The 243,793-nt window shown below is 41.2% G+C and overlaps 1 long non-coding RNA gene across 7 annotated transcripts; it reads right to left on the reverse strand.

Annotated features, from left to right (window-relative positions):
- Nucleotides 1–92,759: 92,759 nt before the first annotated feature.
- LOC143686519 (uncharacterized) lies at nt 92,760–231,655 on the reverse strand. 7 transcript variants are annotated; one of them, XR_013177225.1, is made up of 6 exons: nt 231,543–231,655; nt 231,093–231,240; nt 189,090–189,192; nt 106,264–106,455; nt 98,456–98,974; nt 92,760–92,981 (listed from the first exon to the last, which is right to left on the reverse strand). It is a non-coding gene; the product is annotated as an uncharacterized LOC143686519 (long non-coding RNA). The 7 variants fall into 7 exon arrangements; XR_013177223.1 differs by lacking the exons at nt 92,760–92,981; nt 98,456–98,974; nt 106,264–106,455 and adding exons at nt 152,533–152,643; nt 153,755–154,022; nt 158,000–158,113; XR_013177224.1 differs by lacking the exon at nt 106,264–106,455.
- Between the last annotated feature and the right edge of the window lie 12,138 nt (nt 231,656–243,793).

A 243,793-nucleotide genomic window follows, 5' to 3' on the forward strand; every position in this document is an offset into this window, starting at 1 on the left:
CTGTACTACTCTATTTTTTTTTCCCCTTTATCTCTGGATAGGATAGAACATGGAAACTTTGAGCTCTTCGGTCCATTAAAGGAAAAATGAAGAGGCCACTGGAGCTCTCTTTTACATTATCTTCAGTACAGTGGATGAAACTTTCCAAATCAGGGGCAAGTCATTTTAAGCAAGTCGCTGCAAAGTGGGTTATTTCTATGAAATTGCACTCTTTTGAAGGATATCCAGGAGTTTTTTTTCTTCTCTCAATAAAACTCTTCCCACTTGCTTTCTATTTATAAAGACCCCCTCCATTCCCTCACCAAATGGTTGAGTTTCAACTCATCTCAACACATGAAAGGCCATCTGTCTTATGCAACAGAGAAAAATGGCCTCCTGTGGAATCTGAAATGGCAGTTTGGGGACAGAGGAAAATCTGGGCCTCCTCGGTTCCCAGCGACTCACTCCACTAAGAACTTTTTAGGGTAGCCTTTTATCTATGTGTACCGTGGTCAACACAGGGCTGGCCACTTAGGAAGCACTCCATCAATATTGGGTTACTTTTCCTTTGTGACTGAGACTTGCTCTAAGCACGTCAGTCAGTATCAGTCTTATATAGCACAGCCATCTTTTTTAGTATTTCCTGTGTGCCAGCCACTGTTCTAGGAGCTTTGTATGTATTCATTCACTTAATGCTCCAGTTTCTAGAGGAGTAAAGAGAGGCACATTGTAATTGAATAACTTGTCCAGAGTTACAGAGCTCGTCAATGAGAGAGCCAAGATTCGAGTCCAGCATCTAACCTCAGGGCAGCACACCATGGCAGCACAATAAATAAGGTGGTGCATTGCACCAGGATTAGAAAATTGTTAAATAAATTGTTAAGGTCCTGGAGGAAACTTGTCTGTACGTGTCTAAAGCAAAGGAAAACTTATCTATACATGACTAAATGAAAAACTAACTTGTCTGTACATGTAGAAATCACCTATACATGCCTAAGATAACTTATCCATGAGATAATTTATCTAGGAATTGCCAACCTTGGATAACTGCTACAACATTCTAACATTTTCTGAACTTGAGCCTTGATTTCCCCTAAACCAAAATTTTGTCAAGAGCTGAGACTAGTGGTTAGGTGAATAAGTTTCATTGGTAGCCTGTTAGCATTCCATCCCCTTATGAGATTTGCTTTCTTACTATTTCTGCTAAACCAATCATAGTTTTTCTTCTGTAATCTCATTGTATTTTTCTATCTAACCTACCTCTTTTGCAGGAAAAAATGAAGTGCTTTTTTTCTGGGCATTGAGCATTTCTCAATTTGCAAATTGTCTCCTTTTGATAAAAAAAAAAGTCTCTCCTTTCTAAATTCTTAAAAATTTATCTTTTAGTTGACAGAATTGATTCTTTAGGAGCCCAGCTAACCCACTAGGTTAGTGCCACAGGCTTCCAAAATGAGTCTCCATGACACAGGAATATTTCTTCACATCTCCTACACCTGGGCGTCCACTCAGATGACCGATATATTTGTTCTATACCCCCTCATCTTCATCTTCATGCTCCCAGTCTCCCCTATCAATTTTCATGTTCACTCCTATCCAGCCTTGGCAATTATCTCATAGAACAGATTCCAGAATTCAGCTGCTGCTTTGATCTTGCCAAAAAAGAGCCTCTACTGACCAGCTGAAAAACAACAGATACCGCTTATTGCTTACTTGTTGTGGACCTGACACTGTGCTACATGTAAGTGTTGAGATTAAATGACAATGTCATGTGAGTACCTGGTTGGAGTGCCAGGCTTTAAATCCAGTCTGCCTGAATCTAAGGATTGTGCCTTTTCTACCATGTTATGTGGCCTCTTGACCACTCATGCTGTCTTGTTACAGTCCCTGTTTGATTTCACTGCTCCATATTAATGCCAACATATTAAATCGAATATACTTCATTGGTCATCAAAAGTCATGGTGAAAACTTCAGTAAATAGGGAGAGGAGACAAAGTTCTAGATGAAACAGGTAAATCCAGAAAGGTTGAGCCAAGAAGTTCCATGGAAATTGCCAGATGAAAGAAGAGAGAAGTAATGGAGCTAGAAGAAGCAGTGAAGTCAGAGGAGATAACTACATTTGTTAATGCTTGACTGCTGATCGTACTTTTAGCTTCACCTTCTCCTTTTCTCCTGCTTCCGTATGTCTGGAAAAGCTGATATAAAAGCTCAGGTGCTCCCTCCTTTGATAATAGTGGGATGTTCAAGTGAGGCCAGCCCCTGCTTGCTCATGGGAACTCTCATCCCAGTTCCACCCCCAAACAAGTGCTCATTCATTGGACCTGCAGTAAGTCACCAGGGTGTTGAAGCAGAAGAAGTTACAAACCCAACCTTATATCACGTCCATAACCAGCCTTTCCCATTTCCAGTGCTCCCAATTAACTACCCAGGGTACAACTAGAGGAGCTTCTATCTAGCCAGTAAACTCACAAAGGTTCACAGTGTGTGTGTGTGTGTGTGTGTGTGTGTGTTGTCCTGGCTAAATATCTTTGACAGGAAAGTACTATTACACCTACTTAAAGCATCTGGTCCTTCAGCTTCCAGTCCATTCACTTTACACTCCTTAGCCTCTGTCTGCAATACCTGCATATCGATTAAGTTGTGACACAATTGTGTCTAAGGATATAAAGGTCCTTATAAAATTCTTTCTTTCTCTGAGTCAACCTGGGCCTGGAAATTGCCTGACTTTCATGTCATAGGAGTGCCAAGTGGGTAAAAAAAATCTACAATGCGGCCAGCCAACCAGCTTTGCTGTTTGTATCTTTTATATTGAGTACAGGTACAGTTTCATAAAGACTAAAGGAATCTCCCTGGAGTACCATTTAGAGTAGTTCATTAAAGAGAAAGATACGATTTAATAATTAAATATTATCAAAAATTGGTCCTTCCTCTGTCAGCCAGGTTAAAAGCATAGATAATTGTATACCCTAAGGGTTGTGAAGGTATTCCTCACAGTCTGTGATTGGGATTTTCTTGTAAATTAAACCCAAGTAAATAATTTATTATTGTCAGCAGATGGTAGAATCTCAGTGGATGGCTTCCAACTCTTAGCTCCTCCCTCATCTCCTCAGCAGAGAAGCTGCCTTTAATGTGTCTGATGCATACCCTTATTTACTGTAACCTGAGCTATTACAGCACAAGGCTCTATTCCCTTCATCTGTATATCCCAGTGTGGCAAAAAGCATGGCACATAGTGGTTGTCCAATAAATGTTTGATGAATATAAATAAAGCATGGTTTTGTTAGATTTAAAACCCACTCTTCAAACCAAGAATGATGGTAGAAGCTGTACTAGACAAACTGTTAAAGTGAATCTCTGTATATTTCAATTCTCTTTCTAGTTCCCAACTCTTTCCTTTGCTAAGTTAATTGATTCATTTATTCAATGGCCATTGGTATCCATAGCACCTCTTACATGTCAGAGAATTTGGTAGGATCTGGAGATACTACAGGGTTTAAAACCCTGCCCAAAAGTAGTCACTAGACAATGGGGGAGATGGAACTGTAAACAAATGTTACAGCATTTTGTAAGTCTCCTAACAGCTGACATTTATTCCTGCGATGATCAGTGTTTCTTTCTCATATGTTGCAACTGTCATGAGGTGTGGCACCAGCTCTAGTTTCGCCCATGATGGCATGCATTCCCAGTAAGTACTTATGTGCATCTCTGGTCACTCCTTCAAATCTAGAAAAGATAAACTCAAATCCCCCATTTCAAGACTTGAGGAGAATCCACAGTCTCCCATGAGGTTCTGGAAAACTCCCAGGCACTTACTTATCCTCAAGATCCCACATTCTTGTTTCAGAGGAATTAGTTTGCACACCCTCATGTTTTCCCATAGTGCTTGTCCTCTTCCTCACTAAATGGAAATATGCCATTGAAAGGTGCTTTGGAAAACCCAGCCCCAGCTATTTCCATTGCACAAGGTCTTTATGTGGGTAGCAGATTCTTTCAAAACAGGTGAAAACTTAACATCCAACAAGCCTAGAACCACAAGTCCTTCAACTGTCAGCAATCGTCACTGACGATGCTGCGTGGAGACCCTTGTCTTCCCAGTTGCCTGATTCTTCTTTCATTCCTTTCCTTTCTTCTCTCTCCCTCTCCTCCCTTCCAATCACCACCCATTCTTCCACTTCAAATCATTTTCACATTTTCAGGATAATTAACGTATATCTGGGGTCTCTTCAACCCAGATCCAGAGGCACATATCCAAAATGCTAGGGGAGGCCCCAACATTTCCACTGAAATTACCTATGGACTTATTTTTTATTAACACTTACAACATAGAGTCACAAAGTATTAAGGTTCTATCTTGTGGGTGTACAAATTACTAAGGGAGCTCAGAACAGGGAGTATCAAATTCTACCTACTGTGACCAAAAGATTTTACAGAGCAAGCGAATTCTGATCTGAGCCCTGAAAGGTGAGTTGTCATATTCCAGGAGATGGAATGAAGAAATGGTACTCTGTGCAAAAGGAACAGGATGGAGGCACAACAGAGCATGGCTAAAGGTTGTGCCATGTGGGCAAAAGGTAGGAGATAAACTGGCTAGAAGTAGGATAGGCAGATCAAGAAGGGTTCAGAATCCCATCTTCCCTTCAATATCCAGCTCGTACCCTTTGATGCCTCTTCATCCTTCTTTCAATCCCATTTCTTGATCTTCTTCTTCCACCTCTATGTGAAAGCTTAAAGTATTTTGAGGAAAAAATGGACTTGAGAGGTAACAGGAAAAACATTTAAACAATTAGCACTTTTACGAAAAACTAGAAACAATGTTTTAAATGTTCTCTACAAGAAACGTGTCTGATATGATTAACTGAATTGTTACAGGTAGAAAATTTACAGGTAAGAAAACTGAGCCTCAGAGAAGGCAAGTAATATAGTTGCACAAACAATAAATGAAAAAATATGATTCTCTTCCAAGCCTGTATATGTTCAAATTTCTTCAAGAATAGCCTACTCATAGAAGGATGCCCTCCATTGTAGTCTAATGCAATTTCAACAGTGGGGCAAATCCAAGGATAGCAGAAATTACCCTCTCAGATGTCTCTGCTCCCTAGGGTTGTCAAAACAGTCTATACACACTTCATATTAAACATTTACACCAGTCCTGCCAGTGAACCAGCAATCTTTGTTTTAACTCAATTATTATATTGCCAAAGAATGGTTCCAAGGATATCGTTTGCTAGTATGACGGGTTTAACATTCGTTGATCATTTATTGTATACCAGATTTTATCTATGTTAAAGAATTCAATTTTTATGACTGTAAAATAACTATTGCTGTCCCCCAATGACGGGGATGATGACACTGAGACTTAGGTTAAGAAACTTGAGGCTCACAGTGGTAATGCCACTTGCCAAGGTCACACAGCTATTAAGTCTTAGCTGAGTTTTAGGCCCTGATTTTTCGTTTATTCAATGTTTTCTAAACACAGTTTTTATTGTGAAATATAACATATACAAAGAAAAGAAAGAAAAAGCAACACTTTCCGAAGTACACTTCAACAAGCAGTTACAGAACAGATTTCAGAGTTTGTTATGGGTTACCATTCTACTATTTCAGATTTTTTCCTCTAGCTGCTCCAAAATACTAGAGGCTGGAAGGAATAGCAATGTAATGATTCAGTGATTATGTTCATTGTTAAATCCTATTTTCACTGTTATAATGCTACCTTCTCCTTTGATCCTTCTCCCAATCTATAGGGATCTTTAAGCAATGCTTGTTCCGACTTTTTCATGGTGAGAAGGTGTGTCCACACTAATGGATAGAAAGATGTAATTGTTTGATAACCTTGGGGAAATTGGTCCCTTTCGGGCTCAGGATTTATCTGGCCTAGGAAGCCTCTGGAAATTATAGGTTCCAGGAAAGCAACCTTAGTGCATGAAACTTTTATAGTCCAAGTTCATGCCCTAGTTTCTTAAGCGCTAAAAGGAGTGATGTTGGTTGGGGTTTAGCAACCATGACAATTAGCATTATCTAACTGAAGTTTGCATTAGAGCAGCTTCCAGGATAGGCTCTTAACTCTATTTGATCTCTCTTAGCCATGGATACCTTATTTTATTACGCTTCTTTTCCCCTTTTTTGTCAGGAAGGCGCTGTCAATCCTTTGGTGTCAGGGCCAGACTCATCCCTGGGATCACTGAGCAACCACTATTTGCCAATTATTTGCTAAGGGCTGGGGACTTAGGGGCCAAAAGACAAAGTGCCTTCCCTTGAACAATTTATAGTCTATGAAAAAGCAGATGATGGGAAAAGGAGCAAGAATGTAAGGGCATGATTTTTATAGTATAGAAAGTACAGGGAGTTTATTCATCTTTATTATCATCTTTTCCAACACAACACATGACTTTCTAGGACTGAAGATCTAGATTTCCTTTTTTAGAAACCTCAAGTGTCTTTCTCCATGGCCTACTGTGATGAAATATGGATTAATTTGGTGACTTCCAATACTCACTGGGGCACCTAGGGCTTCCAGAAACTGAAGGACATGCAGAACTGTAATTGATTCAGGGAATAGCATTTATTCTCTCCCCTATTAAATAATTAAACCCTTTTCCACAATTAAGATCCATCAAAAAGAGCCAAGCCCATTTCAAGGATTAAACCATAAATATAGCAAGAGCTCCAACTATAAAAGGGAAACTCAAATAAGTTGTTTTATCAACAAAAATATTTTACAGAAAGCAAAATAATATTTACAGAAATGCTATGTCAGGAAAATGGAACTGATAGTCCTGATTTAGTCTGAAATAATTTGTTAAAGTCTGAAGTGTTGGGTTGAATTCCAGGTTCCAAATTTGAAGAACACTGATAAACTCAGGTCAGACAGAAGAAAGATAACAAAACACTTAATTCTTCTAATTTGAAGAATTCCTGAATGGATTAGAGATGGTTAGCCTGGACAACAGAGAAGCTTAAAGAGAAAAGATGTCTTCATATATTTGAAGGGCTATTTAAAAAGAAGCTGCAGGAAGGGAGTGACTATTTACTGACACCTGGCAAATGCCAGGCCCCATGCTCCACCCTCTAATTCTCACTTAGACACTTTCAGATGAGTTTTATCATTCCCCTTCCTGTGGGAGGAAAATGAGACTCAGAGACTTCAAAAGCTCGCTCAAACTCACACAGCTTTTAAGTGGCAAGGACAGTACACAAATCCATGTTCTTCTATCCCCGCTCTGTTTTTTCCATTCCATAAAGACAAGAAATTAGACTTAGTCTGGACTAGAGCCAACAAAATCATATAATAGGGACACAAAGTTGGTTAAATAAAGTGCAAATATACCATAAATTAGAATGTCCCACAATGGGCAGGGCTCCCTTTTTAAGCAGGTTGCTCCCCTTCATCAGAGGTGCTGAAGCAGGAATGACCTGACCACTTGTCCAAGATAAAGTATTCCCTATTCAGGAAGTAGGGATTAAGTTGCTCACTAAAGTTAGCTCCAACTTTGGGATTTTATGATTCTAAATCCTATTTGACTTCTTTGTCATTGGGTCAGGAAGGGAACTTGTGGGCTCCTGAAAGCAGTTAAATTGGTCCAGTTTGCTTTTATATTTCAGAGTCTAGGACCATGCCTAGTATACAAATATAGCTGAATAAATGCTTTAGAATTAATGAATGGAATTAATGATTGAAGCCATTAAAAGAGCATAAACAAGTGAAACTTTTTTTTTCAAATCTCTCCAAGCAAAAGGAACAGTTTTAATTTAGTCACCTAGCTCTCAGGAAACGGATGGAGAAATAGTCTAGTCAAGTATTCCTACTTGGCTTTATCAGCTAATAACTCATCAAGTGTCATCATTTCTGGGAATTTCTTAGAAGGCTGCATTTTTCTTTCCTTAGCTTTACATATTCCACAGAATCCCAGCAATTTTTTGCAGGTACCACATTTTCTGACAACCATCTTTTGAGCTCTCTCTGTTTTAGGCACTGAGGTAAGCACTACCCATACATGATCTCATTCAATCCTGTCAATAATTCCACAAGTTTTAGGTATTTTTAACCCCTATTTTACAAATTAGAAAACTAAGATTCTGAGAGGTAAATAATTACCACCAGCATCACGCAGCTAATAACTGGCCTAGCTAGACTTCAAACCAAGCTCAGTGGGATTCCAAGCTACTATTCTGCAAAGTCAAGAGGTTCATAAGCATCAAGATAAGATTAATTTCATACTAGGTAAGCTCCCAATTGCCCCAAATAAAGGACTGCCTGCTCTGTTTATTGTGTAGAACAAGACAAGCAATCAGGAACTTTTGATTCTCAACCTTTGACCCAAGCTTGGTTGTCCATAGAGAAAGTGGTTGCTTTAGTTGGTCCAGCAAGTCCTATCATTGCTGATATTCACCAAGGATAACATCTTAGAGGCAGTTAAACGACGTGAGGAGAATTGGTGCATGGCTATTTTAATTGTAACATTACTTTAGAATTACTCAGTTATTTCCTTCTACCTTTGAGACTCTATCAGTCTACATTCTGAAGTAATGGGGAACACTGACCCAAGACCCACTGTCATCAGTGCTTCTGTGACTCTGGACTGGTCACTTCATCTTTCTGTTGACACCTTGGGAGCAACTGATCCTGAAGAACCCACCCAGCTCTTAGCAACTGAAGCTCAGATATGCCTGAAGACCACAATTTATTATTGCTCTGAGATGCAAAACCTCTACAATTAAAAAGGTGCATCAAATTGCTTAGCACATCAAGTGACTGAGAAAACCAGTCATCAATAGCGGGTTGCTTTCCTTACCCATTTAGTGCATTCATGATGAAAGAGTTGTGGAGAAAAGGCCACTAATTTGTTACTCATTCTACCTTCTCAGATTGTGTAGAAGCCAAGCTGTTTGGCCTGGAATGTGATAACTGTTGACATTTGACAAGGTGAGCTTGATACTCACAAAAAGCTTCCAGGTTGAAGCTGCAGGAGCATCGGCTGCTCTCTGCAAACCCAGACTGTCCTGGCATTGATGACATTGGGATAGCTCTGCGGGCTCTCAATGGGGCGGGATGAGGAATAGAGCACAGGCTCTGGAGATGAGGGCATGGCAGGGACCACAGCCCATGGGAATAATGCAATCTCCAGAATCTCAGCTTCGGAAATGATCTTGCAGTTCACCTAAGGAGATCTCAGCACTGCACGTTAGATGGTGTGACTCCCACGCCGTCACTGACTAGCTGGGTGATCTTGGTCATAGATATGTAGGTGACTCACCAACCCCCTACCTCTAGCCCAGATTTCTCTTGTGGCCCAGTCCTGTGTGTCCTACAAGAATGACCCACAGAGAGTCAAAAATGGAGTTGATCATTCACGTCTCCTCCCCAGAAGTATAGTTCTGGCCACTGTAGCACAGATCTGTAAAACAGGCTGGATGGGCCCTATTCTCCAGCAGCCCATGTTTAATCCTTGTTTGCTTCATTGTGCAGTGTTTGGCTGTGATCTAAACAGGAAAACAATTTTCCTTAGTGAATTTATTTTATTTTATTCTTTAATGAATTCCTCAATTTGCACACACATACACACAAAAAGGAAGTGTTATGAGTTGAACTGTACTTCCCAAAATGATACGTTGACATCCTAGTCCCCAAAACCTCATAATAAGACCTTCCTTGGAAATAGAGTCTTTGCAGATGGAATGGATTAAGATACAGTCATACTAGAGCAGGGTGGACTTCATCCAATAGGATTAGGTCCTTTTAAGTAGAGGAGAAGAGGCAAAAAAATAAAAGGGGGGAAGAGGAGAAGGTCACATGAAGACAGGGGAGGCAGGGATTAGAGTGATGCATCCACAATCCAAGGGACACTAAGACTTGCTGGCAAACCCCAGAAGCTGGAAGGGGCAAGGAAGGATTCTTCACTATGAGTTTCAGATGGCGCGTGGCCCTGAACTACCTCCATTTTGGACTTCTAGCCCCTGGAGCTGTGAAACAATGAATTTCTGTTGTTTTAAGCCACCTGGCTTGTACTACTTTGTTAGCACAGCCCTCGGAAACTAACACAAGTATGCAAAGATGAGAATGAAGAGAATGAGGGTAGCAAATTGAGCAAAGTGATTGAGACAGTGGAAAAACTGCTGGACACAAAGAATAGAAAGTTGCAAAAAAAAATATTAGCTTCCCTGTCACTTGTTTTCATGCATATGCACTTCCAATCCTGTAAACAGACTCTGAGTGCCCTGAAACATATTTTGTTGCTATTTCTGGCAGCACATTTACAAATTAGAAAATTATAAATGCAAACCTCATGCAAATGAGGCAGCAGTTCATAATCTCCCACTGCTGATCTCCCTATTAACCTTATGAAAACAGAGATTTGTACCTCCCTGGGGGATGTGAGCTAGAAGTCTACCTAAAAGCCTAAAGAGGTAAGAAAAGGCAGCTTCTTCTTAAGAATAAGAAAGACCATGATTCTCTGCAAATAAGCAGAGCATTTACAGAGAACAGAAACTCCCTGTTCCAAGGCACAGGATTGGAGTAGCAAACAGGAAAGAAAAGAATTTATTTTGTATGGCTAGATATAGAAAGATATACATTTATTAGCAAAACACAAAACTACCAAAAAAGAAAAATATATATTAAAATTCTATAATAATGAATAAAATGACATTTTGAACTACAAAATCCTATCCCAATCTGCCCCTTCTAGCTTGTTTTTTTTCATGAAACTATATATAATGGATATCTTTCCATTTTGGTACATTCTTTTTTTTTTTTTTTGTATGGGCAGGCATGGTACATTCTTTTTAATGGCTGTAAGGTACGTTGCTGTATTTAATGTGCACTTTACTTAAATATCCACACCCTAATGGAATGTCCTAACAGTGGTCTCTACTTTTCTGTTATTATAAATGTGGCTGCAATAAAATTTCCTATGCATATATATGGTAACACTCATGTCATTACTTCTGTAACAAAGTAAATTTCTGTAGTGTAACATTATCTAAGTGCAGTTGCAAAGATGTAGGTTAAGCACATTTTAAATTTTGATGAAAATTGCAAAATTACCTTTCAGAATCACTGTAGCAATTTAAACTTCTAATAGTATATGAGAGGGTCCATTTACATATACCCTGTCTATCTGAGATGTTTTTAATGACTTAAATTTTAACCAGCCAGATGTGTAAAACAATTTTTTCTTTATTTCAGTTTTCATTCTAAAAATTCTAATGAGGTAACAAATGGTTTTATGCTGAAAAGCATTCATATTTTTTTCTTTTGTGAATTTCCGTTGATATTCTTTACCCATTTTATTGTTGCTTTTTTTCATTGATTTTTAGGGTATCTTCATATTTTAAAGCTACTAATATGGTTCTCAAATGTACCTCAAATATGTTGTAAACAATATTGTAGTATTTTATACCAAACAGAAGTTTTCAAATTTTAAATAACTATACCTCTTCAACTTTTCCTTTATGGCTTCAGAAGTTTGCATTTAGAAAGGCCTTTCCCAATTCTATGACATATAAATATCCCATGTAATTTTTCTCATAAAATTCATAGTTTATCTTTAACATTTAGATCTTCAGATCATTTGGAATTTAATTTCTTTGTACGATGTGAATTATAGAGATCTTTATTTTCTTCCAAATATTCAAATCTTATTTCTTGAATAATTCATCCTTTACATGCTGACTTTTACTACATAGCAGATGTTCATTTATACTAAAATCCAATTCTGGACTTTCTAAATTGTTAAATTGATCTGCTTTGTTTTATTTCCGTGCCTATGGCATAACACTTGTATTAATAACAATAAAAGCAAGTTATCCTGATTGCTCTTTTCTTCTTCCTAAATTTTCTAGGCAAGTATCATACACTGATGCTTCCTTTAAGCACTTTGGTGAGTCAGACACCTAGTTCTTTCCTAGAAATCACAACTTGCATAGGTCTCCCTCCATCCTTTTCTGCTGGTGCTGAGAAAGTGATGGCCAGCCCCTCTCATGGCTGATGGGCATCATGCCTGTGCTCAGTAACTGGGCTAAACTAGACAAATGACCCCGACACTTTATTCACTAAACTGACTGCTTCGGTGTATGAGTTCAATACTGTCTTGCTGGTGTTTGGGGACTTTAAATGCTAATTGTTCAGCCATTGCATGAGAACTCCTCATCAATGCTCCATGCGTCCTTAACTCTAGGGCACCTGGACACCTGCAAAGTGAGGGAAGCCCAGTGAGAGCCTCTCGCACATTTTCCCAAGAGCAGACAGAGGGAAGTGATGTCCTTCTAAATTGTGTGAGCTCATATAAGATGCATCTTTACTTACAAATCTTGCTAATCACATGGTTTATGTATTTCCAGATTTTCTTGCATCATTCAAGTGGGAAGCATTTGCTAAAAGCATGGTGCAGAGATATGGAAAGAAATCCATCTTCTATCCATGGATTTCTTCAGTATAAAATGGGCTGGGTCATGGGTGGGATTGCAGAGAAAGCAATCTGCAGTCCCACCTTCCTCAATGCAGCCTGTAAAAGAAAGGGCCTAATTCCTGAAGGGGAAATTCTGTGGATACAGCTAGCATAGTCAGGGTGGCAGGCCTAGGTTCAAAAGTCTGCTCTAACAAGTCACCAAAGGCCACTGAAGCATTAGACCACTCCGGATGAAGATATGCCTCTTATTTCTGAGGGAAAATATTTTCAAAATCTAAGGCTACTCTTAGGAAGTCCTACCCAGTCTTAAGATTGTACACAAGCTACGTCGATGGAGGCGGAGGAACAAATAAAGGTTGATGGAACACGCAAAAGGCCCAATCTTTGACGCAAGTCATAAAGTCTTAGTTCTCCCCTGCAGGTGTTTGAAGAGTTTGGGAGTGGTGTTCCGAGGGGTTCTGGCAGAGGGACATAGTCCCTGGAGCTGGAGACTTTGCGACAGACAGACTTTCACGTGGCCACTTAGGGCAGACACCAGCTGGGTCTACTGTGAGTAAATCACACCTTCAAATCCCGACTTGGCTGAATCACATGACTCTTCCAACATCACCAGCAGTTGGAGCTACTAAGGAAACAGCACAGAGGGAAGCATTTGCTCCCTGCAATGAACCATAGGATGAAAAGAGGACTCAAAATATAAAGTCTGAAATTCCATTTTACAGACTGAGAAGCAAGGTGTGGGTTCACCTCTGCAGGCTCCCCAAGAGTTGGCTGCATCCCACAGAGCAGTCCCCGCCCTTGATGTGCCGTCATTGGGGGGTGACCTGAAGCACACACATTCGGCTGTGATTAGAAATAACTCAGTCCTGGCGTCTTAAAGGTGGAGGTGCACAAAGGCAGAGGATTAAATGGCAAAAGGGTCCTGGAAACGAGCCCGTCCTCCTTCCTGCTGGGAGAGTTTTATGCAAAAGTGTCTCACCATCCTACTCACCTAAGTCTGATGGGTCCTCTAGAGGAGTCAGCAATCAAGACTGGAGTAGCTTGAAGAACAAAACTTGCCCATGTTTTAGGCACAGGCTTATTGGCTAAAATCCCCCAATAGGTATTCACAACCAGTGAGGAAGAATTCACTGACTCTGCCCAGCACCAGGAGCAAACACAACTTGGAGGCCTTTGTTGATACAAACACCAAGGTTTTAAGATGTCAACCCAACACTCTCAGAACCCCAGGGCTCAGAGTATGCAGGGGGGCTGCTTATTTACATCCCGTGTGCCAAAACCCCCTGAAGAGAGAGAATAAGCTGAGGACAACCAAATAATCCCCGCTTTCTCTCAGGAATCATACCCCATAAACTAACCCCTCTCACAACAGATGCTGAGAATTTTAATTTTTGAAATTCCCTGATATCCGAAGTGTGGAGGAAAGGAAAAGGAAAACCTAAACGATGAATGATAGTCGTTTGTCCCCCTGTGTGGGAGATGAACAGTATTCAGGAGAAATGTGTGTTTTTTTATTTCCAAGGGAAAGATCTAGAAAACCTGTTTCTTTATAAGTTACAAATTGTAAAAACACTTTAGAAATTCTCAGTTCCACAGTTCCTGTGGCCCCATCTATTGGTAAGGAATAAAAAAGAGGAATAAACACATGAGTGCAAAATGACCACATTCTGATTGGTGCGCACCGTATCATATGCTATTTAGGTAGTTTGTGACACTAGGAATTGTTTTACAAAGAACAATGAATTCATTCATCAACCGAACAATTATTCATAAATCACCTAGTAAAAGATTAGTTTTCTGTCACACCGCCAGCTACTATTCCAGGTACTGTTCTAGGCACTGGAGATTCAGGAAGGATAAAACAAGCAAAGTTCTTGCTTTCTATTGGCGAGAGAGCCAATGTTTGGGGGCACACAGTTATGAGATTAGTTCTTTGAAAATAGCTGATTCACACGGAGAAAGGGAAAAATGCTTTCTTATGTCCCCTAGAATTTTTATCAATTTGAAACAATGCCCCCAAATTATCTCAGGGTCTTCTGCCCTTTTTCAGCAATTAATAGCAAAGGTGGTGAGAGACACATAATATTTGGAAGTACTGGTTTGTCACTGGACAGATGTAAAGTATGACTTTCACGAGAGGCCCTCCTGATAAAGTCAGTTTTACTCATGTGTCGGAGACATACGGGGGAAATGGGAGTAAACACAGATATTGGCTCTGTCCACATCCGCCTTCAAGGATTGTGGTGGGCACCACATGAACTTCTCAAGTTTATTCTGAATCATTCAGCCATGAGGGACCCAATTGTAGGTTAGAAGGTTAAGAGCAAGTTACCTTGAACCAAGAAGAGCAAAGCTCAAGAGCCACAGGGATCTAAGTCCCCACACCTGCCTCTCCTCTCTCCAGTGTTTTTCTACATTGAAAGAAACCATTGGGAGAGCTGCTGGCTGGGGGAGCAGCACCCTCATGGACCTATTATTATAAACCCTTACGGAACTCTAGCTGGCCCTAGTGACTGCTTTATGGGACATATAAGACAAAGCTTTGAATAACTAGAAGGTAGAAGGGGTGCTATAGTGAGAGCGTGAAGAGAAGAGGAGGCTTATAACTCTCCACAGCAAGAGATTCAGAGAGTAAGTTAAATTTCTGACTCTAGGATGGAAAATCATGGACACATTTCGGGAACATGTGTGTAGGATAGCTTTCCAACTGTAGACTAACAACTCCCCACTAGCAAATACCCCAACAAGACACCAAGGACCCAAGACGGGTGGGCTTAACAGTTGCTTATATGTAGCTCTGCAGTGGGGATGTCAAATGGAATTCAGCAACAAAAATGCTCTTTTCTTCAAGACCAATCCTTAGGTCCTGAGGCTATTCTTAGGATTCTGAGATTTTCAAGGTCTGGGTCAAATGCCCAGTGAAATCTGATAGGACTGCTTCCTGAACTTGCCACATGCCACAAATCATCTCCACGTGTGCTGGGAGCAGAGGAAGGGAGACACATGGAATGGGGGCTCACCCTGAGCTGGAGGGTGAAGGGAAGACCCTGAGTCAGAAGGCATCAAACCTACATTGTCACACCCTGGTCTCGGAGCACAGGAGGAAGGTGTGGAGGTCATGCCACTTAATAATCCCCTTGTCTTAGGAAATAAATGTTGGAGTGAGGGAAAGCATTGGTGCTAACTTATCCTGCGCCCCTGTTATCTCCAGGTGTTTGGTGCCCAGGGAGAGGAGGCATCCACAACGTCCCAGCACTGTGGGAAAGGTGATTGTCAAAGCCTGGCCTTATCACTAGATTTCATGTGCAGCAAGGCAGAAGTGCAGGATCATTCCTTCACATCAGTGTGACAACAAATCCAGGAACACTTGCATCAAGTCTACTGGTTATCCGTGGATCATTCTAACCTGATAAAGCAGTAAACCCAGCACCCGCAAAGCCCTGCCAGGGTTATTACATTTATCTCACATTTATTGATGTGTGGGTAGAAGGTCTGCCAGGTCATCCTTTTTTCCTATTTTGAGATGGATTTAGGGCATGAGATTTCTGAGAACCTTATGCAATATAGAGCTAAACTTAGGGACAAGTTTCGGGAATGGGTCGGATCAGCCAATAATGCTACTTGGGTAATACAGACAGGAGTAAACACCATCACAATGCCAAGCCAAAGTGCAAGGACCTGAAAAAATGAAAAGCAGTGATGCTATAGTGCTGGCACTTCTTGTTAAGCATAAAAGATGCAGCAGACTTAAGAGAGTCTCTATCTCATTGCAGAGATTTCAAAAGTCAACAGTACCAATTGCAAGCAGAGGGTGGGAGCATCAAGCAAGGGGAGTCACACAAACATATTATTAAAGAGGGAAAATGGTTTAAAAAACACTGCTCCTTCAATGCCCAAATGAAGATGGGAAATTATGGGGTACAGACAAAGAGCATTGATTTCCCAAAGAGAGCCAGAGAAATTCTGCTCCTACCTTACTAGTGGGCAGAGAACAGCAGATGAGCAGTGAGCTTCAATAAGAAAATATGGGGACAATGATTCGCCTGTAACAGCCAGAGGCAAACATATATTCATGGTTTAAGGTGTTGACCCATTTGTGGGGCTCTTGGAATTGGATGCTCTACTCATGGTAATTTCTCTGTAGATGGTAAACTGAAAGACATAGGAATTGCAGCCTCTCATTCAATCAAACTGCGTATGGACTGAAATATGAAATCAGGAAAAAAATGGTTCTCATATAAAAGAGAAAGAGTGAGAGAGAGAGAGAGAGAGAGAAGAAGGAAAGAAAGTGGGGAGGGAGGAAGGAAGGAAGGAAGGAAACAAAGAAGAAATCTAGCTACATACTATTATCAGAATAAGTATTTAGAAATGAAATAAAATACAAAAAAATCAAGAAATGACAAATATAAATCAGAAAAAACCATAACAGAATGAAAGCTGAATTGGAAATACCCAAATCAGACAAAATAAAGTTCAAGACATCCATCATAAAACGGGAAAACATTTGCCTGACTACAAGTTTAACTATCAATAATATATGAAACTCATGAACTCATGTATCACCCAAGATAACATACAATATATATTAAGAAAAACTATTCTGAATAAAAAGTGATATTTATAGATCCTCATCCATAATGGAGAATTTAAAACACCTCACTCAGAAACCAAGGACTTTATGAATCCAGTTAACAAGTATGCATCAAGAACTCAGTTTCTAACAGTAGAAAATACATACTATTTTCTTTCATGTGCAAATTTTCATGAAAATTAAATGTGAATTCAAACACAAAGTAATTTCAATAAATTCCAAAAAGTAGAAATTTTGCAGGCTATATTCTCTATGATACAACAAAAGCTAGGTATTAACAATACAATAATGACTGCTTAAAATAAATATGCTTATTTGAAATAGACTTCATTTTTTAAAACAACTTTAGATTTGCAGAAAAATTAAGAAGGCAGTGTAGGAAGTTCCCATATGCCTCATGTCCAGTTTCCCCTATTATAATAGTTCACATTAGCATGGTACATTGGTTACAATTAATGAACCAATATTCATACATATCATTGCTAAAGTCCATAATTTATTCAGATTTCCTTAATATTTACCTTATATCCTTTTTCTGCCCCAGTTTCCCATCCAGGGTATCACATTACATTTAGTTGTCATGTCTCCATACGCTCCTCTCAGTTGCGTGAGTTTCTCACTTTCCTTGTTTTTGATGACTTGGACAGTTTTGAGGAGCAATCGTAAGGTAATTAGAGGAATGTCCCTCTATGGGAATTTGTCTGATCTTTTTCTCATGGTTGGACTGACACTATGAATATTCTGGGAAAGACCGCAGAGGTAAAGTACCATTTTCATCATAGAGAACATAGCATCAACATGATTTGTCACTGTTGGTAGTGACCTGTGTCACCTGGCTGAGGTAGTGTTCGCCAGGTTCCTGTAAAGTTACTCTTTTCCCCCTCCCTTTCCATACTAAGATTATTGGAGGAAAGTCTCTGTGTGCAGCCCACATTCGAGAAGCAGGGATTTGTGTTCCCTCTCCTTGACAATAGAGTGTCTTCATAAATTATTTGGAAATCTTTGTGAGAGGTTTGTCCCTTTTCCCACATTAATTTATTTAGCCAATCACTTATCTATATCCAAATGTACTCAGGAATGCTTACTTTATATTTTGTGCTACAATTCAATGCGTCTCTATTTTGTTATTCCAGCATGGCCATTGGAATTTCTTTCAGTCATCTACATCCCTTTGACATAGCCCCATCATTGTGTGTGTGTGTTTACTACTTTCTTACTTTCTGGCACTACAAGATGCTCTAGAATTAACTTGTATATTTCCTGGCCCTGTTCTAGAATCAGCCATTTTCCCAAGGAGCCCTGGTCCTTTTATTGGAGAGTAGTGTTGGAAACAAAGTTCTGGGTGCTAGTTGTGTTCATTGCTATGGGGGTTCCATTGTTTCTAGGCCGTCTCAACTGAAAGAACAACGCAATGTATGTTTTTATTCTAGCCTGTGTACACACACCTATCTTTATGTGTCTCCATATGTAAGCATCTGAATCTAAATTAACATAATGATGTCTCCAACTCTAATCCATCACTAAATGGATTTTTCTGGCCTCCTCCCCCTGTTTATCTGTAAGCTTCCTCTACAACAATAAGTAACCTCAGTCCCACCATCCACCAGCCATTTACTTAATTGTTCATTCCAGTAAAAAATGTATAGCAGTATCAGAATTGTTAAGCTATACCCTTGTGGGACACAACTTTATCAACTAGAGTTCAGATCTTATTTTCAGTTCCTTTTACCTGTAGATTTTACAGACGCTGCTCATTTCCAAAGCTACTTAGGTCTGTATACTTCATTGTTACCCACTTCAGTGAGGTTAATTTGTACATTTTAGTATAGTTAGTTTATTTTGTCATGTCTTTTATCTGCATTTCATCCTCGGAACCTCCCATCTCATAAATGATATTTTTAACCTGCATGCATTAAGATTCACGCTTTGAGCTGTAAATTTCATTGGGTTTTGACAAATGAATGGTATAGTTTATCCACCATTGCAAGATAATGAGGAATAGTTTCACAACCCTATAAATTCACAACCCTGTGGTTCTCTAATCAACCTTCCACCCCCACAACCTCTGGCAACCACGCATCATTTTACTGTCTCTATAGTTTTGCCTGAAATGTCATATAATTGGAATCAGAGTACATAGCATTTTCAGAGTAGTTCCTTCAACTTAACAATGTACTTTTAAGGTTTTTCCGTATCTTTTCAGGCTTAATGATTCATTTTGTTTTATTACTGGATATATCCCAATGTATGGATGTATTGCAGTTTTTTTTATGCATTCAACTTTCGAGGGATATCTTGGTTGCTTCCAATTTTTGGAAAATATTAATAAATCTGCTATAAACTTTCATGTGAAGGTTTTGTGTGCATGTGGGTTGTCAACTCAACTGGGTAAATACCTAAATCACAGTTACTGGATTATGTGGTAAGATTATGAAACTGTCTTTCAAAGTGGTTGTACCATTTTGCATTCCAGCAAGCAATGAATGAATTCCCACTGTTTCATACCCTTGTCAGCATTTGGTAATGTCAGGTTTTTTTTTTTTTTTTATTTTAGCCATTCTAATAGGTGTATAGTGGTATCCATTTTTTAATGTTGAACCAGTTATTTACACAGTTGGAATAAATCCCACTTAGTCATGATATATAAATTTGGTACACATTTTTTGGATTCAACTTGCTAATATTCTTCTATGAAATTTTACATTAATTTTCAGGGGTTATTGTTTTGTAGTTTTCCTTTCTTGTAATATCTTTATCTTTTTTTGGCATTATGGCATTATCTGGGTGCCTCATAGAATGGGTTAGGATATATTCCTTCTGTTTCCATTGTTTAGAAGATGTGGCAGAAAAATGATACCATTTCTTTCTGAAATGTTTGATACAATTCACCAGTGAAAGCAGCTTATCCTAGCACTTTCTTTATTGGAAGGTAATAAATTGTTTTAGTTTGTTTTGTAGATATAAGACTATTCAGATTGTCTATTTTTTTTCTATGTAAATTTGGCAGTTTGTGTCTTTCAAAGAATTGGCTTATTTCATCCAATTTATTAAATTTGGGGCAGAGAGTTTTACATAATATTCCTTTATTACCCTTTAATGTCTATGAAATCAGATCTTTCATTTCTGACATAGGTCATTTGTGTCTACTATGTTTTGGCTTTTGCTTGGTTATCCTGGCTAGAGATTTATCAATTTGTTGATTTGTTTTAAAAATACAGCTTTTGGCTTCACGGACTTCCTCTATAATTTTCTGAAAGTGAATATACCTTTTAAAATTAAAGCACCGATACACATACACATACAACTTCCAAATAAGCCATGGATTTGGATTGATTTAGATGGAAATAAAATCCCAAACTAGAGTCTGCTTAGAATTGTAGGTGATCATTCTAGTATATATTGAACTGGATGAGATGGGGCAGAAGTTGTACTCAAAGGAGCATTTGAGCCTTTTCATCACTGATGAGAACAAAGCAGTCTATTGAAGAAGTTAGGCAACAAATGATGAAATTAACCTAAGGAAATTGAAGTGTTGGACTCACTTAGAACTTAGGAGAGACCAGGAGGACCAGGAGTGACCCCTGGACTTAACTCTGCCCTTTTTCCTGAGATTCAGAAAAAGTTTCTTGCCCAAAAGTAGCAATAGAATTTAAGTCACAACTTATTTGATCCTGAATGTGAGTTATCTGGGTACTCAGCTACATTCCCACTAGGAAAGGAGAGGAGAGAAGTTGGATGCAGGCAGGGATGTAGCCAAGAGGTATGAACTTGTGGGAGTCAGGGGGAAGGTGGAACAGAGGAGAAAAGGTCCCTGTAAGGTCGGATATGCAGCACCTAAAGATACCTGGTGAACCAAGATTTGCTGCAAGCAAATGTCAATGTCCAATGGAGTCAGGCAGTTAACAGTCACATAGATCTCTGCTATCAGTAGACCACCTCTGAGAACACAGTCATGGGGAAGAGGACAGAGTTCAACTACTCTGAGATATGACGATGGCCCAGTAATAAACTCACATGACTTTAGGGGCTCAGCAGGAAATGCATATAAATGTAGCTGGCATATGTTCATAATAGGGAGTAATGGGACAGTGACAAACTGATGAGTACGTGTCTCGGCTAAATATATTTACATTCACTTTTAAGGCTCGAGTTAATTACAACTGAGTAGAAAAGCTGTCATTTGACAAGCACTTGAATCAGCCACAGGTTCACTGGATACAAAGCTTCCAGCAGCATTACTGGCTCCAGACTTTACCCATCTACGGAGGGAGGCTGATGATGTACCACTGTCCTGGTGAGTAAAGACTGGGCAATTAGTCGGAACAAAGCATGTGGAAAGAAGAAATTACTGATTCCAGTTGAAAGGGGCTAGAAATGACAGGGCTGACAGCTGATGCCTGGCTCCCCATTGCCAGAACCAAGTCAAGTCTGGCAGGTTGGCAGCTATGTGAATCAACTCAAGAGTGGGCCATCAAACCCGAGAGGCCAGCTATGATATTGCCCAGGCGTTGCCAGAGGAACCTGAGCTGGGGCCAATCAAAGGGACGAAGCCAAGTCAGGGTGCATGCTAAGGTCAGTAAAAGAAGAATAGCATTGGATATCAGATCCAAAGGACTTTGTATACCCATAGTTATGGGTTCAGGCAATAAGTCAAGAACGGCAAAAAAACTCAAGAAAAGGAGTCCAAAGTCAGACATGGTGAGGGGAGTACAGAGTGAAAATAGAATTGTCCTAAAGTAGTGAGATTTTTATCTTTTCCTTAGATGCCAGTTACATCATCAGTCAGTTATTCAACAAAATTTATTTATCAATGACTATGTGCTAGGCACTGAGTTAAGTTCAGGAGATACAACTATGAGAAGTTTCAAGCAACTTAAGGTCTGTAGGTCAAACAGCAAAGAAAGTTGCCAATTATTATGCAGTGGGATAGGGGTGGGATAGGGGTATTATAGAGAAACTATACAGTGCTATAGGAGCATTTGAATAAGGCACTAATGTTCTCTTGGGAAATTGAGGAAAGCTTCGCAGAGTAACTGAGCTCTAAATTGAAAGCAAAACAAGTGGGGGTCATTTTTGTGGAATGGACCTGGAGGAGTTCTTCAGGCAAATTGTAAAGTCTATATCAAAGAAAAACATGGCACATTCAAGGGAGTGTATGGCCTTCAGTGTGATTAGAGCTTCCCTGCACGCATGTGTGTGGTACGTGCGTGCGTGTGTATATATGTGTATGTGTGTGTGCATATGTGTATAGGGAGCCAGATCCTGAATGGCCCCATAACATGTTTTGTCTTGAGAAAAATGAAGAGCCTGTAGTTTTTTTTTTCAGTATGCATATTTGTAAGGATGTTTTTGTTTGCAAATGACAGAAACTAAACTTAAAATAGTAGAAGTGATTTGCTTATTTAGCTGGAAGGGCAGATGAGTAGAGAAGTTTAATTGGAATCAAAACTATTACATGGCTAAGAAGCTCAAGTAATCTCCTCTCATCTTTGTGCTTCTATATGGACTGCCCTTTCTTCCTATGTAGACACATTTCTTCTCATGGTGGAGACATGCTCAATCACAACTCCACCCTCACATTTTTAAAAAGATATAAGAAGAAGACCGCAGTAGGCAGAATTGAAAGACATGATTCCATCATGCTATATCACACAGTTGACTTTAGGATAGGTAGATATCCAGGTGGGCCTGACCTAATCACATGAGCTCTTTGAAAGCAAAGCCTTTTCTTCTCCTTCTGGCAGAAGAGACCAGAGAGTCAAGGCATGAGAAAGATGTGATGTGGTATTGTTGACTTGAAGATGGAGGGAGCCACATAGCAAGAAGTGCTGACAGCCTATAGTAGCTGAACATCCAGCTGACAATCAGCGAGGAAACTGGGACCTCAGTCCTACATCACAAGGAACTGGATTCTGCCAACAAGGAAGATTTGGGAAGTGAATTTTTAGGCAGAGCATTCAGAAGAGACCTCACCCAGGCAAATATATTGATTTTGGCCCTGTGAGCAGAGAACTCGGCCATGCCATCCCCAAGACTCTTGACTTATAGAAGTGTGAGTTGTTTTAGGTGTCGTTTTAAGTCACTAAGCATGTGTTCATTTCTTCACAACAAGAGAAAACCAACACAAAGTGCCTACCCCACCCCTGCTCAGTCCTGCCTTACCCTTGTTTGGTTTGCTGTCAGAAACTACTCTGATTGGCTCAGCTTGTGCCATATGCCTAAATATGAGCCAATTACTATGAACTGGATAAATTGGGATTCTCTGATTGGCCAAGACAGGTCATGTGTCCACCTGGCCCCCAGTCCCTGCAGTGAGAGAGTAAAGGACAAGTTATCAGCGGTTGCTCCCATTTCGAACATTGTGAAAACTGTAGATGGGGCAGAGGATGCAAAGGTGAGCAGACCCTGTTTAGAGATGGCAGGAATGTTGGTAAGAAGACAAAGAGGCATATGTTACAGCAGGGGAGAAACACTTTCAGCCTCACCCTTTGGAATGATGCAGATAAGACTAAAAGCAGGGGGATCAATGTGGAGACTTAAAGAAATCGAGCAGAGAGATGCATGTCACCCAAGAATGGCAGTAGGAAGCTAAAGCATCACCAGCTCAGAGGCTGGCTCCAACTAGGCACTGAATAATGTGTTGAGTGAATAAATGAATGAATGGGTGAGAGTGTATGGATGGAAATGCAAATGGCCTCTTGGGGTCTTTAAGAGATTTAACCAAAATTGGATCTAAGCACTAAGAAAATTCATCAAAATGTTTGTTTAGCTGTGCAAACTGTATCTCCAAGGCCACAGGATCCCAGGCCTGTTTGGCAGAGCAGGTGTGGGGGCCATGCACATTAGAATGCCCAAGGCCTCTGTGCATTACTAAGGTATCATTACATAACACTTTGGGTACCTTCAGTCTGCCTTCTCAGACCCCTTGCCGTCATTTGTGAATCGCTGCAAGCTGACATAGCTTTGCATTTCCTCCTCTGCCATATGTCTCCAGTTCCTTGTCATCTTTGCTTATCACCAAGGTAACCCCCTTTGGCTTCCTTCCTGTTAATTTACGTGACTGACACACCGTCCCAATCAAGTGAGGTGCTATGTCCTCCTGTGCCTGTTGTGGCTGTCTTTGCCCAATGCCATCACCTGGGCTATGACCTTGATTCGCTCTGATATTTTCCATTTCATTATCTCGGACAATATCCTGATGGTCAAAGTCACTTTTCCCCATTAACTCCAGGTTATGTAGGAAGTATGGCCGTGTATTCCTATGTAGTCCAGAACTGGAGATGGAGGGCTGGACCGCTGGATCAGGGGGCTTTGAGAATTCTGCAAAAATTATGTGGCTCCTGCTGCTTGAAATAACTAATGTCTGGCTTGGGTCTGTCCATTCTGACGCTACATTTATGCTTCTTCCCTTACCCTATCCTGAGGTTGTAGTATCAGTGCTTCCTGCAGAGTCCCACCCACAAGTCTGTAAAGGCTTGAGGACAGAAGTCATACTCAACAAATATCTGGGTGCCTTCAATGCACTAAGTCCAATGCCTCAGGCTGCCAGTATAATTATTTGGAAAATAAGCATGGTTCCAGCTTTTATGAAGCTACAGTTAACTGGTGAGATGAACATCAGTTATGTAATCAGACAAAGAAAATATTATCCATTGCAGAAATGTTCTTTAAAACTACAGTAGTAAAAAAAGCCTTCCAGGAAAATGTGGCATTTGACTGAACATGTGAAGGACAAGCAGGGGTTAAGTAGCTGAAAGGGTGAAAGTGGAGGGGGGTGGAGGAGGTGGTCCTTATTCTGTCTTCTAAGGCTCTTCTAAATAGATTTGCTTTCCCTTCCATATGAAAACTTTCAAATAATATACGCATTTATCATGTCCTTGTTTAGTTTTCTCCTGAACATACTCAAAAGGACATTCTAGTGCCAGCCTGTACCCTGGCCCTCTAAATCTTCTTTCTCTGGGGAACTCCCAGTCTGTTTCCTGACATCTCCTAGAATTTGCTGCATGTCACTTCAGGAATGCAGCAACGTAGAGAAGGACATGAACACTTCTTGACCACTAAAGTTGGAGGCTCATATTGCTTTACATATGATCACATTGAATCTTCAAGCCTGTGAGTAGTTACCACCAACCTGATTTTATAGATGAGTAAACTGGGGCTGCAGAATGTGCCCAAATCCTCACAGCATGGGTGGTAGAGTCAGGTCTTTCTGACTCCTGAGACTTTGTTTCTTCCCCTGCATTGCACCTTGTCCACGGAAAACTTGGCACCCATCTATCTCTGTGCTCTAAGAGGACATCAGCTTTTCCAGCAGCCATGTCACACTCTTGGCTCCTTTTCAGGGTATGGACAAATGAGACTCCTAGATAATCCTGAATGTGTACATGTGTGTGTGTGTGTGTGTGTGTGAGTGCACACTCACACCCAAGACTCCACTTCCCTCTCTGCAGCAATTGACAGTTTAGATTCTAATTCAGCAAGACTTTTTTTGTTTTCCCCCATTAGAGTCCTTTTGCCAAGCTTGACATTTCTTTCCAGTCTGTGGAGAGATTTCAAATATCAAATCTTTTGCTCAGCGTGTAGCTTTTCCTACCAGGTTTGGGTAATGTAGCATTTATGCTTTCTATGTTCTCCTTCAAATCTTTACTTTTAAAAGTGACACAAGGAGTTTATACCCCATTTTTGGTGATCAGAAATCTTGTATTTTCTACTCCCAAGCACTTCAACTCTTTGACCTTAAAGGTCCAAGTCTACAGCCGCACTGACCTACCTGAAGCTGCCCCAAATGCCTGGTGCCATCTTCTGTCAGTACGTCGGAACAGGTACTCTGGTATGCCTGTGTCTTCCTCTTCTGTCCTATGAAGGCTTACTTATTAATCAAGAATGACACCTTTACAAAGCCCCTTCCTCTCAAGCTGAATCAGCAGTCCTTTTTGTGTATTTCTTTATGTGCAGAGTTTATCCCTGTCACGTCATGTATACAGTAGACAGTAATCTTCTGATTTTTCCCTCACAAGACTGGAAAGTGTATTACCTCTCATAACCAGGACCTAGAGCCCAAAGCATGGCACACTTTAAGAACTCCATGTGTACTAATGGAATAATGGTTCATTTGGTTTGGAACTGAAATTTTCTGTAGTACATAATCTAATTCAATCTATCTGTTTAGCTCATTTGAATAATTGAAACAAAGGGAGCACAGAATAAGAAAGAGGTCCCTTAATCCTGTATAGATTATTATAATGTCTGGATACATCCAGACATTATAATAAATATAATAGAGTATATTAAGCAGATAATCAAAAAGTATTGGCAAAGCCCCTTGAGGAATGGGAGAAAAATATAGAACTATTAAACTTTACCATCAGGGAATCCCCGGATACTGTGTCAAACTTTAGGGACACCCAAATCAATAGGCCATGCCCTCAATCATGAGGATTACTCTTGTGAAGCTTATGTAGGTAGCAGAGAAGCTTAGACTACATATAGGCATGCCTAAGAGTTACTTCTGGAGGACCTCTTTTGTTGCTCAGATGTGGCCTCACACTCTCTAAGCCCAATTCTGCGAGTTAAATCATTGCCCTCCCCCCTGCAAGGGACATGACATGCAGGGGAGAAAGTCTCCCTGCCAATGTGGGAAATGACTCTCAGGGATGAATCCAGACCTGGCACCATGGGATCAACAATTCCATCCTGACCAAAAGGGAGAAAAGAAGTATAATTAATAAAGTATCAGTAGCAGAGAGAGTTCAAATAGAGTCGAGAGGCTACTCTGGAGGTTGCTCTTACACAAGCTTCCTGTAGACCTTGCTACCTATTGTAACCTGCCAACCCCAACCAGGACCATGCCAGCCAATCCTAAAGACCTAGGGCAATATATAAGATTCCACAAGGGTTCCATGCACTAGAGTAACTTTCCAGAAACCTACAACCTCCAGATGGGTCCCTGATCCAGATGAGTCCTGAAACCTAGCCCAGCTTCTCCAGAACATCAGATAGTTCCATCTCCCTACCCCATATTAGTGACAGACTCTTCCAATGTGAAAAATTTAGAATTGCCATAGCCCAATCACCCCTAAGGAGAGGAATGGAAAGATCAAAAGTAATGGTAGAGTTATACAGAGAAGATAGGATTTAACAAATGAATATGCTGCTGAATCAAATTGATATCTCTTTTAGTCTCCAGTATTTTAGAGCAGCTAGAAGTAAAAACCTAAAATTGTGAAATTGTAACCCGTCAAACATTGAAATATGTTCTACAACTAATTGTGGTGCTTTGCTTTGAAATTTATAGCTTTTTAATATATATATTATTTTTCATAAAAAGAGAAGGGAAAAAAGTTGATTGTGATGATTAAAAGAATATTTAAGCCCTCTAGCCTCCTATATTCTGGAGCAGCTACAAGGAAAAATATGAGAATCTCATATGGCAGCCCATGACAAACTCTGGTGTCTGTCCTATAACTACTTGTTGAAGAGTGCTTTGAAAACTGTTGCCTTTTTATTCCTTTGCTTTTTATATATGTTATACTATACAATAAAAAAAGTTAAAAAAAAAAGATCTCCATGTGTAGAATTAAAATACTTTAACTGAATTATGTTGAATTGCATTGCGTCCACTGTGCTTTTTCCACAGTGATAAAGCTGGAAACATGAAATAAATATCCTATAGAGTGTGCTATTCTTTGAAATTGGTCAGCAAATCAAGAAGAGAGATGCCATTCTTTCTTAATTTGCTGTTTGCCAATTTCTTGAAGAAGTCTGTATAACACTTCCTAAATATTCCCCTCAATCCATAGCTAGCACCTTAGAGAATAGCGACACACCAACTAGTTGGTTCAGTCTACTACTCCCCAAAACAGAGAGAAACACAAGAAGCAACTCAGTAATTTCCCAGCCTAGGAGGAAGCATTGATTTGGCTCTCTACACTGCCAGCCCTTGACCATGAAGCTAAGCAAAGTCCCCAGAGTAATAGCAGGATTAAAAAATATATAAGCCTGAAAAATGATGTGGTCAGTAATTCCAGGGTCTTCCAAGCACTTTGACCATGATCAGATTCAGATTCAACCAAGATAGTTTCAACATCTGAGATGTTCCAGATTCCTTACCTTGTTTGGTCTTGTGCCCTGCTATAGGGATACATCATTTTACTCAATCCAGAGATGAAAGAATTAAATCCCAGAAGTTCAGGTCAATGACAAGGCACCTATGGGACAGTTGATGGTTCCTCTGGGTCAGCTCACCCTTGCCTTGAGGACACTCAGAGGACACAGTGAGAACTTGCCTTTGCCTTTCTCCCTGGAAAGCACAACAACTATATTTGTCTTCGTCCATGCCCTGGTCAATGATTCTCCTGCCCCGTGAAATATACCATCCCGTCTACACCTGCACTTACTGTACTTACATCTGTAGCTGTAATTTTTTTATCTTATTTTCCAGTCACTTTATAAATATCACCTTCATTGATCTTTTTATACTGCTGCAAGTTGTTTATTATCAGCCCCATTTTATAGTTGAGGAACCTGAGATACAAAAATATTAAGTAACTTGCCTAAGAAGATATAGCTAATAAAGAACAGAGGCAGGATTCAATCCTAGGCCATGCAATCCAGAAACACTGCTTTTAACTGCTAAACTTGACTGCTTTACAAACTGAGCCATTGCTCCCTTGCAAGGCTTTTCTTGACCCTCCAGGCAAAAGAACTCTCCCCTGTGTCACCGGGTCTTTTATGGAGTGAAATCTCTGTAGCCAAAGTTCTGAGGTTCAATCCCCAGCCTTGCCAATTACTAAATGAGAAGCAAATTACTTAATTCTGCTGTCTATTTTTCAAATGTTAGCAGTATGTACTAGAAGAGATTGTTGTGAGGGTTAAATTAGTTAATACAAGTGAAACATTTATAAGACTTCCCAGTACATGTTAAGCACTTAATAAGAGTGAATAATATCTCCATTAATGACATAATCTACTCTCTACTGTCTGGTTTAGCTTCCTGATTAAACTGTGAAGTCGCTGAGACAGGAATTATTATTTATTCATTTTCATATTATCATACACATATAATAGCAGGCATATTATTGGAATTCAATACATTTTTGTTGAATGATTTGTGGAATGAAAGGCCAGTGGGATTCACTTCTACACCTCACCTAGACCTGATTGATCTCTCATCATACTTTTCAGCAACTGTCCCTGAAATTTAGAAATCTGGTCAAGTGATTTATGCTAAGGAACAGCTGAAAACAATGAACTATTAAACCATTCCAAGGTGCCTCCCATATCAACTTCCCAGAGTATCTGAATTTTAGGACAGGATTATAAATGTTTCCATTCCTACGGTATTTATTGAGTGTCTACTTTGTGCTCAGACCTGATAGAAGCCTTGAAGGGAAATGCAATAGCAAATAGACTATGGAGATTATGTTTAAGAAAATAACGCTCCTGCAGAAAAAGAGAGATCCGTACAAATAACTGTACATTAGGCAAAGGAATGGAAACGGAAAGGAGGTGAAAACCAGTATTTCTTAGGCAACTTTATGTGCCAGGCATTTTACATATGTTCCTGCATTCAATGTTTAGAACCACTTTAATTAGGTAAGTACAACCATCATTGCTTTACGAGCAAGTTAGATGAGTTGCTAAGAGGAACACAACTGGTAAGTGGTAAGGTAAGGATTTGAACCCAGGTCCATGCTGAAGCTAGCGAGTACCACAGATGAGGGAAAGCAAGTGTCACAGAGATGCCTAACATGAGAAAGCACCCAAGGTATTTAACTGTACTTAGCTCTATTTCCTTATCTACAAAGTAAAAATAGAGATGACCTTAGAACTTTAAAACTGAAATGAGACCTTAAAGATTATCTAATACAATGCTTTTCAAATACAAACCATCCCCCAAAGCATTTCCCCCTACATCATGGCATGGAGGTGCAAGTTTAATGGTAAAATGAGCATTTGCCTCCACTTCACTGGGGCAGTCTGTGCTAAGGCCTCTTGCCCATTGAAAGGATTAACAACAGCCATTTACTCTCAAAAGCAGATCCGTTTGGATGATAGTGAAACGGCCACTCTGTCAGTGGAGACGTGCACAGCCCTCCACCAGCCAGGACCCAAACACAGTAGGCTGGGAAAGTCCCCTCACTATCTGAGGACTTTCAGAGCATGATGCTGCTTCTCTCTCACTCTCATTTTCACTCTTAATCAACATGTATTAAGTAAGGAATATCAAGCAAACTCCAAGACAATAAAGATGATCAAGTCACAGCCCTGCCTTGAAGAATCACAATATCAAGGACATCAGTTCAAGGGTCCTCTGAGAAGCAGATGAGAAGTCTAGATTCATTGTGCACAGTTATTGGGGCAGACATTTGTGAAGGATAAAAGGTGAGGAAGCAGGAGGAGGTGAAAGTATTTAGATTATGATGCAGGTCTGAAATGGATGGAAGGAGAGAGAAAGGAAGGAGAACTGGGTAGAAAGAACCTGAGACTAAAGCAGAGCTCTGAGCAAGGAGAGTCTTGGTACTTCTCAGGCTTTATTCCCAGCACAGTGCAGAGCAAAAGCTCAAGGACCCAGGTGTGTGCCCCATTCCAGTCAACCTGTCAGCCAGGACTAGGTTGCATCTGCAGGCTTGACTGGGCAGGGAAGATGGATCTACTCCCACACTTACTCATGAGGTTTTGGCAGGACTTGGCCCCTCCCCATGCGGGCCTCTCTGGAGGGTTGTCTTTCAACCCGGCAACTGGCTGCCGCAGGGCACACCATCCAAGAGTGAACAAGAGAGAACGGGTACCCAGAACGGAAACCAGTCTTTTCAGAACCTAACATCAGAAACCGCATCCCATCACTTCTGCTGTATTCTAATTCATTAGAAATTAGGACCTAGTCAATAGGTCCACCCCACACATAAGAAAAGGGGATTATACGGGGTGTGAATACCAGGAGGCAGGGATCATTGAGGTCTTCGTAGAAGCTGCCCTCCCCAAACTGAGGTCTCCGTCCCTCTCAGTCAGACACGTTAACACAGTGCTTTCCCCACTGCCCGTTAATGTCTCTTGATATCCCTCCAAACTGTAAGTTCTAGGAGAGCAGTGACTTTATTGATTTAAATCATACATGTAACTCCATTACCTAGCACAGAGCTTAGGATATAAATATTTGTGACATAAATTAATCCCCCCACCCCCACCCCAAGCACTTCAACTCTGTTATAGGCATATGGGATATATACCTATTTAAATCTGATGAATCTTTCTCTCTTCCTCCTCAAACATAGTCCACTTGTTCACTTTCTTAAATAGAAAATAACCCCATTTAACTTTGTCTTTTCTTGACAAATAAAAAGTATTGTTATAAACCCCAATTGTATCAGATTGTGCTATTTTTAATTCAGCAAACTACAAATAATAATTCCAAAAATATTTATTGTGGCGTGGTACTACTAGACTGCAAAATACCGATGCCATCTCAGCTGTGTGAGATACATATATCTGTTTTTCATATACATGCGTGTGTGCATGCGTGTGTATTGATTTAGTTCTTGGAACTATCTTTTCCTTTTTACTCCTCTTAAAATGTGACTGTGGGGTGGTGCGGCAGTAGCTCAGGGGCAGATTTCTCACCTGCCATGCTGGAGACCCGGCTTTGCTTCCCAGTGCCTGCCCACGCAAAAAAAAAAAAAAAGTGATTGTGCTTTATTTTTACTTATTTGTGGCTTCTGAAATGCTTTCTTCCTCTTGAATCAGTGTTTTCATGTATATGAAAGGATGAGCATCCATGTGCCAGGAAATTGTGCCTTCAAAGGGGGAAAGAGAGCAATAGGAGAATACATTTTGCCTGAAGAGTCAGCAAAGATCAATTTTTACTGGGGAATTTGTTTCCTGCCAAACAGGTCATGGCTCTTAAAATGTGATTTCTGGGAATGGTGTGTTCCGCCTCTGAAGTTCTGCCTCTTATAACTTCAATTATAAGAATCATATACTGGGTTCCTTGCATCCTCAGTATGTTAGTCCCTTTTAAGTGCTCAGGCTGACCTATATCTTAGCTCATTTGTTTCACTTGATACTGAATTTCCCTGAGGGCATATTACACCTTGATAAATGTTCCCTGAAAATTTCCAACCCCGCAACTCTTTGCACCCAAGCACTTCAACTTTACTACAATGCATGGGCTAAATATCTACTTAGCTCTTATAAATCCCCCCCTCCTCTTCCATCTTTTCCAGCAATTTCAATAGTAAATGCATTAATCCATCTTTCCATGAGTGTCCTACTGTAGCACAGCTTCAGGTGACAAAGAAAAGTGCTTCATCTGGTTGTCCCGCTTCTTACTAAACCCAGTAAGGTGAGCACCTGTTAGTGCCTGTTAGTGGGTGGGACGGTGGAGAGCAAGGAAGGAATGGAGATGGACACATTGACAGTGCTCCCTGATTTAAGATTCTGAGCCTTATCACAATTGCGTGCACCCCTCTTAGGCAAAGAAACACTGTGTTAGGTGCTTTTCAATATTTGGAATGACCCAAGAAGCCTCATCCCCCACTCTGCTCCACCTCCACATCTGGCTAGGACTTACATCAGTATTGCCTCGGGATCATTTGTCTCCACACTAGAACTAAAATCATTCTATTAATTGTGTAACCTGGGAAAGAAAATAAATTCTCTTTGATTTTTTTGTAAAAATCGCGTTCCATAACGTATGTTTTGTTCCAGCAGGCACTGTATTGCCCTCCCTCCGTCCATTCCATCTACCCTTCCATTCTCGCTTTGCTGGCCCTCATTTACTCCCTCCATAGGAGATGCTGAGTCTGTGGCCTATAGCCTTTACTCCCTTAAATACTACCCCACCAGTAAATGGTGGAACCAGGACTCCAATCCAGGTATTCTTTCTGTGTTCTTTCAAAAAAATGTTTATTGGTGGGTGAAGATCACAATATAATAGCATGGAAATGAAAAAGAAAAATATCAATTTTCTCTATCTTAATAAATTAAATGTTTCTTTTGTCTCCAAGTACACTAATTATAACTCCTGGTCCAATATCTCACCCCTGGATTAGCTACTCTGTTTTATAAACTAAATGAAGCTGCAGTATAACACTTTTAGGGCATGGCCCTTATCAAAATTGTGGAGCCTGAGAATTTGATTCTGATGCCACTACTTATCTCTAGCAGGCTCCATGGTGCCTGACAATGGTCTACAATGAGTTCTTCTAAGACTGACAGGGCCCACTGTACTCCAAAAATGAGCTACCTCTTCCTTATTGAGATTGTTTCTCCTGAACTCTGGTTGCCTTATATAATTATATAAGATCTTGGGCTAATCAACTCCCCCTCCATAAACTCCAGGCTTATCATGAGGACTGAATACAAAGATATTCGATCCGGGAGCTGGCAGCCCTGCAACACTACCACTCTCTCCAACACTATTCTTCTCTTGCTCGGTAATTTCAATATCCCCTCAGATAGTACTCCCCTTGCCCTGGATTCTTACTTCCTTGACTTCCCTTCTTTCAATGACTTTGTCTTTCATTCTAATCCAGTGACTCACATCACTGGTCATATCTCCAATTTTCCCCCTCTGTAAGATTAATTTCCAAATCTCTCTTTGAGCCTCATGACTCTAGTAATTCTTTGACTCCACTATAACCTACTATCCATGATGCTACCATTGTTTTCATGTTCTTACCCGAGTCCCCCATCCTTACCTTTTTCTTTCCCTGCTTAGATTCCACTGTCCCTCACCATAACCATGCTTAATACAACCTCAATGCCTTTACCTCTTTCTTTTTTTCTCAAACTTACCTGGAAAAACACCACCTTGGTTAAATGAAATTCTCCAGTTGTTTGTTTTCTAAACCAGCTAAGTTGAGAGTGATTGGAAGAAAACCTAAAACACAGACACATTAAAAATTCTGAGGTCACATTCCTCAAGCGGATTCACAGTGCTAACAACAATCCTATTACATCTCTTCATAGATGCTTCCAGTTTTCCAGTTCATCCTCATGACTATTTCGTACTTTAAAACTAGAACTGCATTTTCTCCTCCCTAATAGTCAGTTGCAACTAATGTCCTCACTTCCTATTTCCCTGAGTAATTAAAAGTGAAGAGAAGAGAATTTCCTCTTGTAGTCCTCTTACCTCATCTACAACCTATCTGTGTGTATGCCCATAAACTTCGTTTTCCTTCCATTGCTGTACATGCACTGTTTATGCTTCAATCTTAGGTCAACCATTTCCTTTTGACCTAGGTGACATCCACTGTAACCTACTCAAGGAGATCTTTCTAGCAATTGCCTCCCTCCCTTCCTGTATTATCAGTGCTCCTGCTCAACCAAAACAGTCCCATCATCACACAAACATACTTTAATAGTATCAATCTGAAAAAATAAAAACCCTCTCTTGACTCACAAACACCCCCAGCCATCACCCCATTTCTTTGTCCCCTTCCACTTGGTTTCAGAAATGCCCTCCTCTTTTCACTCTCCTCCTATATCACTAGCAGGTCCTTCCCAGACTCCTTTTCTGACTTTTTACCTCTTTCCCAAACCTTAATCTTTAAAGTGCTCCAGAGCCCAGTCTTCAGACATCTTTCCTGGTGAATTCAGCCAGGGCATGGATCTAAATGTCTTTTGTACTGACAGCTGTCAAATTGTTGTCTACAGCTGGACCTCTTTCCCTCCATGCACTCTGAAGCCCTTAAATCAACTGCCCATTCAAACTAAACTCCGATTTCTCTCATCCCACAATCTTCTCTATTTTCCTGAAAAGGAATTCCTTTCTCCCACTATTTGGGCTGGACATCTTGATGTGGGCCTTCATTCCTCTCTCTCATTCATCACATCTAATCCCTAGGCAAATCCTTCAGCTCTCACTTCAAAAATATCCCGTATAAACCCTTCTCACCACCACAAATCCCCACCAAAGCCCCATCATTTCTCATCTGGATTATCGCAACACCCACCTGACTGATCTCTCTGTCTCTTCTGCCCTCCCACAATTTTTCGCTTTTGCCATATAGCAGTCAGAGTCTTCTGGGCCATTCAGAACCCTCCCATTGCCCCTCACCTTACTCAATGTAAAAGCCCCACCCCAACCTGTTCTCATTCTTATCATTGAATCGGATGCTTAAGCAATGTTTGTTGAGTTAATGTGAAAATACATTGCCACCTAGATGCTTATGACATGATCTCCGTAAACACAAATATAAAAACATTAAAATGGTTTTCCTGAGACCTCAGAAGGTCCAAATGGGTTCTCAGATAAACCTGCATTCAAAGCCATTCTACTACTTACTTGGGTAATGTAACCATCTTGAACAAGTTATTTTACTTCTCTTGAGTCTCAGAGTCCTCATATCCAAAATGAACATAAAAATAAAATTTTAGTCAAATAGTAGCTAATGTTTATTGAGTACATACACTGTACAGAGTTTAAATAGTGTGGTAGTTAAGATTCAGTCATCAACTTGGCCAGGTGAAGGCACCTAGTTCTGTTGTTATGACCATGAGCCAATGGTACATGAACCTCATCTGTTACTCATTACATTTGCAGTCAGCTCAGAAGCGTGCCTGCTGTAATGAATGATGTTTAATTTAATTGACTGGTGCTTAAATGAGAGAGCTCAACATAGCACAGCCAAAGCACCTCAGCATACCTCATCTCAGCACTCACAGCTCAGCCCAGGCCTTTGGAAATGCAGAAAGAAATCACCCCAGGGAAAGTTGTTGGAACCCAGAAGCCTGGAGAGAAGGCCAGCAGAGACCATCCTGTGCCTTCCCACATAAGAAAGAACCTCAGTTGAAAGTTAGCTGCCTTTCCTCTGAAGAACTAATGAAATAAATCCCCTTTTATTAAAAGCCAGTCTGTCTTTGGTGTGTTGCATTCCGGCAGCTAGCAAACTAGAACAGATTTCAGTACTGGAGAGTGGGGTGCTGCTGCAGTTTGCAAATACCAGATATGTTGGAACAGTTGTTTGAATGACTAAGGGGAAGATTTTGGAGGAACTTTGAAGAGAATGATGGAGAAATCCTGGAGTGCTTGAAGACACTGTTGGTATAAACGAAACCACTGCCAATCTGGACAAAGGGGGACACAAAAGGGAAAAACTGGAGTTTGCAGAGTGAGAACCATGGAAGCTTGGGTCTGAAGCCAAGAAATCTCAGCCAGAAGAGTGGACCCACCGTATACATGGAGAGGGTGAGTTTGCCCTGAGGGCAGAGGATGAGTCTTCCATCTCATTGGAGTGGAAGAGTTGTTCCGCCTCAGGCATTTGAGAAGGTGCAACACGCTCCTTGGAGACTGGGAAGAGCCTGGCTGCCCCCATATGGAGGGGTTGAGCATGCACCCCAGAAATGGCAGGGAGCCCAGGGGTGGCCCCAACGCCTGGAGAGAGTGGAGCTGAGCAAAAGGTGGTCTCCTCAATGTTCCCCGAGGTTGATTTGGAAAGAGGCAGGCCAGTGCATAGGCCCTTGGAAAGGGTGGGACTGCCACTTTCTAAAGCTGAAGGATGAATGACTTTCAGACTTGTGTGCATGTGTAGAACTGTGGCAGCAGGTTGGCATTATGCCTTCCTGGATTGGGGGCAGATGTAAACCTGCTGCACAGGTCAGCACTTTCTCAGAGTTGGGATGTGAGGCTGAGGGCCATTTGCATGCGTGGTTCTAGGACTGCTATAAAGTGTGGTTCCCAGAGCTGAATAACATGATTGGGGGGTCCATGCCAAATACGTGGGCCTGGGAGTGCCATAAACAGATGTGCTGAGCTCAGGGATGGCAAGGTGAGGCTGTGCAACACTATGAGTGGAGGGCGGGGATGGGGGTAGCCTAGGTATGGAGGTTAGTGCCCACAATCTTTATGTGCTGGCAACAGCCTGGGAGGCAGTGCTCAGGAGGGGTGCAGGAGACGTGGGTTGGGCTGCACTTGGGGTGGGGGTGGGGGGCAGATACATGCACTGGGGGCTGGTGGGGTGGGGGCACCTGGAGCGTGGGGAATGGGAGCGGGTGATGGGGTTCAGGTGTGTGGAGTACGGGATGATTTGCCAGTCATGGGGCTGTGCTGGTGAGGGTAGCATGCCCAAGGAGCATGGTCTGGCTTACTTCCTACTCCCAGGCTCCCGTCTGTGCACTCTTTGGGCTCTACCACTCTCTGCCTCTGCACCAGGCTCCAGCTTTCTGCCTCTCACTTCCTTGGCCTCTGCAACCAGGGCTGCCCCACGTACTGCAGGAGGCTCTCCCAGGTCAGCCACATTCCTGAATCACCACCTCAATCACCCTCCTGTCCCTTCTCTAACTTTTCAGTGGAGCAGGGCTAATTTTGAGTTGCTTTATTCGGCCATCGTCCCAGAAGTCCTCTCCTCCTGTTATCATTTAAAATGAAAAAGTCTGAAAGCATAGAAAAAGCATAATGAGTGAAGAAAAAAAAAACAGTTATGAGAATGGTTGAAGGTAGTGTTGTCCCCAAAGTGTGAGAAATGTTGACACTCTTTTGGGTGGCAGAAAGGAGTGTGTTGATGGAATGTACCCAAAGAGAAATCTGCAGCCCCAAATATGCCATAAGGAGCCTTTACAGAAGGTAGGAACAGGTCCAAACAAAGAAATTTAGAGAGGCTCAGCTGGAAAACAGAAGTCAGAAAGGAGGGTGAGAAGAGGGATAATATACAAAAAATCTGTACTATTTGGCATCCTTACCCACCCCCTCACCTCTTACTTTCCCTCCAAGCCATAGAATACTGGGTGGCAGTAATATTTAGCTGTAGCACATAGAACTGATCTAAATCAAACCAAACACTGCAGGGCTCTTCTTTAAAGAAATTAAAATGTGTCTGTGGAAAATCAGTTTTTAGAATGTTAGTGTCCTAGAGAAATATGTTAAAAATCTTATATTGGTGAGGTGGGGATATCTTAAGGTGAAGGATCACATCTGATCTGACAGATGACTCTTGGCTTTCTTATTAAAGCAAAATTCATTGATTGAAATGTCCAGCTCCCCTGTACCCAGATATCCCCCAAAGGATTATTCTTAGTGAAGACAGTTGTGGGAAAACCAACACAATTCCACAATGGCAAAGAAAACTCGGATCGGAAACATGAGCTAGACTGCATAGAAGAGTGAGAAAGGGGAAGACAGCTATGATAAATGGACATAATGACCGTTTGGAAACAAACCTGGATGGAAACACATATTTTAGAAAATGGAAAAGACCTTTAAAACATTTGAATTAATCACCCAGAAAATTTGAGAGCACGTAATAATAACAAAACAAGAACAAAATACTATGTAAAAGGAAAATACAGTCAAGTATAAAGAAATCTTAGCTGTTAGAAAAATATTTCCACCAAATAAATAAACTTCTATTTTATTTTAAATTAAAAAATTAAAAAAAAAATATCCCGGGTAGTGCAATGGTAGCTCAGTGGCAGGATTCTTGCCTGCCATGCCAGAGACCCATGTTCTATTCCTGAAGTCTGCCCATTCCCAAAAATAAAATAAATATCCCAACAGAAGACCTGGGCAGAGGAGAAAACTCTGACAGAATGTATAGCAAAAAGACGAAGAGATGGAAAGGAAGAATATCAAACTTCTATCAATAATGGTGGATGCCAGAAGACAGTAGAACAGTAACTTCAGTGTGCTGAGGGGAAAAAAATATTTTGAAACTAGATTTCTAGATTGAGCTATAGTAGCCATGGATGAGCTGCTCTGATCTCTCTTTAAGAGGGACTATGCCATGCTGTGTGTACTCAGTAGGATGGTCTCCACGTGCACCACCTCAATCCAGGGACACATTTCCTCTGAGCAGCTCCAAGTAATGGCTGAGCATGGTGGAGGTACTAGGTTCAACCAGTTTCTGCCTGTCTAATGCAAGATTCCTGCAATGGGTAAGTTTTGTTTCGAGCTCCCCATTGGACTGGGCTGCCTGAGACTTTCTCAGAGGTGCACTATGGTTTAAGGCTCTTCCTACCCAAACTTTTTTTCCCTTCTCTATATTTTGACAGGTATAAAAACTGTGAGATTATCCCTGCCTACTTCTCCTCTCTCTCCCCTTTACCTTTCACAGGAGTTGTCTGACTTGCCCCCACCCCATCCCACCCCTCTTGTGCTTCCAAATCCATCTTGACATCTTCTTGGAAGATCTGAAGTAACTGTAAGTTAAGAGTTTAGGTAGACAAAAAAAATTTTTTTTCAAACTGACTGTAAATTTAATGTCTCATGTGACTATTCTCTCAGCTTCCTACATAATTTAATACTGATAACATAAAATTTATTCTGCAGAGAATCACACTGTCAGAATCTACAATTATTCAGGCACTCTCATAGCTGTTGATGGAGATAGAAAATGATATAACTTTTGTGGTGAGAATGTGACTACATGTCTCAAAAACCTTAAAAGGAAATGATTAGAGCTGAGTGCAAAAAAAATGGATTGTTAGGATGACACCAGTGAAAATGGCAGAGTAAAGATTTTTGTAAGTTCTCTCCCTAATAAAAGCAAAAAAAAAAAAAATTGTCAGAATCAATTCTGTTTTCAGGATTCTGTGTGTTAACCAAAAATTTGCAACAATCAAGGAAGCATTTATTAAAGAAAAGTGGCTGAATATCAGTAAGAACAGTAAGTTTTATGGTATTTTAACCTTCCATATCCCTATCAGCCCTCTGAAGCTCCACATTAGCCTTGAAAATGAATGGCTTGAAATCACAGTGGAGCCGAGCAACCCAGTAGTCACTGGAGGGAGTAGAACAATGATGAAGGCCCTTCAAAGATGAATTTTCATGGAATTGTCATTGTTTGACCTGTCTGGTGATGAACCCACTCATGAGGATGTCTTTATCTGACCAGATGTACAGCTTCCCTAGTGCAAAAACAAACAAAAGGCCTTTCCCCAGGAGCATTTGTCAATCAGAGACATATTTTTAACATTGCAGCTACCTGAAGCAGTGGGAAAAAATTGGAAAAAACAACAGGTTAAAGAAAAAGTTAAAATGGGAAACCTTGATTATGGTATGTCCATAGTTGGCTTTGATAAACTACACCATATTCCTAGGACTCTAGAAGACAGTGCACATGTATAGAGGTGTGTGCATGACCAGGGCTGTGTGTATGCTCAATAAAGACCCAGGAAGGCCCTACACTCTTGACTTTAGCTAAACATGAGTCCCTATACAAGCAAGAAGTGATGGCTAAGGTGGAGTTGTTAACTGCTTAGATGAGCTCTAAAGGTGTACTCCAACACCCACACAGAGCCCATCTGCAAAGACTGGGAGACTTATTCATTCCAAAATTTAGAGAAATCCATACACAGTAATCAACTGACCACCATGTCAACTGAGCAAAAATTTCCCTGGTCACACATGACAGAGAACAGAGACTTCTCAGAATTGGTTGAAAAGTTATTAAGAAACAACAATAAGAAGCAACAACTGCAAACCGTGGGAAGAAGGAGAATATGATTTTCAGAGTTGACACATTATATTGTCAATAAAAGTTGCCCCTGAGGAAGGGCACATGTTGGACTTACTAAACAAAGACTTTAAATCAGCTTTTTCAAGTACGTTTAAATAACTAAAGGAACCATGTTTAAAAGAACTAAAAGAATATATAAAAAACAATGTCTAATCAGAAAAGAAGATGCATAAAGAGACAGAAATTATTTTAAAAGAACAAAAAATTCATGAATTAAAAGTAAAATGACTGAAATGAAAAACTCGAAAGGGAATCAAAAGTAAATTTGAACTGACAGAAGAAAGAATCAGCAAACTTGAAAATAGGTTAATTTGTATTATCCAGTGAGAAAGAATAAAGAATGAAGAAAATTAATGGAGAATCAAAGACCTGGTGGGTATGAAATGTCATCTCATTGTGTTTTTTGATTTCCCTAATGGTTAATGATGTTGAGCATCTTTTCATGTGCTTCTTGGCTATCTATATCTTCTTTGGGGAAATTTCTAATCAAATCGCTTGTCCATTTTTTCTTTGGATTATCCGTCTTTTTGTTGTTGATTTGTTAATTTTCTTTATATAGTCTAGATAATAAGCTCTCATGAGACCTGTGGTTTCCAAATATTTTCTCCGATTCTGTAGGTTGTCTTTTGATTTTCATGATGAAGTCATCTGAGCCACAAAATGTTTAAAATTTTTATGACATTCCATTTATCTAGTTTTTCTTTTGCTGTTCATGCTTTTGAGTGTAAAGTTCAAGAAACCATTGCCTAACACTAAGTCTTAAAGATGCTTCCTTATGTTTTTATCTAGAAATACTTGATGCATTTTTTTGCATGATGTATGGTAGAGGTCACATTCTGTGGAATTCCTACCCTCAAACTCCCTCTCTCTCCAAACCAACATCAGGACCCTTCCTCCTTCTTCTAGTATGGGTTGGTTGCTTTATAACCTGCTAGAATTCCTTTTAGCCCTCCCTAGATTGGGCTTGTTGTTTCCTTTATCCCATATATTTATCTTCTGTGGACTCTTCTACCATTTTGCTGCAGTAGGTTTCCAAAAAGATTCTAAACACATGATGATGGTTAGGTAAAATTTCTCATGTTATTCAGCTCTGGGAACCATACTTTATAGCAGTCCTAGAACCACGCATGCAAATGGCCCTCAGCCTCACATCCCAACTCCGAGAAAGTGCTGACCTGTGCAGCAGGTTTACATCTGCCCCCAATCCAGGAAAGCATAATGCCAACCTGCTGCCACAGTTCTACACATGCACACAAAGGGCCCCATGCCTTAGACGAGTGCACACCAGGGTTATGCTCCCAAGACAAGTGCACCCACACAGCTACATCCTCCTTGGCTACTGGGCTTCCATGTTCACAAGCATCAGCATTAAATCCCCAATCTGCACATATGCCTGCCCTGAAACAAATGACCACACTGGGTGCCTCACCCTGTACCCTGCTCCCTGCTGTACAACCATTCCATTAACAAATGACCTTAGACTACTGAAAGAAATCAACTCCCAAAGTAAATCAATCAAGATATTTACATGCCACAAAGACAGCAGAAAATCACTAAGCATATCACAATGCAGACAGAAATAGCCCTGCCTAATGACCAAATTCAAACACCAGAGGAGACACGGACATTGGAACAACTAATCAAAGACATTCCTACAACTCTACTTAATAAAATAAGTGGGACAGCAAGTGACATAAAGGAGATTGAGAAGACAATAGAAGAGCATAGCGAAGAATTTGAAAGAATAAATAGAAAAATAGCAGATATCACAGAGATTAAAGACTCTGTTGGCCAAATAAAAACATACTAGAGGCTCACAACACCAGATCTGAAGAGACAGAAGAAAGAATAAGTGATTTAGAGGACAAGACAATTGACTTCGAAGACGCAAAACAACAAATGGCAAAAAAGATGGACAAAGTTGAATTGGAATGCAAGGAAATGATAGACAAGACAATGCACACAAATATAAGAATCATTATTGTCCCAGAAGGAAAAGAGAGGAGTAAAGGGCTAGGAAGAGGAGTTGAGGATATAATGGGGGAAAGCTTCCCAACCCTCATAGTGGACATAAATATGCAGGTCAAAGAAGCCCAACAGACTCCAAACAGAATAAATCCAAATAGGCCTTCCCCAAGGCACATATTAATTAGTCTGTCAAATGTTGAAGAGAAGCAGAAAATCCTGAAACCATCAAGAGAAAAACAATCTACTACATACAAGGGAAAACAAATAAGACTGAGTTCAGACTACTCAACTAGCACCCTGGAGGCAAGAAAGGCAAGAAAGCAGTGATATGATATATTCAAGATCCTAAAAGAGAAAGATGCCCAGCCAAGAATTCTGTACCCAGCCAAATTGTCCTTCAAAACTAAGGGGGAGATTAAAGTTTTCACAGACAAAGAAGTCCTGAAAGAATTTGTCAAGAGACTAGCCCTACAAGAAATACTAAAAGGAGTTCTTCAGACTGAAAAAAAAGACAGGGGAGGGAGGTCTGGAAGAGTGCACAGAATTGAAGAGTACCACTAAGGGTAATTTAAATAATATAAAAAGAAAGAGGGAAAAGAATATATAGATCTGACAAATAAAATTAAAAAGATAAGATGGTAGATTCAAGAAACACCTTTTCAGTGATAACTTTGAATGCTGATGTACTAAACTTACCAATTAAAAGACACAAATTGAGAGAATGGATTAAGAAACATAATATATGCTGCTTACAAGAGACTCATCTTAGACAAAGGATACAAATAGATTGAAAGTGAAGGAATGGAAAAAGATTTTCCATGCAAGTTGTAACCAAAAGAAAGAAGGAGTAGCTATATTAATATTGGACAAAATAGACTTTAAATGTAAAGGCATCATAAGAGACAAAGAAGAACTCTATATACTAAGTAAAGGGTCAATTCACCAAGAAGATATAACAATCATAAATGTATATGCTCCCAATTAAGGAACTTCAAAGTGCATGAGACAGACATTGTCTGAAACTCCCTTCAGTTTCTGAAAGAAGTGATACATATTTCAAAAATAATAGTATGAGACTTCAATACACCACTCTCCTCTGTAGATAAAACAACAGACAGAAGATCAAGAAGGAAATAGAGATGTTAAATAATTTGATAACTGAATTAAACCTAACAGACATATATAGGTCATTGCACCCCAAAGCACAAGGATATATGTTCTTCTCTAGTGCACATGGAACATTATCCAGGATAGATCATATATTGGGACACAAAATAGGTTTTTATGTATTTAAGAACATCGAAATATGTCATTGGTAACAGAGACCATCAGGAGTTAGAAATAGGGTAAGATAATGGGTAATTGGAGCTGAAGGGATACAGACTGTGCAACAGGACTGGATACAAAAACTCAAAAATGGACAGCACAATACTACCTAATTGTAATGTAATTATGTTAAAACACTGAATGAAGCTGCATCTGAGCTATAGTTTTTTGTTTGTTTGTTTGTTTGTTTTTATATATTTTTTATTTTTATTTTTTTCTCTCTATTATCATTTTATTTTTTTCTGTTGTCTTGCTATTTCTTTTTCTAAATCAATGCAAATGTACTAAGAAATGATGATCATACATCTATGTGATGATATTAAGAATTATTGATTGTATATGTAGAATAGAATGATTTCTAAATGTTGTGTTAGTTAATTTTTTTTAATTAATAAAAAAAAAGATGCTGTTAAGCCAACCAACTGACAACCACAAAATTGGAGAAAAATGTGCAAAATATATGTCTAATAAAGAAGTGGTATTCCAAAAATGCAAAGAATTCTTAAAACTCAACAATAATATAGTAGAAAAATAAAATAAAATCGGAAAAAAATGAACAAACACCTCAACATATAAGATATCCAGAGAGCAAATAAACATTTAAGAAGTTGTACAAATCAAAACAACAGTGAGATAACCCTACACACTTACTAGAATGCATAAAATTTAAAAGCTGAAAATATCAAATGCTGGAGAAGATGTGAAATAACAGCCATGCTCATTTATTGTTGGTGGGTAGCAAAAATGGTCCTTCTTTGGAAGAAAGCTTGTCAGTTTTTTACAAATCTAAATGTAGATGAAACATAAAAATCCATCATACAGTGTGCAACACTAGTTCAGTGGTAGAATTTTCACCTGTCATGTAGGAGACGCAGGTTTGATTCCTGATCCATGTACTTCCCAAAAACAATCAAGTAAAAACACACAGACAAATAAACAAAAATTCAACAAATGGTGCTGCAATAATTTTTTATTTTTTTAAAAAAAATCTATCATCACATTCACAGGCATTTACCCAACTAATTTGAAAAATTATGTAAAAAAGTCTACATGTGGATATTTATAGCATCTTTATATATAATTGCCAAAAATTGGAAGCAGAAAAGATGCCCTTCAATAGGTGAATGTATAAATAAATTTTAGTACAATCATACTGTGGAGTATTATTCAACAAAAAGAGAAAATGAGCTAAGATGTCATTTCAAAAAAAAAAAGGAACATTGAAATTATTCAAAGCACTTTCTCTGATCACAGTGGGATGAAGCTGGACCTCAATAACCACTAAGAACGAGAACATCCACAAATATATAGAGATTAAGTAACACATTCTTAAACAACCAGTGGGTCAAAGAAGAAATTGCTAAAGAAATAAGTAGCTATCTGGAGATGAATGAAAATGAGAATATAACTTATCAGAACTTATGGGATGCAGGAAAGGTTGTGCATTTTTCTGAAGAGCAAATACAGATGACTCAAAAGCTCATGAAGAGATGCTTATTATCATTGGCCACAAGGGAAATATAGATCAAGAATACAGTGAGATACCACCTCACACCTATAAGAATGGCTGCTATTAAACAAACAGGAAACTATAAATTTTGGAGAGGATGTGGAGAAACTGGGACACTTATGCACTGCTGGTGGGAATGTATAAAGGTGCAGCCACTATGGAAGACTATTTGGCAGTTCCTTAGGAAACTAAATATTGAGTTGCCCTATGACCCAGCAACAGCACTGCTTGGTATATATCCAGAAGAGCTGAAAGCAATGACACAAACAGACATTTGCACACTGATGTTCATAGCAGCAATATTCACAATCGCCAAAAGATGGAAACAGACCAAATGCCCTAGAACAGATGAGTGGATCAACAAAATATGGTATGTACATACGATGGAATATTATGCAACAGTAAGACAAATGATGTCCTGAAGCACATAACAAGATGGATGAGCCTTGAGGACATAATGCTGAGTGAAGTTAGCCAGACACAAAAGGATAGATACTGTATGATTCCACCTTTATGACCAGCATAAAGGTATAATCAGAGGCTTATAATACAGAATGTAGGGGACTTAGAGATACATAGAAGCTAGAGATGGGTGGACCATTAGCTAATGAGGTTGAACTCCAATGTAAAGGAGCAGATAGGAGTGAAGGTGATTCTCTAGTGGGTCTGTAGGTAATATTACCATATGGAAGATCAACAAGATTGAAAGGGGTTGTATAGACCTACATGTCCCACTGATTAACACTAGAAATATGAATTGGTTCTCACAAGAATTACTTCAAATATATGATCATTGTATAAAGAGTGTTTAAGTCCAGGGTACAGGGGGAAAACTGTTATTGCATACTATGAGCTATGTTCAAAAGGAAACCATCAGCACTACAACAGCAACAGCAGAGGTAAATAATGGGGGGAGGGACAAGAGTTAAGAGGGGGCTTGATTTCCTATTTGGCAAGGGTGTGTTTATTGGTTTTCTTTCTCCTGGGAGCAATGAAATTATCTAAATGTGAGAATGTTGATGGACTGTGGACTGAGGGCCTTCTACATGATGCCCGATGAATGCAGATGGCTGAAGGATGCACTGATGGAGAAGTAGATTGGTGAACGATGGTGCATACTTATGAACAAAGACTGTGCTGCTATGAAAAGGAACAAAGTCATGAGGCATGCAACGATGTGAATGAACAGATAGGACATTTGGTGAGACAAAATAAGCCAGAAAAAAAAGAACAAGAATGATATGGCTACCTTTAGAAAATGCTTATAAGAAAACAACGACCTAGACTGTAAACTTTTAGCGCAGACACATTAAGTCCGGAGTGGTGATTATTATTTCTGAATTTTGAGAGGCTGTTTTATATATATAACCTGATATTTAGAGATAAAAACAAAGCCAAACAGGTTGGGGTTGAAGTAATTTAGAACATAGGAGTAAGGAAGACAGTGTCTATATTTTAGAACCACACATACTCTTTGGGACCAACGGAAGAAAGTTTTATCTGGTGTGGAATTAAAATTTTCCATAGTACACAATCTAATTCAGTCTATCTGTATAGCTCATTTAACAATTGAAACACAGGGAGCAAAGAATAAGAAAATGGGCATTTTAGATTATTGTAATGTCTGGATACATTCTAGAGTATATTAAGCAGATAATCAAAAAGTATTGGCAAAGTGCCCTGAGGGAGGGGAGAAAAATATGGAACTATTAAACCGTACCATCAGAGAATCCCCTGATACTGTGTCAAACTTTAGGGACTCCCAAATCAATAGACCAGGCCTCAATCACGAGGCTTACTCTTGTGAAGCTTACATAGATAGCAGAGACGCTTAGACTACCTATAGGCATGCCTAAGAGTTACTTCTGGAGGCCCTCTATTGCTGCTCAGATGTGGCCTCACAGTACTAAACCCAACTTTGCCAGTGAAATCATTGCCCTCCCCCCTACATGGGACATGACATCCAGGGGTGAGAGTCTCCCTGGAGATGTGGGAGATGACTCCCAGGAATGAATTCAGAACTGGCACCATGGGATCAACAATTCCATCCTGACCAAAAAGAGGAAAAGAAGTGTAATTAAGTATCAGTGGCAGAGAGAGTTCAAATAGAGTCAAGAGGCTACTCTGGAGTCAAGAGGCTACCTGCAACTTCAGGTAGACCTTGCTACCTACCATAACTTGCCAAACCTCAACCAGGACCATTCCAGTCAATCCTAAAGAACACCTAGGGCAATATGTGGGATTCTGCAGGGGTTCCATGCACTGAGGTAACTTTCCAGAGACCTACAACCTCCAGATGGGTCCCTGATCCAGATAAGTTCTGAAACCTAGCCCAGCCTCTCCAGAACATCAGATAGTTCTATCTCCTTATCCCATATTAGTGACAGACCTGTCCAATATGAAAAATTTAGAATTGCCATAGCCCAAACACCCCTAAAGAGAGGGATGGAAAGATCAAAGGTGATGGTGGAGTTATAGAGAGAAGAGAGGATTTAATAAATGAATATGAATGCTGAATCATTAAATTGATATCTCTTTTAGTCTCTAGTATTTTATAACAGCTAGAAGTAAAAACCTAAAATTGTGAAATTGTAACCCATGTCAAACTCTGAAATATGTTCTACAACTGATTGTGGTGCTGTGCTTTGAAATTTATAGTTTTTTTGTATGTGTGTTATTTTTCACCAAAAAATAAGGGGAAAAAGTCTATTGTGATGATAAAAAGAATATTTAAGCCTTCTGGCCTCCTGTATTTTGAAGCAACTAGAAGCAAAAACAGGAGAGGATCATATGGTGGTCCATGACAAACTCTGGTATCTGTTCTGTAACTACTTGTTGAGGAGTGCTTTGAAAGCTATTGCCTTTTTATTTCTTTGCTTTGTATGCATGTTATACTATACAATAAAAAAAAGTTTTAAAAAAAATAACAGGAGGAACAGGAAGCAAATATGTTTCTGAGGTCTGCCATCTTGAATCAGCAAAAGTTATTGTTTTGATGTCCAAACCTTCCTCATTATTGCTTTCAATCAATTAATAAGAAATTATGTCATTTAAAGCAAAATGAATAATAAGCCACATTTCCTCAATGAGCTAAAAATGTTAATCTACCTATGTACTTTCTTTCCCAGTGGATTTTATCCTGGAGGATCTTAAAGTATTTAGGGGGAGAAAAACCACTTAAGACAATTATAATGCATTGTGGTAGGTATTTTGATTGAAGTAACACAGGATATTGGGGACTCACAATCCAGACAGGTAGAGGTAAGTGTTGGTCACCTGAAGAAAGTGAGAATTGGAGCACAACCTAAGAAGGAAACAACAAAAAGGAGGGTAACGTGTCAAGCAGAGATGGGCACAAAGGAGTATTTTTGTCTTTTGTACATCTGATCATTATGTCCTGTTGTTTCTCCTTTCAAAATGCCTTTTCTGCCCATTTATGTCTCTTTATTCTCAGTAGCACTATATGAAAGGCTGGCAATGGCTCCCAAATACATGTCTACATCCTAATCCCTGAAACTTATGACTATTGTCTTATGTTAAACTCTTTGTTCTTCTAGTTCCTCATCTGTGAAATGTGTATGACAATATTATCTATCTCATAAGGTTTTGGCTTTGATTAAGTGAGTTAAGACATGCAAAAATTTTAGGAATGTTTCAAGCCTATGTTGAACACAAAATATTTGCTATTAATAGAATTATTGCTACTACTACCTCAGAAGATTTTTCAAGGTTTAATTAAAATATTATCTCCATCACTCACCCCTTCCTGATCCTCATTTTCCTTCCTACTTTCCTTTATTCATCCCTTCATTCCTCCTTCCTCTTCTTTTCTCCTTCTTTCAAACTATTTTTATTGAAGGTGCACTGTTTGCAAAGCACTTTTCCAGGACTATCCCAGCCTTCATTGTTATTACCAACAACTCCTCCGTCTCTAAGCTCTAACTGCATAAGCTTCTGCTCATGAGCATCTAATTCCTCCGACCTGATCTTGGGGAATTGTCCTCATGTCTGTCACTCCAACCACCTCACAGCCATGATTTTTGTTTCCACAAAACTTAACATCTGCTTTTTCAATAAGTGAAGTTGATAATTTACTTGTAATTATAAATAAATATAAAAATAAATCCAAATATTACAAACCCTGAAGAAAGTAGGAGTTATTTTCATCAAGAGAGTAAGCATGAAAACAGAGAAAAGTGGCAGATATAACAAACACAACAATGAGGGCAAACATGAATCTAACACATACCATCCTTCAACCTCTGAGAGTTTTATTAATTTAATTTTCACAACAACCCTACAAGGTAGGGAAGGGAGGCACAGAAATGCAAAAAATCTTGGTCCAGATCACAGAGCTAGTAAATGGAAGAATCAAGATTTTAACACTGGCAATTCATCCTAAATGTTAGGCATGATTAACTACCATGGAAAACTGCTTTTCTTACTGAGAGGAACTATGTAAATGCAGGTGTGTATTTGAGGAGCTATTTAAATGCCAGAAAAATGGGCCAAACTTTATAAATCTTAGATTTTTTTGTGGCTGCCGTAAACAAATTTGGCATCTTTAAACAGCAGAAATTCTATGACCAGCTATGTGCAAACAAATGAGACAACTTAGAAGAAATGGACAACCAACATTTACTCGAGAAGAAATAGACGGCCTCAACAAACCAATCACAAGAAAAGAGATTAATCAATCATCAAAAACCTCCCAAAAAAGAAAAGTCCAGGACCAGATGGTTTCACATGTGAATTCTACCAAGCATTCAAGAAACAATTAGTACCATTCCTTCTAAAAAAAAAAAAAATTGAAGAGAAGAGAAAGCTACCTAACTCATTCTATGAAGCCAACATTGCCCTCATGTTAAAGCCAGACAAAAATACAACAAGAAAATAAAATTTCAGATTAATCTCTTTAATGAATATATATATGCAAAAATCCTCAACAAAATACTTGCAAATTGAATCCAGCAGACATTCAAAGAAGTATACCCCATGACCAAATGCGTTTTATTCCAGAAATGTAATAAATCAAAGGGGAAAAAAACACATGATCATCTTGATGATGCAGAAAAGGCATTTGACAAAATTCAGCATCCTTTCTTGATATAAACACTTCAAAGGATAAGAATAAAAGGGGAACTTCCTCAAGTTGATAAAAGAAATACATGAAAAGCCCACAGCTAACATCATACTCAGTGATAAAAAATTGAAAGCTTTCCCTCTAAGATCAGGAGTAAGAAAAAGATTCCCACTGTCACTGCTGTTATTCAGGATTGTGCTGGAAGGTCTATCTAGAGCAATTAGGCAGAAAAAGAAATAAAAGGCATCCAAATTGGAAAGGAAGAAGTAAAATTTTCAGTTTGCAGATGACATGATCCTATATGGAGAAAACCCTGAAATATCTACAGCATGACCACTAGAGCAAATAAATGAGTTCAGCAAAGTGGCAGGGTACAAGATCAATATGCAAAACTCAGTAGTTTTTCTATAACCTAGTATTGGGCAATCTTAGAAGCAAATCATGAAAAAAATTCTATTCGTAATAGCAACCAAGAGAATCAAATATTTAGGAATAGATTTAACCAAGGAGATAAAAGACTTATACACATAAAACTATAAAGTATTCCTAAAAGAAATCAAGGAAGACCTGAATAAATGGAAAGACATACCATGTTCATGGATTGGAAGACTAAAAATAGTTAAGATGTCAATTCTACCCAAATTGATTTACAGATTCAATGTGAAACCAATTAAAATCTTAAAAACTTTCTTTGCAGTAAGATAGAAACCAAAAATCAAGTTTATTTGGAAGGGCAGGGGGCCCTGAATCTAAAAATATCCTGAGAAAAGAAAATGAAGCAGGAGGTCTCACACTATCTGACTTTAAAGCATATTGTGAAGCTACATTGGTCAAAACAGCATGGTACTGGCATAAAGATAGATATTGACCAATGGAATAGAATTAAATACTCATAAATAGACCTTCTTATCTAAGGACAATTGATTTTTGATAAGGTGGTCAAGTCCACTCAACTGGGATAGAGCAGCCTATTCAACAAATGGTGCTCAGAGAACTGGATATCTATAGCCAAAAGAATGAAAGAGGACCCCATCTCACACCTTATACAAAATTAATTTAACTCAAAATGAATCAAAGAACTGAACATTGGAGCTAAGACTATAAAACTTTTAGAAGGAAATGTAGGGAAATATCTTAAATATCTTGTGGTATGAGGTGGTTTCCTAGACCTTCTACCCAAAGTATGAGCAATGAAAGAAGAAACAGTTCAGTGGGTTATCTTCAAAATTGAACACTTTTGTGCATCAGAGGACTTTGCCAGGAAAGTAAAAAGGCAGGCTTTACACTAGTAATTAGCAATTTTAGGAGCAAACCAAGAAAAAAAATTCCATTATTGTCTCAATGAGAGAAAATACATGGAAATCACACATCAGATAAGGGTTTACTATCCAGAATATATGAAGAGATCCTACAACTCAACAGTAAAAGGACAAACAATCCGATTGAAAAATGGGCAAAAGGCATGGATGGACACTTTTCTGAGGAGGAAATACAAATGCTCAAAAGCATATGAAAAGATGCTGAACTTCACTAGCTATTAAGGAAATGCAAATCCAAACCATAATGAGATATCATCTCACACCTACTAAAATGGCTATTATCAAGAAAACAAACAGAAAACTACAAGTGCTAGAGAGGATGTGGAGAAATAGTTACATTTATTCAATGTTCATGGGAATATAGAATGGAACAGCAGCTCTAGAAGGCAGTTTGTTGGTTTTTCAGGAAGCTAAGTATAGAATTGTCAAATAAACCAGCAATCTCATTACTAGTATTTTCTCAAATTGACTGAAAGCAGGGACATGAATAGACATTTGCACACCAATGTTTACAGTGCCATTATTCATGACTGCCAAGAGATTGAAACAACCTGAATATCCATCAAAGGATAGACAAACTATTTTATATACATATATATGGTGGAATATTACACAGTAAGACAAAGTAAAGTCATGAAGTATGTAACAAAGTTGATGAACCTTGAGGACATTATGTTGAGCAAAATAAGCCAGAAACAAAAATACAAATACTTATGGTCTCACTAATATGAACTAACTATAATGAACAAACTCTGAGAGTTAAAAGTTGAGAACACAGGTCATTGGAAGTTAAAAAGCAGTTAGAGTTTGGGTACTTGATGCTGAAAGAGTACAGAACGTTCAACGAGATCGATTGTAAAGATCCAGAGATGGATAGCACAATGCTGTGTGATTGTTGCACAATATTGTATATAAAATGAACAAAGCTGAATGTAAGTATGGTTGAAAGAGAAAAGCTAGGGGCATGTATGACACCAGAAGGAAAGACAGAGGATAAAAACTGTGACTGTATAATGTAGCAAAACTAGAGTGGACAATGATGGTGATTAAATGTACAAATATGAGAACATTTTTACTTGAGATAGAACAATTGAATGTCACCATTTCAAGTTGTTAAAAACGGGGTGGTACATGTAAAAAAAGACTTCATCTTGGGGAAATTGTTTGACTTCTCGGGAACTTGGTTTCCTCAACTAATAAAATGAGAAGCTTGGTTAAGCATGATTTCCAGTCCTAAGTCCTGTAACTTAAATGATATAGGCTTATTTTTAATTTTTTAAATTTCCAGTGAAGAATAAAAGCTCAAATAGGAGGCCTCCCTTTATCAGAAATGCCAACTATCATGTTATTAGTACACAAATGTCAAAACGCAAAACTGGTTTCCAATGGAGACCACCCTCTATTGCCACTGTTTAATGAGGACACAAGAGTGTTGGAGTGCCAGAGGCAGCTATTACAAGTTATTAACTTCTTTCCAGTTAAGGGCACACATTCTAATTTGCATTTTTGAATATGTATGAGCAGATTTCAGTTGAAAAAGAATTATGCCAGTTGTGACAAGGCCCTCACCAAAACTGTGACATGGGTGTTAAGTGAAGAGGAAGTGGGGTTTCCTTTTTGCAACAGGAAGGTTGAAGAACCCTCAAAAGATCTGGCAAGTTTTCCTGTTGGCTGTGGGAGTGTGTATCTCACTTTCTAACAATCATCTAAAACAGAATCAGTTCAGACTGGCTTCCCTTGGCACTACAGCTCATTGTGACATGGCCAATACCTTCTGTTTCATGTGGGAGTGGAAAGAATACTGAATTGAGGGCTGAGGGACCAGGGTCCAGATTTTGAATCTGTTGTTAATTGACTGAGTCACTGGTCAAGGCACTGAACATTATCCAACCTAACTATGAATTGAGGATGATGCCAATTCAGTGTTTTTTGAGAAATGGAGATATCATAACTGTGATAGCACTTTGAAAGCACTGAAGGATCATCATGTCCATTAGATTGCTACCAATATACAATTATGAGATTGTATTATTGCTGGGCCCCAAAGTAGATTGAAATGAAAATAATATTACTATTTATTACACTTTCAGATGGTGAGCTAGGCTGGTAAGAAAAGCAAAATTGGTCCACAATAGATGGTCTAAAATTATTGTAGTGGCACAAGGATTCCAGACATGTAGGAAAGAATTCAGGTTGTTTCTAGTTCTATCAGCACCAAAGTATATCACTAGGGTTTCTGAAAAGCTCACCCTGGTGTCTGGTTAGGGTCACTGAACATTCAGACTCACAAGGCAGCCCTAGGTCACACATGGTATTAGATTCACTTAAAGGGATATAGGAAAAGGAGCCAGAACTTGCCAGCAGAGTCTTCTTCAGGAAGCCTTGTAGAATAGAGCTATCTCTTTGACCTCCCAGATGACTCAGATACAAGGAACAAGACCCTCTTTGATCAGGTATAATCACCTTGGCTTCATACTACACAGTAGCCAATGCTCATTACAATTCCATAGTTGTGGCTTCCAGGGTCATGACAAGGGATATGTCAGTGACACGTGGCACTGGACTCAAGGAAGCCCAAACCATGAAATACCCATCAGGGATGCATAGTTATCCCAGGCCAGATATGGTTTACCATTCAGGGTTCATTTTTACCATAAGCAGCATTATCTAGTAAAATAGTTGCCATTCTTACCCTCAACACATACTAGGGAATTACAGGACGGAATTATAGGAGGACAACTAATTGGGGAAGCAGTTCTCCTGCAGTAAGGAAAAGTGTTCTGTTAACTCTGTCCACAGTATCTGAGAACAACAGTGCCTATTATCAGCAGTGCTTAGTTCAAGTGCACATCATTTTCCTGCCTGGATGGCTGCCAGGCTTCCTCATGGGTTTTACTCTTTCTTGCCAAGCCCCATTTTTCCAAAAGCTACCAGAGTGATGAATCCCAAACAAATCTGATTGTGTCCTCCCCCTGGTCAAATTTAGCTGCCCCTAAGGAAGCCCAAAGATTGGACTTAATTGACCCAGACTTTAGATCATCTATTTAACCATGTTCAAGAATTAAAGAAAATCATGACAATAGAAATAAAGTACAAAAGTGGTGTCTCACCAAATAGGGAAGTGAGGAAGCCACTGAGGAGGGGCTACCATGGAGGTGGTCACTGAGTTTCTGTCCTTTCCAGTTTATTCAATGCATATGCATTGCTGAACACAGCAATGTTAAGGAATCTCTATCCCAACCCATCATCTCTAAGAACAGAATTCTAACCTTTGAGGAACTGGATTCCAAATATCAGGCTATAACCACAATAAGGTTCATGGAATGTTAAATCAGATACTTACTGAAGCTAAATCCTGTATATCGTTCCTCATTGGAACCATGATTTGCTCCAGTTCACATGACAGGACTGAGTGCAGCGAGGAAAATCAAGGTGGGTTAGGGTTCTAACAGGGTTTCTCAACCTCAATTCTGTTGACATTTTGGCTTGGGGAGGGGGAGGCAGTGGGCAGGGACACTTTCTCATTCAGTGTGGGACAGTTAGCAGAGTTCCTGACTTCTACCACCTAGATCCAGAAGCCCCCTTCTCAAGGTTGTGGCAATCAAAAATGTCTCCAGACGTTGCAAAATGTACCCTCAGGGACAAAATTCTTCCTCATTAGGAACCCCTGAGGTGGGGGATAGAGGAGCAGGATTTCACTTTTTCTACTCTTTCGGGGACTAAGTCGTGTAATGGAAAGACCATAGAATTATGAAGCAAGAAGTAAATGCACCTGTCTTCAAACCTCAGCTCTTTTACTTGCTGGCTGATTGAGTTTGAGTCAGCTGCTTACTTGCCTTGTTTTCTTCTTTCTTCATCCTAATTGTCTTTCCATATGCTTAACAGCCTTTATAACCTTGCTCAAGCCACTTTGAAGGAAAATTTCCTTCATGTCTCTAATCGTCACCCATGAGCCCCTACTGTCAACCTATTATTCTTTAAGCCCTATTGTGTTGCTCTGGCATTCTTTCTAAAATGTTTCATGTGTGTTGATATTTGCAGGCAGTAGCACTCTCAGTGACAAATTCAGTGCTGACCCTGCCCCATGGTCTTGAAATCACTCTTCCTTAATATCCAGTTTTTCTTTTTCAAAGTTTTTGTGAAATGTTACCTGCAAACCAACCGATATTCTGCAAACCAACCGATATTAATAGCACAGGTAGAAGATATAAAGAACTGCAATAAAATAAACTCCTGCATCTGCCTCTCTCTGACCCTGTTACCCTCACTTCCTCGAGGTCACCACTTTCCTGAAATTTGTGTTAATAATCTCCTTGCTTTCTTTACAGTTTGACCACATATGCTTTTCCTCTAAGCAGTACCTCATTTAATGTTTCATGGCCATCATGCTTGTAGTTTTTTATCTTCTTTCATTCAACATATTCATCAATGTTGGACTATGTAGCTGTATTTCATTCTTTCTCACTACTAAACTGAATTTCATTGTATGAAAAAAAAAAAACCACCACAATCTTTTTAATCCTGTTTCTGGGCATTTGAATCACTTCCAGTTTTCTGTTATTACAGATACAGCTGAGGTGAGCATTCTTATACTAGTGCCCTGGTACACATGGATAAATTTCACTACTACATAGACCTAAGAAAGATATCCCTAGGGCTTTCCTTTATATTTTATTGCCTTCTATTTTTCCTCATTTATTTATAAGTATTCATTGTATAAACTGGATGCTAATCTTTGGTTATGAGTGTTTCAAATATCTTATTTTGCATCACATTTTACAAAATAATATTGCATTTTGCTGCTTGTTTTGCATTTTCTTCAGAATGTTTTTGGATGCACAGCAGATCTTGATTTTAATGTAGTAATCAGTCTTTTCCCTTGTAATTCATGGGGTTTTTTTGTATCTTAAGAAACTCTTCCTTTACTCAGAATATTAAAATAGTCTTGATTTTATATTCTTAAAAAAACGCTATTTTTCCTTAAAGGGCTATGCTTTTCTCTTCCTGGAAATTTTTCTTCCATAGTTTTATAGGAAGAAATAAAATAGAATTTTTATAAATGTGGTAGCCTAAAATGTCAGCACTATTTATTGATTAGCCCCTCCTTTTTCCCACTTACCTTTAATGCCACCCCACTCTAAACCAAGTATCTGTTGGGGATGTGACTATTTCAGAGAGTGCTGATCTTTTCCATTCATCTATTTTTTTCTATCCCTACACCAAAAGCAAACAGTTGTGAATCAATACAATGCAATTAAAAATCCCAGCATGTCTGTATGCAAATTGACAAACTGATTCCAAAATTATATGAAATCACAAAGAAGATCAAAGAGGCAGACACACTTTTACATACAAAGACTTATTATAAAGTTACAATAAATAAGACAGCATAATAGTGTCATAAGGATAGACAAATACATTAATGAAACAAAGCAGAATATTTTTAAAGACCCATGCATTTATCATAAAAGTGACAGGGCAGTGTGGAAGGACATCCTTTTTAATAAAAGGTGCAGGCCAATTGAATATATATGTGGCAATTGTGATTCTCAATCCATGCATAAAAATTACCAATTCCAAATCAATTGTAGTTCTAAATGTGAAAAACATACCAATAAAATTTCAAGGAGATGACATAATACTATCATGACTTTAGGATAGGCAAAGAATTATTAAACAGGACCTGAAAAACCTTAACCATAAACAAAATGATGATAAACATGGACTAATTTTATATTAAAAACTTACAGTCCTCCCCAATATACCATTAAGAGATGAAAAGGCAAGGCAGACTGACATGAAATGCTATTTATATAACCAGTAAAAAACTCATATTCAGCATATATAAAGAACTCCTATAAATCAATTTTAATAAGACAAACAATCTTATAGAAAATAGGGTGTTATTAGTTAGGGTTCTCTAGAGAAACAGAATCAACAGGGAACGCTCACAAATATAAAATTTATAAAATGTCTCAGGTAACCGTGGAACACGGAATCCTCAGGGCAGGCTGTGAAGGCAATGATTCCGATGGAGGATCTGGACAAACTTCACAGGAGAGGCTCACTGGCCGAAGCAGGAAGAAGAGACTGTCTCTTCTGAATCCTCCTTAAAAGGCTTCCAGTGACTAGAATAAGCATCAGAAGACACTCCCCTTGGCTGATTACAAATGGAATCAGCTGTGGATGCAGCTGGCATGGTCATGATTTAATTCTATGAAATGTCCTCATCGTAATGGACAGGCCAGCACTTGCCCAACCAGACAAACAGGTACCACCACTTGGCCAAGTTGACACATGAACCTGACTATGACATAGGGCAAAAGACTTGAAGAGACACTTCAGAAAAGATATATTCAAATGCCCAATAAACATGAAAATGTATTCAACATTATTAGTAATCAAGGAAATTAACATTAAAACTACAATGAGATATATCTCATAACTAGTAGAATGACTAGAAGTCAAAACTTCAGAAATATTGTATTGGTAAAAATGATGAATAACTGGAACTCCTTACTCCTCTGATGGCACTATTGTGACACCCACTTTGAAAATTGGCATTTCTTGTCGAGGTTAAATACATGTGATTCAGAGAATGTAGAGGTGCATTCTGAGATATATATCCATCTGAAATGAGCACATATTTTGCATAAAAAGACTTTTACAAAATTGTCAAATTAGCCTTATATGCAGTAACCAAAAACTGGAAAGAATGCCAAAATCTGTCAGCAGGATAGATAAATGAATTGTGGTATATTTATGCACTTGAATACCATCCTCCATTAAAAATCAACAAACTAAAGCTACGTGCAACGACGTGGATGGACTTCCAAACCATAACATTGAACAAAAGAAGTCGCACACTAAAATGATCAACACACTCTGGTCCCATTGATACAAAATTCAAAGTCAGGCAAAACTAATCTATGATGTAAGGAGTCAGGATAAATTCTACTTTTGGGGGAGGAGGCATGATGGGGGTTCTAAGGTGGTAATATGTTTTGTTTCTCTTTTTTAATGCAATTTTATTGATATGTATTATATAGTCACATGCTATATAATCATCTGAAGTGTACAACCAACGGCTCACAGTATCATCATATACCTGTGCATTCATCACCACAATCAATTTTTGAACATTTTCATTGCTAAAAAAAAAATAGAAATAAGAATAAAAATTAAAATAGAAGTAAAAAAGAACACTCAAAACATCCCATATCCCTCAAAAAAAAAAACCCTATGATTTATCTACTTTTTCTCTTTATTTTCTTACTCATCTACACATACACTGGATAAAGGAAGTGTCAGTCACAAAGTTTTCACAATCGTACAGTTGAACCTTAAAAGCTAATAGCTATGCAATCATCTTCAAGAATCAAGGCTATTAAATTACAGTTTAACAGTTTCAAATATTTCCCTCCAGCTGCTCTAATAACACCAAACACTAAAAAGGGATATTTGTATATTGCATAAGAATACCCTCCAGAATGACCTCTTGACTCCATTTGAAATCCTTCAGCCACTGAAACTTTATTTTGTTTCATTTCTCTTCCCCCTTTTGGTAAAGAAAGTTTCTCAACCTTATGATGCCAGGATCAGGCTCATCCTCGGGAGAACTGTCTCACGTTGCCAGGAAGATTTACACCCCTGGGAGTCATGTCTCACATAGGGGAGAGGGCAGTGAATTCACCTTAAAAAGTGATTCTCACTTAAAGAGAGAGGCCACATCTGAGCAACAAAAGAGGTTCTCTGAGTGTGACTCTCAGGCATAATCATAAGTCAGTTTAGATTCTCCTTTGCAAGAATAAGTTTCATAAAGACAAACTCAGCAAACAAGATTTCTCCACAAGATGCATTCAATAATAAAAGATACTGGAGTACAGACTACAAAGTCCCACAGAAGAGAAAGCACAACCCAATAACTTCAAACTCATTCAAATAGCAAACGAACTACAGAAAGATATTTTCAAGCATGTCCAGATTCAGGAAATGCAGTATTCATCTGCTCTTCTTTAAAAATACTCTAAAGGTAAACAATGTAACCACTAGAAGAATTAAGACTAATGATATAATTAAACAAAAGAGTATGTTGAAAGAAAAAAGTGTATGTTGAAGGGAAGGGTAGAAGCTAAGATAATATGGAATAACAAAAATTAAATTTCTTAGTAAAGATTTGATAGAAACTGGCTAAAAGTGACAAGAAACAGAGTTAAATATAGTATGTTCATAAAGGAAACCATAAGAGGACTAAAACAGACCTAAACCTTTCAAATATACTTGTAGAAACAAAAAAAATAGAAAGCATGCTAAAAGATTTAAAATATAAAAATGATTCATTAAAAACAAAAAGGATAATGTTAGGTAAGATATCAGAATAAAGAGAAGCATATCGGCAAATGAAAATATGTGATTAGAATAAATTCACTATAAAAGAAAAGAACTCAGGTTAATTCACAAAACAAAAGCTAATTATGTGTTATAAATTAGAGGTAGTCCTAAAACAAAGGGAAGCAAAAACACTGAAATGAAAAGAAAGGAAGAAATTACTAGGCAAATGCAGACAAAGAAAAAGCAGGACTACTACTATAAATGATAAAATACAAGATTTGATCCCAGGCAAAAATGCAGTAAATTTGATAAATAAATTACTTTATTGAAATAAAGAGTGCAGTATTTGCTGAAGACATAAAAATCTTTAATGAACCAAATTGAATGGCCTCTAGACTAATAAAGCAAAACCTCAAAAGGAATTTAAGGAACAAAGATAGAAATAAAATAATACTTAAGTAGTTTAATTAACCTCCTCTAGCCCATATTAGATCAAATAGACCAACAGTGATAGAGCTCTAAGTAAAAAAAGAAATTAATCAGATCTTATTCACTTATAACCAAAAATAGAGAATGGAATATGTTGATGAAACATTTACAAAAATTTCTATACTAGAAATTATATAAGACAATAAAATTTAAAATTTATATCAAAACTAGAAAAAAGTTCCTTCCCACAAAAAATGGTTTGTTTCTCAAATCTGCAATTCAAAGAGAAAATTAAAATTACTAAATGACTGGAAAATAAGAATAATGAAAACAGGTGGTAGAATCTATGATGTTTAATTGCAACAATGCTTGGAGGAAAATTAATAAATTATTGCATTACTAAGAGGGAAAGAATTTAAAAAAATAAATTAACCATTCATCTGAATAAGTTTGATTAAAAAAAAAAAAGAACAACAACAAATTAGCCTAAGGAGAGTTGAAGAAAAGAATTAGCAAAATTAGATGCCTAAATTAATAAAACAAATTTAAAAAGAGTAGAATAAAAAAATTTGTTCTCTAAGGGGAGGAAAAAGCAATGAACCAAATAAAATCAAATGTTATTGAGAAAACAAGAGCAAAATAGCAAATACAAAACCATGATTTTTCTGTATATATACAGTGAATAACAAAAAAGTTTAAAAGATTATATTGATCAACTTTATTAATTATGATTTGTTCACGTAGAAAAATAAGCAATTTCTTTTTCTAGGAAAATAAATATTGCCAAAACTTACTTGAAAAAGGTATAAAGAATATGTGCAGACCGATCATCATAGAAGAAATAGAGATATTTGTCAAAACAATGTTTCCCCCAACAAAGCATTAGACCCAAACTGATTTGCCTATGAAAGAACAGATAACTAAAGAGAGAAAGAGGAGCAAAGATTCCAAAGTATCTTTACTAGTAAATAATACTAAGAAAGGTTATAAATATATCGGGATAGTCCCTTAAAAGAAAGAGAGAATTTTGAAAATAATCTACAAGTGCAGTAGATCTTCTTAAGAAACACTCAATGTGCAGAGACCGTTAAAAATTGATACACTGACCACCTGAAAATAAAAATATATATATATCCACACAGAAAAATAACCATAAAGTAAAAAACTAAAGGCAAAAGGGCAGAAAATATTTCCAAAATATGTGTATCTTTGCCAAGCAAAAAGTTATTTTGAATAAATAAGAACCCAGTAGGTAAACAGGTAAAGGAAAAGGACTGAAATTTCACAGGAAAATGGATAAATTTTGCTTTTAAACATATGAATGCATGCTTATGAGTTGTTGTGGGGAAGGGGGTTGTTGATGAAAGAATGTATCAGTATAATTTCTTTGAAAGGTAATTTGGGAATCTCATTAAAAGTAAAAGGTCCTGAAGTTGGAGGATTCAAGTTTTCCAATCTGAAAACTTATTGCAAAGCCACAGTAATCAAAACAGCATGGGCAGAAGGACAGACATACAGAACACTGAGATTACACTAAAGGCTCAGAAATCAGCCCTCACATTTCTGGCCAACTGAATTCTGATAGGGAAGCAAAGACCGCTCAGTTAGGAAAGAATAGGCTTTACAACAAATGGTGTTGGGAAGAAGTGGATCTTCATTTTGAAAAAAAAAAAAGGAAGGAGGACCCCTACCTCACACTTTCTACAAAAATAAACTCAAAATAAATCAAAGACCTATATAAGAGGGCCAGAACTATCAAACTCCCAGAAGAAAACATGGGGAAGCATCTTCAGGACCTTGTGTTAGGCAAAGGTTTCTTAGACTTTATACCCAAAGCAAAAACAACAGATGAAAGTATATATCACATATTTCACCTTTTGCTATGTACCCTTTGAATTTACACATAAATATTTTTATAAGAATTTGAAGAAAACATAATATAGCAATGAAATATAATGCACCCCAGATGCTTTGGATACAAAGTTAGCACTGGACACCTTTGTCCTAGACCCAGTCTGTGCCACATTATTTGACATCCCCCTATTCCAATCCCAGAGGAACTGAAGATAAGGAAGCCAAGTGTACTGCAGCCTCCCAGAGATAATAACAATAGCAAGAGCAGTAATAAAAGTCTAATGGCAAGTGTTATGACAGGGCCCCAGCTAAGCACTTCATGGGCATGATCTCATTTAGTTTTCATCATAAACCTATGAAATAAATCCTGATATTGTCTCCATTTTACATATGAGGACATGGGGACTAGAGTGTGTTTCTGAAACAAGCCTGCCTGCCTCTGGCAAATAAGCTGTCACTGCCACATCATACTGGGAAAAAAAAGGAGCGGCCAAACCACATCAACCTGTGCAAAGGACACCGTGTTATAAAAACTCGTTTTCACTCATAGGAGCAAATATTCACAGGATGCCCACACAAAAGGCAGGGACCCAGGTGGAATGTTCATGCCTTAAGTTCAGAGTTTTACCCTTACTAGCTGGTGCCACTTACTAGTTGTTTTCTAAAGCTTGTTATCTCATCATCTGCAAAGTGGAGATAATGGCTAAGATTCTTAGCTTGCTTGATTGAGCCTCTTTACTATTCATCAAAAAAAAAAAAAACTGAAATAAATTTTATTATCCATCCCCATTTGATCTGTGAGGTATTTGATCCAATAGAAGAAAAGGCCTGAAAACAAATGCGCCATACAGAATTATTATAAAGGATCACACTTAGAGTCAAGGCCTTCAGGGATGGAATCATAAATAACTCCCCCAGCAATGAGCAGGGCATTTGGAAGCAGCACAGAAACTTAACACTGAGATAGAGAAGCTTACCCTTTTTAGGATGATAGTCCTCTGGTCTACACTTTATAACTTTTGATTTCTACTGGATTCTTTACATTCCAACACAGTTATCCCTCATTTAGAGACTCAAGCCCAACGTGAGGCAACCCTCATGTTTAGAATTGCCAAGGACATAAATCTACCTCTGAAGATTTATGAGTATTCCATTGCTTTTCTAAGTAATAATTGGTTGAGGCTTTATTAGCTAGGGTTCTCTAGAGAAACAGAATCAGTAGGAGAGATCCATAAATATAAATTTTTTTATAACCGTGGGGATGTAGAGTACAAGGTCTGTAGGGCAGGCCACAAACTGGCAGCTTCAATGGAGGTACTCAAAGAACGCCACAGGAGAGGCTGGCTGGCTGAAGCAAGAAGTGATTGTCTCTTCTGAATCCTCCTTTAAAAATTTCTGTTGATTGGATTAAGCATCCTTCATTGCAGAAGACACTTCCCTTAGCTGATTATAAAGGCAATCAGCTGTGGATGCAGCCAATATGATCATGATTTAAGTCCATGAAATGTCCTCATAGCATCAGACAGGTCAGCACTTGCCCAAACAGACTACCGGGCACCACCACCTGGCCAAGTTGACATATGAACCTGACCATGACAGAGACCACTCTAAATGCCATGGGAGGTTTCGTAGTAGGACTGTGACTGAAGTTCCTCCACTAGAGTATGAGTTCCTTCAGAGCTTGAATGACCTCAACTGCAGCTGTATTTGTAAAACGTAGTCTAGTGTGAGGAGGGTCATTACACAGCAAGCATTTCTTCATGACTGGATGGATGGATGGATGGATGGATGGATGGATGGATGGACAGGTAGTGGGTAGATGGTTGGGTGGGTGGCTGGATAGAAGGGTGGGTGGACAGATGGAAACCAAATGAGAGCAGAATTTTTCTTATACTAGGCGACTGCTCATTATACCTTAGCCTCTAATGTAAAATATAATTTTTATTAAAAGCCATATGGAAGATGGCAAAAAATTTAGATTTGGAATTCAGAAGATTGAGGTAAAAATTCACATTCTTCTACTTACTATTCTTATAATTCTCCACAATTTGCTTTTACTCAATGAACTGCAGACTTCTCTTCTGTAAAATGTAGTTGTAGCTGGTGATGTGGTTAGTTTCTATAGTCTTTACATAAGACAAACAAAATTACTCTAGAAAACCTCTTAAATCTCCTACAATATTTTATACATAGATGGGTGGTACTGTATTATTTCTGTATACAGAGCCAATTTTTCCTTCAGCACTGAACAGATCACTGTTTCTTTGATTAACAGAAGAATACTTAGTTCATGAGTTGGAGCCAAGTGGTAGAAAAAAAATGACTTTTTCTTTGCATTTGTTTGCCAAGTATATATAAGTGAATTCCAGAAAGTTAATTCTGCATATGGTATAACTTCTCTATATGTGCCTTCTTTTTTTATATAGCAACTTTACTGAGATATGTTTAGCATACCATAAAATTCGCCCTTTTAAAGTGTACAATTCAGTGATTTTTATTTTTATTTTTATTATATTCTCAGAGCTGTGCAACAAGCAACAGCATCTAATTTCAGAACGTTTTCATCACCCCCCAAAATTAACCCCATCCCATTAACAGTAACTCCTCATTTCCCTCACCCCTCTCCCAGCCCCTGACAACTAATAATCTTCCATTAGTCTCTATGAATTTGCTTATTCTGGACAGGTTGTACAAATGTTGCACCATTTGACATTCCCACTAGCAATGTAAGAGGGTTCCAATTTCTCCACATCCCTGTATGTTTGTCTGTCTTTTTTATTTTAGCCATCTGAGTGTGTAAAGTGATTTGTAGCCTTTATTTCCTCACAGGGTTACTGTGAGTATTTGAAATCATGTTTTAACCAGCACAGATCTATAAAGCCATTTTTATTATTATTACTCTTATTATAAATTAATTGCTATACCAGGCAAGGTTTTTCATTGAAAAGTAATAAATACAAGAAAAAAGAAGCCAGTTCTGATTATCAAAGGCAGAGAAGAAATTCGTTGGCAGGAGGGTTCTGGGACCCTGCAGAATCAAAAGGAGGGAGAGAGAATGTGGCTCAGAAAACAGGCAGGAATCAAACAGGCAGAGAGATGAGAACTAGAACCCAGGGCATGTCACAGTAAGGCTGTGGAGACAGGGCTGCTACCACCAGCTCTTCTGGACGAGTCTGGTACCCTGTCAACTGACATTAGCTACTCTGCTCTCTGCAGCCCCTGCTGTAGAGATGAACTTGAAACTTTTCCTGTCTCTCATGCCATTTACTCCAGATGCATTTGCCCCCTGGGAGCTGGAACCAAAAGATTATTTATGCACGAGGAGAATTTAATTGATTCTCAGATTCAGTAGCCTTTCCAGGTCCACCTTAGGTCAGTGTATATTGAACCTGCTTTCACAGCGGAATCCCCTATGGTCTTTTCTTCTCTCTCTCTCTTTTTTTTGTATGCTGTTTGTCAGGGTCACATTCACTATTTTTCCATGTGAGTATTCCATTGCATCATCATTTGTTGAATTTTTGTTGGTTTGTTTTTGTTTTGCTTGTTTGTATTTTGGGAAGTGCATGGACTGGAAATCAAACCCAGGTCTCCCGCATGGCAAGCAAGAATCTACCACTGAAGTACCCCAGCACCCTCCCTGCCATGGGCTTTTAAAAATACTCATGTCTGGGTCCTATACCTAAGACTTCGAATTCAGATTGGTTGAGGGTGGAACCCACCATGAACAAAGTTTTAAAAGCCCCCAAGATGATTCTAATGTGCAGCCAGGCTGGAGAACCACGGGTCTGGAGAAAATGGTTCCATGTACTCCATCAGCATTTGCTCTTTCCTGAAGCTCCTGCCTCTCAGTTGATATTAATGGGCATGGCTGATGCACCTGCAATACAAAGAGACCTTGCTAAGAACCTGTGGAGTGTGACAAGGGGGAAACATTCAAACAGAAAAATCATCTCAAAAATTAGAGCAGCACTTAAGCAGATTTCCAACTTGGAAAGCGAAGAAGAAACAATTTTCTGACTTAATAATGAACATTGTACTTAGCTAGCTGTCAGAGATACAAACAGGCTAATTTTTCAGCCTAATTATTTGGGGATGTTTTTCCTGGGTAGCATGATTATGTAGCTGGAAATCCTAATCCTCCATAGTCATTTATTGACTTTCAAGCTGATAAAGATCCTCCCAGCATCTGAGTCCTCAACACAGGCTGAGCTGCTTATTAACGGAGCATGCCAGTGAGTATTAATGCCTTGCAAAATTAGTCCTTAGCCACCAAATTTTGTCCAAATTCAAACTCCTGACACCTTGAAGGGAAAGATGAAGGAAGCTGGGTAAGCTGAGAGGAGATCAAATGGTTGTGTTAGGGGTTTCATCCTGTGCTTTCCAGGTTCCTGCAGCCACAGCAGAAGTAAGGCCCACCAAGGAAAGTCAAGCGTCCAAGGTCAGGAAAAGCAACTACAAATATGGCTCTAAAGCCATGTTGAGGGCAAAGGCGTTAGAAGCAAAACTGAGAGGCAGAAGCAATAGACTGGAGTAAAATTGAAGTGGAGGTATCTATTGTTTTCTTTCTAGAATTTTTTGTTTGTTTTGTAACAGCACCCTGTTTCCCTTTGGGTAATTATCCTTCCCCACTGCGTACAATCTTAGTGGGACTGCCTCTCAAGATGGCCTGCCTTGCTCCAGCCAAAGAGTGAACAGATGACTCACATTCTCACATTCTCTCCTGGGAATCTGGATACTAAGCACAGCAGAAAGGATAGAAAATGCTGGAGTCAACTGATATGCGTCCATCATTAGGGCTAATCTGTACCCTCTTCATTCAGAAGCCTGACAGTTCGGCTTTACTTGTGATTCTGTTAGACACCTTACATACTTCTAATAAGCTTGTGTTTTGCTTAAAATAGCCAGAATTTGCTTCTGTTGCTTGCAACACCAAAGAACCCTAAATAATTATATTAGCAGGACATGATAGATCATGCCACGATAATAGACAACCCCCAAATCTCACTGGCTTAATACAGCAGAAGCTGATTTTCTAGACAGTCTGCTTTGGTTCCAGGTGACTCCCCAGGGCTGCTCACCCACCCCAGCTGCTTTGATCTTGTGACGAAGAGGAAAATATTTCTTAATATCTATAGCTGTCCTATTCTTCTTTCAGCAAAAATGTTGATTTCTCTCTGTTTTGAGCTGCTCATTATGAGACTTAATAAGGATAATTGCTTATCATGCATATAATTTTTCACTCTTCATTGCAAAGAATGAAGACTCCCACAAGTTACCTGAAGAAGTGAGGGGTTTATTGTAGGCACACAGGAAGAAGGAAAGAGGGTAGACTGGGCAAAGGCACCTTGGATGCACTCTTTATTCTTTGTCTTGCTTTGTTATTAGCAGGAGCTCATGGGTCTTGCTGCCACTGCATTGCCTGCAACGCGATGCTGCTGGGCTCTTGGCCCACTCTGTCTCATGGCTTTTTTATCACTCCTTCTACTAATTAGCTGATTCGCCCACTTTTTCTCATTTCAATTCCTAATTAAAAAAAAAAAAAAAAAACTAAATAACCCAGCAGTTCTCCATTGTCCCTCTTGGCTAGATTTCCTTCCCCTCCCCCTCTCTCAAGCCACCTCAGTAGTCATCCTGAGTGAATGGACCTTGAGCCAAATACCCAGCCCACACCAATCACCTTCCCCTCACCCAAAGATTAGCCTGGGACCCCCTTTCCTGGTGCAACCCCACAATGTGCCAAGCTCTACAACAGGCACTGGAAATAAGTTGAATAAAATATGTATTTGCAGCTCACCCTCTTCTGAATCCTTTTTGTCCACTGTATGAATTTCTTGACACTTTGGAGGATTTCCCCTGGGACTTAAAAATGTTCCTTTTGTTCCAGTGACTATGCAATCTACGCAGTTGGCAAATGTCCCTCACTGCTACATCCTGTGTCCTTCCTTTGGCGCATTCTGTCTGCTCTGCTGACTTTGACACACATTAGCAGAGCTGGTGCAAGCTCCCCTTTGACAAATTGAACATTAACTCCTATCCAGCAAATAGATAGCCATCCACTCATCCAAGAGTAGAAAAAAATTATTCCTCAAGATGAGAAGGGAGAACAACTTCATTTGGTTAACAGATTGTTTAACTGCTTGCCTGGGCTGAGGGGTTGGAGCAATGATTTGTAAAAACCGAATTAAACATTATTTACTATTCTGGCTTAATCAGCCTGCAAATTGGAATCTTCCAGAAGCCACCAGTCTTTTTCCTCCAATCTCTGTAACAGGAATGATATTCCTTTTAAGAAGTGATATATTACTATTCACAAAGTGTATTTATGGATATTAGATTATACAGCTCTCACAACAATCCTTTGGATAATACAGAACTGGGGGGTTTATCTCTATTTTCTGGTCAATAAGCTAAGCTTTATGCAAAATCAGTGGTTCCCAAGATTTGCACCATCAGAATTCCCCCACACCTTAAGGTTATGTGCTAGAAAAAAATTTGTCAAAAAATTAAGAACACAAAATTGTATAAACAGGGTCATCCAAAACATAAGTGTGAATGTCCATAACATAAAAAGACAGAAAGGAAGTGAACATGGGAACATAATTTGCCGATGCAAGATAGGACTATAAGGCTTTCCCACATGTTACTTTTATACAGGCAAAAGTTGATTTGTGATTTTTTCCAGAAAAAAAAACTATCATCTTGCAATTAAATAATGTGCTCCTTTTATTCATCAAAGACATAGAGAAATGAAGAGCATTAAAAACAGTAAATAGCAACAGAGATGTTTATAATCTACTATGAAAAACAGCCTTACTGGTAACTGGATAGAGATGCTCACAAAAGAACACGGACAAGCCTCCTCCAGGACAGTGTGTGGAGCCAAACAAAGACAATGCTACTAAAAAAAACACAAAATGATGAGCCATCCCTTCTTCTGAATGCCTTAATCTTCCTGCTTCCCAGATAAAAATTAAGATATTCACTCACCAAATTGAGACCATTCAACCCAGAACTTGCTTCCATATTTTTTCCTTAAAATTATCCAACCCACTCACGTATCAGATAAGAAGCCCCTCCCAATTTCTCCCTGCTGAAATGCTCCTGAAGTTCTCACAAAATGCTAAAAAATCTTTATATATATTTTAACTTCAGATGTGCTCCTGTTAGTCTTTAGTTACCATTGAGGAGAACAAGCACTTGAGGGCCCATTAGAGATTCCTCCTGCTCAGGTCAATCTGCAGCAACAACAAGGTAAGTTTCATACTTAACATAAGTTCCAAATATTTCTTGTGTCCTTCAGCATTGTACTTATATTTGATTCCTAGGACTTCTGAATTCTGATTAGATTATATTGTTCCTCGGTGAAAGTTGACTTCAAACACCATCACCTTTTTTCTTTCTGTTTGTCCAGTATCTTGTTTTTCATCTGTAGGAAAAAGTTTATATTGAGAGGACAAACATAGACCCATTAAGTTCACCCTCTATGTGGCCCCCAAAACTGATGGGTTCAAAAGTTCTCTTTAGACTGGCATCATTTAGACAAACTCTCTTTGGGTCATATTGTCAAAATCTTATAAGGACTCTGCTCATTCTTGTCACTGTTAAAGTCTATCTGTTCAGAACTGCTTTGTCTTGTCCAGTTTCCCTGGAGCTTTGGGCTGTTGGCCCACATCTGGCCTTTGGTCAGATTCAAGAGACACAAGATAGCATTTTGCAGGACCTAAGTCTCAGCTCCCTCTTAGCCAAGCCTTTCTTATTTCATGTTTTTGCATTATGACTCTAACCAGTGCATATATCCTTCTAAATGGCATGACTTAGCCAGGAACAATATGAAATTACAGTGATTCTGTATAGTTGGGAAACTTTTTGTATTGAACAAGACTGTCTGTTTAGTAAGTATCTCTAAAAAAAAAAGAAAAGAAGATCCTGAATGTCCAATTATCTGTATTCTTTAAATGTTATGGGGTGACTTTTGAAATCTACTTGGATTCTAAAACTGCATTCTGAAAAATTTTGGCAAATACCAGGATGGCCAAAGGAAAGTTTATCAGAGAATTCAAACTTGCTTCCCAGGCCTCACTGACCACAACCAGTCAGCCCGTCTTTTGGTAGGCCAGCACCTACCAAAACTTAGTCAGCAAAGATTGGTTGACAAGACCTCGTAAATGACTTAAATGTTACTTAACCCTTAAGGAGCATGGACACACACCTTTAGACAAGGATACCTGCCTATATTATAAACTGGTATACAATATTATAAACTGGTTGCTAGACATTTAATCAGACCTGTACCAGCCAAAATGGAAAAAAAGCTAGAAGTCCCTCAGAAATTTTGAAGGGGCTTTATTGAAGACAAAATGACTTCCAATGATAGGAGAGAACCAGCCCTTTTCTTGGTGGCACAGGCACTAGGCTGTCCACTATAAATCCTACAGATATCTCTGTACCCCTCCCTTAGGGTTAGAAGATTACTTGGCGTTATCTGCACCTACTAGAATGACCATTGTCAAGGGGAAGAGGATTCCCGGTGCTGGAGAGGATGTGGAGAGAGAGGCACTCTTTTTCACTATTGGTGGAGTGTGGAGTGGTGCCACTGCTCTGGGGGACAGTTTGGCATTTCCTTGAGAAGCTAAGTATGGGGTTGCCATGTGATCCAGCAGCCCCATTAACTAGGTATATATTTGAAAGTGCTGAGGGCCACTACACGAATGGACATTTGCCCACTGATGTTTGTAGCAGCACTGTTCCCGATTGCTGGGAGATGGAGGCAGCCCAGGTGTCCATCGGGCGATGGGTGGATAAACAAATTGAGGTGTATACATACAATGCACTATGGCACAGCGGTGAGATGAGATAGAGTCATGTAGCAGGCAGCAACATGGATAAGCCTTGAGGACATTGTGTTGAGTGAAATTGGCCAGAGACCAAGGGATTAATATTGTGTGGTCTCACTGGTATGAACAAATATTAATGAGCAAACTTTGAGAGTTAAAGTTGGGAAAGCAGGTTTTCAGGAGATAGAAAGAGGGTAGAGATCTGGTGTTTGGTGCTAAAAGAGAGCAGAATGTTCAGTGTGATTGATTGTGTAGATCTGGAGATGGCTAGCACAGCACAGTGCTGTTGATGGTGGCACAATATTGTAAATACACTGAATAAAGATGAGTCTGAGTGAGGTTGAGGCAGGAGGGCTGGAAGCATGTGTGACACCTCGGGGGTGGGGGGGGGACCGTAGAGGTTGGTGAAGAAGTTAGAGTGGCCAGTGATGGTGGTTAAATGTACAAATGTAAGAATGTTTTAACATAGGGAAGAACAAATGAATTGTCAACATTGCAAAGTGTTGAAGATAGGATAGTATATAGAAAAAATACATTCGATGCAGATTGGAGTCTATGGTTAACAGTAACACTGTAATATGCTTCCAATGAATGTGGCAGGGGCATTATACCAATAAATGTAAATGAGGGGGGATGTAGGGAAGGATTCTTGGTATGGGATTCTTGGTGTTGGTGTTTCTCCTTTTTATCTTATTTCAACTTATTATTATTATTTATTTATTTGTTTGTTTGTTATTCTTGTGTTTCCTTCCTCTTCCTCTTTCTTTGTGGAAGAAACGGAAATGTCCTTGCCTAGATTGTGGTGGCAAGTACATGGCTATGAGATTTACTGGCAACCATTGATTGTTTACTTAGGATGGATAGAAGGGTGTGTGAATAAAACTGTTAAAAAAATAAACAGAAAGATGCAGGTGCTGGAGAAAATGTGGAGAGAGGGATGTCCTCTCCCCTATTCACTGTTGATAGGGAAGTCGAGTGGTGTGGCCCGTCTGGGGGGCAGTGTTGTGGAGCCACGGGAGGCTAGGTATAGGATTGCCATATGATCCTGCAACCCCTTTATCAGGTACATATTTGGAGGAGCTAGAAGCAGGCCCATGGGTGGACATTTGCCCACTGATGTTTATGGCAGCAGTACTCATGGTTTGCAGTGGAAGGGGGTAGACTGAGGGTGGATCAACTGCTGGTAGAAGGAGGGGACTGTGGAGTATACATACAATGGAATGTTGAGCGGCTGCAGGAAGGCGTTGAAGTTGTGAGCCATGCAACTGGGTGAATAGACCTTGAGGACAGTGAGTTGGGTGAAATAAGCCAGAAATGAAAAGACAAACATGATAACACCTCATTAATATGGACTACTAATGAGTGTGCAGGCTCTGAGAGTCGAATCTGAGAGCGTGGGTGCTCAGGGGAAGGCTTACTGTGGGGGTTCCTGGATGGCAGGCTCTTGCAGCAGGCACATCTATTCCTGAGTTGTAATGTATGTTTTTAAATTCTGAGGGACTGAGCTCTTTGTGTGTAACCTGGTCAGTTCCTGGGGCTTTGGTTATCTGTGTGACAGTTGGGACTCAGGATGGAGTTCTGCAGCTCATGGGGTCAGCATTGCCGCATATAGCAACTGTTAAAGGGGCTGAAGGAGAGCTCAGACTTCAGTTAGAGATATGAAGGAGGCAGCTTTAGTTGGGACTAAGGTAGATCAGACTAAAGGGTAAAAGATGATATTGACTGTTTTAAAACTTCAACATCTGTGTGACACCAAGGGAAGAGATGCTCATTTTGGTGCAAAATTTATATCTTCTGTAGCACATTATCTAATTTATCTTGTAGGTCAGTTGTTCAAATACCATAATTGCATGGAAGCTTGAATAGGGAGTAAGACCTTGTTGTTTGTACGAGTTGGCATAAGGTACCAATATATCCCAGAGTAATTTGGGCATAGAATAGAAGGGTATTTGCAGACTCCCCCTTGAGGAACGGGAGAAAAATGTGGAAATATTAAACTTCCCCACCTGGGGAATTCCAGATATTCTCACACCCATTGGGGATTACCAATTTAATTAACTGAGCCCTCAGTCTTTTGGCTTGCCCTCATGAAACTTATTCCCCAAAGGAGAAGCTAAACCTGCCTATGATTATGCTTGGGAGTTGCCCCAGGAGAACCTCTTTTGTTTCTCAGGCATGGCCTCTCTCTTGAAGCCAACTTTGCAGGTGAACTCATTGCCCTCTCTCCTACATGGGACATGACTCCCAGGGGTGTAAATCTCCCTGGCAATGTGGGACATGACTCTCAGGGACAAGCCTGGACCTGGCTTCATGGGATTGAGAAAGACTTCTTGGCCAAAAGGGGGAAGAGAAATGAAACGAAATGAAGCTTTGGAGGCTGAGAGATTTTGAATGGAGTCAAGGGGATATTCTGGAAGGTCATTCTTATACATTATATAGATATTCTTTCTATTTTTCAGTGGATTAGAATAGCTAGGAAAAAATACCTGAAACTGTTGAACTGTATCCCTGTAGCCTTTATTCTTGAAGACGATTGTATAACTATAGAGCTTTTCCAGTGTGATTGTGTGGTTGTGAAAACCTTGTGACTGACATTCCTTTTATCCAGTGTATAGACAAATGAATAAAAAAATAAGGACAAAAAATAGATAAATAAGAGGGGGAATAAGGAGCTTGGGATGTTTTGGGTATTCTTTTCTCATTTTCATTTTTATTCTTATTCTTATATGTCTTTTTAGAATAATGAAAATGTTCAAAAATTGATTGTGATGATGAGTGTACAACTATATGATTATACTGTGAACCATTAATTGTATACTTTGGATGATTCCATTTTAAAATTGTGTTTTAAAAAACATTTAAAAATAGATTACTTGGGGTGGAGGTGAACTCTAGCACTCCCACACACTGCCTCTGAACCAACCTGCTACTGTAACTCTTCCTCATCTGTCTGTGGCTGGCTCCCTCTTTTGTCTCTTTCTTTTCCTTTCTTCTCTCTCTTGTAAAACTTTGCAGATTAACTGATCATAAAAATATTCTGTCATTTTGTGGACACTCTAGGAATATTTGGGTCAGATGAATATTTTTAATACAAAAGAGAAGTTAATCAGATTATAAGGTTTCTTAAAATCTGATGGAGCAGGTGAAGCTTCTGGGCTTTGAGTGCAAGCGGTTGAACTGCAGTTGGAGTCGGCTGGGCTATTGCGGTCCCATATCAGCGTCCCAGCAGTCCTCGGTCCTAGACTCCTCCATGGCCAAGTCTGGGGAGGTGCATGCCTCCTTGCCGCCTCCCTCTCTCCCTCCTCTTCAGACGCCTCTTCAGCATCCTCCCCCATTGTCCCAGTAACCTGGGGTTGGCCTGTTCTGAGCAGGAGCAGCGGTGGACCCGCTGGAGGAAGTTGAACTGCAGATCGGAGATGCAGCAGCATTTTCAGTAACCAAACTTCTTGAAGCCACCTCTGCAGCATCAACCCAAATGGAAGAACTTGCCTTCAAATGTACAGAAAACGCACGTTTCCTTAAAACATGGCAGGATCTCTTGAAAGAGGGCTATGATTCTTGGAGACCTGACAACTGATTTTGCATGATTAATTAGTTGTTGAAATAATGACTGTGTAATAATTCACTTTTCCTCATTTATATTTGCACATGTACCATGTATAAGATAATCTTTTCTAACTGTTCCATACACTCTCAGAATGAAATTTTTCTTAGTTTTCTTGATTTTTGTGAAAGCGGGATACTGATATTATTTCTGATAATAGCAAAGTTTCAGTATGAAAGTTAATTTAACCAATAGATAATTAATATTAATAAAGCTACAGTGCTATCCGTATTAAACTAGGTAGGCAATTATTCATTCACAAGAAGATTCAAAGAATGGTAGAATTTGAGGGGTCGTTGTAGTTCAGCCTCATTTTATGAACCAGAGCAGATAACTTTGACTAAAGGTTGCCAGTGATAGATCCAGCTCCATTAGGCTAAGTTCCCTAGAGCTGATGATGGGGTCTTAATTACCCCTATATCTCCAGCACCTGGAATAGTTTGTTGAATAAAAACAAAGCTCAGTAAATGTTTGTTCAATAAAAGAGCAAACATGATTAAAGATCATTTTCTTCCTATTTTTAGCATGAAGACTAATTGGTCTATACTTTTAAAAAAGTCTTCTTTTTATGGATATTTGAACTTTCATGATTGCTTTAAAAAATATATGATAAATATGTTTTCTCCCTTTATGATGCTTTTTTTTAAAGCCTTTCTTTACTTCAGAAAATGAAAGCCTGTCCTGAAATAATGCATATTTTCCACTATTTTTAAGGTTACTACTTTTACAGGTACTGTCTCTCTTATTTGATATATTTATATGTTTGCTGTCTTAAAAGTGCCTTGTCAGAGTTAGGGTTCTAAACTGTTGGATTTGGAGCTTTGGAAGTTGTTTATGTAACGATTCTAAAGAAGTAGCTTTGTTTCTAATACATCAAATTATTGTGCTTGCTTTCAAGTTCTTTCACCTTAGTGACCATTGCTTTTTACTTCTCCTTTATCTTATTTATTCCTTTTTTTTCAGTTGTTTGTATCATATGTGTCAACAATTAAGCCTACTAATTCCCCACTATTTAACTTCTGTGACATTTTGATATCACATCTTAATTATTTCTGTATATGGAAATGTATACAGACAGCATTCTAAAGTTCCACAGTGGAGAAAGGGGACAAACGGATGGGCAAAGAATATTTTTGCTTAGCATATTAGGTCACAGTTCTTAACTATGAGTTTAAGTTAAAGATCACACATAGGTGTGATTTAAATACCAAAGAGATGCTCATTTTGATATTAGAAAAATATTTTTCTTATATATCTTGAAAATAGCAGTTGTTAAAATGTGCAAAAATAAACCCATTGAAAACAAAGCAAAAATTTAATGGAACAAAAGCATGTTCTGCTTGGCTGGCATAAGTAATATGAATGTATTAAAGATATTAAAATTTCCAGAAAGAAGAAAAAACAGTTCCTGGTGTTTTATTTGTCTTAGCTCTCCAAAGGAAGACTTTTCTAATGCAAATGAAACTAAGAAATAAATGTTATCTATGACTTAATTTCATGGCTTTGGTTATTAGTGCATTTAAGAAGAAGAAAAGAATAGATGACACTTTTTTAAATGATTTTAAAAAGCTTTAAATTTTTAGTTTATAAATTGCATTTTTTAAGTCACATAAATTTCCTATCATGATGACTTTTTGGACAATTAGACAAATGTAAAAATTTATTTTCATAACAGTTCTATGTCTTCCCTCTGATTTCACTGACTCACAAAAATAATGTTAATACAGTATTATAGTATATATAAGACTTGGGTTTATTTTCTCATGATTTCAACCTTTAAGTATAGTCTATTGATTTTATGGTTTATGTGAATTACCATCGATTTCACATTTTGCTTAATATTACAAAATATAAAATCAGGTTTAATTAAATGGACTTGTTAACAAATTATTTTAAAAGGATTTACTCTTGGGTCATTCTTGTAATGTCACAAATCATAAAAGCTTAATGTGTCAACTTAAACTTGCAATTTCCTAAGACTTAGGTAATTTTAAATATGGTTAAATTAATGTTTATTTGCAGTAATTGATTAATAAGCATGGTTACCTGGACAAAGTAATGCTTGATATACCTGAGTGCTTCCCTAATATATTAGAGCAGCTATAAATTGACAGGTTGAAAAGGATGAACTAATGACTTTGGCCCTGTTTATATACTTGTTCGTTTTGAAAGAAATGTGAAAGAATATGTGTAATTATGCGTATGCAAAATAATGGATGTGCTTTTGTCCATAGAGGAAAAAGAGATTTATTTAAGAGTATACCGTGAGTATAGAAGGTAGGAGGGAGATGAACCTAATTTACCTGGTTTGAAATTAATGAATTTGAACGGAGGAATGAATTGTGTTAAAATGTTTAGCAAACTAGACTAAATATTATGCATATATTCATAAGAAAATGATGTTAGGATTTGAACCAAGGTGTTCATGATAGAGGTAGTGAAGAGTTGTTGGAAGATAAATGCAATGGGGCCTGCCTAGAATATGCTTGGCACATAGTAGGCACACAAACACTATTTAGTAAATGAGTTTTATGCAAGGAAATGATAGTATTGTTGACTCTATGGAGGAAAACCTGGGGTCTTGGGATCAGACACGGTACAGAGATCTGTTTTTCACTCTATACTATTTTAAGAATAATTTAAAGATATGGTTAGACTAATAAGAAAGCTTAGTACATTTTTATATGTATGGGGCAGGGTTCCCCTGAGGTGGGAAATAGGTGTATCTCTTAGACATAAAAGGAAAAGTGAAAGAGATGACGCTCATTAAAGGGTGAAGAAAACTTCTGTTTTCTTTGTCTGGATCATGGAAGGGCCAATATGTCTGTGAAATAGCTGACAGTGAGTGTGAGGATGGACCCTTGGACAGGGACAGGCATGTTTAACTTGGAAGCAGAGATTCCAGCCCAATGCCTTATATGGCAATGCCTCAGGAAAGAAGGGAGAGGATGATAGAGAACTGTACTCTGTTAGTTGGATGATTTCAAGGTTCACATTCTCCATGAATTCCCTATTTCAACTTAGGATTTGACAACCTCTTTAGGAAATTGCCACATATCTCAACTATGAAAAAGAAAGCTTATTCATTGAGAATTAAAGGAAAGCAATGGCTCTCCACATGGAAGCTAGTGTAATGAAATAACAAAAGCTAAAACTTTATGGGTAGAAGCAAGGGTGCCTGGTGAGACATCTCTCCTCACTACAGAACCTGCTTCCAGAGCAAATTAAGGGCTTCCACCTGTAATTATCCAGCAGAGGACATATGCCTTCTTTGTGGCTTAGCTTCATGGGATACAGGTCCCGTTGTGACCTCAGAGCACTAAGTCTCTTTAGGGTCCAAATGAAATTTCCTCTCTTCCCTCCCTTCCAGACTATGGGCATTTTTAGTTATGTCTATGCAGGCCATAAAAGGTAACATCCATGCCACCTGTCACCTAACTATAAATTAAATGAAAGAAAGAGAAAAGACAACAACAACAAAAACTTTGTTTTGAGAAGAATATTCTTTGCATCAGCAGTAATGAGTGCCTGCTTGATACTTTTCACTGCCTGTCACTCACTTACTGACCCATTAGCACCACCATGTTCTTTTGACTTTTACCGTAGCTGACCTTAGTCCAACATCTTTTCCACAAATTGCAGGTCACAAGGGAACTCATATGGTTTTTCTAGGAAATTAGGACTACAGAGACCAATGAGTGCAATGTCTCCAAGAATTTCTTGGGGTCAGGTTTACGTTCCTCTGGCTCCAGGAGTCTTCCTCTCAAAATAACCTCTGGGCCATATGTTCACTGGTTACTCCAAATGTGATAAAAATCACACCTCAAATTATTAGTAAGCAAGAAGGAGGTGATGCAAAAACTGTTGGTCAAACTTTAAACATCAGGGGAAGGGTGTTATTGCCACTTGAAACATTGGTTGATTTCACTAATATCTAAGGCATGTCAGGAGCCACAGTTATCCAAACAGCAGTTGCATTAGCAACAGCCAAACTCAGTGCCTTAACAAGAATAATGAATTTCTTCCTCATGTCATCATCCAGTTAGATAGGGGCAGGAGATTGGGAGAGAGTGTCTGCTCCATACAGTACTTCAGAGATCCAGTCTCCATCATCCTATAGGGACTCAGAGTTACCTGCAAATGGCTGAAAGAATTTTAAGAATTGCTTGGGTTTTATGACCTAGATTTGGAGATGATATATATCACATCCTTCCATTCCATTGGCCATAACTCAGACCTGTCCCCACTTCCCTAAACTGCAAAGAAGACTTGGAAATATGGTCTAGTTGTATGCTATACAACAGGAAGAAAAAGAAACGGGTTTTATGAACATCTAGCTAGTCCCTGTCACAATAGGTTTAGGAGAACACTGCATTTCTGCTCTTTATCTTTTGCCAAGGTACATCCACAGTAACTCATTGGATTGAAAACCCAAGACTATTTCCCTAGTTTCAATGGCCAACTCCTCAAAAGGCCAAATTAGGAAGCTATACTGGCAAGTATGTGTATGTATGTGTGTGGATGTAATACTGTGCATTTACGCACACCCACACAGTCAAAGGATTGCAAACATCATCATCATGGGGCACTCAAAATCTCACCACCAGGACATTGCCCAGCTTCCTTCTAATAAAAAAGCAGATGAGTTCCTTAGCAGTGCTTCTCAATCACATTCATGCCACCATACATTTAAACATGATAATATCTGTAGGGCATTCTATAGTAAGGAATGATTTAACATACCCAGGGCCAACTGTCTTAGGGACTCCAGCTGCCCCAGGTCATAAGCAGCCAATAAAAAGTCTAAAGAGTCAACTCAGTCCCCTTGGAATCCAGTTGCAGCTCATCTGTTAGGACCTTGCCTTGAATCATACAATTATATCAGAAAAGAACAAGGTCAGAAGACAAGCCTTGCTGTTCCATCCCCCCTGCAGTCCGTGGAGGATAATTATTGTTCCTAGAAAGAAGAAGACAGCATTCCCACAACAAAATTGGAAAAATATCTTTTAAATCTTTATTAAAACTTGAATTAATCATTATGCTCAAGGGAGAAAGGTACACAAGAACTATGCAGCTACTTAATAACTCATGAATATAAATCAGAGACTTCAAATTGCTCTTTAAACAAATATTTGGACACTCATCATTATCGATAATTATATAGCTTATCTGGCACAAAGGAAAATGAAAGATGCTGTTTGGTTTTAAGAACAATTTAACTTTCAATGGGCTTGTTTCTTTAAAGGACAAGCCCAACAGAGTGGCTGCTTAAATGACTGCATTGGAAGAGTTTTTTTAATGATCCTGTTTGGAAAAAGACAGTTCCCTCCATGACCTCTCACAGCATCTGAAATTCTATTTGTCACTTCTTTAGATAAAGTCAGAGATGCCTTCATTTATTTAGAGTAAATAAGAAATTATTACAAATTAACAGTAACTCCTTTGCTGACATTTATTTTCAGAGAACTAAATGCTGAAAAAATCTACATTTAACTCTTTTACTGGAGTTAGTTTTTCATAAATAAAAGTGCCGAAAAATGAGATGTATGGTCAACAAAGTGAGAGGCATGCCCCCAACCTTGACGGAGGTCTCAGGCCATCTTCCCTGACCCCCTCTGAGAGAAGGAGTAAAATTTCAGGCCAAAACCAAAACTCTTAGGCCTCTAGAACCACAGAATTGGGTGGATGAAGTGGGGGAGGAAGAAGGTCTTAGTGACACAAAAGTCTTTGTTACTTCTTGGAGGAACTTATTTTGGAATTTCTTGTCCATTGGACATTATTTCTATATAATCCTTTTTTCACTTTAACCTTCTATTCAAGGACCTAATTCTCTCTCTGACTCCATCCTCAACTTCAGACTGCATTTCTTGTCTTGGTGCTTATCTACCAAGAAAACAGTATGGAGGATGTGGCCTGAGGTTCCTCCTGCTTGAGAGAAGGGAGTGAAAATAGGACCAAGAGAAAAGGAGGGGATGAGGACTGCACTGTTGCTTACAGCCCAGTATCCACTCCCTATCCTCCTCCCGTATTCTGTGTGTTTAGAGGAGGGCAAGAACCTCATCCCTCTGACCAGGCCTAGTAAATCAGAACATTTCATCATGCTGGCCAAAGGGATCTGCTCAGCAATGAGCTCCAAGACAATGAGGATGAATTCTAGAACATCTGTTGGCACAACTTCTTTAGGGCTGTAAATTGTGGAGATATGAATCTTGGCCGGTGAACAGTTATTTTGCCACTGTACAAAGACAGCTGCTTGATAAAAGAACATCCACAGAGCAAAGCAGAACCAAAATCTGTAGACTGAAGCTGCGGTCTGATGACATTATTTGGGCACCTGGATCCAACCATACCTGAAGAATTATCTGGACGAGGGATCCTTTAATGGAACTGTTCTGCATCTTGACCATAGTGCTGGTCAGCTGAACATACACATGATAAAACCGTATAGCACTAAATCCACACCCACACACACAAGGACATACAAAGCTGGGCAATCTGAATAAGGTCGATGGACTGTATTGATGCCAATATCCCAGTTGTCATCCTGTAGTATAGTGATGCAAGAGGTTACCAGGGGGGAACTGAGTGAAGGGTACATCTGGTTTTTCTGTATTATTCCCTAAAACTGAGTGGGAATTGACAATTATCTGAAATTAAAAAAGAAAAAGGAAAAAAAGCAACAAATAGAGTTGACACTTTCCTAGACCTGCTTTATGGGTATGTTCTTCTAGAACTTATAGGCATGACAACGGCCAACACAATAGGAGGTATGAAGGGGGAAAATTTGGACCCTGTCCGCATTCATCATGATTTCTAATTGAAAAAAAAATTATGTATCTACTATTTATAATAATACTTATTGGCTCTCTATGTTGTATAACAAATTACCACCAATTTTAGTGACTTAAAATAATATACATTTATTCTCGCACAACTTCCTTGGGTCAGGAACCCAGGCTTGGCTTAGCTAGTTTTCTCCCCCAGGTCTCACAGGTTGCAGGCAAGAGGTCAACTGGGCTGCATTCTCTGCTGGACACTTGTTTAGGAAAGAATCCACTTCCACCCTTATCAGATTGTTGGGAGAATTCATTTCTTGTGCTTTAGAACTCATGGAAGCTGCTTCTGCAAGAGCAGCAGGAGAGCCTCTCACTCCATCTGTTAAAATGGAGTCAGGAATAGAGAGTAACCTGATCAAAGGAGTGGCAGCCTGCCATTTTTGCATACTACTGGTTGGACGCTCGTGACAGGTTCCACCCGCACTCATGAGAAGGGATCATATAAGCAGGCAACTCATTGTGGGGGTGAGGGGTGGAGTCATACTAATTCCTTAAACAACACTTGAGTGGGGTGAAGTTTCCTATCCAAAGGTCTATGTTCCCCTGAGAGATCTTTGGTGCTTTTGTGAGCCTCTGAAAGAGAAGAAAGCTTTCATTAAGCAAAACTCCATGGATTTTTCTATGCCATGACTTCTCTTATCCTCACAACAAATCTAAGTAAGATTTACTATCACCAGTAAATCTTACTTATTAGAAGATAAGGAGACTGAAACTCAATGTCGAAGACTCACTCCACATCCCCCAGCTACTAAGACAGAAATCTTAACTTTTTCATCTATTTCATACAGATCAGCTCAGGAAAGTCAGGAGCAAGCAAGGAGAGAGGACAGAGATAAAGAGAGGCCTCAGCCTAGAATTCCCTCTGGGATGGAATTCTCAGAAATCTGAGGGAGGTGGGCAGGGATATGTATGATCCACTCTAGGCATGTTACTGGGGGCCCCCTGCAGAACATGTCAGGATGCAGGATACAAGCTTGAGCAGCCCCAGGAATGATGGCAATTATCCAGAAGATGATCTAGGGTTAAAAAAAAAAAAAAAAAAAGGTGGATTTGAGAGAACCTAAGTCATCAGCATATGAAACCCAGGCAACTAGAGACTTGCTGCCAGTTTTTCCCTGACAACACTGAGACCTAGCTTTAATGGGGAGAGAAAGACAAAGACAAAGAGAAGCAAATGAACAAGCACCAAGGGTGCATGGAAAGCCTCCCCAATAACAGCTTCTTCCCAAAAGAGAAGACTGATATCTCCCAAAAGAGAAGTCTGATATCTCCCAAAAGAGAAGACTGATATCTCAAACAGTTGGCTTAATTCAAAGAAGCTGCCGTGGGCTTTCCCACCCCCAGGCTTTTGCACATGCTGCTCCTTCCTTTTCACTCCACCTCCAGCCCCAACAAAACCACACTGAGTCGTCAAGAACCTCCTCCAGTGTTCCCTCCCTGGTAAGGCCTCCCCTCTCATCCCTGCTCCAGCAGAGCTGGTAGTATTTGGTGACACCAACATTCCTTGCACACAGCGCCCTTGTATGACATATCATGACATATTTTGACAAGTGTCTCATGTCTGTGTGCCCCACCCAATGTTGACTTATGAGAACAAGATTCCCGTTCATTTCTATGTCCTAGGGTCTAATGGGGGGTATGGTTCATATATGGTGCTCAATAAATACTTGATGGAGAGTAATGAACTGAAGCTCTGTGCAATTAAGTGGAGAAAGGAAGCTGGCACATCTGTCACAACACATTGTCTCTCTCTCTTCCCTTACCCTCTGTTCTCAGAAAAACTTCATTCCTATCTCTCCCTGGAGAAGGCTGCGTAAGGAGGAGCTGCCTGCCATCTCTGCTTGGAGCTTTGTGCCAGCTCACTAAATTTAACTCACTTTCTCTCTCATCCCCTCCCTTCCCTCTCCACAGAAGTCAGTCACCACAACTGGTAAGAAAAAACCCCAAAGGCAGTTGCATTTGCAGAACTGACTGAAAACAGAGGCAAGTGAAAGCAGAGTGCCCCCTGGGGAGGCAATTTCCTGATTTTTCAGAGCTTGCCTCATTTCCACCACCTGTAAGTGTCCCAGTTTCCAGTTCCCTGGCTGATATCTCTGGATACCCACTGCAGTGCACATTGAAACTCAGGCACAGCTTTTTCAATTCCTCCTTCACCATAATCAAAATCAAAGAACCTCCTTTGCACCTGAGATATCAATAATTCAGAACACATTTACTGAGTGACTACTGCGTGTCAGATGACATGTTAGGGGAGAATAAAGAGCGTGTGTGGACACAGAGCACACCATAACGGGAAGGGGTTGCGGAAACCGAGTCCCATGTGGGCCAGAGTTTAAGACCTGGACTGTGTTCTTTGCTGTGGAGGAGTTTTCAGTCCTTCCAGGTAGACAAAACATAGATACACAGAAAACTAAGCAACAACATAAAAAATGTCCCAGGCTTTTTAGGTGAAAACTCAGGAAAGAAGAAGCGTGAATGTGGACATTTGACCATCATTATTGTCACCATCATGCCATCGCCGTCACTGACATCTGTTGACCCTCCTATGTGCCAGCCCCTCTGCTAAATGCTTTACAGGAATTGCTTTATTTAATCTTCCCCCTAAACTTAAGAAGAAGTTATGACATCCCATCTCAGACATGAGAAATCAGAAGTCTTGGAAGTTTAGGATTTCCAGCTCTGGAGCTGGGCTTTGTGGAGCCGTGCTCTGGTGCTGCACTTTTTCATAGCTTCTCTAAAACTCTGCTTCCTGCGCTGTTCAATAGGGAGATGAGAGCACCTGACTAATTGGGTTGCTGTGAGAATCAAAGGAGCTTCTGCATGAAAGGCCCTTTACACTAGCCTGGCGGTCAGTGCTCAGGCCAGCTCAGCTGTCGTCCTTCTCGCCATTGTTAGTTGCCTTGTTTTTGTTAATCACTGACTTTCAGCTGCGCCTTTGGGAAGTAGCCAAATGGAAGGACACAAACACGGTGTGTTCAAAGAAGGCTGATAGGACTAATAATAATAACATTATAATTACAACAAACACATGGGTTTCATAATGTGTCTGGCAGCACGTGTGTAGGGGACAGTGATCAGAGCTGGGCGTCTAGAACTCAAAGGTCACTGGGAAGGAGATATAGGCAAGAAGGCATCCCAGGGGAGCCTGCATGTTGGGATGTGTGTGGTTCCAGGAAAGTGCCCCCTCCTCGGCTGAAGGGAGAGCATGACCCCTGGGGCCATTCCTGAGTGATGATGGGAATGTCTTTAAGCAGGGGAAATTGCCAGGGAACATCCACCAGAATCAGGTCTTGGGAGGATGTCAGGGTGAGCCAGAGGGGCATGTGCCAAACAGGTCCCCAGAGCAGAGGGCTCATAGGTGAAAGGTCAGAACCCAGGAGGGTTTTGGGCTGGGCTGGATGGCAAGGGAGAAGGCAGATAGGGCCGGTTTCCAAGACTGGAAATGGGATGGACATGGGAGCTGTCAGGATGGACTCCGGAGATGTGCTGGGTGGGGGATTGTCCAATGCCCTTGTAGGCCTTTATCGGGGATCATCTGGTCCATTTAAAGAATCAAAGTAGGTCAGAAGGGGAAGAACAAGGTGTGTGAGATCCCCATTCACTGATTCACACACTTATTCTTTTATTCATTTGTCCCATTTACATTTAAAAGGTGCCTCCTAAGTGGTAGGTCCTGGGATAGATACTGGAATTTTAATGGTAAGTAGGAATGACATTGTCATTAAACAAGGTGTCAGGTACAGTACCAGGCCCTTTAAGCAAGTTAGTTATGGCCTTAAAACAACTCCCCTTTTTGTGTTTTATTAATGCTAATTGATAGGGTAATGGGATGGAAATAGGGCTCAGGGTAGTTAAATAACTTGCGCAAGATCACACAGTTAGTAAGAAAAAAGTCCAGCCAGGATTTAAACTCAGCCAGTCAATTTGAGTATTAGAGGAGACATAAAAGAGAGAGAGAGCAAGACTATCCCCAGTTTCCATTGTCAAAATCTCCCAGCATCTCATTTCCTAAAGTGGCTATGATTAAATCTAGCAGCCCAGTCCAGTCCAGTCTCCATGACTGACTGCAAGATTTGGGCAGGTTGCTCTTGATTAGGTGCATCAAACAGGCTGCTGAGGCCCCCCGGCCCAGCATCATGGGGCTCGACTGGGGAGTGAGTCATCCAGGAAGCCCTTGTCGACGTCAAGAACGAACACCCCAGAACAGATGCACTGGGCACCGGGCTTCAGCGGCTGCCCCATGTCTGCCAGCCTGTGAATTGGAGATGACAGTGAGCTTGACAAGATGAGCCAAAAATAAACACTGTCTGCTCCAGAAGACTCCTGGGGAAGTGAAAGAAAACTCCAGGTAGAAGCAAACTGGGAGCACTGATAAGCAGTGAATCCACAAGAGATTGGGGGCTCCATCCTGCATCACACACGCCAAGGCACTGAACTAGTTTGACCCGAGATCTCATTAGAAGGCTTCTTTAAAATTTTTAATCTGCCATAAGAAGGTCCTAGATTAAAAAAGAAAACTCAATTGGTCTAATTTCAGGAACTGTATGCCTCATTAATCATGAGGAGAAAGGTGGGCCTGAATTTAAAAAAGAGACAGAGAGAGAGAGAGAGTCAATCTCTCAAGCACCAAATGCTGAATTAAGGTCAATGTAATGGCAGGTAATTCATCAGTATTTATTGAATTCTGAATTTTCCATCAAATTCAAGCTCCTTAACCAAACACTCAAGGATTTCCCTTTTCAAGAGGATCCGTAATGTATTCCTGAGGTCTCCTTGAGTCAAAAGAGAAACACAACTCAAATTAGATTAAGGGAAACAAAAAGGAATGTTTTTGCTCACATAACAAATAGCCGAGTTATAATAACCTCAGGCATGGCTGGATTGGGGGCGGGGCTGGAGGCAAGGCAGTGTCTCCGGGATTATCTCACTTCCCTGCCCAGCCTTGCTCCATTTGCTCCATTCTAAGGAGTATCTCCTCCTTTTGGTGCTCCCAGGAGCTCCAGGCTTTCCTACCGACAATGCACATTCAGTGTACCTTCTATAATGGTACGTGTATATTGTCCCACTTGGTGCAACTGTGGGTTCAGCTCCCACCGCCCACGGTGCCAATTCACTGGGCAATGCACCCTTGACTTGCTTCCGTCTCTTCCTTCTCCCTGCTTTTCCCTGGTTCCTGGAGCTACGTTAGCTCTGATTGACTGACCTGGGTCATATATCCATCTTGGACTAATAACTTTGGGGACAGTGATGGGAGTCACGATGTCAAAGCCAGGCATCCTACCCAGTGGCTGAGGACAGGGTCAGGCACATGCACCCAAAATTCACATGAACTCTAAGAGAGGGGAATTGTCCCTATGGAAATTTAAGGTGCTTCTCCAAAGACGGGGCTGTCTGGGAGGGGGGCTGAAACCACAGATGTGCACAACACGTATAAAAAGACAGTTCCTGCCCCGAAGGCATTCTGAGGGCCAGCTGCCTTCTATTCCTGGCCCTGCCGCTAAGGGGCTGAGCAAGGAGGCAGGGGCCTCCTCTTGGAGCCTCAGTTTCTCTTTCAAAATGGAGGTTATTCAAATTTCTCAGGAGTGGTATATTTCATCCAAATGTTATGCAGAAACCCAATATCCAATTTACACATCAGATGAAATGCACCTGCTGTATTGAATCCTGAGGAAGAGAAAGGTGGGGACATTGCCCCTACTCCTACCTGTGGTCATTACTGATGCCCCTCTCTCTTAAGGGCCAGTGTGCCAGCTGCGAAATGCCATATACCAGAAATGGAAGGCTTTTAGAAAGGAAACTTAATACATTACAAGTTTACAGTTCTAAGGAAGCAGAAGTTTCCAAGTTAAGGCACCAACCAGAGGTTACCTTCACTGAAGAAAGGCCTGTGGGTCAGGAACCCCTTGCCAGCTAGGAAGTCACATGGCTGGCACCTGCTGGTCCCTTCTCCTGGGCTTCATTGTTTTCAGCCTCTGTACCTGTGGAGGTTCCTCACTTTACTTCTCCAGGACTGGCTTTCATCGTACTTCACTTCTCTTGGCTCTCTCCAGATTCTGGCTTGCTTAACATCTCATGGACATCTGCTGGGCTCCAAGCATCTCCAAACAGCCGTGTCTCTGTTCTCCAAGTGTTGGCATCTGTGTCAGTTCTATTCTGAAGTTTCTGACAGCTATGTCATATCTGACTCTCTCCAAAATATTTCCCCTTTTAAAGAATCCAATAAACTAATCAAGACCCACCCAGATTGGATGTGATCAAATTTCCATCTAGTCAAATGATCACACCCACAATTGGGCATGTCACATCTCCGTGGAGATAATCTAATCAAAAGTTTCCAGCCTACACTATTGAATCAGGATTAATAGAAATGGCTGACCCCACAAGATTGGGTCAGAATTAAAACATGGCTTTTCTGGGGTACGTAAAAGATTCAAACTAGTACAAGGACTCTGCAGAATACACGTTTTGAACACCAAGTAGGTATTACCCCAGGGGATAGGGAAATAGCAGGGACAAGGAAGAGAAGGAAGCAGATCGTGGGTGTATTGTCAAGCAAGTCACCACTGTAGATGGCAGAACCTGAATCCTCCGTGTATCTCTGACTTACACTGTCTGTTCTGGGTTGAACTGTATCCCCCCAAAAGACCTGTTCAAGCCCTAACTGCCAGTGTCTATAAACATGACCTGATTTGGAAACAGGGTCTTTGTAGGTGGGCTTAACTAAAGATGAGGCCCAAGGGATCAGGGTGTGCCCTAAGCCCAGTGACGGACATTCTTCTAAGAAGAGAGAGATTTAGAGGCACACCAGGAAAGAAGGCCATGTGGAGATGGAGGCAGACCTCAGAGCCAAGGCACAGCAAGGATTGCTGCAGCCACCAGAAGCTCAGAGAGAAGCCTGGAGCAGACTGTTCCTCATTGTCTCCAGAAGGAACTGCCTCTACCAACACCATAACCTCAGACTTCTGGCCTCCAGAACTGTGAGCGAACAAATTTCTGTTGTTTTAAGCCCCCAGTTTGTGGTGCTTTAAGCCCACCCTAGGGAATCCACCTACCAAGGTTTTCCTCCACTCACTCCCATCAGACTTTGGCAGGGGGCTGCACCCAGCAGGGCCAATGTCCTGGCCCTTCCAGAGTGACCTGCTCAGCTTGCCAGAAGGAGCCCTCCCGCAGGCAACAGAGGGTGCTGGCACCTGGCAATTCTAAGTGCGGAAGGAAGCAAGGCCAGGCTCTGACAGGGCCGGTTGCAGGGATTCAGGGGTGATGTCTCTCAGTTGGCATGCCTTTGCTAGGAACTGCAGTGTTGCAGGCACCGTGCACAGGGTATGAAGAGGGGCTCCTGTCCCCACAGAGCTTACAGTCTGGCATGGGAGAAGATATGTCAGGAGATCCCAGTTCCATGCATGTGCTAAGTGATGAGAACAGCCCAGTCAGCGTGGGAGCACACAAGAGGGACTCACCCAAGGTGGGGAAAGAGGGGCCACCCGCGAGGCATCTTACTCACGCATCCCCCCAGGCCCAGCTTAGCAGACATTCCAGTCTTTTTCTCTGATTTGCCTTCCTTCCCCTGAATTGCTCAAAAATCCCAGGGCCTAGTCATTAAGTAAGAACTGGTGCTGCTTCAAGTGAGGTAAAGGGATCCGAATTTCTGTTGCTTCAGTTGCAGCCACCTTGGGTTGCTGGGGGAAAAAAAGGTTTCCAGGTCAGAAACTAACCTTCCCCCACAGGGGAAGGCTGTAAGTCAGCGCTTTCTCCCAGGCTGTGTATAGGGGGTGCGAGGAGGGGCAGGAAGGACAGGAGCCCTTTCTCGGCCGCTGCCAGGCTGCATTAACCATGGCTGTCCTGCCCCACCACACGGCAGGCCCAGTCTCCCCTTACAATTACTGCTCATAGACATTCCTTCCCAGGCCTGGGTTTTGTTTTCTGTCTGTCTGTTTTTACAATGCAGAGCAAGAGCAGATTGAAGTAAACTGTATTATTGCCCTCCACTTACCATCTCTCGCACAGGCAGGGATTGCAGATGCCAGAGCAGAGACAGCCCCTCACCTAAAGAGTCGTATTTTGTCATGATATCACACATTAACTCATACATACTTCTTGGCAGCTCAATGCCTTCGCTACTGCCCAGTCATTTAATGTGTGGAGTCAGACCTACAGGGCTCCAGTGTGGGCTCCACCTCTTACACCACCTATGCAACTCTGCACAGGTCATGCAACCTCACTGAGCCTCAGTTTCTCCAACTGTAAAATGGGAAGTGCCACTGTTTTATGGAAGGTGTATATTCAGGTCAGTAAACCCAGCAGTGTGACTTGGAGTGCTTCCTGTAGGTGGTTCTGAATGCTGAGTATTTACAAGCACCACTGTGATATCAGAAGAAAAATGCTTTTATATTTACTGATTATTTCATTGAACTATATAAATGGGTATCAATAAATGTATTTACTCCAAAAAAAAACCCTTTAAGTTCTGAGCTTAGAGAGTTGCTGTGAATATTAAATGAGATGATACTTATTGAAAGCCAGGCACCAGGGAAATTATTCAAAAATGTTAGCTCTTCCCATTGTTTTAGTTTAGTGTCCTAGGTTGAAATCCCTGTGCTACTAGATGCCGCAACGTAAGTGACTATGTCGGCCTCTCTAGGTGGACTTTCCATGGCCACATACTGGGCATTTCCATTCTCTTTTCCTCTGTGTCTGCTTTGCATTTACTGGCACTCATTTTTCTACTCCATGTTCCTAAAGCATCTTACACATTTTTTCCATAACACTATTTATTACTCATATGAATTAGAATTTTCTCATCAAGATTCTGAACTTTTCAATGGCAAGGGCTCAGAATCATTCATCTTTGAATTTCTAAGCATCTCACAAAATGCCTAGCACATCATTGCTATTTCATATATTTTAAGTTAATTAAAAAGAAGAAATATTAATCAATCTGAGGATTTCCACAGTGTGCCAGGCTTTGCGCCCCGCATGCTATGACATATGTTGTTGTCTCTCTTTATTAGTAAGGAATACATCCGATGCATGACACGGAAAACCCAACTAAGAGCAGCCTATACATACAGGGTCTGTTCTTCTCACAGTTTCTGGCTTTAGTTCTATCTATATTGATGGCATCAGGAGTCCTGGAGCGTGCTTTCTTTTTGCTTCCCCCATCCTTAGCATTTGTCCTCATGCTTGCACATGGCTGCTCCAGCTCCAGGCAACTCTTCCCCGTCCAAAGCAGAACGAGTGGGGAAAGGTATGCCAGTCAGTTTGGTCTCCTTTTGTCTGGAAATCCACAGGATCCCATAAGCCCACAGTAGAATGCCACCTATGTCTCATTGGCCACCCCCGGTACATGGGAGGCTGAGAAGGCATTAGCATTTAGTTTGGTGCATCGCTGCTCCAAATGCATGAGCAGGTTTCTAACCCAGAAAGAAGAATGGATATTGAGAAGCATTTAAGAGTGTCTGCCACACTCCATGGATACCTGATGAGGGTGAAATTCCTACCTCCATTTCACAAACACAGAACCTCAAGATCAGGAGTAAAGCAGCACTCATCAGTTCAAGTATCTGATCTGTGGAAGAGCTGTGGAAGTCCACCTAGAGAGGCTGACATAGTCACTCATGTTGTGGCATCTAGTAGCACAGGGATTTCAACCTAGGACACTAAGCTAAAACAATGGGAAGAGCTAACATTTTTTAATAATTTCCCTGGTGCCTGGCTTTCAATAAGTATCATCTCATTTAATATTCACAGCAACTCTCTAAGCTCAGAGGTTTTTTTTGGAGTTAATACATTTATCAATACTCATTTATATAACTTAATGAAAAAATCAGTAAATATAAAAGCATTCAGATTCAGAACTCAGAGCCCACGCTCCTTACCCTCAACTGCTTTCAAAATGGAGAAGAAAAATGTATAGAAATTTTTGTTTATGTGTGTTTGCAAAAGGCAAGACTTCAGCTTACAATAGCCTTATTTTCTAGGAAGGGGCTGCTCAGGGGAGGAGGCAAATCCCTAATCTTGTCGACAGAGGCATCAAATGCAAACCAAATTAACTGCCACCCTGTTTTCTGCTTGCTCTATAAACCGGTCTCATGTAATCTTTCACCAAATGTCAATGCAGTCTACCTCACTGCTAAAATATTTTCAGCCTAAATTTTGAGAGCTGAAATGAATCACAATGAGATTTTAAGAATTGTGCAGGGTGAAGAAACCATCCAGATTGACAAAAATAAAAAGCTTAATCCTGCTCACTCATGGATGGGTCCATTCAGCTGGAACCTTCTAACAGCTTAGAGCAATACAGTGCCTGTGCGGCCTTCCTGATCCGTTTCTAATTTTGAATAAAATTAATAACATAAACACCTTGGAGTTACAAGCTGCTTCCTTCCTAAGAATGTAGGAATCTTTCCCATCCGCATTCCCCATCTATCTGTGCCAAAGCCTGGCGAAATTTATACAGGTAAGAATAATCGTGTCTATTTTGGAGATAGAGGAATTAAGATTGTAGAGATGTCCAGTCACTTGGGAAAAGGCAGGCTTCTGTGGAGAGGAATGCTGCTTTCTCACCTGTTCATTTTTATTAAGCAGGTTCCCAACCAAAGAGAAAAGGCTTGATTTATTTAGGTTAGAGCTGGTTGTTAGCAGCTTGCTGGTGCTATTTCTCATGCAAAATGAATTGGTGGGTCACAGTTATCCAGCTGTACCTGGCTAAGGACCCATTTAAAATTCGCCCATAAAACCTACTGACTCCTGCCCCTGCCAGTTCAACTCTGTCCAACCTGAAACAAATGTTTTCTGGACGTGACCTTCTCCTCCAGCTTTCACCTTCTGTGACGAGCTTTCTCCTCCATAAGGACAATCGAGAGGGGTGGAGCTGCCCTCCTCCAGCACGTTCCTGGAAAGGCTGAAGTGCCGGGAGAAGTTCCCATCCAATCAATAGAAGCAGAAACACTGGAGAGAAGGAGAAGCTTTCTACCTGTGCTCCCCACCCCATTTATCATGCAGTGAGGGTAAGTCTCCTCCCCATAGCATAGCACAAAGAGCGTGTGCTTTGAAAAGGGCAGGCCTAAGTTCAAGTCCGTCCTGACACTTACCAGCCCTGGGACCCCCTGCTAAGCAGCTTGACCTCTGAGGCTCAGTGCCCACATCTGTGAAAGGAGGGTCAGGGGACAAGACTGATGGAGGGGTTTTGGAAAGATGGCCCAAGATCGTGCAGGTACTGGTAGGTATTTAATGCAGTTATCTGGGCCTCAGGAAAACATGGGGTGTGGCTGCCACGATCTGCTGGCCTGGCCTCGGAGGCCAAGAGGGCGCCACGCTCCAGGCTGACCATCTCTTTGGACTTGAGGAGCTCCGGGAAGAATGTGGAAGTGGGTGTCACTTAAAATAACTCGTGCTGGTTAAAATAACTCTTCCTGGTTAAAATAACTTGTCCTGGTTGAAGGCAGGAGTTTCCTCTTATCCTAGAGGGAAACAAATGTTGGAACCGTGAGTGTGGCCCTCTGGTGAGGGGGTGGCCGGCCTCCAGGGAAGGGTGGGAGTTAAGACTGCTCAGACCCCTCCATCCTTCCTTCTACCCTCCCTCCACCTTCCCTCCACCTTCCTCCCCAATTCCCCAGCCCCCTCCCCTCCTTCTTCCCTTAGGCTCCACCCCCTCCCATTTAAACACCTCTAGCAAGAATATGCACTAGAAAACTGGGTAGACCTGGCTCCAGTGGAAATACGAATGACTGAAAAACACTAGAACTATTCTTAGAGAACCTGGGACATGGGAATTCAAACAACGATCAAGATACTGCAAGGTATCATGTAAGAGGGCTTAAAATGGGGAGGGCACAACATGCCAGGCCCCAAGCAGCAGTATTCCTGAAAATCCTAGGGAGCAGTATTCCTATCTAAGTTCCTATAAAAGTTTTTCTTAGTAAGTTTTTTTTTGCAGAAATTTAAGACCTCCAGATTGAGCTTAGGCCAGATAACTCCTGAAACCCAGAACTCCCAGTCTCTCCAAGAATAACAACCAGATTCATTCCTCCACCCCAGCAGGTCAACACCACTTTCCAGCAAAGAATAAGTTGAAATGGTCATTGCCCAGTTGTCCCTGAAGATTGAGAGAAAGAACAGATGAGAGGGAGGCGGTGTAACTGAGAAATTAGGCTTTAACAAACGACCGTGACTACTGATTCATTATACAGATGTTTCCTTTTGGAGTCTGGTATTATGGAGTGGCCGGAGGGAAACACCCGAGTTGGCAGAACCGTAATCCAGTAGCAATGAGCCTTGATAATGACTGCATAACTATATGGCAAGCATAGAAACAAGCAAAAAAAGTCAGTTGCCCATGTTTTTACAGATCTGCTTCTGGATATTTTGCTTTTTTCTACTAATATATCTATACTACACTGTCTCTGCTAACCTATCTATTGTAAGCCTTAAAATTGGGTAGATTTCAATGCTAGTGGTGAGCAAGAGAGAGGGGTAAGAGGTATAGGATGTATGGAGCTTTTCTTTTTTCTTTTATTCTTCTTCAGGAGCGATGTAAATGTTCTAAAAATGATGATGGTTGTGAATACACAACTGTAGGAAATATTGTGAACCATTGACTGTACTTTGGATGACTTCTATGGTGTGTGAATATATCTCGATAAAAATATATTTTAAAAAATGGGGAGAGAGGTGACCAGAATGCTTTCTGAACAAATACACTTTGGTTGCTTTGAAATTTTAATGTTGAATATAGCTCTCTGGGTATGTCTCAGGACATAAATAATTCAAATCTCAGATTTTCTTTCCTTTAAATACTGAAGTAACAGTAGAGTACTGATAAATACGCTTATATTTCTTTTTCTAAAAATAGCAGAGTACCAAACCAAAGCATGAAAGAAGCACAGACAAGAAGCACGTTCTTAGTGGGGTGGGTAAAAGGGTGGAGGGGCTCAGGGGCTGGAGCGCATCCCCTTCCCTAGCCTTCCCCCACCGAGCCCTGGCCAGGCAGCACCTCCCAGATGCCTGTTTGTCCTCCTGCCTCCTTCCCGCCTCCACACAGAGTCAAATGACTCCAAGTGAAAGTGCCATTTGGATCAAAATATTAGAGATGTATTAAGACATTTAAAATTGCACACAGATCAAAGTATATGAAGAAATATATTTTCTGGCTCCCCCTCAGGACTGTCATCAAAATAATAAAGAAGCCATTTCCCACCTCCCACATTAATGCCACTATAATAAGAACACAGTTATAGTTGCCTTTGAGAAATTGGGATTTGTGAAATTATGAGCAGAAATGGAAGCACTGTCAGCCGCCAGTATTTGGAGAAAAGCAGCTTAAATCATTTAGGTGTGACGTGCTGGAAATCCCTGGGCTTTAACCTAACCAGCAAATGGCCAAAAGCCAAAACTTTGTCCTTTGCCTTCTATGTCCATTTATCATACTCTCACTAAGCCTGCTAGAAAAATCCCCAATTCTGCTAACCAAAAAAAAATTTTTAATACTCTTCTCTACTTCAGACACTCTCAGCATCCACTGCTGGTGTCTTCCAAAGACCTTTAAACAGCAGGAAATATTTTAGAGCAATGAAAGGGGAAAGTGAATTGAAACCCGAAAATATGGGTGTGGATTATTGGTCCATCATTTGTGTGTAAACTTGGCGTTCTTACTACATCTCTACAGCTCAGATGGTAACACAACACAGTGGTCACTGCTGATGAAAGTGCATGCCTAAGTGGTTAATTCCTGATGATTTAAGAAGACAACCACAATCCATCAACATTTTAGTCCACACATGATTGAATGGACATTTAAGAAAGAATGTTCTGGGTACTGTCTGAAAGCCTTTTTTGAAGCATTCCGGTAAGTGAGTGGTAAAACTGAGTCAAGGTAGATTAAGGAAGGAACAGGCAGTCGTGCCCCACCTTAGAAGTGAGTGGGACCACAGCAAGAGTGGACATGGCAGAAGCAACGAAGATGAGGGTGTTTGAGTCTGACTCCAGCTCCAGTTTGGACTTCTGTGGATAAAATTGGAAATCATGGATGGCTGTGTGTTCCAATGAGGCAAAAACTCTCTAGAGAGGCTACTCAACAACCCTAGCAGACCTGTGCTGAGGCAGTGGTTCTTGGCTTTCAGAAAGGCAAGTGGCATGTGGGTGGTTGGGGAAAGCAGGACAAGGAGTCCGGGAGCTTTGCCTTTCTCAAGTTCTCTCATAGCTCGAAAGGTGGCAGGCCAAGGAGAAAATGGCCAGTGGCTCAGCTCCAATCACTCCAAATGCACTGAACAGGCCAGATCATCTGATGACCACTCCAATATTGAAGAGGGAGTACTTTTAAGAATATCTGTTCTGATATCAAAGTCCTACACAACACTATTAGAAAACAAAGTCACCAAAAAGCAAGAATTCGGTCTATTTTGTATTTAAAAGTATCACAAGCTGCTGGAGCAATATAAAGCTATAATTACAGTTTTAGAGCAATCTTGGTTGAACCTAAAATAAACAATCCTAATCATCAAAACAAGGATATGAAGTCGTATGAGACAGATGTTACTGCATGAAACTATGATATGTGTTCACTTGAACAACAATCCAGCATTACAAGTTTTGAAATGAATTACATCAAAATCTGGGAAATTATCTCTGAACACTTACCAGTTATATTGTAATCATCTTTCATTGGAAGGCAACTCTGGTAATTTTATTATAGTACCAGGATTGGAATATTGTGCAGTTCAACAAACAATGATCGTGGAGTCATTCCTTATTTTAACGTACCATCAGCCAAGTACACAGAATACAAGTGACACAGAGTTCTAAACCCTCCTGAGACTCTGAGAGATGTGTTCTTCCATGACGATGGGAGTGGAAACAGATGAATCATGAAATCGATAAGGTTAAAGCTTTAGGAACCCTCATTTGATAAGTCCATTCCAAGGCCCTATACCTGATCTTTAATGTAATTTTATTGAGATATATTATATCTTCACATACCATATAATCATCCAAATTATACACAATCAGTGGTTCACAGTATCATCATATAGCTGTCATCACAATCGATTTTTGGACATTTTCATTACCCCAAAACAGGCACCTAATTTTGTATTTTAAATTAAATTTTCTTTTCCTTAAAGACTGATTCCAATATTTTTAAAGCTTCAAGACCCACAGAACCTGTATCCAGCCCAAGATAGAAATAATGGGGGAAATATCACCTTGGAAGAATGGCAATGAAGAAAGTATCTACAAGTTTACATCTATGACATGGAAAAATGTAAAGCACTGACAAGTTCTGCAATTTAGAGGGAGTTTGGATCAAGTTACCAAAAATCTAGACAGATAAACTGTACTTTCATCATACAAAAGCATGAATCGACCATGAAAGCTGTCATCCTTCAGATTTTGGCAAATTTCAGGATACATTCTTGCATTTTGGTAAACTAAATGAAGTTTGCCTGTACATAGGCTATGATATGAGTATCAGAAGGAAATTTTATGCACCTCTTCAGAGTTGCACCTCTTCTTCCCAAAGAATATACCTGAATCCAAGACCATCCCATCAACTCGGCTACGATCCTTATTTCTCCTAGGCCAATAAAAATGTCTAAGCCCTGCCCTGAGAATAAATTTCCATAACACCAAAAGAATTGCAGGAACTCCCTACTACATATTGCAAGATCATAAGCAGTGGTGGAAATATAAGATAGGATTCAAAAAATAGTCAAAATTTTTCATGTTTTAGCAAGGATACTAGAAATCAATCCTAACAGTTTGATGGGATGGCATCTTAAGCCTAAACTTGGAGTTTATTTCTAGTAAATGATATGGTGAAATCAAAATATATTGGATAAAATATTGAAGACAAAATGAGAAGGCTCAGGAAGGTAGAAATGCTTAGAATAAATTTATTATATAAAGCCTGAGAGCCCACACCTGACTCGGTTTCCTAAGAGAACCCTGAGTACATTTTCTTCATTAAGGAGATGAGAAACTTCCTGGTGAGAGCCCTGTGGTGGCCATCCAGTAGAGGCTGCTGCATGGAACTAGATTTCTTAACGTCATGGGGTGATAGAAGCCCAGATGGCAGAGGCCAAGCGACAACACTTAAGTGGTTAGAAGCAAAGTGGATGGAATTAACATGATGAGCAGAAAGGGTGGAGTGGTTTTCAGGGGGCCTTGACGTATAAGAATCATGGTGTTCCTACAAGGCTGAGAGATGGAGTGTGGATTATCATGTTATCAGTTTATGGGATCAGAAAAATCAAGTCCATGCCTCTCTACTTCCTAGCTATGTCACTTACACAAGCCTCAAACTCTCCATTAGTTTTCTTCAGCTGCAGGATAACAATATAGTTTGCTCTGTCAGCCTCACTGCTTGGTGTGAGGTTCAGAATTAAAAAGAAATACCGCCTGGGTGAAATTGCCTGGTAACCAGTCAAGCATTATGTGAATGTGAGTTATTATTATCTAAAGTCCATTTGAACTATCATTTTATCATTTGAAATCCTGCAGCAGTATTCTATTTAATGACGCTCCTAAGCAAACTTTACCTTATTCGCTTTCTCTCAGATAAACCTATTGTACAAGGATTTTGAGAGGAATAGGAATGTAAAAATGAATAAGGCAGGGTCTCTGCTCTCAATTTGTTCAAAGTGTACATGGAGCCAGTAAACAGGGGAGGGTTGAGGTCATTTGAGAAATGCTGTATCGGGGACAGAGGAGAGCAATATAGGAACACTGAAGAAACAGGTAAGTTGCCTGGAGATAATCAAAGTGACATCGCCACAGGATAATTAGTAAATGAAAAAAATGGAAGCAGAGAATTGAAGTGTGGTAGATTCTCCCCAGAACCCCCATGCCATCCTCCTCTCCTTCCTTTCAGTAAAGGAATCCTCTTGGGTTTTAGCTGGGAACAAGGCTGCCCAGCCAGAGCCTACATGAATCCACCTACCTTGCAACTAGGTGTGGTTATCTAACAATGAGATGTGGGCTCAAGTGATGAATGCAACTTCCGGGTCATCTCCTGAAAAACAAAATCCTTTGACCTGGACACTCCTTCCCTTTCCCATAGGCTAGAAGGTAGGCATGTGAGAGCCAGCTTCAACCACACAGCAAACGCAGCGGCCCAGGGACTGGGAGACCAAGAAGTGGAAGAACCCTGATGTCTCGTTGTGCCAGGCTGCCGTGGTAAATACCACGCATTAGGCGAGCTGACGCAATGGAAGTTTTTGGTCTCGTCGTTTTGGAGGCTACAAGGCTTGCTTGTTCCAGGGTCGGTCGTGTTCTGACTGCTGGCAATTCTGGGGTTCCTTGGATTTTTTTTTGGTCACATGCAGTATCCTCTCTTTTCTCTTGCATGTTCCCTCCAACTTCTGGCTTCCAGCTTCTGGCTCTTTCCTGTGGCTTTCTCTTTATAAGGCCTCCAAGAATCCAGTAAGACCGACCCTCATTCAGGTGGACCTCACTTTAACTGAAAAAAAAAATTTAAAGGTCCAATTTACAATAGTGCAAATTACTTGGATTAAAATTTAAAACATGCCTAAATTGGGGTACATAACTCAACTACCACCCCTGGGATCTGATGTTCTTGTGAACCAGAACTGCCCTGCCAGCTTTGAAGTGCTTGCCTCTACATGTTTTATGAAAGAAAAAGAAAGTTCTGACTTTTCTGTTTTTAAAACTATTTTATTTTAACTGCACCTTAACCTGTTAACTGACTATATCTCAGTAGAGGAAACAACATGTGGAAAGGCCCAGCTTCAGGAAGGGATTACACAGCTCTGTTTATGGAATTATGGAAATTTTAGTATGGTAGCCACAGAGGAACTCAAAAGGATGAGCCCTCATGAGGATGTGAAATGTTGCAAGAAAGGAGGCTGATCATCAAGACTCGGATCTTAAACTTAGTCCCTAAGGTATCTGAGAGCCAAATTGTGTTCTCAGAACTCATAAAAGTCTTCTCTTGCTGAGCCAACATCAGAGATCATGTAGCATGGTGAAAACAAAGAAATGAAAGAAGAGAAGGAGAGAACAAGGGAAGGAAACAAGGACTGCTAAATCTTAGTGGTGTGAACTTAGCCAAGATTCCCTAAACCTCAATTTTTCAACTATAAAATGGAGACAGTCACATGCTTTGCAGAATTGTTTGAGAGCAAAATGAGATCGTGTAAACAAAGTGAATGGAACATGTTAGAAACTCAATAAATATAACTACCATTGGTAGCTAGAGCCCTCTTTTTCTGGACATTGGCCCCATTGTCCCATAGACCTTTCCCTCATGAAGTCAGAGCCACACAGCTGCTACAGATGTCACTGTGTAGCAGACACTCTCCCCTTTCCAGTTTACATCACTCTGAGTTTATAGACAACTCTCCAGTGACCACTCCAAACCATTGCAGCTGCTCAGCAAAATCAGCTTAATTTGCTCTTTTACTCTTTCCTCACAAAGGGTCCCTTCATCCCTATGATGCTCTCCCCTGGGTGACTACCCATTTGACTCCTTTGGCTGGTAATGAGGTATGCATATGGTGGAATGTGAGATTTCAGGTCCATTCTCCCAGAGGTCTTACGGGAAGCCTTCTTCTCTGACTCTGCAGTGGGGGAATTCTAGGGATGGGGGAGTATGCGTGGGGAGCACATCCTACTGAAGCCTGGGTTAGAGTGTAGAATCTTGGGAAATGGAGAGGATGCTAATATACACAGTGAATTCCGGAGTTTCAGTAGAGAACTCAGGATACGTATTTACAAGGGGCCCCTAAGACCTGCTCAGGGAAATGATGATGGGTACCTTGGAGAAACAGATAGGGTCTATGAATCACAGACATTTCAGACAGAAAAACAAGAGACAAAGATGACCCAATACATTGTGCAAATATGGGGCTGTCCAGTGTGACAAGAGGTGGAAGACGCCTCTTGAGAGGTCCCAAAGCTAAGGTGCCATTCTGGGACTGTGGTGAATGAAAAATGCCTTTGCAGAAGCATTGCTGGTGCCCCCACATGCCCCAAGCCCTGGAAATAGGGGATTTCTTCCAAGTCCCTTTGTGGGAAAGCCAATAGCACTGAAAGCTTAAGGGATTTAGGGAGACTGGAGAGCTTTAGTAATTTCTGAGGGGCCAAGCAGTGTGAATCAGACTGAGAAAACTAGTCCCAAGGAGCGCAAAACTGAGGCTGTCAAAGATTTCATCCAAGTCTTCTGACCCGCGGCGCATGCTTTTCCCACTTTACTGTCTGCAAAATCAGAGTGGAAGGTCCTCGTTTCTCTTTCTGGTTTTCTTGAAGGTAGAGGTGGGTATGTGCCTCAACTCTAAATGCAAAACTCTCAAGCATGGAGAAGACTCTGTGAGGCAACAGGGTGGGTTGGAAAGTACGTGGGCTTGGCTACTAAGTGGTCCTGGTTTGATTAGAATCCTGGCTCTAGTGATTCTTAGCTGCTTCCCTACCCACCCCCCCACCCCCACATACTTTTTCTTTATTAGGAAATAGTTACATCATGAAGATTAATGGGATAATGTTTGTAAAGCATGCAGCGTAGATGAACAAAAGGAGGAGTAGCTTCACAGTTGGTTTGATCTTATCATAGGGGTAAACTGAGAATGTTTCTCCAAATCCCTCTATTCCAATCCACCAATGATATCCTACAGAACGTTTTTTACCTTCTAACTGTTGGACAGTAGTTTTGTTTGCTTGCTTGCTGTGCTGGTTTGAAAGGATGTATGGACCCTAGAAAAGCCATGTTTTAGTGTAAATCCCATTTCATAAAGACCGAATAATCCCTATTCAATACTGTGTGTTTGAAATTGTAATCAGATTATCTACCTGGAGATGTGATTTAATCAAGAGTGGTTGTTAAACTGGATTAGGTGATGACATATCTCCACCCATTTGGGTGGGTCTTGTTAAGTTTCTAGAGTTCTATAAAAGAGGAAACATTTTAGAGAATGAAGGAGATTCGGAGAGAGCAGAGAATGCTGCAGCACCATGAAGCAGAGTCCACAAGCCAGTGACCTTTGGAGATGAAGAAGGAAAATACCTCCCGGGGAGCTTCATGAAACAGGAAGCCAGGAGAGAAAGCTAGCAGATGACACCATGTTCACCATGTGCCCTTCCAGCTGAGAGAGAAGCCCTGACTGTGTTCGCCATGTGCCTTCTCACTTGAGAGAGAAACCCTGAACTTCATTGACCTTCTTGAACCAAGGTATCTTTCCCTGGATGCCTTAGATTGGACATTTCTGTAGACTTTCTTGGCCTTAGAACTATAAACTAGCAACTTATTAAATTCCCCTTTTAAAAGCCATTCCATTTCTGGTATATTGCACTCCAGCAGCTAGCAAACTAGAACACTTGCTTTGCTTGTTTTTTTTTTTTCTCTTAAAGCCTGTATAGGTCTTGGTTAAAATACAGAATATCAAGTCTATGAGCAAAACTATGAGTTGCAAAGGTCAGATTGCTAGAAGAAAGGAATTCAGTTCAGCTGGAGTAGGGTGATGGGGGAAATGAGTGGGGAGAAACAGAGCAGGGAAGGTGAGCAGGGAACATGTCATTGCTTTGATGCCAAAAACAACATTATCATGTTCAGGGAAGGAGAGTCACCAAAGAATTTTGAGAGAGTATAGAGAAAGATTTAAATTTCCAATAGAGCACTTCAAATATTTAAGGAGAAAGACTAGAGGCAGAGAGTCCACTTGGGAGCTAGTGCAATAGCTCAGGTGAGATAGGATCTATACCTGTTCTAGTACAGAAGCTATAAGGATAAGACAAGGAGAGAGATTCAAAAGACACCTAGAAAGTATCGCCCTTGTCCAAGAATGGAGCAAAGCCAACAGGGCCATGGACCCAGGGCTAGCATCCAGCCAGGAAGAACTGACCCCAGGAACAGCCATGAAATTTGTTGCTCCCTGGCGGCATTGTACTCCCTTTGAGAGTGGACACCACCTTCGTCTCCATGTGGCTATCCTCTGAGAGCATGTCATCTGGTATCAGCTGATAAAACTTAAGACACCACCTTTCCCAAGTTGCTTAGCCATAATTGTTCCTATTTGAAGATGGGAAGTCTTCAGAAGCAAAAGGTAAGGCACTAGTGGTAGATCTTCTGATCCATGACAGGCAGAGGGAGCAATAAAACCAAGGGTATGTTTTAATACCTCCTACCCTCCGATTATACCCTAAGTCTGGATCTTGTCATGTTGGAGGTAGATTTGCCTGCAACCTCAAACTTGGCCCAGCCACCGGAATGGCTTTAGCCTGGAGGACAAGTGCCAACCAGGCAGGGGAATCACAAGGTCTCCAGGTATGGTTAGGGACCACAGGTGGTGCGCAGGTAATAGGCTGCAATTCTTCACCATCTCTTGTTGTCCTTAACCTTCCCCCATATATTTGCAAAGGGTCTTTTCATTAAGGCCGTTCACATTTTCCTCTTGGAGGGCGCCATCTCCTCTACTCCAGATCCTGATGAATAGCTATGGTCAGAGAGTCCTCTCAGATAACATGGTATGTGAACAGAGACCAGAATGAAGGGACGGAGTGGAGCAGGTTCAAATCTGGGGAAGAGCCTTCCAGGCAGAGAGAATAAGTAGGGTAAAGTGCATGCTGTGCTCAGGACCAGTGACAAGGGACTGTGAGGCTCTGGGATGAAAAAGGATAGTAGAAAAGAAGATCCAGGATGGTGACTGGAGGCCATGGGAGGAAATGGGCACCTCTGAGAGGTTCGAGCATGATCTGATACAAGTTCCAAAACGCAGTAATTTTTATGTTCTGTTTATTTTTTATTAGAGGAGTTTTGGGTTTACAGAAAATCATGCAGAAAATACAGAATTCCCATATACCACCCTAATTATTAACGCCTTTCATTAGTGTGGTACATTAGTTATGAATCATGAAAAAGCATTTTTATAATGGTGCTACAACCATGGTCAATCATTTATAATTCATGGTATAATCAGAGCATGAACAAGGGTAGCTAGTGTGCAGGAATAGATGGTATTGGGTAGTTGAAGGTGAAGTGTATGGGAGGGAGAGACTGGGGGAGAGATGGGAGAGCCAAGCAGGGGTTAGGCTATGGAGCACCTGAGCCCCTGACCAACGAACTTTGGCTTCATCCTGTGGTCATAGGGGAAGAGAAGGAATATTTTCAGCAGGAAATCACATGGTGAGGATTTGTATTTTAAGATTGCTACCCTTTTATATACCCCAAATAACTGAAAACAGGGACTAAGACAGATAGCTGCATACCAATATTTATAGCAGCATTATTCACAATTTCCAGAAGATAGACACCCCAAGTGTCCATCAACTGATGAATGGACAAACAAAATCTACCTACAATGGAATGGAGCCCTACAGATAGGGCTCACTATCTGTAATTTTTAATCTGTGTTTTTTTTTTTTTTATTAAAAAATTTTATTCCATTAGCAAATATACAAACAAAAATGTCCCTTTCGAACACATTCAAATATATAATTCAGTGCTTTTGATTGTGTTTTCAATGTTGTGCCGCCATCACCACCAACCATTACCAAAACTTTTACATCACCCCAATAGAAGCTCTGTACAATTTAAGCATCAACTCCCATTCTCTACCTCCACCCTGGCCAGTAGTGCCTTGTATTCTAGTTTCTGACCCTATGAATTTGTTTATTCTAGTTGTTTCTTTAGAATTAGATCCTACAATATTTGTCCTTTTGTGTCTGGCTTATTTCACTCAACATGATGTCATCAGGGTTCATCCATATTGTCACATGTATCAGAACTGCATTCTTTTCACAGCTGAATAATATTCCATTGTAGGTAGATTTTGTTTGTCCATTCATCAGTTGATGGACACTTGGGTTGTTTCTATCTTCTGGAAATTGTGAATAATGCTGCTATAAATATTGGTATGCAGCTATCTGTCTTAGTCCCTGTTTTCAGTTATTTGGGGTATATAAAAGGGTAGCAATCTTAAAATACAAATCCTCACCATGTGATTTCCTGCTGAAAATATTCCTTCTCTTCCCCTATGACCACAGGATGAAGCCAAAGTTCGTTGGTCAGGGGCTCAGGTGCTCCATAGCCTAACCCCTGCTTGGCTCTCCCATCTCTCCCCCAGTCTCTCCCTCCCACACACTTCACCTTCAACTACCCAATGCTATCTATTCCTGCACACTAGCTACCCTTGTTCATGCTCTGTGCCTTTCCCCATTCTCTTCTTTCTGCCTGGAACACACTTCCCACCCGTGGCTCACCTGGATAACTCTTACCCCTGTTCCAAACCACAGATCAGTATCATCTCTTCCAGGAAGCCTTTCCTCTACCCCTCCTGCTCCCAGTCATGGTGCACATAACCCTACCATACTAAGACAGTTATCTGTTTACAAGTTGGTCTCCCCCAAGATGGGCTGCTCCTGGAGGGCCTGGTTGCATTTGATTATTCTTTTATGCACCTGCTCCTAGTGGACTACCCAGCACTGAGTGGAAACTCAATAAATGCATCAGTACAGGGCGAGGGCAGGACAAGGTTGAGTTCCCAAAGGGCAAATGGAGGATGATTGTCAAGGCAACAACCCAGACACAAGAGCAAAAGTGAGCCACTCAAGGAACTGAACTGAAAGGTAAGATCTGATGGGGCTGGAGCTCTTCTCCAAAGCAGAACCCCAAATATCAGAAATTATCCCCAAGGTCAAAGCAAAATGCAAAGCCAGAAGTGTGTGATCCTGAGCCCCAGAATGTCACCTAGAGCTTCTAAACTCCCCTCTGAAAATCCCTAAGAATGCATGTAGAGCATATTAGACTCAGTTACATGGCGGGGCATGGGGGGAGGCAGAGAAAAGGAAGCAGGTGAGGATACACTCTCCTATGGCTGTGTCCCTGCTGCTTGGTCAGGAGTCATAATGGGGACTTTTCCACAAGAACCTCAGGAATTGTCATGGGCCACCTAATAAAGTGGATACAGTTTAGGGAGGGAGAGAAATGGAGCTAGTATTTTTCCCCCTTTGTACTCTAGGTTAAGGCACTGGCCAAGCCCTCTAATTTCCCTCCTACCTTAGCTTCATCTTCCCCCAAGTAATAAGAATGTTTGTATGAACTATTGATCATGAACACACATGATGGATCCTTAAGATGTCTTTGGAGCCTGAACCCATGTGGAAATTTACCAGCCCTGGGCTGAGGTTCTCACAGTCTAGATGCAGGAGCCGCCGGAAACAAATGTCTGTGAATTTAGAGCACGAGCCACTTTTGTACTCATCTCGTCTCCTCTCTTCTCTCCAAGGAGCTTCACAGATGCTTCTTGTGGGATGTGGAAGGATAGTAAAGAACTGCCCTATGTAGGAATCACATACTGTAGGAAAGAGCTTAGTCTGCATGAGACTCTTTGTCTCTGTCTTTGACTCTGAGCTAGGCAAGGCTGAGTCCCACCAGCTAGTAGACAGAGAGAGAGCATCAACGTTTCCTGGGATTCTGCTCCATTCTATCTCAGGACAACAATGGCCACAGACCCTAAGACCCTTGAGACCTATCTCAAGTCCAAGTGATGAGAAAATCAAGAACCAGGCCATCTTCTCTGCCTGACAAAACATATTCATCAACTAGTCCCTCATCCAGCCACTCCCAACATGTCTTCTATCTCCCAGTCTACAGACTAAAATGCCTTTTATAGCAACAATGCTAAAGTTTCCTTCAAAAACTTAGGTTTTTATGACAGCCAAATATAAGGTGGGGAATAAAAGAAGGGTTGATTTAAATTCTCTGCCAGCTGGGATTTTCACTACACTCCTGGCTAATACCTTTGATGTCCAAACATGAGGATGCCGGGCTGATTATTGGAACTGATTTCTATTCTGAGGGCAGATGTTGATTTCTCCTTTCTGTGTCTTCTAGTAGTTTTCCATTCCTGGATTACTGAAGACCAAACTGTTGCTACTATTACACAGAAGAATTTTGCTCCATTCAGATCACCATAAAGCAGTTTGATTTTCCTGGAAAAAAAAATCATTGTTTACCTGCTTTTTTAAAATTGCTGTTATGGCATTGACTTTGGTAGTTAAGGCAGTGGTGGCGATTCAATTATTAAATAACAAGGGATTGACTGAGCCGCAACCATGTGGCATGAACTGTGCTGACTTGGGCTGGTGGTGAAGTGAGGGTAATCAGGAGATGGCAGAGGGCACAAGGGAACTCAGCAGGAGTGTTAGCACTGGTGAGGTTGGTGGGGCTGGTGGTAGAGATGGGTTTGACAATGACTGAACCAATGATAATGGTTTCAGTTGTGATGATGGAGGTGGCCAAAGGTGTTGGAAGGTAGTTTGTGCTGGGGAGACCGTGAGAGCTGAATGCTGATGATGGTGCTGGTATGCTCTGTAGGTGATGGCCAGGCAGGCAGACGGGGGCATGGCGAGCATAAGAGAGGTTTTTGTTTTCAAATAGTATTCTTCAACTAACTCAGTTCACCAAAATGCTTTCAGATTTGTGCTCAGCAAAACTAAGGAAACAGGTAAATAATAACTTCTTCTTTCTCCGGAACACATTCTCTGCAGTAGAGCAGACAAAAAAAAAGAATGCAATGACCAGGCTCTGATGCATATCACAGCTAGAAGAGTTAACAAGGTTGTGGCTATCAGATGCCATCTGAGTGATGGAATTCCAGCCTGACCCATTTCCCTCTCCACAGTCTTCCAGAGAGACAGAGCGGAGAGGAGAGGGGGAGGAAATTCCCACAGGGATGAGAGACTGGGGATGGAAGGGCCTGGTGTCAGGGGCCCAGAAAACAATGCCTAGATTTGGTGATGGGCACTCAGCATGTAACCATACTCATGACTGAGACTATCACAGTGAAAGGAGATAAGGCAACATGGACAAAAGGAAAAACTTCACGGGGTGAAGGCCAGCAAAGTGTTGTCTGCCAGGGAAGCTCGTTAGAGAAGTAGTGCTCAGGGTTTTACTGGAAACCAGTCAGGTAGATAGCCTCTGCCTACCAGGTAGCAACATTCCAGATTCCTAGAAGGAAACCAGGAGTTCAGCATAAGCCACAATGTTTGTATAAACAGTTTAGGCACAGTGAGCCACTCATCATTTATGGAAAGTTTTATACCAGTGTAGGGAAATGTTGACCAAACAAGTTCTCAGACACCAACCAAGGGGCAAGACACCTTGCAGGCAGGTCTTTCCAAGGAGAGCAGCCTCATCTTTTCTATAAAAGGCCCTTTCCCAGGAGAGATGCTGATGGCACTGATTGAAATCCAGCATCCCCAGACACCATAGACTTGTCTCTAGAACTTCACAAGTTCTTTGCAAGCAAAAGTGCACTACCCTTGACCTCACTGAGTGTGGAAATAATTATATAGTCTTGGAGATCTGTTTCCACTGACTAAGAAGAGTCCAGCTGTACCATACTTTAGCAAGCAGATATGTTACAAAAGTTTTGCTTATTGGTGTGGCTATAAAATGATGAGGTCTCTAACAAAAACCGATCTAATTACCTGAAAATTGCATCTTGTAAAAGGAATATTTGCAGATCCAATCTGGTTTTGTTTCTGATTCTTATTTGAATTACAGATTTTTGTATGGTAAAATAAGACCAGTCTAGAAGTTTTTAAATCAGATCTGTTTTTACTATGTATTAGTTAGTCGACCTTAGATAAGTTACTCTGGGTGTCAGAGTGTTTAATGGTTTGTTTGGGAGGTCAGCACTCAGGACCAGAGAGTTGGAGTAACCATGGTATTCAGATCTTGCCACATTCTTATCACTAATCCACATAAGGATGCTCCTTTATGACATTTTATAATTATCTCCCTTCTCATTTCCATTCCACCCACCAGAAGCACCACATACTATATGCATGGCAGGTGTCTGTAATAAATTTATGTACCTAAACTTCTTCATCTATAAAACGAACATCATAATGCCTGGCCTAGTGACCTCATTAGGTTGTTATACAGATTCAAACAAAATGATGCCTAGAAATACCCCTTGTCAGAAGCACCATGCAAATATTAGGGATCTTATCAATTTTGAAAATAGTTTTCAACGTTTTCATTTTTGGTTTCTTTATCATCCCATCCATCCCTCCTGGTCTTGGTACAAATATTGGACCATATCATTTCATGATTAGGGCCAGATCCCTCCATCAGGCCCAGGTGTGCCTTGGTGAAGAGGTGAGACAAAGCAAGTATTAGCCATGGGTCCAGGGATATGGAAAGAGTAGGAAAGTAGCCATGCCTTCTGAATAACCAAAAGAGTAATTCTAAGAGCATGTTCCCTGGGACCCAGAGGTGCAGCAATGCCATACTTCCAGTTTTATGAATGGGGAGGCCAAGGCCACAGGTAATGGAATTCCTCGGCCCTGGTCACACAGTAAGTGGCAGAGCCAGTGGAGAGCCTGGGCCACTGGCCTCCCAGGTGAGCTCTCTCCATCACATGCAAGACACCCTTTTATCTTTGGCATACAAAGTCAGGAGGATGAAAGAATGAGGAATGCTAAACAACCCTTTGTGTAGTGGAGCAAAGGAGCCTGGTGCCAGGGGTAGGAGGTGTGAGGCCTTCACAAAACAATAAATCATCACCCCTTAAGTCAGGGCCAGAAATAAAGAGGGGGTCTCTGGCATGGTCTTATGGTTGGTTCTCTGTGGTTTGACACCAGATTCTGCCCTCCCATTAATTTTCACACCAGCTCAGTTTGGAGGAATTTATGATCAAGCAGTACAAAGATCGATTTGAGTTACAACTTGGCCTAGCCGTGTTCAGGAGGCAAGGGCAAAATGTTTCACTTTCCAGCTGGCTTTCTTTTTAATTCTCCTTCCATGAAAACAAAAATAAAGGTGAGACATTGAAAAATGACCCTGAGTTTCCTGATGGTTGAGTCCTGTTTGGAATTTAAAGAATGAAAACTGAACAATTCAAGAAAATAAACTGAGCAGGCCTGTGTGGTGTTAAAGGAGGGGCTCTGGAGCCCTGCTCTGCCCCCAACACACCAAATGATCTGGGAAGTCACTTCCCCAACCCGGACCTCAATCACCTGATCTATAAAACCAGACTACAAATAAATAAAGAGATGGAGGATGGAGAGAAGTGGAAAGGCATCAGACTTCTTGGGGTTAGAGACCTTGAAAGAAGGAATTGGGTTGGAAGCCCTTTGATTGGGTCCCAGCTTTGCCCTAAGCACACCACTTCTCCATCTAATACAATAAAGAAGATGGGGTGAATTATCTCCAAGTTTGCTTCTAACCCCTGAATTATATGACATTTAAATGGGGAAAAGACAACCAAACTAAATAAACACCAATGTACAATTGAGTTTCCTAGAACATCAGGTGTAGTTTTGGTGGCTAAAATCTTCCATTCCCCCCGCTTCCACCAGGTTTCCCATATACAACCATCCATAATAAGATGGAAAGCCAAGTGTTCTGTGTATGTTATTGTGGGCTATGCAAGCTTTCGGGACTCCAAGGCAAGATTCCGGTAAAGGCTGGCTTGATGAATAAGATGTAAGCCTGTGGCTGAAGGAAACCTCCCACTCCCATTCATAATCCAAGCTTTGATTCCCATAAACTCATATATACCTTCAGGAGAGAAAGACAGAGCAGGCAGGGTCTGCAGAGTCTATATGGGATCACTGAGCCAAAGGTGTAGAGATGGCTAACTGGTCTCCCCCAGTGGATTAGGGACAGATAGACAGTGTCTTGAGATCCATGATCCCATCCACTAGTTAATCTCATAGAAACCTTAATCTAGCTGGTTCAGCTCCCTTTTCATCAAGAAGAATGACTGGTGATCTCCTATTTTGTTGTTTAAGCTGGGAACTTCAGGTCTTTTAATTATTGTTCCAGTAAAGACAAAAAGATCTTCAAGCCTCTGCCTATGGATCTTTACGTCCTTGAGGGCAGTAACTGGGACCTCCCTGGACCAGCCCTTTTGGAGAGTCAAGGATCTGATGTTCATAGGAAAAATGGGCTGAAATTTTGTGAAATAAAATTGTATATTATGTAGCAAGATATTTAAATTACCCTAAAGCCCATGGCTTGAGTAGTCTCCATTAGTGATGCTACACCAAGGAAGAAGTGAGAAAGGGAAATGTTTAACTGCCTTATAAAGATGCTCCTATCAGCTTATTCTATGTTAGTAACAATGGAAAATAATTCAAATGCCTACCAATAAAACACTGACATGACTGCATACAAAAGCCAACTGTCTAAAATTCTCCACCGTGCCCACTGCTGCCAACCCAACGCATGCATTCATTCAGACTTACCATTACCTTGATTTTTTTTTTTTAATGCTTACTATGTGAAAGCAATTATGCTTGACCTTGGGGATAAAATGGTAAATAAAATATCATGATCCCAGTACCCACATAAATTAGTTTCCAGCAAAGTAGCTAGGAAGTGATTAAATATGGAATTATAATTAAACATGACAAGTGCTTGAATAACAAATGGGTATGTCTGAGATTTGAACCTTGGCAATTTGGCTTCAGAGCATATGGTTTCATCATTGTGCTGTCGGTAAATTGCCCTTGGGTTAAGAGTAAGTGAGAGAGCTGGAATTCAAACCTGACTCCAGAATCTTCATATATACTCATTATGCTCGATACTGCTCATGACTGTGGATAGCAACTAGAGACCTACAGTCAGAAACTGGAGCTACACATCTGGGACTGGGGACTTGGAGTTAGGGGTCAGCAGCAAGGAAGAGCTCACTCAGGGAAAGGAGGAAAGAGCCAGGAGAGAACTTGAGAACAGCGGTAAGTAACCGATGGGCAAATGGAACAGAAAAAAGAGACAGAAAAGGGAGAAAAAGGAGGAGGATCAGAAGGGGAAGTAGAAGGAGAAGGAGAAGAGAAAGTACTAGGCGTTGTGGAGAAAATGAAGATGTCAGAAAAACAGAAAAATGATCATCAATATCAATGTTGGTTTAAAAAAATCAAGCTTTGGTGTCTAAGGAGTCACTGGTGACCTTGGAAAGGGAACTTTTAGAGAAGGAGTAAAAATTGAACTCAGATCGGAGTTGAAGACGTGGACACAACAAACACAGACAACCGAGAAATGTGGCTGCCCAGCTTTTACAGGCCCAGTGTGCCAGCAAGTCCCATAGACGGTGAAGTGGGGGAGAGAGGCAGGAAAGAGGAGTAGGTGGAGAAGAACGGGGATGACAGGAAGTTTGCTTGTCTACTTTTCTTGCAGTGAAGGTGGGGAGACTGAGGCATGTTTAAGCGCTGATAGGTAGTGCTGCTAGAAAGGAAAAAAATTGATACTACCTGCAATGCTTTCTCTTCAGGCATATGCCCAAAGAAAATGAGTGGGTACATTCAAAAGAGGCTAACCCAGAAATGTGCACAGCCACATTATTAATAAATACCAAAACCAAAAAGAACCTAAACTCCCATCAGCAGAAGCATGGATGAGCCAAAACTGTGATGTATATTCAGCAAGTACCACTCAGCAATTAAAAATGACTAACCCCTGCTACATACAACAGTATGCATGAATCTCATATGGATTTTGTTGAGCAAAGGAAGCCAGATGCAAAAACAGTACATACTGCACTCATATGAAATGCAAGCACAGATAGTACTAATCTATGGTGATAGAAATCAGAATGACAATTGCCCACAGGAGATTGGTGAAGCAGGAGAGGGCATGGAGAATTAACTCCAACGGAGTACAAGGGAACTTTCTGGGAAATTTTGAATTGTGCACTTGTGACCATGATAAAAAAGTGAAAAACTTAAATAAATAAAGATTCCTTATATAGATGCTCATGATAGATACATGGGTTTATGCATTTTTTTTCAGAATTAATCAGATTGGACACTTACAATTTGTACATTTTACAGTAGGCAAATCATACCTCCATAAAGAAAAGTTAGCCTAAAATACTATTAAGCGTTTACTATAAATAAGGATATCTGGGTTAATTTATCTAAATCTTCACAATAACCTCACAAGGTAGCTACTGTTATGGTCCACATTTTGCAAACAAAAACCACTGAGAACAGAGGAGTCCGCATCCTTCCAAGACCACACAGCGGCGAAGTGATGGAGGACAGGCGATGCAGCAGAAAGGTAGGGGCCTCCTCTGATACCCTCTCACCTCTCTGTAGGGAGGGAGGGATGAGCTATCTGCTAAGTGTGAAGGGGAAGTCTAAGGTTTGAGAGGAATGGATTTGCAATCCTTATGAAAAAAAAGGAGAAAGCAGGCAAAAGATGCACAATAGGAAGGAGTAAGGCAAGTTACATTTCCTTTCAGTTTCTCACTCAACCTCAAAAATAATGCCTTTCTCACAGGAATTTTATAAAGATTACATACCTGAAAATGCTTTACTAAACTCGAAAGCACTATATACACATACGTTTTATTTTAACTCCTAAGTATAAAAAGTCCAAACTGTTTAATAAACAAAAGAATAAATTAAATCATTTTTAAATGAACCTTTAGCAATTCCTTGCAGTGCTTAACTTTTTGTCTCCAGCCCCACGTGGACCACCCATTCAGGTGCCTTTCTCCAGGTACTGTAGTGTCTACCTGAGAAGGTCCTGCTTTCTGTGGCGATGGCTAGAGCAGGCAGATCAATCCACATCACAGTTGTGGATATGGGTGCCAGGACTGTCAGCAGGCACTTTTCCATCCCGGATGGACGGTGTGGAGAATGGACTGCAGCAGGGCACAAGAAAATGCCAGAAACTAAGACTTTGTTTCTGGCGTTTCCTTCCAAGCTCTGAGGCCAATGAGAAGACTAAGTAAGACAATTTGTATTTATAGCCATATGAATTATGACCTAACACTGTATCTGACCAGAGTCTGTGTTCAACAGAACAGATCTGCAGTATTTCAAGGAGAACTTTTTACCTCTCTCTCCCTCTCTGTCTCTTTCCCTTCTCAAGAGTGGAAGATTCAAGATAATCCTTTGATGCATAGTCTCGTCTTCATGACTTCAATCTTAGCCTGCAACACAAACCCTTTCCATCCCCATCCCCAAACTTTCCCCCAAGGCAGCCCAGGAGAACTCATCTCAAAATGTTACTTCATTTGCAGGCATTCTTCATTCTATATGGTCAAACAGGAGGTAGAGTTCTTATAGCCAAGGAGGGAAATGTCAGCATGAAAACTGGAGCTGTGACGGGAATCTTACCTCTGCTTGTTCTGATTCCACTTTGGTATTTTCCAGCCTCACTCATGGTGAAAAAGAATGTGAACCATTCAGCAAGTCTACCTCTTTCTCTCCTTATTTTGCCCCTTCCCTAAAAGACAGTTTAGTGAAAGCACCAACTTTTGCTGAAAGATGAATTTAACTACTTTTTCTACCAATTAGCTTTGTGCCTTATGCTTCTGATACAACAAATTTCCCTTTAGATGAATAATCCCTACTCAAATGTAAGTAGAAAGGAGGGATTCTCTAAATCAGACATAAAATCTGAGGAAGAGTCAGGGGTTTCCTCAAGGTGTGACACTTCTTTTTAGTCCTGAAGGATGAAGGAACATCATTTCACAGAAGCTAAGGCGTTATACATGGAGGGAACCATCTATGGCAGTGGCGTGGAAGTATAGCACATGGTATCTTCCCAGAATAGAAACAGGCAAGGCATGAAAGCTGAGCTGCAGCTCAGCAGGAGAGTCTGGACAGTAGGCCAGGTGAGGACCTGATGGCCCGTCTGCTGAAGAAACTGGCCTTCATCCCATCTGTTTCATTTGGGAAAAAGACAGATAATGAAAGGAAAATTTAGGTCCAAATCCTATCTCTTGCTCCATTCTAAGTTTCCAAAGGGTAGGACTCTCTAGTTTCTATTTCAAGAAACAGAAATCCAAATGCTGGGGCCATGAAGGTATTCTAAATAAGTCAAGTGCATTGCATATGTTTTTTTTTTTTAATAATACGGCTCATACTATTTTTTATTTAGAGACAAGAGTCAATAAAAGATTTTTCAATGATAGTATCAACCATGTATGTTCAATGGCAAATGGCACTAGCTCTTGGCCTCAGTGCTGGGAGCAACAGAATGTGAAGTTGGGAGCAAATGGGGCAGGCTCTATTCTCCGTCAGCCAGTTGCTGCCATCTAGGAATGCACAACCAGTACTGCCAGAGCTCCCAACTCCTCAAAAGAAGTTGAAGATATTTTTTAGGTAAAGGCTCTCTGTGTTTAAATACTGCCTCACATTCTTTTCTGCATCCCAGGGAAAACAAATCAATGGTCAAATACAACTTGTGGCCTGCCATTTTGCAACCTCCATTTCCTTTAGCTCTTTCACGGAACAACAAGACTCAATAATGTTCATGGGGAAATGAATAAGGGAATGAATGTTATTCCCTTACCTACTTCAAAATCAGCTTCCTCAGCCTTCTGAGTCATTACTCCTCTGAGTCAGGGATTTTATTCTAGAAGCTATGCCTTTTACTTGGTGAGAGGGTAGAGTGCACTGATTTACAAATTGGCCTTCAGCAGCTGACTCCTAATACATAAAAGAGAAAAAGAGGAGCTTCTCTGACTGAATTGAGGGTTCAAATCCAGTGCCCCAGACTTTAGTGTCCCCCATTTTCCCATAATAAACCCCGTGTGTTGCTCCACTCAGCACTGCATGGAAATTCTGAGTGCAGTGGAAACAGAATGAATTTGGAGAAGATAGAGTCATCAGTTCAGTTTTGGCTCCATCATTTATTAGCTTGGAAGAGTCCACTGACTTTTCTTAGCCTCAGTGTCTTCTCCCCAGTATCTTAAATCAGTAAGACAGGAATAAAAAAAAAAGCTATATCACAGTGTTGTTAAGAGGATGAAATTGTATTATGTATACAAAACCTTTGAGCATGACGCCTAATGCATAGTAGCTTCTCAAATATTAGAAATTGAAACCATGCATGGGGTTAAAGGGGAAAAAAGCACCATCTTTCACAATCCATCAGCATCAAATAAATAGTTCAGAGATCACCACATAGTCAACTCTTTGTACAATTACCATAGAAAGAGAAATTTGGGGCAGAGGTAAAGGTATTTGAAATAGTTATTATTAATAAGAAGTAAATTAATAGAAATCTAATTAACAAAAATAAATCTCCACTTTTCCATTGTTCTCTGGTAAGTACAGGAGACCAATTGTCAGTAACTGGATTTTATCTTATTTACAAGCTGACTAGTTAACTTGACACAGCTTCATGGATGCTGACAGAAGACATGAGACCCCTGGGTCAAAGACCACAGATTTCTTAGTCACAGCAATAGCAGTAGCCAGAGAATCATCATTTCTTAGGCCCCAAGCCCCAATTCCCACTGCATGACACAAAAAGGGCCTGTTGGCACCTGCTCATGCACTGAATTGATTCAGGGAAGAAATTCTGAACATGGGGACCCCACATCTCTTATAATGGGCAGTAAAACATGCCTACACTTTGCTCTGGAAGGACACATGGTACTTCTCTTCCAAAGCTGTAAACAAACCAGCCCTTAGCGCTGGAGATGAGATACCATGTTCATCCTCCAAGGCTGCTCACTAGACCAATATACTTTAAAAGATGCACCCGAAGAAAAGCATTCAGGGCCTCTGCTCACAAAATGTGCAGAAATGTGAGAGACCCATAGAGAATTGTCTCCCAACACCAGTGCTTTCCTACGCATGGCAAGGGCCAAAGAACCAACCCATTTTTAGACCCTCTGTCTTACCCCAAACCAGGCTCTTTTCCAGAAGGCTAACCTCATCCCGGAGAATTAGCTAACCTGGATTGATGGCAGACATTATTTCAAGAGTAGAAAACAACTAAATGTATTAGGACTATTTGATTTGGTTAGAAATCCTTCTCAGACTGGGTGAAGTGACATAGAAATATACCATCTGATTAACTGGTAAGGATACCAGTGCAGCTCGTAATATAAGGATGAGTCTCAGGAGCAAGGACCTCAGGGACTGTATGATCTTCTCTCTCTTTCATCACTGTTTCTTTTCTATTTTTCCCTGCATATCTTCATTGTATAAAGGTCTCTGATGGGTATCCCCAAGAAATAGAACCAGTCTTCCTTTCCTAGATTCTTAACAAATGAAGAATTAAAACAAACAAAAAAAGCCATATAGGGACCTAAATCCCCTTTCTTACTAAGAGAGGTAGATTGGAGGATGTTGAATGCCAGATGAGACGGTGAACTGTAGAGTTAGGTAGATTTACTCACCCAGGCAACACAATGCTGCAAGGGCTTAATTTCCTCCTGTGGGCGGGTGAAGGAACAGCAGGAATGGAGGAGAGGCTGGCTTCTCCACTGTGCCCCTGACGAAGGAGAGCTCAATGAAGGGCTTCCTTTGCCTAGTTTGTCTTCCCACACCTACCTGTCTGATAAGCCGGTCTACCTTCCCCGGGATAGGGTAAGTAAAATGGTGGAGAACAGCCAAGAGTATGTTTACGGGGATTCCTTCCTCAGGGCAGTCAGAGGAGTGGAGCAAAGGATTTCCCCTCCAACTCCTTCTACAGTCCAGCTCTCTCCATGAATGGAAAAGATGGCGCCACAAGCCTCAGACTCCTTTCTTCCCCAGCTCGGCATCTCCAGGAGAATGGAAAAGCCTTTCTTCCTAATGTCTGTATTTCAACCCCAGAGAATACACATGGTTGTATTTAGGATACAAAATATACCTGTCCAATCCCTAATCTAATCCCAGTGTCCAAGAAAATGGGTCCTGAGGATCAGCCAAGCCTGGCTATCCCTGAATTTAGGGGAGCAGGGCGTGTTTCTAGAAAAAAGGGGACATCAAAATTTGTTGAACAATCTGCAACAGTCACAGTTTTGAATGTCAGTGAATCAGAAGTGCACAAGTATTGTTACATTTGACCTTTGAAACCATTCTGTGATAGGTCAAAGAAAAACACAACTATAGCTGTAGTTCAGATGGATGGTCTTGCATATCATAGGTTCTCAATGAATGTTTGATGAATGAATAAATGGGGGAGAAAACACGCTGTGAGATTGCTATGGCTATCCTCACTTTCCAGAGGGAAAAAAGCTAAGGACTAGAGAGTATAAGTAACCTGCCCGGGTCACATAGTGGTAAATCCTAGACCTCATAGCAAAGACCACTATCTGGAGATTGCCAAAATTCAGGAACCCAGTGCTCATCAGTCGTCTCACATTGCCCCTCAGTTACCTTTTCTCTCCCACCCCAAATGCTATAGTTCTTAAGAACTGAGCTTTTATGATAGATCTTAATTGTAAGAGATTCCTGGTTATTCATAAACTAAGATTCTGACTTATTAGGTATTAAGAGGGGCTCAGGAATCTGCATCTTAGCCACAACTGTGAAGTGAGAGGTCATGGAGAGCTCTGCAAAGCCACCAAGTCTCCACAACCTCCAGAAAGTAGTGGTCTCCTCTTCACATCTGTCTCCCAAATCTTGCCCAGTTTCTCTCAAAGGCAGAGTCAATTCAAGGGAAGAAACTGTGGTGGTATTGCATTGATCACAGATGATCCAGCCTGTGCATGTGCGTTCACACACACACACACACACACACACACACACGCACTCCTCTATATCCACTTTCAGAGGTATGAATGTCAAGATACTCATTGTGCTGGTTTGGAGCTGATAAGAAAGCCATGTTTTTTTAATCCATTATTGGAGATACAGACCCATTATAGGTGGGACATTTTGATTAGGTTGTTTCCATGGAGATGTGACCCACTCAATTCAAGGTGCATCTTAATCCATTACTGGAGTCCTTTATGAGACAGAACTCAGAGACAAAGAGCAGAGAGATGGAACCAAGGGAAGGATGCAGAGAAAGAAAATGCCTTTGGAGAAACTAAGAGAGAAGGAAATGCTTAGAGACATTTTGAAAACAGCCATTGAAACCAGGAGAGAGGGACCAGCACATATCGCCATGCACCTTCCCACGTGACAGAGGAACCCCAGATGCCATCAGCCTCTCTTCAGTGAAGGTATCCTCTTGTTGACACCTTAGTTTAGACATTTTTCAGGCCTTAAAACTGTAAATCTGTTCCCCATTGAAAAAGCCATCTCATTTCTGGTATATTGCATTCCGGCAGCATTAACAAAATGAAACAACTATCCACGGATCACTGATTAGAAATTGCCAGAATTAGAGAGAAATTCTGAGTACAGAGACAGCATGGAAGCATGGAGAGAACTGTTGCCTTCCCTGCACACTGATACTGCAGCTCCAGCTATGAAGTTCCTGCCAACTGGATGTTACTTACAAACCTCCAACTCTGAGGAATATGATTCCCTGACTATGTAAACTATACTAAGGCCAAATTCATCTACCAGCAGTTTCTACTCAGTGATCCTGATTTGATCTTTTAAGCTCAAATAGAAGAAAAATCTAATCATTATTCCAAATAGCAGCCTTTCAAATATTTAAGCCATTGCCCATGTTCCCTGGAGCATTCTCTTTTCCAGCTATTGCTAGTTTTAAGTGCGGCTCAAGAGACATGACTGGAGTTCTTTGAACATCTCAGCTCCCATTTATTCATTCAGTAAATATTTACTGGGCATCTTTGGCTGTGGGATACTAATTGCTTTCCAGAAAAAGAACAATACATTCTAATTTCTGGTACTGACACTGCAGCTTAACTCTGGATGACTTTGAGAAATATATTTCCCAGATGGCACTATGAGAGGGTTTCATTGAAATCTTGAATTTCCAACTCATAGCATAGCCTGCTCTTCTCCATTTCTTCTGTCTAAATCACTTTCTTCTTTTCCGCTGGACTCCGTATCACTCCATTTTTCTTTCTGTCTTTCTGGTCCCTTTTCTCTTCCATCTTGCACAGTCTCTGTTTTACAGATTCTACTTCTCTTTGTCTCCTTATATTTCTCTAGCTCTGTGCCCCATTCTGCCACTCAGTATATCTCTATCCCCCTGTGTCTTTTCACCTGGGAGATAAGTGTGTGAACAAGGGCATGTAGAAGTTCAAAGTCAAAATGAGGACGGTGCCTCTCTGGGTGAGGTTCTCAGCCACTGATGGAAAATTTTCAGCCCGCCACATTAGTTCCATTACTTGACTTTGTGCATCCAGGTTCCCAGACCATAGCTTCCTCTGCCAACCCAGCAGGCAATACAAGACCGAGGAGGACAGGGCACTGGAAAGTATTTCACCAAGAGCTAATGGTCTATGAAATGAAAATGCTCAGCCCACCTGCTCTGCCTGGCCATCTCACAGCAGGGGTCTGCAGCTGGCCTGGTCAAAAGCCGAGGGAGAGCAGGAAGAGGCTTGTCCCAGCTCTGAGTTAACAGAGAAGACCAAAAGCATCTGCCAAATGAAAATAGCTCAGGCCAAGCTTTCTCCCTCACCAGTGCCATCCAACCCTCTTCAACATACCCACAAGTATGAGGTTCAAAGGACCCCAAGGGCTCAGCAGACCCTAGGTTTGACCCACAACTTTGTGCTAATTGACCGTTACCTTGATTAGGCCACCTTCCCTTTCTCAGTCACCATGTTCTCATTTATAAAGGTCAGAGCACACGCCCCATCATTTCATTCTACAGTTCCTTTCACTGAAAGATTATTGCAAAGGGATAGCCAATTTTATTTCCCTGTAATGTTATATGTTATCTATCGCTTATTTGTTAGCATCTATACTACTTTACTGGAGGACTAAGAAACCAAGCAAGGAAGAAAGAAAAAAACAGGAAGAATAAAGTGAGAAGGTGTCTCCCATTCTTGTAAGGAAGCCGGCATAGTTAAGTTGGCAGAGGCTTCAAACTCTTCCTTTGAGTTGCACAAAGATTTGATCTGCAAGTGATGCTCCCAGCCCTCTGCTTTATCACAGTGTGTGAAATAAACTGCTCCCCGTGCCTGCCCCTGCTGGCTCTAACTGTCGGCTTGCTCACAATTCCCTGCTCAGGGAAGCAGCTCTACCAGCGTCTCTATTCAGGGGAGGCCTCTGTTTGAACCAAGAAGGACCCAGGAGAGCCCATCAATAGGCTGGTCAGTGATCCATGAGGAGGCCTGGAGCAAAGGCCGGAAAGGGAGAGAAAGAGTAATTAGCACAGCCAATTATCCAGCCCCCTCTGGGATTTGTGCTGGAGGCTGTGGAGAAGATTGGCAAGCCACAAAAGTAAAGAGACTGGGCAGAGACCCAGAGCGAAATGGAAGTACCTGGACAGAGGTCATCGGATTCCTGAGAAAGACAGACAATGGCGGCCCCTCACGAGCAGCTCTGGTAGCATCCCCATCAGCACAGCCGCAGCCTGCAGGGGGCCCTCTTTCTCTGAAGGTAGCAGGAAGAAGTGTTTATTCCTGGTGATCCAGAGAGTCCCACCAACACACAAGGGTGAGAAGGGCATGCCAGATGCAGGCCCTTTCTTAAGAGTTTGCGCACATCAGGAACCAGTGATGCCAGTGGTCCAGCTTCTTCCAGATCATACCTATGGGCAGCCTGGAAAACTTCCCCCAAATCTGTAAAACCTTCATTCACAAATTTATAAGAAAATATATAGATCCATTAATTAGTTCAACCTACAGATAAAAGGAAGTGATTCTTTTTCCTCAGAATCATAAAAAAAAAACATAGTGAAAAACTGGATTCAAATCTATTAAGAAGCAGAGGTGCATATACCTTGTTTTTATTAACTCCTCCTTGAACTATAACACCCCTCTCTTTTGAGGGCAAAGTGAGATACGCTTGTGCTCTGGAGCCAAACAGACCTGATTTTGTTGCATTGGACAGCCGCTGCCCTTGTTCCACTTTCAGCAGCCCTGATTCCTTTGGCTTATTACCACCACCACCCCGAAGTCTTGTGATTCCAATTCAAATGCTCCACCTCGCTGGCCACTGGCAGACACATGACCTTGGCCAGTCAAACGTGGAGCGCAGTTCACCTGTGCACAATTCTTGGTCCTAGGGAGCGCAGGTAATCAAGCAAAGCTAAGCAGAATCATTTCTTGGGTTCGTTTGATTTGGAGCTGGAAAAAAAAGGAGCCTTGCCTTTCAGATCACAGGGCTAGAAGTATATGAAATGCACGTTTCTGAGAACCATCTTTCGTCCACATGGGAATAGTCAGAGAAGCAGAGAAAAGTAAAGGAGGGTGGAGGGGTTGCAAATTATCTTATCAGAGCACCTAGAGTAGGGTAACAAAGCAGATCTATTCTTAGGTGTTGACATAAATAGGTTTCTCCTTCCTCTATTACCTCTATATTTCTATAAAGTATGGCTCTTTATCTCTATATAATACAGGTGCTCTGCTTCTATCATATTTATATCTTTCTGAAGTATAGATACGTATTCTTCTCCATCTGTGTAAGTAGGAAAGGACAAACACAGAAATTGTGGTTTGGCCAGATGGTTTCAGGAAATTAGAAGCTCTTCCAAGAAGTAGAAGGAGTAATCATCAATGCTAGTGGTCAAATGCAAAACCAAAGTAGAAAGCAGATTCCAAAAAGGGTTGCAAGCTATGATGCATTAACCAAAAGTATCCAGAAGAAGCTGATTGCCCAGACCAAATTTCCTATCTCCGGGAAGATAAAGTCTTTGGATAATGCTTCCAATTACCATGAAATGCCGCAATTACATGAGCAACAAACTGAAGTAGGACGTCTTTTTTGGTCATCAGAAGCAAGAGGGAAGGGGCCTTGCAAGGAGAGCAGGCGGAAGCCCCATCTCTGTGTTGCTGAGCCAAAGACTCTGTCCACTGGTATCGCAGATAATGGGCTGAAGTGGGAATAAAGCCAAAGCAACGCCTGCTCCACTAAGTGCCGACGCCAATGATCTGAGGCCCGAGCGTGCTCTGCTGTCTGACTAAAATGTCCAGCAGGAGATCGAGTCAGATGCCACAGCAGATTAGGGAAGCTAGTTTGAGTTGAGAGTCTGTCATATCTAAATTACATGGTCGAATCTCAATTCTGCTGTTGTCAAGCTATATGACCTTGAACAAATAAATCCAGCCACTCATCTGTATAAGGGGAATGTTAATACCTAAGAGAGCTCCTGTGGAAATTAAATAAGATAGTACGTGTCATGTGCCCAGCCCAGGACCCAACCCAGACCTGGCAAGCAGTAACCCTCACTGCCCTTCTCCCAGTACTCAGGTTTCTCTCTCTCTTCCACTACGATGAATGTTCCAGCAGGCAAAGATGATAGGTCAACTTACCACTCACATGTGCTGCACATATGTGCCCAATAATTGTGCCTAAATTTTTAATGAGGAATATTGGGAAAAAATGGCAAAGATAGAAGAAAGAAAGGACAGGACAGAATGGAGGAAGGAGGGAGGAAGGAAGGCACATTTTAAAGCAATTATGTAAAGCCATTCCATCATCACCATGTTTGAGAAGGAAAAAAGCATGCCAAATACTATTTCCTTTTCTCACCACAGAAACAAACACCAAGCAAGCATAACAAAAGTTTTAAACAAGGAAACAATCAGAAACAGACTTACTGTCATCACAGATACACATTTCTAGAAACTCCTGCCAAAACTTAGGTAAAACTGAGCTGCTACTTTCCATAACTCTTTACAGTGTACTTTCCAAAGTGTCATAGCCCTCACAAAAATATTTTTTTTAAATAGAGGCAAAGCAGGATGTTTGGTCTGTATAAATTTTATCAAAGCTTAATTTTCATTATATCATAAAACATGGTAAAATTTTTGTAAAAATGAAAAAAGAGACAAAAGAAGAAAAAAGCATCATCTATTGTTCTATTCTCCCATGCAACCTACCCCCACCCAAAGGCAACCACAGTTTGACATATTAATTTCACGTCTTAGATTTAGATGCCTTTATACCTTGAAGATAGTGCTGTAAATGTGCTCTAGTATCCTGCTTTTCTCACTTAATATTTTAGCCTAACAAGGTTCCCAAGTTTTTATACCTTTTAATAAATGTCAGAAGCACCATAATTTTTTTAACAATTTCCCTATTGTTGGATACTGGTTATTTCCATTTTTTTCTGTTATAAATAACTCTTTGGCACACATTTTTGCACAAAGAGTGGTTTTTGTTCTTTCATGTTATTGAACATGTAGATTGATGGGCGAGAGGCTACACTTACCTCGGAGACTGCTGGAAGTAAGGTGCCATGTGCCTGGGAGCCAAGACTGAAGCTGACAGCACAGCAGGCAGAGCTGTGAAATGACAGCAGCTGCATCCTGGAGACACTGCTTAAGCCCTTGCCTTAACCCAGAGCCACCTCTGGACTTGTCCTTGCATGAGCCGATAACCCCCTTCATTGTTTAAACCAATATGAATTTTCTGGCACTTCCTTTCAAACTTGTCCTCAATGACACAGGCACCCACAAGGATTACTTGAATTAACTCAAGTTGAAAAGCTTGTAAGGAGTGGGACACCGATTAGAAGCCAAGTCCCTCAGAGTCTAGTGTCCTTCTATAATATGACTCTCTCCCCAGCCCTAGGACTGCTGGTTACTCCACAGTCTCTGTCTCTGAGGACTGCCCCGTGATCCCTGAGGGAGCCTTCGGCATGTCATCATCCTACAACGAAACAGAAATAAGCACACTGTGCTGAGGACAGGTGGTGGCAGGGCTCCCTTTCAGCACAGAATTCTTGCCGGTCAGCCTCTACCACCTCCTGCTTCTGAGCTGTCCTCCCAAAGGTAGTGTCTGCATCTTCCAGAGCATGGCTGACGGCCGGCTCTCACCCCTCCGGAGGCCCCTCGGCAGCCCTACCAATGTGAGCGCATAGCCAGCTAATTCTACTCCATCTTCTCAGGTGCCTGATTTTCCAGGTTCAAGATTCAAAGGCTTGGTCCTTCATGACAAAGGGCAAAAGAATCTTCCTGGAAATATTTACTCTTGTAGGCCAAGGATGCTCAACCAAAGCTTATGACATGCATTCTGTATTTATATCTCATGACCCAGGGAATATTTTGAAACTGTGCAATTTCCTTTTATCACATAAGGATTATGTTCGCTCTTTATTTGATAAGGCTTTAGTCCAGTGTTCTTAAGTCTGGGGAGATTACTTTTTAAAATGTTAATGACCAGGCTGCAACCCAGACCAATTAAATCAGAACCTCCGAGGCCAGGGTCTGGACACTGGTGCTTTTTAAGGTTCCCCAGGGATTCTGATGCGCTGGCAGCATTGAGTGGATGGTCTACAGAGAAGCAGAACACAGTGTCCTAGAACTTGAAATCTGCAGCCCTGGCTTTGAATCCTGATACTGTGCCATATTTCCTAGTCGTGTGATCTCAGTGAAGTTGTTTAAATTATCTGGGCCTCAGCTTCCTCCTGTGGAAGAGAGACTGAAATTCATGGGCTACTCTGTGTGCCAGCCCTGGAGGCAGCCCACCATGGGGTCCACCAGTGACCTCGGAGTACTGGGATACTCACAGGTTGCCACAGGGGCCGAGCCCCACCCACTTATCTGACCCCCTGCCAAGAGTGATAGCTTGTCAGCATGGCTAGCTCCAAATTTGCCTTCGAGACTCACCTCAAGCATCACCATCCGGGCCTTTTCTCGCAGGTAGGTTGCAGTTTGTGTGACTTCCCTCCATGCCTGCTGCTATCATAGCACTTGTTGCATTAGAGATCATCATCTCCTTTACTGGCAGCTCTTTAAGAAACCATTCAAATTCATACCATAGCATTTTACTCACCAGTTAAGTTCAATGAAATTGAAAGCACTTTACAGTTGTAAAGCACTAAAACCATGTAAGAGCCAATAGCTATACTCTTAGGGAGGTGCAATGCAGAGGGAGCCCACAGGTGTCAGCCAGCACACAGTGCCCTGTCTCTCCTTCTTCATTTCATTCCCCACCACTACACCTGAGGACAACACAGACCATAAACACCAAAGCTAACCTCAGCAAACACTGTCTTTTTCTCTTCTGGCATGTGCCATAAGCAAAGGCTCACCTACACAGCTATATGAAAGACCTGTGACTTCCTATTAGGAAAGGCTTGCTATTTCTTGGCCATTCCAGAGTCTCAGTGAAGCATCTATTCCAGGGGCAAAAACTCACATTTGGGCTATCCTAGCATGGAAGTTATTCTAACAGGAACAATTAAGCCAGAGAAAAGAATAATTTGTCTACAAGAGACACCAATATCTCACCTGCCCATCCCTCAGCATCTATGATGTTAGAGTAAGTAAATCATTAGATCCTGTAGAACCAAATCCTCAACCACCAAACACACCCAAAGACCCAATCTCCCCATGGGAGAATGACACCTTACATAGCTCACTTTCTCTCCTGCCTGTTTCATCCGCTTGGTAGAAACTAGGTCAAATGCAGAACCTGGAATGCAAAGGAGTCCAGAAAATATAGTATTTAACTTCCTACCCTTTAAAGAAGAGGAAGGCATGATAGAAGAGGGTTAGGATGGGTGGTGAATGAGCCAATCTGCAGAACCTGGGCCCCCAACAAATATTCTTCAGTAAATGAATGAGCATAGACTGACTTCATTTACGACTTGTGGTTCCTCATCTCCATAATAGTATCAGTAGAAACCCATCTTTGACTCATTATTGGCTGGCAATGCAGCACCTCCACATGCCTATTCATCTCTAAATCCCATCACTAATTGTTTGTCTCTGGATTCCTTTGGTTCAAACTTGCAGGAGAAAAATTTTACAATGGCTAGCCAATGGATAGATTTTCTGTGGGTTACATGCCCATGATCTCAGTTGCAATTTGCTATGGTTAGAGAAATTAAAGTAGTAAAAACCAAATACCCTAAACTTGCCCCTTCACCTGGAAAGGAAAATTTCTGAAAGGCAAATACCCCAGAGTCTGCCTGCTATAATATCTGAGCTAAGTTTTAAGAGAGGTGTTGGCAGTTTCACAGTGACAGGGGAGAAGACATTAGAGGTAGAGGGACAGAAGAGCAAAGCATGGAGGTTTGAAATATTTATCAACCTGCTCGGTGTACTGGGTATATTTTTCCTTCTATTGGGCTCCAAATACATTTGCTGATATCTGCCTCTCCAAAAACGTTGAAAGCAAAATTGAGTCCTCTTTCCACTGCCTACACAACTCCTTATTCTTATTCTACCCTCAGTCCCTTTGTTCTTCCACTTTTCATAAGCCTTCTGACTATTTCTAGATAAGTTACTTAATTTCACTAAGAGTTTTGCCCCTTACAAAATAAAGATACTGTGCCTACTTCTTCCAGGTTATAGTGAGATGCAAATGGCATGGCATATGTGAAAAATGCATGATAAATCCAAATGGTAATGATTAAAATGACGATGGTCTCTCTAGGCCATATTTTCCAAGGCATTATAAGTGCCTTTTGAGATCCTCAAATTAATCTCTGGGTGCCCCATAGGCAGAAAAGGACAGAACTATGAGATGTGGCTGTCAATCAGGCAGCCAAGACTCAGAGATGGTCACTGCTTCTGTCTATGCTGGTTCGGCAGAGCTTGAAAGCTTAGCACAAATTCCAAGATCCTCACCTCTCATCCTTCAGCAGAGTCTCATGCTTTGTTTGCATGACTACTGCAGCCATGCACCAAAGAACAGCCTAAAAGGCAGCCTATCCTAAGCCAGGAGCCAGGCTTTTTCATCTGATTTTGGCTTCTATAGAGTCAAGGACAGTTAAAGTTAGAAGGATTTTGGATTCCCTAATCTAGACCAAACTCCAATCCTTCCCTTCCCAGGCAATGGCACCAGCAATTATCAGTTACTAAATTCAAAATCTGGTATTCTTCTCCCTCTCCTTGTTCAACCCGTAAGACTTCCAATCTATCAGCAAGCCCTATTGGCTCTACCTATGAAATAGATCCAAAATATAATTGCTTATTTCAAACTCCATTGCTGCCTCCTAGTACAAGACAAGCCATCATCTCTTATTTGGGCTACCAAATGTCTCCTTATCCAGCCTCTCTATTGACATCTTGCCCCTGTAATATATTCTCCAAAAGAAGTCAGAATGGTCTTCTTTAAAGCAAACTCAGCTCAGAGTATCCTGCTGCCTAGGACTCTGCGATGATGATGTATCAAAACCAGAATAAAATCCATATTCCTTTCAATGGTTGCTCCTGTCTCCCCCTGGGGCATCCTTCTTGTTCCTTACCACCCAGCCACATCAGTCTCCTTTCTGTTCCTCAAGCAGGTCAAGCTCATTCCAACATCAGGCCTTTGCACTTTTTGTTGCTCTACCTTGTACAGGGTTGGCATTCAGTAAGTGTTTAGGAGAGAGGGAAGGATAATGGATGCAGGAATGGTTGGATGGATGGATGGATGGGTGGATGGATGGATGGATGGATGGATAAATGGATGGATGGGTGGATGAATGGTGGATGTACAGAAAGATATTTTGGGACCTCATTTCCTCTAAAATCTATGTATTTTTCCCAAAATGCCATTGCCTGGAGACTGGAAGCTTTGAAGAGTTCAGATCAATAACGTTAAGAGATTGGGGAATCCAACTTTTTAAAAATGCTGAGAATGAGAGGCCAAGTGTCACACATCACATCCATTACCCTGGTAGTAAGTGGGGAAATGTTGAGATCCTCCTGGCCGGCAATCATAACCTACCCTGAAGGAGAAAGGTTGTTAAAACAAAGGTAAATCAGAATGAGCTCAGGGATATAGACTGTCTTTCCAAACAGCACTTCTGTTCCCTCTTAATAAACCATTATATTATAGCCCTGACAATGACAGAACTTCTGAGCTTCTAAGAAGTCATTGCTCATTTCCCAGTAAAACAGGTAGAAAACACTGATAGCATTCTCAGTTGTAGAAAACAGCTCAAAATGAAGGATCATCTTGAGTTTGGGCTTCGATAATTTATTTCTTTCTTATTCCTTAAGTGTAACTTATTTCAGATTGGAACATTTAATTGCCTTCAAGCAAAACCTTGGCTTCGGTCATGGGCACAGAGAGTCGCATAGGATCATAATAAGTATTGGGCATAGAAAGTTAACTAAGATCTCACAAGCTCACGCACCCCCACCTACCTCCCACCATCCTTCCCCAAGTCCTAGAGAATCTTGGGGATGAGACTCAAGCTTCAGAATTGGATATTGCTGGACTCCTTTAAGGAGCAAAGCACCAGAGTCTATACTAGCAAGTCAACCTCCTTCTTCACCGAAGGTGAAAATACTCTTCTTTAAGTCCATATAGTGCCAGGGGAAAAGGCTCAGAGTCCAAGGATGGCCAAATGGGCCTTAAATTCTGACTCTATCACTATCCAGCTACACGGCCTTCAAAGAGTCCATTTACCTCCCAGGACTCGTCGCATGTGTGAAGTGAAATAATCATGGAGAAAGGAGGAAGGAAGATTAGATACCACAGAAAGGTATTTAACATGGCCCCTAGTATATGGCAGCACTTGATTTATTCATTCTTTCTTCTGCCCACCCAATCCCAAATCCTCCATTCAAAACACAAACACAAACCCAGAGAGATGGTCAGACATGAAAAAATAGTTCTTGCATTCCTAAGACAGGTTTACTGTGACATGAGCTGTCATTGAGCTTGGGGATTTATGTTACTCCTTTTCTAAGTCTAATAACCAGTAACATAAGAGCTGTATAGCTCAGAAACCAGACTGATGGGTTCAAAGCCCAGTTTGCCACTTACTTGTGTGATATGACCTGTGGCGAGTTACCTAACCTCTCTGTGCCTTGGTTCCCCCTTCTGTAATAACGATATAGCTATCCACATAGGATTATTGTGAGGATCCAAATAGGTATGTGCAATTGTGAAAATCTGTGGCTGATACATCCTTTATCCAGGATATGGACAGGTGAGTAAAAACATAAGGACAAAAATATATAACAGGTGGGGTAAGGGATGAAAAAATGGGTAGATTGAAATACCAGTGTTCAATGAGAGGGAGGGGCAAAGGGTATGGGATATATGAGTTTGTTCTTTTTCCTTTTTATTTCTTTTTCTGGAGTAATGCAAATGTTCTAAAAATGGTCATGATGAACACACAACGATGTGATGATATTTTGAGCCATTGATTCTATACTTTGGATGGATTGTATGTGTGTGATGATATCTCAATATTAAAAAAAATTTTTAAAGACTATATGACACCTTCTCTATATGAAGATCTGCTTTACTGAAATGCCTTTGCCTGCTCTTGTTTACTATCTTTCACTGGGTTGATGATTATCCTTCTATAACCGAGCGGTAGAAGCACACACTTGAAGGGAGGGAAGGTCTCCCCAGAGGGCAAGGGACGCACCTTAATGATACAGGGGTCAGTTGGCCTAGAATCAGACATGAAGTCTTAAGTGGATAGGAGAAGGGATGTCCTTTTCTCTGTAAGCCTTAGACTCTCTCGGCACTGGACTTCAAGGAGTCCAGAAGTCTGAGCTGTCCTCCTGAATTATGCTCTTAGAAGGTATTTATCACAAATAGATGGAGGAGGATGCACTGGGCCCTCACAGTCTCAGACAGCATGCCATGTTTTGTGATTCACGTTGCCTAGTTTTGTGTTACTCTGTACTCATCTACCTCTTGTTATCTTTAAGTTATCCATAGTAAATGCATTTTATCTCAGGTGACAATTCCACTCTGAAGGTGGAAGTTGCCTTATTGGAAGGGGATTGAGAAAAAGCCTGGACTGCATTTGGATTCACTGGACAATGTGGCTGCAATCAATGAGTATTATCTTCCATGGGTACAGGATGGGAGAGTAGAGACACGGGGGCTCATGGTTCTTCTACTTTCTAGATCTGTCCAGTCCTGTTTTAATGTCCCTCCCTTGCCTTGTTACATCATTGGAAGCAGAGAGATAGCCAGACATAAATAATTCATGTGGCCCCACCTGACATAACAGGAACCTGTCTCTCCATAGAATAATGGATTTACAACACTTTTTACTTTGATTTTATCAAAATGTTTATGATGTATAAAGTCACTGTATAATAATAGAAGATTAAACAACTCCCCATTCCAACCTCCACACGTGACGCTTATTCCATGATTTCCTCTGTTCAGACCAAAATATGGAGAAATTTCATTGGAGGAAACAAGGATGCCAAATTCCTGGCTTCAACTGCCATGGTGTAGGGCTAAAACAGAAACTTGGAGAACTTGTTAGGAGCATGTACTTGTGAGTTACACCATCTGACTTCATAGGATGGCTCTGCCACCTAACTGCCACATAGGCAAGTTACTTCATCTCTCCATACATCAATTTTTTTTCATATATCAAGTGTAGAAAAACAACAGTACTTTGCTCTGAAACTTGTGAGGATTTCATGAAATAAGTAAAACAACTTGGCACATTTCCTAGTACAGAATATGCACCCCATAAATGTCAGTTGGTATTATTTTGGTGAAGAATGCTGACTAAAAAGATTTTTTTTCTTGCCTGCCACTGTTTGATTAAAAAAAAAAAACTTAGAAAACTTCTGACTATAAAACAGTGAAAAAATTAAGGAGGCTGTAATAGTGAGACATTGATAGAATCTTGGAGAAAGGTAACCTCACCCTACCCTACCCCCTACCTTCTCTGGAGTTTGTGCCAAGAATGAGAAAGGGGATCTCCTCAGATGGACTTGTGTTTGCTTCAAGGCCCTTGTGCTCACTTCCTAAGAGGGGGCCCCCCAAAATGAGAGTGAGCCCAGAATTTCCTTTTGCACTGAGCCAGGGTGTGGCAGGACTAGAACTAGAGGGTAGGGCTGGAGATAGCCCCTGCCTGCCCCCTGCAGCCCAGACAAGTAGAGGGAAGCACCCTGCCTGCTCCCTGCAGCCCAGACAAGTAGAGGGAAGCACCCTCATCTTTCCCAGGACACCGCAAAGGGTGCAGTGAGGGGAAAAGGAGCTCTATGACCTCAGCAGGACTTGCATTCAATATACAGAAGAGAGTTTGCAGATCCATGACTTAAGACCTTAACCAGAATTCAGACTCTCCACAAAGGAGATTTCTGTGCATAGAGTTGGGGGTTCTGGGAGGTTGGAAGTTGGAGGATTGGGGGAGTTGGGAGAGTTGAGGAATTTAGAGCGTTTGGAAGTGATGGTATAGGGGGACTAAGGCTTGAAGGGTTGTTGTTTGGTTGGTTTAGTCTGATGTAAAGCAGGACTTGGTTTGGAAAGTGAATTTAGTCATGAGGGACTTCAATTAGTGATGATTATCATTAGATAGAGTGTCCTCCTCATTTTGCTTTGTACCATCAATGCCTTCTTCCTTCATTCTTCCCTTCCCCTATGCAAACACCCATTTTCAAAGGGAAAATCTCTTTGAACATTTCTCAAAGGCAAAATCCCACTCTCCCCATCCCCACCAGCACTCGCTCCTGGGCTCTGTACACTGAGCCTCCCTTCCTTCGCAGGAGGCGGCCAGGCAGAGCGAGAGCCCACCATGAAGGGGCTGCTCCTGTGTCTCACTCAGGTCCCTCGTCATCTCCAACCCCTCCTCAGAAGTCAGGACAATGAAAATGGCACCAACCATGGATTTCTCACAGCCAGCTGCATGTTCTTGAGAGCGCTGCTCTGAAACCTCAGTTTCTTTATCTGTCCCATAAGCACATGTGCCCGCATAGCAAAGCTTCTCAGGAACTCTCACCATCCGTGATTTACTGAGTCATTCATTCAACCTGCTACTTTGCCTGCTCCTTGCTGCCTTCCTTCCTCTTCCCCTTTGACTCCTGCTCTTTCACAGGGTCTTCCAGTGGTTGAAGCTAGGAGTGACCCCTGGCCCATCCCATAAATAGCACCTTCCCAAACTCGACCAGGAGAAGAGCTCCTGGTGGCTGCAGCCTTCGGCAGGTGCTAATCAGCAGTGGAAACAGCATTTGCAGAAGGACATTTTTAGACTGAGCCCTGCCCAGAGGAATAGAATTACATAATCGCTGTGTTTTAATGAAGGAGAGAGGGGGAAAGAAGCAAGGCAGTGCTTGGCACAGACTCAGGGTTTTAATGAATTGTTGAAGTAAGATCTCTCAACGTGAATAATCTAGGCAAGATGCTGAGGCTGGCTAAGTCTCATTTGCCTTAGAAATACATGTGAGAGCATTGCGACCCAAATAGCATTGATTTTTTTTTTTAATTGAATCAACTAGTCAGTTAAACAGGTGGTCAGTTCAGGTAGCTACTTAATTGTTTGTTGTTGTTTCTTTTTTAAAATTAACATTTCCCCACTGAATGGGTGGCTATTTTCTTAAATTGATTGAATTAGAGAGATTATAGAGATATCCCTTAAGGGTCTGTTCAAATGTCACTGCCTTACTGTTTCTACCCACCGTCCGTGATGGCTCTTAACCTCCTGCTACATTGGCTCAGTGCCTCTCCATCAGTTAGCGTTTCTTCCTTGGAAACCAAGGCACATACAACATCGTTTCTCTCTCTCACCAGCTTACAAGCAAATTGAGGGCAGGATCCGTGCCCAATTCACATCTTCCACAATGACATGTTAAAATAGCAAGAATGTGGTAAACATTTCATGTTTATGAATGAATAAGTGAACAAATGAAAAGCGCTATATGGGCACATTGTGAATCTTTGGAAAATTGTTGCGTGCCTATTTACTCATTCATTTATACAAAAAAAAAAAAAATACTGAGAACCTCCTGGTTACCAGGGGCTGTCCTAGGAACTTTGGATACAAACAGTGAAAAAAGAAACAAGAGCCCTACCTTGGTGGGGCTTACATTCCTATCAACTGATTTTTTTAAAACATCAAAAACCCGAAACGGAAAGTGGGTAGATCTCTGGAAAGACAGAGAGCACACTAAGGACTCAACTTATGATTTCAGTAAGGATGACTCCCTTCAACCTCCTTAAGACCGGCAGAGCTTGCCCAATCTGGTTTCATAAGTCCTGTCAGCTTCTTATATGAGCTACACACTTTCAACTCCATCGAACTAATCGTCTTCCCTACCAGCTATGTGGAGACCCCTAAACTTGCATGGCAATGATGTGCCTACTATTTATTAAAGACCACTTCTGAGTCAGAAACTGTGTTGGACCCTTTCTATACAACATTTCATTCCACCTTTACGTCAACTGTGTGATTACCAGGAAACTGAGGCTTGGAGAAGTTATGCAACTTGCTTATAAACAAAGAAATCAGTTTGAATATCTTGACACAGAGATAATTTAATTCCAAAGTTAATCATGGTGGCAGGAGGAGATGCCAGATATAACTAGTGATTAATAGGAATTTGTTTCATTTTTTCTCCTTATAATTTTCACCTTGTAAAAAAGCTAAGAAGCAAATATTAATTTAATGTTTTAAGTATAAGAATACAGAGAGGTTTTCATTAAAACATAATGAGGCAATTTCTAAAGGTAGTTCAGGAAATGCTGTACTAATGTCATAAATTGCATGAGTTAGCACCTCCCAGTGCACACCAATCATCTGAATGTTGGGCAATCATCTGCTTTAGTTCTTCAAAGTTATACCTTTAATTTGCCACCCCACCCCCAGGTTTGCCAAGGACAAGAGAAGGACTGGCTGCTGGCTCAGAGCGACAGAAAAGATACAGAAGTTGGATTTACAAAGAGAGGAAACAAAAATTAAGGTGTCCAAATTTCAGATCCAATTCTCTAGAGAACAAGTACAGTATCTTGGGAAAAGCACAAATCTTGAGATCATAAAATAAATATGTGCTCAGTTCCCTCACTACATAATGGGAGTAACAATACCCTAATTCTTAGGACTGAGCAGAAATGTTCCTAACGTGCCTGGTAAAATTCGAGGATACTCATGCTATTTTCCTCAAGACAGTGTTGCATCACTGCAGTAAAGAAGAAATATATGCACGTCCCACTTCTTACATCTTCCTGATCCTTTTGTAGAAATATCTATTTCCCATAGCATCTGAAAATAAAAAGAGGTGCTTCCTGGGAGAGGATGACCCAGCACTGCTCTCTCAATGTCAGAGACCTCCCATTTCTTAAAATAAAAGGGAGGTGACAGCAGCACTTTCTCTTTCAAGACAAGAACACAAGTGCCTTCTGCATGATGCAAGCTGCACTCCAGACCTTGCAAAGTGGCTTTTGTGAAGAATTTCAGTAAAAAAAATTTAAAACCACTCATTCCTCACTCCTTTGAATACAACAGATGAAACCTGATGGTACCTTAGGAGTTTCAAAGATTGCAATTTCTGCCCTGGCCTTTTGCCTATGTCTTTACAAAATATAAGAACCTGTGAAAGGCTTTAAGTAACAGCCCCCTCTCACCCAACCTTCCTGTGAATTACCATGACATTCCTCAAAAGAGCATGGCACTCCTGTCCTAAGAGGTGGAAGCGAGGATCCAGACACGGAAATATGGTAGCTGGTCTGAGAAGAATCTGAAGCCAGGGAGATACAATTTCCTTCATCAGCAAGATAACTTTCTCCACACCCAATGTCCCCTGCCAGCATGAGGTCTGGGACGAAGCCCCCTGTCCTTGGCCATCCTTCCTCCCAACCACGTGACTCTCTCTTTACTTTGACCTCATCAGAAGACAACCCCCACCACCACCACCACGTCCCTCACATGACCTATGTTCAAGACACACTGGACACCTCGCTCTTCCCTAAACTAACTGGTGAGAACCTGAGCCCCATGGACCACTGACCTACTACCCACAGTTTTCACTACTCTCTTTCTACCAAGAATGCTTTCTTTCCCTCCCTGCTAAACACCAACTCATCCTTCCAGACTCACCTCATCCATCACCTTTCCTTTGAAAGTTTTCTCCAAAACCTCAGGTCAAATTAATTATTCCCTGTTCCAAATTCTCACGACTGTTTATTCATTCTCTTACTTGAATTCTCATCTCCATTTCACACTATTTAGATTAGAAAACAGAAGAGGGATGAAGGAGGATATCGGTGTTGCCATTGAGGGAACCTTGTCTTCTCTTGAAGTATTCTCTGTGGAAGGATTATTCCTAAGTTCTCCTGCTCTTTTGCCTCCACTCCTCCCAGCAGTGGTTGAGTGAGTTACTTGTTTGGTAGAAAATCCATTGGTCCATATGTCTACAAAAGCTAAAGTAACCTACCAAAGGTCATGGGCATCAGTGGTTTGGTCCCTCTTCTTTCTCCACTTGGACTCACAGGAAGCAGTCACCTGGGTAAGTGTCTCCTCTCCAGATGCAAATTTCCCCTGGCTCAGGCCTCTTCCAATGCCTGGGCTGGAGAAACTAGTTAACTCCTTCTGGCCCTTAAACTAAGGTACATCCTCCAACCTAACTTTTCATCAGTAATAAAGAATGCTTTGTTTCTCTATCTGCTGATTATTTTATCTCATTTTTCAATCAGGTAAGAACTCAAGTGGGCAAAGAGGAGTGCTGTATCTTGAGGCACCTCAAAGAACACTAACAATTGCATAAATGGAGTGTACGTGGTATGTGAGCCTACTAGCCAGGAGTTCCTATTTCTTCTGGCACTGTGTTATGCCTACTTGTAATAGGAAGCCCAGGAGAAGGGGTGTTGGCAGTAAAGGAGATGAGCTCAGTTTGGGGCAGAATGCATTTGAGTAAGCAGCTTGGTTGCTGCTGAGACAGCTCTGCACTGCGGATATAGGAGGCATCAGCACAGAGCAGTAGCTGAAGCCGTGAGTAGGAAATGGCATTCCCCACACAAAAGGTGACCAAAGATCTTTCCTCCAGTGCTGAGAGCATTGTGATTTCAATCTGGAGACTCCCTGGAGTAGCTGCTCTTTCGATTTGACATGCAGGTGGTAAGACTGCTTCTCTGTCCTCTCAAAATATGTGCACATTCTCCACCTTCCTTCCTCATCTCTTTCTGTGTAACCCCTGGTGAGATTCATGGCCATCTCCCGGACAGTCAGCAAACCTCCTCCGTGATCCCAGATTGATGTTCAAGGCTCTTGCCAGCCAGTGTAAGCAGCAGCCTTCTCCCCACGGTCACTCCTCCTCCAAGCAGAGATACACCCATGGCCCTGGTTCTTTTAACCGTTCTGATGGGATTTTTTCATTTCCCAAAGTTATGTGAGCCTCAATCAGTGCCAGTAGCCTGGCATAAGGGTTTAGGAGAAATAAATTATGGGAAAGAGAGAAAGGAAGTTGGAGAACAAAAGCAGAGACATAGAGAGAAACAAGAAAAAAGAAAACACTGAAAGAATGGAATAATAGAGTTAAATAAACCAAAACTGTCTTCTCTGTGGCCCCAGAGTGCTCTCGATCCTACTCCCGACTAGAGTACCTTACCCTCTTTTATATACACGCTGGTGGAATCTCTTATTTCCCCTTTTCTGAGAGGTGCCATTATTTCCATAGCAGATAAGACTTTTACTCCCCTCCTCCAAAACAGGAGAGGACGTGCCAGTCCTCCTGTCATTTGCTCTGCCTTTAGCCTCCCCCGAGGGGGGAGGAGCTAAGCTAACTGGTGAGAACCTGAGCTCTGAGGACCACTGACAGATGGAGCACAGGTGTTAGACGCCTCCCTCTGGCTGCCCTCTTCTTCCTCATCTCCAGGGGTGAGCTAGCCCACCTCAGAACTTCCTCTGGATGGTCAGCGAAGACCTGACATTTCCTTGTACTGCTGGGTTTAGCAGCTGCTCTGCCTTGCTGTATGTGGTCTGCTGGGAATCACCTGAACTCAAAGATCCACCTCTCACAGGCAGGCTCCACACTCTGGATTCAGGGAAAAAGTAGAAACACCATAATTTGGCTTCAAGTCCACATTCTCTAACAGTTTGCTATAAAGCATTGTGCTTTGAGGCTTACTGAGTATTTTCTTGGCTCCATAATCAAATATTTTCTTTGGTCCTCATTCTGCCATTACTGGGTTTAACATTCGACTGGGTTGAAGTAGTGGTTTCCAAAGTTGAGCAACCCCACCCCCCAGAGTGTCTGATTCGGTAGATCTGGGGTGGGGTCTGAGAACATGCGTTTCTAACAAAGTCCCAGGGGATGCAGTTGCTACGAGTCTGGGGACCCCACTTTGAGAACACAGGAAGGAAGGAAGAATAAGCATTATCTTTTCTTAGCACTCATCACACCTGTAAGTCCCTGTTGAGCCTATTCCCCCTAAGTTGTACCTTGGAAGGAGGAGGAGGGACAGAAGGAGATCTTTACTTCCTTAGCGGGGCACAGAGGCTTCCAGCCCTTAGCGGTGGTAATTGTTATCAAGGTAGAGGGTAATGATCCACCTTGTGAACTGTCTGCGGGGCTGTTGACTACTGGGAATACACTGATTGCTTGTCAGCCTGCTCGGAATACATTGGAATGCAGCTCGCACCGTGATGAAGGAATGATCTCTGAAATAAATCAGATTTGGTGCAGGAAGCCACATCTATATTTCATGCACCTGCTTCTGCAGAAACGCCTTGGTAATTGGTTTAAGTATCCATGACATCTGTTGGATCTTTTGAGTCTTCATCCTTGTCTGCTTTGCTGCAAAGCAGAGAAAGGAGAAGACGTTGCCGCCTCTACGTTACGCAGTCCTTGGAGCCTCCTGCACTCACAGCTGAGGTCAGTGTGCTGCTCAGTCCGGCCTTGCACAGAATCCTGGCTCCCCCACCCCCTGTGGGGATGAACCAGTTTATAAATAAATGTGGGGCATGCGTACACGTGAGCACACACTCGGGATATATGTCAATAATTTCTCAGCTTTGAAATGTGGGTGTTTGCCATTTCCAAATTTTTATATGTGCATCCCAGACGTTATGGCTCCCCTTGGAAACACACAAACAAAGCTGCGTCTGCGTTTAGCATTTTCATGCTCTCCTGCCTCTAAATCAGCTGTAGAACGGGGACAAAACTAAAACCTACTTTATGAAAACTGTTGTGAGAATTAAGAGAGAAAATCTGCAAAGCATTTAACACAGTGCCTGGCACATGATAAGAGCTCTATGAACATCGTCAGAAATGCCATGGTCAATGGAGCCCATGAGGCTGAGTATGATTCAAGGCTGCAGCATCAATACCCTTGCCAGTGAAATGACTGTTTGAATACCTAAGTTGCTCCTTGGTCTGGCCCTACCTGACACCCACATTACTGGCTGACTGTTTGTTTACCTAATTTGCTCCTTGGTCCAACCCTGCCTGATACCCACATTTTTTTCCAGCCCTATGGAACTCCTTCCATTCTCCCTCTTTACCTTTTTCTTCTGTCCAAACAAAACATTGGGAATCACCAAGTCACTACCCTCCCAGTACCCGATACCAGTGCAGGGTGGAGGCCCATTTTTGGGCTCTCTGATAGCCTGGGGGCCATCCTGTGGGTGCAGATGTTACACAAGATGATCTGCTGAGCATCCACAGGTCATGAGTCAGATGTTATTATATATCTAATTTGGAACAAAGTAGATATTCATGAAACATATGGTTGATTAAATAAGAATTAAAAGGATGCCTGCCACTTGCCTCATTTGCTAATTTCTCAAAGCAGATGCTTGGGAAAATTAAATGCCAAACAGACACAATTTGCTTTGGCCAAAGGAGAATGCATTTTGGAATACATCTGAGTGAGGATGGTGTGAAGGGTGGTAAGTATGTGGGCTCTGAATCTGGCACTGCCACCTACTGGCTGTGTGACTTTTATCATGTTACTTAACTTCTCTGTATTCTCATCCAAAAAACGTAAATAACTCACAGGGTGGCTGAAAGAATAAATCCAACAGCGTATATATGTAAAGGACTTCACACATCATAAATACCACATCCCACATAGTAATGCTCAATAAATGTCAGCCTTTGGCATCATTTCAAGTTGTGAGTTTGTTTTTTTTTTAATGATCTATAACTCCAGTGTTTACAATAATGTGCAACTGAGAAAAAGTGCAAACCATAAAAGATTTAGTTTGCCCAATATAAAAATGTATCTACTTTTTTCAAGCCAGGAGCAAGTGCAACTAAAGCCTGATGCTCGTATCGGCATATTTGACTGCGCTCAACCCCACTCGCCCTGGTGATAAATGCTTCCATCATTACCATTTATAAGCCAGCGCGCTGAGCCGTGAGACCCACTAGGGTCATTTGCTCTCCCCTTCTGCCACTGGCTGCCATCTGGTGAATGCAAAATCTGGTCCGAGGGCTGGTCCACAAGCTAGCCTTCTCAGGGCAGCCTCCTGGGGAATTTTTTAAAAATCCAGTGCCTGGGTCTCACCTTACCAGGAATGCTGACGCAACTGGGCTGGGGGGAGCTAGGCATGGAGATGGCCAGGCCGGCCCCGCTGACGCTAACGGGCGGCCAACCTGAGAGCCGTGAGCAGAGCCAGGCCGGGCTCGCGGACACATTTCCTGCCAATAACCAATCTGTTTCCTGGGCATTTCAGACCCATAAGGAGCTTTTTCTCTCGGCTTAAAGATCCAAATAAGTACTTGAATATTCAGTTAGGAAACTGAATTTGCCATCTTTGTGAACCCGAGCTCTCTGAGCTGCACCGTCTTCCTCTGTAAACTGAGGCTGCCAACCTTCAGAGGTGTGGCCAGGAACAGCCAGACAGTATTTCTTAGGTGCCAGGCCCGGGTGCGATTCAGGGACGGGGCAGAGGGCTCCACCTGTTTATCGCATTTGATGCCCTGATGACCCTGAGAAGCAGACATGCATTTCTCTCATTTTATCCTAACAACCCTGCTTTGCAGCTAAGGAAACTGAGTCTCAGTGTCAGCAAGAACTGTGTCTAAGCCATGTCACAGCAGGAAAGTGACAGAGATGAAGCTGGAACACAAGACAGTGTGATGCCGAAGCTTCCAATCTTAGCCCTGCACGCTACTGCCTCCAGCTGACGGAAGGGACAGGAAGTCACCCATCCCAGCTGCTAGCACAGGCCTGGCCCACCAACGCACTGAGCACGTATTAGCCCCCTGCCCACTCCTTAGAGCTCAACCAGATAAGGTAGCACCAAGGGCATACCCTCGGCAGAGACCCCACATGGGAGGCAGATTCCGGGGCGCATCAGAATCTGACAGAGATGGGGCAGGGCCACCGACATCAGGTTTATCAGGAAGGTTTTCATTTTGTTAACATAGCCCTAATGTTGTTTGTGTGATAAATGACAACACAATCCTGGTTTCTAGCTGTAAAGGAGCCATAAATAGAGCATCAGAAGCCAGAAGTGAGTGGCAAGTGGTGGAAAGAGGCAGCTACTCAAGCCAAAGAACCCAGTGTATTTCATTTCCCTGGACCTCCTGTTCATTGTAGAAAAATTAGAAGTTTCGCTAGCATCACGCCCAAGAGACCATTAGCATTTTGATGTATTTTGTAACTGCTTTTCTCATATGTATATGTATAATTTCCTTATAAAATTTAGATAATGCAATACCCATTGTTTTATAATCATTTTCACTTATCATACCATTGTATTTCCAGATGGCATTAAATATTCATATACTGAATCATCTGTAATGACAGAATAGCATTCCATTTATGAAGGTACTGCAACTATTTAATAAAGGCTCTATTTCAGAACCTCATTTTTTCACTATAATAAACAACACTGAAATGGATAACTGTAATTGTTTTCCCTTAGGAGCATGTTTATGTATAGGTTTGCTTGGTTAGGTGATATGGCTTCGATAAAATCACAAAACTTGTCTTTATAAACTAGTTTATATCCCCACCAAGACTGGACCACATTACCCTTCCCCACGTGACACCGACACCCAGCATTCAACTCTTCTTTAATTTGTTAGGTGAAAATCTTTCTCCGTATTGTTTAGAGTTTAATCTCTTTGCCATTTGTATTTCTCTTGTTAGCTATCTGCTCATGCTCTGATTAAATAGTGGGGTTTGAATGGTCCTATATAACACCCACTAACCCTGTGCCTAAGTTTGGGATCCTTCAACAAAGAAACACTGGATTCAGACCACTGAGGTCAAAGCGGGGGCCAGATGATTAGTGTCAAAACAGTTTAGAGAACATGGCCTGGCTTTGTAGGCAAGTGGGCTTCCTAATGCTGTACCGTCGAAGGAGAGGGATTTATTTGCCCAGTGCAGCCATGGCTGGAGGACTGCAGGCCACCCACACAGAGGACTGCAGGCCACCCACACAGAGGACTGCAGGCCACCCACACAGAGGACTGCAGGCCACCCACACAGAGGACTGCAGGCCACCCACACAGAGGACTGCAGGCCACCCACACAGAGGACTGCAGGCCACCCACACAGAGGACTGCAGGCCACCCACACAGAGGACTACAGGCCACCCACACAGAGGACTGCAGGCCACCCACACAGAGGACTGCAGGCCACCCACACAGAGGACTACAGGCCCCCCACACAAGAGAAGAAAGCACTTTTGCTGGTGGCAGGCAGAACCCAAAGAGGAAATGAGCTGGGACTGGCCATGCCTGTGGGGCCCCTCCTTCCAAGGGATTTGGGGCTGCACATCTGCTCTCATAAGGAAGGGGAAGTAATGAATGGAGAGCGTGGTCAGGAGTGCTTCTCTCAGAAGTTCTCCCCATGTGGACATGAGAGGCGAGAACACTTGGGTTTCCCTGTGACTGACATGGTGGATTGGCACTCAGCAGGCTTCTTGGGGACCTTCCTGAGCTCAGAGTCTGGAAGCTGCACCTTACACTGTCCCGACTGCCTCACATGGGGGTCCTCAGTGCACTTGTCTGAGATTTGCACCGTGGAAATGGGGTGGAGACCATGTCTGCTGCTGCTTCTCTTTCTGTGGGCACACACTCAGAGTCTGAGTTTTCTCTGGTGACTTCTCGATCACGCTGGGGTGGCATAGGCATAGAACCAGTATCTGACAGGTAGCTTCCCGATCTTTCAGACCCATAGGGAGGCAGAAGCTCCCGGAGTGGCCCAGTTTTCCAAGTTGTGTCTCAGAGCCACCAAGGGTCTGCCTCTCAACCAAACATTTGTCTCATCAGCCTCTCTAATGATTCTGACATCATTGAAAATGTTGTAATTGATCCATTTCTGCTTAAACCAACTGAAGTGAATTCTGATCTCTGCAACTGAACCGAACTAATGTGCCCTCATTAGTTATCAGCCACTTACTACATTTTCATTGTGTGCTAACTATATGTAATATGCTTTATTTGACACACTCTTTATGAGAACCCTATGAGATTAACGCTGTCATTACTCCATTTCACAGATAGGGAAACTGAGAGAGATTAAATCAGATATTCAGGGTGAGAAACAGAGAATCCAGATCTATCAGAATCTATAGTTCATGCACATCACTGTCTCTTGCCCTTTTTCCTATCAGGATGTTTGATTTTTTTCCTAGTTGATTAATAAACATGCCCAGATTTCCTTTAAAAATAAATTGCACCTATTCACAAATGTTCTTAGAAGGTCTTTCCCCACCAAATGTATGTTTTCATTTATTTACCATTCCACCGAAGCCAGGTCTCAGCCAGTCTCTCATTAGATCTCCTGGAAGAAAAGGGAAGTGGGGAGGAAGATAGAGGGAAAGATGGAGGACAGGAAGAATAGGGTAAATGAAGAAAGTATGCTGCGTCAGAAAGTCTGGTATCAATTCAGCACGATTTCCACTCCTTTCTAAGGTCTCCCCTGTTCCTTAGGGGGTAGAAGCCTACAAGCTACACTTCTTAGAAATTTTGCCATCAGAGCTACACGTTAGCTATACTTCAGATGCCAAGAGAGCCTGAGAAGGAGTGAAAAGAAGCAGAAGCCATATTATTGCTTCTTCACATCAAATGGCATATGCATGGATTCCAGCAGGTGAGAGATTTTACAAAATCTTCCAGACTCTCTACCACAAATCTCTTACCTTGGTGCTAAGAGCACCTGTAATTGCTGGTAATAGAATCCTCTAGTTCCAGATTATTTAACAGGCAGCAGTAAAACCAAGAGCCAACAGCAGTTTTTCCTGTCTTTTGCTCCTCTGGCCTTTCTAATACTTTTTAAAACAATTAATTCCCTTTATCAAACCCCTCAATACTGAAAACACCTAGAGTGACTCTGCTGTTATGACCTGCAAACAGGGTCACCTTCCCAGCTCTACCACCAGCCAGGGCCCCTTCTCTTGGCAGCAGTTTCTTCACTTATCAAATCAAAGGGTTGGACTTCACTGAATGTGAAGACTTTCCCAGCTCTAGCATGCTGGGAGTCTATAAGAACCATCCACACTGGAAACATGTCTTCTGGCCCCTCTCTCGCACTTCCTGCTCCCCAAGGCCGAAGGTGTTTTGTTTATCTGATGATACCAGGGTCCACACAGAGGGACAACTTTTTACTGGTAAATTCCACTGAAAACCGTGAAAGAGCGGTGAGCATTAAACACACGCAAAGGTGCCCATTCATCCAGGTTCCATTTCCCCCAGAAATTGACTTAATGTCCAAAAACGTTTCAGTTAATGGCTACATATCTATTTCTTTCTCCCCAATGAGAGCAAATAACTTTCCCTGAACTCGTTCTTAACCTGCTCTAGAAAGGTCTGCACAGGTCAGAAGGTTTGAGAAGCTCTGGAAAACTGCACAATGGCTAAGAACTCTTCCTTTCCGTGGTGGCAGAGGCAGCGGGCGATAGGAGAAAGAGTGCCGCGGCTTTGCCCAATTAGGTTTGAGTCCCGCTTTCTCCCTCCCTAGCTTAAGCTGAAATGCCACTTCCTCAAGGATTCCTTCCCTGCCGCTGCCTTCATTCTCATCTCAAAACATTATGTACTTTGCCTTTATGTCACTTACTACAGCGTAACTGGTTATTGTGTGATGATGTTTATTTAGCTCCTTCAATAGGAGAGACACTCCAGGAGGACGAGAACATGTCACTGTCGCACAGTAACTCGGGACCCAAAAGAGAGACTACGCCATGGGGGGGGCGGGGGGGTAAATACACAGTGAAGGCACGAAAAGGTCCACGCGTCTGGGACTTCTGACGATTTCGTTAACCTCGCTGTAGCTCAGCTCCCACCATAGCAGCTGCCTCCCGCTGCTGTCCCGAAGGCCAAATACAATAATGTACACAGAAGGGATTAATCAGTCATCTGGGCAGATGGCCGTGGTCGGGAGAGTTTGTGCTTTGAAGATGCACAGACCTGGCTCTAACCCCCGCTGCCCCACCCACTAGAAATTTGACCTTGATGAGGTCACTCTGCCTCTCTGAGGTGCTGCTTATTTCAGCAAAATGGGCATATGGGCACCTCGTTCACAGGCCATGGCCAGGACTGAATGAATCACCAAGGAGAGTCCTCAGTTCAAGGAGGCGCTCATCAATCACTCGCTCAAGCCGTCGAGGCGACCCAAGCACTTTCCAGGTGTCCTCTTGGAAGCTCCCTGGCTTCCTGTTGGAAACTCAAGGAGCAGATGCTGGGGCAGCTTCCTGCGTCCGTGGAAAGGCCCAACAGCATCCCGATGGCCCCAGCCGGCTTCATCGGGAAAAGGAAAACAGGCTGGGAGTGGCCTCTCCGCTCCATGGATCCGCTGCGCAGGTGTGCGCCCGGGACAGCAGAGGGACTTTTCCAAACCCCCATCAAAACTTGCCTGTCTAAGCTTTTGTTCCCTTACCTGTCCCAGTACAGAGAACCCAGCTCAGGAATCCCCCATTCAAGGGCACTTGCTTTCTGGAATGGGAGGATTGCTGATTCACCCAGTTTTGGGAAGAGGTGTGAAGCAGCCACCTGGCAGCCACAGAGTGGACTGGAACGTTCCACAGGGAGGCTGGACAGAGCAGGTTTTGCTTCTAACTCTTCCACTCATCAGCGGAGGGCCCTTTAGATGTTTTTATTTGATTGGTTGGTTTACTTATTTATTGTGCTAATATATACATGACACAAAATTTCCCATTATAGCCATTTTGAGTATACATTTCATTGACATTAATTAAATACATAGTGTGTGCTACCATCACCACCATCCATTACCAAGACATTTTCATGACCCCAAATAGAAACTTTCTGCCCATTAAGCAATAACTCTCATTCTCCCTTCTCCCCAGCCCCCTGGTAACTTTTTTCTCTACTTTCTGTCCACATGAATTTGCTCAACCTAGACGTTTCCTGTAAGTGGAATCATGCACTCTCTGTCCCTTTGTGTCTGGCGTCTACAGCACAGCATAATTATTGCAAGGTATCCACATTGTAGCATGCATGAGAACTTCATTCCCTCTTATGGCTTTTTGAACTTCAGTTACTTAATTTGCAAAATGTACTCATTAGAGATATCTATCCTTATTGTGCCAGAATAGATAATATATTTATTAAGTATATAAATATACAAGATATATATATATATATATAATAAATAGAACTAGAGACGCTAATGAACAAGACAGATACAGTCGCTGCCTTCCAGGACAGGTCTGGCGGGAAGAGCCATGCCTCCCTTGAATGCTGCTGAGAGAATTAGGGTGATGCATGTCAAGTGCCAGGCCTATAGAAGGCTCTCAAAGCACAGCAGGTACATTAATTATGGCCTAAATCACCCAGCTCTACAGAACTCTGAACAATGCCAGACACCTGAGTGACTGATTCTAGGACATGGGGGACAAGACTGGGTCAACCCTACAGGCAGGTATTGAATGTTCTGGATCATCCTGGGAGCAGCTCTCAGCAGTGAGTGTGGGTCTCCACCCACTCCCTCTCTGAACTCACTCCTTTGAGGTTGCTTACTACATCATAGTGCATGATTTTTATAGTATTAACTATATATTTTATGTGCTGAGCATGTGCCAGACCCTCTTCTAAACTACTGGCATAAGTAATATCATTTATTCTTCCTGACCTATTTTATAAATACAGAAATAGAGACACTGAAAGGTGAAGTCACTTTCTAAGGTCCCATAGCTTATAAATGACAGAGACAGGCTGTCTGGTTACAGGGTCATGATCTGAACTGCTAGGCTATAATGTATCAAATACAAATCATCACAAAAATAATCTTAACACTTAATGAGGACTTTGGGTGGGTAAGACAGTGCTCTCAGTGCTCTCCATGCATTGATTCATTTGTTTTCCACCACCAAGACTACGAATTCCTAAAGTCAGAACTCTCCCCTTCTTCATCTTTTCATTTCCCTCCACTAACACAGAACCTACCAGGAAATGCTCAATATGCAGCTATTGAATGTATGAATGATATATGAATGAATACTTCACCGAAGTACAGAGAGAGTATGTGAGCAGCCAGAAAATGTGAATGATTCTGCCTGCAAAAATGGAGTAAAACTAAAAAGAAAAATTGCATTTCATTTGCAAGGGTTTTGAAGAAGGAATAGGAGTTCGTTGGTCAGAGATGAAGGTAGGGATATTCCAGACAGAAGGAATCACACGAGCAAAATTGTCTGCCACAAGCACTGTGTATGAATTTGTCTCCCACACTCAATTCCCTTGTGGCTTCTCAAAGTTACTGAAAGAGAAACCCATATTACCGTGTGAATCTGGCCCCTATGAACAAAAGTGACTGGAATCCACACATGCATGCCTAACCCAATTGGTCAGACGGACCCAACTGATGTTTTCTTTAGAATTTCAACTGAGACCCTGAAGTTGAGTTAGAAAGTGGTAAATGCTTGAATTAACAGGTCATATAAAGTTGCACAGAGCAGCCATTGTCAGCCATTGGCATTCTAATGAGATAGCAAGCAAGATGCACAACAGAGAAGAGCAGGGGAATGGAACAAAACTTAGAAGCAGAACGACAGAACCAGAGGAGTCTGGAGAGATTAGAAGAAATCTCTGAGTCTAACTTGCCAGTCCTTCAGTCCCTGTGGCCTAACAGTACGCTGTTTCCTGCTTTGGCATCCATGAACTTGCTTATCATGTCCTTATGCCAAGAATCCAGAAATGAATGACAGGGAAGCACAAAATGCATATCATGTGAGAGCAATGGGCAGATTCCGTGGTGTTCAGTACAATATACATTCATTATAGGTCCATTAAATACCAGATATTTAACTAGTTACTAAGCAGACACTGAGGCTATAAAGGAACGTGGATGTCCTCTTATAGAGGAGCATGCATTTACTGTACCCTCCCATTTGAATCCCTTGCCTCAGCAACATCACCCTGGAGCCCAGTGCTGTGTGCACCCTTCCCTGTCTACTCAGAATCCCTCAGCCTCAGTTGCCCGCCCAAGCCTGCTGCCTCGGGCAGTGCCCCATCTCAAGTTCCAATTATCTGGCATCTTCTGAGCATCTTTATGGAACCGTGGACCCCTGTGTATGTTCTGTTCTGAAGTGGACCTTAGGGACACTCACTCATCCTCCCCAACGTGCAAACAGCAAAGGTGAAGCCAGCCAGGTGGAATCACCTTCCCACGGCCCAGTGTTTGCGGGTGCCTGGCTGCATAATGGGCCAAAGACTTAAATGGAATGGATTTTTAATGTTAGAACTTCTAGAAGAATTACAGGAAACTTCTAAAATCTTCCAAACTCATGTCACAAAATGAAGAACTGGCCTTGTTCTTGGAGGTCATGGAACATGTAACTGTCTCATGTTACTGTTGGTGAATTGTTCTATGAGCCTCTGAGCTAATTCTCAGGAAAAAGTCATCAGCTCTGATTGCCTCCCTTCACCCCGTCCAATTCTGGAAGGGAATGAGCTGAACGTCAAATCTAAGGATTTTCTAGTGAGAAGGAAATTTGAAACTCATTACTTCTCACACCCTGTAAGACTTCCTTTTACAGCCCTGACAGGTGGACATCCAGCCCCTGCTTAAATACCTCCAAAAAGGAAGAGCTCACCACGTCACAGGCGACATTGTATCTGCTAGCCTTGTCCTCCTGAGCTCAAGCTGTGATTCACTTCCCTGCACATCAACTGGCAGGTCTGCGCCCTCTTCCAGGAAACATTCCTTCAGCTCTCTGAAGATCTTTGTCCAACTCTATCCCTTCTCTCATACCCTTTCCGCCCACATTCCCAGCAACACACCTACCCTTTTGGGCCTCCTTTAGAATTCTATTTATTTTTCTCCAGGATAGAAAAACAGATCAGAAAATCTGCCTTGGATTGCTAATTAGCATCCCTAGGGCGGTAGAAAGAGCACAGTTTATCATCTTCCCTTCTCAAGGTTAATTAGTAACATTTATTCCTCTAGATGTTACATACTTTGCCTGAATCCTCTTAATTAATTGGTTACATCTGCAATCCTGATTATTAAAGAAACCCATGTTTGCCTGGGCTTTGCCCAAGAAGTGAGGACAACCCAGAAGGGACTTCTTAGAGAGGTGGGATATTAGAGGACCTGGAAGGGCGTTCCACGAGGCATCGTGCTGAAGAGGGGATACGAGGGTGGCCAGGATGACTGAGGCCAGTCAGGAGAGAGAGGAATGTGCAATGGGGTGAGAATGGCCTGGTGGAAAGAAGAGAATGACAGGTGGCTAGGGTGGTCCAGAAATGGGTCATGGGTTGTGGTGGTCATCCATTGCCTGTGCCTGTCTAGCCTCACTTCTATTTTCATCTGGTGAGAGCTTTTCCTCTGGGGTCACCTCTCCCTGTGTGGGTTTGTGGGCCACGCTGACAGACACTGGCATAGAACTGAATGCAGTGGATCAAACTAGAACAGAGACCTTCCTAGGATTTCATTTAAGACCACTGCAAAAACTTAAAAAGTAAATAAATAAGCGCTCAGCTTTTCTTCAAGAACTAAAGAAACATTGTAGTCATGAACTTCAGTGACAATAATCCTGAAAGCAATTGCCAGAGGGCCATCTTTCCTGCCTTGTGGAAGCCACCTGGGGAATGAAACCAACGCTTGGAAGGGAGCTGAACCCATCTGAGAGGATTCAACTATTCCTGAACCCCCAACTGGACATTCTAGGTATATGCAGCTTTCAATGCCCATTTTACCCGAGTCCACTTGCTAAAAAGAGTCCTGGGGCAGGCAATGGTGGCTCAGTGGCACAGTTCTTGCTTGCCATGCCAGAGACATGGGTTCGATTCCTGGTGTCTGCCCATGCAAAAAAAAAAAAAAAATGAGTCCTAACTAATACATGAATTAAGATACAGATGAGACAACATTGAGAGGTTCAGGAAGCCAGGTCCACAAATGACTGGCATGCATTTAGTATGGCATTGGGTACATGCTGGCAAGACAAGGGTAGTCCCTTGAAGGTAGCTGGGTTGGAAAATATGAGCTTTCCGGTCATCCAGTGAAAATTGCCCTGTGGCCTCTCAGGAAGGAGAAGCATTTGAGGCCAAAGGAGAGCAGAGCTTCAGGTGCTCATGGTGCCAGGTCAGTTTCTCAGGCACCCAGTGGGAATGGCAGCCAACAGGCTGAAGAACAGCCCCCCACTGTAAGACAGGTTTTCATTGCAGCCTAACTTTTTCTTGACTCGTTTAACAAATGTTAATTTAGTGCCGTCTCAAAATCACAGAGTCAGAACCTAGAATTTAAGTTACCAGAAGCGTGAGGACAGGGAACGGGGAGTTAGTGCTTAAATTGTTGAGTTTCTATTTGGGATGATGGAAAGTTTTTGTAACGGACGGTGGTGATGGCAGCACAACACTGTGAAAGTAATTAACGGCACTGACTTATGTGTTTGAATATAGTGAAAACGGGAAATTCAATGTTTCTAGAATATAGTTGCTGGAAAAAAATATGAAAACAAAAAAAGCCATTGGACTTGTGATGGCTGAAGTTGTACGGATCCCAGAAAATCATGTTCTTAATGTCAATTCATTCAGCGGGTATAAACCTGTTTATTATAAGTAGGAGCTTTTGGTGACTAGGATCTTAAGGTATGACCCACCTCATTCAGGGTGGATCTTAATCCTCTTAGTGGAGACCTTTATAAGAGGATGAAATTCAGACAAAGAGTAAGAAGCTACAGAAGCCAAAAGCCAGACGCGAGGAAACTCAGAAGAGAAGAGAGAGACCAGCAGACACAGCCATGTGCCTTCCCATGTGCCAGAGAAGTCCAGGATTGCCAGCAGCCTGTCTTCAGGAAGAAGGTATTGTCTTAATGATGACTTAATTTGGACATTTTCATGGTCTGAAATTGTAAGTTCGTAAATTCACGTTGTTAAAACCAGGCCGTTTCTGGTATGTTGCATTTTGGCAGCCTAGCAAACTAAAACAGGACTATACAACACAAATGGTGAACTCTAATGTAAACCACCGACTACAGCTAACAGTACAATTATAAAAGTGTCCTTTCATCAATTGTAACAAATGTGCCATGCTAATGCAAGGTGTTAATAATAGGATGGGATGGTCCACAGGAGCTCTGTATTTTCGGCATGGTTTTTCTATAAATCTACAACTTCTCTAACAAAGATAAATCAATAAAAATTTTTCAAATTATAATCTCACATTCTGCAGGTCAGAAGTCCGGGTGACTCAGCCAGGTGGTTTGATTAGGGTCTCACAAGGTCAAAATCAAGATGTCAGCCAAACAAAACTCTATCTGGAGGCTCAGGGAAGAATCTGCCTCCCAGCTCATTGAAGCTGTTGACAGAATTCAGTTCCATGCACTTGTAAGTCTGAGGTTCCCCCTTCTTTGCTAGTTATCATAGGCTCTCTGCTCCGAGAAGCCACTGTCAATCCTTCATACGTGGCCCTTTCCATCTTCAAACCAAAAACAGTCCTTCGAGTCCCTCTCAGGCTTTGTAGCTCTCTGACATCCCCTTTTTGCTTTCTTCTGCCACTACCTGAAGAATGTTCTCAGCTTTTAAGGATACATAGAATTAGATTAGATCCACTTAGATTTTAAATTTCGGCTGATTTGGTATTTTCATTACATCTGCACTATCCCTTCACTGCAGTACTTAGATTAGCGTTTGATTGAATAACCATGGGATGGGAATCTTGGGGGTGAGACATGGGAAATATCTGCCTCTCCCAGCAAGGCACCTAACCCAGACTGTGGAAATCATGGAAGACTACCTGGAAGAGGGGGAAAGTAAGCTGAGTTATGAAGAAGTTGTGGGAGTCAGCCAGGGATAAAATAATAAGAGGGGCAAAAGTCTCAGCAAAGGATCAAAGAGAGATCTCGGTGCATAGGAGGAGGATGAGGGAAAGGTAGGAGGGAAAAGAGCAGAGAAAGCTAAGGCTGGAGAGGGAAGCAGGGGTTTCCTGATAGAGAGTCTAGCCAGCCCTGCTCCACCTTCCAAATCTTCCAAATCTCACTCAAGATGAACCTTGGTTAGCTGCAGGCATGTATGAGAATGAAGCTTTTAAATCTTCAGCCCTTGCAGGAGAGGGAGGTCACCTGAAAGGAGGCGGGACTATGCAAATAAAATGCTAAGCCTGACATACATTAGGAATGAAAAAAAAAGTTTCCCTTCTCCTTCTCTCCCTCTTTTCATATTGTTTTTCCTCTTCTTGGATCCTAACACACGTATTCATTCTTTAGAAATATACTGACTGAGCACCTTTTCCGCCTGTGGCAGTTAGGCACAGACGGCAGCATGATGAATAGGTTAGCTTTCACGCATCCGAAGAATGCACAGTCTCGAAGGAGAAACCCATATGTAACGTCAACAAATAAATCACAGGGCACTACAATAGAGGTCGTGGGGTTTGAAAGCATTCCTTCATAATTTAAAACCCAATTTCTCCACTTGGTCCTTGGGCAAACTGTTTAATCGCTCTCCCGGTGCCAAGAGTCTTATCCCTTAAAAGACTTGATGAGAGCACCTGCCTCAGAGGGTGGTGTTGGAGAGTCAGTATGTATCACAGGTAAAGCATTTAGCCCAGAACGTGGCACCCGGCTGCAGCGTTAGGAACTGGTTGGTGGCATTAATTCATAGAACCAAAGGATTTACTCAGTGTATGTTTTTCAAGATTTATTATGAACAAAAGACTGTAAGAGCATTAGAATTATGTAACTAGACATAAATCCCTTCTTCGACGTTCCTATCATATATTTATCCGGCTCTGGCTGTTCACCCCCTTTTCGAATGGATGTTCTTAATGCTAAACAAGACCCTTTCCCTGCCACGTGCATGAGTTGGTCCTGAGCAAACCCTGAAGAAACTAAGAAATTCTCCCCCGTTCTCTAGAGCAACTCTTCAACTACAGGCTGATAGTTCTCAGAGCCACGTGGGCCAAATTCACCCTTCCTTTCCAGCTTCGTTCTCAAGCCTTCCTTCTTTTTTCTTTCTCTTGTCCTTTCTGTCTCTTGTTCCATTCTTTTCTTCTTAAGAATTGCAGTCATGATATCTGCTTGTTACGTGTGCTAAGAACTTTCTATTGATAACATCAATTTGTTACTTATGACAGTTCCCGGTGGGTACTATAAGACTGCTAGTTAGTTAGTTTGTTTGTTTATAGACCATGAAATCAATGTCCAAATGGGGACGAAATAGCCCAGGGTCACACACCTAATGAAGGCCTGAGCCGGAATTTAAATACTGACTCCTGTGTCATGTTTTTAATCACGCTTTTATTCTTCTAACCCTATGTAATACAGACACACACAAGGCAGTGATCTTAAAAGAACGATTTACAGCACATTCCACAGCCCACATAGTCAGAAGTGACTTTTAGCTGAAAGAAATCAAGGCAGAATTTAACCATGAGAGGTCACAAAATTTCCTGACCTAGAGGCAATTCAATTTATTTGCCCTTCTTCCAGATTGGTTTGGGGCCCACCCGCCTGCCTCAGCAGATGCAGGTCAAGTGGTAAGGGGCCGTGGACATGGCTGATGCTCCCTTGAGGGCTGAGCTCTCATCCCACTTCCTCCGTACCCACCACGCCTGCCTGTACTGGCACACAAATGCATTGCCACCTCCCTGGCCAAGCACAGCACTGGGCACTTCCCCAGAGGCTGTTTGGTGGGATTTTCTGAACCCATTTGCAGGTAAGCACCCTGAGGCTATTAGGGCCAAGGCCCTTCCCTGCTGAGGACTGTGCACGCAGCTCCTGCAGCTACAGAGGGACAAGAGGTTATGTCAGTGGAGGCGCACTCATAGGTGAAGACTGGGTCATATTCTTTCCTGAATCCCCAGAGCCTATCACAGTGCTGGTATACAGCAGGCGCTCAAAACATGTGGGCTGGTGATGAACTTGGGCATACCTCTCCCCCAAAGACTCCATTAAAACTTCCTTAAGGCAGAGACGGGAAGGAATAGGTTTCATTTATAATGTCTCAGAAGATTGCGGTGTCTGATATTTATTCTTCCCCTGGCATAACATTGTACCCAGAAGACAGAAGTCATTCATCACATGCGCCTTTCTGGTGATTAAGCAGCAGGCTCAGGTAGGGTGAGTTATTTGGCTCAGTGTGTATTTCAATTCTTGAGATTTATGGGGTGCACTCATAAATGCACCCAATGGAAGAAAGGAGCCCTGTAAAACTGTTCTGTGGCTGATGGCAGAGAGGGGCCAAGAGAGGACTGTCACAGCTGAGAAGTTACAATGCTTGCTCCTAAACTCAGGGCCCTGTCTCAGCATCCCTATAGACCCAGGATGGACCCAGAATGGATGCTGGGCCTCGCAGAATGGAACCAAGGAAAAGTCAAGTGGGGTTTTACTCCCCTCAAAACCATCCTTATCTACACATAGTATGTGATCTATAATGTACATTAATAGGAAATAAATAAATAAAAAGCAACCATCCTTATCTTGAGAGCAGATGCTCAAACTTTGCTCACAGACCTGAGTTCAAAATCCAGCTCTACCGATGACCGGGGCAAGTCGTCGACACAGTCTGAGTCTCAGCTTGTTCATTGGCAAATGTCGTGATGAAGATGAGGGACAGTGACACAGGCAAAGCATTGTGCATGTTTTCATTCAGCAAATAGCTGTTCATCGCCGATGATGACGCCATCCTCCTTGGCGCACAATACAGCAGGGACAGGTAAGTCGGCCCCACCCAAAACCCACCGGCCTCACAGAGCTTACATTTTCATGGAGGAAAACAGACCTTAAAAAAAAAAAAAGCAATTAAACCATACAGTAGGTTAGATAACATAAAGATAACATAAACAGAGAGGAAGAAAAACAAAGCAGGAAAGCCAATTTGTAGGGCCAAGCACTGCATTCTTACATGACACCTTACCTTCCACATTAATGGGGCAAAGGGAGGAAAATGTCATTAAGTGACCCTGGCTTACATGCTGTGCGAATTTGAAAGGATTTACATACCCTAGAAAAGCCATGTTTAAATCCTAATCAATCTGGTAAGAGTAACTGTTTCTTCTAATCCCTATTCAGTACTATAGCTTGGAAACTTGATTAGGTTATCTCCACGGAGATGTGACTTGCCCACTTGTGGATATTAACTTTTGAATAAAGGGAGATGTGACTCCACCCATTCCAGGTGGGTCTTGATTACTTTACTGGAATCCTTTGAAAGAGGAAGCATTTTGGAGAAAGCTTGAGAATGACGAGAGTAGCAGAGGCCTGAGAACTACAGAGTCCACTAGCCAACGACCTTTGGAGATGAAGAACACCCCTGAGGGAGCTTCATGAAGCAAGAGGCCTGGAGAGGAAGCTAGAAGATGTCGCCATGGTCACCATGGGCCTTTCCAGTTGAGAGAGAAGCCCTGTATATCATTGGCCTTCCTTGAGTGAAGGTAACCTCTTGCTGGTGCCTTAATTTGGACATTTTTATAGACTTGCTTTAATTGGAATATTTACTCAGCCTTAGAACTATAAACTAGCAACTTATTAAATTCCCTTTTTTAAAAGCTGCTCTGTTTCTGGTATATTGCATTCTGGCAGCTAGCAAACTAGATCACCTGGGGGTCAGCAAATTACAGTATTCACAGGATGTTGGCAAACAAGATCTGGGTAAAAGAGATGTGGCCAACTCACCTACTAGAAATAGTCCAGGCACCCCTGGACATCTCTCATAGAGCTATCAACTGCAGCACACCTCCTGTGGACCCTCCACTCTGCCCAGCCACCCTGAGAAACACTCCTTGACAGAAAGATGCCTCCTTTGCATCTCCATGCGTGACTGGACACTTTTGGATCCAATATCTATACTCAGAATGCCAGAGGGTATGGAAACTGAACATTCAAAAGAGCCTTTTGCCTTTTGTAGTTAGGAGCTGTAGCACCCATTGTTTTGAGGTTCCAGATTCCTTCAAGACTCAAAGATCACTCCCCCAGCAGCTAAGAGTGGGGCCAGCTAACAGCTCTTGGCTGCCATCCCCCTCAGCAAATGATCCTCAGTTAAAGAGGGACACCAGGTACAAAACCACACCCCCTTTCAGGACTGATTGCATCCAATGACTGCCCCATCACCCCAAATCTGGACAACTGTGAAGGACTCTCCCAACTTCATGAGGTTGGTCAAGACCTTCATGTTATTTTATAGGAGCTCATGTTCTCCCTCTGCTCAGTCCTGCTTCTTTTCCTTCCTCCATCACTGTTAATTCCCAGAGTGCTTCCCAGTAAACTCCTTGCATGCTAATCCCTGTCTCCGAGTGTACGTCCTGGTGAACCTGTCTTACAACAGACATGGAGCGCTACAATTGGGAGGTCCCTCCCCAAAAAACTTTAAGGATAATCAGCTTCTGAGTGGCCAAGGACAAATTGATGCTCCATCTAAATGCTGGGGCAGCTGGGAGTTAGAAGGAACCAGTGTGCAGTTGAAGGAAGCAGACTGCAGACTGGACGGGCAGTTGGCAGTTTCTTTCCTCATTCACTTAGCAAACTCCTACTCAGTCTCCAACACTCAGCTCACGTTGCCTCCTCTGTGAAGGCTCCTCTAACCTACCACCTCAAAATTGAATGCTTCCTCCTCTGAGATCCCATTACACTTCTTTTACGTGTTAATTGAATAATGTCTTACACTGTATCTTGTAACTATTTGTTTACTTGTCTCCTCCACTGATCTGTGAGCTACTTGAGGGCCAGGACTATATTTCATTCATCTCTGTGCCAACCTGTGATATGATAGAGGTTCAATAAATGGAAGGTGGATGAATGGATGGATGGTCAGCTGTTGTCCAACAGAAAGACCAAACACAAATCAGATAATCTGAAACTCAAGATTCTCAAACGGGTTGCTGGATATCAGGGAGTTCAATCAACAGGGAATTTCTTCCATCTGATAAATTGGGCTTTAGAGTAAAGTCCCAATTTCTGGAGCTAAGGCTGGCAAGAGTTTTGCAGGTCACAGCAGGAGAAGAACGATTAGGCACCAGAATAGGAAGGAAGCAAAAGCAAAGGGGCAGAATTAGCATTGGGAGTCAGGCAGAAGGCCAGTATGATGCAGCTCAGGCCACCGCTGGCCAAGAAGCAGGGTATCTTGAGACTGAGCAACGGATACAGAGGACTTCAGGCTGGCCAAGCACCCTGTAATTTAGGGCAAGACTTTCCTGGGAAATGGAGTTGGAGATGAAGATATCGAGTTTTTAGTTATGGGGAACAGGCAAGGAACAACCCAACCAGCAGCCCCTGTTCTGTGCAGGAAGTCAGATGAGATAGAGTCCTGGGTTTAGGACAAGGGCTGCCTTGGCCACTGACCAGCAAGGAAAAGCTGAGAGCCTGGATGTCCCTGAGGATGAAGACATTCCCTGTCTGTGTGCCTCCTGGTAGCCAGCCACTGCTTAGCAACCTCATGCTGGACTATCTAGGACAGTCTAGGGGGAATTTGGTCCAATAGCTCTGTCTTTCTGTAGAAAACAGAAACATTACATTGGAAAGCAGCTATAAATTTGGAATAACAGTAGAGCAAGTGAAACAAAGCATTTACCATTTACTGAGAACCCACTGTGTCCTTGGAACTATATTAATTGCTTTCCATATACTCTTTTGTGTAAATGAATTCTCCCAGCAACCATACCAAGTGGATGATATAATACTCATTTTATTTTTGAAGAAACTTACTCAGAGAAGTTAAATGACTTTCCCAAACTTACAAAGCCAGAAATTAGAGGAACAAGGATTCAAACATAGATCCTGTTCTCTGCATTATTCCTCATTGCTTCTTTAATACTGTGGCAGGCTGAATAATGCTTCCCTCCCCCCTACACACCCCCGGATAAATGTATCTATGTTCTAATCCTCAGAACCTGTAAATGTTACTTGCAAAGGGAATTTTCCAAATGATTAAATTAAGTGGCTTGGGCAATGGTGGTTCAGTGGCAGAGGTCTCACCTGCCATGCCAGAGACCCAGGTTCATTTCCCGGTGCCTGCTCATGTCAACAAAATTAAATAAATAAATAAATAAATAAATAATGAATTAAATGTCTTGAGCTGAGATTATCCTGGATTATCCATGGATAGAGGATGTCCTTATAAGAAGGGGGCAAAAGGGCCAAAGGAAAAAGTAGGAGATATGATGATAGGAGCAAGAGGTGGAAGTGATTCAAGGAAAGAAGAGGTGATCAACCAAGTCATGCAGGCAGCCTCCAGAAGCCAGAAAAGTCAAGGCAAGGCCTTCTTCCCTAAAGCCTCCAGAAGAAACCAGCCCTACTGAAATCTTGACTTTAGTCCAATGTAACTAATTTTGGATTCTGACCTACAGAATGGTAAGGGAGTAAATTTGTGTGATTTTAAAATCAGCGTGTGATAATTATTTACAGCAGCCTTAGGAAACTAAGTTTGTTTGAGAAAATACTACCAAAGAAGGAAAAGAAAAGGGAGGAAGGAAGGAATGAAGGAAGGAAGAAAGGAAGGAAGGAAGGAAGGAAGGAGAGAGAGAGAGAGAGAAGATCAATTGATTAGATGCTGGAAGACATCATAGAATGGATTACTTCCAACTTCAGCTGACCAATAAAGGACATCTTTACTACTTCCCTCTTCTCCTAAGCCCAAGTTATGTCCATTTCAATCAAGTTTCTTCACACTGAATTTTCACGTATTCTCACAATCATCTCATCTTTTCATTCTAGGGTGTCACTACCAATCATTCAAGCATGGCACAAGAAATGGAATCTACTTACCAACTAGGTTAGAGGGTCGCTAATCAGGAACTCATGAGACTGTGTACCTCCGGGCCACCTGAGACACGTGACAATCTCTCAAAATCTTGATCCTATTTAAACCTCACCAACAACCTTGTGAATTTAGCAAAAAATGGATAATTATTGACTATAGTTTTCAGATAGGGAAACCAAGACTCAGAAATCTCATGGCTTGCTTAATGTCACACAAAGGGAATAGGATTTAAATCCTAGGTCTGTCTGTTTCTTTTCTATATCTATCAAGCATCTTGTGGGATGGCACTGCCACTTCTCTGCAGATAACACCCCACTTTCCCAATGTCTTCACCCCAGGGTTCTGGATTTCTGCTGGTGGAAATGCTTCATTGTATTTGCACAGCCCAGATCTAAGGAGACATAGAGGAAAGTGTGGCTACAGGGGCAGAGACTCATGGGTTCTTGGCTGCAAAGAACCCAAAAACATAGGATGAGTCCTCCCCAGAGCAATGGAATCTCCATTTTCTGAAAATTCAAATTCAGAAGACAAATTCAATTCCATTCTATTTCTGCAGAGAAATCAAAAGGGACCTATTTTTTGGTGCCTCCCCAGTAAGGGATTGCACTTTTCTTCTCTGACAGATGAACTTTAAGCAAATACAGTACAGCTGGACTGGGCGTGAGGGAGGTTACCTCACAACAGGGTGGTGAGTGATGGGACAAACGTGCCAGCCATCCCCTCATAGGCCAGGGCAGACCTTGTTGTGAATGAGGGATAAACAAATGTCTCTTTATGAATGTGACCCTAGCTTGTCAAGCCATTTCTCAGTTTGGTTACATTTTCAATTAAGTTTTATTCTGAACAATATTTGAAAGTGATACCTGCAGTCCCTGTAAATGAAAAACCAAATGGTTTTGGCAAATTCAAATATTTCCTATGCAGGAAAAAAGGAAAAACAAAAAACCCAGCATCCATGATCTAGATGTCATAACCATTATGCCTTTAGGCAAAGATATTTATTTTAAAGTTCTTTTCACATCTTCCCAGCACCCTTATTCTCCAATATGTGCACTAACTGACACGCACACACACACACTTTTCATGAACTTCAAGTTTTATTTCTTATGGTGGCAAACAATTATTTTGTCTTTCCTTAAAAAGTGGCTCAACTCTTTAGAATGAGAAAAAGACCACAGTAGACTAGTCCATCCCAAAGACAATGCCTGGATGTTAGAAGGAGGAAGAAGAGGAGGAGAAGAAAAATTAGTAGAATGAAGAGCTTCACTCCAACTCTATTTTTTGACACATGAAAGCTGAAGAGGGAATCACCTCAAAGGGACTAATAATAATAATAATAATATCTATAATTAATGAGTACTTACTATGTGCCACCCCTGTGCTAAATCATTCATAAGAGCGTCCACATTTAACCCTCACTACAGTTCTATGATGGTGGTACTACTATTAGGCTAATGTTTCAAATAGGAAAACTGGAGCTTAGCAAATTTTCCAAGGGAGCACACACAGTGATGGTGACGGTGGCAGGCAGGGTCACGGCTGCCTAGAGATGTCCATATCTGCACCTCCAAAGCTGTGAATATGTTACTTTATATGACAAAAAAGCCTTTGTAGATGTAATTAATACAGCATTTTAAGATAGGGAGATTATCCTAGACCACCCAGGTGCCCAAGAGTCCTTAAAGATAGAAGATAGAGGCAGAATATGATGACAGAAGCAGAGCTGAGAGTGAGGTGATTGCTGGCTTTGGAGATGGAGGAAGGTGCCACAGAGGCAAGTGGCCTCTAGAAGCTGGAACAGGGTACGAAATAGATTCTCCTCTAGAGCACACAAAAGAATGCAGCCTTACTGTCACCTTGATTTTAGCCCAGTGAGACCCAACTTGGACTTCTGGGCTCCAGAACTGTAAGATAATAAATTTGCATTGTTTTAAGCCACTACAATTGTGGTCTTTTTTTTTTTACAACAATGACAAGAAACTAACATACAGTGCCTGCCCACCAGTCTCCTCCCAGGTCTGAAAGTTGAGTGAAGAAGAACAATCGTCTACGGTTGTTAAGGGCCTCTGGCCCTGAAGGCTTGTCCACGTCCTTTATTCATGCTATGATCTTCATGAATCTTCAGACCAGCAGGGAGGTCATTACTTAATTGGCATAAAGGAAAATGGGAGTTTGTTAGGGTAAAGAAGGAGAAATTCTGAGCTGCTAGACTATAGGCTTCTTTAAGGCAAAGTCTACCTAGTCCAGGGCTTTACATAGAAGAGACATTAAACTCATGTTGAATGGTTGGGTGGATAGATCGATGGAGAGAGAGATTAATCCTCTGATATTATAGGTTAATGATAATGAGAAAGTAGCAAGAGCAGATAGACAATAGATAGTTCTACTGGGAAGCCCAAAATTCTTATGGAACGTGTATATACAGTATACCAAACACAAGTATAGATAAGGTGGTATCAATATAGAAAAGAGGAAAGAACTGCTATTATCTGAATACATACTATGTGCCAGATAATGGATATGATACAATTGAAGCCTTGAAAAAAAATGCTGTGTGGAACGTATTATTATATCCATTTTTAAGGCTTACCGATGTTAAGCAACTTGCCCAAGATCACTTAGCTAGGCATTGGGAGAGAAAGAATTCAAACAAGTTTACAAAGCACCAAAGCCCATACTTTTCCCATTTCCCAGTAGGTTAAGTTTAAGGTTAAGTTTAGGTGAAAGGAACTTGTCAAAAGCAGTCATGTAATAGCCAGCTGCTCATTTTTTTCTCACCACAATCTCCTTTTCTTCAGCTATAAGCCCCCAAATTGTTTATGGGAAATCACCTCTCCCCATTGCTGGTCATGTGGTTTGCCTGGGACTAATCTCTGTTCCAAGCTCTAGAAGTGATTGTAGACCTCAGGCCTCATCAAGCAGTGTGTGCTCCATCTCCCTGGCTATAGGGATTCAAGGGTGCACATGTGATTCATATTAGGGCAATAAATGTCAATTCCAAAATGTTTGCGGGAATTATCGAAAAAGCCCTCCTTCCCTCCTTCTCTCACTCTCTCTCCCCCTTGCCCCTCAGCAAGTTGCTGAAAAGGCAGGGAATAAGCCTGGCACACCTGGGGCCACTACTAGGATGAAGCTGCCTGAGGAAGAAGAAAACATGGAACCGAGTGTAGCCAAGAGATGGAGAGAGAGATTTCCCAACATCAAAGTATGTACACCTAGATCCAACCATGCTTTAAGCCAGTGACCTTTTGACTAATTTTTTCAGTTGCATGAGGTATTAATTTATTTTATTTAAATGGGTTTGAATTTAGCTTCTGGCATATACAACCCAAAGAATCCTGAATGATAAAAACTGGCACTGGTAACATAATTCAGGTTTATGTTGGACTATATCTAGGCTGCCATGGAAAGTAGGGTCCAGCCCTCTGAAAGAGGGTCTGACCCAAATGGGAAGTATATGACAACCCAGCTAAACAGATAAGTTTTTATAAGATATCCAGTCTAGGCCAAGAGCTGGAGTTGCCAAGGTCTGTGGAAGGCACACAGATAACTACAACCCCAAAGTTCACCCCCCCCCCACATTCACACCAAGCTCATGAGCAAAAGGACTTACTTCAACAGGGGGTTAGACTGAGGCAGCTGATGTACTTCCTGTTAAGTGTGGCTCATGAACTAAAGCAAACTAGACTGAAAATGGTCCCAATCAGAAACCCCATAGGGGAAGACAGAGGCAGAGAAAGGAGGAGGAGGGTGAGCAAGGAAGAAGTTAAATAGCACTAATAAGAGAAGTAAAAGAAAGACTTTAAGACCAACATACTCCAGACACCCCTGCCAGTAACAGTTGACACATTGATAATAGAAAGGAAGTGACAAGAAAGATTATAAGGAAAGGTGAAAATCACAATGCAGGTAAACTAGCTAGTTTACATTCTGGGTCCCCTAAATGGTGATGGTCTTGGTGATGGTGATGATGATGGTGGTGGTTGTGTTAGTAGTTGTGTGATGGTAATGATAATGGCAATGGTTTTGGTAGTGGTGGTGGTGCTGATTGTGGTAGTATTTGTTGGTAATGATGATGATGTGGTGATGATGGTGATATTGTGATGGCGAGTGTGGTGGTGCCGGTGATGTGGTGATGATCATAATGATAGTCATGGTTGTGGTGGAGGTGGTGGTGGTGGTGGTGATGGTGAGGGGGTGGTGATGGTGGTGGTGGTGGTGATGATGGTGTTGTGATGGTGAGGGGGTGGTGATGGTGGTGGTGATAGTGAGGGTGGTGGTGGTGGTGGTGGTTATGGTGATGGTGGTGGTGGTGGTGGTGGTCGTGGTGGAGGTGGTGATGGTGGTGGTAATAGTGAGCATGAATGTGGTGGTGGTGGTGATGATGATGGTGGTGTGATGGTGAGGGTAGTGATGGTGGTGGTGGTGGTGGTGATGGTGAGGGTAGTGGTGGTGGTGGTGTGATACCATTTATCAAATGTTTAAGAGATCCAGGCACTTGGGCTGCAACTGCTCCAGGCATAGGCAGAAACGGACTGCTTTCAGGGCTGTCTCCTGCCTGTGCCTTCCCCAGGAGAGGAGTGAAGCCCAACTCAGGTGGAATCCCTCTCTCAAGGAATTCAGAACCCAGGGCGTGGCAATTTGAAGCTATTAAAACCAGCCTACAACCTCTCCTCTGTCTCCACCATGCCCCTAGAAGGGAGAGCCTTCCAAAGTTAAAGGAGCCACAACATCTTTTGCTGGTGGGACCCGCAGGCAGACAAGCGCCACATACTGGGCAGGATAAGAAAAACAGAGCCCAGAGACTTCACAGGAAAGTCTGTTAACCTGCTGGGTCTCACCCTCAAGGAAAACTGATGCAGGTGACTCCTTCCCCCTGATAGGAGGCCAGGTTAGCCCAGGAAAACCCGGCTGGAGTCTATAATACGTATGTGGATCCCCCTAAGGGTGGGGAGGGAAAAGGCACCTTATAAGCAGGGTAAGAAACAAGAAAACAAGAACTGAAAAATTATCCTCTGTTAAACAAAACCTAAGCTAGAGGCCCAGAAAAAGCTGAACTGAAGGTCAAAGAACAGATAGACAACAAACTCATCTAGCAAGAAAACCCTAGGTAAGATAAGTGAAAGCAATCTCCAGAACAAACTAATTAAGGTAATTAAATGTCTAGATGCCAGCAAAAAATAACAAATCACACCAGGAAAATCAAAGATATGGCCCAGTCAAAGGAACAAACCAATAGTTCAAATGAGATACAGAAGCTGAAACAATTAATTCAGAATATACAAACAGACATGGAAAACCTCTTCAAAAACCAAATCAATGAATCGAGGGAGGATATGAAGAAGGCAAGGAATGAACAAAAAGAAGAAATGGAAAGTCTGAAAAAACAAATCACAGAACTTGTGGGAATGAAAGGTACAGTAGAAGAGATGAAAAAACAATGGAAACCTACAAGGGTAGATTTCAAGAGAAAGAGGTTAGGATTAGTGAACTGGAGGATGGAACATCTGAAATCCAAAAAGAAACAGAAACTATAGGGAAAAAATGGAAAAATATGAGCAGGGACTCAGGGAATTGAATGATAATATGAAGCACACAAATATACGTGTTGTGGGTGTCCCGGAAGGAGAAGAGAAGGAAAAAGGAGGAGAAAAACTAATGGAAGAAATTATCACTGAAAATTTCCCAACTTTTACAAAAGACCTAAAATTACAGACCCAAGAAGTGCAGCGCATCCCAAAGAGAATAGATCCAAATAGAGGTTCTCCAAGACACCCACTAGTCAGAATGTCAGGGTCAAAGAGAAAGAGAGGATCTTGAAAGCAGCAAGAGAAAAGCAATGCATCACATACAAGGGAAACCCAATAAGACTATGTGTAGATTTCTCAGCAGAAACCATGGAGGCGAGAAGACAGTGGGATGATATATTTAAATTACTAAAAGAGAAAAACTGCCAACCAAGAATTCTATACCCAGCAAAATTGTCCTTCAAAAATGAGGGAGAAATTAAAACATTTTCAGACAAAAAAATCACTGAGAGAATTTATGACCAAGAGACCAGCTCTGCAAGAAATACTAAAGGGAGCACTAGAGACAGATACAAAAACACAAAAGAAAGAGGTGTGGGAAAAGAGTGTAGAAAGAAGGAAAATTAGATATGGCATATAAAATCCAAAAGGCAAAATGGTAGAAGAAAGTACTACCCATACAGTAATAACACTAAATGTTAATGGATTGAACTCCCAATCAAAAGATATAGACTGGCAGAATGGATTAAAAAACAGGATCCTTCTATATGCTGTCTACAGGAAACACATCTTAGACCCAAAGATAAACATAGGTTGAAAGTGAAAGGTTGGGAAAAGATATTTCATGCAAATAACAACCAGAAAAGAGCAGGAGCAGCTATACTAATATCCAACAAATTAGACTTCAAATGTAAAACAGTTAAAAGAGACAAAGAAGGATACTATCTACTAATAAAAGGAACAATTCAACAAGAAGACATAACAATCATAAATATTTATGCACCGAACCAGAATGCCCCAAAATACGTGAGGCAAACACTGCAAACACTGAAAACGGAAATAGGCACATCTACCATAATAGTTGGAGACTTCAATTCCCCATTCTCATCAATGGGCAGAACATCTAGACAGAGGATCAATAAAGAAACAGAGAATTTGAATATTACAATAAATGAGCTAGACTTAATAGACATTTATAAGACATTACACCCCACAACAGCAGGATACACCTTTTTCTCAAGTGCTCATGGATCATTCTCAAAGATAGACCATATGCTGGGTCACAAAGCAAGTCTCAACAAATTTAAAAACATTGAAATCATACACAACACTTTCTCAGATCATAAAGGAGTGAAGTTGGAAATCAATAATAGGCAGAGTGCCAGAAAATTCACAGATACATGGTGGCTCAATAACACACTCTTAAACAAGGAAGAAATTACAAGATTTCTTGTAATTTCTTGTAATGGGTCAAGGAAGAAATTACAAGAGAAATCAGTAAATATCTTGAGGCGAATGAAAATGAAAACACAACATATCAAAACTTATGGGATGCAGCAAAGGCAGTGCTAAGAGGGAAATTTATTGCCCTAAATGCCTATATCAAAAAAAGAAGAAAGGGCAAAAAATGGGAATTAACTGTCCACTTGGAAGAACTGGAGAAAGAACAGCAAACTAACCCCAAAGCAAGCAAAAGGAAAGAAATAACAAAGATTAGAACAGAAATAAATGAAATTGACAACATGAAAACAATTGAGAAAATCAATAAAACCAGAAGTTGGTTCTATGAGAAAATCAATAAGATTGATGGGCCCTTACCAAGATTGACAAAAAGAAGAAAAGAAAGGACACAAATAAATAAGATCAGAAATGGAAGAGGAGACATAACCACTGACCTCACAAAAATAAAGAAGGTAATAACAGGATACTATGAACAACTTTATGCTAATAAATACAACAATGTAGATGAAATGGACAAGTTCCTAGAAAGGCATTAACAACCAACTTTGACTCAAGAAGAAATAGATGACCTCAACAAACCAATCACAAGTAAAGAAATTGAATCAGTCATTAAAAAGCTTCCCAAAAAGAAAAGTCCAGGACCAGACGGCTTCACATGTGAATTCTACCAAACATTCCAGAAAGAATTAGTACCAACCCTGCTCAAACTCTTCAAAAAAAATTTGAAGTGTAGAGAAAGCTACCTAATTCATTCTATGAAGCCAACATCACCCTCATACCAAAATCAGGCAAAGATATTACAAAAAAAGAAAACGACAGACCAATCTCTCTAATGAATATAGATGCAAAAATCCTCAACAAAATTCTAGCAAATCGAATCCAGCAACACATTAAAAGAATTATACATCATGACCAAGTAGGATTCATCCCAGGTATTCAAGGATGGTTCAACATAAGAAAATCAATTAATGTAATACACCATATCAACAAATCAAAGCAGAAAAATCACATGATCATCTCAATTGATGCAGAGAAGGCATTTGACAAAATTCAACATCCTTTCCTGTTGAAAACACTTCAAAGGATAGGAATACAAGGGAACTTCCTGAAAATGATGAAGGGAATATATGAAAAACATACAGCTAGTATCATCCTCAATGGGGAAAAACTGAAAACTTTCCCCCTAAGATCAGGAACAAGACAAGGATGTCCACTATCACCACTGTTATTCAACATTGTGTTGGAAGTCCTAGCCAGAGTAATTAGACAAGAAAAAGAAATACAAGCATCAAAATTGGAAAGGAAGAAGTAAAACTATCACTGTTTGCAGATGATATGCAAACATATCATATATGTTTGACATATATGATACTATATGTCAAAACCCTGAAAAATCCAAGCAAAACTACTAGAGCTAATAAATGAGTACAGAAAAGTGGCAGGTTACAAGATCAACATTCAAAAATCTGTAGTGTTTCTATACACTAGTAATGAACAATCTGGGGGGGAATTCAAGAAACAAATTCCATTTACAATTTCAACTAAAAGAATAAAATACTTGGGAATAAATTTAACTAAAGAGACAAAAGACCTATACAAAGAAAACTACAAGAAACTGTTAAAAGAAATCACAGAAGACCTAAATAGATGGAAGGGCATACTATGTTCATGGATTGGAAGACTAAATATAGTTAAGATGTCAATTCTACCTAAATTGATTTACAGATTCAATGCAATACCAATCAAAATCCCAACACTTACTTTTCAGAAATAGAAAAACCAATAAGCAAATTTATCTGGTAGGGCAGGGTGCCCTGAACTGCTAAAAGTATCTTGAGGAAAAAAAAAAAAAACGAAGCTGGAGGTCTCAGGCTGCCTGACTTTAAGGCATATTATGAAGTCACAGTGGTAAAACAGCATGGTACTGGCATAAAGATAGATATATTGACCAATGGAATCAAATAGAGTGCTCAGATATAGACCCTCTCCTCCATGCACATTTGATCTTTGATAAGGTAGTCAAGCCAACTCACTTGGGACAGAACAGTCTCTTCAATAAATGGTGCCTAGAGAACTGGATATCCATATGCAAAAGAATGAAAGAGGACCCATATTTCACACCCTGTACAAAAGTTAACTCAAAATGGATCAAAGATCTAAACGTTAGGTCTAAGACCATAAAACAGTTTGAGGAAAATGTAGGGAGATATCTTATAAATCTTATAATCGGAGGCAGTTTTATAGACCTTACACCCAAAGCAAGAGCACTGAAGAAAGAAAGAAAGAAATGGGAGCTCCTCAAAATTAAACACTTTTGTGCATCAAAGAACTTCATCAAGAAAGTGAAAAGACAGCCTACACAATGGGAGACAATATTTGGAAACGACATATCAGATAAAGGTCTAGTATCCAGAATTTATAAAGAGATTATTCAACTCAACAACAAAAAGACAGCCAATCCAATTACAAAATGGGAAAAAGACTTGAACAGACACCTCTCAGAAGAGGAAATACAAATGGCCAAAAGGCACATGAAGAGATGCTCAATGTCCCTGGCCATTAGAGAAATGCAAATCAAAACCACAATGAGATATCATCTCACACCCACCAGAATGGCCATTATCAACAAAACAGAAAATGACAAGTGCTGGAGAGGATGTGGAGAAAGAGGCACACTTATTCATTGTTGGTGGGAATGTTAAATGGTGCAACCGCTGTGGAAGGCAGTTTGGCGGTTCCTCAAAAAGCTGAATATAGAATTGCCATATGACCCAGCAATACCATTGCTAGGTATCTACTCAAAGGACTTAAGGGCAAAGACACAAACGGATATTTGCACACCAATGTTTATAGCAGCATTATTTACAATTGCAAAGAGATGGAAACAGCCAAAATGTCCATCAACAGACGAGTGGCTAAACAAACTGTGGTATATACATACGGTGGAATATTATGCAGCTTTAAGACAGAATAAACTTAGGAAGTCTGTAACAACATGGATGGACCTTGAGAACATTAAGCTGAGTGAGACTAGCCAAAATCTAAAGGACAAATACTGTATGGTCTCGCTGATATGAACCAACATTAGTGAATACTTGGAATATGTCGTTGGTAACAGAGACCACCAGGAGATAGAAATAGGGTAAGATATTGGGTAATTGGAGCTGAAGGAATACAGACTATGCAACAGGTCTGGATACAAAAACTCAGAAATGGACAGCATAATACTACCTAACTGATATAATTATGTTAAAACACTGAATGAAACTGCATGTGAGAATGATAGAGGGAGGAGGTCTGGGGACATAAATGAAATCAGATAGAAAGATAGATGTTAAAGATTGAGATGGTATAATCTAGGAATGCCTAGAGTGTATAATAATAGTGAAATGTACAATGTACAAATTTTAAAAATGTTTTTGCATGAGGAAGAACAAAGGAATGTCATTATTGCAGGGTGCTGAAAATAGATGGTAATTAATATTTTAAAATGTCACCTTATGTGTGAGACTAAAGCAAAAAATGTTTATTTGTTACAAAATTTATATTTTGACTAGAGCATTTCCTAATATAACTTATGTAGATACTTTGATTGATTGTCATAAGTATGTGGAATTTCAGGTAGGACATGAGATTTTGTTAGTTTGTCCAGAGTGATGCCCTGACGAATCCCAAAGTGATTTGATCAGTGAGTGAAAAAGTATTTGCAAGCCCCCTGCGGAGAATGGTGAGAGCGGGGAGAAATTCAACTTCCCCAAGTTGAATTCTTGATATTCTCACAAGCAGTGTGGACAACCAAAGCTATAGGCTGAGCCCCCAGTCTTGGGGTTTGTTCACATGAAACTTAACCCCACAAAGGATAGGTCAAGTCTACTTAAAATTTAGGCCTAAGAGTCACCCCCAAGAGAGCCTCTTTTGTTGCTCAGATGTGGCCTCTCTCTCCAGCCAACACGACGAGCAGTCTCACCACCCTCCCCCTCTCTGCATGGGACATGACTCCCAGGGGTGTGGACCTTCCTGGCAACGTGGGACAGAGATCCTGGAATGAGCTGAGACTCAGCATCAAGGGACTGAGAAAAACCCTAGAATGAGCTGAGAATTAACATCAAGGGATTTAGAGAACCTTCTCGACCAAAGGGGAAAGAGTGAAATGAGACAAAGTGTCAATGGCTGAGAGATTCCAAACAGAGTCAAGAGGTTATCCTGTAGGTTATTCTTACGCATTAAGTAGATATCACCTTGTTGTTCAAGATGTAGTGGAGAGGCTGGAGGGAACTGCCTGAAAATGTAGAGCTATGTTCCAGGAGCCATGTTTCTTGATGATGATTGAACAATGATACAGCTTTCACAATGAGACTCTGTGAATGTGAAAACCTTGTGTCTGAATCTCCTTTTATCTACTATATCAACAGAAGAGTAGAACATACGGAATAAAAATAAATTATAGGGGGAACAAATGTTAAAATAAATTTAGTTTGAAATGCTAGTCATAAATGAAAGCGAGGGGTAAGGGGTATGGTATGTATAATCTTTTATTCTCTGTTATCGTTTTATTTCTTTTTCTAAATCAATGCAAATGTTCTAAGAAATGATGAATATGCAACTATGTGATGATATTAAGAATTACTGATTGTATATGTAGAATGGAGTGATATCTTAATGTTTTGTTTGTTGTTAATTTTTTTTAATTAATAAAAAAAGAAAGTAAAAAAAAAAGAGAGAGATCCAGGCACTGTACTAGACACATTATTTCAGTCAATACTCACAACAACCCTATAAATAGGTATCATAAACCCCATTTTACTGATGAGATAACAGACTCAGAAAGTCATGTAGCCTGTTCAAAAGCACACAGAATAGGTGGAAAAAGAAAGAAAGTGAAAGAGAGTTTAAACCCAAGTGTATTTAACACTAAAACTAGTGCATTTAACCACAATGCTAAAAGCCAACTTAAACACGGCCCTCAGCAGCCTTTGCTCCCTTCTTTCTCCACTACAGTGTGCTGCTGATCTAACCTCAGCCTGATAAACCATGTAGCTCCCTGTGTTGAGCTAAGCTCACAGCAATTTTCAGCACATATTCTCTTCTACCTATGGTTTTCAATCCTTCAAATATGAGAACTCCTTTTTAATAACAAAATGATTTGCTGTTCTCTGTAATACTGAATGTGTCTTTTTAGCATCTGTTGACCAAAGAAATTGATAATGAAAAAGAGCTACCATGTCTAAGATTACACAGTTTAAATAAAACTCTAGGTGAATAATTACAACAGTATCTACCTGTATTTGAGAAGTAATCAATCATATATTTAAGCCAGAAACATTACTCATTCAGTGGAGACTTTGTGGATATGGAAATTGGCCAACAGCTTGGTGGTCAGAAAGATGCCAGCCACTGGGCATTATCTCATTGGTTCCTTGTCACCTTTCTGAGAACAATATGAAAACAAGTGGTATCAGGAAATGCTACTGGGGTGAAAGCTTAACCAGCCCAGCAAATTTCAGCAACTGGAAACTTCTGCTTTTTCCATCTCATTCCTATAACCTTTTTCTCTCCAATACTCAGTAAATGTTTGGCTGACATAACCAAAATTCATGAATTTTATCCCAGCTCATTTATTAACAAGCCACGTGTCCTTGTTTCAGGAGCTGCACCTTCCCTGAAGCTCAACCTCCTCACCTGTAAAATGAAAGCCTTCAGCTCGACCACTATGCGTCCTTTCAAGTTACAAAATCTGATGCTATTTATGCTTTAGCATCAGTTATATTTCCCCAGCACCATTTCTCAATGATCGCCTGCTATTTATCATCAAAAATAACCAGTGTGTTGAAGTAAAATACAATGGAAAATTTCCAAATAAGATCTTTCAATATGTAATGTTCTACCAGAAAATTTGTCAATAATGCCCTGCCTTTTTGAATCAGTGGAACTGTTCCTTATCCCCTTCCCAAAACAACCTGAACATAAAGGAGTAACATATTCTTTTGAAAGAGTCATTTTGACTGTTTTCACTCCTGGCCTAATTTCCCCCTCAAACTGTTAAGAAAATGTCTTCAAACAGTCTCAAGGAGGCAGGTTTTGAGCAGCTCCCATGTGGGCAGGGCCGCCCTCTGGTGAATGAAATGCTTCCCTTCCAGGCAAAGATCCATCTCACAGTAAAAGGATTTTTTCTGGAATTCACAAGGATGCAACTTTCCATCCTTCTTCCAAACGCTCAGGTGAAAAACAATATCCAGGTACATTCTGCAATCCGTCCTCAACACATCACTAATCCGAGATGGTACTCGAATAGAACTGTGCTATTCCAAGGTGGTCCATGACAAAATAAGTGCAGAAACAGAGTAAATATTTAGAAAAAAGTACATAGTAATTTGATATTGTCACAATACCCTAGGATGGTAATTACTCCAGCAAGTCATTTTTATTGTATTCTACAAAAAAGTTGGTCCATGGCAAATGCGAAATTAAAAGTTAAACTAGTTCTTCCTTACAGGTAGTTTGAAAAGCTTTAGGTAGAGGATACACATACACAATTTGTCATACAATGAGACAGTTGCTGTAATGTGCAATTCACTCACTCAACATATGTCTATTGGGCATTACAATGGAGGGAATGTGGGGTGATGGTTAGGAGCACCAGCTCTGGAGTCTGAGTCTATGGGTTCAAATCCTGGCTCTGACACATGCAATCTAGACAACCTTTGGATGAGTTTCTTAACTGTACTCTGCCTCAGTTTGCATATCTATAAAATGGGGAAGCTAACAGGACTTACATAATTACTGCAAAGACTGGATGAGATAAAGTGCATAGACTAGGCTTGGTACTTGGTACTGTTCAAGAGTCAGTGGTTGATGGTTCTAAGAAGGTGCTAGGGTTTGGGGATTGAATAAGCTGTAGTACCTACCCTCTGGAGACAGTGTAAGCAAATAAATGCTCTTAGTGTGGAGGGGGCTGATGGTGCAGTAAAGGGAACATGGAGAAGGGAACAGAAGGAAAAGTCTGCCAAGGGGATCAGGGTGAGCCTTACAGAGAAGATGACACCTGAGTAGGGTTGGGAAAATTAAGTTTCTTCTTCCAAGAAGGCAAAGAGGGAACAGAAAATGAAGGCAGAGACAACACCTTCTTCATGGGTCCATGGATTAAAACATAATGGTGAGTTCTGAGACCTGCAAGTGGCTCATCAAGGCAGAATCATGGGGGAGGGGGCAGAAATGGTGAGTCCCTTTAGGAAAGAGACGGTCCTTATTTATTGTGGGAGTCCCAACACTGAGCACAGTCCCTGACACTTAGTGCTCAATAAATATTTATGGAATAAACGAACTAAATGTCTGATGTGCCAGAATGGGAGTTTGGCCTTTGTCCTAAAGCCGGTGAGAAACAGTGAAGGGTAATAGAGGGGGATAGAAGGAAAACGCACAGTGCTAATGTGAAGGATGGATTGCAGGTGATGGAGGCCAGGATAAGGAGTCCTATCACAGCAACCCTTTGAGAGAGTTGGAGTGGCCGCTCTTTCTAGCTCCAATTGATAGACGAAGAAACAAAATCTCAGAGAATACCATGACTTATCCAAGAACCCACAGATTCCACAGGACCTAGTTTTGCCTGTTCCACAGTAGATTTAGAGCTCATGGTCTAGTCCCCACTCACCCTCAGTTGAGAGAGATATAAATACCAGGAAGGAGAAGAGCTTGGTGACGCATCTTCAGGCCCTGGTGTGCATGTACACAAGCATGTGGGTGTGTCTGTGTTGCCTTGTGTTTGAACATCAGCTACAGTTACCAAAAACACCCCGGTGAAGGGAATGGCAGCTGAGTGCACCCATACCTGTCTAAACACAGAGAGAAGGCTTTGGGAATTCTGAGATATGCCTAAAAATGGATGGGTCTCCCTTTAGGATAGAAAGTCCAGCATTCCCAGGAGAAGCTGAGAAGAGGTACAGACTTGGGAAAGGTGAGAATGAAATAGGCTAGGGGACAAGCCAGGGAGAAAGAGGTTGAGAAGGTGATGACAAGATTAACTGTCAATCCTTGGAGGCACCGGGACCCTAAGTTTCTATGCTTAGCAATGGACCTGACTCACTATGGATGGGTTTTCACTTCTCCAGGACCCCCTGAGTTAAGAAGACAGGGTAGGACTCATGACCAACATCTAAGCTATGGTGTCATGGCTATATAACTATAGAGGGGTTAGAGAAGGTAGAGATCATTTGGGCCTGAGGTCATCAGGGAAGACTTCCTGGGGGAGGTGGCATTTGCAGGACAGGAAGGACTCAGGTAAGTAGAACAGAGAAAGGGTCTTCCACGTGGCAATAACTGTACATAGGAAACCATGGAGAGACTGAAAAAGGTCTATGCAGAGAGCAAAGAAGAGCTAAGCCCTATTGGAGCAATGGGTGTGGCCAGTATTTTGGTTTGCTAAAGCTGTCGAGATGCAATATACCAGAAATGGGCTGGCTTTTACAATGGGGATTTACTAGCTTACAAGTTTACAATTATAAGGCTGTGAAAATGTCCCACTCAGGACAATAACTGAACTCTGAAGACAGGCTGCTGGCAACTGGGTCTCCTCTCAAACATGGGAAGGCACCTGACAACCTCTGCTGGACCTTCTCTCCAGGTTTCATTGCCCTCGGCTTCTGGCTTCAGTGGTCTTCTCTCTCAACTTCTCGAGTGCTCTTCTCTGTGAGCCTCTCTTAATTTCATCTCTTAGCTTCTCCGGGTTTTCTGAATGTCCTTTATCACTTTATAAAGGACTCCAGTAAGATAATTAAAACACACCTTGAATGAGGTGGTTCACATCTTAATTCAAACAACCTAATCAAAAGGCCCCACCTACACAGGTCTGCCCTCCCAGAAATGGATTAAAAGAGCATGTTCTTTTCTGGGGTACATAATAGCTTCAAACTACCACAGCAGGCAAGGAGCCAGGAAACAAGGTGGACCAGGCAGGGTGGAACCAGATGACAAGCAGCATCAAAAAGAGCAGGCAGAGAAAGGTGGATGCAAACAGAAGCAGAACCATTTTGCTCCAGTCCAGGAGCATCAACCTCACTGCAGTCGAAGGATGCCCTGTGCATATTATACAAGGCGATGGTGGAAGGCGCCTCTCTGAGGTTGTGCAGTGGAGGCCTGGATAGAAGACTCCAGAGAGTCCCGGGGGGTTCATGGAGCACCAACTCTGCCCACTTCCTTAGGGGCGTCACCCATTCTGGAACCTGGGAGAGTTTGAGACACAGGCTGTGGGCTCCATCCTTGAAGAAGTTCCCCTCAGCCTCACCCCTACTTTACCAGATTTTACCCAGCTGCCTTCTGCTCCCCACTGCCTTCTGCTCCCAGATCTCGCTTCTCTTCCTCCAGGAAGCTGTGATTGACTCCTCCAAGTTGGAATGATTCACTCATTCATTTAATGGACATTATTTTCACTTCTCCTACTGACAGGCTTTGCACTGAACACATGAGAGGTGCCTGTCCTGGAGACGCCCTCAGCACCCCGTAATTCCCTGCATACGTGTACAATGCTTATTACACCATGGTGGGATGCATGTGCTAATCAGTCTCTTCCACTCAACTGAGCTCCTAAAGACCAGGAACTATATCTCATTAAACTATGCCTCCCTAGAACAGAGTCTGGCAAATAGTAGGCAATCATTAAGTGATAGCTGAAATAATTAATGAATGAAGGAGCAAGTGAATTTGTGAATAACGCAGGATTCTGCCATTCAGAGGCATGTACACTCTACCAAAGGAGATAGATGTGCACAGCTAACACTGGGATTTACTGAAGGGGGAAAAGGCGAGAGCAGACATCTGTCACCTGAGCTGCAATGCATCATTCTCAAGATTCCAGATTTGAACATCTTTGATATTGTAGTGAAGGGCTATTTTGACATCCTTTAAATTATTTCAAAGATGCAAATAAGTCTGAATCTCAAATCTCAATATAATAAATCTTCTGTCTGTGGTGTGGAGCAAAGGAAATAATTCTTGGCTGCATATAATGGGAGAAGAGATCGTGTTTGTAAACCTGAACCTTAAAAAACAAAGAACATGATGTAAGAGAAAAAGTGGGTCCTTACAGGTGAGGAAGACTGATCTAGTCTCAAATTCTTGTGCTACCATTTATTTCTTGCATGATCTTGTAAAATTGCTTTATCTCTCTGAGTCTCAATTTCCTTATCTGCAAAAGAACAATAATAGAACCTACCAAAGAAGTTAGCTGTAAAGATTAAATGGAGTCATGGATGGGAGGGCTTGCCTTAGTGCCTGACTCATAGTAATTCCTGACTAGGCTTCTGTGGGATGGTGAGAATTAAGATAGAGGTAATTAAGAAGCAGAAGTGGGGCAGGGGACCAAGGTGGAGAAGGAGGCGGAGGGCTGGAGAGTAGAAGCCTGGCACAGGTGCACCTCAGTCATCCTTCTCATCCCTTCTCCTTGCATAGATTTCAAGACATCACTTCTGAGACAGAGGTCCCCAGCGCAAAGGAAAGACACATTTTTCAAAGGGCTTTTCAACCTCAGAAAAGTCCAGAGATCGAAGCAAGGGTGCCACCTACTGCACCAGCAGTAGCATTTCCCTCGCTCCCCAAAGGGCCATATCTGAGCAATTTTTGCCTCATTTACCAAACTGGCTGGACTTATCCATTCTTAATCTGCGAGGCCACAGAGCTAACAACAGGCTCAAGACCAGGGATGGCGTTTGGGATGCGAAGACGCCACACACAGAAATGCCACCTACTAACTGACCTGCCCTTTCCCTCTCTTCCACCACTCCTCCGTCCCTACAAGATGAACGAAGATTCCAAATGTTCCTCTGCAAATTCAGGCATGTCCACAGAATCCCACTTCCCAGATAAACGTCCACACAAGGGTTGGGGAAAGGGATGAAGCCATATCCAAAGGAATCGCCAAGCAATATCTCCAGTTCCACTTCCTGTTTACAAATCCTCCGCCAATCCAGTAACTCGAGGTTTTCCACGTTTCTGTGCTATTTATCCTCTCTCCCAGGGATGCAATTCCTCACACCCTCACTCCCTTTCTCCATCTTTTTTTTCCTCTTTTTTAACTTGATTTTTTTACTTTTTTTTTCTTTTTCTTTTATAATAATTTAAAATTTACAGGACAGTTGGAAAAATAATACAGACCCTAATCAGACAACTCCAGCATCCCTCCAACCCCCAGACGCCAAGATCCACCAATTTTAACATTTTGCCACCTTTGACATATCATTCTTCCCATCTATCTCTCTATCATCTATCGATCTTTTGAACATTTGCGAGTAGATTGCATATCTCATACTCCTTAACCCACTGCACTTCCATGTTCATTTCCTAAGAATAAGGATACCCACTTACGTAACTGCCCTAAGTGCAGTTATCAGGTTCAAGAAATTTAACATTGCTATATGTTCCAATTTTTTCTAATATCCCAATTATGTCCTTTTGAGCCTTTACTCCTTCATTCTTAAATCCCATTGAGGATCACGGTATTGCAATTAATTGTCATTATCTCCTTAGTTTCTCTTTTGTTTTCTTTTACAATTGTGGAAACATTTATACAACCTAAATCTTCCTATCCCAGTGCCTACCAAGCATAATATTCAGTGGAATTAATCACATCATTCGCAATATTGCAGTACCGTCCCCACCTTCCATTCCTAAAATTTTCCCTTCACCCCAAAGAGAAACTCTACACTCATTTTGCATTAATTCCCCATTGCCCCTGCCCCCCACCCCAGGTAAGCTGTGCTCCACCTTCTGTCTCTATGAGTTTGCATATTCTATTAGTTTTTCTTTGTGGCTACCATAGAGCTTAAATTTTAACATCTTCAATGTATAAAAATCTCATTTGGTTTGGTTTTAATAGCATACATAAACCATGTTCCTATACCCTTCTGCCCCCCACCTTTATGTAGGTCTTTTCACAAATTACATGTTCATACATTGTGAGTCCAAAACCATTGACATTTCATAGTATTTTATGCATTTGCCTTTTAGATCCTGCAGGAAGAAAAAAGTGAAGTGACAAAGCAAAAATACACTGGTACCGGCATTTCTATTTACCCATACTGTGACCCCTACTGGAGATTTTTATTTCTTTCTACAGCTTCAATTTATTTTCTATTGCCCTTTCCTTTCAACCTGTAGAGTTCCCTTAAGCATCTTATGTAGGGCTAGGGCTAGCCTAGTTATCACAAATTCCCTCAGCATTTGTTTATCTGGGAATGCCTTCATCTCTCCATAATTTTTTAAAGACAGTTGTCATGGTTAGGGACAGGTGTCAACTTGGCCAAGTTGTGGTACCTGTTCATCTGATTGGGCAAGCGCTGGCCTGTCTGTTGCAATGAGGCCATTTCATAGGATTAGGTCATGATCAGGTCAGCTACATCCACAGCTGATTCCATTTGTAATCAGCCAAAGGGAAGTGTCTTCTGCAATTAGTGATGCTAAATCCAATCATGGGAAGCCTTTTAAGGAGGACTCAGAGGAGACAGGTTGCATTCCTGCTTTAGCTGGTGAGCCTCTCCTGTGGAGTTCATCCAGGCCATCCATTGGAGTCATCGGCTTCGCAGCCTGCCCTGTGGATTTTGGACTCTGCATTCCTACGGTCACGTGAGACACTTTCATAAATTTTATATTTGCAAGTGTTCCCTGTTGATTCTGTTTCTCTAGAGAACTGTAACTAATACAACAGTTTTGCCAGATATAGAATGATTGGTTGACAAGTCCTTTAAATGTGTCATCTCACGACCTTCTTGCTACCATGGTTTCTGATGAGAAATCAGCACTTAATATTCTTGAGGTCCCACTGAACATGACATGTTCTTGCTTTCGTGCAGTTCTCAGAATTTTCTCTTTATCTTTAGCATTCAACATTTGCTGCAATGTGTGTCTATTTGGGCTAACCCATTTGGAGTTACTCATGTCTTCTGTTACATGTGGGACATTTTCAGCCTTTTAAATTCAATACTTTCATTGCTTTGACCATTCTCTCTGCCTCTTTCTTTCTTCTTCTTCTAGGGCTCCCACACTGTACATATTTTGGCGCACTTGATGGTGTCCCATAGGTTCCTCAGGCTCTGTTCACTTCTCTTCATTCTTTCTTCTTTCTGCTCCTCAGACTGGGTGATCTCAGTTGTCTTATCTTCAAGCTCACTGATTCTCCCTTCAATCAGCTCCAATCTTCTGTTTAACCCTCTAGAGAATTTTTAATTTCTGTTGCTGTGGTCTTCATCACCATTTGGTCCCTTTTCAGAATTTCCATCTCTATATCGATATTCTCCTTGTGTTCATCTACCATTTTCCTGATTTCCTTTCTCTCTTTGTTTATGGTTTTCTTTGGCTCTTCAAGCATACTTAGGACCCTGTTTCATAAAGTCGTTCTTTTGTACATCCCAGGCCTGGTCTTTCTCACTGATGATTTCTATTGCTTTAATCTCCTTTACCTAAGCCATCGCATCCTGTTTCTTTGTATGTTTTGTAGTATTTCAGTGAAACCTGGATATATTGATATTTTAATGTGTTATGACTGGAATTTGGATTCTTAAGTGTCTGTTCCTTAAGCTCGTATCCAGCTAGACTTGTGGCACAGCTTTCCTTGAATGCCAGGAGCTAAAAAAAAAGAAAAGAAAGCACTTCTCCCAGTCTTTGCAGATGCACCTGTGAATGCTCTCTTTCAGGGCTTCTATATAGGATGAGTTTAGAGAGGAGCTCCAGGTGAAAGCGCAGGGGCCTCCCTTGCCCTTTCTATGCATGCATTTCGATTTGGGCTTGTGCATGTGGCTCTAGGAATTTTCCCTGTTTACATGGCTCTGAACATCCCCTCTTCCTTGGGAACAGTTTAATCACAGTCTCTTCCACTGTCCTGTGTGCCCTACAGCCAGCACTCCCTTGCCCCAGAGAGCCACAACTTGACTGCCCTCACCTGCATCCTGCAGGAGGGCTCTGTGAACTGACTTCACTATGCAGGGCAGGCCCCAATGGCAGGTCTGCCACGAGTCTCCTGGTTCAGTCCCACAGGCCATCACCAGCAGATTGGGCCAGGCCCACCTCCTCCCAGTATGCATATGAAGGTTACTCAGCTCCCTCTGGACCTGGGACCAGGGCATCCCTGAGACCATGGGCCAGCTCTAAGCCAGACTGGTGAGGAGTTGGCAGACGGGACTGTCCTAGGAATTGTTAAAAAGAAATCAACAAGATTATAAAGGAATCCATTTTTTAGATGGTTGAAAAGATCAAGCTTACAAGTGTAAATAATTAGAGGACCCTATGAAGTAGGACACAAATACTTGCAAGAAGGTATGTGTAGTGATGCTGACAGTTTCCAAGGATACAAGGAGGCTTGGGGTTATGTAGGCTGGAACAGTAAGGAAAGATGGGTCCATGGCTGAGTTTTGAAGGTTTCAATGAATGGAGGAAAACAAGGAATGAGGAAGTCATGGCCAGACTCCCTACCTAAGCAAAGCTACTGGTGCAGGAATTAGGGGAATGTGCTCAGGAAGCAGTGACTCAAAGAACTGCCTAAAACTTGGTGAAGAAACCACATTATTGGGTGAACATTAATTCTGAGAATAGAAGTTGCACAAGATTGGGCACCATTACCTTTCTTGAGGGGGTTGGTAAAAATAGTATGAGTTTTGGAGTCCAATAAGCTTGTGTTCAAATCCTAGGTCCATTATTAATGAGCTTTATGGCAAAATGAACCAACCTCTCTGAATCTCAAATTTTCCATGTGAAAATGAGAAGCACAATGCTCAACTTGCAAAATTCAGTGGAATACATGAGATGGTACAGAGTAAATACTCAATATATGGTCATTCCTTTCTGATGCTTCTTTTGGGTATGTGTTCATCTAACTTAAATTAAATACCTGAACAATGTCCCCTGATACAATGCCAGTGGACATTTAAGGAGTTCTTCAAGCTCAGGGATATAAAAAGAAGCGAATATACATACAGGTAGCAAATTCTGCCTTGAGCATAAACGTATTGAATATTCTGATAAATGACAAGCAACATAAAAAGACATATCACTTCCATGTGAGAGTTTTGTTTGTTTTCTAATAATGTATTTTTTCTCCATTTTAAAAAATTTATGACTGCATTTACTTAATTTATTCCCTTTTATTCCCATACCTACCCTCTTTCTCCATCCCACCTCCAACAGATAACCATTCTAAAGTTTTCTTAAAACACATCCTTCTGCACACTTGTGCTTCATTCATAGATTAAGTGATAGTGCACTTGGTTGATTTTAATTCTCCTTCCTCCTCCCTGGCTTCCTTACCCAGCTGTCAGCATCTCAGTGATAGTCCCAAGCCTTACTCATCTTGTCTCTCTAGGGCTTAGAACAGTCTCCACAAAGCAGATCTCAAGGGGGAAATGCACATGCACCCAGGCTGAACCAAATATAACAATATTCCCAAGACCTAAAAATTACACACATGAAATGTTTACAGCACAATTCAAATGATTTAATTATGCCTGCCAACACAATTTTTGACTTCATTACCCAAGCTCCATACAAATTGAATATTAAGAACCAATCAGGGCTCTGAGAAAGGGCTTAAAGAGGAAAAGAAAAGCTTTAGTATGTTTCAGTGATTGTCATTCTTGTTATGCAATGTTATCCCTTGAATTTTTTGTTCCAGACTTTGTTCCTCATTGGGATATCTACAATTTCATGGAAAGAACTCTGAAGTTTTAAGACCCATGATTAAATCTAATTCAGTCATTGCGGGCAGTTCTCCTAACTTTTTTTTTTTAACCTTTGCAGTAGTTTATGCAAGAACTAATTTATATTTCTAGTGTTAATCAGTGGGACACATGGGTCTACACAACCCCTTTCAATCGTGCTCACTTTCAATATGGTGATATTACTTATAGACCCACTAGTGAACTGCCTTCACTTCTGTCTATCCCCTTACAACTAAGTTCAACCTCATTAGCTAACTGTTCACCCATCTCAAACTTCACTATATCTCTAGGTCCCATTTATTCTGTATTATAAGCTTCTGATTGTACCTTTAGCATGGTCATAAAAGTGGAATCATACAGTATCTCTGCTTTTGTGTCTAGCTTATTTCACTCAGCTTACGTGCTCAAGGCTCATGAACTTGTCATGTGGTTTAGGACGTCATTTCCTCTTACTGCTGCATAATATTCCATCGTATATATTGACCACATTGTTAATCCACTCATCTGTTGATGGGCAGTTGGATTGATTCCATATTTTGATAATTGTGAATAGTGTTGCCATGAACATCGGTGTGAAAATCCCTATGTGTATCACTGCTTTAAGCTCTTCTGGGTATATACTAAGTAGTGGTATTGCCAGGTCATGGGGGCAACTTGATATTTAATTTTCTGAAGAACTGCCAAACTATCTTCCATAGCGGCTATATCATTACGCATTCCCACCAGCAGTGCGTAAGTGTCCTAGTCTCTCAACATCCTCTCCAACATTTATAGCTTCTTGTTTGTTTAAAAGCAGCCATTCTTATAGGTGTGAGGTGGTATCTCATTGTCGTCTTGTTTTCCTACACACATAAAGAACTCATACAACTCAACAACAAAAGAGCAAGCAACCCAATATTAAAGTGGGCTAAAGACATGAATAGACATTTGCTCAACAGCACATGAAGAGATGCTCATTCTCATTAGCTATGAGGGAAATGTAGGTCAAGTCTCCTAACTTTTTAAGGTGGCTGGACCTTTAAAAGGGGGAGAGGGACAGAGGAAGTGGAAGTATGTATTATCATCAGCATCTGCATGGACAGGAATCAGAACTCAGAAGTAAAAAAGTTATCAGGGACTCAGACAGCTCTAGAAGTTAGCTATTTTTTTCAACTCTCTAAAGGATCACATTACATAGTGAATAACATAGTACATAGTGAATAACTATGTACCTGTGAGTAAGTGAGTGTGTCTGTGTGTGTGTGTGTGTGTGTGTGTGTGTGTGTGAATGGCAGGGGTGGGGAGGGGGTGTGGGGGCAGTGTATGGGCCTGATATTCAGCCAACCCGCACCGGTATGACCAGACAGGTTTTAAATATTGTAAAACCGGCAGACGAGTAGGTAAATAGCCTCCCCCCAGGCCCTCGGCCTGGCTGAGCTGCCCTGTCTCTCCCATGGCCTCCATGGACTTGTGGACCTTCTTACATCCGCAGCCGAGGAGAAACGCCCAGCTCGGCGAGGTCCCCAGGACATCTCGGGGACCAGTGCCTCCAGCGTCTGTTCTTGTTGATCATCCCTCGCCGAGCTGGCTGTTGGATATTTTGACAGCCGTGTGTGTGTGTGTGTGTGTGTGTGTGTGTGTGTGTGTATGTCACTGTCTCTGTGTGTCCTTCTAAGCCCTCTCCCCGCCCCCCCCCACACACTCCTGCTTCTTTCTGCACAAATACTCCATTCCCCTCTCAAGTAAGGCTCCACGGGCTCACCAGGGCTTCACGTCACTCATAACTCACGACGCAGGACCCCACCCTCTCTACCCCGGTCCCTACGCTTCAGCTCCTATTCCAAATTCCTGGTAGGAGAAACCGCACTAATTCCTGGTTAGCTTTTCTATTCACAGTCACGTCACTGATCCCTGATGGTTTTGTCGTGGCCACCAAGATGTCAAGCAGTTTCCCTTGGAAGGGTGTGGGATTGTGGGCACAGGTCGCAGAAATTAATTCCAAGTTAATTCTTAGGGATCCGTTGGAAAGGGCCTGGGACCTCACGGAGAGCCGGGAAGTCCTTGCAGAACCGGGTTGTGAGAAGCTGGAAGTCAGACAAAGACCAGTTCCATCACCCACAGCTTGTGGCCCGGGGCTTGGTGTACTCCGTGGGGCTCGGTGTCCTTCCCCCCGAAGGGAAGCGGAGGAGGCCTCCGAGGAGGGAGGGCGTGTGTGGTGTGGATGATGGTGCCCACGGCGGGCTCTGAAGTCCAGGCCCACACCTCCGCCCACGAGCAAGGGGTTTAGGCAAACCCTCCCCCAAATGGGACTTGGGGTTCCTGGAAAGCTGAAGTAAGGCCCGCACACCGTGAGGGGCGCACCCTGAGTGGGCAGGCACGGAGAACCGCTCTGGCTGCAGCTCAGCCTCACCTGCTATGGCCGCTGTGGACAAAGGAGGCAACGTCCGCCAGCACCCAGCTCACAGGTCGGTGCCAGGTCTGGTGACCTAAGCACCCAGCGCCATCTCCGCCGCGTGATGCACGCTCGATGCATCAGGGCTGTCGGCGAGCGCTTGCTGGGGACGGTGATTCATTATTCCCTGCCCGCCTCTCGGGCCGCTGACCCCGGGACACGTTCCCCAGGGCAGAGGGAAGTAAAAGAAAGGCCTCCCCCATCAGAAACCTTACTGTCTGGAAGAAAATAAATAACTAAGAGCTTGGCTGTTATGATCCAGACCCCAGATGTAAAAAGAGACAGTGGAAGGCCGAAAAAGAGACTGTGGTGAATTAAAGAAATTCCAAGAGACAAATAGAAGTTTTGTAAGAACAACAATTTGGAAAAATTGATTTTGCAGCTAGACTAGAAAGTGGTTTTCTATTCCATTTCCATTTCCTGAGCAGTCTCATACCTATAACAAAAATAGACTTATTTATAATACCATTGATTGCCTGTGAATAGAGCAAAGAATATAAACGAAGAGGGGGGTACATTCCACTTTGAAAAACACGGAAATAATAAGGAAAATGTACTATTCATTTCTCCACTGCTCCCTCTGGATCTTTTCTGTTCTCTCCGACTCCCTGCCTTGCCAAGCAATTTAGTTTTATCCCCCGAATGAAACAATTTACATGATTTGAGTCGGGCTTTGTTTGTGTATTACTGAGAAATGTCCTGTACCTCCACCATCAATTATTTTGAGCATTAGAGTGAGGATATTTGAAAACAGACTGAAGAAAAATGTATCACATACACACATATCCCTTATCAGAGTGTAGTTTAGGAGATAAATTAACTTTCTCACTAATCTAACTCAGGCTCTTTGCCTTTTTATAAAATAAAAAGGACCTAACAGCGCCCAATGATGGAAATTTCAGAAAGGCAGATGTTTAACTCTATTTCAGGGGCACTGACTTAATGGGATGGATTTTCCTGCAACGTAATGTATGTGCCTATCCCTGAAAAGTCTAAAGCAGAAGCCCTGTGCTCATCCATCAGAGATTATGGGAAAAATTTCTGTAAGTTAAGGTCATGGAAATAGTAACTTCTACCATCCCTTATGAAACTCTATGATTTATAAAGACCCTACGCAGCCAAGGAAATGCCCTTTCTGAGTCCCAGCCTAGGGACTGAGCTACAAGCCTTTTCCTCTGTCTACCCCGTTCATGTCTCAGCACTGCAGGGTTGATCTGATAAATTAGTGGTGCTAACGTACCTGGTTTTCAGGGGGGCTCACGTGCTACTCCTTCTAGTGAAAATAAATAAACAGCCAAAAATTGTAAATAAAGAAATAAGGTGTTTACTGAAGAAAATTAGAGAAAAATAACAAAAAGGGGAAAAAAGAGATAATTCACCCATAATTCCTCTGAATATGTTGATGTATATTCTTCCAGACCTTGTTATAATTTTTGCAATTTAAAAGACAAATTCTAGAAGCCCAGACATGGCTCTAAGTATATGAATATCCTGTCTACTGGCAAACTGGAATTTATACATATTTTTACAGCAATGCAGTAAATATTCAGCACTTCGTATGGGCCAAGCGCTCTACTAGGTCGTAGGAAAACGCAACCGATTTCGTCAAGATCCCCATTCTCATGAGTCCAACTGTCTAGTGCAGGTGACCAGTAGGTAAACAGGCTGTAACGAAAGTGCGTCTGTAATAAAAACTGCAGTAATAATAAGCACAGAGAAGTATATTCAGGCTCCTAAAAAGAATAATATGTAACAGTCCTAGTCCCAGTAACTAACAGCAGTATTATTTTTTATTTTTATTTATTTATTTTTTTACATTTATCTTAGCTGTCTCCAACCTTTAAAAAAATACTTGGGAGTAAGCAAACATTTTCCCTTTTTTAGAAAGAAATACGCGTTTTGGAGCTAACCAGGCTTACATTCAACTCTAGATCTGCGCTGATGAGCAATATGGCTCTTAGTTAGTCACGTACTGTAACTACCTTTCAGGGCTGCTAGCAGACTTAGAAGTAATATGCATTCTGACACACAGGAGGTCTTCACTAAAACGCAGCTTTCCTTACTGGCCGAAGCTCAGAGTAAGTAAGTGCTTTTCCCAAGGTTGCCAGAGTGGTGAGCAGTGCAGGAACTGCAAATCAATGTCTGTCTCTAATCCTGTTGTCCTGCTTTCAATGCCAAGCAGAGCACTTAGGCAACCATCTATTGTTGGCAATTTGCAGTGTTAAAAATAGAACAGGTTATACACATATATATAACATTTATATATACAAATTTTCTTCTCCTCAAGTGTCAAAAAAAGTTTTTAAAAAGTTGTCTCATTCTTCCCACCAAAAAAAAGCTACTGTCCAAATCCCTAGCTCATACCCATGAAGTGGATACTAGAGATTCCAATTAGAAGAGGGCATTGAGGGGACTCATTAAACCTGGGGAGAAGCCCATCCTAAAACTGCAGAGCATCTCTTCTCAGAGGACACGGCCCGTTGCCCTTAGGCGATGGCTCCACGTGTCAGTGGACAAGCTGGACAGCCCACTGGAGACCTCTTAAGAAGCCAGTTAGGCATCTACTTTAGTTTGGTGGGCAATGAGTCCCTTCTGCAGAAGATGCTCATCTTCCTGAGCCCTTTTAAAAGCCAAACAGGCTGATGGAGGAAGCAAAGAGCAGGGTGCAGGGCTCAGCCAGCCAGGGAAGTGTCCACAGAGCACGAGTCACCGTGGTGTCGGTGTTGTGTGACACGAAGGCACAATATCGAACTGAACACGGACCTGAGGACAAGCACAGAACTAGCCGTGGGAACCTCGGAGCAGTCCTTTCCAAAAACAAAGCTTTTCATGCAACCCACAACAAGAAATATGTTTTACAGCTGTAACCCAACACACATACATATAAATAAATATGACAAATGAAACTTTTCTGAAACAATTACTATTTGCCACAAGATGTATTCTGGTATTGCCTAATTCATTCTATTGTCTTTCACTTCAATTTTTAAAGTGCTGATCACATCCCTAAAAATTAACTTCTTATGACACTAACAAATCACAACATGCAGTTTGGAAGAAAAAAAACTGTGTTAGAGAATGTCTCATTCAACTCCCTATGCAATGCTCATGCAAATTTTGTTTCATGCCAGCCTGAGGTATTCTTTAAGAATGTCCAAGTCATTCCAGAAATGTAAGTTTACAGATAACGATCCTACCATTTTGAGCATCTACTGTACACTAGGCTCCACAACTGTGCTCTAAATTGATATACTATTTAATCCTCATAACAGGCACTTAAGGTCATCCTATTATCACCTCCTTAGGACAGATGAGGCAACTGAGGCCTCCACAGGGCATGCTTCTTAACAGGGGAAAGTAATCCACTTGGGGGCTCAGTTCTTTGCTGTAGAGATGGTATTAGGAACAGAGACTTCTGTTGCTTTCCTCATAGATGCCATATTCCCCGCCACTTGCCTTCTTTTCATTTTACCCCTGCTTCCCAAAACAGGGAGCTCATAGTTGTGCAGCCCAGGGTTCGTCCTGGATGATGACAATTCATCGCTGGAACTGCATCGTCACACAGTTCTCCCCTCAATTTTCAGGCTATTGGATTCCATTATAAGCATCAAAGGGTGGCTGCAGCAGCTTCAGACATCATAATCTGACTCCATTGCCTCTAAAGCAAGAAGAAAAGAAAGGGAGGGAAAGGGGTGTCTCCTCATGATTTTTAGGGAGAAAAACATTTCTCTGAAAGCCCTCAAAATTCTTCTCTTCACATTGTATTGGCCAGAATTGAGTTACAGGCTCACCTTGGCCAACTTCTGCTGTATCCATTTTATCCCCTAAGGTGGGCATATTGCCACATATACGAAACCATAACTCTGCTACTAAGGAAAGCAGTCATGGCTGCTGGGTAGGCACCCAATGATGCCTGCTGCACCAGCTTCTTGATTTCTGGACTGTGCTTGGACTCCACATTCAACTCGATTGAAAACATGTTTGAACTCTTTCCATGTGCCATGTCTTACTAATCCTAATTGCCTTCCTGGAACACTCCTCACTTACCCCCAGCCTCCTATGCCTTGCTAATTCCTCCTCCTCTTTAAGGTCTCAGTTTAAATGTCCTCTTCTTCAGAAAACCGTGTCTGAGTTAGATCTGGATTAGATGCCTCTCCTCCCTCTTGTCTCCTTAGACGAAATTTCACTGCATTCACAGGTCATGGCTGCCATTATTAGTCTTGTACCCTCACACCAATGTGCCTGGCAGGCATAGATCTTTCATAAATATTTATGGGATGAATAAGTAAAGGTGGTAGATATTATGTAAAAAGGACATGGTATTTTAATATCATCTATTTGGAGAAGGCACCAGAAATTTATCAAATATTCATAAATCTCGTAACAAAATTGCAGATTGTATTTATCCCAATTTTGCTCACTAGGAAACGGAGATTCCAAGAGATCGAGTTCCATGTGCAAGGCCACACAGCTTGTGATGGGAATGGACAGTCAGGATGGAACTCCTGGTCTGATTTGAAAGCTCAGGGACTTTCCACTCCATCATACTGCTGCCCAGCAGAGATACCCTACTCAGTGGTCACCCCTAGCCATAGTTTGCGATATGACCTAGATGAGGGTACAACAGACATTTTCTATAAAGAGCCAAATGGCCAATATCTTAGGCTTTGAGGGCTATACAGTCTCCATCACAGCTAATTTACTTTGCTGTTGTAGTGCGAAAGCAGCCACAGACAATACACGAACGAATGCTGTGGCTGTGTCCCAGTAAAGCTTTATTTACAGAAATAAACAATGGGCTGACACTGGCTCATGGGCCATAGTTTGCAGATCCCTGATCTAGAGTAATTCAGTTCCCTTTAGTTAGCTTTGGTTTCTTCATCAGTAACTTTGTTGATTGGGATTTGAGGTACACTAATTATTTTGAAACTCAATTATTATTATTATTATTATTATAAAGCCCAGGAAACATTCTGCTATACTATTTACATTAGTGATAAAATCTTACATCTTTAATGCAAGACTTTATTCAATTAAAATATTAATATTAAAAATGAAATAGTAGGAAAAATATTAAAAGGTTCATAAAGGCTTCAAGAGGAACAGTTTGGCTAATATAAACTAAGGAAGTAAGAAAGGAAAACTTTAGCTTCATATACTGTTTGCTTCAGCATTTTTACTCTATCAAATAACTGTACATTTCATGGAAAATACAGCCTTTCGATGTTTAACCTCTCCCATCTCTTAAAATGCACTTTCCAAAATTCCTCTTATCTTGGAACATTGATTCTTGCCTTTAGAAGTTTGTAAATGTATAGAGTTATTTGTTATAAACTTGTAGAATTTCACAAATGTTTACTCTAACATCCTAGGGTTACTGTGAGTATTGAATAAGATGATGAACCTGACACAAAACCTGACACAAAGGCAGTGTTTTGTGCATTGTGACTGTTATGATGGTTGTCAGTATTAATAGAGTGACATTTAATATTAACATCAGCAGCAAAATTTCTTATTCCTTAGAGTAGTGGTCTTCAGCCAGGGGAGAATTTGCTTCCCAGGGTACATCTGACAACGTCCGGAGACCTTTATCACCAATAGCCCTGGAGTGTGCTTCTGGCATCTAGTGGGTAGAGGCCAAGGAGCTGCTCAGCATCCTGTGGTGCACAGGAGAGCCCTACAGCAAAGAATCATCTGGACCAAAGTGCCAGTAGTCTGAAGGTTGAGAAACTCTGAATTAGAGTAACCCCTGTGCCTAGCACAATTCCCAACACAACATAGGCTGTCAAGAGATGTTTGTGATTGAATGAATGAATAAATGAATGAGTGGTTGGATAAAAACAGTCACCATCTTGATGACAAGCTTTTGTTCCTGCCTTATACATTGCTAAGGAAAACTGGGTCCATTAACTTCATGATTTAATTGACATGTCATATTTAAATGATAAAATTTCCTCCTTGCTCCTTTATATCCCCATGCTACCTTCTAGGCTTCATGTCAGCAGAGGCCCTGGATGTGCACTCAAGTTTAAACCTCCAATGTGTGGCACGATGATGGCACATAGAATGTGCTCCAGAGTTGGTGGCTGAATGAATCAAAGAATAGTTTGGGTTAGTGCCTTTGCTATTGTCCCATATTTATTCAACCTTTATATGCTGGCTCAGAGGTATGTAACCCAGAAAAACATGTTCTTCATCTTAATCCATTCCTGTGCCTGTGAACCCATTATAAATAGGACCTTTTAATGGGGTTACTTCAATTAAGGTGTGGCCCAACTGAATCAGATGGGTGTTAACCCTATTACTGAGTCCTTCTAGGGAAGGCTACAGAAGGAGCAGCCACGAGGATCAGCCCAAACCCAGAAGTCAACGGAAACAGAGGAGAAAGGAGAGGACATGGCCATATGCATTCCCATCTGATGGCACAGCCACAGAACCCCAGAGAGTGCCAGCCAGACAAAAGATATTGACCCTGGGAGGACCCAAGCCTTCTAATCTCTAAAACTGTGAGTCTATAAATTCCTGTCATTGAGCGATCCCATTGTATGCCATCTGCTTCAGCAACTGGGAAACTAAAACAGCTTACTTACTGAGCCCTTTATGTCCCGCTTCAGTCCTTCATGTTGGATTGATGGGGATTTCCTTCTCCTCCTTCATTCCACCCCCATTCCAACTCCAAGAGCAGGTTTGCATATTTACATAAGATTTCATGCCACTCTCAGTTTTTCCAAAAACAGAAGGAAAAAAAATCTGTGAAGCAAACCCCGACAGCAAGATACAGCCCTGCTCACTCAACACTGACAGGTTGTACGCATTTTTACGGGGTAGAACTAATATGTGGAGATAATTGTGCAGAAGGAGCTGCTGTAGAAAATGCAAAAATGGCTGCTAAACATGGAAGCACACAAAAACTGGAGAATTTCACTCTGCTCCAGGCAGCAAAAGAGGCTGCACATCTCCAGGGGATGAAATGAGCATTGTAAGTTGATGGAAGAAGTAGTTACTGCAGGTTTTTTGTTTTCTTTTTTTGTTTGTTTTTTTAAAAAAAAATGCCTCAAAGGAAAAAAGATAAAAATTTAGAGAATCACCAATTCTGAAAGCTCCCATATAGGAAATTTTGTCTTTCCCAGGAATTTTTAACCTTGTATTAACCCTAGGATGCTCTGGGTGTTATAAGAATCCATAAATCCTCAAAAGTTTATGTAAAATTATTTTTTAGATCTCAGTTTTCTCCTGTGATTTGTCATCATATTCATGATCGAAAAAAAGTTAGTAACCACTTAACCACTGCTCTACCAATGTTTTTTGCCATTTAATAACATGCCAAGTATTCTGCTCAAGAACTTGACGTTTTTTTCTCCTCTAGTTGGAAAAATAACCCTATGAGGTAGGAGCTTTTATTGTCCCCATTTTATAGACAAGGAAGATGCGGCTTACACTGGTTATTGGACTTGGCTAAATGTGGAGGCCAAATGCCAACCTTAGTCATTCCAAGATTAAATCCAATGACTGCTCTGAACCACAACTCTTAACATTTACTTCCCTTATTACTGTGAGTGAATTCCTTCCAGAAACTGTCAACATGGCTTTGGACAATTTATGTAGCCCCTCTGATCCTCTGTGTCTTCATCTATTTTAGTATTAATAACCATTTCATAAGGTTATTGTGAGGATTAGATATAAAGATTTTTATATGACAGTGCATGTCATATGAAAAGCAAGCAATAAATACTCCCTATAATTATACAGACACGCTACTTCAATTCCCACCACTTCAGTTTGCAGATAAGGAAACTGAAGCTCAAGGAGTGAATGTGACTTGTCCAGGGTCATGAGAACAGAGAATAATCACTCAAGGACTAGAGCTCCCAGCTCCTGCCAAACAATCTGGATGACCTCTGGGGCACCTCATCCTATTCAACCTCAGCACGAAGGAGAACTCCCACCCGCCTCCCCCACCCCGCAAAGGGGCCGCACAGAAGCAAGCAGATCTGAAGGCGATAGTAAAAGGTGGTCTTCAATCCAAACATCACCACAGATGTTTTTGAATCTTTCAAAATAATATTAAGTAGCTATACTCTGTTTGGATTTTGGGGTTTTTCTTTTTTGTTGTTTGTTTGTTTGTTTTATTACCCATTCCCTGGAGCTTGAAGTGAGTAAAATGATAAAAGGGAGGGGAGGGGAGTGAGGAAGAGATTGAATTGGAGTCTGTATCTTTATCATGAAAACCCTGACTAAATCACTATCTAAATCATTGCCTTGCCAGCTTAGCATGAAAGGATGAGACAGTCATAGGTTTTGAAATTAGATTGATCTAAATTTTAAGCTCTGGCCTCAAATGAACAAGCTATGTAGTCATGAGCGAGTCATTTAGCTTCTCTCTCACTATACTCAAACATAAAATGTGATGAGACGCCCACCTCACAGGGCTGGCAGGAGATTCAGATGAGATCTCAGGATACTTTGAAAGTAGCAAAGGAGGGCAGAGACTCTGAATTTAAAAGATATGAGCTCATATCCTGACTCTATCACTTATTAGCTGTGTGACACTGAACTAGATACTTCACCTCTCTAAACCTCATAATCGTTTCTATATTCTAGGGTTGTTGTGACGATCAAGTGACAAGATGCAGGTAAAGATCTTGGTAAAATTCCTGAGAAATGCAGATGTTCAATACATGTTAGGTATAACAAATTATTGTCCTTTAGATTTTTTATTGAGCAGAGGCTTGGCTGAGTACCTCTGAATTGATCTGTATAATCCTTCATCAAATGCTTATTGAGTAACTCCTGTAAATTAAGTTTTATGTAAGAGTTTATGTAAGGTTTTGAGACAAAACCCTCAAAAAAAAAAAAAGAAAGAAAATGGAATTCAGGGGAACATAAAAGTGTCTTCGATATTTAAAGAATTATCACATTAAAAGGGATAAGTTTTTATCTGAACATCTCCTGAGAGGAAAAGTAGGCCAAATGAGGGGAAATTACAAAATGGAACATTTTTGTTTTGCGTAAGAAAGGAGTTTCTACTAATTAGAATTATTAGCAATGGGATAGTTAATTCTGGAGTGTCATGAGCTTCCTCTTATTGAAAACAGCACAGTTTCATTGCTTCCAGTTCCTGCCACATGGACATACTGTTTTCCCAAATACGTGATGCCATTTACCATCTCTGTGAGTCTGCACACGTCATTCCCTCTGCCTAGAGAGCTTCCTCGTCACGTCTGCATGAGCATCTCCTGGCCAAAGTCTGAAGTTCTTAGGTCACGTCTTCAAAGGTATCCCATGCTCTCTGGTCCTGTAGCAGGTTGTGCTCCCTCTTTGAGAACCCCTTCATCATCTTAATTTTATCATCTATCTCATCCATGTTTGACTTCATTGAGGTCCAGGACTGTGTCTCACTCATTTTGGGTCCCTTTCCAACCTGACACCTGCTTGCACGTGCCGTCTTCAATCAATGAGTGTTGAATGATACTCGTCAAATTGTTATGTCCTGAGAAGAAGTGCTCTAAATCGTACTAGGTGGTTTCTATATTTGATCTGCATCAGTCAGAATAAGTTAGGCCTATGCTGAGTAGCACACAATCTAAAATCTCAAGAGTTAAGGAATAAATTTTATTCTCACTCATATCAATTATTTTATAGTTCAGGTGACTCTTTGGGGTACCTGTGCTCCACACTGTGACCCGGGATCAAGGCTGCTTAGTGTTGTGACCCCACCATCCCAACTCAGGACTTGCATGCTTTCCATCACAGCAAAAGAAGTACTGGACAATCTCAAAGGGCTTTTCATTGCCTCTGTCAGAAGTGACACACCTCAGTTCCTTTCACATCGCTGTTCAGAACTAGATCCATGTTTCCATCTAACCTCTCAGAGAGCTGGGTAGTATGGTTTTCCATGTGATCGGGAGGGCAGATATAAGCAGGATTTGGCGAATATATGTCATCTCTGCCACGTGGCTTTGAGATGTCATTATAAAAATCTTCTCTTAGAGTGCTATTAATGTATGCCATCTGACAAAAATAATGTTCTTGAGCATCTAAAATATGTACTGAATTTTATGCAAATAATAGTTTATCCATATAGTTAAATATTATGTAGCAATTAACAGTTATACTAAATAAAAATTACAAAATATTATTGCAAAAATGTTATAAAATAATTTGTACAGTATGCTTACATTTTGCTGAAGAGTAATACATGCATGCATACATATGCATTTAAAAAGCTCTGGAAGGATTTTAGGGCCCATCCCAAATCAAGATGGCAGAGTGAGACGCTTCAGAGCTCTGTTCACCCATAGAAGCTTTGAACAACCAGTAAGAACTGACAGATATATCTAGAAAGCAGCAGGCATAGGGCAAAGGCCAAATCAAGAAAAAAAGGTTACATAAGAATAGTAAGATCTTGTAGCAAATCAGCTAGCCCTCCCACCACCCCTTTCTGCTTGGCCTAGAGCCAACTCACATGTCCATTGTTGGTCCCTGGTCCCAGTTCCAGAGGGAGCAGAGTAACCTCCATGCCCATAGGGGTAGCATGCATGTCTGTCCAAATCTGAGGCATGAGAGACTCAATGTCCCAGAACATGTCCTGTGTGCAGAAGGTGGTTGACCAAGCTCTCCTACAGAACACTGGAATGAGGAACAGATGCCTCAGAGTCTAAATTCCAGCTTATATATAATCTTTATAAAAGATTATAAAATATACAAATAAACAATAAGTAATAGCCCAGGCAAAGCAGATTAAAGCACTAGAAACCATCAGAGAGAAGGATCAAATTAGGACATTCCAAAGACAATTTTAAAATAGTCCTAAATAGGCTCAAAAAGCTAAAGGAAAGGTTGGACAAAGTAATAAAGGAAATGAAAATAACAGATGAACACAGAGAGAATATCAATAGAGAGATGAAATTTATTAAAAGGAACCAAACAGAACAGAAGACAACAGTAACAGAAATTTAAAATTTCCAAGAGGGTTCACAGTAGATTGAAGCTGGTGGAAGGAAGAATCAGTGAACTTGAAGATAAAACAATTGAAATCATCCAGCCTAAAGAGTAGAATGTGAAACTAATGAAAAAAGGTGAACAGAGTTTGAGAAACCTGTGGGACACTATCAAGCATACCAGTATAGGCACTGTGGGAATCTCAGAAGGAGAAGAAAGAGAGAAAGGGGCAGAGAGAATATTCAAATAAATAATGGCGAAAAACTTTCCAAATTTAACAGAAGACATGACTGAATACATCCAAGATGTCCAGTGAACTCCAAATGGGATAAACCCAAATAGATTCACACCAGGCCATGTTATAATCAAAATGTCAAATGCCAAAGATAAAGAGAGAATTCTGAAAGCCACAAGAGAAAAGCAACATGCCACCCACAAGAAATCGATAAGGCTGAGTGGTGATTTCTCATCAGAAACCATGGTGGCAAGAGGGCAGTGGGATGACATATTTAAAGTACCGGAAGCAAAAACTTGTCAACCAAGAATGCTATATCCTGCAAAACCAACTTTCAAAACTGTGGAAGGATAAGACATTCCCAGAAAAACAATGCTGAGGGACTTCATCACCACTAAACCAGCCCCAAAGAAATATTAAAGGGAATTCTGCAGGTTGAAAGTAAAAGACACTAGAGAATTGGCATGTTGAAAGTAAAAGATACTAGAGAATTGACTGAAGCACATGAAGAAATAAAGATTCCCAGTAAAGATGGGTAAAGATAAATACCAATACTATTGTATTTCTGGTTTGTAACGCCACTGTTTACCTCCTACATCATCTAAAACACCACAAATACATAAAATGTAATGATAAATCAGTGGTTTGGGACTCCTGATATATAAATCCATAATTTGTGACAAGAACTACAAAGGGTAGGAGTTGGGAGGGGCATAGGAATATACCTTATGTATGTTATTGAAATTAAGTTGATATCAAGCCAAATGAGATTGTTAGAGATTTAATATGTAAAGGTAAAGTCTCATGGTAACCATGAAGAAAATACCAGAGAATATTCAAACTCATAGAGACAGTGGCATACAGGTTACCAGGCATAGGGAGCAGGGGTAATGGGGAGTTAATGCAAAATGAATATAGGTTTCTGCCTGAGGTGAAAGGAAAAGTTCTACTAATGGACGGTGGGGAGGGCATTGCAACACTGTGAATGTGATTAATCCCACTGAATGGTGTGCTTGGGAGGGGTTGGGATGGAAAGAATTTATGTTGCATATGTGCTTCCACAATTTAAAAAAGAAGAAGAAAGAAATATAAACTGAGGAATTAATGGCAATTAAATGCAAAACAGGATCCTGAATGGGATCTAAGAATGGAGGAGAAAAGGTTCAAATGGATGATACTGGGACATAAGAAAAAAAAAGGAATATAAAATGTAAACTTTCTATCAATGTTCAATTTGTTGAACTTGATAACTGCACCTAAGGTGATTACCTAAATGAATATCATTGTTCATGGGAAATATACATGGAAGTATTGTGTGTTCAAGGAGACGGATGTGTGCAACCTGCACTCAGATGTTCCATAGATAGAAAAATGATTAGTGAGAGAGAGAGAGAGATAATAGATAGATTAGTTAGATTAGATAGTTGGATGGATGGATGGATGGATGGATGGATGGATGGATGGATGGATGGATGGAGAGATAGATAGATGATAGATAGATAGATAGATAGATAGATAGATAGATAGATAGATAGATAGATAGATGGATAGATGGATGAATAGATAGAGGTAGATATACAGATGATGGAATGATATGCCAAAGGTGGAAAAACGTCAAAATTGATGGATCTGGATATGTGGGGGGCTGTTGAAGTGAGGGGATATTGGAATTCTCTGCATTATTTTTTCAACTGTCATGTAAATTTGAATTTATTTCAAAATAAGAAATTGAAACAAAGCAGGGTCCTACTTCGGTGTGGCAAAATGAATCAAGGTGGGTCCTAGTTTATATGCCTGGAGGGCTTTAAAAGAGGCACTAGAAGTCAGAGGACACCTCCCGAGGACACGAGGGACAGATGCAGAGATGTGAGTCGAGGAGCCCCAAGGATGGCGGCCAGGCACACCAGAAAGCTCCAGTCTCCGAGAGAAATGCAAGGCCTCTAATACCTTCATGTTGAACTTCTAGCCTTCAAAACTGTGAGACAATAAATTTTTGTCTTAAATGGCAGAAAAAAAAAAACCCACCTCTAAGGATAAACACCAATTAGTTAAGAGTTGTTATCTCCAGAAGGTGATTTTACATGTTCCCATTTTCTTCTTGTGCTTTTCTGAATTTCCTATGTTTTTACAAGAAATGCTCATTACTTCTGTTATCAGAAAAGTTCTTCCCCCTTAATTTACCAAAATAATGTACCTGCTGAGCTGAGAAACCATTAGATCACTCGAGAATGAAGTTATCTTTTAGGGCTTTGCTTTTTGAAACTGCCGGGGGTTCATGAAATCTGCCCAAAGGAAGGAAGGCTTTTGCCTTCTCCTAAGATAATAAATCTAAAAATAATATCCTGTAGAGTTCAGACTTCATATGTGAGAAATGCCAACCTTAAATTTAAAAAGAAAATCATCAGGTTGTGAAAATGTTACAGGCACAGATTGCACCAGGCTGGGAGGGAAAAGGAGTTAGCAATAGCTGGAGAGGTAGCTGACCGCATCAGGAAAGCACGCCAGGAGACTGGCAAGGGATAAGAATATAGGAGGAGGTGGAAAGGAAGGAGAAGAGAGAAGGAGGGGGCTAGGGGAGAATGGGAAGGAAGATTGGAGTAATAGAATATGAGGGAGGTGATGGAAAAGAGGCAAGAAAGGAGAAAATGTGGGGAGGGGGAGCAGGATGAGGTGGGTTTGTGAAGCCAGTTAAAACTCAATTCAGATCTTGTTCTACTGCTTATTTCCTGTAACCTTGGTTTAAAGATCTAACCTCTGATCCTCAGATTTTTAAAAAACATTTGCTTGTCTATAATTTACTTAATGCACGAACATAGTTTTAAAATCTAGTAGATAGTTTCTCACAGCTGTCCAAAAGTCCACTGTCCACTCTCTCTATTCCCTAATTCTATTTGCTAAAGAAACGACTTCTAAATCTTTTGCAGATGCCTCTGGCATTTGCCTCCATATTTCTAAATGACAGGCCACATAGAAAGTTCCTCAACCTTCTGTCTGGTAAATAATCTATTGATTTCCTGCTATGGAAGATGCGTGTCTCTCCCTTCTGTGCTCGACCTCCTCTGCCCTGGGGCACCCTCAACACCACCCCCTTATGCAGAGACCCTTGCTCCTCCCATACCATCCCTGTCCCATCTTTATTTAAATCAATGCTATGTTCATATCAAGATACCAGTGAAAGCATTTTCCCCCTGCTGACCCATGCAATACTGTCTGACAATTAGTTTTCTCATGCTTTGTTTTATGCATCGAGGTCTAAGGATTCAGGCTTAAACACTGTAGCATGTCCAGCACCGCTGATCTGGCCATTTCCTTTTCCTTGGAACCACTTCTCTAAGACCCCTCTGTACTCCCTGTCCCAACCTAAAGAAATTGCTTTCCACCCCTCGTGCACAGGAGTCATCCTGGAATGTCCCCCCACCGTCCTCCAGAGGGCTCTGTGTCTTTCATGTGTGGAATCCTGCTTACTCAGCCGCATATCCTTCTCTTTCTTTAATCACACACTCTTTGGGGAGAGCACGTCCTCTAGTCACATCCTACAACAAGGTACACTGGAGGTAAATTTTTGAGACCTTGAATGTCTAAAATGTCTTTTCCCATTTTTTCTCTTAGCACATTTGCTGGGTTAAAGAGTTCTAAATTGAAAGTAAGACTCATTTAGAATTTTTAAAAACAATATCCCTTTGTCTACCAACTCCTGTTACTGCTACTGAAAAATCTGGCACCATGCTGACTCCTAAGCTTTTTTGTACAAACTATGTTGGGGTATTTTGTTTACTTACTTGTCTGTTTAATCTTTGGAAGCTTTTAGTTGTTTTTTAAATATTCTATCTCTTTCCATCAGGAAATGTGATTTATAATCTTTGGGAAATCTGTTAAACTTTTTTCCCACATAAAGTCGTCTATTTTTTTTTCTAAATTCCTATCATTTAGATTTAGGACTTCGTAGCTTAATCTTCTTATGTATATAGATTTCTATTTTCATCTCATTATCCTTTTTCTCTGTCTTTTGGGAAAAACCTTCAACTTTTTTTTTTCCCCCTCCAGCCTCTCTACTACATCTTGACTAACAGGGTGATATCTATTTAATGCAGAAGAATAACCTCCAGGATAACCTCTCGACTCTGTTTGGAATCTCTCAGCCATTGACACTTTATTTTGTCTCATTTCACTCTTCCCCCTTTTGGTGGAAAAGGTTTTCTCAATCCCCTGATGCTGAGTCTCAGCTCATTCCAGGACTTCTGTCCCACGTTGCCAGGAAGGCCCACACCTTCAACTTTTTCATACCCCTATTCCTAAAGTTTTTTTTTTCATTTTCATACTTCAAATTCTAAGAGTTCTTTCTTCTTATTTTTGTTCTTTTTAAAAACATCTTAGTCTTATTACACGGATGCGTTCTTTTGCCTATTTCTCTGAGAATATTAATCATTGTTTTTGTTTCTCTGTTTTAATTTTCCCCCATTACCTGAACTGACCCTGCCGAGTTTAATTTTGTTGTCTGTCTCATTTTTTCAGACAAGCTTTCCTCAGCAGCCTGGTGGTTCCAGTCACACACACAGACACTGAAAAGCTAACCGGGCAGAGCTTGTTGGGCCGTGGTCTTCAGCAAGCTGACTGAGCAGGGGGGTTGTTTCAACCTTCAGTCATCACTGTCCCCGGGTCTCTGTGGAGGAGACACAAATCCCCTGGTCTCCAGTTGGAGCAGGCGTGGTCGGGGGTCCACTGCTCAGGGTGAAGCGTCCCCCGTCATCGCCCTCGTCACAGTCCAGCCACTCTCAGCTCAGCCAGGCTGACAGTCCAGAGTTACATCCCTCTGGTTAGAGTCCTCCAAAGAGTTTATCTCCAACCATCTTTTATTAGGAGAAAATGTCTAACGGTCTAATGGTTCTTTAAAATAATAAAAACTAAAACTGTTGAACCAGTCTTCTGGTTTTCAACCGGTCTACCCATGCTTTATAATGAGTGCAACTGCACAAACCAGCTTCCTGCTGGGCCCCCTGGCCGACAGGCATTTAGCACTTAGCTGCCCCCTGCGGCCCCCCAGACACCGCTCACTCACCTGCTTTCCAGCTTCTGAACTTTCATTGGCAACGCCATGCCATGTTCTTTTGTCCTTCAGGGGCTAGGGAGCCATAGCAATTAGTGTCTCAATAGCAAATAGTGTCTATTGAAGTGTTTCAATAGCTTCTCCCCTTTATTTTATATATAAGATGAACATGATAACACTGATCTCATTCTCATTTTTCATGACATTTATGTAGATCAAAGGGAATGAGGTAATGCAGTCAGTTTGTCAAATTTACATCATTAGGTACCACCTTTACAACTTTTCTTTAGTTTTTCTAATATTTTCTTCAGATTTTTCTGTAAATTGACTCATGGTTTTTATTTAAATACAATTTTTAAAAGGAAACTTTATTTGACAATCGCTAATAAAAATTAGTGTTTTGGTGATTAAAAAAATTTAAACTAAATCACATCTGGCTATCTGCTGCCTGAAAGCATTTCCTCTACCATCAATTACTCATGCATCATGCTTTAGAAAATGATGTGCTAATAAAAAACACTGAAACAGTGCCTGGGATATGGTAATTAAACAAGAAACGGGGGCCATGAGGAAATGAGTAGTATGTTATTTCAGATAGATTATCACCTAATTTTTATAATCCTATGAGACAGATTTTAATTTCCTCATTTCATAGATTAAAAAAAGAGAGAGAGGCTTAAGGAGATGATGAAATTTGGTTACAATCACAGCCATAGTCAGAAAGGGATAGAAAAGGTTCAGGACTTTGGGATTTGCAAGTGTGGAGTGAGGGTTTCTCTGCAGAGGGGAGAGGGCCAAGGCAGTCAGGGAGTAAACCGATTCCATGAACTCTTCCCCAGAGAAAGCCTGACCATCCTCAGCCACCACGTTAGGATCCCCCAGAAGAGAGAAGTACCTGTAGTTCACCTCCCGTAGCCTCCTCACTACGTAGATGCACCAGAAACTCAGGGAGAGGATGAGACTGGCCCCAGCTTTCTCAACAAGTTAGCACCACGGCCAGAGCTAGAACCTGCTTCTCGGCCCCCAGTGCGCTGCGAGCTGTCATTCATTTGTGCTCTCCCGTCATCTTTTACTCCTCTAAAGCTGGTCAAAGTTAGATTCCTGGTCGTTGTTCTAATTGCCACTAATCACCTTGAAAAAGGCCCGAATGTCTTGAATGGTGACACCTGCCCACCTTCCCCCGGCCTGTGGAGGTAAATTGATATGATGGATGAGAATGTGCTTCTAAACGTCACGGGGAATAGGGACAGAGAGAGAGAAGACAGACAGACAGACAGAAAGAGAGAGAGAAGAAGAAGGATGGAAAATACGAAAGAAACAGGAGGGAGGGAAGAAGGAGTTTACCGTAAAAATACCTATTCTTTTTTTTTCCCCCGGGAGAGCTAAGGCCGGTTTGGTAGGGGTGGTGCTGGTCCCTAAACTAACCTGATTACCAGCACCAGGGCTTGGGTGGGCTGTGAACCCACGGAGGTCAACCTGCTGCATTCTACTTGAAGTAGGGACAGAATGCTAAACTGAAAAGCTGCTTCAGTGTTGCCAGTTCAGATTCTCCTAATTTCCTGCCACTCTGTAGTATTCAGCAGTTACCCACCTTGTAGTGGTAGAAGAAAAAGGTTGGCCACAGGGACTCTCATTCTGAATTTGTTGTTATCCTGCACAAGGTCCCCAGGTGCCATGGTTAACAGCTACATTTCTCAGAACATCCCTGGCTCCTTGAAAAGCCCCCTTCCAGGTGGAACTAGGAGCTTAGCTAAAGTCTACTTCACTGAGTGAGGGTTAGAATGCAGAATTATACATTTCTTGTCCTCAGTGTCTCTTAGACACCATCTTGTCAAATACATAAGTAATTTACCTCTTATTAATGATCTTTTGTTCGTCTATTTTCTGAGTTCTAGTCCCAAATATTGTTCCATTAACTCGTTTTCTAATCTCATTTTCATGTGCATGCTTCATACAATTTGCCTTACTTCTTGGTGAGCTCATCTTCAGTGTATTATTTCCTTAGCAATATAATTTAAGTGACATCTTATCAACCAACAGAGGCAGTCTGTTTTAAGCAATATTGAGCTTTAAGCAATAATAAAATGCCATGTATAATTTATCTAAAATATATTACTTTATGAGCCAATACATGCTCTTAGACACATGACCACAAATCCAACTTAAAAGATTAAAATTTGGTTTCTAAATTATGAATGTGTTCATTGGATCCTCCAAGGAGCCAAGATGAAACAGTTAGGAAAACAAAAGATTTATTGGGGATAATGCCTATGAGATATTAAAGGAAGGAGGAAAAGGATCAAGCAGGGACAACATCAGATTAATGGAACAGATTCGACCATGCCTCCACCAAGCCAGTCATGGGTTTCAGAACAAAGATGGCCAATTGGAGGATCCCCACATGGAGGACCCCCACATGGAGGGGTCCCGCATGGAGGGGTCCCGCATGGAGGAGGACATGTGTTGCTGTTGCTTTATTAGAGAATTTGTTGAGTTTACAAAACAACCATGCATAAAATACAGGGTTCCCAAACCCCCACCCCACCAACACCATGCATTGACATGGAGCATTTGTTACTACTAGTAAGAATATTCTTTAATAACTGTACCATTTTTAACAGTATTTGCATCTGTTACAATTGACGAAAGAGTATTAAAATAATTCTATTTATCACCCATTATTTACATTCAGTGTATTTTTCCCATATACCACTCTATTATTAGCATGTTGTATTAAAATCATATATTTGCTATAACCCATGAAAAAAACATTCTTATAGGTGTACTAATATAATCTACAATAGGATTCACTGGGCTGTACAGTCCTATTTTTATATTTTAATTTTTTTCTAGTAACCACATTCACCTATATAGCTCACTACTATTGATAACACTCACAATAATGTGCTACCATCATCACCATCCATTTCCAAACCTTTACCTTCAGCCTAAATAGAAATTTTGTACAAGTTAAGCATCAACTCCCCAGTTGATGCTTAACTTGTCTATCTCCTGACAACTTGTATTCTACATTCTAACTCTGTGAGTTACTTATCTAATGAGTTCATAACAGTGAGATCACACAATATTTGTCCTTCTGTGTCTGGCTTATGCACACGACATTTTTTGGTTGCAATGCACTGTATATGTCTGTTAATTCTAGGTTATCATATTATTCAAGATCTTATTTCCTCGTTGATCCTCTGTCTGGATGTCCTATTTACTGATAAGAGGGGTGTATTGAAGTTTCCAATCATTATTGTAGAGACATCTATTTCTCCCTTCAGTTTTGCCAGTGTTTGCCTCACGTATTTTGAGGCACAATGGTTAGGAGCATAAATATATTTATGATTGTTATTTCTTTGTGGTAGATTGACCCTTTTATTAATATAGAATGTCCTTCTTTACCTCTTTTAAATGCTATCAGTGGAGATACCCCCATTTTTTTCTGGTTACTGTTTGCATGAAATATCTTTTTCTTTCATTTTTCAACCTATTTGTGTCCTTGGGTCTAAGGTGAGTCTCTTGTATATGGCATATTGATGGACCACATTTTCTCACCCATTCTGCCACTGTGTGTCTTTTTATTTTTCTGAAGGGCAGTTTTGCCAGAAAAAAGAATTCTTGGCTGGCAATTTTTTTCCTTCAGTATCTTAAATATGTCATTCTACCACCTTCTTGCCTCCATAGTTTCTGATGAGTAATCTGCAGCTTATCTTTTGGCTATTCCCTTGTGTGTTATGAGTTGCTTTTCTCCCACTGCTTTCAGGGTTCTCTCTTCATCTTTGGGATTTGACATTCTGGTTAGTATGTGTCTCAGAGTAGGTCTACTAAGATTTCTTCTGTTTGAAATATGCTGTACTTCTTGGATATATATATATATAGTTATGTCATAAGAGTTGGGAAATTTGGGCCCATTATTTCCTCAGATATTCTTCCTTCCCCCTTTTCCTTCTCTTCTCCTTCTGGTCTACTCATAACACATATGTTTCTGCACTTCATGCTGTTTTTCAAATCCTTGAGACCTTGCTCAATATTTTCCATTCTTTTCTCTATCAGTTCTTCTGTCTGTAAGATTTTGATTGTCCTATCTTCCTGTTCTCTGATTCTTTCTTCTGCCTTTCAAATTTGCTGTTGTATGCCTCTAGTACATTTTTAATCTCTTCTATTGTGCCTTTAATTCCCATAATTTCTGTTATGTTTCTTTTTTATATTTTCAGATTCTTCTTTATGTTCACACAGTGTCTACTTAATATCCTTTATCTCTTTAGCCATGTTTTCCTTCATCTCCTTGAATTGATTTAGGAGATTTGCTTGAACATCTTTGATTAGTTCCAAATTCTGTGTCTCCTCTGAAGTTTTAATTTGTTCCTTTGACTGGGTCATTTCTTCCTGTTTCTTCGGCTTGTAATGTTTAGCTGATGTCTAGACATCTGATTATCTTGGTGTGTTTACTCTGAAGGTCAGTTTCTCTTTCTTGCCTAGGATTTTGTTGTTGATTGATTTTGTGTTAAGGCTGTTCTTTGACATGTGGCTCAACTTATTCTAGATATTTAGAATGCCCATGTTTAACTGGTCAGATTTCTTCAGCTCCTCATCTGATTCTTGCCCTGGATAGGCCTACAGTTTTTAAGATTGCACTATTTGTACAATTGTTTTATCCTAAGGAAAATGCTTCCTTCCCTCTGTTCCTTCTCTGGGAATATTGACCTGGTCTGTTATTTTTGTTTTGCCCCTATTTTGGTTTTAAGACTGCCAGAATGCATTAGACAAGAGTATTTATTTAGTTACAAATTTACTAATTTGGGAAAGCACTTGGCAAGGTCTGCTGGGCTTGTCTCCTGGCTTTTGAGTCAAATGGTTTCCCCCAAGTTGTATCCCTTCTGCATCTCCAAATGTCTAGGTCTGAGCAGGTTCTGAGTGCTGAGCTGAAGTGTCCTGAGTTGCTGAGCTCTCCTTTTAAGCCTCCAACTAATTAAATTAAGTATCACTTACAGGGGGAGGCACTCCATTTAGCCAACTGCAGAGGTAATTAGCTATGTTGATGATTTAAGTCCATAGCAACAGAACAACTAGGCACCATCACCTGGCTAAGTTGACACCTGAACCTAACTACTCAGCCCCAATAGTTTCTTTTTTTTTTTTTTTACACTCCTGTCATTGCCTCTAGCTGCTTTTGCCTGGAGGGTAAATTCGGGGAAGAGGAACATCTTGGAGAGGATTTTCCCAAGTCAGTATTTCCCAGCCAAAACAGGGTCAGGGACCCATGAAGAGGGTACAGACCGGAGAGCCCTGGGAGAAGATTAGGAAAGATACCAAAAGGCCTTTTTGGTGGCTCACAAAGTTGTGCTTTCCTGGCCTGCACATCAGATGGTGTCCTTCAGCAATCTTTTCCCCCACTGCCCTAAGGAGGCACTGTGTCTTTAAACTCCATAGTCTCTGCCCCAGTTGGGGGCAGGGTTGAAACAGTGGTTGTGGCCATCTCTGCCTGGAGCAGTTATGGGGTGGGTTGAAACAGTGGCTCAGAGATGGAACCCAGTAATAAAATTCACTGATCAAAAGCCACTATCACTATGTGACTGTGCCCATCCCTGTTCTTAGCGAAGAGGCTACTTATGTCTATGTCTCTTTTTCACTATAGCAGCTAGCCAGGGACCGACCCCAAGTCACCTTACCTCAGGGATGGGGGATGGGCATTAGCAGCTGCTGTATAGCAAGCTACTCACAGTTCCTTTCCACAATTTCTTAGCCTTTTCCTCCCATTCTTCCTGGATGTTGTATAGTGTTCTTCTGGCCTCTAGAGCCCCAGAACAGTTGTTTCAGAGAGTTCTTGCCGGTTTCTTAACTGTTTTGCAGAAATGAATGAGTCCTGGAGCTCCCTACTCTGCCATTTTCCCAGGAATTTGTTTGAGCACAAGTTGGTACATGTGCTTTTTAAATACAATCTTTTAAATTTTTTATTTATTTATTTAATTTTTTTGCATGGACAGGCACAGGGAATCAAACCTGGGTCTCTGGCGTGGCAGGCAAGAATTATGCCACTAAGTTACTGTCACACCACCCTAAGTACAAATTTTTAATAAACATTAATTTAACTCTAGTTTTAGTCTTAATATATCCTTTCTTATTTGTACTGATGTGAAAACTTTGCAAATCCAATTCACTATTGTCATCCTCAGGACATGGAGCAGTCATGTTCTTTTAATGCTAATCCAACATTATAGTGTGGGGTCTTTTGATTAGGCTGTTTCCATGGAGGTATGACACACCCAATTGTGGGTGTGACATTTTGATTAGATGGAGAGGTGACCTCGCAGGTTTTTGGATCAACTTGGGTCTAGTGACCCCTTTTTCCTTTCAATTTCTGCCCATGGAAATAGGAATGTTTATCCTATGAATCTCTCCTGTGCATATTGGAAGCAGCTAACTTGTTCGAGTTTCACAGGTCCACAGCCAGAGGAGAATTTTGCCTTAGGACAAACCGTGACTGTAACTGATTGTGATGAGGTTTTGTGCTGTCTTTGTGTGCCTCTTGTGAGGCAGCCATGTTCTTTTAATCCCAATCCAGTATTATACTGTGGGATAATTTGATTAGGTTATTTCCATGAAGATGTGATGTGCCAAGTTGTGAGTGTGACCCTTTTATTAGATGAAGATGTGACCTTGCCCATTCAAGGTGTGTATTAATGAGTTTCTAGAGTCTTTAAAAGAACCAACACAGGGAAACATTTTGGAGAAAGCTCAGACACAAACTTTTGAAGATGCGAGGAGAGCCACATAGAAATCCACTTGAATCACAAGTTGGAAGCAACCCGACCTGGGAGCAAAGGACCAGGAGACCCCAGCCACACATCTTCCCATGTGACAGACAATGGCCTTTCTTCAGAACCCAGGTATCTTTTATCTTTTTCTGGATGCCTTAGTCTGGACATTTTTTTGTGGCCTTAGAACTGTAAACTTTTGACCTAATAAATCTCCTTTATATAAGCCATTCAATTTCTGGTATATTGCATTCTGGTAGGATTAGCAAACCAAATACTTGGAAAACATAATACCCTTAAATCATGGAAGAGAAGAAAACTAGTGACACAGTCATCACTGGAAGGTTTTCAGACCAAATCTTCCCTTGGGCTTGAGCTCCAATGACCCAATTACCTTTGAAACCCTTCAAGTTCCTTCCTGAGAAGAGTTAAAGATTCTTCCCTGGACAGCGCACAATTCTGAGCCTGTTCCCTGGACAATTTACATAACCTACACTTTATCATATTTAGCTTTCTTCTCATGTAAAGACAAGACCCTGTATGTGGCAAAAACAGGTTGAGAGGTGTATTATTTTCCTAGAGCTGCTGTAATCAAATATGACAAACTGAATGACTTTAAACAATAGAAATTTGTCTTACAGTTCTGGAAGCTAAAAACTCTAAATCAAGGTGCTGGTAAGACCATGGTTCCTCTGAAGGAAAATCTTGTTCATGCCTCTTTCCTAGGTTCTGGTGGTTAACAGCAATCCTTGGTGTTCCTTGGCTTGCATTCCATCACAACAATCTCTGCTTCTATCTTCCATGGCCTCCTCCCCTGTGTGTCTGCTTCTGTGTCCAAGTTTTCCTCTTCTTATAAGGACACTGATCATATTGGATTTAAGGGGCACCGTAATCCAGCATCACCTCATCTGAACAAATCCAATCAAATCTGCGAAGATCATATTTCCAAATGAAGTCACATTTTGAGGTTCCAGGTAGACACGGGTTTGGAAAGGACACCATGAAACCCAGGTTAGGTGGTGAAGTATTATACCTGAGTTAGGAAAATGGACCTGGGCAGTCCCTTACTGCAAGCTCACAAAGTGTGTTTCAAAACCTATTGCCTCTGAGTACAGGACCTGAGATTTTGCAGGGAGCATCTATCCACTATCCGACAAATGAACACAGACACTCCAGTCAAAGCCCCCAGTCTGTGGTTTCTATCAGCATGGTGTCTAGAAACTGAGGCAAAGGAAATGTTGGCTCTCACTGCACCTGGGGAGCCAGGGTTCACTAGCAGGCAGGACACACAGAAATTAATATCGTGTAGGTTCCTCTGAAGTTCTTGGAGAAGGTACAATAAAGCTCTACAAGTCTGGCTTTGGAATGAGCAGTCCAATAGACAGTTATATTAGGAGGAACTCTGCTTTTACTTTGGAACAGCAGAAAAATAAATCCTTAGCAAGAGCCCCAGGAAAGACTATTACTTTCATAAAATATTTTTTTCTTTCCTTTTCAATGCTTGGTGAAGATTAAAAACAGAAGAAAAATAGCATTTCATTGCTTGTTTTTATGTTTGTGAACCAAACAATTCTGTAAAGATTCAATTAAAAAATCATAAAGTTTCTGAAAGAGCTGTGTAATCTGAAGTTCCCCAGTATAGAATCATAATTTGGGGGAGATACACAGAAGCCTTCCAGAATAACTAATTAAAAAGAAACTTGCTACAACGGAATCATATTTCCCTGAAATGGTTCTGAATCATCAAGTCCAGTGGCTAGAGAAGAGACCCAAGAGATCATTTTGTCATCCCCCAGCATAAACACTAAACCAGAAAAGTCCTTGTCTGTTCTTTTCCATTAGACTCCAGAAAAGAAGAGAATTTTCATTCTCCCTTGATGGTGCTGCCAGTTGGTGAGTCACTGAGCCAATATTCATTGAGCACTTATTTAGCATCCAGTTCAATATTTATTAAGAAGAATAAAATCATTGTTGCCACAGCTTGGTCAGGCTGGAGAGGAAGGAATTCTGGAACTTCAGCCTAGTAGGTTCTCAGGCCTCATTCTTGCTGTTTCCATTTTTTATCATGTTTTTGCCTCCAGTCCTTCATCAGTAGAATTGGGATAAAATACTACCTACTTTTCATGGTTAATGAAAGGGTTATAAGGATGAGCATGGACTCTGAAATCAGACAGATTTGATCAGAATTTAGATCTAGCTTTGCCCTTCTATTAGCTGTATGATTAGTAAGTCTCCTACTACCTCTCAGCTTTAGTTTCCTCATCTGGAAAATGAATACCCAAAGTCCCATAAAGGGTATTGTGAAAATCAGACACAATTTACATAATATGGTGGGCATGTCAGTAAGCTAGTTACTGTTTTGTTGAAAGCATTTAATTTACTCAGAAGTTTTATACAAATCTTGGGAATCCCATACTCTAACCAAAGCTTCAGCTGTAATCCCATGTAGTTTATTTATTGAATTGTCTCAACTTTGTTGAGTATAAACATGAACAATTTTTCTCTTCCTCCCATCACTGCCTTTTCCCCTGTCCTCAGCTGTTACCACCAGTGATGCACTTTAAAGCCTTTTGCTGCTGGTGTGCTCTTGCCTGGATGCCTGCCCTCTAAAAGGGGGCAACTCAACAATGGTTATGGTGCATGGGAAACTCACACATCTTTGAAGACCAAAGTGGAAAGAGAAGACTGTTATATACTATGGGTTTACATATCAATTCAACCATAATTGAGCATCTGATTTATTTTTAGTTTTTAGCTATTATAAATAGTGCTGCCAGGATATATATATGTATATATACAGGCATTTCTGTTGCACATTCTCCTAGAAATGATGCTCAATTATGGTTGCATTGATAAGTAAACCCATAGTATATAACAGAAAATTATGCAGTAATGAGAAAAAATGAACTATTACTATATGCAGTCAATGGATAAAGCTTACAAGCATAATGTAGAGCAAGAAAAATCAGACACAAAATAGCACGTACTGTACAATTCCACTTCTATAGAGTTCATAAACAGGTAAAGCTAATCTGCAGTGTTAGCAGCCAGGGTCACAGCTGTTTGTTGGGGTGACTGGTGACGACGAGGGGGCTAAAGAGGACTTTGGGGAGCTGGCCATGTTCAGTTTCTTCAATGGGGTGTTGTTTGCCGGGTCTATTCCACTTGTGAAAATCCATCGATCATTACACAAATTGTGTTGTTTTATACCACCAACAGGTTTTAGGAAATGAATGAATAAAGACATAAAAATAATGGTACAAATGAGTTTTCACAGATGTAAGCAGTTTGAATAGAGCCAGGAACTCATACATGAGACCTTCCATGGCCCGGATATTTCCCACTTCTCTACCCTCAACTCTGCAATACACTGTTTCCAGCCATATCCAGTTACTAGAGTGCCCTAAACAGGCACTTTTTTTATTCCTTGATTACCTTGCCACACCTGGCCCTTAAGTATAAAGTGTCTGAATCCATCCAGAATATTCCTACTGAGGGATTAGGTCCAAATCTTGGTTCTGACTTATTTCCTTCCTTTCAGATCGTGTGTACTCACTTTTCTTCTTGCTCATGTATCAAGAAACAGAAGAACCCCAACCACCTAGTGCTCAAGGTAAAGGCACTGTATTATTTTTACCTAAGACTGCTGTGCTGCTACAACAAAATATTAAACACACACAGATATGACCTCACTCGCATGGACGGGAGGTGTCCTGCCCCCACCACCCTTGATCCGCCATCACACACAGGGGTGCATATGTCCACCGCCCTTTCCCCTAAGCACAGCATGAAAGAAAATACAGAGCCCACTGCTCTGGGGACAGGATGACATATGCATTTACATCGCCCAACACCAACATCCCCAATCACATCTTTATCTATGTCCCCATGTCATTTCCACAGAAGTGGTAAACACTTCTTATAGGATGACTGTCACTCAAAGTGAAACCTGGCCAATTATTCCTGGTCACCTGAAACAGGTGGCATCATTTTTTTCCATTTGCTAGCAAATAAGGAAGGGTTCATCAGTCAAACAGCAGAGAAAGACTTGTATTGGCAGCCATCATTTGCAGAGTTAATTGATACCTGATATGCACATATAAGATTAAAGTGGCAATCAAATAATCAAACCGGCCTAGAACAATACTGCATCCTAGTGTGTGTGCTTCTTTGTTTTGCCTTTTACAAACCCTCCCCACTTTGCTTTCTTGGAACCAGATCTATTGCCATTTCTCTAATGACAGCAATGAACTCAACAGGACCTGGGGAGAACAGCCATGCTAGATAGGCATTTGTGGCACCTTTTGCATGTTCCTTTGAAGTTGGTAAGAGACTGTATTTTTCTCCTAACCCTCAAGACCTTCTCTCTTGCTCTCCCATCACATTCCTACCTATCACTCAGGCTTTTCCCATTTTCGAGGGCGCTTTCCCAGTCCACCTCAGAGAAAGTTCTAGGGGCCCTAGACTTTGTGCTTCTATAGTACTTTGCACATTATTAAAGTCTGTTAACTGGGTTTTTAGTTATCTGCCCACATGTCTTTCTGCCTGTGCTACAGCCTCCATTTCTCATGGATGAGAAATAGTTATTATGATATACTTCTTCCAAGCATACACAGTAAACATTCCAAAAATATGTGTGCAACTATCTCCCTTGGTGAAGAGATATTCCCATTGAGGACAAAGGGCTCAGCAAAGTCAAAATACAGTGTTTGAATTTTTCTATCACTCTGTCACAGTAAGAAAACAGATTCATTTGATGGTATCGATTCTCTGCAAAGCCCTGCTGTTTTTCACCCAAAACCCTGTACTCTCGTGGCTGCTTAGGAATTGATTTCTGGTAAGGTATTTATTTGGTTTATTTGTTTGTTTCATGGTATGCCACTTATACTGATAGATCCATAACATACCTCCCTATCCCTTCTCTCCTTTCATGAGAATGATCTTTAAATTGCTCTTTTCATACAATTTTACCACCTCCCCAATCTTCAGGAGTCATTTATGACCCTTGCTAGTGGTTATAATGTGCCCACTCCGCCTTGGGTAAAAGTTGGTTTTGCTGATTAGAACACATTCCACTTACCTATGAAACCACAAAGATGTCCCAGGCCATACCAGACCAGGTATCCTAACACTAATAAAGAGTATGTTTCTGCTTCCGCTTCACAAACTGTTGTGAGTTCATCTGATTGCAATTCCTCCCCAAAGAGTATTCCTGGCATCACCAAGTGTCATGGTTAGGGACATGTGTCAACTTGGCCAAGTTGTGGTACCTGTTTATCTGATTGGGCAAGTACTGGCCCGTCTGTTGCAATGAGGACATTTCATAGGATTAGGTCATGATCATGTCAGCTGCATCCACAGCTGATTCCATTTGCAATCAGCCAAAGGGGAGTGTCTTCTACAATTAGTGATGCTAAATCTAATCACCGGAAGCCTTTTAAGGAGGACTCAGAGGAGACAGGCCCCATTGCTGCTTCAGCTGGTGAGCTTCTCCTGCTGAGTTCATCCAGACCCTCCATCAGAGTCGTCAGCTTCACAGCCTGCCCTGTGGATTTGGACTCTGCATTCCTGTGGTCACATGAGACACTTTTATACATTTTATATTTGCAAGTGTTCCCTGTTGATTCTGTTTCTCTAGAGAACCCTAACTAATACACTAAGGAAGTCTCCAACATTTGCGAACAAATCCTCCGGGCAGCCACATGGGAGGCCACCTCCCTCCTCTCCTGCTCTCTGGCTGTGACGCGTCCTGTCGTTGCAGCTGTGAAATTATCACAGACCTGCGGTATCCCCTGCTGTTCTGTTGTAGTCCACCACAGAGTGGCATCTGCTGCCATGACTCGGATTGAGAGGGAGCTCGTTGGGATGGGCTCCCCAGATGGCTGGGTCTGGGCCGTGCTCCCGAGGAACTCAGGTGGGAAAACTGCACCGTCCCGGTGCCACTGTCTGTCCCAGTAGTCGCAGAGCAGCAGTGCCCCATGGACGCGGCGTCCATGGTGCTTTGCTGAAACAGCTTCTCTGGGTTTGACGTTCAGCCTCCTCTCCCCAGATCAAGCAAGAGCATGAGGAGGTGAGGCTGTGCACCAGCTGAGGGCACGTCCCTGGGACCTCTGCAGTGTGGCCCTCCTCTCCTATGCAAACTATTGTCTTCCAGGCAAATCTTGGATGTGAGCTCTGTCTTCCCTCGGAATGGTGTCTTCCCAGAGTGGCTCCAAGTCTGGCATGAAAAGAGAATATTTGGGATCATCTTCAAGTGGGTGGTATTTAACAAGGCGAATTACGTCTGTGTCTTAGGGTGAGTAGACTTTAGGGTCAAGCTTGAGCCCTCTTTACATTAAACATATTTTTATTTCACATAGCAACCTCTCTGTTGTGTTTTTCTGTTCTCCTGTCCCATACATTGCCCTATCCAGAGATTCTAGATTACCTTTTTTTTCTGTTTCTGGGACTTCTGTTTGCCCTGGTCAGTTCAATTAAATTCGATAAGAATGTAATAAGCACCTGCAATATGTCAGGAATATTTATCAGCTATGGGGATGCCAGATAAATAAAACAGGAACCATATATATGCAAGGGGTTTACAACCTGATGAGAAGACATAATAAATGTTTATCATGCAGATTCTATGAGAAGGATTAAGTACAGGTGCTGTGGAAGCACGAAAGGAAAGAATCTTTGCTAACTTGGAGATCAGAGAAGCTTCCTGAAGAGGATAATGGCCAAGGCGAATGACAGACACATAGTACCAGAGGGAAGGGAGAACACCATGAAACAGGACGCTGAGGCATCAGCCCTTGGTGTTTTTGCAGAAATTCCAAGTAATTAGATGTTACTAGACCATAAGGTGAAGAATTAGGGAAGAGTGGTGGTAGGAGGCTGTATCTGTTTGGGGCTGCTAAGGATTATAACCACATTTTCCCCAACCCTAGACCATGAGGGTTTGCATCTTTTCTATGGGGTTTGCCAAAAGAAAATGTAGCAATGCTAAGCACCTGTCACTTAGGCGGAAGAAGAAATATTTCTTTCATTTAGGATAGCACTTGTAGCACAGGAAAACAAAACATTTCAACAAAACCCACTGTGGTTTCTTCAGCCATTGGTGACCCACCTTAGAAGATCTTTTTTTGTTTTAGGCTTTTAGCCATTGCTTTATGTCATTGATGGTTCAGATTCTATGCCCCAGAATTCTACCAAGAAAGGAAACTCAAAGGCCAGTGTTTTCCCAGTGAGGTGACATGCCAAGCTACAGTCTCTAATCCAGGCGACTCTAATAGCTTTCATGTTTGGTCAGCTTTTTCATGTGTTTAAAATTGAAAGACCCTCACTCACAGTGGCCTCTGGCCACTTGTTAATTTGTTAGTTCAATCATGTAGCAAGTTTTAACTCCCAGTAATACAGGCAAGAGGGATGGCAGTATTAAATATATAATGATAGGCAAAACAGGGTAACAAAAAACAGCTCAGTGCCTTCGCAGGAGAATTCATTTGCTTGCTCATGTCACAGTCCAATGCAGCAGACAGGGTCTCTGTTTTACAAAGTCACTCATGTGTCCAGGCTTCATTCCTCTTGTGTCACCAACATCTTCAACAATTGATTTTTAAGAGTTCATGGAAGGGGAAGCGAGAGCATGGAGGATTCCATGGAGAGAGAGGTGGTTGGGTCGGCATGGCACACATCACTCTGCCCACACTCTCTAGTGACCACACTCTCACATGGCCTCTAGAGAGTTGTAAAGGAAACTGGGAAATAAGGTCTTCTCGTGTGCTCAAGAAGGAAAAAAAACAGTTTAGGTAACACATGGCAATGTCTGAGACACATTAAGGAATAAGGGAAAACTAGGCTTGGCTACTGCCTTTTGGAGTGCTGATCACTGACACAAGGGTATTGAATAGTAGGCAATTTCCTGGTGATAAAGTCAGGATGGACATATCATCCTAGACATGGGGATTGGCAGATGACAAGCTAAACATTGTGAGCTAAACATTGAAAGAGGCCTTGCAAGCTACAAGAAAGGACTAGAATAGAGACTATGGAATATTCTCAGTCTCAGGGTCTGTGAGTTTTACAAAGAGACTTTGTAGTCAGAGAAATGGCTCTCAATACTTTCCTTCTCAATCTATACTTTTAAGTCTGTGGGCAATTTTTTGCCATATAACAAGATGTCATATTCATAAGACTATCTGGCAACACCTGCCTCCAAGGACTATTTCTCATTGGCCATGGCAGTGATAAAATCAAATTAACTTTGGGAGAAAATTATACTTTTTATCATCTAGAAGTAAATATATACCTAATGACAGGGCCCATGTAACATTTACACAGGATGCTAATATCTAAAAATATTAGCATCCTGGGGGAAATGATAGAAAAGGAGGATGCTTGCAGGTTCATTACATCAGGTTCTTGCAAAGTTGCACAGACTTTTGAGTTAATTCTACATATTTTATGCTTATTGCTTCCCTGCCTATCTGTATTTCATGCAGATTTTTTTCTTTAAGATCCACAAAAAAAACACTAAGCATCTTTTTACCAAGCACTAGCTATCACATGGGAATATAAAGAAATAAACAATCTCTTAGAAAAGGCATTATATCTAAAACAAACAAACAAACAAAAACCTTTATAATGCTGGTTTGGGAATGGTATTAAAACTCATCTTATAGTCGTTATTTTGTGTAGCGACTAAGTTCCCAAACTTCTTTCCCTTTCTGCCCTCCTTTTCCACCCTTTAGGTATTTTTGTATTGTATCACATTATTATTTTATTATAGGACATTATTATTTTAACAATGAGGATAATACAGATGACTTTGCTACAGTGTTGGCATAAGGATAAAATGAAATGTGTCCGTCTGTGTGTGTGTGTATATATATACATATAATAAACTAGTAGCAGTTATCAGTACTTGTTCTTATCCAGGAAGCTGTGACCCTCTCCACTGCCCTCTGTGCTTTCCTCCCTAACAGTCTTATCCACTAGCACTCTGAATATCTGTCATGCAGCCAGGACTCTGTGATAGGTATACATTGGTTGAAGGACAAACGAATGTATGAGATCTCAATCTAAAAAGTCTGTGAGAGTAGGTGTCAAGAAAAACTAAATTCATGTGCTCCCATGATATGGTTAAAGCCTTCATCTGTATCTCTATCATCTCTCTGCATTTCCCTTCCTCCTCCTCTCTCATCTCTAGTTCTGCTTACTCTGAGAGCTTCTCTTTCTGGCAAGCTGTCATCTTCCGATGGGATGTAAAGCCATCAGGTCCAAGCTAATACAATCTCCCAGCTCTTCATCTAAGGAGAGATTTATTTGGCTCTCAAGACCAAAACTCTAATCGGTTCTCCTGGATGAATCACTACATCCAGGCAATCCAGAGGAACGAGCACGTTTGATTCCTCGGCCTTGGTCACAGACCCGTCCGTGCTATGGCGGGGGAGTTGGGCTCCCCAACTGGCAGCCCCAGTGAAATCACATAGACTGACAGAGCAGCAGTTTTCAAAAGGAGAGGTGCAGACACCAAATGGCAGGTATCATGTCTGTTCACCCCTAAACCACACTAGGCTGTGATCTCCTGAGGATGACTCTTGGGTTAGTAGTGAGTGCATAGTAGGTGCTCATTAAAAATATTAGTGTAATTTTAAAAACGCTCCATCTCACCTTTGTCTGAATCCAAACTAGGACTGCTAGTCAGAGAGATAAGATTGCAGAGTATGAACGGTGTTGATGTTACGTATTTCTCAGTAAGCCTCGGTAATGAACATAGTCTCAGGACCCTCTGATAGCTTTAGTGATTTAGAGCAGATTTCATAAAACAATCAAAAGCATACAAAGTGAGTTGGGTTCCAATGAAAGGAATAATTGGGAAAAGCAAACACTTCCTTAGGTATCAGCAGGTTTTCCCTTGGATCTCCAAACCCATAGTTCTTCTTCTAATGTACAATGACAAACTTCAAGTTAAATTCAATTGAGGAGAATTCATTTAAGAAGGGAAACAGAGAGCAACTTCAGGAGGTCCCATCTTTAAGTGAAAATGAGCACTTATGAAAAAGCTTGAGGATAACACATGCATTATAAAACGCAGGTTTCTGGGGGTAAAATGGTTTCAGCTAATAGAAAGGCAGATCAGGTAGATTATGAGACTGAGTCAGATAGAATTAAGTATAAGAAGAAACTGATGAGGATAAATCCAATCATCAGAAAAGAAACATGGATAGTCCTATTCTGAATGAGCAAATGAAATTCTTTAGTTAGAGCCTTAGATTCTAAGATTCAGGAGGAGTGGGGAAGATGAGAATAATAAGTTGAACTAGATAACTGAATCTCCTCCTAACCAAAGTTCTGGGGCTCTATTCTATTCTGATTCCCCAAACCTACCTCCAGATCTTTCAATCAAAACTGGATTGATGAGGGCCAAGTATGTGTCACGCACCATGCTCTTATTTTGTGTACGACACTAAATACCTTTCCCCTGAAGGTTTTTATCAGCTTCTTAGAACCTCTTTACCATATCTTCTATATTCTCTTTGCCATTATTCAGAACACATATTGACCTCACCCCCGTCTGTCAACAATGTGAGCCAATTCAGTATTTACCATGATGATCCATTTGTTATATGGATCCTATGGTTATCCCAATCTCTATTTCAATAATGTCCTTCTCTTCCACATTTCACCCAGTCAGTAATGTGCATTTTAATAGAGACCATTTGTATGTGATACCTCAGTGTACAGAAATAAATTCAAAATACTAAGGAAGAATCCAACAGGGAATATATTTTATCCCATGGGCTGGCTTGGCACAACTCACGTTGCTCATATTCCTTTCATACCTCCAATCAGTCATCCACAAGCCCCTCTCTGATAGTCCTCAACACTCCAACTCTTTAGACCTTTCTACGTATCTCTTCATCTTTTATTCTCAAAGTGAATTAAAACTCATAAGCTCACAAATTAATTTGTTTGTTTTGTGACCTTGTCTCCATTTTCCATTTCCAAACATGAATTAACGCTAGACCCAAGATCTATTCTTCATCTTCATTCCTCTCTAGCTGGCTGAAAATGAATGGTCACAGATGAGGAAGGCAAAAGAAGCAAAATGCCATATCGCATATGGATATTCAAGGGACCCAAACTAGCCAAGACAATCTTGAAAAAGAAGAACAAGTGGGAGGACCCAAATTTCCCAACTTTAAAACTTACTACCATGCTACAGTAATCAAAAGTGTGTTATTACCATGAGAATAAACATAGATCAATGGGCTAGAATGGGAATCCACATTTATAGTCAATTGATTCTTTATATAGATGCCAAGACAATTCAATGGGTAAAAGAATAGTTTTTCAACAAATGACACTCAGGCAATTGGAGATCCACATGGGAAACAATGAAGTTGGGCTCTTACCTCATACAATATACAAAAATCAACTAGAAATGAATCAGAGACCTCAATGTAAGAACTAAAACTATACAATGGTTAGGAGTCAACATAAGCATAAACTTTCATGACCTGATATTATGCAAAACTTTCTTTAAAATGGCACTAAAATCACAAGCAAGAAAAGAAAAAAAAATAGACAAATTGAACATCAGAATTAAAATTTTTGTGTTTCAAAGAACAATATCAAGAAAGTGTAAAGACAACCCACAGAATGGTAAAAATATAGTTTCAAATCATACATTTGATAAGTGACTTATAGCTAGAATATATAAATACTAGCTATAATATATATATATACTAGCTTATAGCTCAATAATTAAAAGGAAAAATAACCCAATTTAAAATGGAGAGAAGATCCAAAAATACATTTCTTCAAAGAAGAGATACAAATGATTAATAAGCTCATGAAAAGATGTCCAACCTTAGCCATCAGGGAAATGCAAATCAAAACCACTGTAACACAGCACTTCACCCCTACTCGGATGGTTATAATCAAAAAGGTTAATAACAAGTATTGTAGAGAGATGGAGAGAAATGGGAACCCTTACACACACTTCTGGTGGGAATGTAAAACGATGCAGCTGCCTTAAAAAACAGCCTGGCATTTCCTCAAATGATTAAATACCATATGGTTCATGAATTCCTCCCCTGGATATATATATACCCAAGAGAAATGAAAACATCATGCAATAATTTGTGCATAAATATTCAGAGCTTCATTATTCCTAATAGCCAAAAAGTAGAAATAGTCTAAATGCCCTATGATTTATGAGTGGATAAAAAAAAAAAAAGTGGCATATCCATGCAATGGAATGGATTATTATTTGGCCATGAAAAATGAAATACTGATACATGCTTACAACATGGAAGAATCTTGAGAACATTAGGCTAAGTTATGAAAGAAGCCAGTCAGAAAGGACCTCATACTGTATGTTTCAATTTATATGAACGTCCAGAGTAGGGAAATCCGTAGAGACAGAAAGTAGATTAGTAGGTGCCTAGGGCTTGAGGCACTGGGGACAAATGAGAAGTAGCTGCTATAGGGTACAGGGTTTTAAGGTGATGAAAGTATTCTAAAGTTGACTTGATGATGATTGCATAACTGTGAATATACTAAAAATTACTGAATAGTATACTTTAAATAGGTAAGTTGTATGGTATGTGAATTATATTTCAATAAAACTGTTATATTTTTTCAAAATGTCATATTTTTATTTTCCCAAATGAAATTTAAAGTGATCATGAATTCAAAAGAATAGAACTGTCTTACTGATCCTAACCTAGCACTTATTTTGGCCTACAGGAACTATTTAATTTATCCTTTGTCAGAGGGACATCTTGATGCTTCAGTCTTCAGAGTTTGCAAAAGGAAGAATCCATAAAAAACATATCCTTGTTTGAGGATCCTTCTCACAAAGCACTCATAAACCTGTCAGTATGTTTTGTGAAGAATGCTCTTTGAGTAGATCATTTTTACTACTTGTAAATTCATTTTTCTTTTTACGGATAAACACTGTGATGATATATGGTGGCTCCTCTATGACCCCTGTTATCAAAAGTTCTTGCTCTGTTTTATGCTTCATTTATATCATTGGGTCCTTCTGAGAGAGAGAGGCAGACAGAGAGAGAGAGAGAGAGAGACAGACAGACAGACAGACAGAGAAACTCAGCTTTTTAACTCTTGGGTTGATTGAAAAAGTATAGTTTCTCCCCTGGAGTCTGTCCATGTTGCTATCCTCAGCAGTTGCCTTTGGAGAAAAGAATATTGCAATTCTTCACTGAAGACTTCTATTTCATCCTATGTCTAGTCACTATGGCCCAATAAAGACCCATCTCCATCAGTGAATGCAATCAAGAAGCAGTCTGGCAACCCCTATTGTCTCTAGCATCCCAGGAATGAGTTTTGTCCTGTAATCTGTGCAGGTTAATAACCTTAATACTGCCCTTGGCCTGTTCTTGAGATCATAGAGGCATTAAAAAGAAGTTCTTTCTCCTCCCTCTGGCTTGGGGCCCAGAGTTACCAGACAATTTCACTAAATAAATCAGTCCAATGCGGTGGGGGAAGGAGTGCTGTGACAGCCTGGAGATCATGTATGATAGACAGAAACTAGCCACCAAGGTCAATCCATACCCTATCTGAAGATGGAAAGGTTTTCAATAGCCTTTCTTCCTTAGACAAAAGGACTTGGGATACTTCTCTATTCACTTTCCTATCTCAGCTCACATATAAAGCCCACATATGAAGCTGGGATAGCAGAACTGTTGGAGGAAACACATATAATCTGGTCTCTCTCTCTACATGTCTTACTACCCCACCCTCCACTCCAGGAAGCTGTGAGATTAGAAAGATCCTGGCCTGCTTTAGGACACAGCCATCTAATTTCTAACTTTTTCTATCACCCTCTTTGTTCTTTTCTCTGCCTGAAGCTAGGTTGTGAGACAAAACAAACAATTCTGCACATACCTGCATTGATAACAGTGCAGATACAATCCAGGGGCAGGTCCCAAAGTCTAAATTTGGAAGGAGGTAGAAAGAGACCTCCTTTTTTATCTCAGCTTCCAGCCACAATCTCTAACCCTTTTTTAGAGAGTTATTTGGCCTTTATAACCATATTTAATGATGATAACATTATTTGTCCCCTCATGTCTCTTTTCTACTAGTTAGAACTCGCAGGATAACAGGGATGAGGCATTGGCTACAACAAGCAAAGTGTGCCTTATGATGACCACCTTGATGGCTACATATAAATAAGGCTGAGAAGGGCAGAGACTATTAAGGCCAATTGTAGTTTAATTCCTTCAACTCAACAGCATGTATCAAATACCCAGATAAGTAGAAAACTAGAAAAGTTTACACGTCTGGGGAATTTATTGTACAATGAATACTAGTAATGGATATGGCTAGAGGATATGGAATTTAACTCTTGGCACTTTCAGTATATATCTAGATGTTCCTTCCAACATCCTGGCTTCTCAGTTCCTTTAATCCTTCCCTTCAAACCCCAAGTCCCTCAAACTACATCAATTACTCATTCCGATAATCGTACCTAGACCTTTATTACCCATAAATGTGACTCTCTTCCTTTCATATTTTCCACTCTCTGAGCACCATCTTCTAATTTCTGCTCACTCTCTTCATACTCCCACCCCAACTGTTGAAGTGGGGATTAGTGGGATTAACCCACTAATCCTCCAATTGACCTTTAGTCCTTTGATTTGCTCTGTCACCCTTCCTAACCCAATGTCACCCTTCCCAACCCAATTTAAATGTCGGGATTAATTATCAAACTCATTCCCTTGGGTAGAGGCTTGACCCTTTTGGTCACTCCCTCACTTCATGTTACTCATTGGAAAACCCACAACCTTGTTAAGCTCAACCCTCCAACCAGGATACTTTCCCTTGTAGAGCTGAACTTGCCTGGAAATAAACACCCAACCATTATGACTGTTATTACTTTAAATATATAACCAGGAGCACATGAGGGCCTTAATGCTACTCAGCAATTATTATACATTTTCTCAGCCTGTTCACTCTTACTTGCTCCTAGAAGACTCTTGCAAACCCTTCCCTCTCTCATAAAAACTTCAGTACCAAATTCTCCCAAGATTATTTTCCAAGAATGGCCTGGATTTCTCTCTTGAGAAAATGGAAATAATCAATGAGAACATCTACATCCTAACAGCCGTCTAAATTTCCTTCTTATTTGCTACCATACAGGGACTTTCATAATCCTATCCAAAGCCAATTCTTCATGTTGTGATTTAGACCCATCCCTCCTGCCTGCTAAGCAAAGTTGCTCCAGAAATTCTCTTTTCTTTCCCCATGACACTTTTTCCCTCTATCCTGGCATATTCCCATCAGCATTCAACCATGACAGTCTCTCATCCATTTGTATTTATTTAAAATGTGGGTTAATAAATTTCTCTAGATGCAACACCCCTGACAGCTGATGCTCTATTTCTTCTCTTTCTTTTATAGAAAGTCTCTTTTAAAAGTTATCCACATACAGGTGTCCATTGTCACCACTATTATTCAACATTGCACTAGAAGTCTTAGCTAGAGTGATTTGGCAGGAAAAAAGAAATAAAAGGCATCCAAATAGGAAAGGAAGAAGTAAAACTTACATTATTTGTAGATGACAAGATCTTACACTTGGAAAACCCTGAGAAATCTACAACAAAGCTACTTGAGATAATAAACAAACTCATTAAAGTGGTGGTATTCAATGTTAACGCACAAAAATCAGTAAAGTTTCTAACTCAAGTAATGACCTATCTGAGGGGGCAATTAAGGAAAAATTTCATTCAAAATAGCAACCAAAAGAATCAAGTATCTAGGAATAAGCTTAACCTGGGATATCAAAGACTTGTACACAGAAAACTATAAAACATCACTAAATAGATGGAAAGACATTCCGTGCTCATGGATAGGAAGGTTGAATGTTGTTAAGATATCAATTCTACCCAAATTGATTTACAGATTCAAAGCAATACCAATCAAAATTCCAACAACCGACTTTGAAGACTTGAAAAAGCTGATTACCAAATGTATTTAGAAGGAAAAGAGACCTTGAATAGCTAAAGATATTCTAAAAAAGAAGAGCGAGGTGGAAGAACTAACACTTCCTGATATTAAAGCTTACTACAAAGCCACAATGGTCAAAATAGCATGGTATTGGCACAAAGATAGAAATATCTACCAATGGAATCGAACTGAAAGTTAAGAGACAGACCACCAAGTCTATGGATTATTGATCTTTGATAAGGCCCCCAAATCCCCTGAACTAGGACAGAATAGTCTTTTCAATAAATGGACATGGGAGAACTGGGTATCAACAGCCAAAAGAATGAAAGAAGACCCCTACCTTATGTCCTGTTCTAGTCTGCTAGCTGCCAGCATGCAACACACCAGAGACGGATTGGCTTTCAATAAAGGGAGATTTATTTAGTTGACATATAGTTCTTCAGAGGAAAGGCAGCTAACTTCCATCTGAGGTTCTTTCTTACACAGGAAGGCACAGGGTGATCTCTGCTGGGCTTCTCTCCAGGCCTCAGGGTTCCAACAACTTCCCCGGAGTGATTCCTTTCTGCATCTCCAAAGGCCTGGACTGAGCTGTGAGTGCTGAGATGAGTCATGCTGAGCTGCTTGGGCTGTGCTATGTTGAACTCTCTCATTTAAGCACCAACCAACTAAATCAAACATCATTCATTGAAGCAGGCATGCCTCCTAGCCAGCTGCAAATGTAATCAGCAACAGATGAGGTTCACATGCCATTGGCTCATGTTCACAGCAATAGAACTAGGAACCTTCACCTGGCTAAGCTGACACCTGAATCTAACTACCACACATCCTATACAAAAACAAATTCAAAATGGATTAAAGACCTAAATATAAGAGCCTACACTGGTGTGCGAGGGTACTTCAGTGGCAGAATTCTTGCCTGCCATGCAGGAGACCCGGATTCAATTCCTGGCCCATGACTTCCCTCCGCACCCCCCCCCCCAAAAAAAAACAAGCAAACAAGCAAAACAAACAAAAAAAATGAACAAAATAAATTCAACAAATGGTGCTGTAAAAGCAGGATACTCACAAAAGAATGAAATGTGACTCCACCATACAGCATACAAAAAAAAAAGAACCTAAACCATAAAACTTCTAGAAGAAAATATAAGGAAACATCTTCAAGATCTAGTAATAGGTTTAAGAAGTTTAAACCTTATACCCAAAGCATAAGCAACAACAAAAACAGTAACAAAGATAAATGGGAACTCCTTAAAATCAAAAGCTTCTGAGGCTCAAAGGACTTCATCAAAACTGTGAAGAGGCAGCCAACTCAATGGGACAAAATATTTGGAAACCACATATTAGATACAAGCTTGATATCCTATGTACATAAAGAAAATATACAATTCAACAACAAAAGAACAAACAACCCAATTACAAAATGAGCAAAGGATATGAATAGACACTTTTCTGAAGAGCAAGCACAAATGGTCAAAAGCACATGAAGAGATGCTCATCTTCTTTAGCTCTAAGGGAAGCAAGCTCTAAGTGGAAATCAAGACGACAATGAGATATCACCTCACACCTATAAGAATGTCTGCTGTAAAAACAAATAGAAAATCTCAAATGTTGGAGAGGATGTGGAGAAATTGGAATATTTATTCATTGTTGGTGGGGATGTATAATGATACAGTCACTGTGGAAAACAGTTTGGCAATTCCTCAGAAGACTAAATATTACATTGTCCTATGCCCTGGCAATACCAATACTCAATATATACACCCAGAAGAGCTGAAAGCAGTGACACAAACAGACATTTGCACACAGATGTTCATAGAGGCACTATTCACAATTTCCAAAAGATGGAAACAATACAAATGCCCCTCAATAGAAGAGTGAATAAACCAAATGTGAGATATATATATATATATATATATATGATGGACTATTATGCAGGAGTAAAACAAAATGAGGTTCCAAACCATGTGACAACATGGATGAACCTTGAGGATATAATGCTGATAGAAATTAATCAGACTTAAAAGGATAGCTACTATATGATTTCACTATTATGACTTTGGTAAAGGTAGTTTCAAAGGTTTCCACTGTAGAATAGCAGACCTAGAGGTACACAGAAACTAGAGACAGGGAAAATGTTACCCAATGAGGTTGAACTTAAATACAAGGGAACGGATAGAAGTGATAGTAGCTAATTAGGGGGTTATAATTAACATCACAATGTTTAAGGGGAATATCACTGAAAGGGATTGAATAGTGCCATATATCCCACTGATTAACTCTACAATTATAAATAAGTTCTAACATGAACTATTTCAAAGGTTTGATATTATTCAAAGAGTAAATAATAGAAGGGTAATTGGGGAAACCTAAAATTGCATGCTATGAACAATAGTTAACAGGAAGACATCAACAGTACCACAGCACTACTAGGGGTGAACAATTGGCTGGGGGTGGGGGGTGACAAGAGATTAGGGGAAATCTTGGCTTCATATTTGGTGAGGCTGTGTTTATCGTTCTTTGTCTCTATGGACCAATGAGAATTGTCTAAAATTGAGAGTGCTGATGATTGTACAACCAAGTGAGAACACTGTAAGACTTGTTCTATTTACTTTGGATATTATCTATGATGCCCAAGAGATGGAAGAGGCCAAAGGGTACAATGCCAGAGAAGCAGAATGGTGAGGTGTGGTAGATATACATATGATGGGATGTTATACAGCTACAAAAAGGAATAATGTTGCTAGGCATGCAACAAATTAAATGAACCTTGGGGACAATGCATCGTGTAAAATAAGCCAGAAACAATATGCAATGGTCTCTGTCTTAGAAAATACTTATAAGAAAATTTGTGCCTAGTTTGTAAACTCTTACAGCAGCCACACTTAATTTGAAGTTGTAAGGGTATTTCTAGATTCTGAGACACTGAGCTTTAGGTAATAGTAAGCTGGTATTTCCCTGAGCTTTGAGTAACTCCATGACTCCTAAGACTCAGAAATGGAGTTCTGCAGCCCTGAAAGTTAGCATATCTACATACAATATCAGTTAAAGTAACTGAAAAATAGATCATTTTCAATTAGAGACAAAAATGAAGCCAATCTGGCTGGCACTAAGGTAAATAAGAATACAGGGTAAAAGATGATATTGTGTGCTCTAGCTCTGTGTGTACTCCAGAGCTTTACCTACTATGTGAGACCAAAGGCAGAGAGCTTCATTGTGTCTAGAGCCTAAATTTTCTGTAACATACCATCAAATCAACCTGTCTGGAGAGCTCTTTTAAACAACCCAAACTCATAGAGCCCAAAATGGGAGCAAGGCCTTGTAATTTTAACTTAATGTAATATCTGGATACATCCCAGACTATGGTGGGTCAATAATTTTAAAGTATTGGTAACGTCCCTTGAGGGACCGAAGAAAAAAATATGGCACTATTAAACTTTCCTATCTGAGGAACCCTGGGTACCCTCTCAAATATTAGAACCTTCCAAGAAAATAGGCCAAGCTCTCGATTTTGAGGTATGCCCTTATGAAACTTGTTTCTATAGCGGAGAAGCTAAGACTATCTACAATGAAGCTAAATCTACTTATAGTGAGACCACCTTGTAATATTTTCTTTCAGGAAACTTCTTTTTTTGCTCAGATGTGGCCTCTCTTTCTCCAATCCCAACTTGCAAGGAAAATCATTACTCTGTCCCTATATAGGACATGACCTTCGGGGGTGAAAGTCTCTCTGACAATGTGGGACATGACTCCCAGGCATGAGCCTGACCCTGGCACATGGTCTTGACAACGCCTTTCAAATCAAAAGGGGGAAAAGAAATGTATTAAAATAAGGCATCACAACTATGTGATGATATTAAGAATTACTGATTATATATGTAGAATGGAATGATATCTTATTGTTTTGCTTGTTTGTTGTTATTTTTTTTAATTAATTAAAAAAATAAGGCATCAGTGGCTAAGATAAATCAAACAAAGTTGATAATCTATTCTGGAGGCTGCTCTTATGCAAGCTTCAGCTAGATTTTGGTAATTGCCATGGTTTGCCAAACCCCAACCAACATCATCCCTGTCAACCCTAAAGAATACCTAGGGCTCTAACTGAGACTTTATAAAAGCTTCATGGACTGAATTTACTTTCCTGGAACCTACAACTTCCAGAGGGTTTGAGGCCAGATAAGTCCTGAAACCCAGAGGAACCAGCCTCTTCAAGATTATCAACTAATTGCATCCCCCTGTCCTCTCTTGGCAGCACCCCTTCTCAACATGAAAGAGTCAGAATGGGCATTGCCCAAAGGTCCCTATAGATTGGGAGAAGGATCAAAGGGGAAGGAGGAGTTATAACAGAAAAAATAGGATTTAACAAATGAGTCTCATATTCATCATATATTGAATCACTATATTGATATTTCTTTTAGCCTTCAATGTTTTGAAGCATCTAGAAGGAAAAATCTGAAATAGTGGGATGGTAACTCATAACAAACTCTTTGAAAATTATTGTTTTCTCTCTTTTCTTTGCACATGAACTTCATAATAACAAACACTAAAAAGGTATCTGTGTAACTAACAAAGCAGAACATGGGTATTGTTGAAAGAAGGCTGGGGTCATGTATACCACCAGAAAGAGCTGAGGCTAAAAATTGGGACTGTATAACTTAGGGAGTGGACAATGATGGTGCTCAATTGTATAAATATTAGAAAGTTCTTACGTGAACTAGAACAAGCTTATGCCACTACTACAAGGTGTTAATAATAGAGTGTTATATGGTAAAAAATACAATTAATATAAATTAAGGTCTATAGGTAACAGTAACATTGTATTAGTCTTTCAATTAATTGTAACAAAGACATTATACCAAAGCTAAGGGGGATATAAGGGGTATGGAGTTTTTTTTATTTGGAATTAATGAGAATGTTCTCATGTTGACTGTAGTGGTGAATGCATAACCATGTGATAATGCCAAGAGCCACTGATTGTACACTGATGACTGCTTGTAAGGTATGGGAATAAAACTGGTTTGTTTTTTTTTAAGTTGTCTATACTTACTGCCACCATTTTATCTCCTCCCATTTCCCCTCAAATCCATTATAGTCAAGATTTCATATCTACCACCCATTGAAACTATTCAAGGTCACACAAAGACACCCATATTTCCAAAGCCAATGATCAGTTCTCAGTCCCCCTCATACTGGCCCATCAGCATTATTTGGCACAGCTGTTGCAGCTTCTTCCTTTACTTTGATGCCTCTTTTTTCATTTGGCTTCACACCACGCCGTCTTGTGTTTCTGCCTAACTTGCTGATCACTTCCTCTTAGTTTTCTTTGCTTATTGCTTCCAGCTTCTTATTACTGGAGAGCCCTTGGGCTGGGGCCATAATCTTCTTCACTTCTCTGTGTGTACTTGCTGCCATGGTGATCCCATCCTGCCTTGTGGCTGTAAGTGCCAGCTCTGTGTCACCGACTCACAAGTTTAGATGTTCAGTCCAGACCTCACTTCTGAATGCCAGACGTGTATATCCAATTGAAATCTCTAATAGACTGGATTGTCTAATCGAGTTGACTCTCAAACTTGATATGTCTAAAACTTAATTCCTAAAAATCTTGTTCCCACTCACAGCCTTCTTTATTTCAGTAATGCAACTTCCTCATTCCCATTTCTCAGATGAGAAACATGTCTCCTTTTTCCTTTAGTACTATCATCTAATATTTTGTAAAATTTGCTTCTTATGTTTGTTATTTCATCTCTCTCCCACTGGAATATAAGCTCCAAAAGAACAAAAATTTTAGTATATTTTGTTCACTGATGTATCCCAAGTGCTTAGAATGTATGCTTGGTGTGCTGGTTTGAAAGGATTTATGTACCCTAGGAGAGCCATGTTTTAATCCTAATCCCATTTTGTAAAGATAGCCATTTCTACCAATCCCTATCTCCATGGAGATGAGACTCAATCAAGTGTGGGTATTAAACTTGATTAGGTGGACACGTGTTTCCATCCATTCTAGGTGGGTCTTGATTACTTCACTGGAATCTGTTAAAAGAGGAAGCATTCTGGAGAAAGCTTCAGAACAACATAACCACGAGAAGCAGAGAATCCACCAGCCAGCGACCCTTGGAGCTGAATAAAGAAAACGCCTCCCAGGCAGCTTCATGAAGCAAGAGGCCTGGAGAGAAAGCTAGTAGATACCACCACATATGCCACGTGCCCTTCTCAGCTGAGAGAGAAACGCTGAATATCATTGGCCTTCTTGAACCAAGGTATCTTTCCCTGGACGCCTTGGATTATACATTTCTATAGACTTGTTTTAATTTTGGACAATTTCATAGCCTTAGGATTATAAACTTGTAAATTATTAAATTCCCCTTTGTAAAAAGCCATTCCATTTCTGGCATATTGCATCCTGGCAGCTAGCAAACTGGAACACTTGGCATATATAAGGTAAGTCGATAAATATTTAATGAATGCAAGAATGAGTTCACAGATGCATAAATGAAAATAAACAGAAATTTGTGAATAAAGACAATAACTTTGAGAAGTGCTTGGCAGCAGAGAGACTAAAAGACTTTTAAGAACAAGGGTATATAAAATTAAATTTTCTATCATTTGAAGCTCTGCATTGTAGGCCCCTCTCAAGTGATTTTCAGGAAATGGCCAGAAATTCTTGAACAATCTCCCATTGAGAGGTTGGGGTCTTCTGATTCGGCCTGGGCAGGTGTGACTTCTTCCACCAAGGTTTGGCAGAAACGATGCTGTCTGAGTGATGTTTGAGGCCAAGTCAGAAAAGTCGCAGGGTCCAACTGGTTCTCTTGAATGTTCCCTCTTGCAGGAGCAACCTTGGAGGTTTGCCGTGGAGATGCTCCCTCCTAGAATCCAGCTGCCATGCTCTGAGAAGCTCCAAGCCACAGAAGAGCCTTCTGTGGTGTCTTCATGGATAGTCCATGCTGGGCACAGCCTTTAAGTCATACAAGAGTGAAGACGCCTCCCGATGATTCAGCTCCAAGCTGAGTCACCCTCAGATGAGACCCCAGATGTCAGGGAGTAGAGAAGCCATCTCCACAATGTGAATTCTTTGGTCTGAATTCTTGACCAAAAATCAGTGAACAAAAAATAATTGATCACCGTTCTCGACCACTAGGGTGGTTTGTTATGCACAATAGCAACTGGGACAGTCTCCACCCTCCAAAGTAACACAAATGAACAGTGACCAGGAAGTATTTATGGGAATCTGAGTCAGCTTGGAGCAGAGAGGAAAGAACAACCACTGAAAGTATAACACTAATTTGGAAGCCAAAGTCCATGGAACAAGACCTCAGAGGCAGAAGACATAGGACAAAATACAGGCCTCTAGAGATTAGACAGAAATCTGGGGGAAACACAGAACTGACAGAGGAACTGAGCATGGATTGAGATAACTGATGGCAGAACACTTCAGTTTTCAGGAGGAAGGGGGAGGATCTTTTACGTTAAAGCTGACTTTATTTTAGCCATTAATTAGGATCCACGGTGTAGAACATCAGGTAATCACCCTAATATTGTACAACTGCCAGCCTTGGAAATCTGGGATTCTTTCTCAACCCATCCCCACATCACATACTGGAAGACGAAAGAGAAGCGGTTAAGAGAATAGACTCCGGACCCAGCTCTCTGGGTTTGTTTCCCAGGTCTACCACTTCCTAGCTGTGACTTCTTGGGCAGTTTATTTAACTTCTCTGAACCTCTGCTTCCACATTTGTAAGTGTGGTTCACTATAGTGCCTGTGTTATGGGATTGTTCCAAGGATTATATGTGTTATGTGGAAAGCACTTTAAGTAACGCCCAGCACACCAGAATTTCTAAAAAAAAAAAAAGCTACTCACTTAATCAGTGATCAAACTACTAATCACATTTCTTAACAATCTTTTAAATATATCCTGTCTTCCTCATTTACACCGACTTATTTCCTTCCTTCTTGTCCTCTTCCAACCCACCCTCTATGATGACTCCAAAACTAACCATCTCTGGAAAAGCCACCACCCAATTCACAGACACAATGATTCTTCATTGCCTTAGAATGCCACAGAGGCCTTTACAATTTCACTGCCACAACGCCTCCAGGATCCTCTCTCACCGCTTAGATGCCCGCAGCCTTTCTTCTAGCTACACTGACTCATTTTTCACATATTTGTTTCCTCGGCCAATGTCACCCTTTTCCCTCACTTCCATCACTTTGCAGCATGGTCATTTACGAGGGTATGTTCTTGGCATTACGTGAAATCTTAATGAGAAACCACTGACAGAAACCTCAATCCTTAGAAGGCTTTCTGCCTTATTCCAAAGCAAAAGGGGGGGAAAGAGACATCGGTAAGCCCACACTGGAAAATTGCTTTTGATAAGTAATTCCCAGGTTGTTCTTGAAGAACAGCTCAGGTTAAACAATCTACTCCCTGCCGCAAGCCCTGTCTGCAGACCAGTCTGGGGTCAGCCTCCCAGCCCACAGTCTGGGGAAACGCCCTTCTGCAGTGTGACAGCTGCACAGCTCCTGTTTCATTCTCTGGAGAGGAGGGGACAGGGAAGGGGAGGGAAAGCAGTTAAACACATGGCAATAAAGAACATTGTGATATTACCATTTTTAGTGCACATTTATCCTTCCTACTCGAACCTCCTTGACACCTGTGCAGACACACGCACAAGCACACACAGGTGAGTGCACACACAACCCACATCCGAGTGTGGAGTCATCATCCCCTGATAAACTGAGGGACTTTGCTTGCTTGCTGTCTGTCCTGCCCCTACTAGAATGCAAATCCCCCAAGGGTAGAAACAGGATGTTTTTGTTCACTGTTGCATACCAGTGTGGACCCAGAATGTGTGCTGAATGAATGAGTGAAGGATGGATAAAAGAACTCCCTAAGTTTATTATCAATAGAGGTTTCCCACTCTTAACTGGATGGGTTGAAGTCAGGACTTAAACCTCTCTAGGCCTTAGTATCGTCATCTGTAAAAAGGACACCAAAAAAAAACATTTTTACAAGAAAAAAAGTTACAGGCTAAAGACTCAACTGTACTTACTCCTTAAGCCCCAGTCCCACACCACCTACCCCGAGGAAGCGTTACTTGTTCCTCCAGGCTGCGTCTGGCTTCTCTAGACGCCCTGTATGTCTTCTGCTGATCTTTATCAGGATCGATCACTTCAGTATAATTGATCATGGAGACTGTGCTGTGGGGGAAACAGAATTTAAAGACCCACTAAATAGAGAAATCCTTACAAGACCAACGGGGACCAGAGATGGATGCATTTGGAGGCATCGGGAAGACTCCTCTACAAAAACAAGAAAATTCGTGGGAATAAAGGGAAATGGAGAGGGCAATTAGGAGAAAAAAAATTGACAAATGCTTCCCATCCCTCATGAAATCAGAAAGTTATCTGCTTGGAATTGGCAGATATTTTAGAAGGTACATGCTGAGAGCTGACAGAATGCTCCCTAGGGGTTAAATGCCCCAGAGAAGGACCTTAGGTACCTCTCATTGCGTGAGGGGCACCAGTAGGGACGCCCACGTGCCAGCGAGTCCCCTTGGTCCCACGGAAGTGCCCCTAGGAGGTGAACCAGCCTGCAGGGCGGGGACACGGGTCAGAAGCTCCTTCCCAGGTTAGAGAGGCTCTACGACTGTTTCCGATATCATAATCGAAGGAGGAACGGTGCCATCCAGTGTGCAAAGCTTGCACCTGTCTGGCTTGCACCATTTTTTATGACCGGAAAAAATTGAGAATCTCTGTGCTAAAATATATTTTGTGTGGAAGTAAAACCAGGTGGTTCATTGCCAAGGACAAATGCTGCAGGAGGGGAGGGGAGGGGAGGGGAGGAGAGGGAGGGGAGGGGAGGAGAGGGAGGGGAGGGGAGGAGAGGGAGGGGAGGGGAGGGAGAGGAGGGAGGGGAGGGGAGGGGAGGGAGCCCTCTACTCCGCCAGGTCACTTGACACAATGCGAGGGCCAGCAGGAGGCAGCTGTCCTGGGAGCTCACCCAGGTGGCCCAAAGGATGCACAGGTTATCACCAGGTGGAAAAAGTAAACATGAAGCGAAACCCCCTCCTTTTTCTGCCGAGCTGCATCTAAAGATTGGAATCTGCTGCGGTCTGCTCGCTACAGAGCCTCGGGCTGTAGCTGAAAACCGCAAGTCCTTGCACCTTTTGAGGGTGACCCACCGCTTTCCTGCTCCAGTGGATTTGCAAAGCTTTGTGACTAAAGAAGATTCAGCTTGTTCTGTTCTGGAGCTAGTGATTCTCCGAAACCCCTGTTTTCCTGGCTGGTCGGCAATGCTTATTTAAATCTTTCTCGGCTCTAATCCTGGAATTTGCAGATTCCTTCAAATCCTGAGCAGCAAGCACAGAAACACTGCAGGTGACAGCGCAAATAGATCCCTGTCCGGAAAATTAAAAGGCTACTTTCCCTACCCTCAGCTGAGGATAAACACAAAGGCTGCACATCCCTATTCCTCGCTTACAGCACCATCTAGAGTCCTGAAGCAAATACTTTCCTACCTAGAAGATACGTTTCCATCAGGACTCAGAAAATCAATGCTGGTTCGCCTTAAATTTGGCAATCAATAAAAACAGAGATCCAACACTGTTCTAGGCACTGGACTATGCCAAAAGAAGTGAAAGTGACACATTCAACCTAAGAGGTTGAGTTTTTATTCTAGTTAGGAGGGTAAGAGTGCTATTGGAGCAGAGGAACAAAAGGTGAGCAGGTGAAAATTAAATTTAATTCACTATGAATATAATAACTGAGCACCTGTGAAGAGTCCAGCATTGCTAGGTGCTGCTAATCATGCAGCACTGAAGAGGATATAATTTTTGCTTTCAAAGAGCCAGATTTCAAAGCAGACAATTAAAACACAGACAGTTAAGTACACAATTGAAATGTAAAGAATGAACTAAGAGATAATAAAGAAGACATACCCATGAGAGCCTGAGAATAAGGTCCAGGGGATCTCTGAGTTGAATGTTATAAAGCTAATCAGGTGAAGCCAAAAAGAGGGAAGGGAAAAAGTATTTCTGGTTTAGGGCTTCAGATGTCTATTTAGGGGTGTCAACCAAACTGGGGCATCCATGAGCTGCCATTCATTGATGAATGGGCTAGGGGCCTGTTCTAGTTTGCCGAAGCTGCCAGAGCGCAACACACCAGAGATGGACTGGCTTTTAATAAAAGGGGATTTATTTAGTTAAAAACTTAGAGTTCTTCAAAGGAAAGCAGTTAACTTCCCTCTGGGCTTCACGGGAAGGCACAGGGTGATCTCTGCTGGCCTTCTCTCCAGGCCCCTGGGTTAAACAGCATTCCCCAAGGTGATTTCTTTCTGCATCTCCAAAGGTCTGGGCTGATCTGCAAGTGCTGAGATGAGGTGTGCTGAGCTGTTTGGGCTGTGCTGCATTGACCTCTCTCTTTTAAGCGTCCCACAAATTAAATTAAACATCACCTATTGAGGAAAGCACTCCCCTTAGAGACTGCAGATGTAATCAACCATAGATGGGTTTCACATGCTAATGATGCAAATCCACAGCAACAGAACTGGGCACCATCACCTGGCCAAGTTGACACCTGAACCTACTACCACATGGCCTGCCTGAGCTGCACGGCTGTGTTATAGCCTCCCAGCCCCGCCCCATGCTGCAATCATGGCCCGATGGACTGGGAGTGACCATCTGACCCACCCTGAGCCAGGAAATTTAGAACGGAGACCCAGGGACAGCCAGGCAATTTCTGCAGAAGCGGAAAGGTAACACAGAACTTAGGGAGCTGGGAGCAGCTGAGTAGATAAAGCAGTAGAGAATAAAGTCTGCAGGAGAAGTGTCCCTGCTTCCGCATTGCACCACGGAGTCTATTTTACATGCAGCAGTAAGGGTGATTCTGTGAAAATTTAGTTACATCATGTCTCTCCTCTGCTAAATTATCTCATGCCTTTTGATCTCAGAGTAAAACCCAAAGTACTCAAAATAGTTCACAAAAACCTAATCCTGCTCCTGTGCTATCTCCAATCTAATCTCTACTACATGTCTCTCCCTTTTCAACTAGGCTCCAGGCTCCGTGGCCTCCCTGTTCTTCTCAAAATTGCTGCCTCAGGGCCTTTGCACTTGCTGTTCTCTTAACCTGGAATCCCTTCCTCCAGAGATCCATGCAACTCATTTCCTCATCTCCTTTAGGATTTGCTCACATAACTTTCCAGTGAAAGCCTTGAGTGAGGACTGAATTTAAAGTTGAGTCTGCCAACCTTCCTTGCCCCTGTCCATGCTTTATCTTTCTCCATAGAATGTGTCACCATCTGATGAACTATGTATTTTCATTATTTATTTTGCTTTCTGCCTGTCTTTGACCCCTCGCCACTTCCCATCCTTGTTTAATGAACTAATTAATTAATTAATTAATGCCAATGGAATAGATGCATACTCTGAGAGGAGATATGGAGAGAGCTTTGTTTGGGTCCCCAGTGCTTTTCTAGCTGCTCATTCTAGTCTCTTCTCAACACCTACTGCATGCCTGCCATTTCAGTAGGAGACATATCTTTGCACCCTTATAAGCAATTTTTCTTTTGTTGCTTAGAATAGCATTAGTTCTTTTCTGTTATATTTACAAACTAAAAAGTCCTAACCACTACAGTGGATGAATAGCCCTTGAACTTTCTCTACCTAGAATGAACTCCCCCATATATTCTTAAGGCTTGCTCCCTCATCTCACTTAGGTCTCTGTCCAGTGTTACTCTGTCGTGGAGGTCTCCTTTGACGAGCCTATCTAAAATAGCACACATACCACCCCAAGCAGGCTCTGTCCTACCCATGCTTTACTTTTCTTCATAGCACAGATGGCCAGCCTGATATGTATTTGCTTATTTATTGTCTAAATACCCAACTGGAATGTAAACTCCACGAGACCAGGAACTTTGCATTTTTATCACTTTCTCCTCAGTGTTTAGGACAGTCTAGCATATAGTTGATATTCAGTAAATGTGTCCATTTATTTCACAAATACCTCTTAAATGCCAGCCACTGTTCTACGTGATGGGGATATATGTTCCCTCCTGGAGTCTACGCTCTAACGTAAGATTTTACTGACTGTAACTTGAACGAACTCGGGGTGAGAAACAGATGGCGTGTGTGTGGAAGTATCTGGACCTGAAGATTGAGATGGGAGCTGAGGTTAGAGCCACCTTAGGGGATCTGGTGAGTTGTGGAAGACTTAGGCTGTTCTTCCCCAGCACCCATGCCCCCTCTCTTACCAACAGAAAGCAGCTTTTCATTTGGAAAACTACCTTTCCCCCATGTTCAATAAAACACCTTGGACAGGATTGACAGCTCTCAGATCGGGCCTGGGCTGGCCGACACAGTCATCCTGTGACCCCTTGGCCACCAACGTTGGTTTTCAGAAGAACATGTGACCTAATGCATTGTAAGGCACGAGGAGACATTTGCTGGAGTCTCTGAGAAAGAAGTTTTCCCTCGTCCTTGGGAGCTAAGAGAAAAGGACTTCCCTGTTCCTAAGGGCAGCGTGGTTGAGGCTGTGCATTCTACAACTGCTGCAACTAATACCGCTGCCCCGGTAATGATGCGAGGTGGAAGTGGAGAGCAAAGCAGTACACAGAGAAAGGCCGAGTCCAGCAAACTGCCCTGATGATATCGTGACCCTCAGGAACCAGCTGTACCTGAAGTCTTTCCCATATTGTGAACCAATAAACTTCTTTTTGGATTAAACAACTTTTATATTTTTCAAGCTATAAAAGTAATACTTGGTTTCTGAAACATGATAACTAATAAAAAGATATATAAGACAAAGCTAATCGGCCTCTTCCTTCTAGCCCCCTTCCTCATCCACTGAAATAGCCGATTTTAACAGATGGACGTGCATATTTCTAACCTTTCTCCTCACTCTCACATACACCCACAATATCTCACACGTAATCATGAGTTCTTATGTTTTTATGAAAATAGAATCACAGTATATGGGAACTCTCTCATTTCTGCCTGCTTTTTCTGTAAACCTACGAATACTCTAGTGAAAACAAATTTAATATTAAAAATAGAGTCATGCCATACTTATTATTCTACAATCTTCTTTTTCACAAAATCATGGATACTGCTAAAGTTCATTCAAGACCTGTTATATTTGTTTTCAATTTCTTGATGCAAATAAATACACATGAAAGTAACTTTTACGTAAATGCAATCATACATGCTAGGGTGGATTTTTTTTTTTTTTTTTTTTTTTTTGGTGTTGCTTTCTTTTTCTTTAGTTTTGCTCTGGGGTTTGGCTCACACTCTTCTCTTCCCTCCTTTCAAATCCCCTCCCTCATACCCATGATAAGTCACATTAACAACCTCAAATGTGTCCTTGTAGCCATACTTCTCTCTGGGTCATATAATCTTTTTATTCCCTAAGTTTTGTCATCTCAACCCAGCTGTAAGTCCCCTAATAATCAGATGACTGTGTCACTAAAGTGGTGGTTGTGTCTCCGCCAAATGATTCACAACCAGTGGTTCACAATGGACTCCTTTCTTTCCATGGGCTCAGTGTTCGAAATCAGAATCTCAGATATAGACAGTCCCCAAAGCTGGGAGCAGAAAAAAAGCACGGCAGACACCACAGGGTCTTGAGATGGCAGTGTTTGAGAGCACACATGAGAGCCCTACTGGAGACTCTTGAGGTTGATTGGAAAAGGGGAATTGTGTGGTACCTGCTGGAGACCCTGTCACAGTTGGTGAGTCCTATAGGTGCATGTGAGAACAAGGAGAAAGGGGGGAAATAAACACATCTATCTGTTAAGATTAGATCATTCAAAGGATGAGATGGGAGAGGCTAACTGGCATTGTCTTATATGTCTTTTCATTAGTTCTTGTTTCAGAAGTGTGTATTATTAAGTATTATTAAGATATCAATTCTACTCAAAGTGATCTACAGATTCAACACAATCCTGATCAAAATTCCAACAGCCTTCTTTGTACAAGTGGAAAAGCCAATTATCATATTTATATGGAAGAGTAAGGGACCCCAAATAGCCAAAGCCATCTGGAAAAAGAAGAACGAAGTTGGACGACTCATACTTCCTGATCTTAAAACTTATCTCAAAGCCACAATAATCAAAACAGTACAGTACTGGCACAAGGATAGACATATAAAATCCTAACTTGTACTGTAAGTACTTGTTACTGCCTCTGTGTTTCCTGGATACCTTCTTCCCACCCATTTCACCCCTATCACCATTCCACCACTCCCGTAAGAGCACAGAATAAACATTTTTTAAATTATCCTTGAAATCCCAATAAGATAGTGTGCAAATTCTCTTTTTTCTTTAACTAAATTCCTGATGGTTTCTGTTGTTGAATCAAGGTCAAATTTCAGTTTTGTTTTTTTATAGTGCAATAATATTTTAGCAAGCTCTACAAATATATAGGCAGTCTAAAAATATCTTTGTCCATGATTTGGAGACATGTCTTCAAGAACATCCTTTGAGATGTTCTCCTGAGTCAAAATGCTTTAGGGCTGCATGCTCATTAGTATGGTTTTATTATTATTCACGTGCAGGTGAGAATGTATTGTTGACAAAGATGCCCTCAGGCTTTTATACTTCCACGAAGATGCTCCCATTGAGTTCAACAACTTTCAGTGATTCATTATAAGACATTTTGTTGTTTAAGTTCCTATAGCACACTAGGGAAATAAAGAATTTACAACATCTTTTTAATATTCCCATGACATATGCAAGCTGCATTTTAAGGAATATAGAAAAAATAGTTCTTCTGTGTTCAAAAAATTATAAGAAGAAAAACAGAATAAAAAGGCAGAGGGAGATAAAAATTGCTAAAGGCTCTCTTTCTTTCAAAAATGAGCTAAAGGCTCAATTTTGTTGAGCCTGGAATGAAAAGAGAATAATGAGTTTCTGTTTTGAGAGGTATGGTAATCAGAAATTCTGATAATACTGATTTACTGCAAGGCACAAGAAAGGCGTGGCTTTAGGTTATGGGCTGAAGTGGGTCTGGTTCCAATCTCTAGGAAAAGGGATTAAGTGCTTGACTAACATATATATAACTCTGCGTACAAGAGCTCATGATCCTTCTAGTTGACAGAGACACAAAGTACATGTTTTTTCCCAGTCTTTTTTGTTATTTCAAAAACAAGATCTTCTCATCGATACGGTGGGAAAGAATCTCAGAGGATATGCAGTCCACATCCTTCTTTGAACCAAAGGCGATATTGATGCAAAGAAGGGTTCGCCCAAGTGCAATGCGTGAAGGTAATAGATAAATAGACTGGACCAACAAGATGACCAAAAGCCTTTTATACTTTCAGTTATTGAAACAATAAAACAATTGAATAAATTAGCAAATTACGTAAAATAATTTAAATAAATTACACTAGCCTACTCTGAAACTCGCCTCATCCTTGCACGTATAAAAATTGTTGCAGTCTGGGTGAGAAAGATGGGTGGTTTCCAAGGACTTCTATTTTCAGTAGAATTGATGTGACTTGTCTATCCCAAGGTAAAAGGAAGAATCTCATTTCCCACTGTTTTCAGCAGGAACCCAGCCTTGTGACTTAAGTTCCACAAATTAGATACAAATTTTCTATTCAAAAGTAAGCAGTGAGAAGAGGCAACTAATCCATGGAATGCATTTTTTCTGTGGTGTATTTTGTCTTTTTTGGGGGGGGGGAGGGGGGCTGGTGAATGGTCCAGGAATCGAACCTGGGTCTCCCACATGAAAGGGGAACATTCTACCACTGAACCACCCGTGCACCCAATGGAACGAATTTTTCTAGAGAGTTTAAAAGTGAAGGTTCTGGCTTTCAAGAGTGGCAGTAGCAGCGATTAAAGCTTACAGAGGTGATATCCCTGCATCTGTGCCCAGGCATGACATGAGTGAGTTGTCCTAGATAAGCCTTCCATTGCAGCGGAACTGCAAAGCAACCAAGTCTGACCCTTTTACCTTCCTGGAGAGTTTCTAAATTACTTGTAAGTTTAATAGACTCCTTTTTAATTCACACCCGCTTGAGTGGTATGGTAGCTGATCTCTGTAAATGACTCCCTCATAAGCTTCAGCTCCCAGTGTCCATCCAGGCTCCATCTCAACAGAACATTGTGACTTCCAAGGCTAAGTCACAAGAAGCCTTGCAGCTTCCGCCTGCACGTCTTAGAATGCTTCCTCTTGGGTAAAGCGGCTGGGAGAAGCCTAAGCCACATGGAAAGCTGGTGTTCTCATCACTGAGGTCCCAGCTGACAGCCAGATCACCTGCCAGCCTTCCTGGTTAAGCCGTCCTGGACATCCAGACCTCAGGTGACTGCAGGTCCAGCCAATACCTGACCACAACCGCACAAGGGATGCCAAGCCAGAATCACCCCGCTGAGTGAGCCCAGTCAACCCTCAGAACCATGAGAACTAACCATAAATTGTCCTTTTAAGCCACTACGTATCGGAGTAGTTTATTATAGAGCCAGAGATAACCCAAACAAAAGATTTTTGGTCTTGCAACTAATGGCTCTGACCGACACTTAAAATCTTTTCTCTCCTCCTGGTGCTGAGTATCCTCATCTCTGAACCCCCCACCTACAACTCGCATTATATTTTTGCACAGAGTAATTGTTAATACGTTTTTCTTCTGAAATCTCTTTTTGGACAGATTGGGATTTAAATAAAATAAAAACAACAAATTGGATGCAATACATGTCAGTCGAACTGAATTGAATATTTATATCTAACAACTGCTTCTAAAAAGCATTTGCTTCAGTTTGTTTACAAACTCCACAGATAATTTCCCTACAGTTTAGAGCCCATGCACACGAAATTATGTTTAGGGAGTACTGAGACTATTGCATTTTCTCAAAGCCATTTTTAAGCTCTTTGGTCTGCTGGCCATTTTGCTCCTGTCCTCAGTTCACTTCAGATGGCATCGTTGTGGATTTCTGTGCCTATCCTTCCCCCATTTTAATGATGCAATTAAAAGCTCCCTATTTGTTGACCTTAGGTACTTCTTTCACAAGCTCCCATGAAACACTGTAAAGACTGAAACCAAATGATTAGGCACAAAAATGCTGTCTGGAGGGAGTCCTCGTTCCATTTCCCTGGAGCTCTCTGCCTGTGCGTGTAACAATTACTGGCTTACATTTCTGCAGATGCCTGTTGTCTCCTGCGATTTGACTTCCCCATGCCCCTGGGAGATTACTAACATGCAAGCTTGGAGGTAAAAGCAATCCAGTCACTTTCTTCATGATTTTTTTCCAGGATTGGTAAATATCTTGCACTTGCAATTTAAAGTGAACCTCAGAAACTTGAAGTTGATTTCCTTTTTTGATCTGGACTCTTCAACTGGAGCTCAAGACACTTAGGCACACAGCGTCGATTTCCCAGCCTTTTTTCCATGCATTCTTTAAGAGCCTCACATGGCCATCAGCAGCAGACTATCCATCTAAAGAGAAAGAATCATTGTGAAGGAGATACAGTGAGTGAAAACCAGATTGCAAAGTCTGCTCTGAGCAAACCACCTTGTGCTGGCTCACTGAAATACTGACTTTCATCTGTTATTTGTAGAGCCTGGGATAGCAATCTACTGCCAGGCTGTGCAAGTTACTTAACATTTCCAAGCCTCAGATCTGAAATGAGGTTATACCTCTACCATAACCATGGGGCTTAAATGAGAGTACTCACCTAAGTATCTAGCATGTGATAACAAATGCTATGTGGCGGGGGTGGGGGTGGGATGGGGTGGGGGGTGGGGGGGGAAGGGAGGGGAGCAAGGCACCATGGCAAGAGTCTTAGATTAGGTAGGAAAAAGATGGGGGGCTCCAGACCCACCAGAGAATATGAATGAAACCTGGGAGCCAAAACCAAGGACAAGACACAAGTCCAAATAGGCTAATAGGCCATGAAGATGCTTACTTTCCATTAATTCCAACCCCTTTGTGTAGGCTCCACTTTCCTTATACTCAGCAAAGGCCAGGAAATGCCTCCAGGATCACAGGCCTCCACAACTGCTAATAACTAAAACCCTCCCAAACCGTGACCTCTACCCATTTATTTATACTGACAACACCTACATCAAGGCATGGTGCCAGAGCGGTTTGTACCCAAGAAATTCTCTGGTTCATAGGCTCCTCACAGTCCCTTTTATCTGCAACCCAAGTCCATTCCCCATGTATTCATCCTTTGTCCACTGCAAACACTTGGACCAAATGCCTCCTTGATTTTCTCTCCAGGCAGACCTTGCCAGAACATGGTCATTCTATCCCAAATGAGATTTACATTATTGATAAGGGTTTTTCTCACCTTCATATCATTAATATGAGGACCAGAGTGGTCCCTCCCCAAGTGCTGTCTGCCCGCCTCCTGCCATCTTGCAGAACCCAGCTCCCTCTTTCTACGTCACTGTCTCTGCTCTGGTTACCCCAGAACCTTGGTTGCTCCTGAAGCACACAGACGGGTTCCCACCACGGGGTCTTCAAACTTACAATCTTCTGTCCATGGAAGGAAGAGTCTTCCACCAGACCTCCACAGAGCCCATTCCTTACTTCATCCAGTTCTCTGCTCAGATGACACCTTCCAGAAATGCCTTTCCTGACTGCCCTGTTTACCTAGAATTCCAATGGCCTCTCCATCAATGTTTCCTGAACCTTCTTCTGGCCAAGACTGAGGGAAAGCCGTGGCTGATCCATGGAAGCATAAGTCAGTACTCCAGACCCACCTAGGGGACCTTATAGGACAGATGCAGAGTGTTAGGACAGTATGATGAGATGTATAATGCTATATTGATAACTATATTCATAATACATGTAATGATACGATGATAATACGTCCTAACGAAAGTCAACAATGTTGAGCATTTATACTGGGCTAGCTTTACCATTGTAAAGGCAGGCACACACCTTTGAAGAGAAAGAAGAAAAGTAGTGAAAGGTGGGAAATAATAAACAATTCCCATATTCCCATATGAAGATGTCATATGACAACCTTCCACAATTCCCCCTTTGGCGAGGCATAGGAAGAGGGAATGAAGCACTAAGAATCAGGATGCTTGTGCCCTACCAGGTCTTCTCATGTCTGTAGGGTGGATTAGGAAGAGCCACAGGTTGGGCGTCTGCAATTAAAGCAGCGTAATGATTGATTTTTAGATCTCTAGGGTCCCCACTCAATGTTAGCTTCTACCATGGGGCCTCTGACACACCCTGGTGAAGTAATCATGGGATACTGTTAGACTCCTGTGGCTCCTGTGACCTATTCCCGTGAGGCCAGCTGGGAACTGGGAGAAATGCCAGCTGCAAGGGCAGCTTCTACCAATGCAACAGTGAACTCGGCCAGTCATGCGATGAGATGCTTCCAAGGATTTACTACATGCCAGGAACTGATCCACAATACTGAGTACTCATAGCAGCTCTGAGAGGGAGCCTCAAACCACATTTCACTTGGGAGGAATTTGGTCAGGTAACCTGTCCAAAATCCCATCAATAGCTACTTGGCACAAACTAACGCTGGATAAGTCAAAGTGCTTGATGACGTCCCATGGTTTTGGAGGCAAATTAACCACACTGACATATTTTAGTAAGTGACTTAAAAAAAAAAACTGAGGTGACAACATTAGAAAATTGGAAGATGTCACTGTAAATTTCTATTTCCAGCTTCTCTTGAAAAATTGGAAAATCTGGTGACTCTGCTCTCCCAGTTCCATATGGCAACAGTTGGCTGGGACTGAGTAACAGCTGCCTTTCTGGGAAAGGTTTCTGCCCTTCAGTTCGCCACGGGCTGCCAGAGGCCCCATCTCTCACGGAGGTTCATTACCTGACTGGCCTGGCAGGCTTTTGGATTCACCACTCTTGGGTTATTGGATAAAATTCTAATTTCTCACCTCTGCTTTGCCCCACTCCTCAGTTTCTCCCTCTTCATCTCAGAAATGCTGCATAACTTATAATAAATACTCTGCACAATCTCCATGCTTCTGTGCTTTCTTACTGATGTTCTTTCTATCTAGAGGAGAAAGAATAAATCGACTCTTGCTGAAGTGGATCAGAGAAGACTTGAATTTTGTTTTCAAGTGTAAAAGGACTTGGTTTGACAAAGCCGTAGGACAAATGGCACATCAGCCTGCAGATTCTTTTGGTCTATTCATTCAAAAGAGAAGAATCAGGATTAATATTATTATACAAGGGGGGATATTTCTGCTCACCCCTGATGTTTTATTCCAAGTGAAAGGAACTCTACCAGAGTAACACACCTGGCTCCTTCTAACCTTCAGTCTCTTCCCAAAGAAAGAGTGCATTTGGGTAAGTTTGGAAGAAAGAATTGGAAATACACAGCGCAGCCCTTTTATCTCCCCTTTTCTCTCATGTTCTGGTTTGCCTACAGAAAGCAGATGTTTTGTTCTTTTTCTATCATTTAGTTAAAAGGATCCTGATCTGGTAGGGGTGTGCTGGCTTGAAAAGAAAACATGCCCCCTGAAAAGCCATGTTCTTTTAATCCAGTCTTGTGGGTGCAGACTTAATGTGGGTGGGACCTTTTGATTCAGCTGTTTCCATGGAGATGTGACCCATCAATATGCTTACTGGAGTCCTATAAGAGGGAGACATTTTGAAGAAAACACAGGTGCTTGGAGACAGAAAATGTCCTGGTAGATGCTAAGCTAATAGATGAAATCCAGAGTTTGCCTCAGAGAATCTAAGAGTGTACCCACAGATATCTAGAGATGGAAAATGCCCTAGGAGAGGCCACAGGAACTGAGAAAGTCATTTTGGAAAACAACCCAAGAG

Source organism: Tamandua tetradactyla, chromosome 6, assembly GCF_023851605.1.
Source record: "Tamandua tetradactyla isolate mTamTet1 chromosome 6, mTamTet1.pri, whole genome shotgun sequence".
Lineage (NCBI taxonomy): Eukaryota > Metazoa > Chordata > Mammalia > Pilosa > Myrmecophagidae > Tamandua > Tamandua tetradactyla.